At 36.5% G+C, this 250302-nt stretch overlaps 11 protein-coding genes across 16 annotated transcripts; 4 read left to right on the top strand and 7 right to left on the bottom strand.

Moving 5' to 3' along the window:
- The first annotated feature begins 4570 nt into the window (after positions 1 to 4570).
- Positions 4571 to 10425, top strand: rcn1 (reticulocalbin 1, EF-hand calcium binding domain). Its single transcript, XM_059526768.1, has 6 exons — positions 4571 to 5027; positions 6009 to 6202; positions 6302 to 6480; positions 6629 to 6689; positions 6856 to 7055; positions 9422 to 10425. Exons 1-6 carry the CDS (start codon positions 4807 to 4809, stop codon positions 9527 to 9529), a joined length of 963 nt encoding a protein of 320 aa, XP_059382751.1. The 5' UTR covers positions 4571 to 4806; the 3' UTR covers positions 9530 to 10425.
- A 10504-nt stretch (positions 10426 to 20929) lies between these two features.
- On the bottom strand, positions 20930 to 39878 carry mctp2b (multiple C2 domains, transmembrane 2b). Of its 2 annotated transcripts, XM_059526780.1 has the most exons (23): positions 39709 to 39878; positions 36409 to 36932; positions 35155 to 35217; positions 33557 to 33677; positions 30195 to 30337; positions 30021 to 30097; positions 29829 to 29940; positions 29704 to 29736; positions 28841 to 29008; positions 28630 to 28760; positions 27109 to 27295; positions 26830 to 26923; positions 26623 to 26725; positions 26039 to 26141; positions 25802 to 25903; positions 24570 to 24644; positions 24341 to 24460; positions 23966 to 24079; positions 23715 to 23756; positions 23491 to 23600; positions 22827 to 22936; positions 22624 to 22721; positions 20930 to 21869 (listed from the first exon to the last, which is right to left on the bottom strand). In XM_059526780.1, exons 2-23 carry the CDS (start codon positions 36847 to 36849, stop codon positions 21801 to 21803), a joined length of 2616 nt encoding a protein of 871 aa, XP_059382763.1. In that variant the 5' UTR covers positions 36850 to 36932; positions 39709 to 39878; the 3' UTR covers positions 20930 to 21800. The 2 variants fall into 2 exon arrangements, with proteins under 2 accessions (XP_059382763.1, XP_059382771.1); XM_059526788.1 differs by lacking the exon at positions 29704 to 29736 and having other exon boundaries at positions 39709 to 39877.
- A 3685-nt stretch (positions 39879 to 43563) lies between these two features.
- Positions 43564 to 62987, bottom strand: mef2ab (myocyte enhancer factor 2ab). Of its 3 annotated transcripts, none has more exons than XM_059526801.1 (11): positions 62804 to 62987; positions 56473 to 56658; positions 53401 to 53604; positions 50405 to 50539; positions 48549 to 48711; positions 47972 to 48031; positions 46926 to 47068; positions 46769 to 46795; positions 44785 to 44902; positions 44553 to 44679; positions 43564 to 44298 (listed from the first exon to the last, which is right to left on the bottom strand). In XM_059526801.1, the coding sequence occupies exons 2-11, from the start codon at positions 56524 to 56526 to the stop codon at positions 44025 to 44027; spliced, it is 1305 nt and encodes a 434-aa protein (XP_059382784.1). In that variant the 5' UTR covers positions 56527 to 56658; positions 62804 to 62987; the 3' UTR covers positions 43564 to 44024. The 3 variants fall into 3 exon arrangements, with proteins under 3 accessions (XP_059382784.1, XP_059382794.1, XP_059382799.1); XM_059526811.1 differs by lacking the exon at positions 62804 to 62987 and adding an exon at positions 56857 to 57475; XM_059526816.1 differs by lacking the exon at positions 46769 to 46795 and having other exon boundaries at positions 62804 to 62986.
- A 2623-nt stretch (positions 62988 to 65610) lies between these two features.
- Positions 65611 to 74606, bottom strand: lrrc28 (leucine rich repeat containing 28). The gene is made up of 10 exons (XM_059526827.1): positions 74512 to 74606; positions 73782 to 74011; positions 73643 to 73683; positions 73337 to 73374; positions 73122 to 73259; positions 71533 to 71739; positions 70903 to 71005; positions 69060 to 69235; positions 68819 to 68978; positions 65611 to 66342 (listed from the first exon to the last, which is right to left on the bottom strand). Exons 2-10 carry the CDS (start codon positions 73947 to 73949, stop codon positions 66273 to 66275), a joined length of 1101 nt encoding a protein of 366 aa, XP_059382810.1. The 5' UTR covers positions 73950 to 74011; positions 74512 to 74606; the 3' UTR covers positions 65611 to 66272.
- A 734-nt stretch (positions 74607 to 75340) lies between these two features.
- Positions 75341 to 156299, bottom strand: LOC132117507 (insulin-like growth factor 1 receptor). Of its 2 annotated transcripts, none has more exons than XM_059526848.1 (21): positions 155201 to 156299; positions 150364 to 150924; positions 101533 to 101836; positions 101270 to 101406; positions 101047 to 101191; positions 98801 to 99009; positions 98574 to 98700; positions 98215 to 98468; positions 96836 to 97003; positions 96287 to 96491; positions 92236 to 92516; positions 92010 to 92143; positions 91060 to 91225; positions 90874 to 90973; positions 90628 to 90698; positions 90324 to 90553; positions 90100 to 90207; positions 89476 to 89635; positions 88409 to 88538; positions 84618 to 84752; positions 75341 to 79384 (listed from the first exon to the last, which is right to left on the bottom strand). In XM_059526848.1, the coding sequence occupies exons 1-21, from the start codon at positions 155280 to 155282 to the stop codon at positions 78916 to 78918; spliced, it is 4176 nt and encodes a 1391-aa protein (XP_059382831.1). In that variant the 5' UTR covers positions 155283 to 156299; the 3' UTR covers positions 75341 to 78915. The 2 variants fall into 2 exon arrangements, with proteins under 2 accessions (XP_059382831.1, XP_059382823.1); XM_059526840.1 differs by having other exon boundaries at positions 101270 to 101409.
- Positions 156300 to 176834: 20535 nt separating this feature from the next.
- anpepa (alanyl (membrane) aminopeptidase a) lies at positions 176835 to 190875 on the top strand. 2 transcript variants are annotated; one of them, XM_059526868.1, is made up of 22 exons: positions 176835 to 176927; positions 178384 to 179116; positions 180306 to 180448; positions 182586 to 182725; positions 182817 to 182943; positions 183032 to 183186; positions 183266 to 183379; positions 184242 to 184385; positions 184682 to 184747; positions 184856 to 184921; positions 186012 to 186187; positions 186278 to 186354; positions 186878 to 187011; positions 187097 to 187152; positions 187549 to 187696; positions 187777 to 187868; positions 187967 to 188077; positions 188412 to 188579; positions 189155 to 189295; positions 189390 to 189471; positions 189592 to 189773; positions 190115 to 190875. In XM_059526868.1, the coding sequence occupies exons 2-21, from the start codon at positions 178527 to 178529 to the stop codon at positions 189742 to 189744; spliced, it is 2883 nt and encodes a 960-aa protein (XP_059382851.1). In that variant the 5' UTR covers positions 176835 to 176927; positions 178384 to 178526; the 3' UTR covers positions 189745 to 189773; positions 190115 to 190875. The 2 variants fall into 2 exon arrangements, with proteins under 2 accessions (XP_059382851.1, XP_059382843.1); XM_059526860.1 differs by lacking the exon at positions 176835 to 176927 and adding an exon at positions 177037 to 177308.
- A 1314-nt stretch (positions 190876 to 192189) lies between these two features.
- On the top strand, positions 192190 to 205391 carry anpepla (alanyl (membrane) aminopeptidase-like a). Its single transcript, XM_059526881.1, has 19 exons — positions 192190 to 192904; positions 196900 to 197042; positions 198010 to 198149; positions 198316 to 198442; positions 198550 to 198704; positions 198800 to 198913; positions 199661 to 199804; positions 199889 to 199954; positions 200043 to 200108; positions 200192 to 200367; positions 200448 to 200655; positions 201085 to 201140; positions 201257 to 201404; positions 201535 to 201626; positions 202794 to 202904; positions 203615 to 203782; positions 204289 to 204429; positions 204511 to 204592; positions 205222 to 205391. Exons 1-19 carry the CDS (start codon positions 192300 to 192302, stop codon positions 205372 to 205374), a joined length of 2895 nt encoding a protein of 964 aa, XP_059382864.1. The 5' UTR covers positions 192190 to 192299; the 3' UTR covers positions 205375 to 205391.
- A 1378-nt stretch (positions 205392 to 206769) lies between these two features.
- Positions 206770 to 208073, bottom strand: mespaa (mesoderm posterior aa). The gene is made up of 2 exons (XM_059521862.1): positions 207398 to 208073; positions 206770 to 207042 (listed from the first exon to the last, which is right to left on the bottom strand). Exons 1-2 carry the CDS (start codon positions 208007 to 208009, stop codon positions 206950 to 206952), a joined length of 705 nt encoding a protein of 234 aa, XP_059377845.1. The 5' UTR covers positions 208010 to 208073; the 3' UTR covers positions 206770 to 206949.
- Positions 208074 to 209294: 1221 nt separating this feature from the next.
- On the bottom strand, positions 209295 to 216113 carry LOC132128696 (pancreas transcription factor 1 subunit alpha-like). The gene is made up of 2 exons (XM_059540187.1): positions 215190 to 216113; positions 209295 to 209411 (listed from the first exon to the last, which is right to left on the bottom strand). Exons 1-2 carry the CDS (start codon positions 215859 to 215861, stop codon positions 209295 to 209297), a joined length of 789 nt encoding a protein of 262 aa, XP_059396170.1. The 5' UTR covers positions 215862 to 216113.
- Positions 216114 to 220917: 4804 nt separating this feature from the next.
- Positions 220918 to 241699, bottom strand: LOC132117539 (synaptic vesicle glycoprotein 2B-like). The gene is made up of 13 exons (XM_059526894.1): positions 241543 to 241699; positions 237695 to 238328; positions 226763 to 226943; positions 226401 to 226552; positions 226013 to 226146; positions 225096 to 225185; positions 224834 to 224947; positions 224530 to 224618; positions 222246 to 222410; positions 222002 to 222135; positions 221687 to 221890; positions 221440 to 221599; positions 220918 to 221268 (listed from the first exon to the last, which is right to left on the bottom strand). The coding sequence occupies exons 2-13, from the start codon at positions 238152 to 238154 to the stop codon at positions 221085 to 221087; spliced, it is 2067 nt and encodes a 688-aa protein (XP_059382877.1). The 5' UTR covers positions 238155 to 238328; positions 241543 to 241699; the 3' UTR covers positions 220918 to 221084.
- Positions 231345 to 232370, top strand: LOC132127977 (uncharacterized). Its single transcript, XM_059540154.1, has one exon. It carries the CDS (start codon positions 231345 to 231347, stop codon positions 232368 to 232370), a length of 1026 nt encoding a protein of 341 aa, XP_059396137.1.
- Positions 241700 to 250302: the final 8603 nt, after the last annotated feature.

Raw genomic sequence — 250302 nt, forward strand, 5'->3', positions numbered from 1 at the left:
CAGTTAAAATTAATCGTTGAGTAAATCGTTTAGGAGTTGTTAAGCAGATAAGGTAAAAATAAATGCATATTTTAAGACAATGAAAGTGTTTTTTGACCTTGCATGCATGTCAACCTATTGTTGGGGACTCCCAAAACCAAAGTAGGAACCTTTCATTACCCATAATAGGGGCACTTTAACATTTTTCTACATGTTCAAAATGATGTAAAGCAAATATTCATGGTTTGTTTTTACTAAATTTAATAATTCATTAATACTGAGCAGTTTAAATTTTAAAACAATATTGCCAGTTGTCTTTTTTTTCTCCATCAATGAAAATAGTTCCAAACAAAACCAAACCAGAAGCATAACACCAAGCAACACGAACGCTGCCTTCGGAGGCAACATTTCAAGGCATGAAGGCATCAAGGCATGTCCGAATCCTAAAGCTGCTTCACTTCCTGTCTCTAGAGGTACCCTCTTCTGATGGAATTTTGAAGTCAGCATAGATGTAGCCTATTCTTCGCTGCCTTTGATATCCCACAATCTTGTGCATTAGATTCTGTGATGGTTGGGATAAAAATAATAATAAATATGCGTCTGAAAGTTTCGTTTGGTGGTCAGTTTGTGTTTAAATGTATGTTTCTGGCTAACTTTTTGCACTTTTGATGTTATTTCTTGCAAGAGTATTATAATAATGAAATATCTGTTATCATCAAAACTCATTCTATTTTGTTGTAAAATTAAATTATTATAATCTTAATTAAGAAGAATTTTGAAAGTCTACAGTAATCAGTGCTGAGTACAGCTATAAGGTTAACCCTGCCTGCTTTAAATGTTTCAAAATGATTAAGAGTTAAAAATGTAGAAAAGTAACCAAAAGGTCATCAAATGTAGTTACATTACTTTAATAAAGCAATTGAAATAATGAAACTACTTATTACGTTTTAAATAGGGTAGGTCTTTAACTACTTTCTTTTTACTCATCGTAATATGTATATATATTTAATGAGTGTGTGATGCTCTAGTCGCCTCTGGGCCTGGCTGAAGCGTTGGAAAACTGGCCAAAGGATTGCAGTAGCTAAAAGAATGATTAGCCATCTGCCCCCTTTGCTGACTGTGACCTTTGCAGTGGCAGAACTACAGGCTCTGCAGACTCTTATTAATGAGCACTAATCAGCTGTTAATCATCTGACATTCCTGGCACATTCCGGGGCCGTGGGGGTGGTTGAGGGGGGCTTTGAAAGAGAGATGAGACGAGGATGAAAAAGGGGCTCAAATGTTTTAGGTGAATTTCTAACTGTAATTATGTCAATTTGAACAAGCCCCTAACATCAAGTACTAAACTGTTTGTGCTAGACATTAATTGAATTAATTGTAGGCATCTTTTGCAGAGAGATGGGTTTCCCCACCTTTTTAAAAATCCTTAGTCTTGTGGTAAAACATCACACTAATCCACAAGTAGGCTAATCCACATGATTTCCAAATTAACATTTTGTGACCTAAAAAAGCGCTGTGTTCGTAAAAAGCACATTTTCATCAAGATTTTTTTTAACTTCAAACCATAGCTGCCAGCCTAAAAACATGTTTAGAATCCATAATAATTTTCTTATACACACAGATTTTCACTTCATGTTAACTGATATACTGGAGCCATGTGGATTATTTTGATGTTTTTATTATTCCCAAATGTGCTCTGATTAAGAAACTAATTTGTCTATGTCTTAGAAGGCCTGATAGAAAGAGTGAGCACATTTTCATTTTTGAGTGAACCATTCCTTTAAGTTTTTAATTTTGGTGATTTTTTTTCCCCTGGTGTACCCAGATCAAACAGTTTGAATGAGAATATGTCTGTTTCTTTTAGCAGGACCCTAAAGCATTTGAGTTCTCATGAGGCACTCCAGTTGGCTGACTATGAAGAGATGTGTCTGTGTTTCAGTCCAAGCTTGATGGTTTATAATCATCACATCACTCACTCAGCACTAAAGCGCATCTTGCTTGCTTTTGTTTCCTTTCAGTCATTTTTGCATCTTATGTCACTTCCAGATTTCAGATCAGCATTTGGTGTCACCCCTTGATTACCTTCTCCATGTTCAACCTTCCCTTCTGTGATCATTTTGATAGATACTGAATAACAGATATTATAGCTTTAAAGGCTTGGATGATGGAGATTATGAGTGTGTGATATATTCTGAATGTAACAAACATATGCTGCTCTCCCACAGAGCTATTTATTTTTTGTTTTGTTTTCTGTTCTGTTTCTATGACTTTTCTGTGACTTTCCCAAAGATTCATAATTACAATACAAAGATAAAAAATAAATTAAAGCTGAGCATAACTAGATATATACATTAGAGTTGAAAAAAGGATATATATATATATATATATATGTATATAAATGTTTTTTTTGTTTTTTTTTTCAGTATGCTGTATATAAGTTGTGATTTCTTCTCCGTGTACTTTCTTAATTCATTGTTGGACTGGCCTTGTTGTTAATCAGCAGTGTTACAATCATGGTCAGTTGTCTAATTTCTCTAATGAATTGTCAGTTCAATGGCGTATATTGTTGAATATAAGAGACAGAGTTATGAAAACTATTCTAACTAATTGAAAATTAGTGCTGGGAGCCAAACTAATGAATTAACAACACTTCCTCTGTCAGATTTGATGAGATGATGAATAAAGCCTTTGGTTTAGAAACTGGAAATAACCACAAGAGGTGCAGTATCAGCATTAACATCTAATAAAATAACAATAAGCTTATAAAGGAATAATTTCAATCCACCACAACATAATGCTTTTATATAAATTCCTATTGTCCTCTAACGGAAATTCCTTCTTTTTTCTTAAATAAATGCATGTATAGGTTTGAAAAGTTATCTGAAGAGTGAACTAATGTTTCTTCTGGCCTTGCTCATCCGAATAACATCCGTGTTCTCACCATCAATATATTTCCGTTTGATTAATGGCATAAAACTGGTAATGTAAGGATAGATTAAAATCTATAAGATAGATTGTGCATGAAACAATTTTTAAAATCTTTCCCAAACATGCTCAAAGGATCATTTATCATTATAACATGGTGCCATGACACTATTTTTCTCACTGATGCCTTCCATTAGCAAAAGGCCTTTTAGGCACAGTGAGTGAACACAGTTCATTTACATGACAGGTCTGCAGATCAATGGTTAAGAAACAGAAAGTAATTTTCCTTGCTCTTTATGTTAAAGGTATAGTTCAGCCAAGAATGAAAATTCGGAAATCTTCTATCTTCTAAGATATTTATTATACAAAAATGCATGGATTCGCTACAGGAGGCCTTTATTCACCCCCCGGGCATGTGGGAGATTTTTTATTGCAGATGCACGCACTTTATTTAACATCTTCTGAACTGTTGACAACAAACACCCGCTCACCCCCATTAAAAGGCCTGGAAGATCAAGGACAATTTTTTTTATATTACTTCGATTGGATTATTCTGAAAGAGGAAAGTCACATACATATGATGTTTCGAGGGTGAGTAGAAGATGGACGAATTTTCATTCTTGGGTGAACTAACCCTTTAAGCATGGCAACGCCAAAATCAGTGGCATCAGTTTGCAGGGGGCACTCTCGATCATCAAAAAAGTTTCTTTATTATATATAGATTTACATTTACATTGTTAAAAGTGTGTATATATATATATATATATATATATATATATATATATATATATATATATATATATATATATATATATATATATATATATATATGCTAGCTTTCTGCCAGCTTCCACTATAAAAATAAATGAGCTAATTGAATTAAATGCAAACATCTATGATTCTTGTCAAAATGTTCATATGAATTTATTCACAAATGAATAAATATGTCCATATGTTCTAAATTTGCATCAGCTCACGTAATGTACTGATGGAATAACTTGCTGCTTGTGTCATCTCCAATTCCTCTCAACAAACAGGCCAACAAGAATTTTGTCATTAATTTATTTGCGTAATATGCTAACACATGCCATCTTTTCCCAGCACAAACTGAGAGTCACAGCTCTGTGATGAAACTAGCCTAAGGCCAGTGGCCTTTTATTTGAGTAATGAATTGTTAATGTATTTAAATTATATTTGCTCTGTCAATTTAAATCAGCCTCAACTGGGTGATATTAATTAAACATAGTCATATCTGAAACAGTCTTCCAAGTAGTTTACTTCTTCACGATGCCTAACTTCATAGAATAGACGGTTATTTGACATTATGTTTTTTAGGAAATACATTTTACAGCTGCGCTGAGTGTAATAACGACTGTTTAATGCAAATATCTGTTTAAATATGTTCAGTTTCAAGCTGGAAATTAACTTATCACCAATAATAACACTACACACTTTTTTCAGCCATGGTCAAAATTATAATACTGTCCTTTTAAGCTCTCTTACTATTGTATTCCTAAAATAAGAAGCAGACGCATCTGCGTGTCATCTTGCAACGTGGCGTCCACGCCCATCTCGAGTTAAAGACAACCGTTTGACCAATAGCAGAGCTTATATCATTCCGCCTACTTGCTAGCCGAGTTACGATTGGCTGTCGGTTGACACGCACCCAGTCTGGGTTTGGTTGTAGCCTCTAGTGATCCGCCGGGTATGTTTGAATCGAAAATGAAAAGAACTGACTTGTGCTCTGAAGACTTGGATTGTTTCCTTCTGAGTTGATAACAATTGAAACGCGTCTCCCTGGCAACCGCAGCTTCTGCGATTTAGACGGTGGTCGATCACGTATTTTACTTAGAGCTTATAACTTTATAACTCTCTCTTTGCGTTGGACTGCGTCCTTTAGAGATGGACGTCTCGACGTTTTTATGGTTTTTGTCGTTTTGTACGTGTCTGGCGCACGGGAAACCCACTCTCAGGAAAGAAAGAGTTCACCACGAGCCTGAACTGAGCAGACAACCGCACGAAGATAACCAGAGCTATCAGTACGACCACGAGGCCTTTCTGGGCAAAGAGGAGGCCACCACATTTGACCAGCTCACCCCAGAGGAAAGCAAAGCGAGATTAGGGTAAGACTGGGGGTTTTTGTCGAGAAGAGCTACTTTAGCATTGAAGCATATCTTCATATGTGGCTCAAGGACAGATAAGACTGTTAAAGATGACAAAAAGATGAAAACAAATTAAGAATCTTGTTTAAAACGTGTAAAGTTGTTAGAAATGGAGGAATTTATATCATTTTCCACAGGGGTAACTTACTTTATTTATCTGTTTTATGTGTTTCCTGTCACGTGACAACAAAATCCCTTCTGCACGGTGGTCGCCACACTGTCATGTTAAATATAGAAATGTGTCGAATACCAGGGTATATCTTGTTCCTTGCCAATGTAAGATGTTTTCTTATTTCTAGGTCGTATTCCAACCAAAAATAAGCGTAAATAAATAAGAAATTATATTTTGCTTAAAGAAAAACATAGTCTTATGACATGAAATGCAAAAATAGATAATTAAAATGTTTTTTTTATGTTTTAATTAAATAAAAATTATAAAATGTTTTAAAATGTTATATATAACGTGCTTTTTATTTGAGATTACCAAGGTAGTATTGCAGTAAGTTAATGAGAGACATCACTTAGTAATAAATACCAATGAATGATGCAAATTATTAAATAATAATAATAAAAACATCCATAGCAAATATCGGTTGAAATATGTCCACCTTTATCCTGGAAATTAACTAGTCGCTATTAATAATAACAATACAATAAAATTTTATAAATATATTTATTATAATATAATAAAATACATATTTTTATTAAAATAGGATATATATGTGTATATATATACATACAAACACACACAAATTTAGCTTTCCCTCTTTTTTTCTTATATTTTTGGGGCGTGATTTATCTATTTCCATAGGAATTTAAATGATCCATCATGCTTGAAGTGAAAAGCTAGAAATGTTACTCTGGTGTCCATTCTAATATTTATTCTCTGTAAGTTTCCATTTTAAGTGTCTCTTTTTTTTTATGCACATATATATTCCCTAGGGAAATAGTTGATCGTATTGACAGCAATGTTGATGGATATATCACCACTGATGAACTCAAGGCCTGGATCAAGAGAGTACAGAAGCGTTACGTCTATGAGAACGTCGCAAAGGTCTGGTCTGACTATGACCTAAACAAAGACAACAAGATCTCATGGGATGAATACAAGCAAGCAACGTACGGTTACTACCTTGGTGAGTCGTTCTGATCGGAAACTTTTCAACAAAGTTTTAATATTGATTAAATGTCTAAAAAGCAACCTTCATGAGATTCAACAACTTCTCTTCTCCCAGCCAATCCAGAAGAGTTTGAAGATTCAACAGACCAGTTCAGCTTCAAGAAGATGCTTCCGCGAGATGAACGCAGGTTTAAAGCTGCTGATCTCAATGGTGATTTAGCCGCAGAGCGAGAGGAGTTCACTGCTTTCCTTCATCCAGAAGAGTTTGAGCACATGCAGGAAATTGTGGTTCTTGTGAGTGTCGCTTGGTTTAAGGGGTTTGGAATTTAGACCGTGGTACTTCCTGTCAGTTTAATTATGCAGACTATCGGAAATTAACATCATACTATTATTTCACAAAGTAACTGATTCATCCCATTCCCATTTACTGTACTTCTATTAGGAAACTCTGGAGGACATTGACAAGAATGGAGATGGTCATGTAGATGAGGATGAATACATTGGTAGGTTCATCAGTATTTTTGTCTAAAATCTTCTAAACTCTTATGATAAATTTTTGAGTTTTAGACACTGAAACTCTTGACAAAGTTGATGTTTTTGGATTGAACTATTCTTTTAATGTTCTGTATCCCAGGGAAGATATTTTCAGTCTTTTCTGTTGTTTTCCAGCGGACATGTTTGCTCATGAAGATGGCGGCCCAGAGCCCGACTGGGTTAGAACGGAGAGAGACCAGTTTTCAGATTTCAGAGATCTGAATAAAGACGGGAAGATGGATTTAGAAGAGATTCGTCACTGGATCCTGCCGCAGGACTATGACCACGCGCAGGCAGAGGCCCGGCATCTGGTGTACGAGTCAGACACAGACAAGGTGAGAACCTACTGAGATGCATACTAGAGATTAATCAGGAGACAAATACCTGAAGTTTAAAGTTATTTCAGGAATTAATGCTTTTATTTAGCAGACACACATTAGAGGGGTCCAAATGACTTTATTAAAGAAATCATATTTCAAATAAATGCTGTTTTTTTCCTGTTCATCAAAGAATCATATTAAACAGAACCTTTATATTCAACACTGATTGATTTTTGAGCATTGATAAATGTCTTTTGAGCAGCAAATCATCATATTAGAATGATTTCTGAAGGATCACGTGACAATGAAGACTGGAGTAATGATGCTGAAAATTCAGCTTTTAATCAGAGGAATAAATTACTTTTTCAAATATAATAATAATAAAACCATTTCTTTTAAATTGTTATAATATTTCACAATATTAATCTTTTTACTGTATTTTTCATAAAGTAAATCCAGCCTTGGTGAGCATAAAATACATCTTTCTAAACATTAAAAAATGGACCCCAAACTTTTGAATAGTATTCTATTTATATATTTTTTAAAAGTCAGTTACTTGATCAGTCATTTAAGGACAATTAGAGTAATTCCTGATAATTCATGCCCCTAGACAGATTAGATATTCTTTTTAGCTATTAAACATTGTGTACATTGAGCATACAGCTGCAATGTTTTTTTTATATATACAGGTCCTTCTCAAAAAATTAGCATATTGTGATAAAGTTCATTATTTTCCATAATGTAATGATAAAAATTAAACTTTCATATATTTTAGATTCATTGCACACCAACTGAAATATTTCAGGTCTTTTATTGTTTTAATACTGATGATTTTGGCATACAGCTCATGAAAACCCAAAATTCCTATCTCAAAAAATTAGCATATCATGAAAAGGTTCTCTAAACAAGCTATTAACCTAATCATCTGAATCAACTAATTAACTCTAAACACCTGCAAAAGATTCCTGAGGCTTTTAAAAACTCCCAGCCTGGTTCATTACTCAAAACTGCAATCATGGGTAAGACTGCTGACCAGAAGGCCATCATTGACACCCTCAAGCGAGAGGGTAAGACACAGAAAGAAATTTCTGAACGAATAGGCTGTTCCCAGAGTGCTGTATCAAGGCACCTCAGTGGGAAGTCTGTGGGAAGGAAAAAGTGTGGCAAAAAACGCTGCACAACAAGAAGAGGTGACCGGACCCTGAGGAAGATTGTGGAGAAGGACCGACTCCAGACCTTGGGGGACCTGCGGAAGCAGTGGACTGAGTCTGGAGTAGAAGCATCCAGAGCCACCGTGCACAGGCGTGTGCAGGAAATGGGCTACAGGTGCCGCATTCCCCAGGTTAAGCCACTTTGGGCTACAGAGAAGCAGCACTGGACTGTTGCTCAGTGGTCCAAAATACTTTTTTCGGATGAAAGCAAATTTTGCATGTCATTCGGAAATCAAGGTGCCAGAGTCTGGAGGAAGACTGGGGAGAAGGAAATGAGAAAATGCCTGAAGTCCAGTGTCAAGTACCCACAGTCAGTGATGGTTTGGGGGCCATGTCAGCTGCTGGTGTTGGTCCACTGTGTTTTATCAAGGGCAGGGTCAATGCAGCTAGCTATCAGGAGATTTTGGAGCACTTCATGCTTCCACCTGCTGAAAAACTTTATGGAGATGAAGAAAAAAGTCGTTTTTCAGCACGACCTGGCACCTGCTCACAGTGCCAAAACCACTGGTAAATGCTTTACTGACCATGGGATTACTGTGCTCAATTGGCCTGCCAACTCTCCTGACCTGAACCCCATAGAGAATCTGTGTGATATTGTGAAGAGAAAGTTGAGAGACGCAAGACCCAACACTCTGGATGAGCTTAAGGCCGCTATCGAAGCATCCTGGGCCTCCATAACACCTCAGCAGTGCCACAGGCTGATTGCCTCCATGCCACACCGCATTGAAGCAGTCATTTCTGCAAAATGATTCCCGACCAAGTATTGAGTGCATAACTGAACATAATTATTTGAAGGTTGCCTTTTTTTGTATTAAAAACACTTTTCTTTTATTGGTCGGATGAAATATGCTAATTTTTTGAGATAGGAATTTTGGGTTTTCATGAGCTGTATGCCAAAATCATCAGTATTAAAACAATAAAAGACCTGAAATATTTCAGTTGGTGTGTAATGAATCTAAAATATATGAAAGTTTAATTTTTATCATTACATTATGGAAAATAATGAACTTTATCACAATATGCTAATATTTTGAGAAGGACCTGTATATATTTTTATAAATAGTCTACTAGATTTCCAACTGTTTAAAGATACCTTTACCAGAGCATCTTACAAGTGAGGAATATAACCATTCAAACATGCATTTGACATATGGAATGTTAATTTTTTAGGACCAGATGCTGACCAAAGAAGAGATTCTTGAGAACTGGAACATGTTTGTGGGCAGCCAGGCCACCAACTATGGCGAAGACCTTACCAGGAACCATGAGGAGCTATGAGCCCAAGTGAAGGTGAGGATCTCTACCTGAGAACACAGGTATCCTGGACTCAACCTCCATGGCATCGGTTTCATCAGAAGCCATGCCAGTGACTGACGAACTGACTGACGTATTGCAGCTCTACCTCACAGACTGGACATCGAGGAATCACTGACTGGTGGCTGCAGTCCTAATACACACTTAAAAAAAGGATTTTCTCCTTCACTCTATGTGCTTTTTGTGGGTGGTCAAGGAACTCCTCTGTCCTGGTTGAATGAGCTGCTACAGATTTCTTCAGCTGAGCCTTTTAACTCAAACTTTTTTTTTTCCGTTTTGTTTTTTAAACCAATCATACGATGATGCCTGTACTTATACAAGCTGTGCCGATTTTTGTCTGGTGTCGATTTATTAGAACAAGCATTCTATTTATTTAGAATTTGAATTGAATTTCATGCTTTGATAGGTAATACAACACTTTTACTACAGAAAACACTACAAGTCAGTGTTGAAATACAGTTATACATACAGTACTCTAGACATGTAATAATGTTGTAGATTGTAGATTATCACAGAGTTCCCATTGCTGGCCAATAATGAGTCCTTTGTTTTGACAAACTCTACATGTTCTGAACACTGCTGCCTCTGATGCATTATTTTTGTCCCTTTTCTTTTTCATTTGCACATGTGGTCTGTTCTGCTCATGTCTGGTAAAATTCTGCCCTATTCAGACAGTAATTATAACTCAAGGGTTCTGTTGTTTGATGAATCTAGAAGTCATATTTGACCATATGGATTATGTTTGATGTGAATGAAGTGTGTTTATGTATTAAGAAATTAATACTTTTATTCAGCAATGATGCATTCAATTGTTCCGTCGCAGTAAAGACGATAGATTAAAATATAAATCACTTTTAAAATTGTAAAAGATTACAGATTTATTTTAACTGTATTTTTGATCAAATAAATGACTTCTTTAAAAAATATATATGTAGCCTATATATGTATATATGTATATGTATATGTAACCCTGGACCACAAAACCAGTTTTAAGTGACCATTTTTTAGAAATTGAGATTCATACATCATCTGAAAGCTGAATAAATAAGTTTTCCATTTATGTATGGTTTATTAGGATCAGACAATATTAGGATTATGGCCGAGATGCAACTATTTGAAAATCTGGAATCTGAGGATGCAAAAAACAAAAATGAAATATTGAGAAAATCACCTTTGAAGTTGTCCAAATGAAGTTCTTAGCAATGCATATTATTAATCAAAAATTAAGTTTTACATTAGGACATTTACAAAATATCTTCAAAATGTTTTTTTTTGTCTATTGCTAAAATGTATATGTATTTGTTACCCCAATCATTTGAGTGAGTTATGAGTGGATTATGGTTTGTGTTAGTTAATGGTTTATACACCTGTTGCCATTTTAATGACCCGTGTTAACAATTTTGAATTTCGTCTCGTAATTCATGAGGGATTTTTGTGGTGGTATCTTAATTTCTAAGCAGTACATTTCTAACATTTCTCAATTACAAATCTCCATTATATCCTGAATCAGCAAAAAGTTCAGTAGTATGGCTTTGACATATAGCAGTGGTCAATAAATGTGACCCTGGACCAATTTTTTGTACATTTTTTGAAGTTGAGATTTATACTTTTTTAATATTTTCAATCATTTGAAAATCTGGAATCTGAGGGTGCAATACAATCCAAATACTGAGAAAATCGCCCTTAAATATGTCCAACTAAATTCTTAGCAATGCATATTACTAAACAAAAATTAAGTTTTGATATGTTTACAGTAGAAATTGAGAAAATATATTCATGGAACATGATCTTTACTTAATATCCTAATGATCTGTGGCATAAAAGAAAAATCGATAATTTTGAGCCATACATGTTTTGTTTTGTTGTTGTTTTTTGGCTATTGCTAAAAATATACCCCAGTGACTTGAGACTGGTTTTGTGCTCCAGGGTCACAAATATTTTCACAAAATGTTATTTGTATCAAATCCTCAAACTGAACATCCTGGAGTTTGGGTCATTTTGCCTGGAGGTCTTTCTGAGTGTATTTCTCATGAATCTGAAGAGATCCGCTGGTAGGTCAGAGATGGTTCAGACCAGCCTCTCAAGCTGCTTATATGATGGTCAAACACATTTTCCAGTTATTTCACAGAATTTTACCAGACATTCAACAATTGACGTTAATGACTACAAAATTAGTCTCCGTCTTCATTTTTCTGCAGTATAATATTTCTGTCACCAAGATTTTGTTTTGTTTTAGCCACAGAGGCTTGCCTGAATAAGTTTAGATTGTGAAAATGCTTTATTAATTTAAGAAATGAAATGATGCCTGCTGGAGAAATAGTAAAAGCGGCAAAACATGCTCAACTGTCTGCCAACGAAGCACAACACTTTTCATTTGAGCTAACATTTTAGTTTTCTCAGTGATACTTTGCAAAAAGTAATATTTTCCATAAAACTTTTAAAATTGTTTTTCAGTGTTTTTCAAACCTACCCTTATTCTTCCCTTCCCTCTTCCCTTGTTGCTTACTTTTGATATACCCAAAACAAAAATCCTAAATTGCTGTATAATGTTGCTTTCTTTGGTGCATCATTTCCTGCAAATGAGTCAAGTGAATTCAACCTTATATCTAATACTCAAGGGAAAACTGCAGCTCCATGTGTGTACCTCCAGTGACGTGACTCTGGATGTGGACTCTTGTTGGAGATAATGTAATATCAGATGTCCATGTTGCAGAACAACCGTATGCAGTAAGATGCCCTGCGGAAGGCAATCACATAATTTGGTCAAGAAAAACATTTGTCAATGCTAGTAAGCCAGTTAATGTAAGGATTTCCGGGCCTCCTGACCCACTGCCCGAAGGTGGAGGATACTCAATAGATACAGTTTACAACTGCAATATCTTCCCCCTTTCCTGCGTATTTTATGTGTCTCGGTTTCTGAGCCCTGAGCTGAAATTCATGTTTTTCTCCTCTTCAGAGTTTACATTAATGTGTATTTAGCCTAAAGATAGTTATTATTCAAAAGACTTGTCTTAAAGAGTTTCTTGCTTTATATAGATACAAGAAAGTATATGTTAAGAAAGTATAAGTCTTTTTCCTCCCTCTAGTGGTTAATAAATTAAGAAGCTATTTAGTTGTGCAATTTCTCATAATTCGCATAAATCCTGATCTTTTAGGAAGAAAATGGGAAAGTATGCTATCATAAATCCCTCATGATGTAAATATTTCAATGGAACCGCTACTCAGTGCTTAAAAAATATTAAATGTAAAAAAAAAATCAAAAGCTATAAAACCACTCAATGTTAATCTAAAAATGCATATTTTTTTCCATTTATAAATCCGTTCTTAAGTTCCATTCTCTGTTCTGTATGCATTTAGCTGCAAATTCACTGAACTCTATTAAAATGAATATTGAATTAAAGGTGTCTGCATTTCTATGGAAGCATGGTAGCAATATTCAATTTGGAATGTAATATGCAAAATGACAATGCAATATGTAAAATGGCAATGCATTTCTGTATTTACATTTACATTTTCCAATACATTTGTGCAACGTTTGGTGCAAAATGAAAATGAAAATTAAATTACATCATTTTCATTTGCCATTTCATACACCAGTTTTAATATGTAAAATGAATACTAATTTGAACGCTTTATAAGTTGCAAAATTTAAATGGAAATGCATTACAGAAATGATTAGATATGTATAACATGTTCAAGCAAAAACTGTGGCATAATTATCATTTAAATGCTATTTTTCTTAAATGCATTAACACTCCCAGTCAAGACACTTACGATTGCATTTTCATTCAATGTCCCGCAATGAATGTAGCAAAATTCAATGTGCACATTGAAAATGCATTCCGAACCGATCACGTCTCCGCCCCCTCCCGCCATGTCAATCACTGCGTGAACAAGGCGGAGCTTGCAGAAGGTCAAGAGACTCAAATCTCAAGAAGAGGATTCAAGTGAGAGAACATGGACAAGACAGTTGGTCCGTGTAAGTTTTTATCATTTCGGTTTATGGCTTCAATATTTCATTCGCACTTGTGGGCGGAGCTGAAACGCTGCTTTCATCTGATTGGTCGAATCGCTCCACCTTCAGCTTGGTCTTTTCATTCTTTCTGGCAGAATAATTGCAAGTGAAGCACTGTAATGTCTGAAACCACCGCTCACTGTTAATTAATATTTGAATCAGATGTAGCTGGGCACATAATTCGTGCTGCTGCGACTTGCAAGAGACCCTGTTAAATTATTTCTAGGTTATAGTATTGTATAAATATTGTCCAACTGATAAAAACAGTGCAAATAGTTCTGTCTCCTTGGATAACCGTGAAGTGGAAATAAATATAGTAAAATTTATGAAATAAAATTAAATAGGATTTTTTGGGAAGGTAAGTCTGGCCAGTTATACAGCAACACGAGTCAGACGAGTCTGAAGATCTGAGCTGAATTTGGTGAAACATTAAAGTTCTAGTCTGTGTCAATTACTCTCATAATAAATAATAATAATAATAATGTTACCCGTATTTTTTGGTATAAGTTGCATCAGTCCAAAAATACGTCATGACGAGGAAAAAAAAACATATATAAGTCGCACTGGACTATAAGTCGCATTTATTCAGAACCAAGAGAAAACATTACCGTCTACAGCCGCGAGAGGGCGCTCTGGGGTAGGCTACAGGAGCACTGAGCAGCACAGAGCTAATTTTACTATTTTTATTTCAGAAATGTAACTATATTAATTTTTTTAATTATTTATTAATGTCACACACACATACCTAGTGCCTTATGACTTAAAATATGAGAGTGGTAAATGTTGCAGACATGGAACTGTTCAGTCTATTATTGATTTTTATTTCCACTTCACTGTTATCCAAAGAGACAGAACTATTTGCACTGTATTTATCAGTGGGACAATATTCATACAATACTACAACCTAGAAATAATTTGAAGGTCTCAGCAGCACGAATTATGTGCCCAGCTACATCTGATTCTAATATTATGCTATTTAACAGTGAGCGGTGGTTTCAGACATTACAGTGCTTCACTCGCACTGACTCTTAATTTGCCTGAAAGAATGAAAAGACCGAGCTGAAGGTGGAACGATTCGACCAATCAGATGAAAGCAGAGTTTCAGCTCCGCCCACAAGTGCGAATGAAATATTGAAGCCATAAACCGAAATGATCAAAACGTACATGGACCTACTGTCTTGTCCATGTTCTCTCACTTGAATCCTCTTCTTGAGATTTGAGTCTCTTGACCTTCTGCAAGCCCCGCCTTGTTCAAGCAGTGATTGACATGGCGGGAGGGGGCGGAGACGTGATCGGTTCGGAATGCATTTTCAATGTGCACATTGAATTTTGCTACATTCATTGCAGGACATTGAATGAAAATGCAATCGTAAGTGTCTTGACTGGGAGTGTTAATGCATTTAAGAAAAATAGCATTTAAATGATAATTTTGGCACAGTTTTCGCTTGAACATGTTATACATATCTAATCATTTCTGTAATACATTTTCATTTTAATTTTGCAACTTATAAAGCGTTCAAATTAGTATTCATTTTACATATTAAAACTGGTGTATGAAATGGCAAATGAAAATTATGTAATTTAAGTTTAATTTTGCACCAAACGTTGCACAAATGTATTGGAAAAAGTAAATGTAAATACAGAAATGCATTGTCATTTTACATATTGCATTGTCATTTCGCATATTACATCCCAAATTGAATATTGCTACCCATATGCTTCCATACATTTCCTCCATCGGTCGTCCAGTAGATATGACTATAAAACGAACATCTGTGCCTGTGTTTATAATGAGGTTAAGTTTATGGGCTCGTCCCAGGAGATAACCCAGATTCCTTTAGGACTTTACAACAAATCCATTCAGCCTTGGGGATTCTTATTTCTCTTGTGTCTTCCTCTTTCCTTTCCCTCGGAGACCTAAAGGGGCCAGTTCTTCCCTGAAGACCTTCTGATCAAATCTCTCACATGTTAACAAATGTTGTTTAGTTTAGTTTCGTTTGGCCTGAAAGTGAGTGAAAATGACGAGGACAACAAAGTGGTGAGTCTTTCTGCATCTTATTTGATATATTTCTTTTACTATTTTCCCATCTCCACTGCTTTATATAAATCACATCCATATATTTCTATCATGAATGCATCTGTCTTTAAATATGTGTGTCTGGGGAATACTCTGGCTGCTCTTTTCCTCTCTGCCAGTTTCCTCTCAAGGTGTTTTACTCTCATCTCCTCTCTCTGGCTTCTCCTTTGTCTCTTGTCCCAGAGTGACTGCTTAGACGGGCCCCATCTGAGTCTCTCTCAGCTCCAGCTGCCAGGGGCCCGGGTGTCCCTGTGCCCCCCAGGCATTAAAGCGTACAGCAGGGGAGATGTCTGCATTCCCACAGCCTCTCAGGACACCGGAGGGCACAGTCACATGGCAGACGCACACACAAAAAACTCTAAGGCGTAATGTGTATTGAGGTATTTCCCGCTCTCTTTAACTATACAAGATGACCTTAATCTAAAATACCTGGAGAAAGTTATCCGTTTTCTGTTGGTGGTGAATATCCTTTTAACTTTTGTATTGATTACAGAAAAGGAAACTGTGTTTATGCCCAATGCAAGTTCATGTGGTGACTTTTATTGTAAAATAGAATGGAATATTTAGAATTTAGAAAAATGCTAAATATATGTATATTATAAACATTTTTAGACACTAGAGTCACACTAAAAATGTCAGCATTTCATTGCTATTAGTTACAAAACAGAAAGACCATTAGCGTCAGCAAACTAAAGATTTTAGAGCTTTTCCCAGAACTAAATTCACTTTTGTGAGCTATTTTGCGATATAAACATGGATGTATTAAATTGATCCAAATTGAGAGTAAATCTATTTATTGAGTTACTAAAGACTTCTATTTCAAATAATCAGAAATATATATATATATATATATATATATATATATATATATATATATATATATATATATATATATATATATATCATCTTGGTTTCATTATAAAATTAAGCAGTACAGTTGTTTTCAACATTATTAATAATCAGTAATATTTCATGAACAGCAAATCAGCATATTAAAGTGATTTCTGAAGGATCATGTGACACTGAAGACTGGAGTAATGATGCTGAAAATTCAGCTTTGCATCACAGGAATAAATGACATATTAAAACAGAAAACACTCATTTTAAATTGGAATAATATTTCACAACATTCTTCAACATCCTTCTTTAAACATTAAACCCAAACATTTTCTATTTGACTGTCTTTACATCCATACATTTGTGTTCAAATGAGTGCAATACGACCTCATCTATCCATGACTTTGTGCCGAACCGTATGGACAGTTTCTGCAGAAATGAGGGCACATTGAGCTAATGAAGGGGTGTGAAGGGAACAAACTGTCCCTACGCTTCAGTGGCATTAAAGACACCGTTAAGACCTCCAACCTCTAATGATCTGTGTGCATCTCTAACAAACAGAGCTGCAGCAGATTTCAGTGTCATGGTTTTGACTCCCTCATCATACGTGACAGTTCAGACAGTTTGTTAGCAGTTCTTGTGAACTCGTACAATCGTAATGATAGAGTAAACTGATGAGCTGCCTTCATTAAAGGAATGGAATGTGAAAAATGAGGATTTGAGGATGATATTAATCAATGTATTTCCTTTTTTGATTTCTGCATCTCTTGTTTCAGGTGTTTGTGTGTTTTACAGCTTTCTGTCACAGAGGAGTCAAAGTCTACAGTTGGTATGAATAAATATGAATTGATGAATTATGTGCTGTCACATAGTGAAATTTCACAGGCACAAAAGATCCATTGTCTTTTGTCAATCCATCAGTTGCAACATAAACAAAGTGGCAATTATTTATTTTTTCTATTATAAACTGTATTTTTTTGCTTCACTTTAAATGCAATTCTAAACTTAATGAAGTCAGTGTTGCATTAATGTTTGAATGTTTACTGAGTCTGATTTACATGTTTGCTGTGGATTGTTTTCAGATCTTCCACATTATTTGTACTGAGTACAGAAGTGTCCATTAAAAGATGTACATGATTGTAAATGCATGTTTATCTATTCAGAAACTGAACTGGCTAGCTGGCCTTTGCACAACAGTCACTGTCCAGACCCGACACCCCTGCTCCACCACATCAGTCCATGTTGTTTTACCACTTATTCAATAAAACTGAATAGTAATCAGTTTTGGTTAGCAACCTTGAATTTGAATCCTCAGCTATCTTCACAGTATATCCACTTGGAAGTTGTTTAGTATCTGCCGTTTTGTCCAAAAGACTAGCCCTAAGTCTAAACAATAAACAGCGAACACTGATTTAGATTTGTGAGCAAACAAGGACACAGCACTGTCCTTCAGGAGCAGTTTCTGATCTCACCCAGCTACGCTCAGACCAAAGGCTGGCGCTTTATAATTAAAGTGCACGGGATTATCTGTGTCTGAGACCCAGAACACATCACGGGAATGCCCTGTCAAACATTAAACGCAGAAATGCAAGAACACTCCACTTCAAATGATTGCTCACTGGCCTGGAACTAAAGGGGTTAAGTCTAATCCTCTCAGAGTTGAACTGCTATCAATGTCCTGCAAGGAAATGTAAGTGGAATGAAGTCAGGAGGTTTTGAACAGGAGGAGGTTGACTTAATGTTCAGGTTAGATGACATGCGTGTGTCTTCATCATTTTGTAAAGCAGCGATTGAAGTGTGTATGTGTGTTAATTGCCAACATAATGTAACCTGTAAAGTGACCAAGCATAGTTTACTTGTTTATTTATTTATTGGCTGGTTTGATGTGCGTAAATATGAAATAGATATCATAATAAAAGGCAGGTGTGCAAAATAAAACATGATCTTTTTAGCTAAGAAGCGACCTGACATAAGAGAAGTATGGACGCCCATTTCCTCTACAGGATTAAAAATAATAATATTATTTAAAAAAAATTGTGACTTTTTCCATCTCAATATTTTGAAAAATGTCAGAATTGACCTTTGGGAGAAAAAAAAAAAGACTTGGCATTATGTCAAGTAAATGTAGCTTGATTTCAGCATGTTTTTATACATTTCAGTACATGTGCTTGTATCCTACTTTTATTTATAGAGCTTGGTTACTGCTCTGCTTCATCAGTTGGTACAGTTTTCAGGTAGAGTTCTATAGAATTACAGATTGTCAAATTCGATTAGATTTGGATCACTGTCTTGAGTCGGCCCTGAAAGATCCGTCAGCCTCTGGCGTTATACCTTTATTCCCACAATGCCCAGAAAAGGCCTTGTCCACTTCACTCTCTCTCTCTCTCTCTTTCTTCTGTGTGTCTGGCCTAGATTCCTTTAGCTTGGAGAAAGGCAGAGGAGAGGGGAATGCTGTAGGTGTTTGGACCCCTCCTCTCCCCCCTTCACTTCCTCCTCGGGGAATGAAGCCCCATCTGCTACCCAGTGTGTCTTGTGAGGAAACGGGAGAAAGAAGGCTGTTTCTGGGCTCTTCAGGGGCCGCTCAGGAGCTCCCTTCATACACAGACAGCAGATGCAACCTTTCCCTAGTTTGTGTTTTACTTTCAGTGCCACAGCTTGTCCGACTTGAGAGACAAAGAGCAAGAAAACGCCACCTCAGATATTTCGCTATGCCAATCCACAACGTCAATTGCTGTTGTTGTTCACATCAGGTTGACTCTCTTACATCTATACATGGAGGTTAAACTTAACCCTGTAAAGTCTCATAATGAGACTTTACAAGGTTAAGTCTAAACCTGCATTTGTTATGCAAATTTCTTAGGCATCTTAATTATCAACATGATCAAAACTTCTACTGCATGCCATACATATGATACACAATCTACTACTTCTGCCGTCTGATTGATAGTTCATACTGTTTTAGCAATTACATGGCTTTTTTAGTATAATATAAAAATGGTCATGCATGTCCTTTTGCTGCAAAACTTTACAGATTTAAAAAAAAACCATAAGAATACTTTTTAATATTTTTTGTAATATTTCAAGATAAACACCTAGACCAAAGCACCTTTTTATTTTTATTATCCATTTTTTTTATTTTATTTACATTATGTCAAAACAAGCTTTTGAGTTAATTTGTTCATCTCTCAATCACTGAAATCAATAGCATTGTTTTGCCCCTATAATAAAAGCATACGCTGATCATTAAACTAAGCATTTAAATAATCTAAGCCATATTTTTGCTCAGTTTGATACAAGTCTGATGTATCAAATGTGATACTCAATTTTTTTTAAAAATATTTTCTCTAAAGATTCAACAAACTCTCCCATTTCTGAAAAACTCTTGACTATTATTTCATATGTCTGGCTTTACAGTGTTAATCATAGGCAGACAGATGGAAAATTGAATCAAACTATTGACTTCCAGCCTGTCTAGAGTTTGCTGTTCCTCACATGATTAGTCGTGTTCTGTTCAGGCTGAACTGGAGTGTGTCTAGAGGCATGATAGTTATGATCTTGTTTTCATTTATCTCATTTTGATCTTTTGATGATCCACGGGGCTTCATCTTTGTGGCCAGACGTGACGTTTTATTCCTCTGCTAATGGTGAAATGCTAAGAGGAACTAATTAAGGGTGCTTTACCGAAAGGACTTATAGTTTTCAGAAAGGATGAAAACGTCTTTCTGCCCATTCTGTCGCGAGTCCTGTTTATTTACACATCACTAAATGTAGTATTTGTAGTGAGGAAAGTCTATTTCAGACTTTCGTTCTTAGCTCTTCAGCTCTTTCACAGAAGCCCTCTCATTATCCAAACACAGTGGGAGTGTTCAAACCCAAAATAGTTCAGAGACGGGCCGATTACATAGTGTTAAGAGCCAGATTTTCACTGAAAATGTGATTCCGTGAGCTGGTTTAGAAAAGTATTCAGTGTATTTCTCTAGAGATCTACTTTCAGGATTTCAGACTATGAGAATTAACATGCTGTTGAAACTATTCGATTATTGAGTGGATGAGTTACTCTATTTTATGTTGTAGAATAAAACATGACTTCGGGACAACTGAACTGAAGTTCCAGAGTTTCTGGGTTTCGGCCTGCAAAAATATGCCATGCTTTCAGCACCATTTTAAATTTTATATGAACTAATACCTTTTTGTTTTTCTAGAATAGCTAGACAGATCAGCTGTGCAGTGGATGAACTGCAGAACGGGATCCCTTTAAAGGAAAACACTGCCACTATGTGGTTGAATATTCTCAAACAACCATTGTGGAACTGAATCGGAAGGCTTATATTGCTTTCTCTACATTCTTCCTTGTAGATCGGCATTCGTGAAAACTAATTTAGCAGTGCCTGTGTTTGTTCAGTTTTTTAAGATCATAAGAACATGAACACATCTCTGTCATCAAATGTAGTAAATGTTTACTGTGAAATGACCATGATACAAAACGGAATATCAAAGAGTACAGAAACATCTGATATATTCATAATGTTCATGTGAGCAGAGGTCAATCTGTAAAAATCTGTATAATACAAATCAGACGTGTACTTGCGTTTCACAATTACTACTTAAAAATCTAGAACCTTATATTGCACAAAAGGCAAACTTTGACAGGAGAATGTAGTTAAACAAAGCTATTTACACCTAGAGTTTGTCAAAGGCACTAAAAATGTATTCAATTTCATGCATTTTGTCTGCAATAATTAAAATGCAAATTAATAGATTAAAAAGACTTTGAAATCAATGCGTTGTTTAAATAAAAAAAGAGAAAATTAAACCACATTTGGAAAATGCTATGATACAATATAAGTTCAGTTCGACAAAAATAAGCTTGTAGAGAATGTGACTTTACAAAAGATTTTTACAAGTCTGTAAAGACAAAATTAAGAAATGAATCAAGTATAAAACAGCAAAGCACTGCACTGTATGGAACTCATACTGTACACAATGTGTCGGTCAGGAATTGCATCTAAGATATCCTACACTTTAACCATTCAGTTTATCTTAGTTACATCTCTTCATGCCTCAGTGCTGCTGTGAGTGTTAATATGTGTCTGTGTTATTAACCACGGTGCTTCAGCACGACCCAGCAGTGAAGACCGGACCATCTGAGGGGGATGATTTCAGTTCGCCAAAATAAAATAAGCAGATCAACTGCAATTCACCTATTAAATCCATGCTGAAATCAATCCCTGGCCGTCGAGTCCTGGCACCTTCAAAGGCTCTTCACACAGAATGTTCTCAGGAGACCAGCGTTTCTCATTCTAGTGTCAAGGAGATGCTTTTCTTCTCCTGCAAGGACTGTGGAAACTACAGCTGCTCAATTCAGTGTACTGTGCCTGAAAAAAGTAAGAAGAAGAATGAGAACCCACAATGCACATGTTTTAATATTAAGCCTAAAATGTGTTTTAATGTCACTGTTGATGAGGATTGTATGATCATTTAACAATATCATTCTTTAAATGCAAGATATTAGCAATAGGTCCACTTTAGCATAATCAAATATACTTCAGTATATCGTTAGTTTATCATTAGCACAATTAATTAGTTGTTCCAAATGATCAGATTTTAAGCATATACCAGTTCAGTTGACCAATAATACAATTGCAGAGTATTTTGTTTATTGAGTACATACACATGCAAATGTAAAAAAAAGTATACTTTGCATGAAATAAATGTATTTCAAATGAATTTCAGTATAGTTGTTTTTTTACTAAGCTTCCAGACAAATAAGCAAACTCAGCATTCAGTCATCTAATTATAGACGTTTGAACTGATTTATGCATATATATTTTTTGTTCAACTTTATTAGCTCTTAAACAACCACAATGCACAATATAAGGTGAGTGAGAGAGGTGTTCATTATTGTGTTGAATAATAGTATGTAGAATAAAAGGACTTCCATTCTTTAGGTGTACAAACTTATATTATAAATGATATTGCTATATTTTGGTCAGTTATACTGGTATTCTCTTTAATTATAACATACATTTTAAATTAAATACATTGTATACATTATTAGCCAATGGCCTCATTCATACACTAAACATTACATTACGGGATAAAAAAATTAAAACTGATTGTGTTAATTACCATTTGAACATCTGAAGGCACTCTGGAGAGGAAATCCATCACCTCATTGTTTTCAATGGCATATGGATTGCGCAGTTTCTTTGTGAATTTATGTATACCTAAAAAGAAAACACTTCAATATTTTCCATAAACGTGCTTAATGATTATAAAGAGAATTCTCACACATTTCTCAGTGCTTGAGAGTAACACAGCTGGTATCTTACCCCATAATAAAATAATGTAGCGTACTGGAATAAAGTAAGTGATCACTGTAGCCATGAGGAGAACCAGAAAGGCCAGATTAGACAAGAACGGGACTGACCAGTTGAATGTACTGGGGAGAAAAAAAGAAAAATGTTGTATTTGGCGCATCAATGCTAATGTGCATGCATTCTTGTGAATATTTCTACTGTTTGAATGCTAGTTTATTGACTAGCAACAGATATAACAGGAAGTGGCCAATTTTTGACTCTTCCGATTATTGTCGTTGAACAATAGTTTGCTATTGTTTGCTATTACAACAACATGCTTTAGCTATTTAACAGAAGTTGTAGTTCCCCTTCAGTTCGGTTTCAAAATTTACAGACAGTGGATAACGTACAATTTCAGACGTTACAAATCATTCAACAACATTGAGTAAATACTGTAAAACCTATTTAAACATACACTATCATCCAAAAGTTTACCATTTCATAATACTGCAGTTTTTTTTTGATTAAATAAAGAGTCTTGGGGAATGTATATCAAATTTCTTTCAGAAACATTAAAAAAAACTCCAAACATTTGAACAGTTGTGTATATATTATGCAATTAACAATTTTCTCTTAATACTCATTACAAACTAACAAACTTTAAAAGCGAGAATGAAGGGGTGAAAACGACACATACTTTTTTATTCTTTCACCAAAGCTTGCAATGGCCTCCAGAAGGTTCTGGACCATTATGACAATTTCCTGAACCATGTGAATTTTCTCCATCAAACCTTTTCTTTCTGATTCCTACAAGAAGAAACATTTCAAAAGGCCAAAGAGATACAATGTCAATGCTCTCTCAATGCTTAGTTACTGGAATAAATGAATGCAAGCAGTTTTCTTAATACGAAAGAGTTATACCTTTTCATCTTCATCTTCCTCTTCATATAACTCCATGGTGTCCTGCAAAGTATATCTTTTTTATATTTTATTTTTTAAAACAAAGCCATTACATTATGTCTGAGGGAAAAATAGTAAGCCTATCACATTTACATTCAGTATCAAAATCACAAACACAAATGCTAAACCTAATTCTTACTCTGGTTGATATTCTGCAATGAAAGCCACAAGTGTTACTAAAATGTATTAAAAAAAATAAAAAATTCACCCACTAGGTCTCTGGTGACTCTCTCAGAGGCGATCTGGAGATAGTTCCACAAAATGAGAAGAACCATGAACATGGGCAGCATGTAGAAATCCCAGTACCACACAGTGAGAACAAAGACCTGAAGGAAAACACATGCAGGATTCAGGCATTCATGAAGACCGAGACTAATGAAGGGTGACATATTCGTCATGCATTTACATAATCGCAATTCTTCTATTAACAGTTCATACATACATGATTAACTATCAGAGTCTTATTTGTAAGGTAAGCTGCTTTAAAAAGTAACCTAGCATTTATAGGATTTATTTCCAAATCATATAATACCACAACAAAAAAATCTAATTAAACCATTGATTGACTGAATTAATGAATTTCTAACCAGAAATGCTATGATGCTCCTCTGCACACTTTCCCACTGGAAACAGCTCTTGATGAACTGGTTGGTGTGGCACACAGCACGATAAAGATTCCTCACGCGAACAACATTCCTGGCAAGAACCTGGTGGTTGTCACATAGTTAGCAGCTCATACACGGACACATTTCTGTGTGGATGTTACCCAACTTATACTATACTCTACTGATGCTACAATATTTCTGAACATCATACCTTCTTAGAAAACTTGGCATTGTCCTCCATAAACTTCTGTTCTCTAGGTGTGAAGGTCCTGAAGCTTGCTTTGATCTGGAATTGAAAAATGTAAAATATTAACTATCCCCACCATTGACATGTTATCTCGTAATTTAGAAGACAATGCTTCCCCACCAATATTTCACTGTTATACACTAGGGGGCGCTATTACACATCTTCTGAATGAATACAAATCCTCCGGAACAAAAACACACATGAACAGGACGGAGAAGCGAGCGATCTCTTATGTAAACAGATGCATATTAAAAACACTGCAATCATTAGCAATAAACATCATATAAATGAAAACTGCTTAATGTTATAGAGTAAAATGTTGATCCAGGAAGTGGTATATGTCTCTGCAAACTTTGGAGGTGTTGATGGAAACGATGTACTGGATTTATGCTTTGATAATCATACTGAATATTAGCCAGATGTAGTTTTTTTTCTTCAGCTTTTTTGCTCAGAATTATGCATTTTTATGAAACCTACCTATATTCAGGTGTTTTGATTTACTAATCAAAAATTAAGTTTTGATATATTTACAGAAGTAAATTGACAAAACATCTTCATGGAACATGATCTTTACTTAATATCCTAGTGATTTTTGGCAGAAAAGTGCAGAAAAGAAAAATCAATAATTTTGACCCATAAACAGTTTGGCTTTCGCTACAAACACACCCCAGCGATTTAAACTGGTTTTGTGCTCCAGGGTCACATATGATATTTATGGGGAAGTCGTGGCCTAATGGTTAGAGAGTCGGACTCCCAATCGAAAGGTTGTGAGTTCGAGTCCCGGGCCAGCAGGAATTGTGGGTGGGGGGAGTGCATGTACAGTTCTCTCTCCACCTTCAATACCACGACTTAGGTGCCCTTGAGCAAGGCATCGAACCCCCAACTGCTCCCCGGGCGCCGCAGCATAAATGGCTGCCCACTGCTCCGGGTGTGTGCTCACAGTGTGTGTGTGTGTTCACTGCTCTGTGTGTGTGCATTTCGGATGGGTTAAATGCAGAGCACAAATTCTGAGTATGGGTCACCATACTTGGCTGAATGTCACTTCACTTTCACTTTTATATATGCTTGGAATGTGAAGCAATCTAAACGGTAAAAAAGTGCTATATTAATAAATGTGACTTGGCCGTTTCATATTCTGCTTGGCTGATCATACCGAACTTTTGAATAAAGGTGTATTCTCTCCGAAAAAGACTCACAGAATTGAAAATGACTTCCAGCTCCAGTACTATGGTTCCTTTAAACAGTCCTCCCAAATTCTCTTTCCTCAGAGGACAAGCAACCTGCTGACCGTTACGTATCTGTTGTAATTAAAAAAAAATCAAACATATTACTATAGAAATTCCAATTCAATTAAGATGTTTTCCACACCATTGATCTAAATTTTAAGAAAAATGTAGGTATTTAAGTAAATTATGTCAATGTTCTGCACTAACCGAGAGTAAAGGAAGGGCCACCTTCCCCAAGAAATCTGGGGCTTTGTCTCCATCCTCATCAAACACGGTCACTTCCAGAACCTCATGAATGTCTTTGACCGGGCTGGTCAACAACAGAATTGGAATAAATGTCACTATTAATTTGATTGTACAGAATAAGATATAGAATACTGTTCAAAAGTTTGTGGTTTGTAAGATTATTTAATGTTTCTCTTATGCTCACGAAAACAGTAATATTGTGAACAACTGCAATTTAAAATAACAATTTTCAATAACTTTTTAAATGTACGGTAAAGACATTTTTATTGTCTTCAGTGTCAAATGAGCCTTTAGAAATCATTCTAATATGTCAAATTGGTGCTCAAGAAATCAAATTATTATCAAAGGTATTTTTTTTTTGATGCACACATATTTCAAAAGAGCAGCATTTATTTGAAATAAAAATGTTAACAATATAAACGCGAATTTTGATCAATTTAATGTATCCTTGCATCCAATAAAAGTATCAACTTTATTAATTCATGTAAATCTTACTGACCATTAAGTTATGGAAGTAGAGTACATTAATAAATGCTGATACTGACAATGTAAAGACTTTATTCCACTCAGGGTTGAGGGTCTTGTATATGGTGTGGGTCTGCAGCCGGTTGTTTCCCAATTCCAGAACACAAAATGGGTCACTCTTTCCTAAACATACACAAAAGATCCAGTGAATGTGGTTGTTGATGCTCACACTCTTGCTCACGACTACAAAAATAAGACTTTTGTAATCAACAAATAATAAATAATACCATTTAGATCAGCAGCCATGAGGTCAGTGGCCTTGATCACTTTAACCTGAAGAAAACCAACATCTCTCAAATCCTTCAGGGAGTTCCTGAAACTCTGCCAAGATTAAAAAAAGAATTGCGAGATCAGGACTGCATATTGTTCATTTTATACCTGTTCTTTTTCTTTTAGATGCCATAGTAAGACATTTAAACATTCTTTTTTTTTTTAAATCCAAAAGTATGCAGTATGCACTCTGTAGCATGCATATGGAAGTCCTGTGGTAAATCGGTTTAACCTACATATTTAACCAGGATGTTGTCTCTCTCATGAGGCTCTTCCAGCGGAGGGGCGACGAGATCCGTGATGGAAGCTCCAGTGCAGGGAGTGGGAGTGACCAGGAACACCACCCTGCCTCGGCCCGGGTCCAGCTCACGTGTAAACAGTGTGGATTCATTCAACGGCAGCCCAGACAAGTCGATCTCACACCTGCAATGTGCACACAGACACACCAGGCCTTGAACACAAAACCAGCAAGACATCCCTAAATTCTGAATTCTTTTGAGATGAATGTTGGCATAGTGTGCTTTACCTCGGAAAATCATTTCGAACTTGTCTCCCTGTATTTTTGTTTACAATTCATGTGACAAGGTTTGCACACTCTGAATGTAAACTGCATTTCTGTTAAACCGCTTACATTAATAATAAAAAATGTGATTTGAAAAGTAATTTGAGCTGTAAAAGTTTCAAAGTGACGTGACATACAGCCAAGTACAGTGACCCATACTCAGAATTTGTGCCCTGCATTTAACCCATCCAAAGTGTGTGCGCGCACACACACACACACACACACACACACATGCACACGCACACACACTCACACACACACACGCACGCGCACACGCACGCACACACGCACACACACACACACGCGCACACACACACACACACACACACACACACAGCAGTGGGCAGCCATGTATGCAGCAACACCCGGGGGACAGTTGTTGGTTTGGTGCCTTGCTCAAGGGCACCTAAGTCGTAGTATTGCCGGCCTGAGACTCAAACCCACAACCTTAGGGTTAGGAGTCAAACTCTAACCACTAGGCCACAACTTCCCCTTTGTTGTAGAACAACTTGTAAAAATGTTTCAGTGTGTTTGAAAGTCTCTTACGCTTGCTAAAAACAATATTGTAATATTGTGAAATAATATTAAAATGTATTACTATTAATATAATATTTAAATTAAAATACTTTTTTATTTTCCTTTTTTTTTTACAGTATATTTTATCACATTTATCTGACCCTTTTATTATTATTATTAGTTGAAAACAGTTGTGCTACTTTTTTTCTGGATTCTTTGATGACTATAAAGTTAAACAGAACAATGTTTATTTAAAATATATATTTTTTTGGAACATTGTAAAAGGTCTTTAATGTGACTTTTGATCAATTAACAATTAATTGCTTTCTTTAAAAAAGGCCTGAATGGTAAAAATTACTTGGCATATTATTGGCATATTTCCATTAGAGATATTTATCATGTAACAAATAGAATCCTTGCAATGTGTATTTACAGGTTTTATATAGTCACGACAGGATGAAATACTGAATACTGTATAACTTTGCCACAAGATACTACACTTTAGTATGCATTTTAACATGTATTTTCTCCTTGCTTCCACTTCCAGCTCCTTACTGTAAACTGTGAAGTCAACAACATAAGATTAAATTCCGATGCAACTGATATCATGCCAGCTTCCGTAAATAAAACTCTGCTTATATTAGACATTCTCAGAGTCCTTCAGAAACCTCAAACTTACTGTCCATAACAATCCTCATATCTCCTCCCCTCTTTTCCCACCACTTCAAACTCTAGAATGCTGGATGTATCAGGATACTGGTTGAAGTCAAATCGTTCTCTCCACTGTGTGTTGACCTTCTTCACTTGACTCTGTGAATTGAAAGTTAATGACTTTGTAACTACATCCGAAAAGAACTAAACCGGTCTTCCTTATTTTTTTCAGTAAATACCTTGCTTTTATATTTCTGATCTCCCAGTTTAAAGCGAACAAACAGGTCCCCCTGTCCATCCAGTGGTAAGTCCCGCCCCTCCACCAGAGTGATTGTATATACCCCGGTCCAGAGTTGACTCTTCTTCATAGACTCTGTGAGACGCTTGTTATGCTCGGTTGTACTTCCCTGAAGATCAATAAAAAATATTAAAATGTGATATTGAGAACTTGTGCAAAGTTTCTGGATGTAATAATCGCAGTGGTTCGCAACTACAACAGCTGGGAAAACAATTGTACATGCTAATGATGTAATCATGCATATTTAAATGTAGCTAAATAAATTTAATTAACTTTCAAAATGGAGGAAAACCCAGTTATTGTATCTTTTATGCATACAATCAAACTACAGTATTTTTGTCACTTGGTAAAAGCTAGTCAATTTAGGCTGATACCAGCATGGACAGGTTGTGCGGCATGGCCTCATTTTCAAAAAAACATGAAAAAAAAATATGCATGATATAAGAAGGCATGACACAAGTTGTTTGCAATGAGAATAAACATGGCTTGTGCCAACCACAGCATTCTTTCAACATTTGATGCTGAAAAAAAAAGAGAGAGAGAGAGAGAGAGAGAGAGAGTTGAGAACCACTGATATATTAGTTGTGAATTTGATTAGTTTTATTCTTCATTGCGTTATTTCCATGCAGATTAACATATAGACTGGCCCCAGATAAAAAAGCAGGATCATTGTTTGTGGAATCATTTGTTTTGAATATATTATTACAGGAAGTATTTGGATAAATTACGAGAAAGCTCAGAAACAACCACTCTAGAATAAAAAAAACAAACAATTAGAGGTAATTTAAAACTAATCCTTCTCACCCTGAGGCTCCTTTTTTTCCTTTGGGCCCATCTCTTCTCAATAGAAACAAATATTGTGAATATATAAGCAGCAAACATTTAGTTTGGTTGCCTAACCAGCTCTTTAAATTCATAAAGTTGCTTACTTGTTTTTTGTTTTTGCCGTCCCTCACAGATAAGCAGATATCGATGATAATGACACCCATATCGTCCTCCAGACTGTTGGGGTCGTCTAATGGAAGCACCATCTCGCTGCTCCTGTACAACAGAGAGAACAAAAGCCTCAGAAACCACACTTCTGCTTTGACCTTTAAGACAAACATTTCAAGTCAACCTACTTTTCAAGTTCCAGTTTACTGAGCTCAACACCGCAGGACCCCATGAAGTCGTCCATTGTCAGATCTCGATCATAAACCTGAATAATGTGTGGATGGGACTGCTTAATATACCTGTGGCTATCTTAGCGTAATGTGAATGCCTATGTATGCATGCCACAGCAAGTAAACGTGTACCTTGATGAAGAGTTTCTGGTCCAGGTTGCGGATCGGGAAGGAGAAAGTCTCATTCCAGACAGGGCTGAGATTCTTATACACCACTTTACTTTTGTATAAGGTCTTCCCGTCCAGTTTGAATTTCACATACGGATCACTTGTGCCTATGGAGAGAGCAATGTTTTATGAACCATCTGCAAATGATTCTAAATTCAAATCTGCAAAAACACACCCGAGGTGGTGAGGTGGCCATGATGCAAATTCAACAGCCGGGAGTCAATTATTCCGCTTATACTTCGGTTACCACACCTCAAGACATCGATCAGATGATATATTTAAAGTGATTCGTCCGGTTTTTGTACTTAAATTGCTATAGTAAGTAGGATTATTTCTTCCTTCGCATCTCATCCAGCGCCTCTTTTGCTGGTTCCAAAGCATCATTTTAAAGCTGGTAATGGAGGCTTAAGCTTAAGCCATTGATAGTATTCTAATGCAGTTTTTAATAAAGTTAATAGAAAGAGAGAGAGAGCTTGTGTGAATTAGACTTCCTCTGTGCAGCTCTAAACAGCGCTGTTATTACCTCGCTAGTGAGAAATGTCATGTGTAGCCTTTAAGTTGCTACACTATATAGGCTAACTGATAAAATCATCAGGGCAGCACTGACAACACCTTTCTGTGCAAACTGCGTGACCGTTATTACAGTTAACTATGCGGAGAGTTCTATGGAACTGTAATGCGGTCAGGAGAGCTGCCTGGAACTACGTTTAGAACATTCGTCAGCCAATCAGCATTCAACGGCCCCATAGTATAAGTAAACATAATATACTAAACACCAGGAAATTTACTTATGGTAGGCATATATATAGTATATATAATGTGAATATGTGTGTTGTATTGTTATATTAATTATAGATTTGTTCAACAGCTGTAGTGCATCAGATGTAGTTTATTATTTTCTTAAGAAAAATCTATATGACCTTTTATAGCACAATTAAGTTAGTTCAGATTGAAATGTCAACGGAATAACCCTAAAGAAAATGTCAAAATGCATACTAAAAAAATGCATCTTAAAAATGACTCAAAATGCCTGCTAAAAATTCTTAGCGGTCTTAAAAATGTAGCCTTTATTAAAAATGTTATATTAAAAAATTATGATTTAAACACCTACACTCATGTGTATTCAATGTGCAAACAAAATATGAGATTATATGTTACTCGATGGTTACATCATAAGACATTACCATTGACACACATTAATCAACATAAGTAAAAAAAATGTATGAAACCGATGATAGAAAACCTGGAACATTTGTATTTAAACAAGATTTTTAAACAACTGTCAATTCAAAAATAGTAATCTGACCTATAAATGTGTAACCTTAGGGATTCCTTCAATCTAATCTCTTTTATAACCTTTCAGTGAACTATGCGGCCAAGTTTTTCAGTGAAAACCAGTGTAGTCCCTATCATTTTCCCTTCAATCAGATGACATGTTAAGTAAACTCAGTTGGCTTTGTGTGGGTTTGTCTTTGACAAGGATGTGGTTAATACTTAAGTGCAACATCAGTGCATGAGGCAAAACCAGGCCGCTTCCGGAGAAAACTATCATTTTGAAAGAGCAACAACAGCTGCAACGTGCTACAACTTCTGGTAGGTTAAAGTGCTACAAAAATGGATACAAATAGGGCCTTCAATAAGGCTGTAATGGGCATACTAAGCAACCTGCCTTGTTGACTATGGTTTGGATAATAACCCTGTTGCACCAGTAGAGGGAGACATGTAGTATGTTTGAACAAGGTCAGACCTCACTTTAAAGACATAGTTCAACCAAAAAAAAATATTTTGTCATCATTTACTCATCAATTACTTAGTTTGATTCTTAAAAAATATTGTCTTTTGTATTCAGCAGAAGGAAGAACCTCATACAGATTTGGAAAAACATGATGAGATAATTGTAATTATTTTGGTCGATTATCACTTTATTATCAACACAATTCAAAAGCAACTCTTTATACTTGGTCTAACTGTGATTAAACCATTAAAAAATTTGATTTATTTTATTTAATAATGGCTGCTTGAAATTCAGCTCTGGATGACAGATAGGTTTAAAATATATATTAAAGTTACTTTAAATTGTAGTAATATTACACAATACTATTGTTTTTACTGTATTTCTGATCAAATGAGTTCAGCCTTGGTGAAAAACACTGACCACAAACCAAACCTTTGAACGGTAGTGTATATTTGAATATCCTATTCACCGATATTCTTAACAAAAGTAAAACGAGTTGCAATCAGCAATTCATGTTGACTTTAAAACAGTAATATGATATGTGGCTATATCAAAGGCAGGTGTGCAAATACTCGCTGTAGAATCTCAAGCTTCTCTTATATAATAGACACACCTATGAAAACTTCATTAAAACTATCCTAATCTTAGTATCCAAGTCTTTTTCTAAAGGAGGATCATTAAGATTGGTTTCCTAACAACAAGATAGCTTTGAAAAAGCCTGCGACCACAAATCATGAAATTAAGGCAAAATATGCAGGCTTATAAACAGGAAGGGAGCTTGTTCAATGAGCCACGTAGCAATGACGCAATACAGACACAATAAACAGCAGTAAATGAACTCCAGATGAGGAAGTATACCAATGCATATCCTAGTCTCCACCTCTCTGTGTTTTTACATGTCTTAGATGAGTGTCTCATGTGCCAGTAAAGACAATAGTCAAGGTTTTGAAGGTTCAAGGTGCGTCTTGCATCAATGCAGGTGTGGCTGCAAACAGGTTTGAATGTGCCGGGAGGAATGTTGGCTCAAGTATGAAAGTAATGCACATGTTCTGGAGTTAACGCAGTCAACTAAAGCAAAAATGAGTGATCAAAGAGTGATAAAGTTTGTTTAAAGCCAAGTAACACTGTCAAAGCCGGTTGATCATTTTAAATGTTTGCTAGCGTTCATTCTTCTACTATCACTCTATCATTTTTTAGTAATATTGACGTATGTAACTTCTATGCCACTACTGTTACTCAACAAAACTGCAAAAAATAATGATTAGAAAATAAGGAGGTGAAATTTGTTAGAAATAGCGCTACCCTCAACTCACGCTATTGGTTAATTCAGTAGCAGACACGTTGGACCAATCACAGCAATGTTTTGAAATCTTATTTACATTTGTCTCTACACAGTAAACTCCGGAAGGAAGTATTTTGATGTTGGCCTAAACTCATCACGTTAATGCATTTTGCTGTGTTAACTCCCACTGATGGGTACACCTTTAACAAATAAGCACTAATGCAAAAACCACTGATTGTTCTTAAAATATAGGGCTGTGTGTTGAGTTTCAGGGTGTGTTACGTTTATACACCGATATCTGACACTCACCGCAGCGGTCTCTAATGACCAGCCCTCGGCCCTCCTTCAGGCATATAGTGAGCAGATACGTTCTCTGAGCTTGCCTCTGATGCTCATTCACTCCAGCTGATTCTGCCTTCATGTCCAGAATCTGATTGAAAAAAAATATATGAGAGAAACCAAATTTTTAATACGAGTCATATGGACACTATATCTGGATAGTGTGACACGACATGTCAAGCAGAGAAAAAAGCAATTTAGTCATTTAGGAACTCAATTTAGTGAACTGAAAAACATTAATGGTCAATAAAAACAGTGAATAAATATAGAAGTGGTGACTTCCTCAAATACACACTATCTTTATATAGTACTAACATCTTTTAGAACTTTCTCCCATTGACTAACACTAATAGTGTTATAATTTATTATTCATAATGGACTTGCTAAAAAGTCAGTGTGGTATTGCATATGAATTCCGATTGAGTTTTTTTTTTTACGCTATCATACGAAAGTTTGGGGTCAGTTTTTTTTTGTGGGGGGGGGGGATTGAAACTTCTTATGCTCACAGACACCTGCATTAATTTGATGAAAAATACAATAAAAACAAAAAGCGAGATCATGAGTCAATGAGGCACATCAATTATAACATCTCTCAGACCACACTGCTAAAACTTCCCAGTCCTGTAGATTTGCTTTATACAACATTAGGAAGATCAGGCACTTTCTTTCTGAACATGCTTCAAACATTCAAACATTCCTTGTTTAAGCTCTTGTTCAATCCAGTTGGACTATTGCAATGCTCTCTTGGCAGGTCTTCCAGCCACTTCTATGTAAACTCTACAAAATAATACAGAAGGCGGCTGCAAGATTAGTCTTTAATGGGCCAAAAAGATCCCACGTCAAACCTGTTCATCCATTTGCACTGGCTAACTGTAGCGGTTTGCCTACAAAACCACCACTGGCTCTGCACCCCTTTATCTAAATTCATTACTTCAGACTTGTGTGCCCTCTAGAAGCTTGTGTTCTGCAAGTGAAGGGTGCAATATTGTTCTATCCTTGCCACATAAAAATCTAGTACTACAGAGAGCCATCATCTTCCATGCTAAAACCTTAACACAAGTCAGGGAGCAAACCTTGAGCCTTCAATATCAGCTTGGGAAAAAGAACACGATTACGCACAGTATGGTCCATTTCAGGGGCATTTAAAGTACAATGTCAGCTGCATGTATTCTGCTAAATATCCTCTGATATCATGTAATAGTAGACTTAAAGAAAAAAATAACACACACACACAAAAAAGGTTTTTTTTTGTGAAAAGTGGGTTCATCCCATAGGTGTAATGGTTTTTATACTGTACAAACTGTATATGCTATGGCCCTTCACCAACCCTACACCTAACCTTAACCCTCACAGGAAACTTGCATTTTTACTTTCTCAAAAAAAAAAAAAATACTCATTCTGTATGATTTATAAGCGTTTTGAAAAATGGGGACATGGGTTATGTCCTCATAAGTCACCCTCTCCTTGTAATACCTGTGTCATACCCATGTCATTATACAGAGTTGTGTCCTGATATGTCACAAAAACATGCCCACACACACACACACACAAAACATGCTAATACTTACATTATTGTGCTCACTGTCATGTATGGAGACCGTATCTGAACCATTTCTGTTAAAATGCGGCTTCTGTTTCCCAAACACAAACACAAACAGAACAAACGAAAGAGTGAAATCATTTTCTAAATACGATACAAAAGCTACTAATTCATGAATCAATGATGTAAAACAATTTCCTCATTTATCTAAAGTCAGTCTCAAGTAGTCAAAAACTGTTATTTTGTATTGGTGACTTCTAATTTCATGGAACATATTTCTAGAATAACACTGAAGATCATATATCTTAAAATCTTTATTAAAAAATTCCTTAGCCCCAGGTAGAATTAATGCTAAGCCACATACACAAAGAACTTGAATTAGTTTAATAAGTTTCCACTGCTAGGAAACATCAAAAACCTTAAATATAACACACTTATAAAACAGCTTACTCGAAAAGCTTTTGAAGATCGTGTTCTTTTAATAAAAACAAAGCACACTGTAGGGTTTTCTTCCTCATTTAAAATCCCAAGTTAATCGTTCAACATCAGGTGATTCTATGTTTATCCTATTACAAGCCAAATCACCTTGAAAAACGAGTAGCTGACTCACCCGTAAAGGAAAATATTCTTGGATACTATCCAGCATCAAAACATATGATAACTCTATTAAGATTAAAGGGAAAGATCACTAATGCAAAATGAAGCAGCGTTACATAACTAGCAAACATCTACCTCCACCTGACTATGAAAGATATCCGTTTGTGTGTTATTTTTGGTGCCGTACAGTACCGTAAAGGTAGTTTGACACTTCCCGGGTGCTCATTTGCATTTTAAACAAATGGAGAAGCACAAGTCTGCTCTAAATGTGTGTTACCACATTCTAGGGCTTTGAAACATTATGACAAGTTCCTGCAGTGGTGACTTGCTCGTGTTCAGAGGAACTGCATTTCACAATAGACTGATGCTTTGTGCGGTTCTCTGGAGGTGAGCAGGCAAAATAGAAGATGGTAAAAAACTGTTTATTGTCTAACTTGAATTAAAGATGTTTCTTTTCAATTAAAATCCTATCAGCGTTCCAAAGCAATGAAAGCTACTTGAAATGCATGCAACTTCAATCCATTTCAATAAAAAGGCAAGTTATCTGTGTGATCTTTATGAAATATGCAGTTGATAAAAACTTCAAGAACACAAGGAAGTACTAAGTTCACCAAAAGCATCAGGTTCGTGTAACACAATCATGCTAGATGTTGCCCAAAAAAAGTCACAGAAAACTTAAACCAACCTCAGCCAGGCTCTCTGATGAAGGAAGCTGTGTGTCCCCCAAACGCAGCACCTGATCCATCTCAACTGTGGATTTGGAGATGTTGTGTTCCTCAGACGGGGCATCAGTGACTGACTCCTGCGACGGCCAGCCGGTCGAGTCCAGCGAATCAGCGAGGCCGGTGCCGCCCCCTTTCTTTCGCAGAGTCACAGGGGTGGTTGGACAACTTTTGCAAGCTGAAGAAGTCTTGAGGTCAGCTGGCTGCTGGTGGGCTGGGCTTTTTAGGTAGGACGTCCGACTCCTCTGCAGGACGTCCAACAAAGGAGTGTTCGTCCGCTGGTCCAACATGCGCTCTTCCCTCACCTCTGGCTTGTTGGGGTTTTTGTCGATGCCAGCCCGCGAGTATCGGAAGAGTTTGGCTTTTTGGCGCAAACTCCCAATCATGGACTTTTTATCACCCATGGGAGTGTGTGTTTGGGTGGATTTCGCAAAGTTGGTCGCGAAGGCCTCTCTCTCACACACTAGAGCTGGCTTGTGACCAAGACCTGCAAGGACAATAGGAGAAAGTAAATTAGACACAAAACTGACCCGGTTTACTTTCACAGCACATGTTCCCGGTCTTAAAATGAATTTAAGAAACGGATGCTTCTTAATCTGCATGTTTCTTTATGCAACTTGGTCTGGCATTAAAGCAAACATTTTCTACATTTCCATTCGTGGCTCCTGTGGTGCTGACAATTAAATTTTTTAAAAGTACAGACATTTCATGAAGTCTCTCAAAGATACAGCATTTCTTTAAAGATGCATGCATAATAAATGTAAAGTAATTTATTTCATAGTATACATAAATACTGTATATATCTTAAGAGACTTAAGTTATGTTTTCTTAGAGGTGCTGGGAAGCCTATCCTAAAACAATGTAGCAGATATGTTAATCTTCAATAAGAGGCTAAACATTTGCTGTGCCTATATATTGATTTTTTCAGCTCCTTTTTCAGCTTGATTGAGTGAACAATCAAACAAGAACATACATCTTTGAGATTTCCATAAATCTGCCCTATGATTCATGACTCACCTCAGACCGTATTTCTCTAAAGACATCTTTCATTGGTTTTAAACAGGCCTAACATGTTGTGGGTGTAATTCAAGCCACGAGCTCATCCCTCTGCCTCCCTTTGTGTGAAAGCATAATTTGACTTTGCAGCTACACATCAGGGTTTTTTCACAAATCAGTGGTAATGGAAAAGGGACACAGGTGACACAGGTGTTTGCTAAGGCAAGTATCACTATTATTATTGCTCATACTTATAGGGTTTGGGATAAAGCCTAAACAAATCTGACCCAAGGAAGAATTAAATTTCAGAGAGGACATGAATGATGCAAATGATGATCAATTGAGAAGCTATTGTGTCATCTGCGTCACAAACGGCTACCTGGCAAATGATGGCAGAAAGACTTGGGATGGGCTTTTTTGACTTTGGTTTTGGTTTGTAGGTAGGCACCAAGAACACACTATAACCACCTACAGCAACAATGCTTTGTAGTCTAAGAAGAGAAGAAAAAATGTATCACGGCTTTCACCATTTCCAACATTAATAATAATAATAATAATAATAATAATAATAAATGTTTCTTAAATCACCAAAAGAGTGATTTCTGAAGGATCATGTGACACTGAAGACAGGAGTAATGGCATATATGTAGTTTAGTAGTGTGCAGGTATATATATAAATCATTTCTAAAAAGGCAATAGATGCATAATCTTCTTATGGGTCTAAATAACATGAATGTAAGATTTAAAGATTCAGGATATTATGCTTACATGCCGAGTATACTCGTAATCTGTCTCACTTTTGCGACACTACAGATTTTTACAAAATTTGACCTGTCTGGGACGCATCTCACACTACAGTCTGAGCCATTATCAGGTACTGGATTACAGCCAAATAACTAGTTTGAGGAAATGGCTTGCGAAGTATCACATTGGTGGTTTTGAGAAACACCACAGATAATTCTTGGTCTGTGTCAAAATAACTTCAAAACTATCGTGCTAAATAGTCTGATTTAGATTAAGACATAAAACAGCAAGTCCTGATGACAGGTTTGTCATCCTGAAGTCTAAACTATACTGAGTGACAATTTACACAATATATTATTTGAGACGACACTTTTGAGGAACTATCAATATATTACTTTCCCAATTACTTGAGGAACTAATTTGAAGTAACTATTTACGATCCAATTTCAGAAAATCCACAATACTGCAAAAAGATTATTAACATCAGATTTCATTTTCACTTTGAAGTTAATGGTGACATAACATCAAATGCAATCTCTTGGTCAAAGGTTAATTCTAAGAAATCATTGTTGAAAATCCTAAATGCTGGATTACACTGAAAAACATTTCAAATATGGCGACCAATAAAGACGATCTGTGGCTATACTGAAATCAAGCGCAGTAGACACACTTCCATCAGCTAAATTAGGCGTGAGATACAACCACTTACTCACATATAATCATTAACTTAAGTAAAATAAAGCTGGACGTAATGTTGGGTTTGAGCGAAGTGTTAAGGTGATGTGGTCCAAATGTCATCCATGTGGTTTTTATAATGCTTCAAACACACTTCCTCCGTTTGGTCCATTGGCCATTAGTATTATCACTTCTTTCACTTGTACAGTCAGTCCCAGCTGTATAGTGAGTCTAGAGCCACATACAGCTCTGTCAGAGCAACGCTTTATGATATTTACAATCCATCTGTGCACATCTGAGTTTGTCTAGCTCGTTTACCCATCCATCTTGTTCCCACACAATTTGACCAATTCATTTTAATGGGAACCTATCTAGTGCTCTGTAAAAGTAAGGTAATGAAAGATAATTCCAAGCACAAGTAGTTTTAGCTTTTTTTAAACTCACAAAAGGAATGTCAACACAATATACTTTTTCCTATTGAAGAAGAATTATCAAAAGATTATTAGACATTGTCCCTCCCACAACACAAACAATGAAACAACATTCACTTCCACAAAGAAGGATCTAATGCTGCTGTCTAAAAAGTGACAACTGAAAATGTGAAGAATGCAGTAGTTATGAAACAAACAGATGCATGATGCATCATATCTGCCTGTTCCAATAAGCACAATATGGAAGAAGTAAACAAAAAATGCAAGACACATCACACAATCAAATACATGCACATTCACTTCTGGGACAGTCCCAGAAGGTAGATGATTCAACATTGAAATATTTCGTTTTCACTTATTTGAATATATAGACATTCATTTGAATAAATTACTGTATCAGAAGTATTCCTACGTTACCTGAGGACCGGCGATTAATCCATTGCCTTTAAACCAAAGTCGTTTCGGATCAAAGAGAAAACATCTCATGCGTTCACAGCAGTGCTTTCACTAACTTCCTACTCTAGTAGTGACATAAGTAATGCAAGCAAGACTTCACTGATGTCTACCGAAATTCAACAAGTGAGCAGAAAGGCCATTGGCATGATTCATGAGCATATGTTAACGTTACTGGTCCGGAAGTTGTCCATAATTGGTCAGGTAGGCTGGGTATAAAAAAAATTATCTGTTTATTTAAATAGCAATTGTGCATTTAATCGATATTAATGTTCTCAGTGCCAAATATGCCATTATTTTAGTTTTACATTTAATGTCTATACCGCTGTTAAGCTATTACCCAGACAGTATATCACGTGACACGTGTTACTTTTCTCACCGCTGGTAAGGATGGACCAATCACCGATGTTTAAGATAACTAGCAATATCGTTTTATAACGGTTGCCGCGATGCGTTTTAATTTGTGAAATAAGTAAGAATTTAAACCAAAATTGAAACGATTATACTTTTTACGTTGATAAAAGTCTCTAAAATATATAAAAATGCTACTGAGATTTGAATGGGTCTCAATGGATAATTCTGCGTTCTGAGCCAACAAGCGCCCCCTGGAGAAAAACACTCATTGTCCCGTGAGATGTTGTTTGTCGCCCAACGAGGTCGTTCTTTAAAACAAGGCTGCTGTAATATATCACATGGATCAGACTGTGAGCTATTTGAGTTTCTTGAAGTTATGAGAATGACAAATGCGCTCAAATTCAATCTGCAAACAGAAACGGTCTCAGGTGAGATTAAATACTGTGTGAATAAATTCCTAAAAATAAATTTAGTTTGTTTTGATGCACTAATAATTTATAGTATCTAGGGGTGCTGTCACCTAGTGGTTAAAAATTATCAAGTAACTGTTAAATTGCAGGGATTATATGACTGTATATGATATATACAGGGACGTGCGGTCAGGGTAGGCAGGGTAGGCAGTGCCTCACCAAAGGAAATGTTGACATTACATTTATTAATTCCAAGAGCTTTAATAATTCACCACATTATTAATTGCATTAATTTTATTCCAAATATTATTTTTTGTAACAAAAATTTTCAGGAATACACATAATATACTCATTTTGCCATTGTTTGCTCCTAAAAACCGTTGTTTCATGCAGGAAATTCAAAAGCCATGGCCATTGAGGCAGAGGTGAGCGGTGCCTCTTTGGTCCATAGAACGTAGTTTATGTAGATTTGCGCATGCGCAGTCAGTTCTCATGCTGTCTTGAATTATCAACATTGAGGCAGAGACCGAGCTTGCTTCATGTCACGTGATCTACTCGCTCTCACTCAATCCGCGCGCTTCCCGAATACTAGCATCTAGTATACTTGCGTGTCGGTGTGTGCGCCTAGCAGTTTGTAGGAGCGAATAAGCTGTTTTTGTACTTTAAAGCTGCACTGCTGACGCAATGTTTTCTGACTGTAGCCTGGTGCGCCGTCACCAGACCAAAAGTGTGTGTGTGTGTGTGTGTGTGTGTGCTGTGGCTGTCTGTGCGCGTTTGCGCATTTTGATTGGAGTGACTAGGCTGCCGCGCCGCCTCCTTCTCTGTGTCCCGCACAAAACATTTGTTTGTTGTATAAGTCATAAGATAGATGTGTCCATTAATTTGATTATTATATTTGATTGTGCATTAGCCTCACATGACTGACTTTGCTGAATGCAGGCAGCGATCTGATGATGCCTGATATGAACTTGGGTTGCTAAATTAACTGAATGAATATATGAACATATATTCCACACATTGATAGGTCACAGCCTACCCATGACAAGATTTCACCGCACGTTACTGGATATATATCATCATATTTTGAGGCACCCCAGGTTAACCTTAACACCTCTCGAATCAGCTAAATATGTGTTACTCTATCTTTGCAACTACTGATGCAACGGAGGGCTGAATGTCTTTAAAAAATGCAACTCAAAGTATTATGCTGCATTCTAGCATAAATGAATCGACGAGCATAATGCAAAGAGTTCTGATAAATCAAGAAAATCCCTTTGACTAAATTGAAAACTGGTGAAGTTATGAAGTTTCAAGTAGTCAGGGTTCCCACACCTTGATTAACTTCAAATTCAATGACCTTTCAATGACTTTTTAGGTCCAATACCCTCAAATTCAAGGACACATTTTTATGCTTTTTATTTCTTTCTTTTTTTGCATTAATTTTTGGCCATATGACAGAGATCTGATATTCTATTTGTTGTATTTCTGTTTTACATAAAACTGAAGAATATTCGGTACATCCTATACTGTATTCTGAAATGATCTGATATTAACTTTTGCATGGATTTTTTTATTGCCTCATGGGTTTACGTTATCTTATTTGCTGGCAAAGCCATTCAACATTAATTCCCAGGTGTGTCTGTGAAACATACAGATACCATTCTAGTAGTTCTGTGCACGCATCAACGCCATGTAGTGATGTGTCGTTCTTGAACGATTCGTTCATTTTGATCGAATCTTTAATATGACTCAGGAAGAACGAGTCGTCTCGGGGGGTGATTCGTTCAGTCGCGCATGCGATATATATTCTATAGATTCTCTTCTGCTAGTAGTAGTTCACGATCACTAACGCCATGTGGGGCGACCATATTTTAGTTTTCCAAAAAGAGGACAGTGGGCGGGGCGGGGGGATGTGGTTTGCGTGGTTGGTTAGTACCCAAGTGCAATGACCATATCTTAAATAACAAAAAACTGAAATTTCCATACCTAAAATACATATTTTAAGGTCACTGTTATGCATATTGATCATAAACACAGCTAAAAAGCTTCCTACCAGTGGCCCTCCTTCACAAGACATACCATTGAGCACTTTATCATAGGCAGAATGAAAAATGTTTCAATATAATCCTTTTAGTCAAACTTTCAAGGACCTGTATCAATGTGTTTATTTTCAAAAACTTTCCAGGGCTTTGAAATTATTATTATTATTATTTTTTTCAGATTCAAAAACTTTCAAGGATTTCAAGGACCCGTGGGAACCCCGAGTAGTGTTCAGTGAAGGAAAAAAAGACAAAACGATGTCAACTATGCACGCTTCTGCGGTTATGAGGAAAAAACCTCAAACATCTTCAAAGAATTCACATCCTGTTAAATACCATAAACAACCTTCTACAGACATGAATGACCTAGTTAATTATTATAAAGATGAAACTTTATATAGGCAGTGATAAAGCAGTTAAACCACACAGTCAGCAACAGAAGCGAGTAATATGTTTATTGCCATTTATCATGGTGTACAAACAATAAAGGGCTCAGCTTGATCTGAGAACAAACTGAGACAACTAACAGAGTTCCATAGATTGCATTGGCATCAATGAAAAATGTTTTTATATGGCATGAAGGAAGATTTAAAACCTGATATTAGCAGCAAAATTCCTACGTGCCTCTTTGGAGACAGTGATTTTAATGTTCACAAAACAACTAGTAAATGGCTATAAAGCTCGACTGTTCCAATCACATTCAGCAGAATCAGAATAAAGGATAAAAACACTATAAAAGACATTTAAATACTTTTTATATATTTTTTTAATTGCTCGTGTTATCAGGTATTTTAAAGTAACAGTATATACATTGTATAAATGATACTAAACATCTAATTCACAAATGATTTGTGAATGACATGTTTCTAATGTGTTCTCTTATAGAGGGATTGTGGCTTTAAGAACAAGAGTCAAGTTTATGATTAGCTCATTTTATCACCTAGGTGGTTACATTAATACGTCTAATTAATCAACCATTTTTGGGCCATTTTATCATCTGTTCTGAAAGTTGAAAGTGTCATTTGGCTGCCAGTTGATGATTGAAACGCAGATACCTGAGGTTCACCTAAAACTTGACAGACGAGTAAGCACTCCATTTGATCACTAGGGCAGTAAAGTCTACATACACCAAACGACAGCAAATAGTAAATCCCTATCGATATTTATATGGCTTTGATTGAGGACTCAGACAAAAAATACAAAAGATAAAATTTGGCTTGCAAAAAATAATATACTCCAAATAATGCAGCAAAGTTAACCCTCTATTGACAAAACAGTGTCATACACATCATTACTTATACTATATATATATATATATAAAATCCTATAACAATACAAACAATTGAACACACTCATTTACAATAACTGTCTTTGTATATTCCTTTCAGGGACAACTCTTCACATTTCTAAAGCAGTACTTAGTGTTTGTTGCACAACAGCACACTGCATATCTGAAATGTGACTTTAAAACGACGTTCTAAGTTACCCAGCTGTCTGTGCGTATGCGTTTGACTGAGGGATCTTCCTGGCTCTCTGTCTCTGGTGATGATCTTTGTCCTGATGTAGCGGTGCCTGGGTGAGAGTCCAGCCGCTGGTCCTCACGGTCGCTACCTTCATATGAACTACCAGAAGAACCGAAGCTCTCAGCAGGAGAGCGGCCCACTTCTTGTCCGGAGCCGGGCCGAGGTTTGGTGGGGTACAGCGAGTGACCGGCACGCTCTCTGGGAGGGGAGATGGGCTCTGATTTGATGCTGATGGTGTTGGTGGAGTCAGAAGCCAAAAAACAAAACAAAAAACAATCTCAACGTCTGGTATGACGTTTAGCTGGACCTTTGACCTGACCTGTAATTTATTCCACTTTTGAAATGACCTTTCTTTCAGCGGATGTCATGTACAGAGTATGAAGTACATTTCAAGTTAGGTATCAAACCTTTATGTGGTTTAACAATTTAACACTAATAGGTGAATGAAGGAAATGCATGCATGTGGCATCACACATCCTCACCTCTGGGCACTGAAGCCTGGCTGACCATGATTACTGTGTTTCCATGAAGATCCTGTTTCTGATATGACAGCATCTGGTGAACTGAAGCTATGTAAAGAACTAGGCTCTGTACTGCTCAAGGCAAAATCTGTAAAAAAAAATGAAAAAGTTAAATAGTAAACTAGTCATTCAGTCATGAGGTCCAGAAACAAGTATTATTAGATGATTTATTATGTATAGGTCAATTATATACCTGTAGTGAAAGATGATGTCATGGCTGAGTACACAAGGCCCTGGGGATGTAGACTGGGGGTTGCCACGGAGACCACGGGTGTGCTCAGGGATTGGCTGGACTGAGAGTTGTCAATTCTCTAAGGTTTAAATAAACAATGAACATGGTGCAAACAACAGTGGTTGATCCGTGTGGAGGAAAACGGATAACAGCAAAATTATATAATCCCTATTCATTCATTTTCACATTCTACTCAAAAATGTAATCATTTGAATATTTAATATTAACCACCATCGGTGTTGGTATATCATACTGCACTGTCAGAGTAAGCAGGCTAACATACATCACTTTGAAAAATAATGCATATTATGGATAAGTGCCACTAATCAGCTAACATAACAAATTTGGGGAACTTCAACCACACTTAAAATGACTTAATGATACTATTTAATGTAAAACAAAACAATAAAATAAACATGACGGAATAGAATAAAACACAAAATAAAACAAAACAGAGCAGAACAGAACATAGCAAATAAAAACAAAATAAACATAATGGAATAGAATAGAACACAGAACAAAATAAAACAGAACAGACCAGAACATAGCAAATAAAAAATAAACTACATTAAAGAACACAACAAAAACCAAATAAAAAAAAAAACGAACAGACCAGAAAAAAACAAACAAACGAACAAAAGAAAACAGGGGGGTATTACAGAAAGCAGGTTATGTGACATACCCGGGTATGTTTAAGAGTAAGTAAGTGGATAACCTCAAATTTCGGTTCCAAAACGGAGGTAACTTTCAGGGTATGTTAGTAGTAGCAACTCACTCTCTGAACGTAACCTGCTCCAGAGCAGGTTATGTCCCAGGGTTAGTTCACTTCAGCAAGCCTTCAGTGGGCGTGACGGATAGCGCAAAACATTATATAATATTACAATATGTAATATAGCCTATTTTTTATTTTTATATATATATATATATATATATATATATATATATATATATATGATATGTTAATGAGGAAGCGCTAATATATGTAATAAATAAGGTAATATATTATTCTAATATGATTATTTCTTTTTTTGGCATATATAAGTGTTATCTATAAATTATGTATTAAGAGGTATGCATAAATTATAAAACACTATGACAAGGTAATTTTTAACTTATATATATTTATATATTTTATTTATTACATGTAATATCTCACACATGGAGTGGTATTTTCTATAATGTCTAAATTCTAAATCAAAATACATATCTGATATGACTTATTGTATAATTAGCATAAAACAAACAATATAATTCACATTCTCAAGGATTAAAGATTAAATGGAAATAAAAATAAAAATGATTGCACATCCATCAATTAGGTGGCGATATGCACTAAGCATGTAAACACTAATGAACAAAAGAAGAAGAAAGAAAAAGCTTGGCGCGCTGTTTCTATAGTGACTCGTCGATTCGTCGCTCTGTTGAGAATGTCTTGAGGTCTTAACCAGGAACATACTCTGAGTTGAATGAACTTACTCCATGACGCGTTTTTGGAACCACATACCTCGAGTAAGAAAGGTTTGGGATTAATCAACCAAGAGTTCAGGGTTTAGTTCACGGTAAGTTAACCCTGCTTTCTGGAATACACCCCAGAACAAAGCAAAGCAAAACAAAAACAAAACAAAATAAATTAAAAGAACTGAACAGAACAGAATGGCAAAACACAAAACAAAAAAGAACAAAGCAATATACATACCTCTTTATTGTCTAAATAATCTTTGGGACAAGGTTTTCAGTTAATATTATATAGTTGTAAGTTTCTGAAGGTTTCCGTTTAAGCTTTGACTGTGATGTTTCACTGAACCACTAGATGGCCTCATAACATCTAACAGTTAAGCATTAGCTAGCTGTATCACTTCTTGCACTTCTTACATTTTTTATGACCTAGTTAATGAGTCATTTTTTAAAAGCTTTTCTGAATACAACGTTATTAAATTGCCCTTACCAAATGTTCCTCTGCTTCCTCTGGCGGCTTGCAAGAAATAGATTTAAGGAAGGACAGTTTCAGACAGGTCAATACTTTCTCATTGTCTAATGATTTCAGGATGTTTCACTGACATATTACAGATCTGTAGCTGATGGCAGACAAAAGAAACCCTCACCAGTGCAGAAGCAGTGCCCTTGCACACTGGAGGAATGAGCACTCTGAGATCAGGTTTGCGGCCCGATGTAGACGATGCTTGAGATTTTGCAGAAACGACTCTTCCCATACTGTTTCCTTCTGAACCGCCAACAAAGCCATTAGCTGAATGAGGTACAGCAAAAAGGGATAGGAATAAAATCTGGCTGAGGTATAGTATAGATTAATACTGTGCACTGATATCATCAAAAACGTAAACCTTCAGGAACAATGACAACAACAAAAAATGTTACAAGCTGAAAAATATTACTGGCATGTACCGTTCCATTTAAAAGTTTGGTGTCAGTAAGATTTTTTAATGTTCTCTGATTCTTTGAAGGAGTCTCTTATGATCATCATGGCTAATTGATTTGATCAAAACTACTATAAAAACACATTATATAAACAGACAGGATTTTCATTTATATGCAATATAAATAAGTGCAGCACAGTACAGTGAAAACTTGATGGCTTCATGCCCGTAATACAGTAAATTATATATACATCCGTCTTAAGTGTCAATTTTTTGAAATTGAGATTTATACATCATCTGAAAGCTGAAGAAATAAGCTTTCTGGAAAATCTGGAATCTAAAGGTGCAAAAAAAAAAAAAAATCAAAATACTGAGAAAATCATCTTTAAAGTTGTCCAAATTAAGTTCTTAGCAATACATATTACTGATCAAAAATTAAGTTTTGATATATTTATCGTAGGAAATATACAAAATATCTTCATGGGACATGATCTTTATTTATTATTCTAATGATTTTTGGCATAAAAAAAAGATAATTTTGACCCATACAATGTTTTTTTCGGCTATAAAAAATATATAAATATACCCCAGCGACTTAAGACTGCTTTTGTGCCCCAGGGTCACATTTTATCTCTCATGTAAAAAGAATTGCACAGCATACAGGGAAGTAAATGACATGTTTAATGCTTGTTCTTTAAACAGACTGACACCTTAGATACACTTTATAATTACATTCGGGCACATTGTATAAGTTAAACAAAAAAGGAAGTACCTACCCACATGGCTGGAGTGCGCACCGTTTGGAAGAGAGATTTCTGAGGAAACTCGCATGCCATCTGAACGTATGAAAATTAATCAAACAAACAAAACCTTCATTTGACTGATAAAAGTGACACTTCACCCAAAAATGAAAATTCTAAAAAAATCAAGTTGTTTCAAACCTGAATTAATTTATTTTATATGTTGGACACAAAAGAAGATATTTTGGGGAATGTTGGTAACCAAACAGTTGATGGTAGCCATTGACTTCCATAGAAGAAGAAAAAAATACCGTCAACCAACATTCTTCAAAATATCCTCTTTTGTGGTGCAAATTTCTACAGGTTTGGAACAACTGGATGTATGACTGATTTGACCGAACCAAAGCAGTGGCAATACTATAATATTATGATACCAGGGAAAACAATGATTAGCATATCAACAACAGAATTTGCATGGAATTCCGAGCTACTTCAAAACATAACATGGAATTACTATTGTACAGCACACATTACCATGTATCAGATCCAGGAAACCACATCATGATGGTATCGCATTCAAAAGAAATGGTAATGATGTGCAGTAGATACTGACCCATGACTGCAGTGCTGTTGTTGGAGGACAGAGACAGCATGTTAGTCCCGCTGAGGGACACTGGGGTGTCCAGAGAGCTGTCTGTGCTGTAGGACAGCGTGGTGGGGTTGGTGACGGGCAAAGACAGCGGTATCGAGTAACTCTGCTGACCCAGAGCAGACGGCTGATAAAGACAAAGAAGAAGATGTGAGAGAGACTTGAAGGGATAAGTTAGAGTAGTAGCATTTTCCGGACTATAAGTCACACTTTTTTCATAGTTTGGCTGGTCCTGCGACTTATAGTCAGGTGCGATTTATTTATCAAAATTAATTTGACATGAACCAAGAGAAATGAACCAAGAGAAAACATTACCGTCTACAGCCGTGAGAGGGCGCTCTATGCTGCTCAGTGCTTCTGTAGTCTACACTGAAGACATAGAGCGCCGTCTCGCGGCTGTAGACGGTAATGTTTTCTCTTGTTATTGGTTTCTAAATAAATGCAATTTAGATTCCAGTGCGACTTATATATGTTTTTTTCCTCATCATGACGTATTTTTGGACGGATGCGATTTATACTCAGGTGCGATTTATAGTCCGAAAAATATGGTAATCTGGATTACACATATTAGGTAATGCAGTCTGACTACTTTTTTTGATTACTTATGACTCAAATTGTTTGTCACTAAGGCTTGAATGTGATTATTGTGTAAGAAAAAATCAATAGGAGAAAATATATTTCATTTTTGGTCATCAATATCAAGAAAAGCGTTGAACATTATAATACAGCAGGGTACCCCAAACTAGGGTTTGTGAAAAAAAACTAAACAAATGAAAAGCTAATGATTAATGAAATCATAAATATATCAAAACCCTGGGAATCTCTCACCACATTACATGAACAAACATGAATGAACATGAAAACATGACATTACATGGAAAAAGTCTTCCAGGTTTGAAATATTTTTGTCCAGACTTCCACTATTAATAATTAGTAAAGTTCATTGGATATGATTTCATATCCATCATATTTCACAGCTGTGCTCAGCAGTGTGAAGTTACTTGGCATAATTAGTCTCATGCATATAAGTGGTAGGTTCATATAGAAACAATTATTTAAATTAATAAATAAAATAAGGGCAGGGGTGAATCAATAATTTATGAATAATTTACAGCTATTGTGTGAATAATATGTAATCATGAAATCCAAAAAAAGGTAACTTTAATATAATTTAATTGCAAGTACTTAACTTTTGGAATCTGATTACCTAATCCAGATTACATGTAATCAGTTACCATATTTTCCGGACAAAAAAAACACACTTTTTTCATAGTTTGGCTGGTCCTGCGACTTATAGTCAGGTGCGACTTATTTATCAAAATGAATTTGAAATGAACCGAGAGAAATGAATCAGGAGAAAACATTACCATCTACAGCCGCGAGAGGGCGTTCTATGCTGCTCAGTGCTCCTGTAGTCTACACTACCACATAGAGCGCCCTCTCGCGGCTGGAGACGGTAATGTTTTCTCTTGGTTCTTGGTTCTAAATAAAAGCGACTTATAGTCCAGTGCAACTTATATATGTTTTTTTCCTCGTCATGACGTATTTTTTGGACTGAAGCGACTTATACTCAGGTGCGACTTATAGTCCGAAAAATACGGTACTAGTTTTGGATGATTGCAAGGATATGTTTTGGCTATTTTTACAGTTTGTTACCTACTGTAGGTGGGTACTGTACTGTGGTTGCTAAGGTGGTTGTAAAGGTTGGTTGTAAAGTAGTTGCTTTGTTGCTTCTAAGATGGTGTGGCGAACACGAGAGAAGGGGAAAAAAACTCTTAAACAGTGACACCAAGACGTAAAACATGCATCACACTGCTTACAAGTTTGTGATTTCTCATCATATTGTCAAACTCTTCATTAATCTTCTGATATTTCTCCTCCATGTGAGGCGTGAGGACATATGAAGCTTCTGGATCTGGGCTGTCACAACCTCTTTGCTCCTTTTTGTTCAGCACCTGTAAGGAGCAACAAAGAAGAACAGTATGATGGCATTACAACTCTAACATTCACTAGGATTTTCAATGTCTGTATGTGATCCTAGACCACAAAATCAGTCTTAAGTATACATTTTTCAAAACTGTGATGTATGCATCATCTGAAAGCTGGATAAATAAGTATCCACTGATGTATGGTTTGTTAGGATAGGACAATATTTGGCCGAGATACAACTATTTGAAAATCTGAGGGTGCAAAAAAATTAAAATACTGAGAAAATCGCCTTTGATGTTGTCCAAATGAAGTTCTTATCAATGCATATTACAAAAAACAAAACAAAACAAAAAAACATTTTGATATATTTACAGTAGGAAATATACAAAATATCTTCATGGAACAAGATCTTTACTTAATATTCTAACGTTTTTTGGCATAAAAGAAAAATCTATAATTTTTACCCATACAGTGCATTTTTGACTATTGCAAAAAATATACCCCAGCGACTAAAGACTAAAGGTTTTGTGCTCCAGGGTCATGTATGCAAATATATACAAATATAAGGCTAGTCTGATAGTAGTACAAAAATGCTAATTCTGCTTTGAAAATAGCTTTTACTATAAACAGATGCTCACTGCAGACATAATATTGGAACAGCATCACATGAGCATGATTCATAAATGATTAACTATAAACCAAATACAAAATATATTATTCAGCTACACTGTGTATACTACCTTGAATTATTATTATTATTTTTTTAAATAGGAGGTAAAAAAGTAGCCAATATTATGTCTCTAATAATAGTTTTATATTGTTGTCATGTGACCTCATCATATTGAATATTCAATTTAACATTTGCCATCCAGTTATGATCTCTTATCACACTGGAAATGAAAAAAAAGTTGAGTACATTGCATTATGGGATGCAATTTTGCATACATTTAACTCGGTTATATACTGCCCATTTTGGCAAATGTCATCAAGGTATTATATCCATACAGAATATTATCCTACTGAATATTACAGTGCTAAAGCAAAAGTGTTAGCGCGGGACAGTAGATTGAGGACACTCTTGCAGCGGTTTAAGAGCCCTTATGAGAGTGAATGGAAATCTCATCCTCAGCCGCCTGTAATGCTGTAACTGTGTGCTTTAATGTTAGAACTGGGCCTACAACTCAAAAAGAGCTCAGCTAGGAGGATCTGATTCTCTATTCATCTGGAAAAAAGTTTAAGCGCTAATAATATGGTAATGAAAACCAAAAAGATATGCAGTTAAGATTTTGACTAATGTGACAGGATCTGCCCTCCTCTAATCATCATCAATTTCCTAGGTATAGTCATTCAATAATCAATGTGAAATGGTCCGCTGTGGTCAATCTCCAGTAAAAAAAAAAACTATTTTCTCTTACAAATCTCAACTAACTCTCTTCATAAACTGCAGAGGAGACACATAAAGTGATCTTTAAAATAGTTTCTATTTGGATGCATTTTATATCTGAATATCTAATTAAAGTGGCAACTATGTGCAAAAGTTCCTATAGGCTATATGGCATGCTAATATACTGTAAATCACAAGCTCAGTAGTAAGTGTTTTCGCTAATGTGAGACCAGCACACGAAATTCTGATTCAGAAATGCATGTCTGGTACACGTAAGCGATTTGTTATTCATAGAGGCTAATGAGAGCAGCACTAGCCAAGAAAGCCACGTCTTGTGATAGTATCTCAGGTTTCCTCAGCATGAATGTTGGATAAGACTGGATCCTTATTTTTAGCTACAACCAATTAGCACCACTCACACAAAATCTGTTCACATGACTTCAGCACCAGCATTTAGCTGCAGATAGCTAGAGGCTGAACACGCATTCACTTTAAACCTGCCATCTCTACAGAAAGTCTCATTGCTTATTGCAAACAAATATTGCACATTCAAAAAACAAAAACAAAGATTAACTCAGATTTGAGATTTTTTGTTGTTGTTGCAATTCCGAGTTTACATTACGCAATTCTGCGATTTTATCTAAGTTTACATTTTGCAATTTTAACATTGTTTCTAAGAATTCTGATTTTACATTTTACAGTTATTACTTTTTTTCCTTCAGAATTCTGAGTTGTTGTTTTTTTGCTTCCGCTATGAAATACAAAATAATGAAAGACAATTGCGACTTTTTATACCACAATTCTGACTTTCCGACTCTCACAAGACTTATTCTCAGAATTGCAAGGAAAAAAATAGTTTTAATATTATTTCACAACATTACTGTTTTACTGTATTTTTAATCAAATAAATGCAACCTTTGTGAGCATAAGGGACCTATTTTAAAAGCACAAAAAAATCGTACTGAAAAACTTTTGACAGGTGGTGTATGAGTCGCTTTGGATGAAAGCAATTATGAATCAATGTAAACACAGATATCAACTGCCTATATAACATGGTAAAAGGTAAAGCACGGAAAACCTTGGCTAGCATCACACGTTAATAGTAAATAGAGCAAATGCATGTGAAAATGAAGATGTCATTTGAGCACATGCCTCACTGTAGACAGTGATCTATAATTACTTCAGCCTGCATGCTTGAATGCGGCCCAACTGTTCGCTAACTGTATTACAGCAACAGTGAAAGCAGCCCGCATCTCCAGATGCTACTGCTACGACATGCATTAGTGTAATTTGTTAAAGGCCGTTCTATGAGATCAGATATAGGTCATAAGATTAATTATGAAATGTCATAAGAGGTATTCTGTGATCAGCAAAGCATCTTTCGGTATACATGGGAGCACATTAAAACCAGTCAGTTTAATACTGGTAATTATATAACAACAAATAGGAATTGAGATTTTATTCTGCTTTTGAAGTTCACAACACAAGTGTGTAGCCACTTACTTCGACAATGTCCGAGTTGGTTCTGCTCTCATGAGGTTCGTTGTATTCGGTGTACTTGAGCAAGACCTTGTCCATGTCTGTGCTGGCGTACTGGAAGAGCTTATTGGAGCGGTTAAAGATAATCAGGGCTATTTCACAGTCACACAGAACACTGAGCTCATACGCCTTCTTCATCAGACCAAACTTCCTCTTTGTGAAGGTCACCTTGGAAAATGATGGGAGAAATATTAAAAAGGTTAAAAATGATATGCTTGTGGTTATAGATATCAAAGAGCAGTTCAAGTAACTTGATCGAAATCTGTTCTCTGTTGACTGATTTAGTTATAATTGGTTTTGTCCAAAACAAAAGCTAGATTATGGAAGCAAATTATGGATGTAATAACATCATTAAAATATGCTCTTTTCAACTTTGAAAAGAGCAAGTGAAATGACTATTTTCAACAGTTTCTTGAGCAGCAAATCAGTCAAGAATGATTTCTGAAGGATCATGGAGTAATGATACTGATTCAGGTTTGCTATACAGAAATAAATTACATTTTTAAATATATTACAGCAGAAAACTGTACTTTTAAATGTGTAATAATTTCACAGTATTAATGCGTTTACTGTATGTTTTATCATCTGACTTTTTAATGGCAGTATATGTAATATTTAATACAACTTCAAGCTTTTAATACTCTTAGAAACTACTATGGCACTGTACTGTTGTGTATGCTCATCAATAGTATAGAAGTCCAGCTGTCAGGGTTGCCAGATCATCTCATGTTTCCTGCCAATTATCACCCTCCCAGAGGAATCTCAAGCTTGCTGCCACTTCACAGCTGAGGGCCAAATTCTTACAGCAGTACATGAAACTCTTTCAGTGTCACAGTGTAAAATCACATTAGAAATGTTCAACCACAGTGTTCCAGAGCTCTTACAAAGGATTGATTAGTGCTTTTGGATAAGAAAACAATTTCAACCAAACTACAGTCAAGTTATGTACAGTGTGGACCAAGAGTAATCAGAGTAAAAAAGAATAACAACCACCAAAATTACCATGGATTTACTATGTTTTTAGGGCTTGGTACCATAAGAAGAAAAGAAAACTGGCAGTACAAATGTACTTTTTTAACATGCTACTCCATGGTACTTCCAAAGATACAATCATGGTAAATGTCATTTTTTTAAATAAGTGAAGTATGGCAATACCATGTTTTTCTGGATATGGTTCTAATGCTATGTTATTTACACTTTGGAGTACAATATACATACAGTATATAGTTCATATATAAATACAGTACTCAGATGGCATATATACCATGCCATTACCATCTGATTTACTATCATGTACAGTACCATTTCAAAGTTTGGGGTCATACGTTAATTCAGCAAAGACACATAAAATCGACAAAAGTGACACTAAACATTTATAATGTTACAAATGACTTCTACTGATAATAAATGCTGTTCTTTCGAAGTTTCTATTTATTAAAGATCCCCATTTCCACAAAAGATATTAAGCAACCTAACTGTTTTCAACATTAATAATAATAATAATAATTATAATAATAATAGATGTAAACTGAACGGAAAAAAAGCACATTAGAATGATTTCTGAAGGATCATGTGAGACTGAAGACTGGAGTAACAATGCTGAAAAATTCAGCTTTGCATCACAGGAATAAATACAATTTTAAAATATATTCAAATAGCAAATGGTTATTTAAAACTAATAATATTTCACAATATTACTCTCTTAATGTTTTACTATAACCTTGGTTAAATCATGCTATCACTTAAAATACGTCAAGGCTTTCAACTGTATAGTGAACGAACACCAACCTAACAACATACAGTACAGAGGAATTATTCATGTACACAGGAACCTATTTCTAGGTACATATGTGTGTCACTGACTAAAACCTTTGGTGGAATCACTGATCAAAAACACTGTGTGTACCAAAAACACTCTCCTGAACAAGAGAGCCCAGACTAGAGAGGGTTTGTGGTGCGGGTTGGTGTTTTAAATTTAGATTCCAGTGCAGACTGAGTAAATTCAGGCCTGTCCCTGTGGTTTTGCTGTGAGTGATGGCCGTCAGGGGCAGAGAGGGACACTGTACAAGCCCTCAGACTGACCAGTGTCCTAATGAGAGATGTGGAGCCCAGAACTGCTCTAATTACTGCCACCACACCACAGCGACTACAGCCGGCCGAGGAACCCAGACAAGAGCTCCTGTGTGCAGACGCATGGAGGAGGGTCAGCCCGGTCCCACCACGACAGACCCCGAGTCTGACCTGTACATTCATTAAACACGCTTGAGAGACACGGGGCGCTCCTCAGCGAACATTTGAACAGATATGAATCAATGTATGTTAGGAAAGAAGGTGTGAGACGTTCCTACTGCTCCAATGGTCTACAAAGCTGATCTATAAGAAAACGTCATTAAAATTTGTATCCAGTGATTACAGATTCTGTTGAATATGGATTAGAATCAGAAGGATCTGAATTATTCCGAACGCTCCAACTGAGTCATTGAATAAGTCACTTAAATGTTAGCGTCTGTTTGACAATTTCCTTCAAAAAAACAAAAAAAAGTAATATTATGATATATTCTTACAATTTATAATACATGTTTTATAATATAGTATATTTTGAAATCGAATCCTGTGATGGCAAAGCTGATTTCCATCAGCCATTACTCCAGTCTTCAGTGTCATGTGATCCTTCAGAAATACACTTCTTATTAATATCAATGTTGTTAACAGTTAATAACGGTTGCTGCTTAATATCTGTGTGGAAACCGTGATACATTTTTTTTATAATTATTAAATGAATAGGAAGTTTAATGTGTATTTATTTGAAAAATAACTCTCTTGTAACATAAATGCTTTTACTGTTATATTTGGTCAATTTAACGGATTTAATGCATGATTATGAGATTTAACACAGTTTTGAACTTTAGTGTATTTTATTTTTTTCACTAATGACTGAAATAAAATGCACATTTATCTTTAACGTCTAGTAGCTGACTTGGAAAGGACCTAACATTTTTTTAGACTGGATTCATGCAGAAGATATCTTCATCTCACCTGTCTGTTTCTCTCATCCATAATGCGAGTAATTTGGATCTTCTTTCGTCCCATTGTCACTTTCTTTTGTCTCTCTTTGCAAATCCAAAACCTCTTTACCCTTCAGTGATTATGATGTGATTATGTTTTGGTTTTACTGCGCCGTAAGAAAACACCTCCTCTCTGCATTCTTCAGCACACCAGAACCTGCAAGAGATGCAAGGAGATGACAAACAAAGCTTTTGTGGAAATGTAATTTAACAGTGACAGAATGTAATGATATTTCTCATTAACATGGATTTAAGCCATTTTATTTCCCATTAAAACCCCACCATGCAGCTACAAGTACGCATAATCTAGCACAATCCCACATAAATCTAAAACTACAACATCCTGACACATCACCTTTCAGTGCAATATCCATTCAAGAGAGACACTTCCTTTACCTTGTATTTACTCCTCACTCAGAATGCTTCCTAAGAAATATAAGAAAAGATCAAAAATATAACACTCCAACTATTTCTGGAGCTCAGAAGAACTAAAAAGTGGCTCCAAGCCCTGTTTTTAGAGAATCTCCTGCCTGATGTTTCTCAGTGAAGGGGCAGATCTTGAGATCTGATGGAAGACAAAGGAACAACACCCATATTCCTGCACTTTCACACCTTCCCGCTCATCTCCCCAGTTACCAGGGCAACCAACGAGATGCCTTACATATGATCTATCAACTCTGTCTAAGTGAAACAAAGAAGGAGCCAGTGCTATTAAACAACACTGTATATTTTAGCAATGCTTTTACATCTTGTGTCTTGCATGTTTAGGATTGTACATTCAAATTTACATCTCGTATTTCACACTTATGCTTCTGGCAGACTCTTTTATTAAAAGCAACACAAACAAGCAATAAAAGGTATACCATTTTTTTTAAATCAATTTATGCATTCCCTGTTTGAGCTACAGGAATACCTACAAGTTGTATATGCCTATTTTCTATTTACTAATTTAATTGGAATAAAAATAAAATATTTAAAATGTACATATTGTGTAAAAATTGGGGGGGGGGGGGGAGGATTCACAAGACAATACTTCTAATGTTTCATTGCTAATAATTCACCGATGGTAAAAGAGAGGCAATGCATGCAGGAATGATATGCTATTATTCTTCATCATGCAAATTTACAAGTGAATGTCACAGCAGCGGTGAGACACACTGTAACTCTTCTGCCATCCAGGATTTGCATTAATGTACTTTTGTATAACATAGTTATACTTTCTTGTTAAAGGGGTTTTGCATCTGTGGTTTATAAAACACTACCTTTCCTGAAATGCAAAAAAAACAAGCATGTTCGGTTCATTTGGTGCATACTGCTTCTATATACATCTGGAAAAAAAACATTAAAAAATAACACTTTACATAAAAAAACAAAAACAAAAAACACTTTATTTGTCCCCTGGGGCAATTTAAAAGGTTGTGTAGCGTAACATATATATATCTATATCTATTCAGTCAGAAACACAACTGGCATTATCACACCCACAGCACACAGACATGACAATCTTGCTTATAGCCTTGCTCTGGAGCTGAGTAAATGTCTGGCCTCTTTACATAAATCATTTTTACTACAATTCACTACACAAAACATGGACATGGCATTATACCCTGTGGTCTTGCATGAAGAAAACTGCATAACCTACTAGGCCTTGTCTAGTAATTAAGGGTTGTGTAATCGTTTCCATAATAAATGCAGGCTGACACAGCTACGTTCTGCAAAACATCTGGCTTCAGGGGCCTTGTGCGTCTTATTTCTTTGTTTTTGAACATTTTATTATATTTCCATGTTTTTGCTATTCAAGAAGATCTGCATAAGCAGTTATTTCTATTTTGATGTAACTTAACTACATTGTTTTATGTCATTACTGTCAGAAACATTCATTTTTGTAGATGTATTCAGACTTTAAAAGCACTGAGTTTCTTGAGTTTTTGGAAATGTAATCAGGATTTAAATGTACGAGTTCTGGACTGGTTTATTTATAACTTGCAACAGCCAGATGAACTTCCGTAAATAGTTAAAATTATAGTTAATTTCAACTAATTTCAAAAAGGCTGCATTATTTAATTTATTTGCTGTACAAAATAATAATATAGTGAAATATTAGTATGATTTAAAACAGCTGCTTTCTGTTTTAATAAAAAAATGTAAATGTAATTTATGATGCAAATCTGAAATTTCTGCATCCAATATGCTAATTGACTGCTCAATAAACATTTCTTTTTGTTTATTAATGTGGAAAACAGTTATGCTGCTTTATATTTTTTGTAGAAATTGTATTTCTTTCAGGATTCTTTGATTTAAAAAAGTTCAAATGTACAAAATGTATTTAAATTGTAAATATTTTAATAAATGTATTTACTGTCACTTTTAATCAATTTGATGTGCCTTAGCTGAATAAAAGTATTACCTATTTTTATTTTTTTGAAAACAAAAAAACTGAATACTGAAAGTGTCTTTGTAAAATATTAATTAAGAATGAAAGATATAAAGTCAGAATTATGCGAAGCATTTGTTGCAATTGTGAAATAAAAATGTCAAAATATGAGACGATTTTTGAGATACTGTATAGAGTTGCAACTGTGCAATATAAAATGAGAATTAGAAAAGAATGTGTGTACACTTTATCTACAAATATCTACAAAAATGTAAGAAATCACCCTGCAAATTTTCAGAAAAGAAATTAAATTAATGAAACTATAAAAGTCATTGAATAAAGCCCTGTCTTTCACAAACCAAGTTTAATAAGATCTGCCAAATATCCCCAGAAGCCTACTCCTTACAGCTTCTAAAGGCATTTTTGGAAGAATATCTCCTCAGATTTGTTTTTGTTCTGTCGTTAATATTCTGCCCTTTCAGCAAATAAAACGCTTCCTACTTATGTTAGGACCTAAGCACACAACAACCAAAGAATCCCTGCTGAGTCCCAGACATAACAGCTACTGACAGACTCCATCCTGCTGTGCTTCTTCATGAGATCATAAAGCTCACGCTGAGAACTAATGTACGCTAATTACATGTTTTCTCTGAATTAGTTTGAATGAGGAATTGTCTCGACCTGAAAGCATTTTACTTTGTGTCATATATGCACTCAAACTAAACACTGACTTTCCACACTGAGAAGAAGTTCCAGATTAAAGTCCTTAGTCATTTCAACTGGAGCAGATAATTGACTACACTGTTTAAAAAAAAACTGATATGATTTCATAAGGTCAGTCGTAAACATTAGATTTAAAAAGAAAACAAATCTGAAATACTAGCAGTGTGAACTAGATCAACAAAAGAGCAACGATATACAAGTGCTATAACAAGTCTCAGTTAGCTTAATGCAGTACACATAGCAAGGGATGATAGCAAGAAATGATTTGAAACCAGTTCAAATTCTGATCTGATTCTAAATCTCAGTTAGCTGGTCTTTAATTATCACAAAATCAACCCCTTATTCCACCCTAAAGAGGGTTGTTTTGTATTTTATAACATGAGAAGAAAGACACCACCAAAACTAAGAAACCGGTTGCCATGTCAAACAGTAAACGGGCATTATGCAAAAATAATTGAACTGCAGAATGGCACGAAATCAAGCGGGCAAGAAATAAATAAATAAATAAATAAAGAAAATTCCCATCGGCACGCTCACATTTACTGTCGGTCTGCTAATTTTTGCAGGAAAATGTCAATAGAAATCACTTGCGTTTAAACTAATCAAATCTTGCATGAACTGTTTTAACGTGACCACTTTATTCTTCAAAATCCCCCTAAAAAATGAAATTCTCACAAACTAATCTGAAAGTCCCCCTGCAGTCACTAATCCGATCTCTTTAAACTCATCTTTCATAATCAAAACGACATATTTAAATGTTTAGATCTAACCCTAATCAAACACTTCTGAGCATGCTAATCAATGTCTACAGGATCATTAGAAAATCACGTTTGGTCGGGGTTGGAGCAAAACTCTGCAGGAGAGTGGATCTCGTGAGCCAGATTTGAGTATCCCTGATCTACATCCTTATCTCATGCAAATTAGTCCCAGGCTCCACTCAAGTCACACAAGCTCTGACTACTGCTCCACTTTCACTCGGCTAACTGAAGTAGCAAACACTACACAAGTGGCAATATTTTGGGTTTTCAGCCATGTTTGAACTGATTTCAAAGAGAAGAGTGAATTATACGCGGCTGTACAAATCGATCTACCAGAATGCAAACTGACTTTATGTTTCAGTTTTTACAATGCTGGGCACATAATGGTAATTGATATCATTAGCCTTTGGTTTTACTCCATTATCGAAGAGCTAATAATCTAGATACCTTTAAAAAATCAACAATCTTTAGGTAGAAAAGCTTTGTTGATTATATAAAAAAAGACCCTAAGTTGAAGAGCATTGGCTACATTTTCGTGACGACAGGAATCAGGGGTGGTTTTCAAACCGCATTTCTGAAACTGTCTTTGGTACACAGCATTTTCAAGGAGAAAATGCTCAACAATAGTGTTGAATGATGAGTTTGCACATGGTTTGTCTTTAAGCATATTAAAAACACCAGATGTAAACAAGGTTAAAAACTTGATTTTTCACCACAGGGGCTCTTTAAAAAATTACTTTTGTAGACTACTGCAAATATAATGTGCAAATTGTTCCCTATAGTTCTGAAACTTTGCTAGATGTAATAACACAATATGACTTCTGGCTCACAACAGAATTGTATGCCGTAGTATTATACTGTATTTTAAGCATTGCCAGACAGCTAGAGTAGTTGGCAGTCAAATCCCAGAGGCACAGCGCCAACCCTCAAGCCCTCAGGTTTGGCCACAATCACTGAATCTTAACAGTGAGTCTAATAAAGCGCACTCGTGCTCCTTCCTCAAATCTAGTTTTGATTTGGCAAAGTGCAGACGTTTTTATTTACACTTCACAAAAGAAAGTTTCATGGGACTGCAGGAAGCCAAACTGGGGAGCTAATATTTAGAGACAATTATATTTGATTTCTGTATTTATCGAGTATAATTTCTGAAAGATGGGCAGTTTATTTAGTTTCAAACATGTGGAGCTGTGGTCAGGCAGAAGGCACCCAGAGGTTTATGGCTCCGTTTTTGAATTTGACCTCATGTGAGCATGCAGTGCAGTACAGACAATTCAAAAACACATCTAAAATGTATGATTGTATTACTTAAACACATGCATATGTTAGATAAAATAAATATAATGGATTAAACATAAAACTACACATATAAACATCATGCATGCTTTAAAGGGCGAGTATAACTATAAAGTCTAAACAGATTACAAATGCTGAGCTAGTCTAGGTAAACTAAAAATCTGAATCAAATGCAGCCTGAAAAGTGTGGTAGAAAGAGAATCAATGCCATGACATTGGTCCTCGACTCTTAGAACTCATCTGAAATAACATCTAGGAGCATACTTTAAGTAAATGGACCTGTTGTGATAGAAGGTTAACACAGTGTTTTGTAAACTCCCAAAGTTAAGATTTATTACAGCATGCAGTATACAAGGACCTAGATAGTACATTCACACCTGAAATCATTTATATATATATATATATTAAAAAAAAAACTTTACATAACCATTTTGCTAAAAATTTTGCATATTCGACTATCACTGTGATCTTTAGTGTTCAGAATAGGTTTACCATCATTTGATAACCAGATTTCTTTACACTACTCTTTTTGCCTTCTTTTTGAAAAGTAGCTAATCAATGCAAATAAAAGCCACTATGCCTCTAATATTTTCTTATAATGCAGTGACATCTATAGCCTACATTAAATCTGGTTTATTAGTGCAAAAGCCTGAAAAATCAAACAAAGCTCATATATACTGTTTAACTTGCATATTCCTTATGATTGCACAATTAAATTTGTATTATGTATGTAGTCTATAACATCACAAGACCGTAAATATTGCAAATAACTGTTAAATATATATGTAAAAATACTTTTACAAAATACACGTTACAGCAAAACGGTCGCTGTATTAGATATGGCAAATATCGAGAATACCGCGCTATTACATGACTAAAGTGCAATTCAGTAACCCCAGTTTATAAAGCAAAGTGGCAGGAACTTTCTGCTTTCTTTCATTAATCCCGACATCAAGCGACGCGTGCAACAAAAGCGCGTAACGTTAAACGCGGAGCACGGATGACGTCACACAATTGCGCGTAACTTAATTAAGAAACGGGAATAAATTAGCGAATTAAATCAACGTGAAATTACCTTTCTTAATGTGACTGACCGGTTCACCAACGAGCGTTTTAATCCACGTCGCTTTATCAGAGATATGTAGAGTTCTTACCTTCAGGCGGACGCTTTTAAGAGTTGGAGAAAGACAAAAAGAGCGCAAACCGAAGGGATGGATTCAAAGATGAGGATTTATAAACACTGTATTATTATCCCGAGTCTTTCCTGGTCTCGTGCATGCACTGTTGGATGATCCAGAGCTCCCAGGCAGCTCCTCCCTCCTCCATCAGTGTCCTTCAGAGACCTTCCAGCCCACCTCTCTCTCTCTCTCTCTCTCTCTCACACACACACACACACAAACACACTGATTGATTCGAGCTACTGTGTCACCAGATAACATGCCATACTATACACAACGCCAATATTAGCGGACATTTGTGCATAAATGCATCAATGAATAATTTTGAAGACATATGCAAAGAATAAAATTTGACCCTGGACCACAAAACCAGTCATATGGGTCCATTTAAAAATGAATTTAATAATCTTTCCACTGATGCATTGTTTCTTAGGATAGGAAAATATTTGGCTGAGATACAACTATTTGGAAATCTGGAATCTGAGGGTGCAAAAAAATCTAAATATTCAGAAAATCTCCCTTAAATTCGTCCAAATGAAGTTCTTAGCAATGTATATTGCTAAACAAAAAAAAATCGATTTTGATATATTTGAGGTATAGGACATTTACAAAATATCTTCATGTAACATGATCTTTACTTAATATCCTAATGATTTTTGGCATAAAAGAAAAATAGATCATTTTGATCCATTCAATGTATTTTTTGGCTATTGCTACTGATATCCCTGTGCTACTTATGACTGGTTTTGTGGTCCAGGGTCACAAATAATAATAAACACATATTTTGAGGACATTTGAAAAAATAAAAAATAAATATATATATATATAAACGTGTATGTATATCTATCTATCTATCTATCTATCTATCTATCTATCTATCTATCTATCTATCTATCTATCTATCTATCCATCCATCCATCCATCAAAGGTTTTGAAAAGTAAAAATAGTAATCTACTATGAATCTACTTTACTGTAGGTGACTAAATGTCATTTTCTGAAATTTTAGTATGAAGGTGAACAGCAGGCAGGAGAGACGTCTGTTGGCCTGTCACAGGGAATATATATCATCAGAAATAGGAAAATATATTACAATACACGTTTCACTCAGGGTGATTTATGAGATAAATCTAAACACACAAGCCTGAATGTTACACTTTCAGTTAAGTCAGAGCTGAATAGTATGAAGTGAATATCTGCTTGTAGTCTGCATGGCCAATTAGCAAACAGTAAGATCTTATTAAATCTTTTCATACCAAACATACACATATAAATAACAACAACAACAACCTGAAAATTCATTTTGCACAAGCAATGACATGACTATATTTGCATATATGAACAACTTCCAAATTAAATGCATATAGACTGAAAATCATTTTCATATATATATATATATATATATATATATATATATATATATATATATATATATATATATATATATATATATATATATATATATCACAAAGTATTTTCAGCAAGCACAGTACTGAATGCAAGGGTTTCTTTAGCTTTGAGCAGTGGAAGAGTAAAATAGTGTCAATAAACCATTAAAGATTGTATTTCAATTCTCAGATGCACAAGAGCGGACATTTCATTGAACTCTGTTGCCTGTGCATTTCCAGATGATATACATAAAAATATCACAAGCAATATTGTTCCTAAGTGTCTAAAAGTAGTTTAAGTGTCTCTAAATTCTGTGTAAAGATGAATGCCATATAAAAGCCAATAATAAAAGACAATATGCCAGCTCTGAACTGTCTCATCGAGTATCAGAGACAGATGATTCTGTGTATTTGATGCATCAATTGCAGCTTCACAATATAAAGACATTCACAATTCAAAATGGCTCAATATGAATTAATTCTAACTTAAGCACACAGGAGACACAAGAGAGGTTTTAAACATGGTTATTATTGCCAAACATTACAACAAGATCACAATTGTTCAGTTCTAAGAGCCAATGAAATGACAGTGTAACATGTAAAAAGTTTAGCTGAACTAACACTCTTAAGATAAAAGTCTGTAGAAGACCTGTATTAAACTGTAACAGTAACATCCACACATTAACTTAAAGGGATATTTTACCCCAAAATGAAACCGATCCCATGATTTTCCCACCCTCAAGCCATTTGTATGACTTTCTTCTTTAAGACGAATACAATCAGAGTATTAAAAAAAATGTATAATGGCAGTAAATGGTGGTTGAGATTTTGCAGCAAAATAAAGTGCATACATCCATCATAAAAAAAAGCACTCCACGTAAAGGCCTTCTGAAGCAAAGTGATGCGTTTGTAACAAAAATATCCATATTTAAAACTTTCTAAACCGTAATCTCTAGCTTCCAATAACTGTTGTACGCTAGATATTACAGTTTATATAGATATTTTTTAAATAGAGTATTTTTTATGATGGATGCATGGATCGGATGCCCTTTATTTTGCTTCAAAATCTCAACAACCATTCATTGCCATTATAAAGCTTGGCCGACCCAGGACTTTTTGAATGTATTCGTCTAAAAGAAGAAAGTCATATACACCTAGGGTGGCTTGTGCATGAATACACTTTCAGTTTTGGGTGAACTATCCCTTTAAGAAAGTCATCCTCTTGCTCGCATCTAATTAAAGAGACAGAGAATATTTTAAATACTGAAAGCTGACCAGTGATGGTTTACTGCAGCAAAACTGAGAGATGCACAGATGTAGTGTAGCACCAGCAAACTCCACAATTCATGAGAAAATATTCTCTCACACAAAAATAGAACAATCCCTTGAAGCTGCCTTTTTCATAAGTCAATTGGCACTTTACAACAGTCGGTTTCCAAAACTTCACACATGATTTTCTTTGAAAGGCACTAATGTGTGCTGGTCACGTCCAACAGCATACAAACACTTGAACCTCAGATTGAAATGAAACATCTTTAAAAAGCCACTTTTAAAGTTAAGTATTGTGTCATGGTTAAAACCAGTAGTGAGATATGAATCTGAAGTAACATGGCATTTCAGTAAAGGGAACTCGAAAAACAATTCTATTTTCCTTTCAAATTGAAACAAAAACATCTTTATCTCAGCTTAAACTCGTCAGTTTTAAGTATATCAAGATGATAGTCTTTAAAACACAGAATAAATTATACGTTTCTCAAGAAACGTCCACCGATTAAAGCCTGGACCTTTGGTTACAGTGAACCATAACAATCCCAACACAAACAATACTTCGCAGTTTGTATGGGCCAATGATTGAAATACACTTTGTTTAATTTCTTTCTACATTCATTTGTGAAATGAATCAGTAATCAGTATTAACCAACTGCTGTAACGCACAGAAGAAGGAGACTGTAATGGCTGTCATGAAGATCTGTCAAATGTCTCAGAAGCTCAGGTGATCTCTGGTGATATTCTTCAAGTCCTCTGTGAAGATGAAAGCAGCATGAGCAGATGCCAGACGTCAGCCCTGCAGGTCAAACGTCCTCAGACAAAAGCTAGAGCAGCAGTACGCTACAAAACTCACAGTGGTTCTGTGTGAGAAACACAAAGAGCAAGAAAGAAAATCCACTTATAATATGTACATAACTATTTCAAGTTGATTTCCAAACATTTGAAACGCTTGATATTACCATTCTAAATATCTTTGCATGAAAGATAATGCAATTAATTAAGGTGTATTATCTGATGTGTAACATAAATATGTGTTTTAAGCAAAACACACAGACTTTCTACAATGATTTTTGTCAAAATTTGCTGATGGCAGATATAAGGTTAAATATATATATATATATATATATATATATATATAGAGAGAGAGAGAGAGAGAGAGAATTTTATATATGTATATACAACTTATTTAAAGTGTTACCATATATATATATATATATATATATATATATATATATATATATATATATATATATATATAATATATATATATATATATATATATACACACAGTATATATAAATATATGATAACACTTTATAATAATGTTCTATTTGCTAACATTAGTTAACTACAACAGTTAACATGAATTTACAATGAAAATTACTTATCTTCACTAATATTCATTAAATAATTCACAGATATTTTATTAAAATAAACACTTTTATCTGTTAATATTATTTAATGAACCTGAGCTAACATGAATTAACAAATAACAGTTGCATTTTTATAAATTTGTCAAATAAACAGATTTACACTTTAGATAGAAACATCTTGATTCTGTAATCGATCGGATTATAAAGAAATTGTTAATAAATTATAACAAATGCTATTTCCTGATGATTTAATAATTGGAAATAGCAGCCAATATTACTGGCCTTGGCGATATATATTGATTTACCAATAATTTTTGCACCAGACAAAATTATAAGCCAGATCTAAACAAGCCACACTCAGTATCTGACATTTAGGTTTAGGGATTTTTTTAATTTTTTTATGTAAGACTCAGAACAAAAGTGATATAAATCACCCTACCAAAAACTAAAATCAAATAATGGACTATCAAACAGACAAGAGGTCAAAGCAACTTTATGTACATTTTTGGTATGGTTAGCTTAAGTTAAACTATATCACAGGGAACAAGCTGTCATAACTGAAATCAAAATATATATGTATTTTAATAGGTGCGTATATAACGGAGGTCATGATCCTCTCACAACACACATGCTTTTACAAGGCTGATCAATGAAGTGCTATTGAAACAGCAATGGATTCCTGGTAAGAGTTCTCACACTCACACACTCTCACACACTTTCACACACTCTCACACTCAGACTCAGACTCACACTCACACACACGTCCTGAGACTGAAAACTGAGAGTATAACAGGAGTGAAAGAAGCAAATGGAAAATAATTCCCTTTCTCTCGCTTGCACACGTGAACCGAGCACCACTCGTCTCCAAACTTCAGCTGAACATTCAGGGTAAGAGGTAATGGGTGAGTGGATTAGATCTCTTAATGCACGTGAAGTAGCTGAGAGCAGCAGTCGAGCAGGATGATTGGGTTACGCTGCTGGATGTTGATACCAAAACCACAGCTCTGCATTACAGATGGAACATGAAGGGCAGCGGAGCAAGCGCTGCTCATTTCCACCAATCAAACGCACAGGAAGATGAGGAGATAGAGGAAGTGACAGGGGTCCAAGAAAACCGTGTGAGAGAGAGAGAGAGAATGAGAAGAGATAGAAAGCAGGAGAGGATTTTTCTGAATGTGTGAAAGTGAGGATGCTTTTGTAAATGAATATGCACATAACAGTAGGTCAATCCCAGAATGAATGTGCATTTAAAGGGGACACGCACTTCCGTAAAAGTAAGATATTTTGAATGTTTTTAAAAGAAGTGTCTTATTGCTCACTAAGGCTACAAATATTTGTGAAATATCATTACAATTTTAAATAACTGTTTCCTATTGTAATATATATTTTTAAATTAATTTTATTTCTGTGATGCAAAGCTGAATATTTTTTTAGCTTTGCTCCAGTCTTCAGTGTCACATGATCCTTCAGAATTTGGTTATTATTAATGTTGAAAACCACTGTGCTACTGTACTTGATAATTTTGTAGAAAAGGTGAAATTTATATTTGGGATTGTTTTTTGGGAAATTTATTTTTGGGATTTCGAAATGTAGAATGGGATTTGAATAGAAATCTCAAAAGAAGCACATCATAAATCATAAAATAACATCATGAATGTCTTTACTGTCACTTTTGATCAATTTAACGCATCCTTGCTGATTAAAAGTATTAATTACTTTGCAAAACTGACTTCAAACTTTTCAATGGTAGTGTATGATAGAAAATATGACTGATATGATATGCTAAATATGATAATATAAATATGATCACGATATGATATGATATGCCAGATAGAGAATGGAAAATGGTCAAAAAAGCTTTGTGTATTAAGAAACCCTGAATAATATTATAAGTCGATAAAAATAAATATAATGGAGTATACGAGTGACAAAGAGGAAACAAAAGAGAATTTAGCATCAGTACCTCTTGTGCACTCCTGCGAGTGCGGTCTCTCTGAGAGGAAACAGTTTAGGGTAGACGATGGTGAACATGGGCTGACTACAGCGGTGACAGTGACCCAGAGGCCACCGGACCACGTCCAGCAGACTCTTGGGCAACAGGAACGGTGTCAGGAACCTCACATCTGCACACAAGACAGAAGAACATAGGCTGGTGAATGTGAAGGAACCTGATGCTTTGTTGTGGGTTTGTTTGGGACTCTTACCCTTACTGGTCCAGCTGTGGGCCGCATGTAGGACTCTGCACGCCAGCTCCTCCAGAGGCAACACGCGGTCAGTCTCGGAGCCGATGGCCTTCACTTCAGAGGGCAGGGGAACAGTCACATCTCCCAGCGTCAGACAGAGCTGCTTCACGTCAGAGATCTGCGCGGCTAGACCACATCTGTGCATGCAGACAGATAAATATCATCAAGTGAACACAGTCATGTTGAAAAAGCCAGGAAGCAACCACAACAGCTACCAGGAAAGCTATGTATACTGCCAAATCAGCGACTCTGATACTTTTGTGATTGACTTATGTCGGAAAGTTTGCATTTTTCCCCCTCTCTTGGGAAAATATGCAGCAGAGTGTTTTAAACGTTTACAGTTTACAGAACTAGTAGGGAGATTTACTTACTATAGCCAGTCTTTAAAAGATGTTCAAGAGTTTTGTAGTCTGTCTGGGGAGAGTGAACTCTGCTAGCAAGGTTAATGTGTAAAAAATTTAAAAAAAAAAATTCACTCACAAAAATCTCATTGAGCTTCACTTTGTTGCATGCTGATTCATTATCGTTAAATCATCTATTTCAGATTTATTCTAGCCATAATGTCACATAAATTTATCAAAAAAATAAAAAAATAAAATGAAAATAAAATAAAGACAAAAGATAAAAACAATAAAATAAAATTCTCTTGCACTTAATACATTTAATTCTCTTTAATGAGCTGGGAAAAAATAATGTTAATGTCTTTGAAACTTTAAAATGCGGGACAATGAACTGATAGTTTTCATTCAAAAAGACATCAAAAACAAACACACTGCACTGCCAAATCTGACATCTATTTATTATAATTGGTATATGTGAACAAAGCAATAAGCTCCAAGAAGCCGTGGATTACAGTGAATTTATAACAACTAAGGGGGTTTTCGATTCGTCCCTAACAACGCCCCCTTAGCTGTTATAAATTCACTGTTAAAGGGTTACAGGGAAAGAAAACAGCACATAGACAGTTTGAGTGATGCGGAGAGACACAGAGGAGATTGTTGACAAAGGAATTGTTGAATAAAAGTCGTTATTTTTGTTTTCTTCGCTTACAAACGGTATTCTCGTCGCTTCATAACGTTACGGTTGGACTACTGATGGCAGATGGACTATTCTGACGATGTCTTTCATACTTTTCTGGACTTTAACAGTGTAATTTATTTGGCAGTGTATGGGACAGTCACAAGCCTCCCGGTTTTCATCCAAAATATCTTAAATTGTGTTCCGAAGACGAATGAAGCTTTTACTGGTTTTGAACGACATGGGGGGTAAGTGTTTAATGACAAAATATTCATTTCGGAGTGGAGTATCACTTTAACCACGGCTTCACGGGGCTTATTGCTTTTATAAAACGGTTATTCCATATACGTAGTAAGGTTTCACAGAATAAAACGGAGCAAATAAAGTGAAACGATATTAATAAAAACCATATTCTTCCACCAAACAATGTAGTGCCTCAACCAATCAGAATCAAGGACCGGAATGATCCGTTTTATAATAATGTTTTGAGTTCACTTAAATTAAAAGTTGTAATAATATTTTATATTATCATACATTCTGTAATTGGTAATAAATGATAGATAAAAACAATGTTGCTATGTCCACTTCTTTATGTTGTTTACACATTAATTTGGAGATTCAGGTATTTAAACTTTTTTTTTTTAAACAAGTATTTAAACATAATTTATACTTATGATTACACAATTAAAATGCTAAATGTGATTAATAATGAGTAAAGCTCTACTTCATAGTAATTTTGTAAACATCAAGTTTGAAATTTCACTACAACAACAACAAACTCACTCACCCACTGCAGCCGATGACTTTGTTATAAAGATACGATGGAAGTCCCTTCAGATGAGCGTTGTTGTCCACAAACACAAACTGCAGCTCCATGGAGCGCCCCAGATCTGACAGAAATATACAACATCAGTTTATCAGCAACAACGTCAATGATTCACCTGGTTTTTGTGCAAAATATTCCAAGACGTCTAGAGCGAGGAACAGAAAACCTTTCTCTCAAATGTGAATAACCTTTAAAATAATAAAAGGCATCATATGGTTTCACAGAACTTGTATGCATCGCTTCAAAAGTCCAGGATGAGTAGCATTTTTGGAAAATGTTTTGAAAAGAAGTCTCTTATGCTCACCGAGGCTGCATTTATCTTATGAAAAATACAGTAAAGATCAAAATCTTGTGAAATGTTATCATAATTTAAAATCACTTTTTTTTTATTTTATTTGAATACATTTTAAAACGCCTTTTATTCCTGTGATGCAAAGCTGAATTTGCAGCATCATTTCAGCATAATGTATTCAATTATTCAATTATTTAAAAACAAACATACAAATAAAATATCTTACTGACCCCCAAAAGCCTGAGCTTTTGTATACATGAAAAGGTATCTTTCTTGACAGCACTGTCATATCTTCTCACCCAGGGGCACTGAAGTCAGGCAGTTGGCAGCCATGGAGAGCTCGTTGAGGTCAGGCAGCAGACAGAGCTGGCGAGGAAGGTAGTGCAGCAGGTTACGGTCTGCTGTGAGACACTGTAGGGACAGACACTGGTGCAGACGCTCCGGAAGAGTCCTCAGGAGGTTCATGGACACGTCCAGAGTCTCCAGCTCTCCGAGATCTCCCAGCTCTACCAATACACCCACAAAACCAGTCTTAAGTGTCAAATGAGATTTATATGAGATTATGAATAAATACACTTTCCGTTGATGTATGGTTTATTATGATCGGACAATATTTGGCCGAGATACAACTATTGAAAATCTGGAATCTTAGGGTGCAAAATATCTAAATACTGAGAAAATCCCTTTAAAATTCTCCAAATGAATTCTTAGCAATGCATATTACTAATCAAAAATTACGTTTTGATATATTTCCGTTAGGAAATGTCCAAAAATTCTTTATGGAACAGGGTCTTTCCTTAATATCCTAATGATTTGTGGCATAAAAGAAAAATGTATAATTTTAACCTGTACAGTGTTTTTTTGGCTATTTCTAAAAATATACTCCAGCGACTGGTTTCTTACTGCAGGCAGGGTCACATATACATTTCTGTTAAAGCTTCAATCAGGTATTATAGCAAGATATTATAACCCTAGGGAGTCACCTTATGCCCTCTGCTGGCAAAAACAAGAGCTGGTAATTTGACATTGAGAAGGTACCCCAAAAAATACAAATAAAAAGTTGCATGTCGCTAGTTAAATATGCTTGAAACTATTTGAACATTAAACTCTGTAAAACACTTAGTTTGGAATATCTCGCATATTTAAAGTCATGAACAGTCTCTGCTTCAGATGAAAAAGAGCAATAAAAAGACTGATATAAAACAACTGCGTGCTTTGAAGCACTGCATTTAAAGAGAGCGTTAAAGAGCTTGATCATTTCCCCGCAGTCTCTTTATGAAGTTTTACTTCTCAGAAACATGCAAGCGTCATGTTTAGCACAAAAATCTAAGTTTCTCCGCTGAATGATGTTTAATAACTGCAGGTTTAAAAGCTTCTGCTCGTGCAATTTCCTCAGACTCAGCTTTTGAGTGAGGAATTATTTGATGCAGTTAAAGCTTCTTAATTACACAGGGATATTTTTTTTTTTTTTTTTTTTTACAGATAATGTCTATGAATTAAAACGGACTGTTTACCTTGAATCATTATTAATTATTAATTAAACTGCTGCAGGAAGTGATTATATTCCACTCTCATTTTTCACAATCTTCTGCAAATAATTCAATCTTCTGCGACTGGAGTATATCTGGTTTATAAATGCATGTACAGATAAAGCAAAATAATTTTCTCATTGCAGCGTGTAGCATGTAAGTATTTATATTCAATCCGAAATATTATTTTGAATGTTCTTAAGCATGAATAAGCAATACAACCAAACATTCAGCAATTCTTTTTGTTGCTGGTTTGTTTATTATTAGGCTTTTCTGCGCACATCAGAATTGATCATTACTATAATCAGTAGCAACAGCTCAGTTTTTTGGATTAATGCTGATGGATGTTTGCGACTCACCTTGCGGGAGGAATTTCAGTTGGTTGTTGGCCAATCGCAGATGTCGTAATGAGCGCAGCTGACCAATCTCTGGACAGATGAACTGAAGAGCGTTGTCACTCAGGTCCAGTGACTGCAGCTTCACTAGATTGCCAATTGCTGGAAAACAACATTACGTATCATGTGCCTGACATCGAAATATTGCTATTTACTGTATAATCATGAGAAAACATTACCTTGAGGAATTACTGCAATATTGTTTGAGTGCAGGTACCTAAAGCAAACAAAAAAGAGATTGCAGGACTGTTTCATAATCTTGTTTTTCATCAGGGGTAGTACAAATAATGTTTAACCAAATTCAGACTCGACCAATTTACATCATATAGCTATTGTTTATGGGTGGGTAAGAAAACGTCCCAAAGATTGAGGAACCTCTTTTGGATAACAGTAATGTTACAGTTGTGCAAACACACTGACAACTAACATAACATTGTTATAAAACCAAGAAGAGTATAACAAAGATATATTAATATAATACTCACAGTTCTATCAAGTTGGGAAGTTTCTGAGCCAGGTTCTCTGGCTGACAGGAGGAAAACAGTATTAGGATGCAAAATGTATTTATAATATACAGAGCCAAAGGAAAAATGAAGACTAGCATCGCCGGGACTGAGATCTTACAAGTGTTGTGAGGGAGTTTCTCTTCATGAAGAGACGCTCCAGGAACTGCATCCCTTCATCTCTGAGGAGCTCCACGGGGAAACTGCTGAGGTTTCTGTAGTTCAGGAAAAGATTCTTGTGTCGCTCTTGTTTGGCCATAAAAATCGCTTCATGGAGTTCAGACGCCATGGCTGCGAGAACCGTCTCTGGTCGAGAGAGTTTTTCCCTCTTTCAGTTTCTACTTTTCCATTCTGAAAGAAACATTTTTAACATTTCTTAAAGGTTCATAAAGATTACTTGATTTAAATTATGAATAATTACACAAAATATACAGACTGAGTAACTAAAACTGAAAAAATAATATAATTTTAACAATATATACATTAATATTTAACCCATTGTGCCTCACTGATTTTATCGAATCAAAGGCGAGATGTATTGTACAGAATGACAGTAACACGTTTACCAGCGACATTAAAGCATTATCTAATGTCAGATTGTACAAATAACGACACACTAATAACAGTATGTAGCAAGATGAGCTCAGATAATGATACTGTAGTGTACTGTACTGTGTTGTCATTCAATCTCATAACACACGATGAGTTTAAACAAATTAAGGTTCTACAAAAATCTAGTCATCGACTTCTTGGCAATCTCAAATTGTTGCTTTTTGGAATTAGCGAATCATTAAACTTACATATGTACTACAAAACACGATAATGAATATCAATAACGAATCGCAACTTACATTGCATCCATGCAGTGAATGAAATATGAATAATTCTCTCTTGATAACCTCTGGAGTTGTTTGTGTACAGCACCAGCTTTCCGTCTGCGTCAAGCTCGTCACTGGATACAAGCACAGAGCATCATGGGAAATGTAGTTATTCCTGCTTAGTTTTTCCACAGCAAGTAATATATAATATAATATAACATCATTTAAAAAAAAAAAAAAGTTTTACTTTTTCTTAAGAGAATTATTAAAGAATCCGTTTAAATAGTTTGGCTTCATTAATATTCATCAAATTCATATAAGTACAAAACCTAAATCCTACAGCTAAATGTTGTTATAATATTTCTAATATTATATTAATAAAAAGCAATTTCAATGTATTCATTGATAAAGTAAAAATAATGAATGATTTAATTATCCTCACGCATGGCATCACTGAAAGTCCTTTCTGAGACATTTGAACACTTGCAAAATGTCTTGAGCAAAGTCTGTTTTATGAATTCATACATTCACTGAAATGTAAAAAAAAAAAAAAAAAAAAAAAAAAAAAAAAAAAACCCAAAGGTTTAATGCAGGTAAAATTATGCTTAATAATAATAATGTTAACTGAGTTAAAATCTAATTATAGCATGTCGAATTCATTAAGTACAAATTGAGTTTACAGTTCTGGTTGACGATTATTCTTCCTACTTAATATACAAAAACAAAATCACATATTATCATTAATATTTGTTTTGTGAACTACACAGTATCTGAGCCATCATAATTCCAATAAATGCCATTCCTGAAGCACTTTTTTTTTTCTTCAAATTGACACAAAAGAAAGAAAACACCAGACATAAAGTTATTAAGTGCCTTTTTTTTTAATCAGAACAGCCAGGTTTGAACAGAATTGGACCACAAAACCTCCATTCTCCCCTCCCATTCTGGATCTGTAACCCTCTTTATATACCAACACATACACATCAACTAAACATGAGGCATCGAGGACTGAAATGAAATGACATAAAACCCGTTCTAGATGGCGCCATCAGATCACAAACACCTCTAATGCTCTCCTCTCAACCCTCACGCACTCATAAGAGCACACTTGATCAGTCTGGATGTCAGAAAGAGTATCTGGTCAGATGATAGAGAGCAGCAGTTTCCAGCAGCAGGGTACAAAGCCACCTTCAGCCCTGAGAATATCTAGCCCATAGTTAACAGATCTGGATTGGAGAAATTAGCCATTGGTCGGGTGTTATATACTAGGAGATGGTCAGTAGAGGAGCATTAGGATGGTGTCTTGTTCAATCTGTGAGAAACAAAAACCAGGAAAAATTACTAACATCGGAAGGACATTACATTGTTGGCACTATACGATCATCATTTTTGTTGTTTTTCTCCAAAACTCTTCGCAATTATAAACATTTCCCTTATATAAAGATATTCGAGTGAAAAATTCAGGATCTTTATTTGTTCTGGATTTACATATTTCACAGAATATTATTTCAATTTAATCAGCTCAGTATCTGCATGAACAATAACTGCTGCGAAAGATAGCAGCATTTCTCCAACCATTCGCCTTTATATCACATCTGCTTTATTTAAATTACACTGAAATGGTTTTGCGTGCTGATATTTTGTTTCGATTTGTTTGCTAATGGTTACAAAAATATTCATATAACCCAAGACAAACCTCTTCGTAATGCATGTCTGATGCACCTAATAGCAGCAAAAACTGTACATCCGTTTATACTCGAAGGGTTTGTTTCAATGAACATTTGGTTTCTGATGCAGATGTAAAATTCCAATGAATGTGTGACAATTTTTTTTTAAATAGAACAATGCCAACAGTGGGATTCAGAGACATGAAAGGGAGAGGAGATCACAACCAGTATATACTTAAAAATAAATCCATTCTAATTATTCCATCTAGTGACCACCCCCCTCCCCCCCAAGTTAAAAGATGAATAAATGAAACATTCCAGCACATTTAGAGTCAATTGTCAGACCTGTTCTTGTTTTAATCTCACAAATAAATAATCAACAATATTAAGCAAGATCCGATAGGAAAGAAAGCAGCTAGTCGTACAAAATGTCCACAACTCGGTAATTTCTCCACTCCGAGATTGTGGTTTGTAGCGTTTATGAGGTTTTACCCAGATACAGAGAGCAGTAATATTGTCCTTTTCATGAAAAAGGTCAGATGTACTTTATATATAGGTACATAAAAAAGGAGGAAAACGAAAAGTGACAGTTTTTCCTTTGAAAAAAAAAAAAACTTTCTTAAATCGATATAAGTGACCTATGTTACAAACACAACTTCTGCATAGAGATATGCTGAATCATATCTGTATAATCATTTATCGGGCTCTGCTCGGAAGGAAACGCAGAGTTGAGAAGACAAGGGTCTTTCAATTGCGGCAGGATCAGTCACAAATAAGGCTGAACAATCAATGTAAAGAATGAGACGAGTCTAGGTTTAAGCAATGAAATCAAACCAAAATTTGCCAAATTTTAAGTCATACTCCGTTTTTTAAAGAGGAATGAATGGCGAGACAAGAACACATTGGGTCTGAGACCAAAACGTTTAGGATTCTGACCTGAGAGTATTTGTTGCGCATTAATGTGATGAGAGACATAGTGTCGAGCTGTTACAGAATCACGTCGCTGGGTGCCGCCGTTACTGGCAATGAAGACAGAAGATTGTGTTTACTGCCAGTTTAGCTTTTAAAGAGAGTGAATCTATCAAAACAGAAGGGACTGAACAACTTTTCATTGCAAAAATCAACTGTTAGAATGAATCTCCTACTGTTTTTCTCATTTTGCAGAACTATAAGCATCATAAAATGGACTGTAGTGGAAAGGCAAAGGATTACACCTGAAAAATCTCATATATATATATATATATATATATATATATATTACAACCACAAAAGAAAAACAATAACAAAATAGCAGCTTTTTTAGCACAGACATATAGATGATCAATCTGAACTGTAAAAAAGGTACAAAAGTGACCGACAAACAATGCACACGCTCTGTGGTCCGACGTATGACTGAACAACCAAGCGAGAGAACATTTTAACTCCACAAAGCCACAATTTTAAACCTTTTCAGCTTCTTTTTTTTTTTATTCAAATCCCTTTTAAAGTTTCAACATCTGCTGCATCTGTTGTTCGACTTTGCAATTATTCAGCGTGAAATGCAAGACGACAGAAAAGTAAGAATCTGGGAAATCTTTCTATTGATTTTAAAGGAACAGTTCACCCAAAAAACACACCCTCAGGTAGATGAGTTTGTTTCTTCATGGAGAAATGTAGCACGGCATCACTTGCTCACCAATGGATCCTTTGCAGTGAATGGGTGCCGTCAGAATGAGGGTCCGAACAGCTGATTAAAACATCACAATAATCCACAAGTAATTGGAGGAAGTGTTATTATGGATTCGTATTTTAGCCGGATACAACAGTTTGAAATTATTATTATTTTTTATTTTTTTTTTCAAACACGCAGCTTTTCACTTCACAAGATGTTAACTGATGGACTGGAGTGATGTGGATTATTGTGATGTTTTTATCAGCTGTTTGGTCTCTTATTCTGACGGCACCCATTCACTGCAAATGATCCATTGGTGAGCAAGTAATGCAAAATTTCTCCAAATTTGTTCCGATGAGGAAACATCTGCATCTTGGATGGCCTGAAGGTGAGTAAATTTTTAGCAAATTTACATTTTTGGAGGAACTATTCCTTTAAGCAGGTTTGGATCACCAGGGTAAAAAAAAAACTGTCGTATGTATTTTGAGGAATATAAATGCCAGGGGAATTAAATGACAATTTGGCAACATAAAAAAAGAACAGACATTAGGCAGATTTGAGAATTTCTTCTCCACAAAAGTTGCGCAGCCAGATGATTTCCAGGAAGGGGAAGCTGAAGATCTCCATACCCAGATCGGAGTTGGGTCATGGGAACGAACTTCTAAGACGGCCGGGAGAAAATAAATCTCTAATTTAGATGCATGTCATTGGAAACAAGATGCTGTTGGATTGGCTTAGAGATATGCAGAGCGTGTCGTAATAATGCCACCGTACCACCACTGGCTCTGACAGGCCTTCAAACCAGTTTTGGAAGTTTAGAAAAGTAACAAAACATAACAAAAACAGTCTAGAACAGCCTATCGAGTGCAAGAGTGAAGGTCATGATTTTTCAGTCAGTGATCCAGTCTGCGTTCATGTCAATCAATTCACCGATTCAATCGACAAAACACAAAAAACAAAGAAATCCAAACTTTGTCCGTTGAGGTATGATTGAAAAGATCGATTGCCTTGGACTCCCAGTTTGTACCATTTTGTTTTTCCTTGTCTCTTAATTTCATATTTCTTCTCAGGAGACCACACAGTGGCTTGACAGACAGAGACGTGTCCGGAAACCATCGATCAGCAAGCCGACGACTGGGGCAGAGGCAAGGCACGCTCGTTCTTTCGCCCCCCGTTCATGTGAGCGTAAGGCTGGGTCTCGTCAAACGGGCTCCGGAGAACCATCGAGGGCCCGTTCGCCGCAGACGCGGGGAGCGGGTGCTTGTCCGTGGAGCTGGGGGAGGAAGGCGGTGAGGACGGGCCGGCCGGGGTGGAGGAGCCCTGGGACGCAGGGGCGCATTGTTGAGGGGAGGCCAGAGAGGGCGCCAGGGGCTGCAGGCTGGAGGGCGGCTCCAGAGGAACGTTCTCCATGGCTCCCACGTTCTCCATGTCCAGCTCTTCCGTGTCCGGAGGTTTGTTCTCCTCGCTGTAGAAGAAGCTCATCTCCTTGAAACCCGCCTCCAGGTCGTCCTTGATGCTGCTGATGATCTCCAGGAAGGACGGCCGCATTTTGGGGTTGTACTGCCAGCACATGCGCATCAGTTCAAACCTGAAAGCGCACAAGAGAAGAACAAAAGAACATTAAAATTAGTTGCTGTCCAGTCTAAATGAGGGACTGATATTTGTCCATTTAAAGATTATCAGCATCAGTGAATAAATGCAAAAACGCATTTTGGATGTAGGTATTAGGACAACTTTGATGAATGGTTTTGATCAACTTCAAATGTTGACTAGTGTATTTTAGAATTTTTAGGGAATGTTATGTTAAAGGAAAAAAAAACAGCAAGTTTTGAGCTGAAATGGCTCATTTTTATCTCACCTGGTTTGTGTTATTTGAAAAAAGGTCCCTTTTAAATTTCAAAGTACATTTTTTTTTATTATTTCAAATCTCTCTCTCTCGCTCTAAAACCTTTATAAATTGTAATTATTATTTTTATAACATGCATAGTACAACAATAAATGTATTCACTATATGAGTTATAAACTCATTTGTGACCCTGGAGCACAAAACCTTAAGTCTTAAATCGCTGGGGTATATTTTTAGCAATAGCCAAAAGACATTGTAAAATGTTAAAAAAAAAAAATGTATGCCAAAAATCATTAGGATATTAAGTAAAGATCGTGTTCCATGAATATATTTAGTAAATTTCCTACTGTAAATATATCAAAACTTAATTTTTGAACAGTAAAATGCATTGCTAAGAACTTCATTTGAACAACTTTAAAGGATTTTTTTTTGCACCCTCAGATTCCAGATTTTCAAATAGTTGTATCTTGGACAAATGTTGTCCTATCATAACAAACCATATATCAATGGAAAGCTTTAAGATAATATATAAATCTCAATTTTGAGAAACTGACCCTTATGACTGGTTTTGTGGTCCAGCGTTTCATGTACCCATATATCAAACTTCACATAACCAGTTATTAATCGTCTTAATCACTCTGGTTTGAGTCAGTAAAAAAAAAAAAAAAAAAAAAAAAGTTATTTTCAGTTTTAAATCAAGTTACTTGTACATATATATATTTTATATATATATATATATACACACATTTTATTTATTAGTTTTTTAATTATTAATAATTAATAGATTCATTTTTGACTACTTTATATAATATATTTTAAATCTGAATGTCAAATTATTTTAAAGTTATAAATAATAGATTTATGGTTTATTAAAATGGCATTACAATTTACATGTATAGACTACTTTATATAACAGATTATCAATAAATCAATCTGTTTGATTTTTCAAAATTAATTTAATTAATATCAGTATGCATATTATAAAATGTATTAATGTATTTATTAATTTGTATTCTGTGAGGAGTGGGGCGGGGCCGAGGGATGTGGGAACATGAGTGAGGCCGGTGGAGTGATTGGGAAATCCGCTACACCTGCGACCCACCACCGGTCTTGAGTCCCACAGAGGAGATGGAAGGATATAAAACTGGAGCGACGACAGTTAAGGACGAGAGAGGACCAGGCCTGGGCTTTTAGTTGTGTTTTGGTTTCATTTTATGCGCACCAGTCGTCCGTGAGGGGCTGGTGCGCTGTTTTGTGTTTATTTTGTATTAAAATGTTATTTGATTGTCCGCCGGTTCCCGCCTTCTTCTTCCGGATGAATATGAAGGTTTTATCGTTACATATTCATTTAAAATAATTCATGAGAAATTTTTATCCTTCAATTTAAGACTGTGAAATCGATTAATTGCAATTAATCACATCCAAAATAAAAGTTTGTTTACATAATGTGTGAGTACTGTGCATATTTATATGTATATATAAATACACACACATACATGTATATATCTAGAAAATATTTACACATATACATAGCCACATTTAGATATGATTTATATATAAATATATATTAGATATATTTCTTAAATATATAAACGTGAGTGTGTATTAATACATACAAATAAATAACATTATGTAAACCCACATTTTTATTTTGGATGTGATTAATCACGATTAATCGATTTGACAGCACTACTTTAATTATAAATACTTTATAATTGAATTATAGTCATTACATATAGTCGACTGGATACTGTACTATTTAACATTATTGTCAAATATACTACTACTATAACAAACTTACTCATAAGACCTTGTTCATACCCGTAGCACTGAACAACAGGTGGCAGTGTGACGAATCACTAACATAAACACGCACGCTATCAGCGGCTACGTCCTAAACACAGCTGCAGTGAGCTCATGGTGAATGCACAGCAAACACACAACTGTGATGAAATCACACTGCAGAGCTGGAGAGAGCTGGAAAGGAGGCCCGAGAGCGCCAGCGAAGGGGAACTGCTACAGTTACACGAGGGAAAAAATAAAAGTGTACCATCTCGCTGACACTCGAGCATTCCAGTTCAACATTTTAATTATACACAAACAGGCTAAGAATACCAGAGGAATCTGCTGAAATAAAAACTGGGATCCCTGTGCCAGCTCACACACTAGTGGAGTAACACACACCATTGGTCTTACAAACAGCAACACACACAGCTAGCGCAAACATCAGCTGACAGTTACAAATACCCATGCACCACATACACAAACATTCACACCAGCAAATCCAAGTGCGGTATTTTCGCCGTCTCACACACACACACACACACACACACACACACACACACACACACACACACACACACACACACACACACACACACACACACACAGCTCTCCAGCTGTGAGACAGAGAGACTGGACTCACTGCCCTCAAGCTTGTTTTTCCTGCATGGCACTAAATGAAGTTTCCATTGATGGGGAGCTTCAGGGTGATTTTAGCACCTCCAGTGTTAAAAGTGCCATATGAACAAGAATAAAGCCTGCAGTAACCTTTGGAAGGTCAAAGTATGGATTTTTTCATCAAGATGGTGATGAAGTGAGTTCAAAATGCACATTTTAATTTATTTATATATTTCATGAATTGTATTATGACTCATACATTATATAAATATAAATTATAACTATAAAAATATAAGAAAAATTGTGATTAAATTAATGTTAAATCACTTTTATTTTATTTATTTTTACTTTTAGATCCTACAAAAATATCCTAATCAGTTCAACTCAATACAGTTAAAAATAACATGAAACAATGAGGAAAAAATAGAAACACATTTGTAGAAATCTAAATGATAACTTCTCAAACGAGAAATTAGTCAATAAAAATTAATAGAAAAAAAATGTAAGGCAGGACTTGATTTTTTTTTTATGCATGAGGAATAGATTACATGTTAGAAATGAGTCAACTGAAAGGAAGTGAGGGATTTAAAAAATGAATTATTGGTGATGGCAGCCAAAAAAGATTGTAATTTCAGGGGCACAGCAAGCTATTTGATAAAAAGTAGATTTTGCAATACTTGGTAAAGATCGTTTATAGTAGGAGGCAGTGGCTTTTGCCTTTTTTGGCTAAAAATATCACATGCACAAGCAATATATCTCAATGAGTGTAAGACTTTGTTCTAATTGCTACGTTGCACATAATTGAACCGAATAACTGGACTTCCCTTAGAGGTTGAATTTGTGTGACCGTTGGCACTGTTAGTGTCAGCAGTCGTGCGCTGGCTCATTACAACACAAGACAGAGGCAGCAGCAGGGGAGCAGCCCAAAACCCACCCACACACCCTCCTCCACTCCTGTTCTGCCGGCTTTAAATGACCACTTCATCCTTCCCCAAAAAGTGTGAAAAGGTGGCAAACGTCGGCCAACCACAACAAAGACCCTCAACCAGACGGCCTTGAAAGGAAAATAAGGCACAAGCCAATGCCAACCATTGTGCACTTCCTGTCAATGGACAGTGGACTGAGAACATGCAGACTGCTGTTTCTCCTGAAACAAAACGTCATTGTTCATTTGTGTCACCAATGAGTAAAGAGCAAGAAAAAAAACTGCTTGTGAAGCTTGATTTTTATTGTTCGGAAAACAGAAAACATAAATTTATATATAGAGAGAGAAAGAGAGAGAGCTTAAAAAAATAATATATATATATATATTTATTACATATTTATATAGATATATTTAAATGAAAAATATTAAAAAGTTGATTTAAATTAAATATTTTATTTTAGCTATATTTTTTAAAACATACACACACAGACACACACACACACACATATATATATATATATATATATATATATATATATATAGAGAGAGAGAGAGAGAGAGAGAGAAAGCAAGCGATATATTTAATATATATTTAAATAATAAAAAATTTTAAAAATAAAGTTGATTAAAATTACATATTAATTTTTTTCTATATTTTTTAAAAATATATTAAAGATAATATAAATATAAATATATATATATATATATATATATATATATATATATATATATATATAAAAATACATATAGTACATATATATATATATATATTTACACGTAATAGCAATAAGTAAAGCTAAATGGTAATATAAAGTTACCTCTGATCTCCAAAACTCACTTTCTATTTTTCTGCACCCCTTTCTTCTCAAGACACACAAACCTACCCACCCTCCCTCCCTCCCTCCCGGTATAATGTTATCTTATTAAAAATGTGGAATCCCTGCAGTGCTTCGAGTGCTCGTATGTCACTGCCAGCTCTCACACTTCAGATAAAACATGGACTCGAAGCCAGACGCAACCTAACTCAAACTGCGCCAAAGAAAACCCAGAGCTTGGAGACTCTCACAGATAAACAAATTGTACTTAAATTTAGAGCCCAGCACCCACAGGGAGAGCATTAGACCAGGTAGCTTTAAAATCCAAAACAAATAATGGCCAAAGTCAAAAACCTTTGGGTACATACCATTAATTCTTCAGCTAATTCAGATCTTTAATGTCTATTCTTGTTTTCAGCTATTTGACGTTACAAATTAAAATCACACAGTAGGTGGCAGACTTTCTACTTTTTAAAAGGCACACAAAAATAAAAATAACTGTCACCATTTATGCACCATCATGCCCTTCCAAACCTAACATGAATATTCATATGAAGAACTTTCAAAATTGCCACATCAAGACATCGCACCAGGTTTGACGTCAATGAAACCAATCTTGGACAGAACTGCAATAAAAAGTGACACTGAATTTTGGTCTGTTCCTTACAATAAAATATGTGCATCAGTTATAAGGACCAATTCTATGGTGTTTGGAGCTTGACAGCCTCGGGTCACTGTCTGCTTTCACTGAATGGAAAACAGCAGCTTGAGAATTTTTCTAAATGTTGCATTTAGAACAACAGTGTGAGTGAAAGATGTGCATGAGATGACTTACAGCATGTCAGGGCAGTTGTCAGGTTTGTCTAGCAGTCCTCCCTCCATGACAAACCGCAGTACCTGCTCATTGGACATGCCCTGATAGGGCTGCTCGGCCAGGGTGGCTATTTCCCACAACACCACCCCAAAGGACCTGCAAGAGAAAAAGAGATGAGAAAAGTTGCGATCTATACTGGTAGCGACCAAAGTGTCTACAAGATGCTGATTTTCTTTTAATTCGGAGTGAGTTCAGTTGAAAGCTCCCCGCTCGTAAAAATAAACTGTTCCCTGAAGTTGTTTTTTCAAGAAACATCAATATTTTCACTGAGAATGTGAGTGATGCGTGTTCTAATTACCTAAAACTTTAAAATGGGAGCAAGTTGTCATTATAATGAGTCAGCTGCTCAGACAAATGACATTATAATGTGGTCTGTTGAAAATAAAGCTATTAAGCATGTAACAGAAATACCTTCAGTCATGCCTGACTAATGTAATGCTTTTTCTTGCGAGTTTGTTCTTATTATTTTTCTACAGATAAGCGCTGTGATTAAAAAAAACACTTTACATTAGGCAGCAGCTCAGTGTTATACATCGAATGTTAAACTGATTTTATGAAACAAGTATTTTGCAATGAATTTTTCTGCATCAGTACTTTACAGTGCTGAATTTAATTTTCCTTTGTAATCCACACTGCACAATTCACCAATTCACTTTCTCACTAAGCTCATCGCTATACATTTTGGGGTCCCCCTTTCTTTAGTTCACTCAAATATTGGGTGATGTTACATGGATTTTCAAAATTCATATTATTAATATGTAATATGCATTTGAAGTAACAATTTATTTAAAAAAAACATCCATACATGAAACACAAAACACAAACACCACAAAAAGAAACAACAGAAAAAAAAAATCACAAAACTAACCATTAAACAACAAAATACAAAAAACACCAAACAAAACGGGAAAAAAACATCACAAAAATGAAACACTAAACTGAACAAAATACAAAAAACACTAAACAAAATAAAACTAAACTAAAACAGAACAAATAAAAAAAAGCACAAAAAAGAAACACTATACTAGAACAGAACAAGAAAAAAAATGAAACACTAAACTAAAACCGAACAAAGACATCACAAAACGAAACGCTAAACTGAAAAAAAAAACACTAAATAAAACACTACAAATACCCCAAAAAATAAATAAACAAAAACACTAAACAAAATGAAACACTAAACTTAAACAGAAAAAAAGAAAATCACAAAAAAAAACGAAACACTAAACTAAAACAGAACAAAACAAACATCACAAAACGAAACACTAAACTGAACAAAATAAAACACTATAAACGAAACACTAAAACAGAGCAAAACACAAACATCACAAAACGAAATACAAAACGACATGATAATCTGATTTAGATATTAACTGCCATTGAAGATTTATATATATACAGGTCCTTCTCAAAAAATTAGCATATTGTGATAAAGTTCATTATTTTCCATAATGATTATGGATTCATTGCACACCAACTGAAATAGTTCAGGTCTTTTATTGTTTTAATACTGATGATTTTGGCATACAGCTCATGAAAACCCAAAATGCCTGTCTCAAAAAATTAGCATATTTCATCCGACCCATAAAAGAAAAGTGTTTTTAATACAAAGAAAGTCAACCTTCAAATAATTATGTTCAGTTATGCACTCAATACTTGGTCGGGAATCCTTTTGCAGAAATGACTGCTTCAATGCGGTGTGGCATGGAGGCAATCAGCCTGTGGCACTGCTGAGGTGTTATGGAGGCCCAGGATGCTTCGATAGCGGCCTTAAGCTCATCCAGAGTGTTGGGTCTTGCGTCTCTCAACTTTCTCTTCACAATATCACACAGATTCTCTATGGGGTTCAGGTCAGGAGAGTTGGCAGGCCAATTGAGCACAGTAATCCCATGGTCAGTAAACCATTTACCAGTGGTTTTGGCACTGTGAGCAGGTGCCAGGTCGTGCTGAAAAATGAAATCTTCATCTCCATAAAGCTTTCCAGCAGATGGAAGCATGAAGTGCTCCAAAATCTCCTGATAGCTAGCTGCATTGACCCTGCCCTTGATAAAACACAGTGGACCAACACCAGCAGCTGACATGGCACCCCAGACCATCACTGACTGTGGGTACTTGACACTGGACTTCAGGTATTTTCTAATTTCCTTCTCCCCAGTCTTCCTCCAGACTCTGGCACCTTGATTTCCGAATGACATGCAAAATTTGTCCAAAAGTCCAGTGCTGCTTCTCTGTAGCCCAGGTCAGGCGCTTCTGCCGCTGTTTCTGGTTCAAAAGTGGCTTGAACTGGGGAATGCGGCACCTGTAGCCCATTTCCTGCACACGCCTGTGCACGGTGGCTCTGGATGCTTCTACTCCAGACTCAGTCCACTGCTTCCGCAGGTCCCCCAAGGTCTGGAATCGGTCCTTCTCCACAATCTTCCTCAGGGTCCGGTCACCTCTTCTCGTTGTGCAGCGTTTTTTGCCACACTTTTTCCTTCCCACAGACTTCCCACTGAGGTGCCTTGATACAGCACTCTGGGAACAGCCTATTCGTTCAGAAATTTCTTTCAGTGTCTTACCCTCTCGCTTGAGGGTGTCAATGATGGCCTTCTGGTTCAGCAGTCTTACCCATGATTGCAGTTTTGAGTAATGAACCAGGCTGGGAGTTTTTAAAAGCCTCAGGAATCTTTTGCAGGTGTTTAGAGTTAATTAGTTGATTCAGATGATTAGGTTAATAGCTCGTTTAGAGAACCTTTTCATGATATACTAATTTTTTGAGACAGGCATTTTGGGTTTTCATGAGCTGTATGCCAAAATCATCAGTATTAAAACAATAAAAGAATACTGAATGAATCTAAAATATATGAAAGTTTAATTTTTTTATCATTACATTATGGAAAATAATGAACTTTATCACAATATGCTAATTTTTTGAGAAGGACCTGTATATATATATATATATATATATATATATATATATATATATATATATATAAATGGCAATAAATTTGTAATTATTACTACACCATTTTGACTACTCCTATGCCTAATCCTTGTGTAAAGTTTACCAGACATTCCTTAATACCAAGGCCTGATGTTGACCCTGGACAGACATGAAAAGTGACCTGTTAGGGCAGACTCTCCAGACACCTGGAAGGAAACTTGAGCGCATTGTAATTAAGTTCAATCCTCTTCCTGAATAGTGAGTGCTTGGTTCTGATCCTTAACAAAGGATTTTAATGCAAACCTCCCAGCGAGTCCAAACAGCTACTTATCACGACACGGGAGGACGAACCAACTAAAGATTCCTTGAGGCTCTGGAATGCCGCTCACATCAGCCACAGCTGTTGTCTTTCCGGAAAAGCACGGTCTAGACTCCCCAAGGTTTTCTTTGAAAGTTGGTCAAATGAGACTAGCACATGAGGGAAACGTTTCTAGCTCATATGAGGGCCGATGAGGCTTGATTGTCAGCTTCATTTGGAATATATGGAAAGATATTTCATCCTCATTGCTTACCGCCTTAACGTATGCACCATGTCATGGAAAATGTGTGCTGAGCCGTGCGAGTGTGGTTTTCATTTCTCGTTCAGTTGCGCAGGAACTGAAGTGGTCACTGGGGCAGCCTTTGCTCAAATACATATGTCGCTCTGCAGCTGCAAAGACTAGACTGATGTACCCTGATATACTGCGCACTATACGTCTAAGTTAATATCTCTACATGTTTTGGACATCATGCACACACTGATTCTCTACAGAACACATTAAAAGCTTACCAGACATCAGACATGGTGGTGAAAACTCCATCTTTGAGGGACTCAGGAGACATCCAGCGCACAGGCAGCAGTCCCTTGCCTCCTTTTCTGTAGTAATCAGTCTCATAAATGTCCCGTGTCATACCAAAATCTAGGATAAATGAGGCGAAATTAGTAAATTTCTATAGTTTTACTTGAGATTTAGCCAAACAAAATGAAGAAAATACACTGCAATTTCAGAAATTCATTACTGTACTTATTCATTATGGAATAAAATTTGGGCATGGGCAATTACATAATTATTTTGAAATGTTTGCCGTAATTTACTTCAAACCCTTTAATTTCGTGCTACAGTACACAATGGTTAAAACAATGCAAATCTGAAAGGGTCAATGTAGCGATCGAATGTATTGTGATCGAGCTTGCAGTTCACTGTAATAAAGAAGCGGTATTAAATGATTGGAGGAGTCTGATATACAGTACTTCACCAGAGACGATGCATTGTTTCAAAGGAAGATCCAGTTATGACATTTTAAATAAAAACTACAGTGTAAAAACAAAATGAAAAAATGAAACCCATGCATGTATGAATCATTCACTGATCAATAACACGCTTTTACAAAAAGAATTCCAATTCATGCTAACTTTAAAATTATGAAACTATTAAATATTAAATAATAACAAATTAATAATAATAATAATATATAGAAATTGGACAATAAATAATAGAGCATTGATACAGTTCATTGTAGTATGTAATTTTGTTATAAAACAATGAGCAACAGTGCAAAATGTCAAAATGAGTTCAATCTGAGTTGAAGTACAGTATGTCAATGTAGTATTTTTACATTTAATTAACTGTGTAATTATAAATATTTACTGTGAAATATCACTAACTTTAGATAATTTATTGCTAAAATATTCTAAAACCCTCTCTGAGATGCTGTTTTAAACTTCTATATACTGTTTAAAGCCTACTACAAAAAAATAATATACCATACCTGAATAAAACTAGATGAACTCAAATTTGGATGACTAGTCCCCATTTAACACAAGTCAAGTAATTTCCCGCCCATTTCAACACGTACCACCAATTTTGACAGTAAAATCCTCTGCCACCATGCAATTCCTTGCTGCCAAGTCTCTGTGAACAAATTTGTTGGCATTGAGGTAAGCCATGCCATCCGCGATCTCTCCAGCCATCTGAATCATCTTCTTCAATGGTGGCAAAGGCAAGCTGGAGATGTTCTGAGGACACAAGAAGAAGAGGAGAATGATACTGCTGTAGCTCTATTCCAAAACCCAGTGAGTCTTGTGCATTTCATGCTGAAGCTTTGCATCATGCAAATAGAAATCAATCTGCGTGCATGGGAGGAACATTTAAAATCAGTCACTTACAAGGATGCATTTTTCACTTAGGATACAGACTATGCAGTACACATCAAGAGACTACACTAGATTTCAGAGTCGAAGTCTTAGAAGAGCTTATAGTCTAGAACTGCAAGGAGTGGCCCATTAAGGCACAAAAAACAACAGTGAACACAAGCACAGATGATGAATTCTGATTAATGCAAATAGTTCAACTATGCATCAAAATTCTACTACATTACTATACAGGTGGCAATTTAGAATAGCGGTTAAAAATTCAGTCTGATTAGCCAAATATTTTAATATCAGTGATGTGAAGATGTCACATGCATGCTTGTATTCACCTCAGCGGATCGAAGCGAGCGCAAGTAACTCTTCAGATCTCCTCGTGTCATCAGCTCCATGATCACCAGGGTGGGCTGACCCTGCGAAACTACACCCAGCAGACGCACCTAAACCAGTCACAAACCACATCAGAGGAACCTTCCAGATAAGTCAACATTATTACACCAGTTTACACCAATACTGACAATATTTAAAGCATCAGACGAGGCATTCTTTGACTAACCACATGGTGACAGTTGAACTCTTTCATAACGGAGGCTTCATTGAGGAACTCGATGCGCTCGTGCAAGCTAGCCGATTCGTTGACTGTTTTGATGGCCACCTTGGTTTCCGGCTCATCTTTGACGACACCTTTGGCGATGCCCTCATACACCATACCAAAGGATCCTTGTCCAAGCTCTCGGCACATGGTGATTTTCTCTCGCTCCACTTCCCATTCATCCGGCACATACACTGTAAACAATGTACAAGCGTTACAAACAAACTGCATATTTACGAATCAATTTTGCCCTTGACTGAACACTCACTTTCTGCTGCGCTGAAGTACTCGGGGTTAACAGATGCGTAAAGGACTCCGTTTCCAAGCCTGTCACTGTTTCTGTGGATAACAGATAGCACTTATTTTATTTGGAACAAGGAAACATTTCAAGATAATTTTGTGTTTTTTAATATTATAATATCTGGATTATCTCGGATTGGTGCATTTTGTCTTTTTAGGGGCCTATGCTGTTAAAATGAGAGAATATGGAGTGTAAATGTGTTAAAACTGGTACCGTCTCTTGTTAAAACAGAAGAAAGCCATTCCAGCGCCGAGGACACAAATCAGGAAAATAGGGATGATGATGTAGTACAGGTAGTGCTCGTAATTTGATTCTTGAGGATGCAAGAAGAGAACACTTGAAATTTCTAAATGATCATATTTTGAAAGTTGAAAGGAATGAAAATGATGGTAAACTTACGTTCAATCTGATTCACATAGAAAGCTATGCGTTCTGTCCATGACCCGTTTCCAGCGAGGGACGTAGCCCGCACACGGACAGAATAGTTCCCAGCTCCCAAGTTGGAGAGTTTCACCCCTTTGTGCTCCCTGTAATGTTGACGGGACACACACTCGTGCTTCTCCGGCTGTAGAAACAGATTTACAAGAACATATTGGTCAATGTAAAAAAAAAAAATCAATAGTTGAAGAACTAGTTAACAAGTAGTGCAAAAATGCAGTGCTTTGTCAGTGCTGTGAAGCTCTATCTTAAATGTATTATTTAAAATATATATTGAATGTAACTATATTATGAAAAATATTACATTTATTATAAATACCAAATATACTATATTTCAATTTAAACATATATTACAACAGATATAAACTGTAAAAACAACATGAAACCAATCTTTCTGGTCATCAATTCTTATTGGCTGAGAGGTCTTTTCACCCATGAGATATTCACCTAGTACACACACACACACATATATATGTATGTATATATTAAAATAGAAAGTATTATTAAATATATATTTCAATAATAATAAATGATGCGCCAAACTACTTAATTTATACTCTAGGTTTAAGGTTGTTTAGCTTTTTTAATTGTTTACTGATTAAAAAAAAATCAGTAGTGAAGTTTGTTTCAAAGTATTATTATTATTATTTATTTTATTACACCACAGTGAAAGGCAATTCAATGCTGAACTGACTTTAACTGAAAATTGAGTGTTTACTGTTGTCATTTTGAATTACTGAAACACTATTTTCCTATTTAACACGGTAAAGTTGCTTTGTCACAATCTGTATTGATAAAAGCGCTATATAAATAAAGGTGACTTGACCACTTGACATTTTTTTAATAAATACAAATTTTGTTGAAAATGTTCTAAAACTTTATTATAACCCAGATCAAAGTAAAACCGTCACCTCAGTTCCAAGACGATACTGAATCTCATACAGTAGGATCAGGCCATTGGGTTTTTGTGGTTCAGGCCATTTCAGGAACACAGAACCCTCCAGATGTTCCCAGGTCACAGGGCCAGGAATGTCATCGGCTCTTTCTACAAGAAAATGAAGAAACCAGAAGATTTGCCTTTGACATTTTTGAACACAGTGCTTCAGTTCCGATTCTGAGTCGATGTCCTGCTCTTACCTGCGGCTTTGGTGCGGGAAAAGATAAATGCGGCTACGCTGCAGTGTTGAACCTCTTTGTTGCAGGCGTGCACGTCGATGCGGTAAACGGTGAAGGGATGCAGGCCGCCGATGTCAGCGCTACGCTCCTTCACCTTCTTTTCTATAAAGGAAAATTCCTGTCTAGGTGGCTCGTTATCTGAGAAGTTTCCCTCTGTCAGGTTCCAGTTTCCCACCAACAGAGTGTGGAGGGAAGTAGCATTGGCCACACCAAAGAGATCCCGCCGTCGCCTGTCAGGAGGTCTGGAACCAAAGAGATCAGATAAATTGGAGTAACACTGTACAACTTCAAGCTCAAGTTCTGGTTGTGCAAACATTTATAGGAATGTTCTTTCACCATAGACTTCCATTGTAAATGCATTAATATGCACGCGCAGTTTTGTTAACTGAAAAAAAGAAAAGAAAAAAAAAGTAGTTTATTATTATTAATCTGCCTATATTGTATAAAATAAGCATAGTCCTTTCTAAAATGGTTACAGAGCAGACGAAAGAAAATACAAAGATAACCTATACATTAGTAAACTGCACGGTATAAAATCCATGTTCATTTATACATAATCATCACCAAGATTTAATATCGTTCTGCATAATTTTTCAGGATCTCTTCTTACATTAAACATCTAGTTTCTGGCCAACTATAAGATAACTCATTTTAAATGCAGTTTATTTTCTGTGCTAATCGACAGCAGACGTATGAAGGAAGCTTTTATTTCCTCAGTATTGGGGAGACCATTTTTAACCCCATTTGTGAACGTGTGGGGTAACAACCACATGGCTGTTCTCCCGTGAGAGCAAGTTACTCTCGTTCATGCCAAAGCAATCACGGATCCTGTCCTCAGATGATCTGGCAACGGCTCCATCCCCTTGAATCTTTCCCCACACACACACACACACACACACACACCACAGCTGGTCTCCATTCCTCGGCCTGCTATCACTCACACACTGGAGCGGTTTGTCACTCAACTCCCTACAAGCTGCAAGTCCTTCCTCTGCCTGATGGAAACACACATCCTACCACCACAGATGGGTTGAGTTTGGCTGAGAGCATGTGGCCAGAGAGACGTGATATAAAGCTATACATCCCTTTCTATATGACTGGATATGCTGGCTCGAACAGTCTTGTCTAATTGCTGGAATTCAAACTATTTAAACCGAAATTTAGAGTGGAATACAAACCTATTTCATACTACAACACCGTTCAAACATTTGGGCTCAGTATGTTTTTTTTTTGTTTTGTTTTTTAAAGAAAGGTTGCATTACGAAAGCGTGTTACAAAACAGTTCTTTTTCAAGTAAATGCCACTCTTTTGAACTTCATGAATTCATTAAAGAATCCTTAAAAAAAAATACAGTTTGCACAAAAGTATTAAGCAACTGTTTTCGACACTGATAATAATAAGAAAGCAGAAAATCAGCATATTTGAAAGATATTTCTGAAGGATCATATGACATTGAAGACTGGATTAATGATGGTGAAAATGAAGCTCTGCATTACATTTTAAAATATATTCAAGTAAAATATATTCAAATATATAAAAACAATCGCATTTGTACTGTATTTTTTATTAAAGAAAAACAGCCTTGGTGAGCATAAGATAATAATTTTTTTTTTTTTCAAAAATCTTATTTTTCCCAAACTTTTCAAACGTTTCAGTTTCACCTTTATATAATAAAAGAACAGCATATATTTGAAAATGTTTTTTATTTTCTTTTTTTTGTAAAAACTATAATAATTTTTCTGTCAAAAATGAGCAATTTAATGCATCATGTATAAAAGAATTCAAAGAAAGCCGATAAGAAATCTCAGGTCTTCTAGCCCCTAAATGTATTTATTTATGTTTTTATAAAATATTGATTGCTTGGAGTGATTTATTGTTTGCAAATCCAATTGGTATCAACAGAAATCCCTGAACTTACGACCAAACCAAGATTGTGACCAAACACCTTTTTTAGTAAGTACCACTAAAAATAGCACAAGTCGAATGCTAGCAAGCCATTCTGGACATTCCCGCTCTCTAAACCAGTGACTTTCCCTCTTATTATCTGCCCTTCTGTTCCCACATCCCTGTGAAACATTTTCATTCTCTCTCGATCTTCTTTCAGCATCTCCCTCTGAGCAGAGCGGAATTCATTGATCTGTGTGCTCTCCGGCTGGAGGGGAACTTCCCTTTATTTCATTGGTATTCCATACGGCATTACTGTGCATTTCCTGGCAGCCGAGTGGTTTGAGGGGGGAACGGCAACTGAATGGATATGATTTCCTCTCCTCCTCTCCAAATCCTGAACTTCGAGGGAACTCGAGGCACTTCCCTCAATATCTCGGTTTTCAGTAAAAACAGGTTGTGCTGGCCCGGGTACAGACATACTTCTCAGCTGCCTGACATAGTTCTGGCCCCGCTGCTTTCGTCGTCAGCCAAGCAATGACAAACACGCAGAGGAAAGAAAAAAAATAAATAAAAAATGGACGAGACAGAGCAGGATAATCTAGTCCCAAATAATGCAAGCCAGGGTGGAGAATCGATGCTGTTTTGATGTCCTGAAACTTGAATTCACAGATGCATTGATTTCAATACAAGCCCGCTATACAGCGATTTTGGCGCTCTCTGCGGGACACATGCACCACCCCACCTGATGATGGATAGTAATAGGATACAGATATCGCTCCTCATTTTAGAACAGAACACTTACAGTAATGTGTTACACCTTTGAGATCAGAGAGAAAATGTGGCTTACGTAGTCATTTACATTAGCTTTGCTTGGTCTCCTCATGCTATTTAGATCCAGACCCAAGAGCTCGTACCACACGATTACCAGCACAATTAATGAGAGAACGCTGAAAATGTCCCAAAACAACCTCTCAGACAAGAAGCAGAAGAGCCATTACAAATACTAACATCCAGAGACATCAAGAGTCCCTTGCAATCTTCATCTCTGAGATCATGAAAGGTTAACATGGATTTATTGACTATTAAATGTTTTAATTTGAAGTTTAATGGATGTTCTGTACTGGCTGATGCATCAAAACCTGGATGGGAATGAGGTCACATGTTCTACGAGGCTTCAACTCCGACATTCATTTTAAAGTCATTGCCAATAAAGTAAGATTTGTAATGCTTATATTATTCCAAACCTGCGGGCTGTGATTTTTCTGTGAAATACAAAAGAAGACTCTTTACTGAGCCCTTTTCTGTACAATTTATAGTAATATAAAATTAGTCTTTTATGTCCAGTAAAAAAAAAAAAAAAATATATATATATATATATATAATTCTTATTATTTTTTATTTTGTTCAACCTGGACAAATTAAAGAAATGAAAAATAACAGTAACACATTCATAATCGATATTGGATATCGCAAATAATGATAACTAAATTGGATAACTGATTAATTGGCCGATACTGTTTTTTTTTTATCATTAATATGAATGACAACTCAATAATAGTGCATTGAAATTTATTTAAAAAATAGCAATAATGGCTTGAATTTTGTTTTATTAAGTCAAAATGGGAAATAAAAAATAAAATAATTATTTATTACCAATTAAAAATAGTTGATTATGATCAATTATTTTAATTTCTATCAAGTGTGATGTTTTAATACAGGTTTTTCATAACATTTTTTGTTATGTTTCTACTGTATTTTTGATCAAATAAATATGGAAGCCTGTTTCCACAACTTTTTATCCCACAATTCTGACTTTTTCTCAGAATGATGAGATTTAAACTCAGAATTGTGAAAGAAAATAAATAAATACAGAATTGTGATACAAATTTGGAATTGTGAGGAAAAAAAAATACAATTGTTAGATGTAAACTCGCAACTGCAAAAAAAAAAGTCAGAATTGTGAGATAAAAACTCAGTTACCTTTTTTATTCAGTGGCGGAAACAGGCTTTATAAAAAAAGAAAAAAAAAGAAAAGATTTTTTTTTTTTTTTTTTTTAAACTGACAATTTCTTGTTGTTCTTGGAGAGAGTAATAATCATATTCCTGGTCAAACTCTTAAGGTTACCTGGGGGTGAATATGGCATTGTGGAGGAAGTTCTCAAAGGCTTTGCGGTAGTAGATGTCTTCCTCGATTCGTTTCAGATCCTCCTCTGTTTTAGGGCATGGACAACAGGGAACTTTGTCCCGCCCCCCTGCTTCAGGATTGGTGGGTTTGGTGTTCTCGATTTCTGTCAAACCCGTGGCTGAAATCCTGATTGGGATCTTCAGTTCTTTAAAGAAACAACATTAACATAGTTACATTTCTCCTGCAGTGACACAATCTGGTATTGTTTCAATATGCTCAAAATATAAATTTTGAAAGCACCACAGAAAAGCAGGAGAGTGAGCGAATTATATTAAAGTATGAGTAATAGGAGGCTTTCAGAGCAGCGCTAATAATATACAGACAGAGTTGAAAGGCTTGAATATGATGCACATTATTTTATTGTGGCAAAGCTTTAGACACTGGACACTTCAGATGTTCACAATAATATGTTTAACTGTTTCATGGTCCAAAGTCTGAATTTCTGTTGGGAAAATGGTGCTCAGTTTGAGGGTGTCATTTAGAGCAGACCTTTAGAGCAGTAGTTGTGCTGGTAGAGCTCACGGTCCTCGCCCTGCTGCTTCCAGCGGAGCAGGTAGTAGGTGGTGTTTCCGTTGGGGGAGACAGGTGGAGACCACCGCACCACCAGCTTTGATGAAGAATTAGAGTATGCACGAATGTCTACAGGCATTGAGGGTGCTGAAAAAAATCAAAAAAGTTCTTCATTTAGCAAGTTAAATGTTTACTACAGAGTAAATCCTCTTGGAGAAACCCATGGAAAGTCATAAGTTGACAACCACTGAGATATTTGTCTAGATTTCAATCAACCCTACACTGCTAAAAATCCTCAGCAACTAAAAATATTAAAATACTTAAAAAGCAAAATTGCATGATATGTGCACATTAGCATTCAAAATAATGGTGATGGTTAGATTTTGCTTAAGATTATTTGACCACAGCTATAGTAATGACAGTAAAATTGTGAAATATTTAAATAAGACAGTTTTTAAATATAATATTTAAAATGTAATTTATTCCTTTGATGCAAAGCTGAATTTTCAGCATCATTACTCCAGTCTTCAGTGTCACACGATCCTTCAGAAATCATTCTAACATGATGATCAAAAAACATTTTTGTATCATTTTTAAGGTAAAAACAACAACAACAAAACAGTTGTGGTGCATAATATTTTTTGTGAAAACTTGCGTTGCGATATTTATTTTTTTCAGGATTCTCTGATAAATAGAAAGAAGAACAAAAAGAACAGCATTTCTTTGAAATATATATTTTTGTAAATGTCTTTTTACTGTCACTTTTGATCAATTTAATATGCTTAATAAAGTAATATGCTTATTAAAAGTATTAAAACTTTTTTTATTGTACTGAACTGGAACTTTTAAACATAGAGAAACCGGCTGAGATATATGTAAACATACGTCTTTTATAGTAATAATCCATTCACATATTTGTAACTTATTTTAAGTATAAAAAAGAGCAACAAAAAATGGCAACAGGACCACACAAAATAAACATCGCCAAAGCAGATCTACTGACCCATTTTTACTTTTATATTGTATTTCCAACATTTTTTAATTAATCTAAATACTGTATTCAAATTAAATCATAACAAAATGTCAAATAATGTCAAAAAAGTTTATTTCAAATAAAACGTCAGAGCAAACATATACCTTCCTGAGTTTATAAAAAAAAAAAAATGAAATCAAAATGAGGAATTTTTGTGTCTTGATCTGTATTCTTTAATATATTATGCAACTTTCATTTTCAGGTAATTCATCTTTTTTATATATATAAGGATGTTTTGATATTTTAAAGAAAAACAGAATAAGTGTACTACTTAGGAAACATGTCTTCAATTAAATTCATAGCTGACCTGAATCTAGTTCCTTACCTGATGGTTTAGTCCAAATGTATACCACTTCGCTCTTCGCCCCAAGACGCTGTCTGTCCTTGTCCCTGTCCCTGTCCTCCACGACTAATGTTACAGCTTTAACAAAGATAGCATACTGAGTCCAGGGCTTCAGCATGGTGAGCGTAACACCCGGGTTTTGGATTTGGTCTTCCTGTAAATCCACGTCAACCATGTTCCAGCTGTCAGATCCACAACCGTCCTGACCATCAAACTCAGTCAGGTTCTGGAAAGGCCTATGAGAGAAAGTGAAGGCTATTTAAAAAGCTGCGTGAACATCTTAATGGAATTGAGAAAAGCGGTAAAAAAAAAAAAAGCTAACAAATGAACAAAACACTTACGCTTCTTTGTAGTATACAATAAAACTGACAAGGTCTCTGGAGTTGGCTGGTCGAAAACCATCCCACACCAGCTTGATTCTATTACTACTCGTGGTATTCGATAGGAACTTTAGGATTTCACTCCCACCTAAGAAAAACATTTACAAACATAAACATGAAACATTTTATATTAACATACAGTCTATACTCATTTATAATCGTTTAAAATGAGAACAAATCATATTTACAGCTTGCACGGTCTCCATTGTTGCGGAAATCTCCTTCCAAAAACTTCTCCTTAATTCCTGTTTTCTCCCACATTTTGTGGATCTCGGACATGCAGAGTTTGGGGTTCAAGCGGAAATACAGTTTTCCAACATTAATGGTGAGATTGTGCTGGGACCAGTCCCACAAAAGCTGGAGATTCTGGTTATCCAAGGCAGCAAAGGCATACATGCTGAAGATAAAATAACAATTACAATGAATAAGTGACAAAAACAATACAATATGCACCCTGCTGAGTTTTGGGAGTGCCAAATGCGTTTAAATGCAGGTTCGAATCCACTCGAATTCACTAATCACAGCTACACTACTTATTCATCCAAATATTACTGCAATTGGAGGCATATTAGCATCTGACAGAGATGCAACAGTAAGCAGGGTTATTATAGTCAACTAAAAGCAAAAAATCATTACTTGAAATAAAACAATTTCTTATTTTCGTTGTTTAACTTGAAGTAGCAAAACAAATTAATAAAATTAACAAAAACCACATAGAAATAAAAAAACTAGTATAATAAAAATGACAAAAACAAAACTACTAAAACTTACACAAGAAAATATAAGATATGAGAAAATAAGCATATAAGAAAATATAAAAATGAAATATATATTATATTACATTTACAGATGTGCTCTAAAATGATTTAAAATTCTACAATTTGCTTTAAGTTCAAAGTATGTATGTATATGTATGTGTGTGTGTGATATTTTGTAGTTTTTCCATGATCGTGGGAACCCTCTTTTTAATCGGTATGCATTCTCTGGACCGTTACATACAGCCTACCTATTGCAAGCGACTACTGTGGCAAGAGATGAAAACATATTCACAAATTGTGAATCATTAATCAATACACACCTTCCTCTCTATATTAACCACTGGTATGGTTTTGTATGCACTGCAGTAAATTCAGATGTACAGTGCAACTGTCACTTTCACAAATTCCTGAACTCAGTGTATATGAAGCTGCAGTACGTTTGAGGCCATTACTTGACGTAAACGCTGATGATTCACAAGCACTGACGTGAATGATCATAAAAGATAAACAGCTTCAGTAAAAGCTGCCTTTGGAATGTAAGCACTTCACATGCATTAAGAGCAAATGTTACTTTTAACCCTACAGCACACCTGAAAGCTTTAGTCTGACACATGTCGAGTCACTTTACATACACACACACACACACTTACATTTAGTGGTTTAAAGACGCTGTGAAGCAGTCTAATACACATGCTCTAATTGTGTATTTATCAGACGTGTATATTAGAGGCCTGACGTTTGTTTGTCGATGCACGTTTAAGGGAATGTTAATGGAACAGACTTATAAATGTTGAATATGTGGATGGAGGGCTTGTTTGTTTATATTTGTCTCCAAAAGCATTCCCAGAGCTCAATTTAGTCTTTCGTAACAACATGGCACAGAGAGGGCTGTTTTGATCTGTCTTGAAAATGGGATAACGGTAAACAAACAGGGACTGAATTAAATTACACATTTCTTCTATGACGCACAGGACCCATTCTGTTTAAGGAACAGTTTGACGTTAATTCTGTACGTAATTTCGCTGATTCACACACCGCTATAACCAACAACAGGCATATGATGGGACCGAAAAAAAAGATCCCCATTTAATAAGACAATATAATAAGAAGAATTTAAATAAATAATAAAGTGTACCGAGGAACTACATTTCAAAATTAAATAGAATGTTTTAAAATAATAAAGAAAAAAAATATTATTCAACAACATTACTGGTATACAATAATAACTACAACAACAACTTGCATTGAGGAACTAAATAAAAGGATTTATGTAAAATAAATTCTACAACAATATTTTTGTCATATGTAATTATTATTAGCAACATTATTGTTATTATATAACATAATAATTATTGTTACTGTTATATGAAAATGATAGAACAATAACATTATAAAAGATAATAATAATTATTTTTATTACATTATATTTATATTTGTTGTTATATAATATAAAATAAATTTAATAATATAATAACATATGCAATAATATAATAATGTATTATAATTATTATTATAACCCGCCCACCTCTAAATCTCATTGGTCCGCAATCCTACCTTCATAACTATCCATTAAACATCAAATATCATCTGACTGGCTGGGATGTGTGTCTTTTTGAGCAGTTTTGTGTTGAACGTGGATAGATAAACTGTTGGAATGTGTCAAACTCAAATCTTACTCATCCCATAGTTCCTCTCCATAGATGTGTCTGAGGCTCTTGAGGAAGGAGAGCGAGCTCAGGGCATGTGATGAACGTATCTTAATGTATCCTGTCACTGTCTTGATGAGTCCCAGGAAGTTCTCCAGCTCCGAGGCTATGTTAGCTAGAGAGACGGAGGAAAAGAGAGCGTGTCAGCGAGCAGGTGTAAAGCAAGCGCTGCGGTGCTGATTGAGGTACTCACTGCCGCGGCGGATGTTGATATGCAGGTTGCCTTTGATAACGGTGCAGCCCTTGAGGGACTGAGCCGCGTCCACCGAGTCAATGACCTTTTCATCACAGATCTTGTCACACAGGCCGTCACAGGCAGTGCAGAACATGCTGCTAGACACACAGGGACAAAATGAAGATCACCACAAAACCAACACAGATGAACGTGAACCGGTTTTATTTTCACATTTTCACTAGAATTACAACCATTCATCAATCACACTTTCAAGTTGATACCTGCGGTTCTCATCACGCGTGAAGCCGGGTGGGCAGTCGGACATACACTCTCCTCCGTGGATGACGAAGCGGTCGTAATCAGGCAGGTGGACCTTGGAGCAGAAGTCCTTGGTGATGCAGCGCCAGCCCTCAAACTTGTACGTGCCGAGTGGACAGTCCTCCACGCAGCGGCCCTCGTGATAGTAGTGCAGACAGGCGGCACAGGCCCTGTCGCTGTTGGGCACAGTGCAGCTGCCCAGGCACTGCGGGTGGCAGCACTCGCCCGAATCCGTGCACGCCCGCTGTCCACACCCCTTCGGACAAACTGGAGGGAAAACACAGGAAGGGAAATGCTGATGTGAATCCATTTCTGGGGCTGTTTCAAAAATACCCCACTAAATTAAAAACACAATCAAAAAAGACTTAGGCCCAATCCCAATTCTATTTTATACCCCTTCCCCTAACACTCTGCCTACCCCTTCCCCTTGTCCCTTGAAACAGAGTGTCAAGGGGTAGGGGAGAAAATATTCCCCTAAGGATTGGGACACCACTACCAAGACGTCACACGCCATCATTTGTCATCTAGCTCTTACAATAAACACATATACTGGTGTGCTGGTGTGCATTAGAGCCTTTAATTATCCTTCTGTATTAATGAGCTGCTGCTTACTGACACACACACACACACATATCGGAAATCGCGCTGCTCACACATCCAGGAGAAAATAAACTCGTCAACGCTGCCCCACGACTTTTATTAAATACAGTTTAAATACTGAATCGCTACTTATATTATCCAGCGACGAAAGGATACAATCGCTGTTTTTAAGTAAACTCACTCTAAAAAGATAAACTCAAAATGAACGTGAATACACGCAAACTTCCATTTCTCTCTCTCTCTCTCTTTCTCTCTCGAATAGGCAATATTTGAGTAAATGGTTTAGCGATTTCTAATTATTGGGGGGATTAGCCCCCATCAATGTCTACGGCAGTTATCGCCCTGATCAGACATATGCTGTGGCACTATCATGCAGTCTGTAATGATATGACGTTAGAAAATATTAGCGATTTTTTGCAAACATTTCTTTGAGTAGCATGATCATTAATATGAACTCACAATTGAATGTAACAAAACAAATGATTACTTTTCGTTAAAATTTTATTTATGCCAAAAAAGCTTACATTTATGTGTCCGTTTGTTGGCTGTAGCAGCCATGTTTCAGAGATAATTCATACCCCTTCGTTTGAAGTGTTGTCCCGAAAAATCTTTGTTTGAAGGGCTATCTGGCCCTTCCCCTTACCCCTTCCCCTCCAACCAAAAGAGAATCGAGACACCCCTATCCCTTCACGTGAATGTGCGAAACGGAGGGGTAGGGGAATGGGGAAGGGCTAAGGGGTAGAATTGGGATTGGGCCTTACACCACTAGAGATTAAACTTTTACACAGTCTTATTTATTATGAGAAGGTTTTTATTATTCACTTTTGTTGGTATTATAGATTATAAGTGATTCTCACAAAGAAATGTCTGAATTTCTAACCACAAAAAAGTAATAACTGAAATTTTGCATTCAAAATATCTGTATACAATGACTGAATTCTGCAATAATCTTTACATAATACCAAAAATGTACATAAATATTAATATATTTAAAATATATATATAAAGCAATTTTTTTATATATGTAAAACTGAACATACTGCATAACAAATACTATCCGAACTTATAAAAAAATAGAATTAATAATATTTTAATAATATTTTAAATATAAATATTTTAAATTGTAAGATACGTGTGTGTGTGTGTGTGTATATCACACATACATATATAAATTAAACAGAAAGATTTTTAACAAGATATAAATTTTTGCTAAAAAATGTGAGTAGCATTAATCATACTGTATAAGAAATACTATCACAATTTAAAAAAAGCAAGTGTAATGAATATGAATAATAACTATATATATATATATAATATAATATATATAAATGGCAGTTGATTGAGTTATGGCAGGTTTTTTTTTTGGGGGGGGGGGGGTGGCTAATAAAAAAGAACTGTGAAAACGAGTAAAAGAAACCGATAAACAGAAAAAATGATAAACTGAAGGTGACCTATATGCTTTCCATATTGCTTTCAGATCCTCCTTGCAAGATGCATTTTTAACTAGTCTACAACATTCAGGAAGTTAAACGCAGGCTTAAATAAAGCTGGTTAATTTCCTGACCCGGCTGTGAGGTTAAAAGCCTGGCTGAAACCCAAGCGGTTTGCAGCTCTGGGTCAGAGTCATGTGATAACACGTCTATTTCCTCTCGACCTCCGTAGTGTCTTTCAAGCTTGACTGATAAAGGTTACTGCAAACAGCCCGAAGGATACAATGCTGTACAGTTCACAAACAAGTACAGACACATACATCACCACCACAGTCAAACGATTCCTTTACGTGTACATTTCCTTCTGCCAAAAAACTACTTAAACTTTCAAAACCTATGACCTCATCACCATTAAACGCATTGGGCTGCTGAGAAAGACTAGACTACAACTCAAAATTAACTTTGCAGAAATGCAGAAAATCTCAGTATATATATATATATATATATATATATATATATATATATATATATATATATTATATACTGTGTGTATATATATATATATATATATATATATACACACACACACACACACACACACACACACACACACACACACATTAATTATTAATAAGCAATGTGACAAATTTATACTTCATATGCAATAGACTTAATTGTTCAATTTGATTAATTATATTAGAGTGTTTTGCATTGGAATCATACCATATGTATTATAGACGACAATGCAAACAGTCACCAGTTTTAATAGAAACAATAAAGAATCAGTTCAAACTAAGTCATATTAATATAAAAAAATAAATAATAAAAAAACAATCCAACACTGCAACCCTATATAAAACAAATGACCATGAAGAATAATGAGGGAAATATGTCTAACCCTCCAAATAAACTACAATTTTAACTAAAATTTTAACTAAAATAAACTAAAACAAACAACCAAACAAAAGGGGGAATCCAACATAAATGCCACAGAAAATCACTTTTTGAGAAAAGCATTCCAAAAAAATCTAAAATAAATAGTAAAAATAAATAATTGAAGTTATAAATGCTACTGAAAAATTTAATTAAAATACTGCTAACCTTCCAAATAAATTAAAACAGTGAAAAATAATCCAACATATATCTTAATAAAGAATAACTTTGAAGGGAAATATTGCCACTCTTCCAACTAAATCCAATACATTGTCTATTAAATGCACATGAAAAAAATAAAAATAAATAAATTATATATATATATTATTGTTGCAACTATTGCACTGAATAAAAAAAAGTGCATTCGTCAGCTTGCATACACTCATAAACACTGAGTTTTCCTGCGGTCAGCTCTTTTTTTGCCCTCATTCTCATATGACATATACAGAGCATGTGTTAAGTGTGAAACCAAGCTCCTCCATACAAACAAATCCAGTCCGCATTTTCCATCCGACCGAGACTACTATAATTCGACCAGAGTCCTCTGCTATCATTCTAAATAAGAGCGCATTGTAACAGGGGAGAGGAAAAACTGATTCAGGTCAAAGCACCAGCAAGGAAAACACCAGCTTTAGCACAAGAATGGCCTACATTTAGAACAGAGAAACTCAGCTGCCCGATCTCTCCTTACGCGCTCATACTACAGTCTGGAAGGAAGGAAACTCGCTGTCCAAACAGCCACGAGGAGACCACTCGCATATCTCAGAGAAGTGTTGGCCTTCCCGCAGCGCCAAAGGTCTGACAGGTTTCAGGGAGGGTCTCTGCGAATGCAGGAATACGGGTAACCTTACAGCAGGGTCGAGCAAGGCCAAGGGGAGAAGAAAGGCTGGATGCAGAAACATGTTCAAGCTGTACGTGCAACAGTCACTCTGGAGGACACTTGTAAATAAAAACGGCTTATTTCTTCCTGATCACAAGCAGCGTTCAAAGAGCAAATTCTTGACAAGAGAGTCACACGTTCAGCTTCAAATATTAAAGTTAAAAGGATAGTTCATCCTAAAATCTGTCATTATTTACTCCCCCTTGTGTTGTTTCAAACCTATTTTGGTTTCTGATATTCTACAGAACTGACTTCTATAGTATGGGAAAAAATACTATATGGCTACCGACAACTTGAGGGTGAATAAATGATTACAGAATTTATATTTTTAGGATGAACTATGTCTTTAAAACTTACAAAACATGCAGAAAACTGAGGCCTGAATCCATCCGTTTTGCTTGGAGTTACCGCAAAGGACTGTTTTAGCTTTCATCAGGTCATAAATGAAGACAACCCAGCTAATTTTGGCTGACTGAGATATCCCGTCTTCAGCTAAGGATACAAGGTCACCATGCTGGAATCTCACTTAGTCTAAACACAGAAGAAAAACAAACCAGAGCCAGACACCCTTGACTGAGAGCCTTTGTCAGGGAAGTTTACTATCCCTTCTTTAACATCAAGTTTAGGCTCTGAAATAATTGCTCAAGTAGGATAGTTGATGCTTTTTTGATGCACATTATTAAAAGATGATTCACATTTATTTTAAATAGCGCATGTTGTTTTCTCAAGGGCACTGGAGGGGCTCTTTTTGATACTCAAGCCTACAGCCTTTCAGTTGCTAACCTAGCTCTTTACCCATACACCACACTACTGTACATAAAGACTGTGTGAAAACGGTTCGATTAAACCAGCTTTTTATTTCTCGTAATGACATGTATCCCTATTTTATCAGAAAAACAAACACCACAGAATATAAAAGGGCTCATTTTTATTATACACTAACAGTCTGTACTGCTGTTAAAAGAAGTCTCTTTATGCTTAACACGACTGCATTTAACTTAATAAAAAAATACCATAAAAACAGTAATGTTGTGAAATATTATTACAATTTAAAATAACTGCTTTCTATTTCAGTATATTTTAAAATGTAATTTATTCCTGTGATCAAAGCTGAATTTTCAGCATCACTGCTCAAGTCTTCAGTGTCACATGATCCTTCAGAAATCACTCTAAACAGTTGTCCTGCTTCACATTTTAGTGGAAACAACAATAACAAGTTTTCAGGATGTTTTGATGTATAGAGAGTTCAAAAGAACAGCATTTATTTGAAACCAAAATCTTTTGTAATATAATAAATATCTTATATACTGTGACTCTGGGAGCATGGAGATTCTGCATAGCCCTCATTTACTACTACAGGTGAATGACAATGAACACCTGGCTAAGGTGTTTCTCCATCCGGGAGCTGATCAACTATCAGATTACTGTCTGTTCTCATACACAACAACTGATCAAATATGAGCACCTGGACCCTCAGGAAACTAGAAAACCGCATATACTGTCGCTTTCCTTATTTAACAGCTGGAGAAATTTTTTTTCATAGATCAGACACATTTTAAGTTGGGTCCAAAAATGAAATTTCAGAGAAAAGAATGTTAAAACCAATCAACATTTACTGATATACCTACAGACTATTGTCATAGGAATCCACAGAAACATTAATCTTCTGAAAAAAAAAAATGCAGTTTCAGCGTGGTTTTGATCTGAACCTGAGGAGCAAAGAGTTCATTCCCATGGTTTCTTTGCATCCAGCTGCAGGGATGTTTAGCGAGCTGCAGTGATTTCTACCAGGCTGGTCAACAAAGTTGATTTGCAGTTGTGGAAATATCCAGCTGTGCAATTTTCCATGTCAACAACACATGGAGCTTTGTATATAATCACAGGAAAACTGGAAAATATGACTAAACAGATGCAAATAAATATTTTCAGAACATTCCAAAACAAAAGGAAACTTAAAAAAAGAAAGAAAGAAAGAATACTCATTTAAGAAATAAATACAGGTTGCAAAATTGTTGCATTTGCCAAAATATTATGAAATTAAATGAAAAAATACTGAACAAAATACAGTACAATCATGAAAAGTAAAACTAAAAGTAAATGGCCAAAAAAGCAACAAGTGTTGGAAGCATTCCTGTTCAGATTTACTTAACATGTATGTACTTGTATCGAAACAAAAGCACCTCTAAATGCTTGTACTACACATTGAGGTTGTAATTGAATTTCAACAAGGACAAATACTAATGCTGACATAACAACGGATTAAAGATTCACACCTTTTTATTGCAACCACTGTATTGTAATTAAAACCTTTTTTTGGTGAGCTCTGCTGAAGCCATCCACACTGTGCTCACCACAGAAACGCAGACATCTGTCTAACCCAGAACATCTTGCTGTCCAACCAAACCATAATCTACATTGTTTTGTTGCATTATGCTGAAGACACACAGGCTGCATTTTTTCTAAATTGTTTTTATCTATCAAGCATAACATTTGTCTAACTTGCTAATTCATATCAGTTCTTCACGTATGACATTACATTACAGGGATTGTTTAGACAAAAATGAAAATTATGTCACGGACTCACAGTTTGCTCAAACTCATATCTGTCAAGGTATAACAGACCCCAATAAACATGTTCAAAAATGTAATAAAAAAATAAGAAAATTGCTGCATTTAGCAAAATAAAGTAAAATAATAAATAAATAAATACATAATAAAAAAAAATGAAATAGTCAAAGATAAGTGTATTCAGTGAAAGGAAGAAAATAAGAAAAGAAAGTGAAAGAGAGTGCATTCAAATAAATAAATAAATGAATAAGACCAAAAAATTCATATAGGTCGCAGAAATTGTGAATTAAGCAAAATACTAAATAAAATAAAAGGTCAAAGGATAGTGTATTAAAATAAATAAATAAACACCAAAACATTAATATAGGTCACAGAAATTATGTTTTAAGCAAAATACTAAATGGTGCATTCAAATGAATAAATAAACAAACAGTGACAACTTAGTGTATTCAGCAAATACTCAAAAATATATCAAATAAAAAATATACAATGATTGTATTTAGCAAAAAAAAAAAGTCAAATAAAAGCAAATTGTATATCAATATACAACACCATAACACCCATCCCCCCCCCCCCCCACACACAAAATATTTGCGTTATATTATTTACTGATTTTCAGTGAATAACTCAACCGAACATAGCAGCGTGATCATTCTGCCTAACAATCTCATCTCACAAAAAAAAATAATAATAATAATTTCACTGAAAATTAATTTCACTGTCAGTCAGTTTCACTGACATGTGGAATAGTCATTTTTGGCTGGACCACTCTTTTAATGAATTGCTCCGTATCAGTGGTGGAGGGAAAATGCCAAGCCCTGTTAGATTAGGCCAGCTCTCACAGAAGAGCCCCTCAGAGAGCCGTCCCGGCCAGTCCCGGCCAGTCCCTGCATTCCCCATCATGGCACTGATAGTCGAGGCACAGAAAGGATGCCTCAGGCTTTTTTTATTTTTAGTCAACATCGTCACCTCAGCCCCTCTTTCCTTATTAATTCAGGAAACTCTCCAAGTTCATCTGAGGTCTTTTCATCACTGCCACAAAGCAGCATGTCAGAGAAAAACAGGTTGCACGCACCGGCACAGAGTGTTCCCTCTCGCTCTCCATTAGAGCAAGAGCGTGCACGAGGACGGCGGCAGATAATGCGCAGAAGAAGAAGAATGTGTAACATCCACCCTGAAATATTATTTTGGTCCTCCAATGTGATGGAGAACAATAGAAACATATGGCTCCCAAGTCTCAAGAATATTTCTCGATTATGTCTCAATCTAATAGCTCAAGGTCACATGTAGTCTTAAATAAAAATTAGATAAAAATTTGTGGATGATGAAATTATGTTCCTTTCTGGAGAACATCAGCGATGTGTGTATGTGCAGTTTTATTGCGTACGCCTGACTTTGAGATTTAGGATTTAGCATAAACCCAAGTTATACTCAAGCAAGCCTTCTGAGATGCATCTCAGAGTCAGAGTCATATGCATGTAAATGCACAGCCAGTGCTTTGCGTGCATAACCTCGTTGAACTTGAAATGTGTTTGTGCATCAATGTAGCAATTGTTGGTACTTGAGGGGGTGAGATCGGGTTCCCTTCAAAATGTTAACCCAGTGTGTAGCTAGATAAACCATTAATGGAAGTAGAACAATAGATGACAAGCTTTTTAATTTATTAAATTAATTTCTATTCATTCAGCAGAATTTAATAGAAAATATGGTCTATATTTACAAATCCACACGTGCATATAAAATAATGCATATTCATATTAATTCTGCTTATTAAAACCCACACAATGCAAAAAAAAAAAACCCTGCTGTCTTGATCGCCAAGATTGAATAAGCATATGCATTCGAGTTTACGCTAGAAATTATGACACATCTAATGTATCTTCAATAGTAGAAACAAATCCAGATCTTAATGTTCAGAGTTCAGGGCTTCAGCGGGGCAGTGCACCAATGCTATCATGCCCAGACTGACACCTGATTGAGTTTCACTATCATATCAGGTGGCAAACATCACCCACAACATGCTTGGGCTTGATCAAAACAAGATCCATCAGTCTCACACTGCAGAATCAGAGAGCAGCTTTACTACCAGGGCTGAAAAATACTGCAAAAGTGAAACTTGTAGACTACCTTTCAAAAGTCTGGGGTCAGTAAGATCAATACTTTTATAAAGAAAGAATGTATTAAATTCACCAAAAGTGACAGTAAAGACATTTACGGTGATAGAAAATACTTCTATTTCAAATAAATGCTGTTCTTTTGAACGTCATTAAATCATTAAAGAATCCTTAAAAAACAAAAAAAAGATCATGGTTTACACAAAATATATTAAGTTAAATAATATATAATAAGAAATGATTATTGAGCAGCAAATCAGCATATTAGAATGATTTCTGAAGGATCATGTAACACTGAAGAATGGAGGAATAATGCTGAAAATACAGCTTTACCATCACAGGAATAAATTACATTTTTAAAATACGGTAACACTTTGGAATAAGGTTCCATTAGTTAATGTTAGTTAATGTATTAATTAACATGAACAATACATTACTGTATTTATTAATCTTTGTTAAATGTTAGTTCATGACAATACAGTTATTAATGTTAACAAGCACAACTTTTGATTTGAATAATGCATGACTAATTGTTGAAATTAACATTAAGATTAATAAGGATTTTTCTTGCTGTTAACTAAAGTAGTTAACTAACCAAAAATACATTACAATAGAAAACATTTATTTTAAATTAAAATACTATTTCACAATATTACTGTTTTGACTGTATTTTTTTTGGTCAAATAAATACAGCCTTGGTGAAGATAAAAGACAAAAAAAAAAAGCATTGGTAAATAGTAAATAGTTTTTTTTTTTTTCACAATTTAAGGTTGAGACAAAAATTAATTTGCCCAAAATATTAAATTCTATTATACTTTACTCATCAGTGTCATCTTGGCATGTCTGTGGAACAGGAAAAGCAGATATTTAAAAAAAAAATGTCTCCATAAAATGAAAATCAATGGGGTTCAATGTTGTTCGGACCACAGTGACTTTCAAAATATCTACTTTACTTACGTTAAGTTGTGAACGTTTTTTACCTATCAAAATGTGCAATTATGGTTATTCCAATCAGATGTGAGTGCAGCTGAAGCTGGACGAACAAATAAACACACAAACGACTTGAAACTAAAATTGATTCGACTTTAGTAGGAGAAACCGTCTGGTCAAAAGCCGCTGAATACACTGCTGACATTTTCCCTAACGTCCTTATTACACTACTGCTCAAATCTGGCGAATCAAGCAACAGCCGTTTTACCTGACAATATGAGAGCACCTCAGACCTGTCTGCTCGCACATAATAGGCCCCATAAAAGTGTTTTAATAAGCCAGAAACCTACACATTTACTGTTCTCTATCCCAGCTTGCAGATGTAGGGCTGAACAGTTATTACAAATCAGACAGTTGGCTAGGTAACAGTCTACCATAACACTGCCTAACAATTTCCAGATTTTTAGACCTAAATACATGAAGTGTTCAGGGGCCTTGCAAAACAGCGGCTGTTTCTGACTTGCTCTGAGGGCCTTTTCATGAATAGTATTCACTAAGATTGACTCACGGAGAGAGCGACTAGCGCTAATAACAGAGTCCTCATCCAGACAAACGTTGTGAACTTTTAAAATCACACACAAAGTGCTGTATGTGTAATAAAACAGGCCTCAAAGCGGGGCCGCAGCCTAACAGCGATGTAGACATAAATTAAGGACAGCATCTGAATGACAGGAATAAGTAACTCTTTTGAAAGCGTATTCCCGTCACAGGTCTGCGGTCTGAATCTGGAAAGGCTGGTAGGTGTCTTTTCGCCTCGTTATACAGGGCTCAGCGCACTCGTGGGCGTTTGAGGTCCTGCAGTGTTTCGGATGGCATGGCGCAGGATATGGCACCAGAGACCTGGCTCTATGGAGGCCAAAGGTGCTGGATGTACAGGCCATCCTGTAGTGACGGCTTTTTTAATCCCCGAGCCCGAGCTTCTAGGACTGATTTGTTATTTGGTGAAGTTTATTTGCTGCCTCTGCTAGTTATAATTTGCGACTTGTTTTAAACACAAGACATTAAATATCTGGTGTACAAATACCATCCACCCCACAATATGATTGGCTTATGCAACATGCTCTGTCCACTTTACAGGTTTGAATGTGCATCTAAACAAAAAACACAAGAAAATTCCATTTCAGTCGTTTTACATTTGACTTCAAAATTTCATGTTTAATTCAAAGTGTTAATTGGCAATTTTTTGTGATATTTACTGTATATATATATATATATATATATATATATATATATATATATATATATATATATATATACATATACATACATACAGAGATGGGTAGTAACGAGTTACATTTACTTCGTTACATTTACTTGAGTAATTTTTTGGGGTAACTAATACTTTTCGGAGTATATTTAAAGATGGGTACTTTTACTCTTATTTGAGTAAATTTTGGGGGGGAAATCTGTACTTTTACTTCGTTACTGTGAGCGACGCTCCTCTCGTTACTTTATCTTAATGTAATAAATGTTATAAATGCTTCAGTTTATTCCAAACGCGCCGTCTACTTTTCTCTGGGCAATGAGCGATGCCCATTCGCGAATGATTCATTCTTTTGAGTCAATTCTGTTCAAAGGCTTGATCAAACCAATTGGCAAACGAGTGAATTGGTTCATGAATCAGTTTGAATGAGTCGTTCAGTTCCCTGCCGCACGCGCTGAGCGTCTGAAGAGGTTCACTCAGAGTTGTAACGTTTAAGAATATCAGCAGCGTTGAAAACGGGGCTATGGAACTGCACTGAATTGAAAGCAAATCTGCAAAGGCTATTATTTGCTTGCGATGGAGATCCTTATTAGATGAACTCCGCCTGTGCTGTCTACTGTTTAACAGGTAATAACTTGGGCTACATTCGATTACAGTACACGATACCACTGTGACATTAGTTTGTTGTACGTGTGTGGCTTATAACAGAGGGGAGTCAAGTTGAATGCAGCTTCCAAAAGACAAAAAATAGCTGATTAAGATTTTATTAATTTTAATACAATCACACTGGTGCGAGTACGTTCAGCAAGTCAGATCATCAGCTGCTGAATTCAGATCTGTGGTCGCTTGCTGGCGCTGAGCCAGAGATAGATGTGTTTATACAGCGCTGCGCATTATAACCAATCACACATGATTCTTTTGAGCTTATTAAAGCATTGGCCAATCAGAGGCGTTCAGATGAGTCATCGCTAAAATGCCGGTGCTTCCTTCACTCGCTCGCTGACTGAATACCTCTTTCTGGCGAATTCTCTCGTCAGAAACAACAAAGTGCAGATGTGTGTACGAATCTATAATTAAGATATTGATTTCACAGTGTTAACAGTTTCAGTGATTTTAATGGGAGTTTCTGAGAGTGATTGGACTGTCAGTGAAAATGATCTTTAATAATGTAAATGGTATTTGCTCTCTTTCTGAACAATGAAAGATTAGTAGGAATATTTATATCACATTAACTTTCAATGTTAAATTCACATTTAATATATATAAAGTCAGTCGTATTAAAAATATGTTATGGCATGACACCTATATCTGTTACTTAAGTAAACAGACAGGGTTTTATAATAAATTACATAAATTGGAGTAAAGGCTGATGAAATATATACATTTATACACACACATATACATTACATACATTTTATCTATATATCTAAATAAAAATAGGCTCAGTATATATGACCCAAAGTAACTAGTAACTAACTACTTGAGTAGATTTTTTTATCCGATACTCTTTTACTCTTACTCAAGTAACTATTCAAGACTAGTACTTTTACTTGAGTACAGTTTTTGGGTACTCTACCCACCTCTGTATATATATATATATATATATATATATATATATATATATATATATATATATGTGTGTGTGTGTGTGTGTGTGTGTGTGTATGTGTATATATATATATATATATATATATATATATATAATACAATCATTAATTATTATTATTATAAATACCAAATAATTATACAATTTTGCCGATCATTATCATTATTTTGGACAGTAGATTTTTTATTTCTTTTGTTTTGAAATTAATAGATAAAACTATATATTTACAGAACTGTGTTTACACTGCAAATACTAAATAATAAAACTTTGACATATCCTTATTTATCACTAATCATTATTTTAGAATTATAATATTAATTGTAAACATGCAGACATTATTTATTATTATCATCATTATTTTGGAAATTGATAATTCGATATGAGATGATAGGTGAGAATTTAGCAGTAATGTCAACAAAATAAAAAGCTGAAGAACTAACAATATCACCTTGACATACTACATAAAAAACGGGTGCTCTGCTGTAAGGCTTGTTTTCTCATTGAAGGGGCACAACACAAAAACATGAAATCCCATTCAGAACAGTGATCAGTCAAATTCATCTTCACATACTATAACACATAACTCATTTAAACAATTCAAAAGCGATATTAGGCTTACTGAGTTCAACTTTCTTGTGCCAATATTTCACTAGCATCTATTTCCAGTAACACCAAATAAAAAGCGTAAACGTGCTTGACGGAAAAGTTGGACCGGATGATGTGGAAAAGACTCAGTGGCCCACAGTGATTACTCTCTAAATAAACTTCAGCTATATCCATCTTATATTGAGCTGGTCATTCCCTGAAACACTAGCAGATGTGGATGTAACATTCAGTAAGTCACACACTTTTTCAAGCAAATCTGTTCTTATTATAGCCTAAACCTTGGGCATATTTGACCAATAAGAAATCGATTGAGTAACATATATGCAAATTGAGTTCTACGAAGGAGTGAGGGGCTGTTTTCTAAGTTAGGATATAAAGCAGGGGTTAGAACTGGAATGGAATGGTCCAGAATGACCTGAATTCAACAAGTTCAAACAAGTTTTCAAACTAATTCAACCATGAATGCTCCAGTACAGTTTTATTTGATCCAGTAAACATTTTATTTAAATCAATCAATCAATAAATAAATAAAAAAAAATTAAAATAATTTGAATTTATAAAAAAGATTGAAAACAAATATCTTTCAAAACAAATTACAAACAAATAAAAAAACTCTGAATGAGAAAAGCTTCACTGATTACATAAAATACTGATCAGATAAAATTGATAAATCAGTATTTTTAATAATAATAATAATAATAATGATAACAATTTTTAGTTCTATATTTTATAAGAAGAAGAAGAAGAAGAAGAAGGAATAAAAAGAATAATAAAAATGACAACTTGTCCACATACAAAAATATTAGAATATAGAAATTGATATCAGGATTTTAAAATATATGATGTTTTCTATAAATAAAAATATCTATATTTGTATCTATATTTTGCAGATTATACATAATAGATAAAACAGTCTTTGTAAATAACACCTCTATTTTTTTATATCTGTGCATACCTAACTAATAAAAAAAAAAAAGCATGATTCCCAATACAGTCCGGTAGGTGCCGAGCAGAAGGGCTGCCCCTAAGGCTCAAACAGGATTGAGGTATCCGGTATAAATAGTGCAACAATAAATCTGGATCCTGATTCATGACCTAATGACCAAGCTAACGAACAACGCCAGTGAGCTAAACCTATCAAGCGAAATCCTAGTCTTTCCACTTGGTCATATGAAGCACCAGCGGAATCAGATGTTCTAGATTAGTGTCTTATTCTGTATTTCCACTTGATGGCAATCAGGTAGTGACCCACTTCACCAGCTTGCTTGCTCAGCAGCAGCGGCGATGCGAGTTTAGTAGGTGCCACACGTGGCTGATGCATGGAGGACGGGAATAACAATGTGGAACGAGCGGCAGGCTTAGGCAGGTCTGAATCACAGAGATTGATCCCTGTACCAGACAGGTGTCCTGTTCCAGCACTCACTGAGTCAGGCCGTCTGCTCCAGGCCAGGAGGATTAGCTTGGCCGGGTAGATTATGAGGGAGTGTGGAGGGAGGGGTGCTCGGCAGCGGCTGAATAAAGTAGACAAGACAATGTTTGCTCTATTCCCCCAAGTTTAGAGAGCAACGGTGTGGTGCTAGCCGTGGACAAAGACGTGTAGAACAGGTGCTTACTGTACCTCGCATAAAAGCAAGACACAGGATAGAACGCATTCGAGCAGAAAACGTCAAGCTGATGGGACTTCAAGGACCATGAATATTTTTTTTGACTGACAAATAAAATCTTAGTTTCATTAAAAGGAAAAACTATTTTAATAAATAGCCCAGAAGTAATGAATAACTAATGTAAAAATGACTTTGGAGGCTCATTTCACAAGAAAATGTCAGATTTAATTCAATGTGTTACTTTATAATTATTTGTGAAATTTACTAGCAATTTCTGATTGAAAGATTTTCGCAGTAAATCCTTCAGCGTACAAATCAGCCAAACGTCTCTAGGCCAAGAATTTTAAGAATGCACATCAAAATACAAAATAAAACCCAAAATACTGAAAAGTAGTCATATTTTAACCCAAGCTTTCAGTCCAAATTGAATATTATAGGAAAAAAGGCTGTGTAACTTGTAATAGTGTTAAGAAAACAGTTTTTTGAATTGCCTTGCATAAAGCAGAGCAATCTGATTCATGTACAAATGACTCTTTTAAACCGATTCACAAACAAATGAGACATTACATTACATAATGAGCAAAAAGACTCTGATTTTAACCCTGATAGACTCCGATGAACTGAAAGCACCAATAGTTTCCCCAATATATTTCTGAACCCCCATCGTACAAAATAATAATTTGTTATCATATATATATATATAATTTTTCTTACTCACTACTTGTACTTTAAGAAAATACTGGATGATATAAAGTAACACAAGGTTAAGGTTAGATTTAGGGTAAGTTCAGTGTTAATACATTGGTATTACCCAGTTATTATAATTACTATGACAATTACATAATATATACCTGTGGAAATGGACTGTAAAATAAAGTGCTACCTATATAACAATAATGGTAAACCAGAAAACACCAAACCTCCTTACACCAAATAGCATTGACTAGGCAGTAGCAGGGGCTCTGAAGATGTGTCAGGAAGAACTGCCCTGATGTCTGAGTATAACAGACTCAGCAGGTGTGAACATGGCGCTTTAATTTCCCAGAGGATTGATTTGTTTTCGTCCTCAGCATGTCTCCGGCCGTTCATGGGGGACTGCGATGTTTGCGAGGCTTCTGCGCCCTCGTCAAAGCACCGGCGTGCTGACGTCCCACAACTGGAAACATCTATACCTCTCTCTGTTCAAAGTCTCCGCTCTCACCCTTATGCTAAAACACATGCTGGCAAAGCAAAATTTGACAGCGTTCAAGTTTCCTAAAACAGCCATGTTCACCTACAGTCACAGACAAAGAAAAGCGCACACTAGCGTCAGCAATCCTATAGACCGCCGAGCTTATCTGATCAACAAATAAGCTCATCACGTTGACTTCCATGAAAGGAAACAACCAAAAACTCAGCGACTACTTGTCGGGACAAGACTATAAAAGATCGATGGACTTCTGGGACAACAAAGCCGCGGTCGTTTCATTCATGTTTCAGAGTGAATAAATCTAGGAGCTCCTGGGACCCACTGGCAACACATTCAAATGCATTCCTAAGCTATAACAACATGTCTTTGTTGATTCTGTTGATAGACATGATTGAGGGAAAACAGAATACCTTACACTGCCAGAAAAAAAAGAAGTCATGTGCTTAAATGACCTTTCCGAGACAAAAGGGGAATAGAAGGAGCTCTCTATCAGTTTTGGTGAAGAGTAGATTACAAAGAACAGAAGAAATCTAAGGTGTCCTACTATATTTCACCCAGCCACATTATGGACAGCAGCCTCTACTATCTGAAACCTACATCTCTGGTAACTGTGGGAACTCAACCTGTGCAACACTTTCTACTCACCGCATTATACTAATAGGCCCAGTTTCCAAGACTGTGCATGCTCTGGCAACAAAACTTGGCTCATAAAACGTGCTGGCATGGGAGATCAGCTGGGTCGATAAAAATCGATAATCGATATCAATAACAGAAAAGTTATTCTTCCCATTTCCAGTTTAAACAGAGGAATTTATGTACAAGCTTAGACAAAAATATAATCGTCAAATTTCCGCTTTTAAATCCCACAAAAATGACCTACCATTAAAAAAAAGCATAATTTTGCAGCTCAAATACAGCTTTTTGCTAATTATTATATAAATGATGATAATTTTACAGCTCAAATAATACATTATCTAAAATTTGGCACCATTTAGAGTAACTTACTTTTTTTTAAGGAAACAAGGGAAAAAAAGTCAACATTTCTTTTTGTGGCAATCAACAACAATGCCCCAAAAAAAAAAACACACTGAAAGAGCTTAAACTTGTATTGAACCCAGAATATTCCTGTAATGGTTAATAAATGACCTGAGCTAAACATAAATGGCTGGAAAGTGTCAGAGTTAAACTATCACAAAGGAAACAGACTACCCTTCGCTCTCACGCTCATTTAAGTGCAAGAAAAGGTCAATTCTCTGCATTTCACAGAGTTTCATTCATGTCTAAATAGGGAAATCAGGTTAAGAAGAAAAACAGCATTAAAGCATAAGACTTTAACTTCAAACTTTCCGAAGGTCTTTGGACGAGCACAAAGCCTCAGTGACATCCGTGTCTGTCTCCTGCGTCTGCCACAATCCTCGCTAACAAAAGGTTGCCAGACATGACAGCAGGTCGCTCTACTAGAGCATTGCTGCAGAAATAATAAAGCAGGCCTAACAGGCACTGACTGAACAGTCTCTTTCACATGACTCTCTTTCTTTATCACTACAGGGAATTGGCAGAATAGACAGTACACAGTAAAGTGAGAGTGAGTTGATAAGATAAGAACTTGAGTAAAAACTAAAGGCCAGGGCAATACATCAGTGACCTCTACTTACATTTGAACAAAGCCCTTAGTCAAAAGCATGCCAAAATATTGCTAGGACAGCAAACATCACTGATTCTTCATATGCCATGGCTTAAGAATATGAATATATAAATGTAAATACTTACAAAATATATACTGTATGTGTGTGTATTTGTATATACACTAGGGCTGCACGATGTGTCGTTTAAGCATCGATATCGCGATGTACGAATCCACGATAGTCACATCGCAGGATGTGCGATGTAGGCTGTCGTAGTTGATCCGTTATTCATTAACAGTACGGGCCAGCTGCTCCCCGGCCCTTGACGAATGTGATTCGCGGATTAATTGCACAGCAATTTTAAAATTTTAAGTCCTGTCAGTTTAACAGGGCAGAGAGAGAGAGCGCGCGCGAGAGAGAGCGAGAGAGACAGACAGAGAGAGAGAGAGAGAGAGAGAGAGAGAGAGAGAGCGAGAGAGAGAGAGAGTGAGAGTGAGAGAGCGAGTGAGCGAGCCCCGGCCGCACGCTTACCGTCTTCAAACAACACGAGTGCTATCTTGCTCTCTCTCCCTCACACATATTAATCAATTGACACGATGGTGTCGATGTTTAAATAAGTTAAAATGAGAATGTAAGTGTGCTCACCCCATTTTTGTTTGTTATAAAAAATTAGATTAGATTTCATATCGCAATATATATAGCAGAAAAATAAAATATCACAATGTAATTTTTTCCCAATATCGTGCAGCCCTAATTTACACATAATAAATACACACAGTAAACACAATGTAGGGCTGTAGCTATCGAAAATTTTAGTAATCAAGTATTCTACCAAAAATTCAACCGATTAATCGAGAAATCGGATAAAATGTGTTTTTGCTTAATTAAAGTGCAATATTAATTTTGCAAGAGAAAAGAAGACTCATGGGTGTCTTAAAATGAACAACTAAGTTTCCTTTTTTAGAACAAAAATATATATATATTTTTTAAATGCATAGAATGCAATGCATACATAAAAAATAAACATTTTATTATTACCCATTGTTTCTCTGTCTGTACTTGTACTGTGAATAATGACAATAAAGTTGACCGATGAATTAAGTGCATTAAAGTGCCATTCAGTTGGGGTTTTAAATAAAGCATTTTCTGAGATGCACATTAAACATTAAACACACAAAACATTAATTTAATTTATCTTTTATTTATTGAAAATTAACAACTTTTTGATAAACAAAGGGGATTTACTATAAAAAATAAAATATGGAAGAAATGTTGTGTGATTAAACCTTAAAAAAATGTTTGATTTTTTTTTTTAGTAGTAGGCTATGTACATTCTGCTGAACTATAGTCTTTAACTGGAACTTTAGTCCTTTAACTTTTATTTTGACGGGTTGACGTACCTTTACAGCTCTGTGTATGTGATGTGACGCTAGTTTTACTCAAATCAAACGGTCAAATGCTCATGAAGTGACTGTCAGAGCTGTTCTGGAGATGTTATTCATGTGTTTTCAGGTCCTTATTTAGTGAGACAGCAGACGCTGAAATTACCGCAAGCGTCACGCGTGCTTCAGTGTGTTAATAAAGGAAGACACGCTTCTGCGCCATTCATTAACAGAGACATTAACATGCAGGATTCATATTTAAACAGATTGTTCCGGCTTAATATTTACATATATTAGTCCATATCGTGATTTGATGTAAGTGCAATGACCTATTTTTGATTAATTCATTCAAAATTTGGCAAATTCCGTGCCATTCCGTGTTAAACAGTAAATTCCGTTTTTTATGACTGGATTCCGCGATTCCCTCTGCGTTTTCTGCATCGCGGAAATCATAGGGCCCTAGTTGTGGTATGCCAGCTCTTCTTGCAATGGACACACGCCACAACGTTCTCTTTACGTTTGCGCTTGTGTCTCCTTCCGCTTTGTGGGTGACGTAAATGCGTTGTGTCGCATTAAAAAAATCATTGCGAAAGAACCTGATGTGAGATTTAAAATAAATTAAAAGAGGCTTCGAGGCAGAGGAAATTGCCGCGATCGTTTTTTGTAATCGAGTTACTCGAGGAATCGTTTCAGCCCTAACACAATGTAAACAAAAACTTTCACGATTAATCATTTGACAGCACTAATATACATATAAAGTGAGGCACACCATAGTATTTTCATTTATTTCCTTTGCTACATGCATGTGTTCAATGTGTGTGGTTTGCACATCCTATGAAAATCCACTTCGCTTTAGCATTACTATAAAATGTAAAAATTTATATCTGGCCTCAATTAGGGGCACAATGGAGCAGCAACCGGAGGAAAATGCTAAACTTTTATTGTGTTAGAAATATAAAGCTAAACTGAAAATATTCTCATGATGAATAACCTGGAAATGGTGAGTCTCATAACCAAGCTCAGTAGTGTGTGAAACTCTTCCTACTGCACAGAATGACTCAATGAGGACCAGATCACCGGGGTGAGCATTAGGAATGGATGCCGTCATCCCTCAAAAGAGGCCTGAAAAAAGACACGCAACACCACCCGGCACTGTCATTAATAATCTCATTTTTGGCACGTGGACAGATCAGAGCAGTGGGACACACTGACGTGGCATCCACGACGCAAACTACAGTAGAAGCACATGCTGTCACCACAGGGACAGATGCAACAGGGTGAGAAGACGGAGCACTTCCTCTTACACTAAATGGCACACGGATGCCAGCCAAACATGGGGCTTTGAGGATAATTTAAACCTTACGGTTTATTGTCTCAATGCATTTGCTAGAGGGGGAAAAACACTGCACTATATGTACAACAACAAAGAAAAAACTAAAACAAAAAATAGTGTTTTAAAAAAAAATATATATATATATATTAAGTTCATTAACTTAATTTTTATTTATTCTAGGGTTTTAATGATTTCATCAACCTATGCAGTGTAGATCTGACAAACTGCATTACTTGTTTGCATGCAACTGTCTGTAACAACACAGCAGACTATTGACTTCTGTAGCCTTTTTTAACCTTATTGATCAAAATCGGAAACATTTCTGTTCCGCTTGGCAGGAGCACAAATTCCACTGCTTGAAAATAAAACTTGATAATGCCGTAAGCAAGAAAAACACACTGGATAACACAAACACACTCCGAGTTCATTTCCCAAAAAAACTTTGATGATAGATGCTGAACAAAGATGTGTTTGTCCTCAACTGGCGCCATGATTTGATAAAGGGTGTGAAGTCATAACAGGCTGACTGTGCTGGAGAACAGCAACACGGATATAACCTAACACTAAATGCAGACTAAAACTGCCATAGCAAAAAAAAAAACAAAGAAGGCAGACAGTCTTGATTGCTCACCCAAGCAGAGAAATCACATGCATTAACTGGAACTATGTCTGAGGTGGGCTATGTATCTATATCTATCTATCTATGAATCTCATATCCCTTCAAAACTCTTTTCAGGCCTCTCCACCTTATTCAACAATAATGCTTTGATAACAGCATGGGCCTTATGTTAAACCACTCATTTCAGGAAGGACAAACCTGTAAAAAGATACCAAAGAGGCTTGACAGTTTAGAAGGCCTACAGGAACAGATGTGCCAGTGGGATATGAAAACAAGAAAGCCTTTTCAGATCTAGGACCGAAATGAAGGAACTAGGAAAGTACACTCGACGCATGCAATATATGCACCAATATGGGGTGGTTTCTAGAGAATATGAGGTTGCTAAGGTGTTATAAGTGGTTGCTAGGTTGTTTGGGGTGGTTACCTGCCCCTAAGCGAAAAAAAATATGAAATTATAAAAAATACATGCCAATCATGGCAAAACATTACTAACTGATTTACAATTTTCATTTCATTTATCCCTATGCTACTAGTACTATCATCAAGAAAACCCAAGTGAACCATATGCGTTCCGGACCAGCGGGTCGTCCTTCCTGTTAAAACCCTGCAAGTTTAATACTTAAGATGACACTTTGAACTAAACATTGACATTACTTCCACGAACTGCCATGTCTTTCGGCTGTGTTTGAGCACACTTGAGGAGTTATGAGGGTTTCACTATGTGCACAGAGCAGAGACTCACAAATTCACACACATGGGAGCTTTCATGCAGCAGTATAAATATTTTAGCTGCTAATTATGGTGAGGGGGCACAGACATCGGGCCGCGCAGCGCATATCCGTGTGTGTGTGTCTGTGTGTGTGTGTGTGTTTTGATGGCGAAGCAAGGCTACTGAGAAGGCCGGCATAACAGGACCAACACAAAAAGCTTTTTCAAAAGGCCGGAAAACGAGTGGAGTTCCAGGGTCTTTGTGGGATCTCCATGCTGAAGCCGCACAGGTTGGCCTTGTGCTGAGAAACTAGGCCACAGTGTTTGTCACAGCAGCAAGATGAGGGGCTTCTGGGTAGAGCAGCGGAAGGGAGACGGCAAAGCACCCAAATAACCTCTTCCCTCCGCCCACTATCTGGCAAAGCCTTGACTACACACTCCTAGCAAATTCCTCAGGCCGACTACAAACAGTTCATACCTGTATGAGGCCGCCGAGAGAGCGCAGGAGTCATCCTGCTAAAGCCTGAGTTAGGTGCATCCAAAAGAACCGAGAGGGAGAGGAAGGTCGTAATGTGTTAGGAATGTGATTTTGCCATCTTTATCAGTGAAAAAGGCAATGCTGAGGCACACTAAAATCATCTGACTGTCTGTCCTCATCGCCATTCATGGATTTATCTTTTTCTGGTGAGGGGCAAACTATCGTTTATTGCTATTTAAACTGTGACTTTGCAAAAACGTTTTTTTGTTTGCTCAAAGCCACTTCCTTCTTGATGAGAGTTTATTTTGGAATTATTTTTAAACCCATTAATGCATTTTGTATGTAATATATAGAGAGAGTTAATAAGTGATAAATGGCTTATTATATCAACCTTAAAAATTCAATTAAAACACAGGAAAACTAAAATAAACAATAAGTGAATTATTAGGCATCACAAAAATATGTACAATATCAAATGTGGATACAATTTTTCATTTGAATTAGAAATGAGTGCTTACAATAATATTAATGGGTTACTCCACCCCAAAATGAAAATGTTGTCATTAATCACTTACCCCCATGTCATTCCTAACACGTAAAATAAATAATTAAACTAAAATAAAAAAAATAATAAAACGAAGTAAATGAATAAACAAACAAAAAAAAATAATCTGTCAATAACCAATACAGGGCTGATATTTATTGTGCATGTGTATAACTAAAAATGATAGAAATGTCTAAAAATAGACATTTCTAGGTCTGAATTAAATTGAATAATACAATTTAATATTTTACTTATTTATTATTTATATCAACACTATTTCAGCAACAGGCTTCCCTGAAGTCTAGATATTAGCATCAGCTGAGCTTTTATAATAAGTTGTTTGTATTGTTGTAATAATTATTTCTTTATGTATTACTAAAATATTATTATTTTTTATTAATTTTTGTTTGTAAAAGGCTAATTTTCTAAACCTGTAATGATTAATTTAATATATAAGGATGCTTCTTGATTCTTGAATGCTAAAAATTGACATTATTTTCCAATAAAATTACATTTTCATTTATTAAAAAATGTATAAAAATAAATTAGACATTAGCCAAACCAATATGACCCTAATATACAAATATGTAGACATTGTGCATCACCAAGCTAATAAATAAATACAAAAAAAATAAAAACATTTAATATAAAGCATCATTTAATATTAAAAATTGTAAACGGGTCTATGCCTAAATAATCTTTTCAGGTTCATATCATCACCCAAAATATAATTTCAACAAGATTCCATGTACTTTAGACATCAGAACCTGCCATTAAAAAAATAAAACAATGTAGTGAACCACAAATAAAAAAAAAATTAAAATGACTCGAAATCTAAATCACTGATCTACATATGGGCGAAATTTCTATATTCAGCACCAACCCAACGCACCTTGATGTGCTGATGCTATCAAAGCCTTAGGACTCACAGTACGAGCCCAGATGTTGGCAGTAAGTCACAGGTGCAAGCAGAAAGCAGAAAATAAGCCCTGTTCTCCTGAAGTACTTCAAAGGGATCTACACTTAAACCTAAGTGTTTCCCTGAGGCTTCCCGAGCCTCAGACAGGGGTTTTAATAAAGAGCATGAGAGCTTCATGATGGTAATTAAAGAATGGGCAACAGCTATAAATCCCACTTACAGTGCTGTGCAAGGCATTATCCAGGAGGAGAACAGGAAGGAACCATCAGCACAGGATATGAGAGGAAGACACATTGCGTAGCATTGAAAAAACAGCCAAGAGTAGATGCTCTTCAGCTTTGAGTATAGTTAAAACAAAAGTAGCCAAAACATGCAAGAAAAATGAGGGAATTAAAAACTGAGGGAACATGCTGCTTTTAAATGGGTGTTATTCTCATGGGAAAGCAGCTTGGAGCAGAGTACAGTGGTCAGATTCTTCCTGTGGGAGTTACGTATAGCATCCGCTGCGGGAAAACACGAGGCACATGGGATTCTGGGATTGTAACAGACGGCCAACAGGCTCATAAAACACCATAACCAATGACTATCCTCAAGTACAAACACTTGTTTGTTCAAAATTGAGCCACAATATGAGTAACTTGCTTGTATATTTATGTTCCTCAAAGATTCTGTCAAACTTTTTTTTTTATTCAAGGACATATAACATGGGTTGAGTGGATAAACACCATTATCTGTCGCTCACCTGACAGATCCGGTTACACAAACACAAGTAAATTCCAGGAATTTCTCAACTGAGGTCCCAGTGTGGAACACTGCGTTCAGAACACAAACAACACAAAGCCGTTTGTATTATCATAACACTAATTAAACACACCACAACTCTAGTTTACATAGAACTCGTGCTGTCCTTCAAGGCTCTCCGTTTTAAAATATTACATATGGGAGTATTATTCATAAAAACTGAATGCAAAACCTCTCATACTAACAAGATTGAGAACATGGACCTTTTTTTTTTTTTTTTTTTTTTTTTTAAAGAGTCAGTATGTTAATGGAAAAGGTGTGTATTTTTTTGCGAAACAAACATGAACTCAAAACATTTGAATTATCCTTTTTTTTTTTTACACTTTTCTTTTTTTATTGTTAAAAAGTCAAATAAAATTTTATTTTCATATTTCCAATAAAATGCTAAGAATTAATACAAATTAATGTGCAAGATAATAAAATAAATATATAAACCATCTTATATAATATTAATACACAATTTAATGTAATATTAGATAGAAATACAGTAGAATTAATATATACGTTTTTATATATTATGTTTTATTGTAATATTTTTTTTGCACTAATGTTAATGTTTATGCATTTATAAATATATTATTAGAATTGAGATATATATATATATATATATATATATATATATATATATATATAATAATAATAATTCAGAAATCATATTTTTAAAGCTTATTTGAGTATTATTTGAGTAATCTCTATTACACACCGTTGCCGTAAAAACCTAACAACTACAGCCATATTCATTAGACTGCGTTTGTTTATTCGCATCTGACATGCAATGATGCACGTCACCTCAAAAGGGAGGATATGGGAAAACAAAGAAAGAGAGGCAAGTTTAGTCCAGTCTGCCCCAGCAACTATACATGCTGCATTCCTGAAGTCCTGAGCTCACGCTGACCTTACATTCACTGTAAATGATGGATGTGAGAGCACCAGCACTCCCTAAACCATTTCACTCAAACATCGAAGAGCAAAACCAGACAGAAAAGCAGGAATAAGTGGATGGGGGTATCCAAGGTGAAGGGTTATACAATGAATTCCTCCTCTAATTCCCAATCAGCAAAATCAATACGGCAAAAGCTTTGAGAATCCACAGCAATTTTCAAAACGACCAAACAGATATGCCATTATGTGAAGTCTGACAATGTAATGTGAAGAGCCAAAGAGTACTCTTCGTTTTCACCAAAAACACATTATATCTGAAGTTCTAAACCTACCACATACTACACAAAGAGTGGCTCATTCTAAATGTAATGGGCATGATAACAGCCGTAGAGAACTGGAAATTACTGTAATCGGTTTGATTAAAGAGAAATGAAAGGCAGGGAGGCCATTATACTGTAGCTACAAATCATACGGCCACACAGAGAAAGCACTAAAGAGAAGTTCACAACAACTAAATCGCAATTAAATAGCTGCACGTCACTAAGATATGCATTTCTGGTTGCTAGTAAGAATTCCCACTCAACTTCAATATCCAAATGCATAAGATGATCACGTGAGCTTGATTCTAGGGGTGTGCATGGATAGTCGAACATTCGAATATTCGTTCTGCTCTAATTATTCGATAAATAAAAATGATATTCGAATTTTGCAAAAAAAAAAAAAAAAAAAAAAAGTTCACAATAAACCTAATTTGGTCACTTTCTGTGATTCTCCACGCCATATTTGAAGATGTATGCAAGCAAAAAAATAATTAATGAATGATGAATAGAACTGCGGTCTTCTACAGTACTTCAGATATGCGGTGGAGAATCACAGAAAGTGACCGAATTCAAGAACATTGTTGCGGCATCTCTCAAGCAACGAATAAACACCGCTAACTTGGAGAATGCAGTGAAAACTCCTCTTCTCGCATCTGCCCTAGACCCTCGGCACAAACATCTCAGGTTTCTCGATGAGAAGTAAGAAAAAAAAAACTTTTTTGAACATTATCAGAATATTTTCCTTGATGCGAGTGGTGCGTCACCAACAATGAAGAGGATGCAATGCCCACTCGTCGGAAAAGGCTGAGCCAGTTCTTCAAAAAAAGCAAAAAAGATTTGCTGGCAGTTTAAAAGTTTCAAAGTTAAGTGTAGGCTACGTTCTACAATAGCTTAATTGCTGCAGGCTGCTTTACGTTTTTTTCTTTGTTCACTTTTTTTGTTTGTTTTTTCTTTGTTCACTTTTTTTTTTTTTTGCTTTTAATCTGTACTTTTGTTTGTTTGCAGGCATTGTTAAAGGTTTTCAGCTACATAAACACGATGTGTAATGTTCAAGCTTATTGTACGCTTATTCAAAATGATGGAAACAATAAATGTTGCTGAAAAATAACGTCCGTCTCATTAAACTTAATTTAAATAAACAAATATTCGAATATTCGTTTTTTGTGAGCTCAAATATTCGAATGTGATATTTGCGGAAAACGCCCATCCCTACTTGATTCACTGCATTCCCATTGGTGGTCACTGCATTTGCATTACTACAGGAAAAGGAATCAATTCATCCATCCAACTGTCTATAATATAGAGTTTCAAAGGAATTTGAACTTAAAAAGTCTTTGTCAAGCCAACATTCAGTTTGTCTTGACTTTTTGTTTTTCTAGCTGGATAGATTATTTTACATTGTTTGCAATTTATTTTCAATTCCTTACACTGAAATTGCATTTCTGCATCCTGTTTGCTACCTTAAAGGGTTAATTCACCTGAGCATGAAAATTCGTCCATCTTCTACTCACCCTCAAAGCATCCTTGGTGTATGTGACTTTTTTCTTTCAGAATAATCCACTCAGTATATAAAAAAGCCTCACAGTTATATAAAAAATTGTCCGTGCTCTTCCAAGCCTTTCAATGGGGTAAGCGGGTGTTTGTTGTCAACAGTTCAGAAGACGTGAAATAAAGGGCGCACATCTGTAATAAAACATCCCTCACATGGCTCCGGGGTGGGTGAATAAAGGCCCCCTGTAGCGAATCCATGCATTTTTGTAAATATCAGCTACTTGACCAAATTGCCTATTTTTGGTCCAATCTGAGCGTCTAAATAAAATTTTGAAGTTTATTTCAATTAATATATTCTCTCTACATCATACGATGCATGTCAGAAAAGCCTGCTATATCAAAAATGATACTCAACAATGGAAAATATGCAAACTTTTTTTTTTATCTAAAAATTTAATAAACTTCAATTAAATTATTACCTGTCAGGCTTTACAGGGTTAACATCCTGTAGATTCAGTAGCATTTAGCTAAACACGCTCTAATGAAGTGATCTTTTAAACCGAGGCATACAAGTCAGAAGTCTGATGCGTAATAGAAAGTCTCAGGCATTTTGTTGAGAAATTACTTGGATGTTCTAAAAACCCACTGATACCACACCAGAATCTCTGGCGATTCCCAGGAATGTGTTCACAAAACGGAGCAGCATCACAGAGTTTCTCCTTTTTCCCTAGTGCTTCAGTCATTGGAAAGAATTTTACCATCTTTAATAGCTCAGTTTTTATTTTCAACCAAGTAACATTCACAACAGTAACAAAATGAACCGCCCTCCGATCCTGCTCTGTGTTGTTTGTAATTCTCAATAACTTTTTTCCAGCCACAGCTGCAAACTCAAATGTGTTTACTGGAAGAGGGCATCTACGTGTGAATTTCACCAGTCATCTGTCTGGTGTGGGCCCGAGTTTGTTTACTTGTGCGATGAGCAGTCCAGTAAAACACGGTGTTCGGTTTCGTCCCTCAACGGCAAAGTGCTAATCATGCCATCCTGGCTGCTTCACATACCACCTCCTCACCATCTGAAAGAGGGGACTTCCAGCTCCACTCACAGATTTACTCTTCACACTTACAACCTACCACTTAAGACACTTTAAAATCAACATGAAATACGCTCGTAAAAATTCGCCTTACATTGTATGATGCATTTCTAAAGCAAAACAGGATATATAAAAAGAAAAAAAAAGACAATGGGTTGAAAAATAGAAGGTTTGGTGATGTCTACAATAGCCAAAGCCAGTTTAGAGGCAGATTAAGTTATTGCATTTTGAATAAATCAATGCTATAAGAAAAGGAAATGTAATCGTTTTTAATTGTATGTTGACTTTAAAGGAACCGTTCATCTAAAATTGCTGAAAAAAAAAAAATGCTTAAAATGTGCTCGCACCCTCAGGCCATCCAAGATGAGTAAATGAGTTTGTTTCTTCGTCAGAACATATTTAGAGAAATTTAGCATTACATTACTTCTCACTGGTGGATCCTCTGCAGTGAATGGGTGCCATCAGAATGAGAGTCCTAACAGCTGATAAAAACATCACAATAATCCATAAGTTATCCACACCACTCCAGTCAATCAATTAAAATGTTGTAAAGTTAAAAGCTGCATGTTTGTAAGAAACAAATCCATCATCATAGCATTTTTTTACTTTTAACCATCACTTCTGTCCAAGCAGTCCATAATCCATAAAAATAAAAACGCTTCCTCCAGTGAAAAAGTCCATGCCCTGTTGTCCTTTCACATCAAAGTTCACCAAAAAAAATGTTTGGGACTGGTTTTTACTTTTAGACGGTGCTTGATCTGTGCATATTTCTCTCCTGATTAGGACATGTGATTATCATGCGCATCTTGTCAGTAAAGCCAGTTCTGTGATTAGTAGTACATCTCCATTACAGCCCTACTTCTGATTCAGATAAAATGACTTTTTCAGTAGAGAAGGTAATATTATGGCTAGGACTCGTATTTTAACCTGAACAATGGTGTTAAAAGCACCATAATAATAGAATTTCTTTTTATTACAAACAATCAACTCTTTACTTCTGAAAATGTTAATTGATGTACTGGAGTCGTGTGGATTACTGTGATGTTTTTATTAGCTGTTTGACATTCTGACGGCACCCATTCACTGCAGAGGATCAATTGGTGAGCAAGATATGATATGAGGTAATATGAAAGATCTGTAACCAAATATATGTGATGAACATTGACTTCTATTGTATGGACAAATTAACAGTGACACATTACTCAGAATATGTTCTTTTGAGTTCCACAGACAAAAAGAAAACCCAAACAGTTTGGGAACGACATGAGGCAAAATACACTATGACAAAATTATACGATTTTGGGCGCACTTGGTTGATATTTAAGTACAAGGAAAACACTAAATTTCCCCCATTTCACCTTTTCTCTCTGAATATTCACCAACTAACACCAACACCAACTAACTAATGCAAGTGCCTAGTGGCCATCTCAAATGTCTATGAAAGAACACCAGGTGCTAAGCAATAAACAACAGGCATGGAATTGCTTGGCCAAACATGAATAATCAGACGTTGGTTGCAGTGGTCAATAAGCAAACGTTAATGCAAACGCCTCACACAAACAAATCTAGACTCCTCCAAGGTCAAGACAATGGGGAGCGAGAACAACGGCACATAAGTCCTGATTTATTGCTGCACGCAGTGTCCGCTGCTATGCAGAGCCTCTGTGATATCTTGCCACGTCAGAGAAACCAGCAATTCTCCGTGCCAGAGAGCTGTCTGGGAACTTTAGCACCTGCAGCACCTGCTCAGAAGCAGCTGTGAGAACTGGAGAGGAAGAAGTCTTAGGAAGAGAGAGGGCACTGAGGGTCATATGTGCCATATATACTCAGCTACAGCTGCATGTGGCCTGTTTCTCTTAAAATGAACAACTAATTAAGTACAGTGTACACAGTGGCCTATATGGATGAATTTACCATTGAAACATCACAACAAAGGCAAATGCAAAACATTAATTTTATTGTGAACTGGTAAACACTAAACATAATGGTCTGAACACAACGCTGCAGATTCAAGCACTTCTATTCTATCACACAATTTTGCTTGCAAAATTGCATTTTTACATTGTATAACATTCACATCCTACCCAATGATACCCAACTAAAACAAAATGACATCTGAAAATAGTTATAACTATTAAATTAATGTATAAATATTAAAGAAATAAAGTTAAGATATAATAATAAAAAAACAAGCACTTCTATTTTATTATTCATTTTTGTCCATACAATGAAAGTCAACAGGGTCCAATGTAATTTCAACAACATTCTTCAAAATATGCACGAAGAAAGAAAGATTTATATTTTGGGGTGAAATACTGCTACTTTAATGGTTACATTTATGGAAAACCAAACCTGCAGCAATAAAATGACTTTATAAAACAAATATAGTTCACATTTGTACTTAAATTTAATATACATCAGCAATTTTTTTAGTGGGTTTGAGAAAATACTACTCAACAAAAAAATTAATCTTATGTTAAATAATCAAACTAACACTATGAATTTGTTGATTTAAAAAGAAATGCTTAATTCAAAAGATTTTAATTCAAAAGCAATTCTGTAATTCTTAAACAATAATGCACACTCCCATTCAAAAGTTTGGTGGCAGTAAGTTTTTTTTAAATCTTTTTTTCCTTTTTTTTTATAAAAAAAAAAAAACACCTTACTGAGCCTAAACCTTTTTCAAACACTAAAAGTTGATCTGATTTAATTAAAAGTCTGCAATAATGTTAAAACAGAACATTTATTTTTTGGATAACACTAACCAACAGCTAACATGGCATAGGTGACAAGTATTAAAAAGTTAAAAAGGAAAGTCATTTCAGATATAGAGCCAGATTTCCCTTTGTTATGGAGGATTACAAAAACTTATTTTTCTTCATACAGATAAATCAACTGCAGTAAAACCGGGACTGTGTTTAAGGTAAATAGGGGTCAAAGCTGGTTTCATGCTGACTTTAACAGTTGCATAAAAAGTACCTTCTTTTCTTCATTGGTTTAATTAATGCCCTGAGGGCATGAGGTTAAGAGACTAGAATTTCAAACCGGTTGCAGAGATGAAAGGGCGACTAGTGCGCAACAGTGAACTCGGTAACTTTCCATCAACTGTGTCCACAACTCAGTCGAGTGAGCACGTTAGCAGGGGTGAGTGGAGAGGTGCTGAGCTATTACACACGGACACACATAAACACACTCTGAACTGGACAGACAACAACACTGAGACAGGGGTCAGCGAGGGTGTTGCTCATCTCCACAGGAGGAAAAGAGACGTTCTTCCATATCTCCATACTGTAGAAGGATGTGTGGCTCGATGTATCCTTAGGCCTCTCTGAAAATCCCTGACTTGTCTGGCCTCCTGACCTGAAGAGACATTAAGTTGAACTAAATATGCTACTAGATAACCTTAATATGGCAAATTAGTCTTTAGGGTTGATGTTTAGGTTAGTATATACTAGGGCTGGACACTGACACAAATTTTATTCAAGGTTTTCAACATTTGCAATCTCAATATATGAGGACAGTCCACATAAACGTCATCTCCAGAGCTGCTCTTTCATTTGCTTTTCGCTGCGCATTTTGAGGAAAAAGTGCTTTAAAATAAATACTCAAAGATCTTCACAACAAATCAACAATCTTAAAGTTCGTTTTAACAAAGAAATTTTGACATAAACAGATAATTATTGTATACAAAAATGTACTTATAGTAATAATAATTTTTAAGTAATATCATAGAACCAAGACATTTGGACGTCCATGTTTTCATTTATACAGTTGTGCAGCATCTTATTTGAAATAAAATGTTTTGCTTTAAATTAGGCCTAAAACTTTTTTTTTCATTTTAGATGGATTAAATTAAGAACATTTAGAAATCAATATTATCATCTCATCCTTAGTATGCACTAAAAGAATGCAAAGAGAACCTCAACAGGAAATGCAAGAAATGTAATTCTCAAAACCAACACTCAATGAATTATTTGCATTCGGTGACCCCAAGTAATCTGTGCTGTTTGCCCTTGCTACTTCGTTTCATGTGGAACCGTCTTTAATAAGCCTGAAGGTACATCGTGTGCTCTACTCGGCTATATATAACCCGCACTAAGTCCACATTATCTGATGATGAAACCGTAAAACACTTCATACTTATCCTCTTTTAATCTCTGACATTATTGGAGCAAGACAGCAGCCATATCTGCTCACACATCCGTCTTAGCGCCATGATTGCTCGCTTTCACGTGGGGAATATCTAGGCTCAGACATTGGGCTGTTTACCTGGCTGAGAACAGCTCCTCCACCCTCTCACCTACTTCCCGAGTCAGTTTCTTAATTACATAATGCCTTAATTACCAGGTTGTGCTTCCTATGCATAACAGAGATTGGGTGCAAGCTGTAAGGAAGCAGAAATGAAATAGAAATTAAATTTGCTGCTTATTTATGCACATAATACTGATAGTTCCAATTCTAAATTCAGACTGGATGAGCCATCTTTGAACAGTTCCCAAAATGATAAGAGAAGAAAATTCAGCATGACTCTTATGGAACGGTTCTTTTTAGTGAATCACAAATATTCCGCATATAAACAAATGACTCCTTATGTGAAGGTTTGTTAGTAAAGAAATAAAAATATATAAGAGCAGCATGAATGCCAGTATATTTTACTTTTTAGTGAATCAAATACATAAAGCACGAGCAGTGTAGCCTGATTCTTAAGATTTGACACTTTTGCGAGCAATTTCCTTTAAGTGAAATCGAATACATTTTAGTGAAACCTGATTCCTGACAAATTACTCTTCATGAAAAGCTTTGTAAGTGAATAAATAAATAAATAAAACCAACATGACCGGCATGGTCTAAATTCCAAACAAATGGCTCCTAGTGAATCATTGTATTGAATCAAAAACACTTGAATCGACCATTGAATCAATCAAACTCACTCACAGGACCACAAGACATATCTCACGTCTGACTACACTGGCGACTTCCTTGATTATGTTGTTTTTAAGGCATGTAAGACTTAAATACATGTCTGAATGGTTATTCGATATTTTAAACCAATGTTTTAATGTTTTTAATAATGTCCAACTCTTTCATACTAAAACTACTAAAAGAACCATTAAAGGAATATTTAATTTCCATCCTACTGTCACCGTCATTTAAAAATGCTCCAACTTGTTTTGCCTGAAAAAACCCTAAAGCTGTGGTAAAAAAAAATTAAAAACATTTCACTGTTTGTCCAATCATTATTGCTTTATTTAAACACCGACTAATGAATCTCCATTAGAGACGGTCAAAAACAAGTTATTCAGATTCAGAGTTGGTTTCTTTTAGAAACTTACATACAATTACAGCATAGAAAATATCCTGAGACCTTACATGAGTGACACGCTGTAAATCATTCGTTATTGCTAACGGACAAGTTAGGCCAGGTGTTGCAGAAGAGACAGACAGGAAGACAGCTCGACAGGGTGCTCCCAGCTACCTGTGGCCATTAGGGACAGCGCTGACAAGTGTAATGAGGCCCTGGATTGAATCTTAACTGTTTGCTACAGGACGGGAAGGGAAACACATCAGCATCCCAAGCAAAGATGAACGCCTTACAGACAGGAATTTAGTTGACAGCAATTAGAATTTATAGTAGGGCTGGGCGATATATCTATCGATATGATCATGTGCATCTAGTCAGTAAATCTGGTTCTGTGATTACCGCTAAATCGCCATCACCTGCTTATAATTGGAGCGGCATTTAATAGACAGAGCCGTAGATCACTTACCAGCTACAGAATATCGCGTTCATTATCGAAGGCGATTCATCTGGGATAATGAACGCGATATTGCGTAGCTTTTCAGTGATCTACGGCTCTGTCTATTAAATGCCGCTCCAATTATAAGCAGGTGATGGCGATTTAGCGGTAATCACAGAACCAGATTTACTGACTAGATGCACATGATCATATCGTTAGATATATCGCCCAGCCCTAATTTATGGTCATTTTAGGGAAAATCCAGAAGATGAATCTTCAATCTTAATATCTAAAAGGAAAAAAAAAACTATGCAAAATATGACAAAGATAAAAATAAAATTAAAAAAAGGGTACTGGCATCACACTCTGACTGTGGGTAATCTACAACTGAGCCAGCGTGTGAAACAGGAAGCACCATCACGTTAGTGTTTCTATGAATGAGACACAGTGTGTGGGACAAATCACTGCTCCCCTGTAAATCTGCAGGAAACTCTCGTCACACATGGCCTAATTTCCCCTTCATATGATTCAGTCACACAAGAGGAAGAAACAGATGAATGCAAATGATCTCCGTTTACTCCTCTTCCTGCACTTGTTCATGTGGTGGAGGAGCCTCACTGGATCGGTCCTATCATCCAGCCGGATGAGAGAGTCTAAAAACAAACTACAGCGATAGTTTGGAGAGGATGTGTTCATCTAATCCATAGAAATTTTCTCTACAAAGTGGGTCGTTCAGTTTACACCAATTTAAATGTCACTAGAAAAACGTAAAAGGGCTGCATCTTTTTATGAGCAAATAAGCCTTGTAACATCAAACTTAACTTTCAGAACACGTGAAATCAAAAGTTTTATTTTTTTATTATTTTTTTGTTGAGCACAGAAGGACAAACTCAATAGGAAAACAAGTTTTCATGCCATTTTACTGTACACTAATGTTCAAAAACTAGGGGTAAGCAAAAGAAATTAAAACTTCCATTCAGCAAGGATGAATTTAATTGATCGGACGAACGTGACAGTAAAGAGATTTATAATGTTACAAAATATTTCTATTTCAAATAAATACTCCTCTATTTCCTATTTATCAAAGAATTATTACAAAATGCATCATGGTTTGCAAAAAAATATTAGGCAGCACAACTGTTTTAACACCGATAATAGTAATAAATGTTTCTTGAGCACCAAATCAGCATATTAAAATGATTTCTGAAGGATCCGGTGACACTGAAGACTAGGGTAATGATGCTGATCATTTATTTCTGCTAGAGATCGACCAAAACCGATTGTTTGCATGTTAATTTGACCGATAATCGATAAGCAGAACTGATTATTGATCGTTTTACTTCTATTTTTGACAATAATAACAACAGTACTGAACGGAACGCACATTTTTATTTATAACAATAAATACTTTAATTTTACTCCTTTCTTGCAAATAAAACAACTAATTTCTACATCAACAAATCGATGACACTGCACTGCCATTAAAGATTCTTTTTTTTAAATAAAGAACATAAAAATAATTCTAACAAGTTTTAAATAGAAAACAAATGACAGGGGAGTCTATCAACTTTGCATAGATGTAATAATTTACAACTACAGTTGTAAAAAATGTTCATCATCTGCAGTATGAAACTACGATATGCGTGTTGTTAAATAGGTTAAAGTGTAAAGCCAGCGACTTTTCTGAAGTAATCAACTAACAAAACACAGCGAATACATCTCAAATGGCATGTTATCAAAATTATTAACAGTATTTTCAGTCCAGTGCAACTTATATATGTTTTTTTCCTCGTCATGACATATTTTTGGACTGATGCGACATACTCAGGTGCGACTTATAGTCCGAAAAATACGGTAAGTCTGTCTTATTTAACTCATGTAAAGTTATGTCACTGGGGCATGACTTTATAGATTGCATGACTACTTGAGTTTGTCTATTTCTCAAAGCCAAGTCTACACAGTATTAATAATTCATGTAATGCATCTAATTTGTGTATTATTGGCTGATATGTTAAATAAAGTATATCAGTTAAAGCTAATCAAGTTACTTTACCTGTAAACTCCTTTGACTCTCTTCAAGATGCAGTGCTGTAATGGCAGTTTTGCATGAAATATTCGAAATGCCCAATATCACAAAACCGATATCCGATAATAGAAAAATGCTTAAATACTGGGAAAAATATCAGTAAAACAGATAGGTTGATCTCTAATTTTTGCATCAAAGGAATACATGACAACTTTAAATATATTGTAATAGAAAACATATTGTATTTTACAATATTATTGTTTTACTGTGTTTTTGATCACATAAACACAGCCTTTGTAAGCATAAGAGACTTAACTTCCAAAAACCTCACCCCAAGCTTTTGAAAGGTAGTGAAATTTCCGCATTTGTTTAATCGCATTACATTTATTTTAGATAATAAAACTTGCATCCAACTTGAGTAAATTTCAATTTTGGGTTAAAAAAAACATGCATTTTTTAATAATGGTTTGTAGTAAAATTTTAATTTAATAACTTTTATTGCTACTGAAGGCATGGACCAAATAGAATTTACAAACATTTGCAACATCATTGATTACCAGGGTGCTATGTGGTTGCTAGGTAGTTGTGGAAGGTTGCCAAGTGGTTTATACTACCTGAAGTCAAAAAAAAAATCCACACTTACAAGTCTCTATAATATTCTAGTTTCTGAAATGGCTTTGGACCTTTATTTGTTTTTTTTATGCTGATTATTCCATTTACCTTGGAATTCCACTACATTTTGGCAACTGTGCTTCATGTTGTGTTTAAAAGCATTTCAAAAGCACAAAAGTAGTGCAATAGGCTTTTATTAAGCATTAGCAGCCACTATCCTAAACAAAAGGCATGTGATAAACAATAGGAAACATAAGTCTTCCTTGAAGCTATCACCTATGCCCAAAGGTTAGATCATTCCTAACGTGTTTGGGCAAAAGCCTGGAATCTTACTGGTTAAAAAAGTGGTGCCAAAATCACACAACCCCAGACTGCCCTAGCAAAGCAACCCCTGCTATCACCACAGCAACCCCACCCCTGCCCCCTTGATTTTCACACACATTCTTGCAGAATGATAGAGCGAGCCAGTGGTCCCTGCAACGGCTGAGAGCGATGGTTTTCCCCTTTATCCTCCCCATACAGCGGTGACTAAGCCAGCTGGAATTCCTGCCTAATTATATGCCCACTTAAAGGGACAGATTCCTCTCTTGTAGTTCGCTCCTCCGACGCCACACACAGACAGTCCGATAACGGATGTTTCGGCATGCCTGAGCAGACGCTGCAAGAATCCGATAAAGAGAACCGGTCACTATGAAGTGAGCTTAAATCACAAGTGCTACTCAATATAAGTCTGTATAACAACTGAATGGGTCTCTCTGTGTGACAGCATACATTTTATGGCTTTTTATAGAAAAATGTAAATTCATTTTAATGTTGTTAAAGGGATAGTTAATCCAAAAATGACAATTATGTCATCATTTACTCACTCTCATGTCGTTCCAAACATGAATGAATTGCTTTCTTATGTTGAATATAAAATATTATATTTTGTGTGTGAATGACACTTTGTGTACCTGATATATATTAATATTTAAAACTGCTTGTGGAAAAGCTAATCATGATGAAGGTAAGAAACTGATTTTGGTACTTTTGTACAATTTGCATTACTTCAGTTAATACACACACACACACAAACACACACACACACACACACACACACACATATAGTGTGTGTTAGTTTTTTTATAATAAAAAATGTCAAAAAATATTTTGTATTTTCTAGATGTAAATCTATTCATACATTTTACATTTTTTAAATATCATGTTTTATTACATAAATATGTATGTAAAATATTAACATATATTAAAATGTTTGGCCAAAAGATCAGCAGTCAACCGAACACCAGCACGCAGCTATTCTACAAAACTCAACCATCACTCAACTGTCACTTATGCTATTCTTATCTTTTAAATAAATGGTTGTTATCACACAATAAAGTTTGACAAACATGTAACCTTGATGACGGCCAAGACATTCAGCATGATACTGTCAAGGGCAGACTGTGTCTTTGACTGTGACTCCAGCATTGAGCCTCTCTGGCAGAGACTAAATACTCCGGTGAAAGAGTTATACTGTCCGCCGAGGTTAATGAAGTATGTGAGAGAGGCAAAACACAAAGAGGAAGTCACACTGTTGTGCTGCCTGGCCAGGCAGAAACCCAGCCTTTACATGTGGGCAGATAAACAGACTGTAATTAAAACAAGGCCCCCATTCTCCGGCTGGACATTTTGAGAGAGTGCCCCAAGCGTTTGTCGGGGCCTGAATGTTTCCGGCCGTGGTGCGGAGCGGATGAGATCACTCAGAGGCAGCTCATTAAGTGATGAGTGCTTTCCCTCCCGCGGGGCGCCACGGCTCACTCTTCAGCTAGATAACACAGACTGAGCTCGTAACTTAGTCAACCACATTGGTAGTAGTTAAATGTTTACTTCTAAAATCAAAAAAAACTTTTACGCCTTTGGATCTTTAACACTGGGAGTTTGTCATAAAGCATTGGCAAACATGAGAGTTTTTAAGTGGTGTTTAACTGGTACCAATACCAGTGAAAATCCACAGTTCTCGGTACCAATTTCGGTACCGAAGTAAAAACATGCTTATTAAAAAATTAGACTATACTTTCATTTAATCCAAACTGTGTACATATTTTATTATAAAGATTTTGTGGTCTAGGGTAACTTATTCTTTTAAATGTATTTTATATACATTTACACATATTAGTTGTGTCAAAATTAGCAAGTTAACGTAGAATTTTTTTTTTCAGTTTAACACATTACAAATATTTAATGCAATGAACACTGATGGCCACCCCAATCACAACTGTCTTGTCTTCTTAACAAGAACCATTGTTTATTTAAACACAGAACGTCTTTCCAACCACATTAAACCAGTGGTTATCCAAACTGTCTTGTAGCAGCCCAGAACTTGTCTCCCTGACCTAACAACCTGAGTTCAACTTTGATGAGTGATTCTTTTAGTGATAATCACTAGGGGTGGGAATCACAGGGTAACTCATGATACGATACAAATCACGATACATGGCTCACAATACGATAATATCATGAATACAGCAATTCTGCGATAATCGATATATTGTTAGACAATAGTGTTGTCAAAAGACCCGGTACTTTGGTACCAAGTCGGTACTAAAAAAAATGAAAATGTGACGGTACCAGGTTTCTTTAAGTACCGGTGGTACCAAGTACCCGGTCAACCTGGTTCATGATGCATACAGCGCTATGATTACCGCGAAGGAGAAAACGCGGACGGAATCTCAAAATCCACTCATGAAAATGAAACTTACATTTTAATATGGACAGTCACGGAATTTGTCAAAGTTAGCAGAAATTAATCAAATCAAATCTCAGTATGGACCAGTATCTGTAAATGTTAAGCCATAAAAGTTGGTTGAAATATGAATCCTGCATGTTCTGCGCGTCTCTGTGTGAATGAATGAATGGCAGAGACATGTGACGCTTGCAGTAATTTCAGCATCTGCCATCCCAATGAGGACATAAATGCATAAACGACATCACCAGAACTGTTCTGAGTCACTTCACAAGCAATTTTACTGTTTCATTTGAGTAAAACCAGTGTCAATTTAAAGGTATTCACGGCAACCCGTCACCAGTAAATCACTCGCATACACGACTAAATTTTACTCTGGGTGACTAAACTATGTCTATTGTTAGCCATTGGCTAATAAATTCTAAGATTTTACTTGACAGTGAGTATTTTCGAGGCTATTATAAGATTAGCACAGATATATATTCACTCACTGAACACTGAGTGCTTCAGAATTTGCTCTCCATCAAGCGATCTGTACTTTTCAATTCATCTCAATGGACGCACAGTACACCTGTATTTGTCGAACTGTAAACTCTGTGTGAAAGTGCGCAACTCGCTGTTGCTTTGCTGATAGCGCTGTTTCTCACACATGCAGAGAGAGAGCGAGAGTCTTACCACAATGAATCAACACTCTATATGTAAACTATATAATATTTGTTGTATATTCCTGTCAAAATAATGGAGTTCATTTAGAAGTTTTTAACTTTTTCGAACAAGCAGAAGACATGCCGGTTTCTCTGGTAGAGGGCGGAGTTAATGCACAAATGGCAATTTCATTGGCTGGCGCTCATCTATTACCATCCCGGTTTTGATTTCAGAAAATCAGTTAGACTGAACGCAGACAAGGTGATTAATGTTCACGAACCCAGCAGCTCATCAATACATAATTAATATATGATCTATTACTTTTTTTTTTTCAGAAACCCTCAATGACCAAAAATATCTTAAGCATCACCACCAGTCTTAAGTTCAGTTAAAAAGACAAATATGCATTCATACACTGTTATCAAGTTTTAGTTCTAATCTTCTGTAAATCAAATTTAACGCATTAAGTAAATTAATCATTTTATTCTTGGACTTATTAAAAGCTTACACATTTATTTGTATGCAAACCAACAATTTAACTAGTTATCAACTTAATATAGGCTATATATTAGGGCTGGGACAATGCGTCGAGGTCATCGATGACGTCGACGCAAAAAATACGTCGACGCAAAATATGCGCATCGATTCGTCGACCTGTTTTTATTTCTCTAAAAAACGTTTGCAAAACGTTTACCTTATGTGCGCTGAATATACGCGATGGCCGGATCAACATTCTGTCCAACGTTATATAACCAATCCAGGGGTTTTTCTGCATTAATCTTTTTTTTTGGCGGCTGTCAAAGCCTTATTTGATCGGTGAGTGACAGTGACAGAGCGCTTATGAGAGAGAGCCCCGGCTGCGCGCGCACTCACAGTCTTCAGAAACAACATGAGCGCTTCTTGCTCTCTCTCTCCCTTGTGCATATTAATCAAAATCATTAACCACGATAGAAAAAGGGCGAAACACCAAAGTTTCACGCGCAGTTTCACTCACAGTCTTCAAACTACATGAGCGCTCTCTCCCCCCACCCCCCTCCCCTCGTGAATATTAACCAAAATCATTAGACACGATAGAAAAAGGGCGGAACGCCAAAGTTTCACGTGGAGCATTCAGAGATTTTTTTTTTTTCTACATGACAGGCTGCTGGCTCCCACTGTTAAATTTTTTTTTTTTTTTTTTTTTGGAAAAGCACTCTCTGTATTAGCTTAAAGCCCTAAAGTTTACATTGGTTACTGTATTCTTTCAATTGCTCTAAACAAGTATTTTGGGTGAACTTTTTTTATTGAATGCTAGACATCAAGTTGTTGTTATTTTCATCTGAAAGAAGAACTTTTTTTCAGTAAGCTAGGCCCTATGTGTTCAGTAAGCTTGTTTCAGTAAGCTATGTGTTTTCAAGGCTTCAAGGTTTTATTGAATGCTAGCTCTATACAAGTGCAAAGTAATGCATTCTTAGTCAGTCTTTTATTTTGTAATTTTAAGAGCAATAAACATATATTGCAATGTTAAGGAATTCATGTTTTTTTCATTCAGATATGTAAATCAACATGTATAAATTGTTAGTAGTCAATTAATGGGGAGATAATCGAAAACGAATCGGCCGGAAAAATTAATCGTTAGATTAGTTGATGCATCGCAAAAATAATCGCTAGATTAATCGTTTAAAAAAATAATCGTTTATCCCAGCCCTACTATATATATATATATATACATATGTATGTATATACATATGTATGTATATACATATATATACATATATATATATATATACATATATATATATATATACATATATATATATATATATACATATACATATACATATATATATATATATATATATATATATATATATATATATATATATATATATATAAATAAACCTGGTACATTTCAAAATTTACCTGGAGTGTTTTCTCAACCTTTCCTCTCATAAAAACGGAGCCCCACACATGAAATAGCCATTCATATCGCGACTTCTGCATGCTCAATTATGGCTCTGACAAGGATTTGTTTCCTCGTCCATGCCATAGGTGCAGATTCTGCCGGTCAGTGCCCACTGTCCACACTGCATAACAAACACTTGAAGAGAGAGAGGATTGAATTTTGTTGACAAAACTGGACGCGCCGGCGCTGCTCTTTCTCTCACTCATATAGTGAGGGGAAATCCACCTGCTACACAATTTGAGAGGTTAGGCTACTCACAGACTCAATATGTGCTCTGCAATGATAGCGTGATCGATGCCCACAGTCCACGCTGTTAGCTGTTCTGGGGCAGTTTTTTTGTTCGCATCTCGAAAGACGCCGGTGCATCTCTGATTTGTTGTTGATCTACTATTATGCTCGTATTTCTTCTTCGCTTTGAATTTTCATTCATCTGACCATCTGAATCTGGGAAGTGCATTGAATTTAGATCTTTTGTGTGTTAAAAATATTGATACTTGGTACCAGTGTATCGATAATGTCTCGTGCACATCGATTTATCGTCCCACATCTAATAATCAGAGCATGTAAGCGGAGTGGAGCAGCATCATGCAGGCATTCCCCTCCCTGCTCAGAGCATTTGATGCTGGATTCATAATTCAGCACAGCAAAAAATAGACTCAGTGTGGAAAAGATCTCTGCACAATCTTAAACCACAACCGTGTGCAGTGTGAATGTTTTCCGTTAACATGTGTGGAAAAAATACGCACCGCATATGATAGATTACATCACATCAAACATAGTGTGTATGAACCTGGCATAATTAATATGTGTGCGCTTCGAGTGTGCATCAGCACACTGTCTCCAGGAGAGTGTGCGAGCACTGAATGGTTTAAATGCTGGCAACAATTTAAAATAAATGTAAGCTGTAAATGTAAATTCCTGTAAGCGCTTTATGGCTTGTACGCTATTAGCGCAGACCTTTTAACTTAACGTTTGCAATGCATGAAAAAGAAAAAAGGGAGAACCAATAACGCAGCAAATTAAAAACTGTCTAATACCTTGTGGTATTCAGAGCAAGGAAGAAATCTCCAATATGGAGTCATAAGACATTGAAATGTCAAGCGCTTTTGCCGAATAGATTACAGTGACATTTTCACTTGGTCTCCTCCCAACGCTGGTCAGCAGAGAGATGAAAGAAAGCATTCACCTGTCACCTGTGAAAGACAGCTCCAAAATCTTACTACTTCATCAAATCCTATGGCAGATGTCCAACTCTACTGCCATCCCAAAGCACATCATGCAAACTAGAAAGCAAAAAATCCTTACTTGCTTCTATAACGCAAAGACATGTTCCAGAGGTGCCGTTCTGGTCGGGATATTTCTTTTTTCAAAAAATGGCTCATAAGATTGTATCTAACTTTCAACCTGTAAAACAAATATACCTACTAGGCAACAGCAAAGCCTAAAAATGCACAACAAGCAGTATGATCCAAACCTCAAGTATTATTTAGATTTAACATCCAATTTAACATCTTTAACAACGTCTCGTCTAATCCAGCAAATTTGGTGCAAAGAAAAACACCTCATCAAAAGGCATCATATTGCAACGGCGCATCTGTTACTGCGATAAATATCCAATACGTGTGACATTTGCAGCTTTGAGGTCAGTGTTATGATCAAACAGTAGCTAACAAGGTATCAAAAAGGTCATGTTTGGGTTTACTGGTTCCTGCTAAGTAATCACATGTTTGTGAGGAGCTTTGCATTGTCATCTTTTCCCAGATCTCTTCCTGATGAGTATCTTTTAAAGTCTATTCAATCATCACCTTTATGTTGTTCAAAGACTTTTTTTTTACATGCAAATACAATGAACGAGGACAGAGGCTTTCAAGCCTAAATAATGACAGAGAAGCGGAATAAAAGATCTCATGCAGTACTCAGACTGCATTTTTACAGCAATATTATGAAATATTCTTACAATTTCAAATAGCTGTTTCCTATTTGAATATAATTTAAAATGTAATTAATTCCTGTGATGCAAAGCAGAATTTTCAGCATCATTATTCCAGTCTTCAGTGTAACATGATCCTTCAGAAGTCATTATAATATGCTGATTTTCACCTCAAGAAACATTTCTCATCAATGCTGAAAACAGTTGTGCTGCTCAATTTTTTTCCAAACAATACATTAAGGATTCTTTGAGAAAGTTTGAACCAACATCATTATTTAAAACAGAAATACTTTGTAGCATTAGAAATGTTTTTCTATCACTTTTACGCAAAAGAATGCATCCTTGAATATACCTTTTTTAATTTAAGAAAATCTTACTAATAATTATAGAGCTACTGTATACTATAAGCATCTTTGGGCCAGTCCACATCTCCCTAGTGGCCATACAGACCACTCCAGCAACCATTTAGCACTGAGTTTTGAAAAAAACAAAACGTTTTTTTACTGACAGCAGCTTGAGGATAACTGTACAAGATCTGCTGCATATTTGCATCTCAACTCATCTTGAACTGTTAAGTAGTGTGTCTGATGTGGGCTCTTTCCTGTGTGAAGACATTTGCAGTAAGCTCTATCTACTCTAAATGTAGCTGAAATGCAAAGTACAAGGCTGGTGAACAACAAGTCCTGACTGGGTAATTAAAGAGCTTGGAAGAAAAAAGGCTAGGCAGACTGACTGGAAACCACTACCAGCCCTTGAAGAAACATCTGTGTTAAAGGAAAACAAGGTAATTATATGGAAAGTGGGAGGAACTGCTAAAGTATTTTCCCTTTAGAGAGAGGCGCTTTGTCTGCCACTGCAGCATCCTTCTGTCCAAAAAGACCACAATAGTGGAAGACTACAACCAGACCTCTCCATACACGTGTTCTGCTCATAATCCATGTTTATACTGGCTTTCGGATCTTTCTTTTCTCGTCTTGGTGAAAAATTTTACATCTCTTTAACAAATTTGCTTGGTATTTTTATTCCAGTTCACTGCTGTTGTCAGGAATTTGACATTCCGGACACAAACCTTTCTGTAGACGAGGACATTATCTTCAAAGTCCAGCGCAATCAAAACCCCCTGCAATGACCAGACTCCATTTTTCATTGTGAACGTGAGGCAAAGGGAAAACCAAACATACACAAACACACCCTGAAGCCAAATTACTTTTTCTTCTTTACTGTAAAACATGAACCAACCAAGATTTGAAGCCTATAGGTAATGAATGCTGGATGACCCCTCTCTACTTAACTGATAACCACCAGAAAAAAGCTTTGTAATGACAGATCCCTGGATAGTACTGACAGACAGACCAAATGTGAAATTCAGTAGAAACTGGTGAAGAAATTATTTGTTTGATTTGTGCACAAAACATACTCTACATAGAAGTATTGCGAAATGCAGCAATTCATAACTCAATGCAAGTTGCATTCTCAGCATTACCATAATCAGTGTAAACTGTCTGCTACATGTAAATTTCTCTTTTAGGAGAGCATTTCCCAAGAGCATAATCAAACTATGGCCGCAAGTTTAAAAAAAAACTCATCAATCCATGGCACTCGAAAATACTGTGAAAAAGTCTTTATTCACATGGCCTCAACACTAAAAATCAACACACATGCAAAAGGGGCTGACTCGCCTTCATCAGGTATGGTCGCAAGTTTGTTGTTACCAACACAGTTCAATGTTTCAGTGCTTCCTGAAACCAACAAAACATTCCCAAACTGCATCGCATAGCTTTGTGGTTGCTGCTATAGTCTCAACCTATGGTTAGAAGCATATTTTCTTGTCGTTTACGACATGTGGGAGCAAACAGCTTAGCTAAATGAGCAAAACAAGAATTACAGTCTGTTTTTCATTGAATTGGATCATCAAAGGTCAGCAGCAGCAAAGACATGGGTTAATAAAATGGGATAAATACATGAAGGATATTTGTGTTATCTAACATTTAAAGGGGTCATATGATGCGATTAAAATGCTTCCTTTCTCTTTGGAGTGTTACAAGCTCTTGTTGCATTAATAAGATCTGTAAAGTTGTAAAGACTAAAGTCTCAAATCCAAAGAGATATTCTTTATAAAAGTTAAGACTTGTCCACGCCCTCCTAAAAAGGCTTGTTTTAACACACCCCAACATGTCTACGTCACAATGTGGGACAATTTACATAAAGCCACCCAAATGTTAACGCAAAAGAAAGAAGGAAACTTTTATTCTTGCTGTTGTCACCGGCGCCATGTCGTGGAGATGCTGTGTGTTTCATTGTGAAAGTGAAGCTACTTTGTTTGGCCTTCCAAAAGAGGACGATATCCGCTTCATCGTGCCTAGAGCTGATCCGTGCTTGTCGCTGAGCAAATACATCAACTTCGTGCTGTGGATCACCAGATCCGCTTTTACCGTGGACGAAGTGGAGTTCTGCCCGGGGACGTCATATGTGGCTGCCGCAAGCCCCAGGCTGTTCCTCACTCTTTGCAATGACAGTCTGGCGCTTCTGACTCACAGTCTGTAAGTACGTTTTTAATATGTTAAGAATTTGCCACTGATGATTCAAACTAGGGGTCCACGATATATATTGGCCGATTATTAATGTGCATCTAGTCAGTAAAGCCGGTTATCTAATCAGTGGTAAATACCATCAGATTTGTGATTTTTACCATCAGGGTCAAGCTTGTCAGTTAACAATGGCTCTGTGTAGTAACAGCTGCTCTATGTGAAATCACACACTTGATGGAATTTTCTGCTGATTAGATAACCGGCTTTACTGACTAAAGCAGGGGGGGCGATACCCGATATAAAGCCGATTTATTCGTATTTAAGAAATTTTAAATAATTTGACAATGTATTAAAAATAAATGTGTAAAATAAACATACTTGTACTTTAGATGACAAAGCATTTTGCACAAATAAATAATTATTTAATAAAATATAATTAATAAGGAAGTAACCACCGCAACCAACAAGGCATTCAGTATTCTGAAAAGTTTGTGTGCATTGAGAATCATATTTTTCAAATAAAGGCAAGGTAACACTCATTTTACATAACGCACACAGTGAAAATGACATAAATATGACAGTGGGCAAATGCATAAAGCGCAGCATAATTTGAAATCATGTTTAAAGCATTCAAATTAACACGGGCCGTCCGTCACACAGAGAACAAGCGATCATGCTGATTAAAAATGCACACTTCACAAGATCTCAAAGCTGGATTCGACTAAGTTTGCAATGTTTGTGAAATTAAATATTCATTAGTCAAAGATTTGTTTAAATGAAATAAATGCGTATTTGCTTAATGCTGATGGCAAACGAGAAAGTATTATAATGTTTGCATTTCTATTACTAATAATATAAAAGCAATCGTTATAATACTTTTTGTATACATTAATTCCTTGAACCGTTCTATCTGATTATTAGACAGACCTGTTAACAACAACAGTAAACAAGAGGGACAGTGAGAGCACTGCGTGTGCTCAGGGGCTGCCTTTCTCAGCGCCATTAAAATAAAAGTCCATTCAAATTTAGTTTCTAAATATAGTACCGTATTTTCCGCACTATAAGGCGCACCGGATTATAAGGCGCACCTTCAATAAATGGCCTATTTTAGAACTGTTTTCATATATAGGGCGCACCGGATTAGGCCTAAAAAAAAAAAAAAAAGTTTGGTTCCGGTTGGTTGTCAGTTGAGGTCATTGGTCGGTAGGGATTTTTTTTTTTTTTGATTTTTTTTTTTTTTTCTCCAGTGGCAGTTTTACACACACACACACACGCGCGCGCGCTGATTTTAAATGTGTGTACCGGTACTTTTACGACAGTGATTCTGTATTCCCGTTTAAAGTCTGTTGTTGCCATAGACACGCAAAACGCACACACACACACACAAAAAGCCTTCGCGGGAGTTTGACAGGCGATCTCATAGTAGATTAACATGGAGGATTTGAACTTGAAAAACGGAGTGTACAGACATCTTTTTGTAGTCAAACAACATTATTTGTTATGTTCATTTATGTGGTTTATTTGATTTTGATGCTATAAATTAACTAGAAGCAAGAGACGATCAGTTAGTTTTAACTGATGATCTAACTTACAGCGATCTGTTCGACACATTCAAGAGCCACAAAACGGTATTTTTTGTTTACATTTCTTTAAAAAATGACCACATTTGAAAGGTGAAATAACCAAATGAGACTTTGTTTCATATTAAAAGTAAGCTGGTAATGTTAATGTCCTGTCTGTCAGCATGTTGTCAGTGCCCTCTCTGTTCCGCGATATATTGTTGACTCCCCCCGTGTTTCTCTTAATGTTACGATTTCCAAACCTTAAGTTATAGCTCACTTTAGGAATTGACAGTTAAAGGGTTTTGATGCAATACTTAATGGTTTTTAACGGATTACTTAAGTGTAAAACAGCATTTAAAGGAAACTGTAATTTAATTAACGATGTGTGAAAGACCGTTCTTCCCCAGTCTCATAAAATAAATTTGGGTCGCACATAAATTGACAGGGTCGGTCGGAAACCGGAACCAAACAATTTTTTTTTTTAGGCCTTATGACGCACATAGAATAGAAGATACTGCAGTCAAACGTTCGACTGGGTTTGAGTTATGCCTCCAGTAGATGGAGCTGTGCTAAAGGGAATGTCAATATTTTGACATTTTGAGTCCCTTGATCCATATATAAAGCACTCCGGATTATAAGGCGCACTGTCGTTTTTTGAGAAAATGAAAAGCTTTTAAGTGCACCTTATAGTGTTAAAATACGGTAACCATCATGTTTACAAAGCGCACACAATGACTCTGTATTTTCTTACGATATCTCTTAATACGGAGACAGGAGAGCTGCCAGTCAATAAATGTGAAAACAAAGGGACCAGAATTTCTTATTTGAAAAAGTAACTCAGATTTATTTTCACAGCCACCTTTGCTCATGTTTACCAAGGGTGCCAATAATAGTGGAGGGCACTGTACCAACCTACACTTAATGTCATCACTAGGGTTGCAAAAAGGTGGGAAATTTCCAGTGAATTTCGGAAACTTTCCAGGATTTTTTGTAATCTTCCAGGAATTTTTAGAATAGAATTTTCCACCCCTTTGCAATCCTAGTCATTACTATAGCATCCAACACATGATATTGACCACACACAGTCTTAAAAAGTGGATCAGATCTCAACAGCTGCAAAACCTGGCCTACGAACCAGGCAAACACTAAAACACAACTAAGTAAATTACCTTTCTGGCAATGGTTGGAGGTCCAGCATCTGTAATTTTCATTGTTGTAGAAGTTCGTCTTAATACACAGAGGGTTGTCCTCCATGATTCCCGGGCAAACATCTCCGCACTCCTTGGACTGCTTATTTCCATCAATGAAAATGTTAAATTCAGCATCCATAATGAGAGACCAGTCCACAGAATCCAGGTAGCAGAGCTCTGGATTCTTCGCGATTCGTATCGCGCCCCTTGTGATGTTCCGCAGGTTGTAAAGGCCGATGTCCTTCAGGCTGGTTAACTCAAATATGACCAGGGCGTTGTTGTAGAACAAGTTACGGCCCCGGATCACGGCGAGGTTTGGAAAAAGGGTGCTGAGGCTGACCAGCCCAGATACACGGAAGAGGAGAAGATAATCCGTAATCATGGTCAGTTTGGGGAAACTGAGGGTGCGGAAGACCTCCTGGTTGTTATTGTTTTTGCTTCCAATGAGGAGGATCTGCAGGTATCCCTCAACCACTGTACAGTTCTCCAGCCGCTTGAAATTACTGATGTCATTACCAATGTCAATGCCTGGACCACAGACTGGAAGGAGGAAAACAGAAATAATTACAAGATAATCAATATTCAACAGTCACAGCTTGGTAGAAAGAGATGACTCAAAAAAATTGACTTTAAATGCTTGAATTCAAGGAAACGTAACAATTTGGAGGTTAAAATAAAGTTTCGGTTATGAATCATAGTCAGGGCAGACATTTAATTTGTTGCGTATGTGAGGGAACTTTGTACAGTCATTGAACAGACTGTACACGTTTCTCTTACATACTCAAATTAGTTGTACTAGTGTCTTAAAGAGACAGAATGTCCAAAAATACACTTATTCATTTGTAGTTTCAAATTTCATTCTTCAGTGGAACACATAAGACATTTTGAAAGTCTTAGTGTGTTTTTGCGTCCATACAACGAAAAATTCAATGGGGTCCAATATAATTTGTACTCAAAAAGTGAAAAATGTCTCAGTGAATTGAATATTTGGACCATACAATAAAATTCAATGGGGTTCAATGTTATTTGGTCCCCAACATTTTTCAAAATATCTTCTTTTGTGAATATAGGCTAGGTTTAAACAACTTGATGAGGAGTAGATTTACACAACAATATAGACCGAGCACTAAAACAAAACGGTCAACCCAAGCATACAGATGACAAGTTTCAACCACATGCAGTTTTTCTTCTGCCAGTGACACAGTGCCACGAGGGAGCTTTTATAAGACACATTTTAGCATTTTTATGACAGGTATCCTGAGACGGACATCTCGGCTTTCACTTACCACCCATTAAGTTGTTTATTTTCAACAGCGCAATTTGCCCACAAGCTAATCACAAAGAGAGATCCTAAAACATTTAAGCTGAGCTGAAAAATGAATACTGGAAAATGCAGGAAGATAATTATAGAGCTCTTGAATTATAGATCCTAAGTGAAACTTTAAAAGATAACATTACCTAATAGTTTATAACCCTTTAAATCTTAGATACCACTCACAGAGGAAAAAGGCCTACTGCTTCCTCTTTCTTTTAAAGCCATCCTTAAATTCTGATTTTAACAAGTATGCATTGGTGTATTTTACCCATTTTGCTAGAAAATAGAATTAAACTAGAGTTAAAACAAGCATCTTTCACCACCCTGGAAGACAGACAGCACCTAGTCTGTCTGCAGACTCTAATATTTTCACACCGCTGAGTAAACAGTGCTATCTTTATTGCTTTGATGGCGCACCAAATCTCATGTTTACACTTGATAACCCAATTCCAGCCTGCCATTGCGAACTCTCGTAGGTAGCAGAGTGAAAGCATTTGGAAATTAGGTCATAAACTGATGTCATCGTTTGGAAATGAAGCAGAAAAAAAACCTTAACCCAGGCTAGTAAATCCTAACACTTCAGAGTCTACATCAAAACAGATTGCGACAGAGCGCTTTCATATGAAAACAGAACCACAAAACAAGACAACCTAACAGAGCTAACAGAGAGTCAGACAGTACTTTGATAGTAGCCTCAATTCATCATTTCAATGCTGAAATCAAATGATTGCAAACATCTTGTATGCATAACAAATACATTTCTACTATTGTTTACGTTTCTATATCCTTATCAAATATGTACTTAAAATATATTTAAGCTGTCTTAATGTACTTGAAAAAATATTTTAACTCAAACATCAAACTTTAAAAAAAAAAATCTAAATCATATTATTTAAAAATCACAAATGGTGAATTATAAATATTCAATACAAAATTGGATTTAGAAGAAAATATTACAGGTGTTTCTTCATATTTATCTTTCTCCAGAATAATGGGAATATTGCTTTAATTTGGAATCAATGACAGTCAACAAATATTGTCCTTCTAAGATTAAAGCAAACACACAAAATGCTTTAAACCAACCAAAAAGGCAGATCAAGAAATAAGCCAATGGTTTGGTCTCAACTTAAGTCAAACAGTTAAAGGTACAGGTTGTAGGACCTGCCACGAGTGGGCACACTACCAAAACAATAACAATCGCGTGGTTTGATGACGCTAAGAAGGAGCGTGGAATGATGGGATTTGTTGTCTTCTACCCAACCGCTGTTGGCCATCAATCCGACGGAAAGATGAATCATGGATTTAACGGATGAGGTAAAGTTTTATAAATGTTGTGTCTGATGTCATCATTTTCAAATGCCAGTTCAACGATTTGCGCAAATAGATTACATACAAAGTCAATGCAAAGAGACGCGATCAGACGCGAAGCTCTCTCCATCTAGAAAATTCAACACCGATATTGATCCTCGCTCTTTCTCTCCTCTTGTCACAAACTCTTCTTGGGTTGTTTGGTTGGCCCGTATGTTTATGGGAGCTGTCCTTGTTGACAGAACCAGCGGCAGACAGTAAACAGTAATTATGTTCCATAAATAAGTAACACAATCCACCATAAAACGTGCAAGAAAAAGTAAATAAGGAACTGCTTGAAGCAAGCTAGTGGTTTGCTGGACACTAGACACTACTTCCGCATTTGTCCACGACACTGTTGTCATGTGGTTTCTACGTCAGTAAAGGCGGTTAACAAAGGGTAACTAACGTCATTGACAGGCCCCGTGTCACTGTTTAGAATGGGAATTTTCTCATGATTTACAAGTAGTTGAAAACATTAGAGATATTGTTAGTAATCAGCTGGAAAAAATATAGAACACTAGCCTAGTGGATTTTGGATATTTTACTTGTGAATATCTTACAAATTGTATCTTTAACCTGAGCCACATTTATACCCCACTGGGAATCTTTTACCATCCTTTGCCAAACGAGACAGGTTATACTTAGGATTTCCACTGAGAAGCTCCTCTCCGCCTCACTACCTCGCTTCCCTGCAACCGCTGGGGTTAACAGTAAAACCCAATTACACAGACTTCACAAACTTCTCACTCTTCCAATCAACAGAACCCAGTCTGTTTTGCTAGAGCGGGTGTTTTTACATGTTCTATTTTAAAAACGCAGATTTTTCCTCTCTCTCTTGATGAATCGGGGGGTCTTATTTGCAGTTTACTTGGAAACATGGAAATTTTGTGGTGGTCAAACATGAAGGGAAGCAAAAATTGCTTTTGTAAGAGCTTCCCGGGTTATTGATTTTAAAGAGGAAGAATAATGAAAAGCCTACTAAATATCTTGAATGTTTTTCACATACGTATGGCCAGTTTTAGGATTATAAAAGGGCAAAAGACAGTTTTGCATGAGAAAACAGAGTCAATTTGCATTGGCCATGTGGGTTAAACTAATCTTAATAATGAATAATTTCCAGTATGTTTGCATGCCTTGGTTAATATTCCAAAGAAACCACGTAAACCCACAGCATCAACAACATGAGACACACATGCCCCTCCACACAGAGCACGTCAGTGTTATTCCAACGTGTCGTCATCTAAAATCCCTTGCATTTACTGGCAACCACATCACAGCGTATCCTACTAACCTAACAGTGACCGGCCCGCCCCGATAGCAATCTCACTAACTGTAATCACACTTATCAATAAGATCTGTCAGTTATGTTAACCAAAGAAAACAAATAATAATTTTTCCAGCCTTCAGTGTCAAAGTGAAACAGATTTATCAAATCTTTCGATGGACTCTTTTTATATTAGAGCTGTGAGACTACTAAAGTTGTACATACGTTTGTACTGTTCACAAAGATCAAACACTTGTTAAGTCATTCCTTGAACTTGAAATACACATTGAGTTTTAAACTCTCAAGAGAATTATCAAGAGAATTAATGTATTAAGGACAACAACACTGATGCTTTTAATATCTAATCTAGTCTATTAAAAACCTGTTGGTTTGTGAGCTAAATGAACCAGATACTGTCACCAAAATCTCCCATGCTGGTAACTAACATGGTGGCGATAACTCAGATTTGACTTTCAAATGTAGATCTATACCTACAGGTGCACATAATGGCACTTGTGAACACAAATACACCACACTAGAATCCAATATTAGCATTATTTGATAGATACAGTGGCAAAATAACTATAAAACCACTATTATAAATGGCAGTGTTAAAATTACCAAACTTGACTTTGTTGTGTTCTTTGACTTAGCATAGCCGTAACACTCAACAGACACTCCTGTGATTCATAATGTGTTTGTTTAAGAAACAACTAAAGGGAATGAAAGCATAAAAACTTGCAATTAAAAGCAAAGTAATGGGTTTAGTTTAAAACAGTTGGTCTGGATTTAGAGGCTTTTTTTTTGGAAAGCAAAATGAAAGTGAAGCTTTCTTAGACAAGCAACATTTATGATCCAAATGCACCCATATCACTAGAATAACTTACTTTCTCCATGACAAAGTGTCAAGAGGACCAAGACCAGACCAGAAAACAAGGTCCAATATCGCCTCTGTCTGCTAGACCTCATTCCTGTACAAAAACAAGGCAAAAACTTGTTTTAAAAAATAATTATAAATATAACAAAACAGGGGAGACAGCTCTCAACCCTTCAAAGTGGATGATGCTTGAAGTCTTTTCAGTACAAAAAAATATCATTAAAGTTGGTTTATCCAGATTGGTTCCTCCTTATGGAGGGGGTGAAAAAAAAATAGATGCACAGCAGCTGGAAATAATCAAACAAAACCAATTTCGTCCATCTTCGATGTGTTTTTGCTGGGATAAATGATCCTCCAGACACCCCAGCGAGATTATCCAGCAGACCCAGCCCGCTTTGCCCTCACCATGAGGCGGATTCACCCGCACTGATTCTCGCGCTGCTCAACCGTGTTTAATATTATTCTGGACAGCTTTTCCTCGTCGATATATGTGATAATAACCCAGAAAAACACGTAACGGCTCGATAATCCGCAATTCCATGCTCCGTGTCGTGGGAAATTTTGGAAAAACACGTTGTAGGTCTCCACGCAGGCTGATTTTAGCTGTAGTCCGGTGAAACCCGCTTAGATCCGCTGGCTAAAACAGTCTGGACGTGTGTGCCTATGTGTCTGTGATCTTCATCAGCTGCAAGAAGCCTAGCACTTCTCATCCAGCGTTCTTAAAGGCCTAAAATCGGCGGAGAAACTCCGAAAGATGCCAAATAACATCCGTCCAGGCTTTAAAATGGTCTCTCTCTGCCTCCCACCATCTTCAGTCTGAGATTTCAGACCTTGATTTTTCCCTTCGAGACGCGGCCAATGGAGGACACAGATGATGATGAGTGAGGGATCGGATCTGTGTTCATTTAGGAGATGTGAAGGATGTAGAGTAGATCATGTAGTCTCTCTCCGTTGAATTGACGCTGTAAACAAGGCTCGATCTCTCTCTCACTCTCTCTCACACACACACACACACACACACACTCATGCATTCACACACATAGTAGGCTAACGTTACGTTGGAGAAAGCTGTAAACCCGGACTGGATCACGCAGATCACGAGAAGGATTGGCGTCTGATTTTGGAGGTTTCCAGTGAAAACACTTGAGCGCTGCTGGCTGTGTCTCAGTAGCGCATGTTAGCGCTTTCATAGTAGCTGCACTCGTCAAGTGAAATCTTTTAGGCAAACGAATTGGAGAAAAAAGAAATTAATGGTAATTTTGAAATGATAGCTATTGTTTTTTTTTTACAATTTAAAAAATTCTTATTTTTTTTGTTACAGTATACCCAATTACATTAACATTATCAGTACTGCATTTCTATAATACAAAATAACAATTTCATACAATGTATGGTTACATTCTGACAAAAATGGCACTCTTATTAGGAAAAGGAAAAAGTTATTTATGAAAAAAGCATTATATATATAATGACTTATTTGTTTGGTATTCATTTATTTAAACTACATTCACAAAGAAAATAATGTATTTTTCTACAAGATATAATATTTACAATGTTTACAATATTTAGTTATAATAATATTTATTTATTGTCTTGTCTATGTATGTTACATTCACACAGATTAAAGTAGGCCTATCAAATTTTCAAGTATTTTTCCTGCAATTCCTACTACAAGCTCAAAAACACAGTAAACAGCAAGTTTATTGTCGGGCCTCTTTTGTTGTTGTTTTGTTTTGATGTTGAAATCAATAAACATTGCCGCAAAATATAATTTAAATTATTAAAAAAATGAGATAGAATAGCCAAATGAAACTTTATAATACAATTAGTTCTCTCTTAATAGAAAGATAGATGATGCATTATTTATATAAACTAGTTTACTTATAAGCTACACTATTTTCATTAAAGAGCTCTTGGGTTTTTTTTTAGGCTTTGGATGAGGTTGTATGTACTACTAATGTTAGTCTGTTCCTCATTGAGTCATTGCACAAATAACAGCAGGTTTGGGTTACTTACTGAAAGCAATATTAACTCAGTACAAAACCAATGGCTTTGGGCTACTAAACAAATTATATACATTTAACACTGACACATGAGTTGAAACATAATGAATAGTTCCATTAAGCTGTTTTCTTTGAGGCATGGCAAAATATGAGACTAAACGGATGACACATCATCTAGTCATACAGTACATGTCTAGACGAGGAGCGCACAGACACGGTTTTAGGAAAATGTTCTTATAAGTAGGTGCTTCTGACATGGAATAGAAGTCTTAAAGAATAGTCCACCCAAAAATGAAAATTTGCTGAAAATGTACTTACTGCTGCCACTCCGTCAGTTTACATCTTGTGAGAGATCGCAAGAAACAAATACATCATTAATACGTTTCAACTTCAACCCATTGCTTCAGGCTAAAATACAGTAGAGGAGTGTTGTGGATTAGGCTACTTGTGGATTATTGTGTTGGACTCTCATTTTGACGGCACCCATTCACTCCAGAGGATCCACTGGTGAGCAAATTATAGAATGATACATTTCGGTTCTGATGAAGAAACAAACAAATCATATCTTGGATAGTCTGAGGGTGAGTACATTTTCAGCAATTTTATAAGTTAAACTGCTATCACTTTTTATAAAACAATACTGTATATTTTATATAGACAAAATAATTAAAGCTAATGAACATAATTTTTGCATGCTTTGAAGTGACAGAGCTTGCACATAATAATTTTGTTATCTGAATTTTGTGCTTGAAAAGGTTAACAAATTAAATTTATGATATGATGATTCATACAAATTTCGTCAAATATGAGATCCAATGAGTATTTGATAAACAGCCGTAGACATTTTTTTTAACTGGCTGAATTCATCAGCTGCTCCACAGCGTTCAACACTCACCAGATTTTCCATACTATGACTATATCATGGAGTGATTAATATCAGCAAAGGAAAATCATGTCATGCAAATGTGCTGAAGATTAAAAAACAAGGAAAACCTGAAGCACTTACACATTCAAATGCAATGTTCAGTGTAGACAAATTAGCCCCGACTCTGAACACTGTATTGTATATCAATAAAACTCTCATAAAAGATTTGAAAAGCAAATCTATTTTGAAATCACTTTAATACAGTAGGTTCAAACATCTATGACATTTTAAATCTCTCTGGAGGAAAAGTGTGACATCTTATCTGTAATAACATATACATTTAAAAAAAATATTTGGTACTTATTGCTCTTATTGCTTACTGCTCACAATACAAAACAAAGAATAAAAACTGTGAAAAGACACACAGAACAACATACACTTACACACAACATACATTAACCATGACAATATTTGAGCAGGTGAACCAGCAAATTTATAGGTCTTGAATAAGTATTTTTACATATTCACAAACAGTATATAAATTTTTTAAATTAATAATATAAACATAAAATATAACTGAATTTATAATAATAATTAAAAAAAAAAGATAAATGATGGTATAAAATATAAATAAAATAAAAAACATCCAATAAATAAATAAGTGCATAAAATACATGCATAATCAAGAATATTTTTTCCTCCCACATGACATTGTCCATGACAATAATACTAACTGTAATCATTTTAAAATACATCTAAAATAAAACAAAATAAAAGTCAAGTAAAGAAATGTAAAAAAAAAAAAAAAAAAAAAAATATTTTCAAAATTCCAAATTCAAAACCAATTCTTTTAGGCACAATTTTTTTTTATTTTTTTTTATAAATATTAGAGTTAACTGCCTTCCAATATGAGTTGACAAATTGGACTTCACTCTGCTTGAGGAGGAAACATCATATGTTGATCTTTATTTTAAAAGCTTTACTGGGTAAATTACCACAGTATATATCTAATCTATTGACATACTGTACTAGTATCTATAATACTAGATCAACAGTTAAACTTTTACTCTAGGACTCAATTTTCAATACAGAACTAGGTAGATCAGCCTTCTCTAATTATGCTTCTTATGCATGGAATGAGCTTCAAGGTATATTACACATGAAATATGTTCCATCTCTCACTTCTTTTAAAAACACTTTAAAGTCTGTTTTTATAGAACGGTGTAAATGTTTTAGTAATTGATTCTAGGTTGTGTTGTCTTTCAGATTTGGAAATTCTTTATATGTTTATTCTGTTGTGGTATGTATTACTTTGTATTATCTGTTTTGTGCTGACTATCTTGACCAGGACTCCCTGGTAGAAGAGATATTGTATCTCAATGGGACCTTCCTGGTTAAACAAATAAAAATAAAATAAATAAAATAAAATACTGAAGATCTTCATTTAACCCTGTGGCTGATACGGTCCGTTTTCAAACAAACAGGAGATACAGAGCACAGGAAGCTCAGGGTTGGCTTGGATGTTGGTGGTCCTTTCTCTAATGAAACAAGAAAAGCCTTTTTGCCAAAGTATAATCTGTGACAGTCTTGATTATCAGCATAATTACAGAGCTCTTTCGGCCCAAAGAGGAGAGCACAAAAGAATGCAGTGTTAACGCGGCACAAATAACTCGAGCCTGGCACAAACATTTAAGCCCTTGTCACATTTCGAAAATTATAGGGAGAGAGCACACATACACCCATTAAACAATGGACTGTACATCCACGGCCACCCAAGACTACAACTACAGCGATGCAGCCTCCAATGAGCACAAACTGTACCAGCCTGCCCTTCCGATCTCCCCACCCGATCAATGTTTTGCCTGTCCTCTTGCATTTGTTAAATCCTCATAAACGGTCCCCATAAAGACGGCACAGAGCCCACCTACCTCGAGCGCCTCTTGCTGCTTTAATTCTCTCTCTGCGCTCAAGTGGAAATAAATGTGTTTACCACCAGCGGGTCACAGATGCTAATGAGCCACAGTTTGTTTTTGAGGAGGAATGGAATTCGGGATGAGATGGGAAAAGGGGTGAAAATTTTTAAATGTGCCCCAATCCTAATATCTCCTTATGCTCATAAAAATAAATGTTGTTTATTGACATCAGTGGTTCCACAAAGAACCTTTATTATTCAGGAAACCTTTTATTCCACAAGAGGCTCTTCATATTGGTGTGAGCTGTTCATCTAGATGTAAGGAAAGCATTTGACACAGTTAATCAAAGGTTTTAATTTAATTTATCAAATGAAAAAAAAAGAAATCTAACTGAGAGACAACAGTGTGTTCGAGTAGGCAATAAAATTTCACAATTACTTTATAATTCAGTTGGTGTACCTCAAGGTTCAATATTAGGTCCTTTGTTTTTCAGTTTGTATATTAACGATAACCTGATGTTTGTGCAACTACTGTAAATTGTCATATGTATGCTGATGATACAGTTATATACATGCATGCTAAAAGTAAAAAGCAAGCTGCAGAAGAATTGTCAGTAGAAATGGTTAATATTACTAACTGGTAAAAAAAAAAAATTATGTGTACATCTTAATGTTAGAAAAACTCAAAGTCTACAAATAGAGATCCAGAACCAGATGTTACAGTAGCAGGTAGAAGGTTATCAGTAGTCCATGAGTATAAATATGTAGGTATAATACTTTACTCACAACTTACATTTAAAAAAAAAGTTAAAAAATTTGGGAATAGAATTACCTTTAATTTGGCAAATTTTAGACATATAAGGAATCATTTAACACTGAGGCTTCAAAGTTATATATTAATCATATGATCTTTTCACATATGTATTACTGTCTCACCAGTTGGACACAGACTCCATAAACAGGCTTTGAAAACATTGGACAAAAGATCCAATTCATATCATCACTGTACAATTTTAACTACTGTAAAAAAAAATTTTGCACCTTCAGATTCCAGATATTCAGATAGTTGTATCTTGGCCAAATATTGTCCTATCATAAACATATATCAATGGAAAGCTTATTTATTCAGCTTTTTTATTAAGGAATTGACCCTTATGACTGGTTTTATGGTCCAGGGTCACAACTAAATAAATACAAAATAAAAATGTCAGAATTGACAGAATTGTTAGATATAAACAATTATCTTTTTATCCCATGGCAGACACAAGCTTTCACATACACAAGACTCATTTGTGTTGCCAGATAAACAAACAGGAACAAGCCCATAACAAACATAAACAAATCCAAATGCTTTACACTGAAAATAAGACCAAAATATCATGGCTTGCACCTGCCCATTTTAACTCCATAAACTTTAAAAGCACTTAACAATAGGTGGATATGCTAAAACAAGTTGACTCAGTGGCGGTTAAGTTAAAATTGCAGAACCTAAGGAATCTTTGGTCAGTACAATGTTACTTAGGTCAAAAAGAGTGGATATTGCTATGGTTACCATGGAATAATCACAATTTTAGATTGTGTTGCATACAAACACTGAACAATATTTTAGGGGATTCACTCCCGTATTAAAAGCAGCTGTCACTCCTGACACTTTACAGTGTGTGACCTAAGAGATGTATGAGCTGTTTACTGAAAAATTCTTTGGGGAACCTAAAATGCTTCTTATATGGCACTGCTGCAGAAGTTCCCTTTTGGAACTTTTATTTTTAAGCGTGAATCAAACACAAAAATACGCAATTCGGAATTAATAGAAAGTATTGTATTATGAAATGCCTTACTAAGAATCTCCTTGAGAATGATTCTAGGGAGGTTTTTTTCCCTTTCTTTCCAGGAATCAAACGAGCAGTCAGATTGCGGCAGACGTAGGCAAAGATTAGTAATCCTGTCGTATCTGAAGTATATAACCATGCTGACTGACTTGTTGGCAAAACAACACATTGCTTTTTTAGTTATTGCGCAAGTCGTGGGTCATCTGGACATCAAATATTTATAATCAAGGATCCCCCTTACAAAAACACTTCAAACACTACACTTTTAGAAAGATGGACTGTACAGTTGCTGGGTCAATATGTATTATGTTGTAATGATGCATAGTATTACACTCAGAATGCATTACACTAATGCAATTCACTCTGCAGCTAGGCCTGATTCATAATACTGGCACGATAACAAACCAAAGCACTGGAATAGACTCCCTTCTAACCCAAAAAGGTTTTATAGAAATCACACTGGAACTAACTGAATATTATGTTACTAGTCCAATGCAATAAATTACAATTTAACCCACATATTTATTTGTAGAGACTTGGCCAAGTTGTATTCTGAGATCACTTGGTAGTCAGACCAGCAGAGGGCGCCACAAAACAAAATAACAGCCTTGAGCCTCTCTTAACAGAGAGAGAGAGAGAGAGAGAGATCCATCACTCACTTTGATTTCAAAATGTCAAGAAGTGGTGGTTGTTTTTGAACTTCAGATTTAAAGTTTATAGCTCCTGAATAAGCTGTTGTGTGTTCAGTGCTGCAGTGGAATAATGCTCATGTTAATCACCACTTGACCATCAGTCAAGCTGGATATAAACTCATAAAACAAACTATCATACATTTTTGTATTCTAGGCATGCTTGTAACTTTTTTTTATGGTGTTACGAATTCAACAAAAGGCTTCCCCTACAGCATTAAGTTCAACCAAATGTCAGTTTTGGATTATAAATGACATTTCACAGCACAGAGAATGATATTAATGAATTCAGCATTAGCAAGGAATGTGAAAAGCGTAAGAAGAATCATCAGACTCTCTGAACAGGAACTCTGGATTTCAGCTATGACACTATGAGGAAAAGTTTATTCAGAAAAGAGAGAGTAAATAAAAAGAGAAAATAACAAAAAGAAAGGGAGGGAAGTTAAAAATTGTTACTGATGTTAATTATTATTATTTTTTACTTAACACTAATGCCTCAAAAACTAAATATTAAAAAAGGTTATGTTGAAAAATCTTTGTCAGAAATATTCACTATAGCAGCACACATTTCTGATGGAACGATTCCTGTAAACTGGATTGCAGGTCAGTCAGTCAGTTTAAAGTTCACAAGTTTAGAAAGCTCTTGCCTTTTTTGTGTACAATATATATTAGACGGCAGGTCAACAGACTGTGGGCGGTAGATGGGTGCTCCGTCTGAGACCGAGGGTCTATTTGACAGTGCTTTATCTAAACACTCCCTGTGATGTTTCAAAGGTCACCGAAGGTATATATATATATATATATATATATATATATATATATATATATATATATATATATATATATATATATATATACACACACACATCAATCTACTCTACATACACCATAATGGCAAAGCAAAAAAACTATTTTTTTTTGTTTTGGCAAATTTGTTAACAATAAAACTTTAATAATTCCATTGCATAATTATTCATACCCTTATTTTGGACAGTTGAAATTTAACTCAGGAGCATTCATATCACTTGTTACTATGATGTGACTAGATGTTCTCTCAATAAAAGGTCTAACAGCTAAAAATTCCTATCAGAGCAAATACCAAGCCCTGAGGTCAAAAAATTGCCTGTAGAGCTGAAAAACAGGATTGCATCAAGCCACACATCTGGGGAAGAGTTCAGAAAAAAAACATGCTGAATTGAAGGGTCACATAAGCATGTAGTCTCCATTAGTTTTAGTGGGAAAAGTTTGAACCAACCAGGACTCTTTCTATAGACGGCCTTCTGGCCAAACTGAGCAACTGATGGAGTGGGCTTTGGTTTGAGTGCTGACCAAGAAGCTGATAGTCTCTATAGTTGACCTCCATGATCATATGTGGAGATAAGAGAAACCTACAGAAGGACAAACATCACAGCAACACTCCATCAGTCTGGGTTTATGGCAGTGTGGCCAGACTCAATCCTCTCCTTACTTGAAAACACACTTGGAATTAGCAAAAAAGCACCTAAAGGACCCCCAGACTGATAGAAACAAGATTCTCTGGTCTGATGAACCTCAATTCCAAACATCATGTTTGAAGGAAACCAGCTCTGCTCATCACCTGCAGAGTAGCATCCCAAAAGTAAAGTGTGCTAGAAGCAGCCTCATGCTGTGGGGCTGTTTTTCAGCAGCAGGGACTGAGGGACTCGTCAGAGTAGTAGAAAAACTCAGTTTACCAAAATATTGAGATAGCCTTAATGAAACCTATTCCAGAGCATTCAGAGGCTCAGACTGGGCAGAAGGTTCACCCTTAAACAGGACAATGACAAACACACACACACACACAGCAAGAGTAGCTTATAGACAACTCTGTGAATGTCCCTGAGTGGCCCAGCCACAGCCTGGGCTTGAACCCAATCAAATATTTCTGGAGAAACCTGAAAATGTGCGTCTGCCCTGATCCAACCTGACAGAGCTTGAGAGGTGAAGAGATGAGGGCAAGAATGGCAGATGTGATGTGCAAAGCTTATCGCATCACACCAAAAAGACTTGAGCCTTTTTGCTTTGTCATTATAATGTGTGGAGTGTAGACTGATGTGCAAAAAAAATACATTTAAAGTAGTTTAACATAAGGCAGCAACATAACTAAATATGAAAAAAATGAAGCATGAATACTTTCGACATTTTTTAAATGTCACTTTTTGCGCAAAACAATATGCAGATTTTTTTTCTCTCAAAATAAATGAATTTTATTATCAAATAAAAAGAAATAAAATCAAACTCAAGATTTCTGAATGTCTTTGGAAAGCAAAATTAAATAGAAATAGAAATTTGATGAATGTGAATAACAACAACAACACAAAACATTATGTGAAAGTCTTAAAAATGCAGCTATTACAGTATTAGCACCTAGGGCTATTATTATAGTATTGTAAAAGCTATACAAGCTATTATATGCCTCCTACTTTGCTCTACGATTCACAAGTCAACAGCTCGATTCATGCCAGTCCTTGGACATTAATATTGAAAAAAACGAGAGAAATGTTTCGAAATGCAAAACTCTGCACTTACTTATCATCACCATTCACTCTAGTGCACACAATCCAAGAGAAAGAACACAATAAACAGCAGAAACTGAAAGACAAGAAGATAATGAACACCAGCTGTTCATGCTCTCATTTACAGGTCAGAAATGAAGTTTGTCTGATGGTCTCTCTAAACTTCTCACAAGTGAAAAATCCCACAGATAAAATTAGTGAAAACTTAGTGAAAGAGGTTACATAACACTCAATAACAGACACAGTGCCAGCCGTCAACAACTGAGTCTGCTCTGCTCTGCTCTAATCTGCCCTCAGAGGTGAACAGAGTCAGGCAAATGACCATCTTGCATTCATTTTCACACAGGAAATGAGATTCATGTGTTTTGAGGCTAAGGTATTTGAACTTAACCACCATGAACCACAGAGACCAAAATGTTCTACATTTTCCTGTAAGTGGTGAAATTCTGTTGTGAAACTATAGTAATACTAACCAGTTTAACTATACTGTCCAATTCTGTCACAATCAGCACATTTCTTTTTTAAATATTTACAGCCATTGTTTTATTTTTCATACAAAGCATAAGACATTAAATTAAAAGATAGGGATTCTGCCATTATTTACTCATCATAGTGTTATTTTAGTATCATTGATTCAAGAGTACTATTATAAAAAATAATACTGTTTTAGTTTTTTGCTGACATTTTAACTAGATTTTATTTTGTTTTTTGTTTTCTGTTTTCTCTCAATTTTAGTTAAGGTTTGAGTCATTATACTGTGTTTTTGCCATTTTTATTTTATATTTGTCCATATTGATTTTTATATAAAAATCTTATAGTTTTTTTTTTTATTTAGTTTTAGTTCTTTTAGTACTTCAATAAACTTTAATTTATTTTATATATACATAATAGAGCACAATATGTGTGTGTCACAAGGTGACGATCTTTAGGGGCGGAACCAAAATTCGGGAAGTTTGGTTCCGCCCGGAAGTGTTTCCGCCCGGACCGGAAAAACAGAACACCGGAACTTCCGGTAGCGCCGTAAGAAGGAAAATCAGGGAATTCGATGCACCTGTGCCTAGTTAGGGACAGCGGTTGGTGATTGGAGGATACGCTGGACAAGGCAGTACTTAAGGCCAAGTTTATTTCCCAGTCTGGGAAGCTCTTTTTGGTGTGTGTGAAGCACTGGGTTGTGCCCGTCTTGGTACGCTGCTGGTAGCTGTCTAACTCTCTCTCTCCCTCAGGCTGGAATTGTATGATTGTGAAGACATCGCGAACCTTAAAGGTTGAGAAGTGAACAGATTATACGGCGAACTGAGACGACGTGAAAAAGGGGATTGGAAGTGGCATTGATGTGAGTACTAAGAGCCAGTCGAAAGTGCCCTGTATATTGACCTGGCGTTGTGTAGATCTCTCCAGGAGGAGGAGGGCGGCCCTACCCCTAATATAGTGTGGTGGGAGAGCCGAAGGAATACTTATTGAAGTAGTCACAACGACGACATCACTAGCTAGGCCGCATATTCCATCGCCAGATCCGAACCAAGCGAAGTGAAGGAAGACGGGTGTCCTTTCCGTACACTGAGTGTGGTGGGTGAGTCTTCGTGCTGTGAAAACCTATAATTTTGACGTGGTGCTGTATATTGCTGTGGGCTGCTGTGTATTGCCGTGTGTCCTGTCAGATAAACCCCCGCCTTCACGCACTTCGGCGTGGGAGGACAAGGAGATTGCTGGTCCTAGCCTAGTTCAGTACAGTATATGTTGTGAGCGTGCTTCAGATCTCCGGAGATAGCACGGTACGCTGTGTCCAGCCCAGAGGTGAAAGCCATCCAAAGCAGAGTAACTGTGTTTTGTGTCCAAGTTGATACCTGTGGAGAGGAAAGGAAAGAGAGTGAGTAACACAAGGAGAAACAGAGGAAACCTGTACTTACAGTGCGCTGTGTTCAGCCCAGAGGTGAGAGCCATTCAAAGCAAACTAACGGTGCTATTGTGCCCAAGTTGATATCTGTGGAGAGAAAAGGAGAGAGAGGGAATAACACGAGGAGGAATAGAGCGAACCCTGTACTTACAGTACGCTGTGTCCAGCCAGAGGTGAGAGCCATTTAAAGCAAACTAACTGTGCTATTGTGCCCAAGTTGATACCTGTGGAGAGAAAAGGAGAGAGAGGTGAATAACACGAGGAGGAATAGAGCGAACCCTGTACTTACAGTACGCTGTGTCCAGCCCAGAGGTGAGAGCCATTCAAAGCAAACTAACTGTGCTATTGTGCCCAAGTTGATACCTGTGGAGAGAAAAGGAGAGAGAGAGTGAATAACACGAGGAGGAATAGAGCGAACCCTGTACTTACAGTACGCTGTGTCCAGCCCAGAGGTGAGAGCCATTCGAAGCAAACTAACTGTGCTATTGTGCCCAAGTTGATACCTGTGGAGAGAAAAGGAGAGAGAGTGGGTAACACGAGGAGAGACTGAGGAAACCTGTACTTACGCCGCTGCCTGTGGAGAAAGAGAAAGCGAGTGAGCACCCAAGGAACGAACTGTGTGAACCAGTACTTACTGTGAGCTGTAATCAGCGAGGAGGTGAGAGCAAAACCAAGCTGAACTAACTGTGCCTGTGTGTCCCAGCCGCTGCCTGTGGAGAAAGAGAAAGCGAGTGAGCACCCAAGGAACGAACTGTGTGAACCAGTACTTACTGTGAGCTGTAATCAGCGAAGAGGTGAGAGCAAAACCAAGCTGAACTAACTGTGCCTGTGTGTCCCAGCCGTTGCCTGTGGAGAAAGAGAAAGAGCGTGAGCACCCAAGGAACGAACTGGGTGAATCAGTACTTACTGTGAGCTGTATTCAGCGAAGAGCCGTTGCCTGTGGAGGAAGAGAAAGAGAGTGGGCACCTCGAGAACGAACTGTGTGAACCAGTACTTACCGTGAGCTGTATTCAGCGAAGAGGAGGAAGAAGGAGGGCGCTACGGATACCTAAGACTCAGGCCGGGGCCCGAGCCCCACGCCCCGGATCCCCGTGGCCCCCTTGCTCCCTGACCTCTTCCCGGCCATAGCCCATCTGGAGGGCCGAGTCAGAGTTTAGTTTTAATTGCCCTTTCCCTATTCCCTAAGCTATTTTTAAATATTTAAATAAAGATTGTTTTATCACTTACTTGTTCTCGTGTTGTTTGGCCATTGGGTCGGGTTTGGGGACCTCCTCGAGGTGGAAGTTGAGAAGGGGTGTGGCTTAGTTAAAGCATAGCCAGCCCCTGGGTGTGACAGATTTGGCGTAGTCGGCAGGATTTCCACCTCGAGTTGAGTAACCAAGGTCGTCCAATGACCGACAACGCGGGGCTTTCAGCCCAACCCCGTGCCATGCCCGTTTTTATGGGGAGCCCCTGGATTCAAAAATATGGGGGGACAGAATCCGAGGTACGATTGTCTGAATGGAAGGCTCAACTAGAGTACTTGGCCGACCTACAGGGCCTTAGTGCAGCCCAGCGGCTTCAATTTGTGTTAAACTCCCTGGATGGAGAAGCGCGGCGAGAGGTGCATGCCGCCCCCGAAGCCGTTAGAGCCAACGCCCAAACCGTGTTCCAGTTCCTCACTGAACAGTATGGTGACCACACCCCCGTAGCTGCCCTTCGCTCCCAGTTCTTCAATTGTAAGCAGGGCCCCCGCCAACCGATTAGAGCTTTCGCCCTGAGGTTGCGAGAGCAATTCGCCCGACTACAGACCCGTCGGGACCACGGGTTGGGAGATGGAGAGACTCTATTGCGGGACCAGTTTCTTCTGGGGTTGAAGGAGGGTCCGGTGAGACAGAGCCTACGTATCCAGTTTCGAAGGGACCCGGGTCTTACGTTTGAAGATCTGAAGAAAGAGGCACTGGCCCTGGAAGGTGATGAGACTGAGGTGAGTGGTTCCCCAGTGTGTGCGGTTGTCAGTGAAGTAGCACCAGCACAACCCGGAGGCCCTGACTGGAAGCAAGCACTGAAGGCTGAACTTTTGAAAGATGTCCGCGATCAGATGTCTGAACTGTCTAAAGCCCTCGTAGGAGAATTGCGCCAAGGACGGGCGCGGGAGGAACCACGGCCGGCGCCCCGAGACCGAGTGTACTCAGAGGGAGGCCGAGAGCCGTTCAGGCGCCCGAACCACTTTAACCGGCCCCGTTTCGAATGGGACGAGCAAGGGCGACCCATCTGCAACCGCTGTGGCAAACCAGGTCACTATAGCCGCCAGTGTGGGCCCCGCAGGGCGTCAGAAGGGGGTTTTTAGGTCGGCCGGCCACTGTGGGTCGTGTGGCCGGGACCCCTCGAGAAGACCCTGGAAGAGGATATGGCTCTAGGAGCCAGATGATTGGGCGTAGCCCCGTGGCGAAGGTGAGAGTGTGCGGCAAGGAGATTCAATGCCTGGTAGACACAGGCTCCCAAGTGACGTTGTTTGCTGAGAGTTTATCCGAAGAAGTGTTTGGGAAACAAGGGGCACCAGGGGCGGAGGCCCCCTGGCTTACTCTGAAGGGCGCAAACGGCCTCGACATCCCATATATTGGCTACCGATTGACGGACCTAGAGGTTCACGGAGTGATGGTCCCCCAGAAAGGTGTGATTATCGTGCAAGACCATTGTCTGGGTGCACATCGAGCCCTGTTGGGCATGAATGTCCTCGCTGATTGCTGGGAAGAGCTATTTCGGGCTAGGCCCGTATCGGAGATACCACCTGCAGAGAGGCCCAAGTGGGAGTGTGTGGTAGCTGACTGTCGAAGGGTGCAAATGAGCCAAGTCCGCAGGGAACAGGAAGAGGTAGGAAGAGTGATGTGTCGTTTTGCTTTGTCTGTCCCCGCAAAAAGTGAGGCTGTTGTGTGGGCGCGAGTACCGCCCCGAAGAGCGGGCCCAGAAGAGTGGGTGCTGGTGGAGCCCCATGTGGATTGTCCACAAGTGGAAGTGGCACGAGGACTATCGACGGTCCGGCGGGGGAGAGTCCCCGTGAGGATACGGAATGTACATCCATACGCGGTGCAACTACATCGGCACCAACGATTAGCCCGTCTGACAACGGTTACATCCCACCAAGTAAGGGAAGAGAGGGATATTAGTTTTCGTCAGGTGTGCCCCACTGTCATCGAGGTGGCCCTGACACAAGTAGACACCCCATGGGGTGGTATGGAGAGGAGTGTGCCGAGCCACCTGGCGGGTGAGTCGTTACAAGGGGAGGATTTAGAGCAGGCACAGACACAGAAGTTACAGGCCCTCCTTCGGAGATGGCAGCATGTGTTCGCCACCCACGATGAAGACTACGGATGCACCCAGGTGGTACAACATCATATACCTACCGGGGATGCAGGGCCCAGCCGGGAGAGGTATCGCCCAATTCCGCCCACTTTGTATACCGAGGTACGTACACTCCTGCAAGGCATGCTGAAGCAAGGAGTTGTTAGGGAAAGCAGCAGCCCGTGGGCGGCCCCCATAGTGCTGGTGCAAAAGAAGACGGGGGCTTGGAGATTCTGCGTGGACTACCGTAAGCTGAACCTCGTGACTAAGAAAGACGCTTTCCCCTTGCCACGGATCGAAGATTCGCTTGCCAGCCTCACGCAGTCGGCATGGTACTCTACCCTAGATTTGGCCAGTGGCTACTGGCAGGTGCAGGTGGCCGAAGCAGACCGGGAGAAGACTGCCTTTACAACCCCGTTTGGACTATTTGAATGGGACCGGATGCCTTTCGGGCTCTGTAACGCTCCGGCCACCTTCCAGCGGCTGATGCAGCGGTGCTTGGGAGGTCAGTTAATGGAGTCAGTATTAGTTTACCTGGATGATGTGATTGTCTACTCCCCAGATTTTGATTCACACCTGAGGCACCTCGAGGAAGTCTTTCGGGCCATGGAGAAGTACGGATTGAAACTACAGCCCAATAAGTGTCACTTACTACGGAGAGAAGTCAACTTTCTGGGCCACGTGGTCAGTGCGGCTGGAGTGTCCGTAGATCCTGGAAAGGTATCGGCCGTGAAGGACTGGAAGGCCCCGAGGACAGTGAGGCAAGTGCGATCCTTTTTAGGATTTGTGGGATACTATAGGCGTTTCATAAAGGACTTTTCAAAAATTGCTAAACCCCTTAATCAGTTGCTGGTTGGCACAGGTCGTAACCGGGGCCGGGGGTCGCCCAACGTAGACTGGGATGCAAATTGTGAGTCGGCGTTCCAGACATTGAAGCAGGAGCTGCTACAGGCCCCTATCTTGGCATACGCAGATTTCACAAAACCATTCCTTTTGTATACAGATGCCAGCAATCTCGGGCTGGGAGCGGTGTTGGCTCAACGGCAGGACGGAGTTGAGAGGGTCATCGCGTACGCCAGCCGGAGCCTCCACCCAGCCGAGAGGAACGATGCGAACTATAGTTCTTTCAAATTGGAGCTGCTGGCGTTGAAGTGGGCCCTAAGTGAGAAATTTAAAGACTACCTCTGGGGTGCCAAGGTGACGATCATTACAGACAATAACCCATTAGTACACTTACAGACGGCGAAGCTGGGAGCCGTGGAGCAGCGGTGGGTGGCCCAACTGGCCAACTTTGACTATCAACTACAGTACCGACCAGGGCGTGAACACACGAACGCGGACGCCCTCTCAAGGCTGCCCGAAGCGGAAAGCCCCGGAGGGGCCAGCCCGGAGGAGGGCTATATGGTAGGAGCAGTAGAGGCACCAGGCAGCAGACAAGAGGCCGTGCCTGAGAACTGGGGATGGGATCCCCGTCGGTGGAGGGAGAGACAGGCCAGGGATCAAGATGTGCGGCTGGTAAGAGAATGGCTGGAACAGGGCCGACGGCTGACGCCAGCGGAGAGGTTAGCCCAGACGGATACTGGGAGGAGGCTGCTGGGGCAATGGGACAGGCTGGAGCTGAGAGATGGCGTTTTGTGCAGAAGGGTCAGTGACCCGAAGTTGGGCGAAGAAGTACGCCAGATCGTGGTACCCGCAGATGAGGTAACGGCTTTAGTTTCGGCGTACCACAACCAGTTGGGGCATCAGGGACAGGAGAGGACCGTGTCCCTGCTTAGGAGATTCTTCTTTTGGCCCGGGCTAGAGGCATCGGTGCACGCCCTAATTCAAGCTTGCCCGAGATGCATATTGTTTAAGTCCAGACGGGAGGTCCGAGCGCCAATGGTACCCATCCATGCGAAGGCCCCCCTTCATATCATGGCTATGGACTTCTTGACACTGGGCCGACCACGAGATCGCTACCAGAACATCTTGGTAATAACGGATTTGTTCACAAAGTACGCTTGGGCTATCCCCACCCTCGACCAGACTGCAACCACCACCGCTACAGTTTTATGGCGGGCCGTCTTCCAGACGTTCGGATGCCCGGAGTTTCTGCACTCCGATCAAGGAGCCAACTTTGAGTCCAGGGTAATTAGAGAACTATGCCAGTTGTACGGTTGCACGAAAACTCACACCACTTCGTATCATCCTCAGGGGAACGGCGGCTGTGAGAGATTCAATCAGACCCTATTGGGGCTGCTGGGGACCTTGGACCAACAACGGCAGGACGATTGGGTGAGTGCCTTGCCAAACCTCCTACAGGCCTATAACAACAGTATACATAGTACTACGGGTTACGCTCCCACTTACCTGATGTTTGGCAGACACATACGAATGCCTACTGACCTGGTCCTAGGAGTGATAGCCGACCAAGAGGAAGCAAGTGTAACGGAGTGGGTGGGGCGCCATCACCAGCGCTTGCATTTCGCCTACGAGCAGGTGTCGAAAAGGATACAGACGGCAGGAGAGAAAAGTAAGCGGTTGTATGATCGGACTGCTAGAGAAGCCCCTCTACTGCCAGGAGAGAGGGTGTTGGTGAGAGATAATCGGCGGCAGGGGAAGGGGAAACTGAGTGACCGTTGGGAGGCCACCCCTTATGTAGTCTGCCGGCAGCAGAGGCCGGGGCAGCCGGTCTATACCATCCGGCCAGAAGGGAAGTCAGGCCCCGACCGTGTGGTGCACCGGAACATGATTCGCCCATGCCCTAACTACCCTGAAGCCGTGGAAGAAGTCCCCACGGAACCTGTACCAGCGGCCCCCTGGATTGAAGGTTGGGCTGTGGTACCAGGGAGACCCGTGGTGGCACCACCCCCGATCGCCCCGAGAGAACCAGAAGCAGCCCCTGAACAAGCTGAGCCCGATTCACCAGTGAGACGATCCCAGCGAGAGAACCGAGGCCGACCCCCTGCCCGCTATGGGGAGTGGACAGCCCGAGGACGTTCTAGGGACTAGAACGGATTGGCGGGGGAGGATGTCACAAGGTGACGATCTTTAGGGGCGGAACCAAAATTCGGGAAGTTTGGTTCCGCCCGGAAGTGTTTCCGCCCGGACCGGAAAAACAGAACACCGGAACTTCCGGTAGCGCCGTAAGAAGGAAAATCAGGGAATTCGATGCACCTGTGCCTAGTTAGGGACAGCGGTTGGTGATTGGAGGATACGCTGGACAAGGCAGTACTTAAGGCCAAGTTTATTTCCCAGTCTGGGAAGCTCTTTTTGGTGTGTGTGAAGCACTGGGTTGTGCCCGTCTTGGTACGCTGCTGGTAGCTGTCTAACTCTCTCTCTCCCTCAGGCTGGAATTGTATGATTGTGAAGACATCGCGAACCTTAAAGGTTGAGAAGTGAACAGATTATACGGCGAACTGAGACGACGTGAAAAAGGGGATTGGAAGTGGCATTGATGTGAGTACTAAGAGCCAGTCGAAAGTGCCCTGTATATTGACCTGGCGTTGTGTAGATCTCTCCAGGAGGAGGAGGGCGGCCCTACCCCTAATATAGTGTGGTGGGAGAGCCGAAGGAATACTTATTGAAGTAGTCACAACGACGACATCACTAGCTAGGCCGCATATTCCATCGCCAGATCCGAACCAAGCGAAGTGAAGGAAGACGGGTGTCCTTTCCGTACACTGAGTGTGGTGGGTGAGTCTTCGTGCTGTGAAAACCTATAATTTTGACGTGGTGCTGTATATTGCTGTGGGCTGCTGTGTATTGCCGTGTGTCCTGTCAGATAAACCCCCGCCTTCACGCACTTCGGCGTGGGAGGACAAGGAGATTGCTGGTCCTAGCCTAGTTCAGTACAGTATATGTTGTGAGCGTGCTTCAGATCTCCGGAGATAGCACGGTACGCTGTGTCCAGCCCAGAGGTGAAAGCCATCCAAAGCAGAGTAACTGTGTTTTGTGTCCAAGTTGATACCTGTGGAGAGGAAAGGAAAGAGAGTGAGTAACACAAGGAGAAACAGAGGAAACCTGTACTTACAGTGCGCTGTGTTCAGCCCAGAGGTGAGAGCCATTCAAAGCAAACTAACGGTGCTATTGTGCCCAAGTTGATATCTGTGGAGAGAAAAGGAGAGAGAGGGAATAACACGAGGAGGAATAGAGCGAACCCTGTACTTACAGTACGCTGTGTCCAGCCAGAGGTGAGAGCCATTTAAAGCAAACTAACTGTGCTATTGTGCCCAAGTTGATACCTGTGGAGAGAAAAGGAGAGAGAGGTGAATAACACGAGGAGGAATAGAGCGAACCCTGTACTTACAGTACGCTGTGTCCAGCCCAGAGGTGAGAGCCATTCAAAGCAAACTAACTGTGCTATTGTGCCCAAGTTGATACCTGTGGAGAGAAAAGGAGAGAGAGAGTGAATAACACGAGGAGGAATAGAGCGAACCCTGTACTTACAGTACGCTGTGTCCAGCCCAGAGGTGAGAGCCATTCGAAGCAAACTAACTGTGCTATTGTGCCCAAGTTGATACCTGTGGAGAGAAAAGGAGAGAGAGTGGGTAACACGAGGAGAGACTGAGGAAACCTGTACTTACGCCGCTGCCTGTGGAGAAAGAGAAAGCGAGTGAGCACCCAAGGAACGAACTGTGTGAACCAGTACTTACTGTGAGCTGTAATCAGCGAGGAGGTGAGAGCAAAACCAAGCTGAACTAACTGTGCCTGTGTGTCCCAGCCGCTGCCTGTGGAGAAAGAGAAAGCGAGTGAGCACCCAAGGAACGAACTGTGTGAACCAGTACTTACTGTGAGCTGTAATCAGCGAAGAGGTGAGAGCAAAACCAAGCTGAACTAACTGTGCCTGTGTGTCCCAGCCGTTGCCTGTGGAGAAAGAGAAAGAGCGTGAGCACCCAAGGAACGAACTGGGTGAATCAGTACTTACTGTGAGCTGTATTCAGCGAAGAGCCGTTGCCTGTGGAGGAAGAGAAAGAGAGTGGGCACCTCGAGAACGAACTGTGTGAACCAGTACTTACCGTGAGCTGTATTCAGCGAAGAGGAGGAAGAAGGAGGGCGCTACGGATACCTAAGACTCAGGCCGGGGCCCGAGCCCCACGCCCCGGATCCCCGTGGCCCCCTTGCTCCCTGACCTCTTCCCGGCCATAGCCCATCTGGAGGGCCGAGTCAGAGTTTAGTTTTAATTGCCCTTTCCCTATTCCCTAAGCTATTTTTAAATATTTAAATAAAGATTGTTTTATCACTTACTTGTTCTCGTGTTGTTTGGCCATTGGGTCGGGTTTGGGGACCTCCTCGAGGTGGAAGTTGAGAAGGGGTGTGGCTTAGTTAAAGCATAGCCAGCCCCTGGGTGTGACATGTGCAATGACACATATTCACCCTTCAAAACTACATCAGACAATTCCCATCAGATTTAGATTTAAAAACATCATAACTTGTTTGAATATGAGGCTCACTTCTGGTTGTGAACATTTCCATCAAGACTTGCTCTGTTTATCTGCTTTGCATTCCCTGTGCACCGCATTTCAGCTGAAATGGTTTATTGTAGGCTATCCTGTTTGGAAAACACTATCACATGCATACCGAGAACAGATGAGTTTCTATAAGTTTTGCCATCAATTCCACCCTGATCTTTTTTGTATTTGAACTCTTAAACTATCTGAAATTTGCACTTTAACATTTGCATTTAGCAATTCATCAAAATGTAAATAGACAGTAATCTTGAATTTTCCGTTAATCCAGTTATCCTGAAAAAAGTATTCTGGTTTCCACAAAAAAATATCAATCAGCATAACTGATTTTAATGTTGATAATATAAGAAATGTTTCTGGAGCATCAAATCATATTATAATGATTTCTGAAGGATCACGTGACACTGAAGACTAAAGTAATGATGCTGAAAATACAGCTCTGCATTACGCTCAACTAAAAATGATATTCAAATAGAAAACACTAAATATTTAAATTGTAATGGTATTCACATAATAGTGTTTTCACAGTATTTTTGATCTAATAATTGCTGCTTGAGTACATAGATGTATGTACAGTATATATATATAATTGCATACAATTAATGATTTTGAGCAAGTATTAAACTTTGTCTGTTTTTGAAGTACTGATGATTATGTTTTCCTAAAGGGAAGATAAACAGTGGGAGGCTTTAATATAATCAAATCACATCCTTTCAAGATCATAGTTGATGGCAGACTGATGATAAACAGTGTAATGGCTGCATAATGAGTGTTTCAGTTTAGCATTTTTGTGCCAAAAATACAAAATCTAGCCACAGGACAGAAATCTAAATATCTCTTAACATCTTAATTTACTCTTGAGAAAAGCACCTTTGTAATATCCAATGTACCTTTATTAGAGGTTGAGAAGTGGTCTCAAACTGTGCTCATTAAACATAACAGAGCCTCCTGAGCTATGAAAAAACATAACAATAAATGCTTTAGAGTGATCATATTTTCCCCCTAAAACCCCTCGAAAAAAAAGGTTTGTTAGAGAATTCACAGTCCGTGTGCATACGTGTGTGTGTGTGTATGTGAGAAAACCTGGGCTTAATTTCGCCCCTCCTCCCAAATGGGAAGGAGTGTGTGTATGTGTGTGTGTGTGTGTGTGTGTGTGTGTGTGTGTGTGTGTGTTTGTTTTTCCCATCAGCCTCATCATATTCACAGACTCTCCCACTTCTGTGACTTTCCCTATGGATACCTGGTATGTGCACTTTTACTCTCTTCTGTTCGTCAGGCAAGCATGTGTGTTCATTTATGTGATTTGACTTGTATCTCATACAAGAACTAAGAAGAAGTCTTTCTACAAAAGCAAGAGAACTGCTGCAAGATCTCTGTGCTCCTGCGCTGCTGCGTGCATGGCTTTCCAGACAGAGTGATTTAGCATATGGTCAACGGATGAGATGGGTTTCTTTGGTTTGGACTGCAGTGTGGGTGTTTCATATTTTAGAGGGCTGCAGAGAGTTTGTTAATGTATATTTACTTACCTCAAATAACTTCCAGGTGGAGATGGTCGTACGCAGTAGAGCGAAAGGCTTTTAGCTCTCATATAGGAGTTTAAGCAAAATGGTTTTGCAGCTGGAAGGTGAGAGCAAAATATTCATATCAATGATTGCATGAATTTGTATATGCAAAACCATGATATGCATTAAAGACTTTGCCATACCTGTTAAGATCAGTTCAGACCAGCATGAACATTCTATACTGGTTTATATTCAGATCCAGCTGGTGGACTAGTTTAAATATATATATATATATATATATATAAATTTTCAGGTACCTTGATGGAACTAAAATATACATATCACACAAAGCATTTAGAAATATAAAAAATGTTGTATACATATAATTGATAAATACAAACTGTGCCTTGACAACTACATGGAATATGTTTGTATGCTGGAGTACTAAAATGACTAAAATCAAATCAAATAAATTATAGCATTTTTTATGGCACAGCATATTTGTGTAATGATTATAATTTCATTGCCCCCTTATGCAACCACTGCAGTTTTTTCCAATGCAAAAACATCTGCAAGTTGAACTTTCACATACATTTCCCACTTACGAGGACAAAAACGATTCTTCTTAAGAAAAGGCAGCTCATGGTATCTATTGGTTTAATTGAAAATGAATCAGCTGAACAGGGAAGGCATCCCATCCCATTCTATCCTGCTCCAGTGAGATGATCCATTCTGTGTGCACCTAAAATCTGTTCAAGCTTCCAGGCCAGTTCACTTTTGCTCATATTTCTGCTTTCTACAACATACACAGCTTTTAAGTGTTAAAATATGTGCATGTGATTGTTGATTGAACTAACATAAGATGATAAAAACTAAATTGAGAATAATAAAAAATAAGAAACAAGAAAACAAAAATGAATAAAAAATGACAAAATCCCATTAAAAAAGTTAAAATATTTAAACTAAACATATAAAAAATATATTAAATCAAAAAAGCCATAAATAACAACAACAGCCTATTGAAAATAGTGAAATAACACTGTAGGCAGGCTATATCATTATCATTGTTTGGAAAAGAGAAGTGTGGAGATTCTGCAAAATGTCTTCTTTTTTAAGTCATTCAATTTTAAATGTCATGAGGGTGAGTAAATATTGACATTTTCATGTTTGGATGAACTATTCCTCATTTCCTCATAGGTATTCATATAACCGAAGATAGAAAGCATCTATTTGTTTTTGTTCAAGGCAATGTCATGCTAGCATCATCTCAACAACACTGCAAAGAAGTAAAACGCACATAAAGGACACCACCGATTTCTCAACTCAAACCACAGTGGACAATGGGGAAAGGATATTACATCAGCAGACATCTGGCCACTGCAGCCATGGTGCTTGCTGCAATAGCCTTGCTGACCATCATTGCATTATCAGTGGTTTATAATCGAGAAAAGTCCAAAAATGCAGCAAAACTCACCAACGCAACTACATTGCCAGTACCCCCCACCCCGAAGACTTCCAACGAACCCTGGGACAAATACAGACTGCCTGATACTCTGTCTCCAGAGTACTACAATGTGACTCTTTGGCCCCGTTTGGTGAAGAACGCCAATGGGATGTATATTTTCACTGGCATCTCTGGAGTGATGTTTACTTGTGTGAAGAAGACAGACCTGATATTAATTCACTCCAACAAGTTGAACTTGACTCTGTTTAAGGGGCACCATGCAAAACTCACGGGTCAGAGCGGCGTAACGGCTCCGGCCATAAAGACAACCTGGTTTCAGACGGAAACACAGTACCTGGTGATTCAACTGGAGGGAAAACTGAAGCCTGGCAAGTCCTACTGGCTCTACACAGAGTTCACAGGAGAGCTCGCTGACGATCTGGAGGGTTTCTACAGGAGTGAATACATGGAAGATGGGGAAAAAAAGTGAGAAGTTGTTTTAGGACGCAATACAGTTTCCCTAAAAAGTACATAGATTCTAAAGCAAGTTAAAATGTCAGAACTTCATTCCATTAGACACAAAATGTCAAACCACGTGGCATCAGCAAACAGATGAAAAAAGTGTCATTAAACCCTAGTAAAAAAAAAAAAATTATTTCATACAAAGTATAAAATTAAAATAGACTCATTTGGAGTACTACTTGTGCACAGTGCACATTTCGTAATAATGAATGATCTTTGAATAATTAATTTATGCAAGATATTTAAAGTGTAACTGAAGTATACTGAAACAATAGTTTCACTTTAGCACAGTCAAATATTCTTCAGTTGGACCTCATCTCTACTTCTGCACAATTAAATTGCATTAAGTACAACATTAGTTGTTTAAATTTATCAGACTTTAAGCACACCAGTTTAGTATCCTAAAAAAGTATAATTGTAGGGTATTTTAATCAAGCACATAAATATTTAAATATATTTGTAGTACACATAGTATACATAAATGTATACTAAACACTTATTAGTATATTTATTCTTAGGGAACATATAGGGATATATTGCATACATTGCATAGGGAACACATGTGTAATGTTACAATGTGAATGTTATTAATGTTATTTCAAACACATGATTCTCTTTTGAAATTTCTGCTCATCAAATAACAGTGAAAGAAAAGATTAAGATTTCACCAAATGTATAAAAATAATAAGCACAATTGTTTTCAAAATTGATAATTATAATTTTATATTTTAAAACATATTAAATATAAAAGTTATTTTGAATTGTAATACTATTTCACAATATTACACTGAATGGTAATATATCTATTGTTGTATCATTTAAAAATAAAAAAAAATCTGTTTTGCTGTTTACTTGTGCTATATTTAAAAATAAAAGCCACTTGGTTTGATATTTCTATAATGCAATTAAATCAAGACGTGACTTGTTACTAAAAATAATTTATTTGATGTTGTTACTTTCAAAAACTTTTTACTTAGAAAAACATTCTAGATCATTTAAATTTAGAAATATGACCTCTCACTGACAAACAAAAAGTAATTCAATGTATTTATAAGTGCAACTGCACAAAACATGGTATTAATTCTTTCTGAAATTGATCTGAGTTTATAGTTTTGTGATCCAATGACCCTTGAACTGCTCTTGTGTTTTGCAGAATTATTGCCATCACTCAGATGCAGGGCACTTACGCTAGAAAAGCTTTCCCATGTTTTGATGAACCTGGCATGAAAGCTGTGTTTCATATGACGCTCATCCATGACCTGGAAAAGACAGCACTGTCAAACAGCCAAGAAATTAGTAAGACAATCAATCCATCACTAAACCTAAACTAATTACTTTGTATTTGTGCTCAATGAAAGACCGAATCTGTATGTGCTCCCCTAAACAAGATTTTCAGGCCCATCGGAGATTGTAGGATTCAACTGTCACCTGCAAATTTTACTATAAGATTTTGCAATAGTTTCAACCTCCAAAACATAATTTACTTATATATATATATATATAAACATTATTAACTTAAAATTTTAATACATTAACAAAAGTCAAATCAAATAAAGAATAAAATTAACCAAAATTACAACAAATTAACAATAAATAATTATACTAAAGACATTAAATTGTTCATAAAATGTTTTCAGCTTTTTGTTTTTGTTTACTTTCTCCCTCTTAGACCACAAGATGGCCCCATAATTGTTTATTTGATCCATAATCACTTCCTGGGCCAGATTTTAGTGTATTTAAAAATGAAAAGAGCCCACACTTATATAGAAATGTTTTCTTTTTTCTTTTTTTTTCTCTCATGGAAGTTAAAGGGAACTGGGTGTTTAAAGATCACAAAATAAAACGCCATAAAATATCATTAAAAAGTCTAAGACTTGTGATACACCAAGCCTTCTGAAGCCATATATAGCTGTGTATCATAGCCTACAAAATAGGTGAATAGACACCATATTTGATCTGAGAGCTGCTGCAGTGAGGACGGGTTTCAGTGAATAAGGACTTCAATTTCAGTCCATTACAACAACAACAAAAAAGCACAGCAAAATAGAGCAGGATATTCAAAAATCTGTAAACCATGGAAGAGAGAGTTATGGGTTAAGAACCAGTGTTGGGGAAATTTACTTTTAAAAGTATTGCATTACTATATTGCGTCACTCCCTAAAAGTAACTAATTACATTACTTAGTTACTTTTTATTGAAAGTTTCCATTACATTACACGTTACTTTTTCAATATGAGCAGGGCTTGATTGTTTTTAATATAATAAGTTATATTTATAGCAAATGTAAAAGCCCTTTCACACCAAAAAAGTGTAACGAATAGACCTCAGGCTGAGGAAAAAGTAAATTCACGTCTGTACAGTAAAACACAGAAGAAGGTTAAAAAAAAAGACAAAAATACAATGAAGCGCAATTGTTAGTTTATCTAAAGTCATTTTTGCTTATTAGTATTATGGTTGAACTGGATCAAAGGTCAGCAGCAAAGACATTAGTTAATAAAATGGGATTAGATACATTTGTGTTATTTAACATTTTTTAATTTTGCATTTCACTGTTTTCATTAATTTTGTTGAATACTAAATCTGTTTTTTTTTTTTGTGAGTGCGATGAATTAATGCACATTCACATTAAGTCTAGAAATATATAATATTCACACAGCGCACACAATGCCTCTGCACTTCCGATTTCTCCCAATATGGGGACGAAAGACTTTTTTGAAAAAGTAACTCAGGTATTTTCTTGCGAATTAAAAAGTAATGCGTTACTTTACTAGTTACTTGAAAAAGGTAATCTGATTACGTAACTCACATTACTTGTAATGCGTTACCTCCAACACTGTTAAGAAAAAAATAAAGTGATGATGACTAATGAATTATTCACTTAAAGTGCAAACTTTGCATATTTGTTTGCAAGTCATGTGTGGTTTTTTGAGTTATGAGTTTTTGAGTCTGCAGATTATGTGACATTCGACAACATCTGTCCTCCTGATGTTGGCATTCATTTCAGCTGTGTTTGTTTCCCCTTGCAGTTATTCCCTCAACTGCCTTCAGCTTCAAATCTTGACTATTTGAACATGAGCAAAAAAGGCAAACTTTTGCCTCAAAACATGTTTTGCTTGCAGGGCCAATTTCAAATCAAAACAGCGTTTAATTAAACCCTGTCAAGATTTTCTAACATATCCCTTGCTTTTCGATTGCAAAACTAAATGCTGTGGACCATAGGCCAGTGATCGACATGTTTAATGATATGGAATTAAAATGGACTTATTTAATATATTTAATTAGCCTATATTCACTTACTCAATATACCGATTTCTAATTATGCGGAATTTAAATGTTAAAGGCAAATAACATAAATGTAAATAATTATATTTTGAACAAAAATGTTATCCCTTGCATTTTCTTAAATATTAATTTCTTTTTTTTTTCATCTTAGAAACAGAAAATGTCATCATCAATGGAACAGAAGTTGCCAGAACGATATTTGGACCCACAAAGAAGATGTCAACATATCTCATCGCGTTTGTTGTCAGTGATTTTAAGTACATCAGTGTTAAAGACAAGAAGGGAGTTTTGGTAGGGCCTCTGCATCAATTTATAAATTTATGAAGAGGAATATGGTATAGACGTGAAGTTATAAGAAATCTACTTGTTTGGCTTGTCAAAGGTAAGAATATGGGCAAGAAAAAAAGCCATTGATGACGGACAAGGGAACTATGCGCTTAAAATCACTCAGCCAATACTGGAGTTCTTTGAGAAATATTACAACACTAGCTATCCGCTTTCTAAGTCAGGTATGATCAGCTTCATTCATGATAAAAAATAATACAGTTTCCCTTCAAAAAAACAGTAGAATAAGTGGTTATCCTCCTGTTTTCTTAGACCAGATTGCATTGCCTGACTTTAACTCAGGAGCCATGGAAAACTGGGGTCTTGTCACTTACAGAGAGACGGCTCTTCTATACGATCCGTGGACGTCTGCCAATGGCAACAAGCAGAGGATTTTGACTGTGGTTTCTCACGAGCTGGCTCACATGGTACGTCTAGGCCCTGTAAAGGGGACTCAGAGTACTTTTTGTTTTGCATGGTTTGCCATGTGATTTATGTGTCTTCCAGTGGTTTGGAAACCTTGTGACGCTGAAATGGTGGAATGATCTCTGGCTGAACGAGGGGTTCGCTTCATACGTGGAGTATCTGGGCGCTGATTATGCTGAGCCCACCTGGAACATGGTAAGAACATCATTCAGAGGATTTTTTTGTGAAATAATCCCTCACTTTTAAATAATTTCAAGATGATCCCTAGATAATTAACCTCTCACACTATTAAATAATCATCAAGGCTCTTACATCGTGTAGAAAAACGTGCCTGTGTTTAAAGTTGAAACATGTACGTACTTTCTCCATTCCAATTTCATGAACAGAAACAACTAAAGATAATCTGTAGATGCTTTCAAAACATCTGTGAGTTTGTTTAAGCAAAGCTCTGGCTGGTTGGAAGCAGATAGTCCTGCTGGTGGATGCTGTAACTACATCACCCAGGCCAAACAGTGTCTTTCTCCCTTGATGGTCATTTAGAAATAGCCATGTATTCTGACAAAATCAAGTTGTGTTTGCAAGCAACATAAAAACAGTGCCTATTTACTTTAACAAGTTCTAGGTTAATCTGAAACATTCATTAATTCATTCGGCAATTGTTTTGGGAAATTTATAAATAAATATATGAATGAATGACTAAATAAGGTCAAATGAGTTCTTGGTGAACCTGATTTATTGATTTATTTATTTCTAACACACAAGCACTTAGTAAACTCGAAAAATATATGACATACAATATTTATTTAATTAAATGAAAAATGAATGAATGAAAAAAATAAATAGTGAAAATGTCAAGTTTGCCAACAAACAAACCACCTTGGTAAACCTGGAAACATGAATTATTTCTGCAGTTCTGTTTATAGCCACTAGTGGTGCTGAAGTTACACACTTCACCTTTGAGAGAGGATGATGTATTACTGCATGTTGTTGTTCAGAAATGTGTTGAAAAGACACACCTTGTAACATGTAATTGACAATCGACTCCGTCCCTCGCCAGAAAGACCAGATCATTCTGTACGACCTGCAAAGTGCGTTTGCTGTGGATGGCTTGACTTCCTCTCACCCCCTCTCCCGAAAGGAGGGGGAGGTCAACACACCCTCAGAAATCAGCGAAATGTTCAACACCATATCCTACAGCAAGGTATAAAAATCTACTGCATTATCATGACAGCTAGCAACTTAACAGTGCCTAAAGAAACAATAATAACACTCAAGCATCTGGATAACAATGGACTAGCAATAGATTCTAAATACATGGAACATTGTAAAAAAAAAAAACATGTTTTGGATCTTTTTGTTAAGTGTCAGCTTGAACACTAATATTGTGGAATTTCAAAAGACCAACACTCTTGAGAGGTTGCAAATAAAGTCATAAAGCAGTCATGGTAGTTTCAATCCAGTCGGAGATAAATGCCTTTCATATGTTTGTCATTATAGGGAGCTGCAGTGCTTAAAATGCTCTCTGAATTCCTGACAGAGCCGGTGTTTGCCAAAGGACTTGGTGTAAGCCTTACTGTACCTTCCTGTTTTTGAACAAGTTCCAGAGTTCATGCAACTTTCGTGCCGTATTTCATGACCTAATAGTATTGTTGTGTTGTTCTTCTGCTGCAGAACTATCTGAAGCAGTTTGCTTTTGGAAGCTCAGTGTATACAGATCTCTGGGACCATCTTCAAAAGGTGGGCTGTTTAACTGCCGCAGATTTATATGCGGTAAAGATGGACAATTGCAAGTTAGTACTGCATGGCATAAAAATCATAATTGTGTGCTATAAAATCATAATTGCGAGATATACACTCGCAATTTTAAGGATTTGGACTTTACAACTCATAATTGTGAGTTTACATCTCACAATTCAGAAAAAGTCAGAATTGCAAGAAAAAAGTTTATATCTCGCAATTGCGAGTTTTCTCGCAATCTTGCAAATCTAAGAAAAAAAAGAGAATTGCAAGATATAATTTTGTCACAATTCTGATGTTTTTCTCACAATTGCAAGTTTACATCTCCCAATATAATTTGCAATTGTGAGTTCATATCTCACAATGCTGAGAAAAAAAGTCTAAACTGCATGAACAAAGTCCGTTTATATCTCGCAATTCTGATGTTTTTTCTCGCAATTGCAAGTTTACATCTCACAATTCTGACTTTATAATTCGCAAATGTGTTTATATCTCACAATACTAAGAAAAAATTAAGAAATGCAAAAAAGTCTGTTTATGTCTTGCGATTCAGACTTTATAATTTGCAATTGTGATTTTATATCTCTTAATTCTGAAAAAAAAAGAACTGTGAGAGCTCACAAATCGCAATTGTAAGAAGATTGGCTTGTGAGATTATATCTCACAATTCTGAGAAAAATATTTTTATATAATGCGAGTTATAAAGTTAGAATTGCGAGATACAAACTCACAACTGTGAAACAAAAACATCAGGACTTTGAGATAACCAATCGCAGTGGCAGAAACGGGCTGTGTGCATAACTGTCTTTAAAACAAACTTGTACAATATGTGTGTTTGTACAATTTCATGCATATTTTCCACTTATAACAAGTGAATTTGTTCTACATCCACTGTGCTGCAATTGGAAGCTTTTTTTTAACTAGATTTTTAGTAAAGAAAATAATACTTTAGTCATGTTACATAGTTGACTAGTTAAATAAATAAATAGAAATCGTAAATCAGTCAAACGTTCTGAAAATCAAGCCCTACAGTATGTGGTGTAGTAAACACTGTAAACATTTAAGGAACTGTTCATTTTTTACTAACCAGGCAGTAGTTCAAACTCCAGGAGTGAAACTACCACATAGTGTTCATGAGATCATGAACCGCTGGATACTACAGATGGGTTTCCCAGTAATCACTATCGACACTCGAACAGGGAACGTCAGCCAAAAGCACTTTCTTCTAGAGCCTCAAGCAGTGGTGGATAGGAAATCTGAATTCAAGTATGTTGTCAAACATCATCACTGCAATCTAACATTTCCAGATCCTCTGAAAACCTTTCTTATAAGTCTAACTGCTGTGTTAAACCTCAGTTATGAATGGTTTGTACCCATCAAATGGATGAAGAAACACCAGGTGCAGGACCAGCTGTGGCTTCTGCAGAAATCAGGTACATTAAACCTTGTTAAGTCACTTTATACTTTTCATCTACCTCAAGATCTTGCAACAAGCCTTGCACACTCTCGCTCAGCCAATAAAATCGCAGGTCACTCGGTTCTTAAAGTTATGCATCTCTTCACTCCAACGCAAGGGCATTCGGCCAATCTGTAGTAGACAAAGAGTCAAATCTTACTCGGGATTCTACAGGGAGCTGGAGATGCATGAAACATGGATTTATGAATTAGATTTGTTTTTAGAAGCTTACAAAACTATTCTGGCCCGAGAGAAAGCTTTGAGTGCATGCATTTGCTTTTACCTTTACTGAAGACCAACAGAAAAGTGTTTGACCATGTGAAACTGGTCGTCACAATGCAGGGTTGTTGCTTGGTGGTTATCTACTGGCCCTTGTATAAAGATGCATGTATTCATTTTGTCTTTGCACTGCCAATACTGTTAACTTGCTGTCAAATGATATGTTTTCTCCTTGCATGGAGATACTGTATGAAATATTACCTTGTTTTATCTGCTCTAAGCTCTTCACGAACCCATGAAAGTCACCAAAAATGAATGGGTGCTGGCCAACCTCAATTTGTCGGGATACTTCAGAGTGAACTACGACCTTGGGAACTGGGAGCGACTTATCAGCCAAATGGAGTCCGATCACCAGGTCCTGCATGAAAATTATGAGAAAGAGCAGTCTCAAAAGGGCCAAAAAGACATAAAAAATATTTAAATGTCTTCTCTTTATATAGGTGATACCTGTGGTTAACAGAGCTCAGATTTTGGATGATGCATTTAATCTGGCAAGGTGAGAATTATTGCACATTGCATGCACACTATCATTCAAAATTTTGTGATTTGTGTTTTTTCTTTTTTTTTTTAAGAAATTAATACTTTTATTTAGATAGGGTGCATTAAATAAAAAAAACTGTTCTTTCTCTTCCTGAAACAAAAAATTATGTTTTACATTTTCCACAAAAATAATAAGCAGCACAACTGTTTTCCACATCGATAATTATAAGAAATGTTGAAAAATTAAGTAATGGCTGCTAATAATTACACTTTGCTAACACAGGAAGGAATTACATTTTAAAATAGAAAACAACTACTTTAAACTGTTTTAATATTTCACAATATTACTGATTTTACTATATTTTTTATGAAATGCTGCTATATATATATATATTATAATTTTTTTCTCCAGAGCATCCATTATAAACATCACGCTTGCTTTGAGAACAACTAAATATCTCTTGCGTGAGCGGGAATACATTCCATGGGAGGCGGCACTTCGAAATCTGAACTATTTTTTTCAGTTGTTCGATCGCAGTGAAGTTTATGGTGCCATGCAGGTTGGTTAAATCTCATTTTTATAATAAAAACTGAAGTAAAAAAGATAGATTACAGGAACTGTTGTTTGTATTTATTTTAGGTTTATCTTAAGAAGCAAATCAAACCATTATTTGAATATTTTGGGACTATCAGCTCAAACTGGACAACAGTTCCCTCTGGCCACACTGATCAGTAAGGACATATCTTTCATAAATCACATGCTTCCCAGACTCAATTGGCTTTATATAGATAAAGTTATGTTTAATAATAAGCTATTTTTTTGTCCTCAGGTTCACACAGATCATTTCGCTGTCTCTAGCCTGCAGCACCGGTGTGGAGGGATGCAGAGAACTGACTAGGAGTTGGTTCAAAAAATGGATGCAGAATCCTCATAACAATACGTGAGTGCAAACCTTAATTAAGCTATTTCCTATGTGGATGATTGTCTACCATGTCTAAAGCAATTTAGAGATTAGTAACTTATATCACCTGTTCCTTTAAAGTACCAGCTCTTCGAAATGTTGTATTGTACAATATATGAAGTGTTTTTGAGAAGTTTCAAGTGCTTGACACTCAATATCAGTGGAGGAAATGAACCTTAGTTTTATAAAGTGAACAAATTAATTTAATACCTGTTTTTTTTTCTTCTTCTATTTTAAATAGTACAACATTTCATTTATCGGTGCAGCATTTATGATGAAATAAGTAATGAAAAAAAAATTCCATTGATTCCAGGATTCATCCTAACCTGAGGTCGACGGTGTACTGTAATGCCATCGCTGCAGGTGGTGCAGAAGAGTGGAACTTCGGCTGGCAAATGTTCCAGAAGGCCACAGTCGCAGCTGAAGCTGTTAAACTGAGATCGGCTCTGGCCTGCACCAAAGTGCCCTGGTTACTGAACAGGTAGCTCTGGGAAAGCATAAGGGTCAAAGACATGATGTCTAAAATAAATTCAATTCAAACTACTTATATTAACACTCAAGTTCTTAGAAACGTTCGAATGACGAACACATTTTTGGGGTTATACATAACAAACCTGAACAGAACCTACCTCGTACATCATGTTCTGATATTTTTAAGCATCCTTCATCATTTCAAGTTTCATCGTTTATGACAACAAAACCTCTTAACACAACAATGTTTTTTTTTTTTTTTTTCAAATACTAATATAGCTTATTATTCATATCCTTATTATGCAATGTTCTTTTTTATGACAAGATTATGACAAAACCCCGATTTTTTAATCTTTTAATTTTACTTTTTAAGAGGGAATCCATTTTTTTTTGGTACTTAAAGCTCCGTAAAACAAATATCAAAAATAATTTTAATTCAGAAATCATAAACATGTTTATTATAGAAATTGTGTGTTCAAGTCATCGCCTGTCTGAAATGCAATTGTAATGTATTTTTGAACAATTTGTGTAGATGCATTGTAGTACTCCAGGAACTGTGGAGTTTAACTTGTAAATTGTAATAAGGTACCTGGAATACACTATGAACCCAGAAAAGATACGCAAACAGGACGCCACTTCTACCATTGGGTACATTGCCAGTAATATTATTGGCCAACATTTGGCATGGGATTTTGTCCGGGCAAACTGGGACTATTTCTTTAAAATGTAAGTATGCCAAATACCATAACACACACACACACACAAAGAGAAAGAAAGAGAAAAATATGTAAAATAACATACTTTTGGTATTACTCAACAGGTACGGCACAGGATCATTCAGTTTCTCCAGACTGATTAGTGACATCACCTATAGATTCTGCACACCATTTGAACTCAGTCAGGTACATGACCTTTGACCTTACAACCCACACAGCAAAAATCTATTGCATGCATTATATACAGTAAGAGGCTTATAAGACATAACCTGACTTAAGTGTAAAATCCTCGCTGTCTTTGTTCAGTTAAAACGCTTCCAAAAGGATAACGCTGAGACTGGATTCGGCTCGGGAACTCAAGCGTTGCAGCAGGCCATCGAGAAGACAACAGCCAAGATTAAGTGGCTGGCGGAGAACAAGGAACCGGTTCTTCAGTGGTTCCTTTCAGAATCAGTGTAATACTCACATCTGTGTGCCTTGAGATCAGAGTAAGTTCAAGTATTATTTCAGCTGGATGCTCTTAAGTTAAAAAATGATCATTCTGTCATCACTTACTCACCCTCATATCATTCAAACTTATATGATTTTTCTCCTGTGAGACACAAAAGGGCAATTTTGAATACCCTGAAACTGGAAACAGAAAAATATATACATTTCAGTTATATTCAACAATACAACTGTTTATAAATGCAGGCTTGGTGAGCATAAGAGTTTTTAGTAATACCCAAACTTATAAATGGGAATGAATATGACAGAATGTACATTTTGGGTGTACTATTCCTATTATTCATCATGTGTGTGTGTGTGTGTGTGTGTGTGTGTGTTGCAGGACGCCTCCAGCCTCACATGAATTCATCATCCTGTAACCTGATGGAATTAAAATGAATGGATGCTAACAGCATTTTGGCAGGATGTTTTTACCCAAGGAGCAGCCCCTCCTGGAGACTGCGCTCTGATATTTAACCACCAGTTCACATAACTCGGATACACATGAGGATGGATTTACATAAGAGACTACACTGACAATGGATCCCTCAGTATTGAAAAAGCAGGGAACCTGTTTCAGAATGTGTGTATAATTAGTGGTGTTGCTAAACTAAGCATCACTATTATTGTTGTTATTGCTCATACTCATACTTATCCAGCACAATATCTGCTATGGACATCATTCATACCTCAAATCATGCAGGTTGTTCAGGAGACGTTTGTTATATGTTTCTCAACATTTCGAGTGGAGGTCCATTAGACTTACATATGATCCAAGCCATATTTAGTGCCTGGAAAAGCTGTTGTTATGAGCTGACTAAGTAGCATCCAAGCAACCGTATAGCTATGCACACACAAAAACAATTGTGTATGGGCAACCACACTAATATTTTCTACATACAATGTAAGATTCTATTCAGCGTTTTATTAACTTGCTATTGACTGGATTTAGCATTTTTTTTTAAATATGCTGCCCTTAAAAAGTATAAAAATACACGACCACTCAAAAGTTTAGGGTCAGTAAATTTTTTAAAGGCCAGATTTACAAACAGCTCGCTCCAGCGCAAACCATCTTTTGGCATTAAAATAATATTTCAGAATTTACTAAAGACCCGCAGTGACGAATTAGCGCTGAAAAGGCGTGGACACAATTATTTTTGCACCTTATTGAATATGCATTTTTTAGGAGTTTCCCTTTCAGGAAAAACGCAACTTTTTCACCTTAACGCAGCCTGATTTACCAATGTTTGTCCTCGTCAAATTACTGGTATTTGCACCTATATTTAACGCCCAAAAAAGCTACGAAAAAAAGCACTGCTCTTGGTAGATTGTGCTGGTCATTATGATCTGGCTGCATCTGTGATCTTTAATGTGTGCATTGACCACAAGTTGGAAGTTTCCCCTCCCATCGATGCTTTTACGAAATTGCGCTCTATTGCTAATTTGCCATGTTTAGTAAATCTGGCCCTAATACTTCTATTCAGCAAGTGAAATAAACTGAACAAAGTGACAGTAAAGGCATTTAAAATAACTACTGTTCTTCTGAATGTTATATTCGATACCCTGAAAATAAAAGAATCATGTTGTCGGCGAATAATATTAAGCAGCACAAATGTTTTCGACATTGTTAATAATCAAATATGTTACCCTGAGCAGCTAAAAATTCAGCATTTCCATCAGAGGAATAAATTACATTTTATAATATATTAAAATGGAAAATAGTTATTTTAAATTGTAATAATATGTCACAGTTTTACTGTATTTTTTTAAATAATAATAATAATCGTAGCCTTGGTGAGCATAAGAGACTTTTTACTGACCACAAACTTTTAAATGGTAGGTGGTTACTGTTTTTAAGGCCTTTTTTGAAACATGTATATCTTTGTCTTTTTTATCTTAAATAAATAATTAAGTTGTAGAAACATTTTGAAATCATTGTTTCAAGCTGTGTAACTGCATCTGTGTATTTTAGTGTGCATTTTCCTCATTTCTCAACGCGCTTATACACTGTCATCATGACACACTGAACAAGTAACCTCAGAATACGTTAAAAGATAAAGTGCTGCTTGGTGACATCCATTAGATTGTTTTTCTATGCAATTCTCTGTCATAACCACACGAACACCATGAGACCGTTTCATAACATTTGAAATATTAACTTGGAATGGGTATAAAGCACTTGGAAGACTCAAGAGAAATGTAATTACCCTAAAGCGATCGCTAATAAGCCCTGTGTCCCAGTTTAACTTGGCAAACAAAAGTCATATGCAAAGTCAAGTCAAATGTGAAGTATAAAGACATATTTGCCATTGTTTTCTTGATTTAAAAATGAGAACTATGCAAACATGTAGAGCATTAGTAACTGTTTTTCTCAGAAGTGGCATGGATACGACCACAGCATGATTCATCGCAGTCAACACCATTTAATCACACACGCTTCATGACTGTCTGCATAGACTTGATCCTGTTCCGGCCCCATCATTAACTCCTGACAACATCTCCTGATACTTCATTTTAACTCTGCGGCCATGGGGAAAGGCTTTTACATTAGTAAGCCTCAAGGGTTTGTGCTATTTGGGTTGGGCGCTGGGGCCGTCCTCACCATTTTTGCATTGTCAGTTGTTTATGCTCAAGAGAAATGGAAAAACAAGGTAAATGCCATAGACGGGACCCGCATGGTGACGACTGCAGCACCCCAGAGAACCTCAGCCCCGTCGAACGAGTCCTGGGACCAGTACAGACTGCCTGACGCCCTTTTTCCGGAGTACTACAATTTGACGCTTTGGCCTCGGTTGGTGCCGGACGAGCAGGGCATGTACATTTTCTATGGGACATCTGGAGTTGCGTTCACATGTGTGAAGGAGACCAACCTGATCCTTATTCATTCCAATGAGCTGAACTTCACCTTGACCTCGGAGAGGCACCATGCCAAGCTGACGGGTTTGGGAGGGACAAGCGCTCCAGCCATACTAAAGACCTGGTTTCAAACACAAACACAGTTCATGGTGATTCAGCTGAAAGGAAAACTACAAGTTGGAAAATCCTACTGGCTCTACACAGAATTCCGTGGAGAGCTGTCAGATGATCTAGGAGGATTTTACAGAAGCCAATACACAGAAAATGGTGTAAAAAAGTAAGATGACTACTGGCATTACTTTGCTAAGAAAGGGTTGAAATGTTTGCATTTTACAGCTTTTGTAGTCAACATCAAAGTAAAAACTTATAATACTAATCAATTAATCTATAGTAATAATTGTATAAATATAAAAATAACTATAAAACTGTTTAGAGCATACTTATGTATAAAGGAATAGTATATTAGGTCCTGTAACACACACTGCTTTTTTTCCAAAAATGTTTAATAATCTTTTAGATTTTTATAAGTTCAATTATTAATTTGTACTGTGGTATAAGAAATTTTAAAATGTACAAATATTTTTTGTATCTCAATATCAGGGCAATACATGAATTAGAGAATTCCAAAAAATTAGGAAATAATTATTTAATTTAGATTAGATTAGATTCAACTTTATTGTCATTATGCAGAGTACAAGTACAGAGCTAATAAAATGCAGTTAGCATCTAACAAGAAGTGCAAGAATATAGTGTTTTATATTCATAAAAGTGCAGAGTAAGTAAGGCTATGATATACAGAATGTACAGTGGAGTTGCTATATACAATATTGATCAGAGTATATACAGAATATAAATATGAATGCAATGTAGGGATTGCATGTACATTATGAACAGAGCAATGAAGGATTATATATACATTATGAATAGCAGGAACGTGAGAACAGTGGTAATAAATACAGTTGGATGAGTGTGCAAAAGTATTGTTGAACAATGTATTATATGCAAAAAAACAGTAGTGCAATGATATTTTTTGTAGAAATCGTTTACTGTGCTTGTACAGTAACAACTTTAGACAGTTTATAGTGTAATAGCTTTAACCATGTGCAGTCTGTGCAAAATATGAATAGTGCAAATAATGTATGTAAAGTACTGTGACCAGTGCAGTAAAAGAGCAGGTGCAGGTTTGATTGGTGGTGTGGAGTTCAGAAGTGTCACAGCCTCGGGGAAGAAGCTCTTCCTGAGCCTACTAGTTCGAGAGAGTAGACTCCTGTAACGCCTGCCAGATGGAAGGAGGGTGAAAAGTCCATGGTTAGGATGAGAGGCATCCTTGATGATGTTTCTTGCCCTGCCCAGACAAAGCTTCTGATAAATGTTCTCGATGGAAGTTAACTGGGTGCCGGTGATCCATTGAGCAGTTTTCACCACACCCGCTGGAGTGCTTTGCGGTCAGATGCAGAGCAATTGCTGTACCATACTGAGATGCAGTCTGTGAGTATGCTCTCAATGGTATAGCGGTAGAATTCAGCAAGGATCCTGACTGAGGTCTGTTAGTCAGAAAATCTAGAATCCAGTTGCAGATGGGTGTGCTGATTCCAAGATGGCTGAGCTTGGAGATCAGCTTGGAGGGGATTACCGTATTAAATGCAGAACTGAAATCTATGAACAGCAATCTCACATGTGTGTTCTGACTGTCCAGGTGGGTGAGGGCAGAGTGAAGTGCTGTTGAGATGGCGTCCTCTGTTGACCTATTGTTGCGATAGGCAAATTGGAATGGGTCTAATGTAGCAGGGAGACAGGATTTTAAGTGGGATGCAACCAGTTTCTCAAAGCACTTGGCAATGATGGGGGTGAGTGCAACAGGACGGAAGTCATTAGGGACCGAGGCAGTGGAGTGCTTCGGTACAGGCACGATGGTGGAGGTTTTGAAGCAAGTGGGGACCGTTGTTTGGGCCAGGGACAGATTGAAAATGTCCGTGAAGACCTCAGCCAGCTGCTCCGCACAGGCTTTAAGCACACGACCAGGTATTCCGTCAGGGCCAGCTGCTTTCCGTCCATTTACTTTACGCAGAGTGGAGTAAACATCTGATGTGGAGAGTGTGAGAGGCAGTTCACTGGGATGATGCTCAGCTTTGAGTGAGATCTCCTTATTATTTTGATCAAAACGAGCATAAAAGTGATTGAGCTCGTCTGGGAGGGAGGCAGAGCTGGAGGGGGGCACAGAGTTAGGTGGTTTGTAATCTGTGATAGATTGTATGCCTTGCCACATTAGCCGGGGGTCTGAAGAATTGAAGTGTTCTTCAATCCTCTGTTTATGTTTGAGTTTAGCCTGGCAGATACCCTTCATCAGGTTGGCTCTGGCTGAGCTGTAAGCCTCCCGGTCTCCAGACCTGAAGGCTGCATCTCTTGCTTTGAGCAGGAGGCGAACCTCTCTGTTCATCCAGGGCTTCTGATTGGGAAAATGTTTTATTTTTTGTGTGTGGTCACTCTGCTCACACATCTGTTGATGTGCTCCAGGACAGAGTTGGTGTAATTGTCAATGTTGATCTGAGAGTTTGTGGTGGCCTGGGCAGCAAACTCACTCCAGTCTGTGTGCTGGAATTGATGTTGAAGAGTGGAGTCAGCACCTTCCAGCCAGATTTAAACAGTCCTTGTTGTAGGTTTCACACATTTGATAACCGGGGTATACTTGGGGAGCAGGAACAAAGAGAGGTGGTCAGACTGACCCAGATGGGGGAGGGGTGTGACTTTGTAGGCATCAGTCACATTAGTATAAATGTGGTCCAGTGTTTTATGTACCCTTGTAGTGCAGGAGACATTTTGATGAAATTTAGGGAGAACAGATCTTAAAGTGCAGTGATTGAAGTCCCCAGCAACAATAAAGGCTCCATCCGGGTGCAGGGTTTGTAATTTGCTAATAGCAATGTCAATGTCAATGTCACCTTTATTTATATAGCGCTTTAAACAAAATACATTGCGTCAAAGCAACTGAACAACATTCATTAGGAAAACAGTGTCAATAATGCAAAAATGATAGTTAAAGGCAGTTCATCATTGGATTCAGTTATGTCATCTCTGTTCAGTTAAATAGTGTCTGTGCATTTATTTGCAATCAAGTCAACGATATCGCTGTAGATGAAGTGTCCCCAACTAAGCAAGCCAGAGGCGACAGCGGCAAGGAACCGAAACTCCATCGGTGACAGAATGGAGAAAAAAACTTGGGAGAAACCAGGCTCAGTTGGGGGGCCAGTTCTCCTCTGACCAGACGAAACCAGTAGTTCAATTCCAGGCTGCAGCAAAGTCAGATTGTGCAGAAGAATCATCTGTTTCCTGTGGTCTTGTCCTGGTGCTCCTCTGAGACAAGGTCTTTACAGGGGATCTGTATCTGGGGCTCTAGTTGTCCTGGTCTCCGCTGTCTTTCAGGGATGTAGAGGTCCTTTCTAGGTGCTGATCCAGCATCTGGTCTGGGTACGTACTGGATCCGGGTGACTGCAGTGACCCTCTGATCTGGACACAGACTGGATCTGGTGGCCACGGTGACCTCGGAACAAGAGAGAAACAGACAAATATTAGCATAGATGCCATTCTTCTAATGATGAAGCAAGTACATAGGTTGTTATGGGAAGTGTTTCCGGTTCCGGTTTACCTAATTAATGCAGCCTAAAAATCCTTTAACGGATTTGGATAATAAAAGCATATTAGTATGTTATGTGTATGCCAGGTTAAAGAGATGGGTCTTTAATCTAGATTTAAACTGCAAGAGTGTGTCTGCCTCTCTGTTCATCCAGGGCTTCTGATTGGGAAAATGTTTTATTTTTTGTGTGTGGTCACTCTGCTCACACATCTGTTGATGTGCTCCAGGACAGAGTTGGTGTAATTGTCAATGTTGATCTGAGAGTTTGTGGTGGCCTGAGCAGCACAAAGTTCTTTCATAGCCACGTTAGCATTAGCGTCCGGAGGTACATAAACTGCAGCAGCAACAATGCAAGTAAACTAATGTTTAATTTAAAAGCAAAATTAAAATTGTGATTTTATTACACCACAAGCTACTGCTTTATATTTTTTGTAATTATTGAATTGTTATTATTATTATTATTACTGAATATTGGATAAAAGTGTCTGCTAAATGCATAAATGTACATGTAAAATGTAAATTCATTACTAGGTGTAATTAATGTTTCCATTGAATTGCACACTGAATTTTGAACAAAACATTTATGAAGACTTTTGCAAGCTGTTCTACTACTTCCTACACACTTAACTTCATTTTGGCAGAGTTGTCGCCGCAACACAAATGCAGCCCACTGCCGCCCGGAACGCTTTCCCCTGCTTTGATGAGCCGTCAATGAAGGCTGTCTTCCATCTGACTCTCCTCCACCCTCCTGGAACTGTGGCCCTTTCTAACGGCATGGAGCTGGGTTAGTGATCACATCAATAACAAGTGTAATAGATATTCTGTTGAAGGCATGATAATATGCTTCTAAATTCAATGGGGTGCATACTATATCTTAAGACATGACTTTTAGTATTTTTTTTTAAATAATAATAAACCACATCACAGTCTTAACAATAAAAGAGACATAACAATCTGAGTTTCTGAGCTCACAAATCTTTTGAAAGACCTTACCAATTATTTTAGCTTCATTAAAGTTTTTCCAAAGTTATAAAACGGTAGCTTTGATTGTTTGGTAGTTTATAACCTGCTCTTTAATCACTTATTGAGGCCATATATTTTTCCGTGCATGTTATATAATCACAGACAAAATGTACATTTTAAAATCCTAAACAATTATTTTTAATATGTTTATTATTTCTATATACTGTTCAAAAGTTTTTTAAGAAATTATTATTCAGCTGTTCAGTTTTAGTCAAGGATACATGATCAAATCAAGCAAAAGTGACATTAAAGTCATTTATTATACTGAAAAAAAAATCAAATAAATGTTGTTCTTTTGAACTTTCTATTTATCAAAGAAAAAACATGCATTGTAGTTTCCACAAAAATATTTTGTAATACAACTATGTTCAACTTTAATAATAGTAAGAAATAGTTATTGAGCAGGAAATCATCATATTAGAATGATTTCTGAAGGATCAGGTGACACTGAAGACTGGAGTAATGATGCTGAAAATTCAGCTTTGCTTCACAGGAATAAATTAATTTTTAAAATAGATTTAAACTGTAAATAGCAATTTTAAATTACATTATAATTTCCCAATATTAGTGTTTTTGCTGTATTTTTAATCAACTAAAACTGCATAAATCACAGACTTCTTTCAAAAACACAAAATCATTAAGACCCCAACTGTACACAAGAGTATATTGAATGGATTTATCTGTGGACATGTTTTACATCTTCACTCATGTTCTGATCTTCCCTTTAGGCACTGAAAGCATCACCATAGATAATCAAGAGGTTTTACAGACCAGATTTGAGCCAACTGAAAAAATGTCGACATATCTGCTGGCCTTTGTTGTCAGTGAATTTACCAGCATACGCTCCCCCCCGGAGGCCAATATTTTGGTAGAAATCAAGATATATTCACTCTCTTTACACCCTTTTTTCCTCTAACAGATGTATTGTTAATGTGGATAACAAGTTAAAAACGTATATTAAATGTATTGATTTTTATTACATAATCAATTAGTGATTTCCACCAAATGTGTAACTTTATTTATTTCTTTTTTAGATCAGAATATGGGGACGTAGAGAAGCCATTGAAAGTGGTCAGGGAGATTATGCCCTTAAAGTGACATTGCCTATTTTGAAGTATTTCGAAAACTATTACAACACCACATACCCCCTATCCAAATCAGGTGAGAGTTTAAACATGCAAGCTCATTCCAATCTTTGTGTCTCAATCCATTAATACTGGACCATTGGGGGAAAAAAAGCGGTCAGACTCATACTTTCCATTCCCTAGACCAAATCGCACTGCCTGATTTCGCTGCTGGAGCCATGGAAAACTGGGGTCTGGTCACTTACAGAGAGCTATCGCTTTTCTACGATCCTAAAGTGTCCTCTAATGAAGATAAAGAATGGGTGGTCACTGTAATTACACATGAATTAGCACACATGGTATATGGAGAACCTCTCTCTCTCTCTAAAAACTTGTGTTATTTAACTACATCTAAATTATGTAACTCATTTATGTGAGACAAATTATTGTCTAGTGGTTTGGGAACCTTGTGACCATGAGATGGTGGAACGACCTGTGGCTCAATGAAGGTTTTGCAAATTATGTTTCATATCTTGGAGCAGATTATGCTGAGCCCACCTGGAATATTGTAAGTTTTTATTCACTCTATTCACATTTGGAAATCATGTCTATGTTCACAAAATATAGCTAACAATAACATTACACTAGAAATCAGAAGGCTCTATTTAGATTTTAAGTCTGTAATGCATCTTACCAAAGTCTCTTCAAGGTATTCTAAAGTCTTTGATCTTAACGTATGCAGATGGAGTCACACTGCGATTGGTCGTTTTTTTCCATGACCAGTGAACGCCGATGCTTTTTTTTTATTGATTTATAACAGCTATGGGGCATTTTTAGACACTTTATGGTTTTAACCTACATTTCAATTGTGTTTAATTGGATTTTTAGTTCTGTTTAGCGTCTTTCGTCCTGAACCGATTTAGTATCACGTTAAAAATAGTTACGTCACATTTTTATTCTATGCCTGCTTGATTTCCAACGAAAAACGTCCTCTACTAGCGCCCCAATAAATACAGACAAAGCTTAGTAAAGTTCTGTGAAGTTCATTCGTGAACCGTACACTCAAAATAGTAAGATTTCTTCATTTGCTAACTAATTATCAACATCTTTTTTTAACGCCAGACCTGCTGCTTCTACGCGAACGTAACGTAACGTAACTTAATTAATATTCATGAGCAAAGTGAAGCCGTTAGTTGATCCTGATACAGAGTACAAAAAAGTAATCTATATCAAGTAGATTGATAACATATCATTTTTTCAATTATTATGAATATATTAAAGTGAGGTGTTGTCTTTTCTCTTCTCTCTCCTGAAGAAAGATCTGATGGTGCAGCAACAGGTTCAGAGCGCGTTTGGCGTTGACGCTCTTGTTTCCTCCCACCCGCTTTCTTCACGAGAGGATGAAGTCATCACACCGGAGCAAATCGATCAGTTATTTGATACCATCACATATAGCAAGGTTTTCATCATGTGCCAGAAACAACACTGTTAAGCAGTGTCGTATTGCAGTGTTTTAGTTCATGCTAAATTGTTGTCATTTCAGGGGGCTGCAATACTGAGAATGCTGTCTGAGTTTCTGACAGAGTCTATCTTTGCTAATGGACTTCATGTATGTCTGAAGAGTTATTTTATGATGCATTAATGTGACTTTTTGAGTGACTTATTCTCAGACTAAAGCCCATGCATTAATTCCACAGAACTATTTGCATGAGTATGCATACAGCAACACTGTTTACACAGATCTTTGGGGAAAACTGCAGGAAGTAAGTTACACAATTGATGCAATGGAATCCCTAAATAAATCTTAGTGTAATTTTCATTATATTTCATTATACATCTTTTTCAGATTGTAGATGCAGATTCAAGCATCCAGCTCCCAGCCTCAATAAATGAAATTATGAATCGCTGGATTCTTCAGATGGGTTTTCCTGTAGTAACTATTGACACTCGAACAGGAAGTATCACTCAGCAGCACTTCCTGATACACGCAGAGGCAGTAGTGGACAAGCCGTCTGACTACAAGTATGTTTAAACTGACAAATGTGCCAACACAGTACTGTCCTTTTAAAGTATACGGTGTGTATGTTCAAAACTGATTGCAGTTATGAATGGTTTGTGCCAATCACATGGATGAAGAGTGGCATTAACATGGGCCAGCACTGGCTGCTTAATAAAACAGCTTCATATGAGCCCATGAAGACTGAAACTGACTGGTTATTGGCCAACCTGAATGTCACGGGATACTACAGGGTTAATTATGATCCCCAGAACTGGGAACGTCTCCTCACACAACTGAATTCAGATCATGAAGTAGGTGTCTCATTATCTTTAAAGTAATTAAAAACATTAAGCTCCAAAGTAGCATACCTGAATAAAATCCAGAGAATAATCAGTTTAAAGTGATCATGAAAAATGATTAATTTAGCAAAACTTTAACAAAAGTATATGGTTATGTAATATCAAATATAGTAGTGAACATTTGAAGTGGATCAAAAAAGTTCATCAAAGTTGTCTTAAGACAAAAACACAGTTTGGTTTTTTAGGACAACTTTGATCAACTTCAAATGTTGACTAGTGTATTACAATCTTTATAACATCTATTGTTCTACTTTATCATTTTGAAGTTCTGAATTGTTCTAATGTATAATTATAAATGATATTTACTAGTAACTTGATATAATATACATATAATAAATAATAACATAATATAACATTTGATTTTGCCTTCTTTTCACATAGGTTATTCCAGTTCTTAATAGGGGCCAGATAATCGATGATGCATTTAATTTAGCGAGGTAAGCTCTTCGCTGCAAAGATATTTCATCAATGGACAATTTCTCAGGGCATCCATTTCATCAAAAAATTATCTTGCTGTAAATAATAAAATAATTGGAAATCTGATTATTCATAGGGCAGAGATAATCAACATAACCTTGGCTCTGAGAACAACCAAGTATCTCTACGAGGAGAAGGAGTACATACCGTGGGAATCTGCCATAAGAAATTTACAGTACTTTTTCCTTATGTTTGACCGAACAGAAGTCTATGGACCTTTGCAGGTATGTTCGTTTATGTATTACAAAAAATATTGATATTACATGCAGATTACACAATAAAAAATTCAGTACACAGAGAATGCTCATTTTATAACTTATTTTATCATTTATGCATTTCTTTAAACCACTCCAGACTTACCTGCGGAGAAAGGCGCAACCTCTTTTTGACCACTTCAAAGTTATCACATCAAACTGGACTCAGAAACCCCCAAGATACATGGACCAGTAAATACATGATCACTTTTTTACAGTTTATTCTAAATATGACTTTAGTACCACCACAATGTGTTACCACAGCCAGTTATACGCTTTACTTCTATAAGCACAAACTTAAAGCTGTTGTGAAGAGTTTTAAAGGGGTCACATCATGATAAATCAAATAGTTATTGATTTTTGGATATTAAAGAGTACTATAAAACGTTCTCCTCAGTAAAAAAGAACAGTTTATTGAAACTAAGCAGCTTGTTCTGTACTTACGTCAGACAGACCACAAGAAGAAATGACCACCTTCAAATACACATCAACTTTACCACACTGAGGTAATGAGGAAACACTATTCATAAACACAAGACAAATGTGGTAAATATGAATAAAGTGAGGGAAAGTCTGTCAGAGCTTGTGTAAACCCATAAGTAATTTTATATGCAAAGACGATGTTTACATAAATGTCATATAGGCACAACCGCAAAAACAACTCGTTTAATTGTAAGGTTCAGAGTCTGGGGTGGAATATCATTATAAAAAACAAAAGAGTTTATTACGGGTTAAAAAATGAAGTGGACTTCAGTGGAAAGAAAAAAATAAATAATAAGTAATATATGACCCCTTTAAACTCTCCTTATAACTGAGAGGTTGCATAACATATGTGAACCTGGAGCACGGGGTATATTTTTAGAAATAGGCAAAAATAAAAAACATTGTATAGGTCAAAATTATCGATTTCTCTTTTATGCCAAAAAGCATAAAATTTTCCATGAACACATTTTGTAAATTTCCTACTGTAAATATATCAAAACTTAATTTTTCATTAGTAAAATGTATTGCTAAGAACTTCATTTGAACAGCTTTAAAGGCGATTTTCTCAGTATATTGATTTTTTTACACCCTCAGATTCCAGATTTTCAAATAGTTGTATCTCGGCCAAATATTGTATATGGTTTATCATAACAAACCATACATCAGTGGAAAGCTTCTTTATTTTCAGTTGATGTATACATTTTGAGAATTGACCCTTATGACTGGTTTTGTAGTCCAGGGTCACTTATGAGAGTTTAATTCATTTCAGTTTTTGCATAAGAATTAGCAATACAAGCGATGTTCACTGTGATAAAAGGGAATATGCGGGAAAGGGAAACTGAAATATTGTATGGTTTGTGTGACTTCTGTTTATAGATACAACCAAATTAATGCAATCTCATTGGCCTGCAAAACCGGAGTGAAGGGATGTTCAGAGCTCACTAGAATGTGGTACAGACAGTGGATGAAGAACCCTGACACGAGCCCGTATGGAAAATGCTTCTCTAAGCCTGAACTCTGAATTCAGTTCCAATCAGCTTTCTCATTTATTCATATTTATTAATTCTTATTCGGCAAATTCAGCTCAGTTCAGTGATTCAGTTCTACTCTCAATTCAGTTCAAGCCAGTTCATCTCTTTCAAGGTCTTTTTGTACCATTGATTTTTAGTTTAGTTCAGCTAATCGGTTTTCTATTCAGTGCAGTTCAAGTCAGTTTAGCTCTTGATTTTAGTTTAATTCAAGTTAGAATTCATTTCAAGCTATTTCAGTTAGCTTCTTTCTAGTTCTTTTTAATGTTTATGGGAGTTCAGTTCAGTTCCACTCCTAATTCAGTTCAAGCCAGTTCAGCTTTTTCTAGGTCTGTCCATACCATTGATTTTAGTTTAGTACAGTTAATACATATTATTAGATTCGAGTCAGATTTAAGTTCAAGCTAGTTCATTTATTACTAGTTATTTTTAAATCATTTTATTGGGAGTTCAATTCAATTGAGTGCCAGTTAAGCTCTTTTTATGTCCATTGATTTTAGTTTAGTTCAGAATTAAAATATAAATATAAATACAAATATTTAGGATCTTTCTAGCAATGCTCATTCAGATAATGCTCAGTTTAATTTAAGCCAGCTCACTTCAGATCTTTCTGGTTTGGTTCAGTTCAGTTGTGTTTATTTCGGTTTGATTTCTTTTCCCCCACTCAAGAATTCCCTCAAATCTGAAGGTGGCTGTGTACTGTAATGCCATCGCCGCTGGAGGTGTTGAGGAGTGGGATTTCGGATGGCAGATGTTCAAGAACAGTACCATTGCTGCAGAGGCAGAGAAACTGTTATATGGTCTCTCATGCACTAAAGAGCCCTGGCTGTTAAACAGGTGAGTCATGTATACTACATCTTAAATCATTACCTACCTAAAATTCATACTTTTATTCAGTAAAGATGCATTAAATTTAACAAAAGTGACAGTAAATACATTTTTTTTTCAACTAAATGCTGTTGTGTTTTTTTTTTTTTTACTTTTCTATTAAATCAAAGAAACAAACATGTGTCCAAAAGGTATTAAGCAGTATAGCCGCTTATTAGAATTTCTGAAGCCTGGAGTAATGATGCTGAAAATTCAGCTTTGCTTTGCAGGAAAAATTACATTTTAAAATGTATTCAAATAGAAAACAGTTATTTTGAATTTTAAAAATTTTATGAATAAATAAATGCAGCTTTGATGAGCATAAGCTTCTTTCAAAAATAATAAATCTTACTGACCCAAATTTTTGAATGGAAGTACAGTACATAGCTTATATTTTACATGATGCAAGTTTATTTGAATGAATTTATTTTATTTGTTTAACTAAGTCTCATTTAATTGTCTCCGGTTTTCTAAAGGTACCTGAAATACTCAATAGATCCAAACCTGATCAGGAAGCAGGACATTACCTACGCCATTGTGTATATCGCAGGTAATGGAATAGGACAGCCGTTGGTTTGGGACTATGTGAGAGCAAACTGGGAGCATATAACTAAGGAGTAAGTACTGTATTTCCTTCTTTCTTTCTAAATGTATATTTATAGTCTCTACTAACATTTTCTATCATGTGATCTCCATAGTTTTGATGAAGGATCCTTCTTTATTGGAAAACTGATTAAATGCATCACAGAAAAGTTTTCCACAGAATTTGAACTGCAACAGGTTCGTGCTATTTGAAGAAGAGCTTGTATTTGCAAATGCAAAAGAAATATTATTACACTGCTGTTTAAATGTTTAGGGTCTGTACGATTAATCTTTTCTTTTCCTTTTTTTTTGAAAGTCTCTTATATTATTCACCAAGGCTACACACTGTTTATTTTATTTAAAAAAAAAACAAAAAGAAAAACAACGTAATATTGTGTAATACTACTGCATTTAAAAAAAATGATTTTCTACTGTAATATATCTGTAATATATTTTAAAATGTCCCTTATTCCTATGATGGTAAAGCTATTTTAATATTTTTTTAGGATTCTTTGATGAATAGAAAGTTCATTCAAAATAGAAATATTTTGCAACATATAAATGTCTTTACTGTAACTTTTGCGCAATTTAATTAATCTTTGCTGAATAAAAATTATTCCTAATTATTCATATTTCAAAAATCGTAGTGACCTCAGACTTTTAAACAGTAGCAAATATGTCATATTTTTATCTTAAATTTAAACTTAAGATTAGCTAATATTGTTGTGATCCTTTATTCTATTTTCCTTTCTTTTCTTGAGATGTGTGGTAGACATGACATATAGAAAATATGTAAATGTGTGTACTTGTCCATTTCTTTCTCACAGTTGCAGCGATTTAAAGAGGACATTGCAGCAAGTAATTTTAGTTTTGGTGTGAAGGCAATAGAGCAGGCCATTGAACAAACAAGAGCCAACATTAAATGGATATCTGAAAACAAAGAGCAAGTGATGAACTGGCTGATTGAACAGTCAGACTAAACACACTCTCATTATGACCATTTGTGTATAATATTTTAATACTTGCTAAGTATTACATATATTTATATTTTGAAAATACAGGCATTTTATAATCAAGTTTGATAATTAGCTGTTCTGTGCCTCTGATTATTAAATTAGATCACAAAATATTTTGCAGTATTTTATTACGCTGTTCTTCTTTTGCTAAGAAAACAAATATATATTTGTATGCATTTAAATATTTTGCAAATAAACATCAAAAATATTTTGTTTATAATCACCAGTCATATTGTTCTGTCATTCAAGATTCAACATTTCTTAATTGCCTTTAGAATGTACATTTTCTTTTTAGGAAAGTCGGCCTCAAATCAAAACGTTTGTTTGATTGTGAACGTGGTTAATTCTTCTGTGTCATTAGGGGCCCAACAGAGGAAGTAGACAAGACTGCACAAATGGGAGGAAGAGAGTGTGAGGAAGTGATTTCATTATTATGATGTCTGAAAGCAGCTGTAGACTTGTCACCTTTAAGACTCTTACAACTTTTACTGCATACTATAAATGCACACTGTAGAACAGCTGTCACTCACGTCACTAATGGTGCAATTAATGTCTTTAATAAACTGACACAAAAAGGTTTTTGTGTTGTTGTGCAATCTGACGTGGGACCATGAGATTCTCATTCACGTTGCCTTGTTGTTGGCACTATGTGTACTTAAAGGAATAGTTTACCCAAAATGTCAAATTTGCTGAAAATGTACTCATCTTCAGGCCATCAAAGATGTAGATGATTTTGGAATAGACTTAAAGAAATTTAGCATTACATCACTTGCTTAACAATGGATCCTGTGCAGTGAATGGGTGCCATCAGAATGGAAGACGCATTATTATGGATTATGGACTCATGTTTTGGTCAGAAGTGATGGTTTCAAATGACATAATGATTTTTTTCGTTTCTAACAAACACACAATTTTTTGTTTTTGGGTGAACTTTTCCTAATTCCTCTAGACCAGATGAAAGACAATTTAAAGGGTTAAATCAGCCAAAAATGATAATTAGCCAATGTTTCACTCTCAAGGCATCCTATAACCCTTTAAGATATTAGGAAAAATCACGTCAGTTTATCATTTTAGCTTGAAAGAGGCATCAGACCTTGCATTTCAGAAGAAGAGCCCCGCAGAGCTTTGTTTACAGTCTGAGGGGTATTAAAGGATCTCACCTGTGAGAGTTAGTTTACTCTCCTGTCCACTTTAATGCTTGCTCTACAGGGGTGTTTCCTTAAATGTGTGAATTACAACGTGGAATGACCATCACAGCTGTCCCTCATTAGGATGCTGCTTAATGAACTGTTTTATGGTGTACATTGTTTAATAATATTGAAATAATTTGTATGTAATGTTTAAAACACAAAACTGATGTAAGATTTTTCAAGTCTTTATTTGCCAGAAAACCTACAATTCATAAATATTAATATATTTTTAAACATAGAAAAATATAAATAGCTGTACAAACATATATACAAATATAAAGTATTTCCTTTTCATTATCTTACACACATTAATATTTGTATTCAGATTGTGCGTTTCAGTCTGCTTTGATCAGCGCTGTCCCTGGAAGAAATTGTGTTGCTCGAGAAACCAACAATCCTGAGCTGGGAAGGACAGGAGTTCGCCTTCGATTGGATTCTGAGTCTGGAAAAATAAAATATAGATCAAATTATTATAATGACATTTTTATTATTATTATTATTTGATTCAATTTTTTAAATACAAAGAATTTAATAATTATTATTATTAAAAGTTAATTTAGAAATATAACAGCATAACAACCAGGTTTATTATAGTTAAGTAACTTTAAAACAAAAAATAATTGCTAATAAAAATGCTAATAAAAATGGAAAATATAAAAATAGAAACTAAGTTATATTTAAAAACACTTAAATTACAATATTGCCTATATGAGTCTACATTTACGACAAATTTACAAAATATTTAGTAATATTATTTAAAATAGTATCTAAACCATGTTGAAGTACAATGTACATACCTGATAACAGGTCATAGATGGGAACTGCTGAGCTGGTAAACTTTGAGGAACTGAAGGGGTCACGGTGAAGCTGTCAAAGTTGGTTGATGCAGCATTGACCTCGGCCTTAGCTCCATGATTAACCTCGTCTTCACTGAGTTCGAGCTGAGCAGAAAGGCAGGAGATGTACTGGATAGTAAGTCGCAGTGTCTCGATCTTAGTTAAGGTTTTTCCAACAGGAGCCACTGATGGAGGCAGGTATGACCTGAGGTGATGAAGAGCTTTGGTCAGATCCCTCATCCTCAGCTTCTCCCGCTCACTTGCGGTCTGCCGCTTCACTCCAGGGAATTTTGACCTTGGCCGCCCGGTTCTCTTGGGTGTCTGGACCTTGCTCTTCTCCTGGCTGGTGATGCTGTGGTGTGGGATGATCTGGGCTATGTCCTGTCCCACTCCACAAGGGTAAGCCGGAGGGGAGAAGCCACAGGAATCTGTGGAAGAGGCTGGAGAAAGGCTGCTGCAGGCGCTGTAGTAGCCCACATCTGATACGGTGTAGCTCTGATCCAGAAGGTTCTCACAGTCAAACAGGAAAACGCCGCTGTCTTGGACCTGAAGAGAAGAGCTGGAGGTATCCATGGCTATAGTGTTAAGAAGGTCTCTGCTGAATGAGGTTGTGGTTGCTGGTGGACCGTGTTCTTCCTGTATATATCCTCCGTGAGGTGCGATTTGGCACCTCAGAGGATCCCAGTCAGTACTTGAGAGGAGAAGTGACACCAGAAGTAGGGGGTCTGTGGGAAAGAGCAGCTTCTCCTGCCTCAGATGTGAGGTGTGAGGACCAGAAACATCCTGAGCACACAACCCTTGCACGTTTAAATAAGAGAAATCAATAATTTTGTCCCATATAATGTATTTTTGGCTATTGCTAAGAATATACCCCAGCAACTTAAGACTGGCTTTATGCTCCAGGTTCACATTTATAGTAATTATACTAGTTACATACTAACTATAGGATCCTTTTTTTTTTTTTTTTTTTTTTTTTTTTACATAAATCTTAATGCCTATATATACACTACCAGTTTACAATATTTTCAAATATAAAAGTTATTTTAAATTCTAACACTTTAATAATATTTGTAATAATATTTTTGACTTCTAGATCAAATAAATGCTGCCTTGTAGAACATGAGAGACTTCTTAAAAAAAAAAAAAAAAAAAAATTATAAATATATATATATATATATTACTGAACCCGAAATTTAAAAAAAGATGTAACTAACTCGATACACATGCTATAGACTATACATCTTGCAATTTCACACACTAAACTTGAAAATTGTATTTTTAAAATGATTAAAATAACATTTATTTTTTTATTTTTCACAACAAAATACTATTTAAGTGAACTGAAATAAAGCTAAAATATGATAAAAATACTGAAAAACATTTAATGACCAGTTACATCACTTTCCATTAATACATTTTTACATAAATCTTGATGCCCATGTTTTTTGTCATCTACTCAGAACAAAGCTAGTGTTGAAATGCTATGCTATGTTAACATGCACCATTGGCTTCAGCGCTGCACTTTGTCTGAAGCTGATCAACCATAACGAAGAACTTTTATTGTGTTTGTGTGTATTTTCCTGATGATCTCATGACTCCTGAGGCCCTGGGCTTTTCAAGGTCAATGCTAATTTACTGCTGATTGCATCTCAGATTACAAATCCAAATCATTCCCGGAATAACAACCGCAGTAGCTCTACCAACAGTTAAGACTTAGTTCATCAGTAAGTCTGGCTTCCATCAAAATATGTGAGGAGAGGAGCATGAGAAAAACACAACCACGTCACACCTGCTCCTTCAGGTTACCATGATTAACACCATTCTGATTACATTCATAGCTAGACATGAAGTTTTGACCTCACGGGTCTGAAAATGACACCTTCTTAGGGCTCCTGTAGTGATGAAGCAGATGATGGTGGTGGATGAGATCAGTGACTGGAGTTCCCACAAACAGAAGTGTCATATTTGACTCCTGCTTCAACAGAGACATACATATACATAGATATCAACATAATATGTTGCAATGTTATCCAAAAGTTCTCAGCGATGTGCAAAAATGAATATGATCACAAATTATGTATTAGTTTCATTTTAAATGTCAGTTTTAACTAAGAAGACTGTGTAATTTCCTGATCAAAGGTGTGAGGTCACACCTCGGAAATGTTTATGGTGTTAGTTCAGAAAGTTCTCAGGGACTTCACCAGAAAAACACTAGTCCTGACAGACATGCTGCTTTTTAGCACTATTTGAACTCGCATGTGACTGTAGATTGCAGATACGAGATTGGAAAACCAGAATAAGAGGGTTTCTAACAAAACTTTGAGGAATATTTCATCCAAGAATAAATATTTGATGACAATTTAGTCACCCTCGGGCCATGCAAGATGTAGACAAGTTTGATTCTTCATCAGAAGAGATTTGGATAAATTTAGCATTACATCAGTTGCTCACCAATGGATCATGTGCAGTGAATGGGTGATGTCAGAATAAGAGTCCAAACAGCTGATAAAAACATTACAGTAATTTACAAGTAATCCCTACTACTCCATTCCATCTTGTGAAGTGGAAAGAAACAAATTACAAAGTTTGTAAGAAACAAATTCATCATAAAGATGTTTTAACTTCCAGTTCTTTATCCATAATACTGCTTTCTCCACTGAAAAAAGTAATTGTATCTGAATCAGGAGAGAAATATACACAAACCAAGTATTGTTTACAAGCAAAAACAGTCCAAAATAGTAAAAAAAATGTTGGTGGGCTTTGATGTGAGAGGGCAACAGGGCATGGACTTTTTCACTGCACAAAGCATTATTATAGATTATGGCCTATTGATGAATATGGATATGGATGAGGACTATTTTGGTCAGAAACAAGGGTTTCCATTTTAAAATGCCTAAATTATAGAGTTAATGTGATATTTAATCAGCTTAGACTCATTTTGAAGGCATTCACTGCAGAGGATCCACTGGTGAGCAAGTGATGTAATGTTCAATTTCTCCAAATCTTTCCCAGTGAATATCTCGTTTTCAGGAAATCTGATTTTCTTTAGGTGAGCTAACCCTTTAATTTGGGGGATTTCCTCCAACTTTGTTTAACACCCAAGTGATTATGAGCCGATTAACACGTGATTGTTATACATTCACACATTTTAATTGTGTATTTGCCTTCCAAGATGAAAGAGCTGAATGTGTGTATTTGACATTGGGATTTGCACATCAAATATCCCTCACAAGCTGGCAAAATAAACTTTGTGGGCTAATTCCACAATTTACTGTAATTCACATACAACTGTTCTATGCATTTAAAATGCAACTCGCTCACATTAGGACATGAGTATTGTGAGGGGGGGGTCTCAACAACTAGGTTTGAGGCTAGATTTTATGGCGTGAACAGGCTTTTCACAGTCAGATGAACTTCATTAGCAGCAATAGGCTTCACTTGTCACAGACTGAATACACATCACATCTGAAGGATCATGCTTGGATGGAATACACTACAATTTACAATATAAACAATATCTGTGATCAGAGGTCAAAGTAATTTCCTCTCTAGTTATTGCTTTAGTTCAAATCAACCAGGAAATGTCACATTTGCTTGGTTATAAAGATGCACCTCTGTGCCAGCTTCACTCAGTACAAGATAATCAGAAAATAACAGACAATCTAGTGGCAATACATTGTGCACCGGCTAACATGGAAACAGCCAATGAGGGTGAAATATCTTCCAACAAGCGGTAAACATCCATTAGGAATAGTTATTTAACTACAGACGAACAAAAAACCAAATCAAATTTCCATCGATTTTTCCCAAACATTTTACTTTGTTTTCTGTGGAAGCCTGAACAGTAGTTCAAATGTATTACTTCTGAGAATTAAATAGTTTGGCAGTACAATCATGTGGTGATATTTGGATATATACCACGGTACTGAATGTTTACCATAGTGTTTACATGGTGCTAAGGTTAGAAAGAAAGAACATAGGCCCAGAAACCTGACAAAATGTACACTATTGATCAAACGTTTGGGATTGGTAAAATCCCAGATTGTTTGTTTGCAGATCTATAATAATCACCCAGGCTGTATTTATTCGATCTCAAGTACTATAAAAAGTAATAATGACACTGACAGACTGACAACATAATCTAATCTGACAGCAAATATTGAATCACAACAAGGCGTTATTCTCAGGCACTTATCTTCAACTGCATCTGACAGAAGATTTGTTTGTCTGATCCATGAAACTTACTTTACAATGAATAAACAGCTTTTTATAAAAGTTTAAATGATCGATTTTTCTCTTTTGCCAAAAATCATTAGGATATTAAGTAAAGGTCATGCTCCATGAAGATATTTTGTAAATTTACTTCTGTAAATATATCAAAAGTAATTATTGATTAGTTATATGCATTGCTAAGAACTTCATTTGGAACACTTAAAAGTTGATTTTCTCAGTATTTAGATTGTTTTGCACCCTCAGATTCCAGATTTTCAAATAGTTGTATCTCGGCCAAATATTGTCAGATTCTAACAAACCATACATCAATGGAAAGCTTATTTATTCCTATAAATCTCAGTTTCAGAACATTGACCCTTATGACTGGTTTTGTGCTCTAGGGTCACATATCTCATTCAAGCTGATGAAGAGGTCAGTGTCTGACATTTTTCTCGACAGCTATATAAAAAAAGATCAACAACTGTGTCAGATTTACTGTCTACCAGAAATACTTTTGATAATATTTGTCTGTAATTAACGTTATTGGTAATCATTTGTCTGCTTGCAAGTAGACCTAAACTTGATGGAAAACGTTTGTTTATTAATATGACGATCAGTAACGAACTTTGGCTATGCTTTCACTCATGTAAATAGGCCTGTGTTTGATATTATTTGTTCATATTGTAAATGTTGAAACTTTTGATAGCATTTGCCACATCACAGTTACTGACTGACATGGTCACAAAGTTACGCTGCGGCAGTGACTATAACTATGTTACATGTAAAACAAACTTCAAACCTGTTAACTGTCACCGGGCCCCTCGGTGAGACGCCTACGTTTACTTCATATTAAAAATTAAATCCTAATCTAATCATGACAAACTATATATTGTTGGAAATGTCTAAGACTCCTAAATAGATATTTTACCTTTTTTTTTTTAATTGTTAAAAATTATGTAGGAGAAGTAGATTAATTTATGGCAAGAGTGAACCCCAAAAACCTACATCATAACAGGAGTTCTGACCTTTGTTTAAAAAAAATCTTCTTTGTCGCCTTTTTCTCTATCACATTTTAGAAATCATTAGAAATTATATATCACTTGAAAACTTAACACCTCAAAATTCATCCTTTGAGTTTGAACCCCATTTTAAATTCAAACATTGCATTACCATGAAAATGGTACATCAAAACCATGTTACGAAATGTTTTCAGTCATGAATTAAAAAAATAAAGGTTTGGATCATGCACTTTCAGGTCTATGTTCAAAAATGTGAGTGACAGTTAACAGGTTAAACCATGTCTTTTGTTGTCAACAGTCAATTTAGATAAAATAAGAACGAAGTGTGTTTATTTTTACTTCTTAGTACGTAGGCGCTAAGAGGTTATTTTAGTCGGACGTTACTGCCATCTGGTGGCAGGTTGGACTTTTTAACTGACGCGATCCTGAATCCGGAAATAGTTGAGGTGCATGGTGGGACATGTAGTTCCCACATTTAGGTGGTAGAAAGTTAGCAACCCAAACCACAAGTGATTTACAGCGACAAAATATTATTTTGTCATGTTATAGCTGAGCATACCTGATTGACATCTAAAAATATAACTGACCAGTATATTAATTAAATTTTGTGCCAATTACAATGGCCAATTTATGATAAAGCTGTATGTCAACACTGTTAGTGAATGTTGTCAGATGACCAATAGAGGGGCGCAAAACGTAACGTTTTCCTTACTATGAATCACAAAGGACTGGATAAACACCACGCACATGCCTATTCCAAATACCCACAATTGCAGTCTTTGCACTTGATCATTTGACTACTTAAATTACTTATTTCCTGTATTTGGCCCAAGTGTTCAAGTGAGGATGAAGACCACAAGTGTGTGGACAACTTTTCATTACCTGATAGGACACGTGTTGTAAAATATATTATATATTTTTCATTGTAGTCAACATGACTGAAACACCAGTGTATAGAGAACAAGAAAAAGAACAGGAAAAGAGAAACTTATTTTAATAATGCATGTTTTATTATAAATACATATCAAATATAGTTTTGTATTTACATAGGATGGACAAGGATAACACATATATCTTAAATTATAAGAATAATAGGATTAACTTTGAATCACATTTATTGCTTTCACAAGCCAAACAGCAATATCCATTTACTGTACACACTACAGTAGAAGGCACCAGTCTTGCATTGGGTGTGATGTAGACGTTTTTGCAGTCAGCTCCAGTAAGCTTGAGGAACAAGATGATAGCCAAAGTTTCTGTCATAAACCTGAAACAGAGGATTAAATACATAATTGGTTAGAGTACAGTTCTTTCAAATAAATTTGTGTGCTTGATTTGTTCATTTTCAACAGTTAATTGCATGACCGTGCTTGTGGCATTATTTTTTCAAAGTAAGACAAATTGCCTTGTGTTTAGTGTGTGCTCATAACAATATATATATATATATTATATATATATATATATATATATTAGATTAGATTAGATTCAACTTTATTGACATTATGCAGAGTACAAGTACAGAGCTAATGAAATGCAGTTAGCATCTAACCAGAAGTGCAAGAATAGTGTTTTATATACATAAAAATGCAGAGCATAAAAGTGCAGATATGTGTGTGTGTGTGTGTGTGTGTGTGTTATCTGAATTCAGATATTATTTTGCCATCTATAAATATATTTGAAATATATTTGTTAAATATATGAAGATAGTTAGACTATATTGATAGATAAATATATATATATATATATATATATATATATATATATATATATATATATATATATATATATATATATATATATATATATATATATATATATATATATATATATATATATATATATATATATATATATATATATATATATATTATATTTATATATATAATATAATATAATAAATATATATATATATATATATATGTGTGTGTGTGTGTGTGTGTGTGTGTGTGTGTGCTGTCTTATCAAGCAAATAATAATTTTATTAATTTTCCTATTATAACATGTATTTATTCATTGAAAATAGTGACCAGATACACTTGCAATATCTAAAAATATGAACATATGCCAATGATCTTCAACCTGGTGTTTTGCGACACCTGGAGGATCAGCTGCGTTACTGCAAGGGATCTGCCAGTTATTTTTATTTTATTTCAGATTAATTAAATTTAACTAGTTAGTTCAAGTTCAGCTAAATATTAATATCATTTTTTACTGCTTCTGTACTATTTATATAATATTCATTTCTATAATTCATACACACACACACACACACACACACACAAACACACACACAGACACACAAATATATATACATGCATATAATACATTATATTTAAATGTATAACTAGATAATAAATATATTTATAATATCTATATAGTAATTATAATATAATATACATTTTTCAATATAATTAAATCATTTAAAAATGATACTTAAAATATATCATTATTTGATCATCCATAAAAAAAAAAAAAAAAAAAAAAAAAAAAAACATTTTTACATACCAACAGTATTTACATACCTGGTATGTCTGTGATGTTTGAGCACACTGTTGTGACTGGAAGTTTTGCTCTGTTGAATGTTGCTTTGAGGAACCAGCACACTGATCCATGTTGATCTCATCACAGTGCTCTGCATGACCAGAGCAACCCTCATACTGTCCATCAAAGTCACTGTCACCTTGTCCTTGCTCAACCCAATCTCCAGCCATATACTGAAAATAACCAACAATCTCTGGAGAACAGGAGCAGCTGCTGGACTTCCTGTTCTTCCTGTGGTTCAGCTCTTCTTCACCGTGACTCAGCTGAGAAGACAGGAATGAGATGTAGCTTATGGTGAGCCGGAGCGTTTCGATCTTGGTCAGGGTTTGGCCTACGGGAGCCACGGATGGAGGCAGGTAGGTCCTGAGATGGTGGAGAGCTTTGGTCAGATCCCTCATCCTCAGCTTCTCCTTCTCACTGGCATTCTGTCTTTGCTCGCTCGGGTTCGTCAGCCTTAATCTGCGTTTCTTCTTGATGACACCTGCAGGTTTGACTGGTTTTGAGCATGCAAGCTGCACCCGGTGGGATGGGGCGATGCCCCGGTACATGGATGGATCCGGTGAGATGGTGTCTGGAGAGGAAATGCTGTAAAACTCGGACTCTGAGCTTGAACAGCTCCACTGGTTCTGCTGGCTGTGGCTTAAGCTTTCCATATTGAATGAAGGCTGGACTGCGGGCTGGAGGTTTATATGTTGGACTCAGAGGTGCGAGGTGACACCTCTGCAGACCTAGGGTAGCCATCTCTGTCTCGCAGACCCCAGGACTCGGCCTGGATCTGTCTGGGAAAGACTCGGAGAGGCCACAGGAGCAGAGGTGTGAATTTTGACTCCTCTTCTAAACAACAAACTGGTGCAGCTACTCTCCCAGAAAACTCATCTTGTGCAACTGACCAAACGATGATCAAAATGATTTTAATAGATCTAAGGAACTCATTCACAAAAAAACAGGATTTAAAAAAAGTTATTAAATAATTCAAAAGATATAAAAACAAAGACTGTTCTGAACTTTCTAATCAATGAAGAATCTTGAAAAAAATGCATTATGGTTTCCACAAAAAAATTAAGCAACACAACTTTTTCAACTTGTATAGTAAGAATAAATATCTCTTGAGCAAATCAGCTTACTGTTTCAGTAGCATTTTTATATCTTTTAGATTTAGGTTAAACTAGTAAGGTAAAACAGTTGAGCTTAATCATTTGATGATTCCCACTCTCAGTAGAAGCAGCCTACAGCAAGTTATAAATAATATATGGTCCCAATCCTCAGCCTAATAATTCAAAACTGCAGCCTGCTGTCTGTATGGGGTTGTATTTCAAAGAGCTAAGCAGCATAATTGACCTTAATTGTGGTTAACGATGCTTAATAAACTCCATTAGTAGACTGCACTTGAGGTGTGACATTCACACAGACTGGTGACCAGTTTTGCAGTTTTGTGGTAGATATAGTCACTGCGGTCAGTGAAGTGGGTCTCATTCACAGATTCAAAGTGATAATGAGTACATAATACAAAAAAACTAATGATTGATCAGTTTTGGCTAGTTATAAATAACTTTATAAAGCTTTTTTTCTTTTTTATTTAGACGTACATATTTTATTTTATTTTATTTTATTGATTAAACTATTAACGCACAATTTATTACATGTATAATGTACAGATTATCACTAAAAAGTTAGGAGATGATAAAAATCCATGTTGCATTTATGTAATAAAAAATAATTGCTATGTGCTTTCTATATTATTCTGAGCGATTGTTAAATGTCACCCGTCGACTTGATTCTTCACACTGGATTTATCTGGAAAAAATGCTTTTAAATTTCTGGAGAGTCTTGAACGCAAATCGGAACAAGAATTCTGGAAAATTCAATCGCATTTTTAGAATGTGTGTTCTTAGCGATGACGTATGTCGTATGATGTGAACGCAGAAAAAGAAAGTGTATATACAGACCCCCCAAAATAAAAATAAAATACTCGAAAGGAAAATAATAATACAATCTCAAATAAAATAAAAGTTCACAGAGCTGCAGAAGTTTGCGATGAACAGATGTGATGACGTCAACATAATCACACCAGAAAATTAAATCAGTCCCACCAAACAACTTATCCATTTCTAATAACTTTCAATCATGTTATCATGTCAGCAACACTGAGGTTTCCAAATAATAAAAACGAGCATTTGTTGTCATAGCATAATCGTTTTTGACCAGTTTGCCCTTACAGATGTAGCTAATAGAACCAGATAACTGTTCAAATCTTCCAGATCCACTTCTTGAGGATGGATCCTCTGACCTCAGTGTGCTGTGACCTCTCTGTGTTTCTGTGGTGTGAGAGTGAATGTGCAGCGTGCTAGATTTGGCACCTCCGTACTCCAGTAGAATGAGTGAAGCTGCCATCTGTGTGTGATCTTTCCACACTTCTGCAAGCTTCTATCAAACTCCCACAGAAACACAAGTAAAATATCTGCTCCTCGTGCTTATTTTTGCAGTGGGAGCATGCATGATAATCCATTTGCACTTTTGGTTATTTCCATTGTATCAGTTTTGACTTTAGTTACTGTACTTTTACTGAGTAAATAAAATTTTTACTGTGGCCTGGCAAGACCTAGCAAAATTGGGCATTTCACACCCTTGGTATGAAACATGACAACCAATTTATCACAGAGTAGATTTATTAAGTAGAGAATAAAACTATCAATGCACATCCAAATTGCCTGTTTGACATCAGTGAAAAATAATGCTAATGATGGTTTTCTGAATGAATAACTAGAGGTAAACTTTATGCAGCCACAAACTTAAGAATATAAGAAATATAAAATAGCATATTTAGCTTTTACAAGAATGCACAGCAACTTATAATCAAGCAAATCTGGTGAAAATCTGGCACGACGCCCGCGGCGACGATCGTCGTGTCAGGACCACTGCCCACGTATCGACGAGGACACGAAAGGTTCAGTAGACTTTTTGCTTTAAATGAATGGCTGTTGTCATGGTGTAAAGAACAGAAACTGCTATTTGTTAATAACTGGAATCTTTTCTGGGAGCGTCCTAGGCTGTTTCGCGCTGATGGATTACACCCCAGCAGAATCGGAGCGGAGCTGCTCTCTGACAACATCTCCAGGACACTTCGCTCCATGTGACTAGTAAGACAATTCTCTAATAACTATTATGATGAGTTTTGTTCCACCCGCTTAAATGATAAAAGTACTTGTGCTGTAAAAACTATTAAGACTGTGTCTGTTCCCCGAATAGTGAGGTCAAAATATAATGTAGGATCTAGAAAAAATCTCATCGTAATTAAACCAGAAAAATGTAAAGTAAATGAACAAAAACAATTTTTAAAGTTTGGGCTCATAAATATTAGATCACTCACACCCAAAGCAGTTATTGTAAATGAAATGATCACAGAAAATAGTTTTGATGTACTCTGCTTGACTGAAACCTGGCTAAAACCAAATGATTATTTTGGTCTAAATGAGTCTACTCCACCAAACTACTGTTATAAGCATGAGCCCCGTCAGACTGGTCGTGGAGGAGGTGTTGCAACAATATATAGTGATATTCTCAATGTTACCCAGAAAACAGGATACAGGTTTAACTCTTTTGAAATACTTCTGCTAAATGTTACACTGTCAGACATGCAAAAGAAGTCTAATGTATCTCTTGCTCTGGCTACTGTGTATAGACCACCAGGGCCGTATACAGAATTCCTAAAAGAATTTGCAGATTTCCTCTCAGACCTTCTAGTTACAGTTGATAAGGCGCTAATCATGGGAGATTTTAATATTCACGTTGATAATGCAAATGATACATTAGGACTTGCGTTTACTGACCTAATAAACTCCTTTGGAGTCAAGCAAAATGTCACCGGGCCCACTCATCGTTTTAATCATACACTAGATCTAATTATATCGCATGGAATCGATCTTACTGCTATAGATATTGTACCCCAATGTGATGATATTACAGACCATTTCCTTGTATCGTGCATGCTGCGTATAACTGATATTAACTATATGTCTCAGCGTTACCGTCTGGGCAGAACTATTGTTCCAGCCACCAAAGACAGATTCGCAAATAACCTGCCTGATCTATCTCAACTGCTATTTGTACCCAAAAATACACATGAATTAGACGAAATTACTGACAACATGGGCACTATTTTCTCTAATACATTAGAAGCTGTTGCCCCCATCAAATTGAAAAAGGTTAGAGAAAAACGTACTGTGCCATGGTATAACAGTAATACTCACTCTCTCAAGAAAGTAACTCGTAGTCTTGAACGCAAATGGAGAAAAACTAACTTGGAAGTTTTTAAAATTGCATGGAAAAACAGTATGTCCAGGTATAGACAGGCTCTAAAAACTGCTAGGGCAGAGCATATCCACAAACTCATTGAAAATAACCAAAACAATCCAAGGTTTTTATTTAGCACAGTGGCTAAATTAACAAATTACCAGACGCCACCTGATTCAAATATTCCACCAACGTTAAATAGTAATGACTTTATGAATTTCTTCACTGATAAAATAGATAACATTAGAAATACAATAGCAAATGTAGATTCTACAGCGTCTAACACTTCAGTTTCATCCGTGAGCCCTGGCTTTGTTTTTACAAGTGCCTTTCCATGCTCACAGAAAATCATGGGAACTTAAAATAAGACCAAAACACTTGTTTCTCATTTTCTTTCCCATTTTTAATATATTGTGCTGAGAAAGAACATCAGTCACTGAAAAAAGAAGTAAAATTAGGTTTTATGTTTTATTTTCACACCATCAAAACCAGAAGAACAATTAGATTTTTTCATATTTGTAACAAGTACAAAAAGATTTGACATAAAGTTGTTAAAATTTGCTATCGAGGCCCTTTTACAGCATTTAATCATTGCTGACCTATTAAAATAAAATCTATTTGAATAAACTTTTCTGTGGTCAAAAGTGAACTTTTAAGACTTCAATTTTTTGAGCCATTCTTTCATAATAACTATTCACATTTGTTTAAAAATCTACATGTTTTCTCAACGGAAATGAGCGTACTTCACATAAGTCAAATGTAAAAATATCTAGCCTCATACAAACAATAATTTCATTCTGTATCATTTTCTAATTAAAAGGCATGACAAACAGTAAGTGAAAAGATGAGAATCCAAGAACATTAGAGTTAAAACACAGTGAAAATATAATTATCTAATGTGAAATAAGCGTATACCACAGTATTAGCAAAAACAACACAAGAAAAACTAGCGAATTACTAAAAGCTGGTGAGCAGATGAAGTGGGTGTAAAGATTTTTGCACCAAAAAAACTAACATAACTAAATCTTTTACATATTAAATACAAGTAAAATGCAGAGATCTCATTTAAAGGTTGAACTTACAGTTAAAAAGTTATTGTTTCAATATAAAAAAGGGAATTCCATAATGATGCTCAGATCTAATTCATTTGTATAAGTGTTGCAAATATATTTCCAAACCTTACTCAAAATATAGCCTCTGTGAACACTTTAAACAAATATGTGACCCTGGACCACAAAACCAGTCATAAGGGTCAATTTTGGAAATTGAATGCATTGATGTATGGTTTGCTGGGATCTGACTGGCTGAGATACAACTATTTGAAAATCTGGAATCTGAGGGTGCAAAAAATAAATAAAATAAAATATTGAGGAAATGAAGTTCTTAGCAATGCATATTACTTATCAAAAATTAAGTTTTGTGCTCCAAGGTCACATATCTGCGCTATGACTTGTAATACTACAGTATAGTGGTTCAAGCATGACACCATATCTGCTTTACATGATTCAGCCCTTTTGCAGTCCAGCACGTGATCATCCAGTTTCCAGCTGGACCAAACACAGAGGCCTTGAGGAGTTTGGCTTTTTTCACTGAAGAATGACCTCTCGTGTCTCAGGTAACTTAAACGCTAGCAGTCCTCCGCACACTAGCGAAGAGAAGGACAGGATGATGGGGATGATCTTAGTGATGCCGATTACCTTGCCAAAGATGAACGTGCTGATGACAGCTGCCAGTTTACATGTGCCATTCAGCACACCGAAAGCTGTGGCCCTGAGGACGCAAACGATGGATGAGTGAGCACAGTGTGTAAAGTTTTGAATGGGAGTGTGTAGTTTAACAAGTGAATGTCATTTTAATAAAGTTTTCAAAGGCTGTTTTTAATGGCATCTTCCTTGTATGAATTGTATTAAGTATCAGAGATGTCTAATGGATCTTTTGTACCTTTTTGAGGTTGGATAGAGCTCTACTGTGACGACCTCAATGCCGTTCCAAGCTGCAGCACCGGCTGCGAAGAACAGGCACTGGAAGAAGACGACAGCCCACTGACTGAAGCACAGGAGCAGGAAGAACGTGCAACCAGCGGCGGCTAACATGGATCCCCCTGCAAACACACACACAATTCATTTAGATACTATAAACCCATTGAAAGGTATTGACAAAGCCATAACAGTTTTGTGTGACAACTCACCTATAATTTTTAATCGTCCTATTTTATCCATTAATAGACCTGCTACGATGTTGCCCGGTATTACCGACAAACTCCCCAGGAAGCTGACTAGATAGATCAGGATGTCATTTTCCTCTTGGAAGTTTAGATGGCAGCCAATTTTGGGGTGCAGAAATGTTGTATTTTCCAGCTTACAGTTAATGAACTTGGAATCTTCCCACAGGTCTGCGAGAAACGCGTCAGTTAATGAAAGGAAACCCCAAATAATCATTCAGAAATCAAACGGGCTGAAGCTTAATGTATAATAGATACACAAAAGATGTATGGATTGAGTACCAGTATTGTAGAAGACTGTGTCTTTAAGAGTGCAGTTCTCAAAGAATGTGTCCGTTGATCTGATGCCCTCAAAATAACAGTTCTCAAAGAGTGATTCCTCAAACTTCACGTTTCTTATTTCTATGTCGATAAACCTGCATGGAAAGTTAAAGTAATTTACCTGCAATAGTGCTTTATTCTATAAAACATCATTTATATAAAGACAGAGAGACGTGTACTGCTGTAAATGAGTAAATAAATGTACCTGTCATGGATATACTCCCCCTCCTTGTGGACCTGATTTTGCAGAGTGAAGTTGAAATGAAAGTGTTCTACTTTCTCACGATGAAAGGTCTTGACGTTGGACTCGTACTCCTCAAACTCGAGGTACTTGATCTGATCAGGAAACCACGCTCCCAGGCCAAAATAGCTGTGTGGTGGAAGATGAATTAATGCTGTAGGTTTATTACTGTTAAAGGAGTCCCTTTGCTCTGTTTAAAACCTACAGAGAGATCATTATTTACATGCTGGCGACTAAACATACTTCATACCAGCAATTTTAAAAAGACAATCACAATGGACCATTTTCACAAGACTGTGATGGCACGTTTAATGGTCATCAGTATTGTAAATCTTCAAAGGTTTTTCTTATATTTTGAATGTTTTTTTTATGTATGTACATTTATAACACTATACTTTGTATCATATCACCTTTGCATCAAATTACAAAAAAAATTGTTAATGCCAATGTGAGGTTGTTTTTAATGCAGCGTCTATGACTTTTGACTGCCGTTATCGGTCTCTCTGAATTTCTTTTCCTTTTTTGGAAAGTCATGAAAACACTATCGTGGAGTTATTCTTTTGCTATTTGAGCAAATGGGAATGCAATATATATATACCAAACTATGAGGACTTCCACTGCTGAGAAACATAGTGCAGTCCAAAAAATATATAAAATATATAAAACCCTCCAAGATGGCAGATGAACCAAGAGAAATGGTGACTATAAACAGAATTCATTAGTGTGTGCCATGTATAAGGAACAATTTTAACATACACAACAGTTCAAAAAATTGGGGTGGGTAAATAGATTTGAAAGTGACAGTGAAGACATTTATAATGTTACAAAAGATTTCTGTTTCAAATAAATGCTCTTCTTTTAACTTTATTCTTCAAAGAATCCTGAACCCCTTCATACATCCTTAAGATAGCAGAAAAACTAATAATAATTAAAAAGAAGAACATTTCTTGATTTGTGAAGGATCATGTTACACTGAAGACTGCTGTAATAGCTGCTAAAAATCCAGAGCTATTGAAGAGATTATATATTATATATATATATATATATATATATATATATATATATATATATATATATATATATATATTAAACAGGCAATTGTTGTTAAAAAATAATACAGATTTTGACTATTTTTGATCAAACAAAATGAGCTTTGGTGAGCATAAAAAACCTTCAAGAACATAAAAAATCTTACTGACACCAAATGTTTGAAAGTGTTATTAAATATTGTAGTAAAACTTTTGATATAAATATTAAAACTTATTTTATTAACATTGCATTTGTATATTTAATTATTTATATATTTACCTGTATTTGTATATTTATGTTTTTTTTTATTTGAACTATTCTGAACTATTATTTAACTACGTTTTTGTTATTTTTGAGTGCTGTCAAATGATTACTCGCGATTAATCGCATCCAAAATAAACATTTTTATTTACATAATATATATGTGTGTCCTGCGTATATTTATTATGTATATATAAATACACACACATGCATGTATATATTTAAGAAAAATATGTTATGTTTATATATAAAAATATATTCATATATGATATTGTTTATATAAATATAAATATATACACATAAATACATGTAAATATTTTCAAAATATATGCTGTATGTGTGTGTCTTTATATATATACATAATAAATATATTATTTAAACAAAAACTTTTATTTTGGATGCGATTACCGTATTTTTTGACTATAAGTCGCACTTGAGTATAAGTCGCATCAGTCCAAAAATACGCCATGATGAGGAAAAAAAACATATAAGTCGCACTGGACTATAAGTCGCATTTATTTAGACCCAAGAACCAAGAGAAAACATTACCGTCTACAGCCAGCATTGAGCAGCATAGAGCGCCCTCTCGTGGCTGTAGACGGTCATGTTTTCTCTTGTTTAATTTCTCTTGGTTCATGTCAAATTAATTTTGATAAATAAGTCGCACCTGACTATAAGTCGCAGGACCAGTCAAACTATGAAAAAAAGTGTGACTTATAGTCCGGAAAATACGGTAATCGTGATTAATTGTTTGACAGCACTATTTTAAACATTATTTTGCATCATGATTTTGTAATCATAATTATTCTGATTTTTAAATGCCTATCACACTTATGTGATATGTACTATGTAGAACATTTCAATACAATGATTTATGAGATTCTCTGACTATTAGGATAGTAGATAGCGTGAAGCTCACTATATCTGCTACGAAGCTGCTCTATTGAGAGCTGCTTACCTGAAGGCCATCGTAAACCACACAATAGCAATGAACAACCCATGGAGTCTGAGATCTGGTGCGGCGAGTGACAGCATGTTTTTTATGACCTTTGGAGAACAAGGGAAACAAACACTTCATTTGCTTTAGCAAAACGAACATCTAATATTTCTATTGCATGCTTCAATGCTTTTATTATCTGCCAAAAGACTATCATCTAACAAAAACTGTAATTCTGAACCCAAAGAAAAGTAACGGTTGACCTCTCCTCAACAAGCCTCACATTTGAGCAATCATTCAGGTCTTTAGCTCAAATGGTGCTTACCTGTTTAACCAGGGTCATATGTCTGACCATGAATCTTTGGAAGGTAGTGCCAGTTTCACTCTGAATCTCTATGAACTCGTCATCCTGTGCATGAGGCATTTTGATCTGTGAAAACTGAAAGAGAGGGGTTTATTTAATAGATTAGGCCATGTAAGCTGAGCTACATAACAGGATTGATCAGGTGTCACCAATTCAGTAAACTCATCACAGACACGGATATGATATGCTTTGCTGTTATTTAGTTTAAAATGGACATCTTTACTTGAAACACTCTCTCTGGCTCTCCTTTCGCTCTCCAGTTGGTGTCATGGACCTGCTTCAGGATCATCCAGGCCTCATCGTGTCTTGCAGTCTGAAATTCACACAAAAAAAGAAAAGATTGAATTTTGTGTAGCACAGGGATTTTTAACAGGGTATGCACCAATTATAAGAACTCATTTTATACAAATAGAATATACTTTATGCCTTCAAAATATGCCAATTTGACAATCAGTACACTCTTAAAAATAAAGACTTCAAAAAGGTGTTTTTGCATATAAGACCCATTTTTGGTTCCCCAAAGATTCTTTCAGTGAACAGTGCTTGAACCATTTTGAAGAACATTAAAATCCATGGATGTTCAAGGCTCTTCATTGGATTATCAATGTCAATAAAGATACTTTATTTTTTAAGAGTGTACAGTACATCATTTTATACAACTCAAAGTAGTGTATGGCAAAACAACAACTGCTTTGTTCAGAGTAAAATTTAAATATCTAACTATCTAATATTTTGTTTTATTGACATTTTATTTGCTCATTTATTTTATTAGACACTAATGATGACGTGCTCTTGAAATTGTTTTGTCTGTGCACTTTTTTATTATGCACTGCACTTTTGTATTATCATGGCATCTGAATAAAGATTTTCTCAAAGGACACTGTGCACAGGCTTTTGTGCTTTTTTACTCAGAATTATTGATTTGTCATGATGTTAATGTGTCACTCTATCAATGGATATCATCAACTAAAATAAGTTTTACGTTTTTTTATTATAAAATTTTGGATTTTTAGAGGAAAATGGAATTAAATGTTTGGCTCTTGAGAGGAAACAATTCAAAAAATATCTAAATCCAAATAAATTGATGTGAAATAGGATACAATCCTGTGTGCCCTACTAGGAAAGCTTGCATCATATTACCTCCAGGAGGAAACGGGGACTTTCTGGCATGAACACCAGCCCAGCGAGAGCAGCCACAGAGGGAAGGAAACAAACCAGCACAAACACCCTCCAGCTGTGGAACTGGAACTCTGTCCCCATACTGAAACCCCAGCCTGTGACAAAAAACAACCCAAACCCTCAGAAACCTCAAAAGAAACATGACAAGTGGTTTTGGTAGGTCCAACTACATCCAGACACATTATAATATTGTTATGGATTTAAACACAATTTCTTTCTGCTACAAGGTCTTGCATTGGCTCATTTAAATGGAATATACCAGTTCTTTGCTCACTTGCAATTCTTGTTTCAAGTGTGCTTTTACTTAAATGCCATTATTAGAAAGGAATTATGATTCATGATGAATAACCATAATGTGGGATGATTCCCCATGCGGTGAAGGAAGCGTACAATCCTCCGAGCATCCAGAACAAACACAGCCAGCTGAGATGTTCCCCTCTCTTATCCATCTGCAGGAACTCAGCGTAGTACGTGTACACAATAGGGATTGAGCCACCGATCCTGCAGGAGATCATCAGAGACTGTGTCATGATCTCTTTTTATTTTACCATGAAGCTAAGAGATTTCCTTATTGCTGTAATCTACAACTATGGTAAAGGAGTCTGCACAAACAACACTGAAAAAATTAACTAAATAGTTTCAGTGACTGCAAACTTCTGAATGGTAGTGTATATGCATGAATCATTTCCTGCTGCTTTCAGAGAGACTCACCCAATTCCTGAGCAGAGTCTGAAGAAGATGAAAAAGCCGTAGCTCTGTGCGAAACAGGACAGGAAGGAGAAGATGCAGTTGATGGCCAGTGCATAGAGCAAACACTGTCGCCTGCCCAGTTTATCAGCCAGACCGCCCCACAGGACAGCGCCGATCATCATCCCCACATACACTATTAAACCTGAACACACAGAGCCACACAGTCAGCTACTGAAGAACAATAACACAACAAATCATTAAATTCATACTTCTGCAATATCTGAAACCAAACATCGAAAACAATACACTGTAAGCAATTGCTGTAAATTTACAGCCAATTTTCAACACTAAAATACTGTTTTAATGTTTAACAGTTTAGTACTGTAGTTAGCAATGCATTGTGGGTTGCTTAACTTGGAGCGACAGGACAGAGGCCCTAAACAGTATGCTGATGTTTTAAATTACAGGGAATTACAGTATTTTTTAGAAACTGCGTTGACTGGAGAATTTGGAGCACGGTCAGAAGTTTGATACAACATTAGTCTTTTAAATTGAGGCTACTGCTTTTGTTTTGGTAAAATTTCTTTGAAAAAAATACAGAAATAATTTGCCATCAACTCCTCCTGAAGTGACTTCAGGAACGATCGTTTGGAAAGGAGATTTTCCAGAAGAGGACGCACAATTTAAATGACGTACATGCTACACATCATCGAGTGTTCTTCATCAACATCCATCGGGTCTTCTACAAATTAAAAGGTAATTAAAATCTTATTCATATTGCCAAGAATGTTTGATATCAAACTGATTATCAGGAGCTTGTCTTGTTAGGGATGTTAACATGTCATTATCAGCGAGGCTTAGATTTGAATAGCCAAAACAATATTACTTTTTTTTTTTTTTTAATTTTGAAACATTAGTCGAACGTCTGCATCCGAGAAACAACACTTGTTAACCGGTAAGAGAGGCAATCGGCAGATGGAGGCAGCAGGAAAATATCATTAGCAATAATTAGCTTACATCTTGCCCGGTGATTGATTTATTTCAACCAAACCATAAGATTACTGGAACATCGACTAACCGATGGTTTTGGTGAGTTTTATTTTGTTTGTGTCGACTTTTAATGCAATGTGTTTTACAAACAGTTAACAAGAATATTAAGCTAATGTTAATTGTAGTTCGGTTAAAGAGAGACACTTGAATCCTCAAGGCTTTGCATTTTTCTGTTTAAACGGAAAATTGGTGAGAAAATATTGCCTTTCTGGACTCTTTGTGAATGCATTTTGTTTATTTATATGTCGCTGCGCGTCTCACATTACTTCTACCAACTGTTTTAGAGAGTTTTGTCAAACCGTTTGGCTTCATCTGTGGCTTTTCTTTCACAATCTTAACATTGCAACTCGGTTAAGGTTAAACATTTCTGCGTGAAGACTGATACGGTGTCACTAAAGCCAGCAGCAGTAATCAATCTGGCAGTAACAAAATGTTTCCCTGTCAGATCTGTTGCCATAATTGTGCCACAATAGTGACATACATAAGGCACATGAGAATTCATAAAAATACACCTAATTTAACTTTTAAGTGTGTTTTGCCAGATTGCAGTCAGACTTTTCAAAACTTTTCAACTTTTAAGTGTCACACTTACAGACATAACAAACGTGTAGTTAGGCCTACTTTGTCTGGTGTTGAACTAACATGTCATGTTGATATCTGCAGTGCAAAGTGTGAGACTTTGACGTTATTTTACTCTCATTTGAAAACACACATTAGAGAGGGGAAAACAGTCGCTTGTCCTTATAAACACTGTAGCAAGAGCTTTACAGTTTTATCAACATTCACATCACACATGAGTCGGAAACATAAAAATGGTGCTGAGGAAAATTTGGCTGAGTCCGTTGTAAATCCTGGCGTTTCCCATGAGAGTGAACAAGATCAGTCTGATATGCAGATTGATCCTCCCAGTGATGCAGGTGATGAACAAGAGATTTACCCAGAGATTGCTGATGAATCACAGTTCTTTAAAAATTTAGCCCTTTTTTATTTGAAATTGCAAGCCAAGTGTTTGCTCCCATCCTCTGTCATCCAAACAATTATTGAAGATTTTCAGGAAATACATGATATAAGCCAGTCACATTTGCTGTTCAAACTAAAAGAGAAGTTGATTACACTTGGGATTTCTGAACCTGACACAAACAATGTGATTGATGTCATGAAAACTGAGGATCTCTTTAGGACCTGCAACACTCAGCCACTGAAAACTGATCAGAAAAGAAAAACAGTTTTCAAGAACAGCTTCAACTATGTTGAGCCAGTTCAGATCTGTCTAGGTCAGAATGAGGCAGGCAAAGAGTGTTTTGCCCAGTATGTTCCTATTAAACAGACAATTGGTTCTCTATTCCATTGCCAGTCAGTGCAGGAACAATATAAGCAAGTACACTCCAGTATTGGTTCTAAAGATATTCTTAAGGATGTGTGGGATGGCAAAAATATGGCTGAGAATGTTCTCTTCCAAACGGAGAGCTCATCACTGAGCTTGATCCTGTATCAGGATGCATTTGAAGTGGTAAACCCACTGGGATCTGGAAAGAAAAAACACAAGATACTTGCAGTGTATCTAACTCTTGCAGATTTAATGCCACACAACAGATCCAGCACTGATCAAATGCAACTTGTTCTTCTCTGTAAAGAAAACGATTTTAAGTATTTTGGTCAAGACTTGGTTATGGGCACACTCGTCAATGATCTTAAAGATCTTGAGCTCAATGGTATTACCCTGTCTGATGGAAAGGTCTACAAGGGAACTTTGTGTGCCATTGCAGGTGACAACCTAGGCTCACATAACATAGGAGGGTTTGTGGAGAACTTCAGCAGGAGTTCACACTTCTGCAGATATTGTGATATCAGCAGAGAAGCATTCCATGCAGATCCTCTTATCCAGGGCACAAAACGCACAGTGCAGTCATACAGTGGTCATGTTCAGAGCAGTGAAGGACAGTCTACATCTAGTGGAGGTGTTAAATTTGACTCTGTGTTTAATACGCTCAAATACTTCCATGTATGTCAGCCTGGGTTGCCTCCATGTCTTGGCCATGATCTTTTTGAAGGTATTGTATCCTCTGATCTGGCACTGTACATTAACCATCTTGTTAAGGTGGATAAAATGTTTAGCTATATTGAGTTGAATCGACGAATAAATCAGTTCAAGTATCTCTGTAGGGATGCTAATGACAAACCGTGTGAGGTTAATCCAGAGGGTGGAAAACTTGGGGGACATGCTGTGCAGAATTGGTGTTTGCTGAGAATGTTGCCCGTTTTGATTGGAGACAAAATAAAAAATCCAGGTGACAACAAAGTATGGCAGTTGGTTTTGCAACTTAGAGAAGTTGTGGACCTCATTTGTGCACCTGCAATTTCAATTGGTCAGATAGCCTACCTAAGAGTTCTGATTGATGAATATTTGCATTGCCGAATACAAACCTTTCCTGACAACCCACTGAAGCCCAAACATCATTATGTCAGTCATTATCCTGAGCTTATTATCCAGTTTGGGCCACTTATTCGCCTATGGACTTTAAGATTCGAGAGCAAACACGCATATTTTAAGCAGTGTTTGAGAAAATTGCGCAACTTTAAGAATCCATGTTCTACCCTTGCAGAGAGACATCAGCTTCTGCAGGCCTTTCTGAGTGCTGGTACATTCTTCCCTCCAGGTGTTTCAGTGGAGAGGGGCACACAGTTTTTCTCAGATGACTACAATGATGTAATCATAGAAGCAGTTGCACATCACAATTTTGACTCCACAAACACTCTGATAGCCAATGAAGTGACTGTGAAGGGGACAAAATACAGAAAGAACATGCTCATTGTGATTGATGATGATGATGATGAGGGGCTTGTCACTGGAAAAATCAAAGTGGTTCTCGTTCATAAGGATTCAGCAGTATATTTTATTGCTGAAAAGTATCGTGCCCTGCGTATTCCTGACATGGGTGTTTACAGCCTCACACTGATGCAGAGAAGCTACTGTTGTATTAATCAGGAGAATCTGCTAGATTACTATCCCTTGCCTGAGTACACTGTCCATGGCACACCACTGATAATTCTTCACCATTCTTTCCCTCTAGTCCAGAATGATGGCGAACATGAGTGAAGAAATCAAAGAGATCATCTGCAAGACCTTGCCAAATCTGTCTAAAGAAACCCAGTTACAAATAATATCAAAACTTCAGAGCTCTGGCTTGGAATCAAAAGAAGACTTAAAATATGTACAACAGGAAGACATTGCTGATCTGTTACCTGTTATCCAGCGCAGAAAACTCCTGGATGCATTCAAGTTAGGTATGGTTAATTTAGTGTGCCATTCTCTTGTTATATTCTCTTGTTTATTCAGTTGTGGAATTTCTTTTTTCTAAAACTACATAATGCACCTTTAAACTTTTTAAATATGCCTAATATAAGGAGATTTAAGTAGACTTTTGGCCAAATGTCTGTAGTGACTCTGATATAGTTTATTAGTTATGTGCCCTAATCTTTTTTTTGTTTGTTTGTTTTTTTAGAAACTGAGGCAGTTACATTGGATCTTCAAGTCATTCCAACTTCGTCACCAATGGCGAGTAGTGATTGGTCGGTGTCTGGGTCTTCATCACCAACATTATGCACTCCGCCTAATTCTAGCTCATCACAGCTATCGACCATTTCATCATGTTCAAGCCAGGGAAGAAACAGCGAGCAAATCAACAGACCTTCCACATCTCAGATAATGAAAACATGGCCAGAAACATTTCAGGTCCCTTGGGAACAAATGCCACAGGAAATTCGTTCTGCTATTGCAGATGGCAAGAGACCTAAACCAGTTGAGCGACGCCAAATGGTACGAGTACTCGCGGATGAAATGAGAAGGTATGAAGCTAACCCCACTCGCGCACAGTGCCTAACTGTGGTTCGAAATATCATCAGGCAGTACCCAAAGATTTTTGCTGATATTGCACCAGATGGGTCACTTCTGTGTGGAGGTTATACATCACTTTTGATTCAATTGAAAAACCGCATTGAGAATGTGAACCGTGACGGAAGCTTCTCATGCCACCGATCCTCTACAGGCAAGAGGGGTCCAACTGACACATATGGTTGTACACGTTTTCAGCCAGAGCTACCCCCAGAAGAAACCGATGACACTGTGGAGCAGCACCGCCAGAGACTGGAGGAGATTTACAGACAAGAGGGTGCAGGTGGAGCAGAAAGAGCAGAAGTTAAAAATCTAATGGAGCTCACATTCACTCTACAACGTCGCCATATAAATACACTTCCACCACCTGACATTGAAGATATGAAAAGCAAATGGCCTTTTCTTTTCATGCCAAGGTATATATACGCACATTTTGAGTTGCTCACAGACATCAATGTGCTTCGTAGCTTGGAACTCAGTATGGAGGAATGTGGAAGAGCCATCACAGAATACTTCAGGGGAAAACCTACCAACAAAGATGTCAAGGATATCCTCTCTAATGGTGAAGATAATGAGATGGCACTTCGTGTTGTTCAATTGCTCATGGCACACTTTGGAGAGGACCTAACCGGACTGATCCTCCTTACAGATGTAAGTTTTATTTTTTATTTAGCCACAAAAGGGTGAATACTACTTTTTAGACATTTGCAGTAGAACTCGCCAAGACCTGTACAAATAAAATTGTTACCCTTTACCCAATTTTGAATGGCAAATCTATTTAGCAGTTTGACTGTACTTCAGAAGCCTACCTTATTCACCTCTAGGTTACTCTCACCTAGTGTTTACTAATTATTGACCTTTTTACAATTTTTCTTCTTAAAAATCGTATTATGGTAAGCATAATATATTTGTTCCCTAAAGGTGTCTGCCACTGCAGCTGACGTTGAGACAACTCTCAGTCTTCCTGCAAGTCCACGCCTGATACTGCCTGGTATACATTTAATTTAAATTCCTTGATAGACACATTATATACAGTATCATATCGACCATTCATCTTAGGTTTACAAATGTTTACACAAGGTAACATGCATTCCCATGTTGTTATGACTTAAAGTTTCAGGTGCAACAGGGCAAGTCACAATTAATGGTTGGATGATCACTTTTGAGGGGCGTGTAATATCTGAGGGCATCACACCAACATTTGCAACGGGACTTGCTGCTGTGTTTGCAATCTACTATATATTCAACCTTCAATATCAAGATGAAGCAGCCTGCACTCTGGAATTCATTCAGAGGTAAAAACCCCTTCATTCCTTGTCATCATTATATGGATATACAATTAAATTAATGTGTATGTGTTTGTATTTGTATTTTTGCATAAAATGGTATTAGTACTGTACATTTCAAGCCACAAAACACACACACACACACACACACACACACAGTAACAGTAACACAAAACAGTAAGTTGTTGCAACCCCACTCTGATTTTAGACTATTTTGATTTCAGGCGCTTCATTGGTATAAATCCAGAGAGAGGGACAAAGGCCAAAAGGGGAAAGGTTGTCTCCAAGAAGAAAGGTGTGATCGTCCAGAAGAAGTCTTCTGCAGTCAATACACACGTCGCCATGCTACTGAAGAATCTCCTTGACTTTGAATGGAACTTCATATAGATCGGTGAGCTCTTTAATCTCACTCTCTTTGTTTTGACAGTCTGGCATTGACACATTAAGCCACAAGAGAACTGGTATTATTACTTCATAAACATTAGCTTGGAATGTATACTGTACTTATTGTATAATTTATTTATTATTATGATTATGATTGTTTGCTGTTGTTTGACAGTGGCAACACTGGAATAATGCTGCAGAGAGGAACAGCTACCAAAGTGATGGTCATCTCTCCTGGATCCACGAGAACCAAAACGTAAAAACACAAGCCTACCTCACAGGACTATTTTCAGAGGTAAAAACATAAGCCTACCTCAAAGGACAATTTTAAGAGGTAACCTGCAAGTCTAGTGGCACAGATGCCTACCTTACAATTTCATCCCTAAATGTTTTTTATTTTATTTTATTGATGCATATTGTCAAAATGTTCTACTGTACTATAATAGTTTCAAAATGGCCTTAATGCACATTTTCAAAATGTTCTCAAGTTTGTTTTCGAAATGTTGCTAATTCTGCATGTTCAAAATGTTATTATAAAAGTATATTTTTACAGGCAATACATTGCATTTTAAGAGGAAAAACATGCGCCTGTGGGCTTTTCCCCCCAAAAACATTGGCAAAGATGCTTGTATGCTAAATGTTCTTACTTATTTAATCAAAAAAGGTCTTAATGTTGTCTTAATAGTGTAGTTTTCCAAGAGAATTTGTTAAGTGTTCAAACTTATGTCTTAAAGGGTTAGTTCACCCAAAAATGAAAATTCTGTCAGTAATCACTCACCCTCATGTTGTTCCAACCCCGTAAGGCTTTCGTTCTTCTTCGGAACACAAATTAAGATATTTTTGATTAAATCTGAGAGCTGTCTCACTCCTCCAAAGGCTCCTAAGGGATTGAAAGTTGCCGGCCCAGAAAAGTCATTAAAGACATTGTTAAAATAGTCCAAGTGACTACAGTGGCTCAACCATATGTTTATCAAGTGACGAGAATACTTTTTGTGCGCAAAAAAACAAACAAAAATAATAACTTTATTCAACTATTCATTTTCTTCTGCGTGGGTCTGAGTATATTCATGTAGTGTAACAGCGCAGCGCATCTGTGTTGTACGTCACCACGTGGGCTCACTATTGGCCGTAGCTGGTCATGTGTGTGATGCGTGTGATGTACAACACAGATGCGCTGCGCTGTTACACTACATGAATATACTCAGACCCACGCAGAAGAAAATTAATAGTTGAATAAAGTCATTATTTTTGTTTGTTTTTTGCGCACAAAAAGTATTCTCGTCACTTTATAAACATATGGTTGAACCACTGGAGTCACTTGGACTATTTTAACAATGTCTTTAATAACTTTTCTGGGGTGGCAAGTTTCAATCCCTTAGAAACCTATGGAGGAGTGATCCAGCTCTCAGATATCATCAAAAATATCTTAATTTGTGTTCTGAAGATGAATGAAAGTCTTACGGGGTTGGAACAACATGAGGGTGAGTGATTACTGACAGAATTTTTGGGTGAACTAACCCTTTAAATAAGATAAAGTCATCTATAGATCATGCCCTTCCCATTTGGTAAAGGGTTAGGGGCAGTCTCTGACGAGCAATCTAAGAGTTTAAGTTTATTGCCATAGTCTAAAGCAGACACTACTTTTCCATTTGTTGTATTCATGTTGTTAACATTGCTCTTTGAAATAAAGGTATTTGATTGTGAAGTTTGTATTGCTTATTTTGCACAATATTCACAATAATGTATATCTTAAGCAACTGTCTATAGGCCTGAGAATAATGAAGTTTATTGCAATCAATACTGATTGCAATGAAGACTTTTAGTAAACTTATAAATTTAGTTATTGTATTATCTACTGTACCTGTCTAAAGTAAACTGTGAAAAGTTAAAGTAACAACCTAAACAATATTGTAATTTCCAAATAATCACAGAAATATGCATTTGTTTTACTGTATTAGACTGAAACCATTTAACAGTGTGACTACAGAAATATACTGTATTTCTGGTTTACAGACTACTACTGTAAAATTACGGTATATTGCTGGCGTCTTTGCTGCCAGCTCTTTACTGTAAATTATAGAAATACAGAAATATACCATTTTTCTGGTTTACAGACTACTACCGTAAAATAATTTTACGTATGAATACCGTAAAAATAACGGTATATTGCTGGCGTCTCTGCTGCCAGCTCTTTACTGTTATTTTACAGGAAAATTTTTTACAGTGTAGTTTTCATTTTTTTTTTATTTAAATTTTTTCAATTCTGTCCCACAGAAGACAGAAAGTGATATTTATTTGGAAATATATGAGGATGAATAGGTGATGACTGAATTTCAATTTTGTGTCAAATATCACTTTTTGAGGTAGGCTATTGTATTTACTAGTTTGGACAAATCGGTGCTCTTCATCACAATGAATATTTAAAGTGTGTAACACAGCTCTAAGTGAATGAAAAACAACCTGTAAAGTTTTAAATCTGAAAGTGCACCGTGTATTAAGTTATTGTCTCTCAAAAGAAAGAGTTGACTGAATATTTGAGTCTTTTTTAAAATGAATCAGCATGACATCAGCATGAAACATTAGCATATTGCCCGCCCACTTGTTGGTCTTTTTGCGTTGGTCTGAATGAAAATGCAAATTAATTCTTTGCCTCTAGATTCAGCTTTTGGAGTGGTAAAAATAGTGGTTTCCCCGGTAACACTGTACACAAAGCAGCACTGCGCTCACAAATACTGCTTTTTCAGGCCTTACAGGAATAATGAAATGAAAATGAGAACAATCAGACCAATCACAGAGGATTAGCGTTATGCAAAGGAGGAGATTGAAAAAAATTAATCGTTGAGTGAATCGTTTGGGAGTTGTTGAGCAAGTAAGATAAAAATAAATGCATATTTTAAGACAATGAAAGTGTTTTTTTGACCATGAATGCATGTTAACCTGTTGTTGGGGACTCCCAAAACTAAAATATGAACCTTTCATTAACCATTATAGGGGCACTTTAACGAAAGAATCCGAATGTTACACACCCTGGCTCTAACTCTACTTGCCTTTATCAATGGTCTGCTACTCTCTCTCTCTCTCTCTCTTTCACACACACACACGCACGCACGCACACACACACACACACACACACACACAGTCTCAAATGGCTAATTAGAGAATGGGATAAGTGATTATCAGGCACGTGGCAGGGATTGTGAACCTGCCTGTGGATTACACACAGTAGTAGACAGCAGACTACTTTCATCCCGGATTGAAACGTTTCCTGCTTCTCTCTTACTATGGCACGCGATCAAAGAAACATTCTCATTTGTACAGTACTGGAAGATATATTTCAGGGTGTACATGGGATCTGATCTCTGCTCTATCAAAAATATAGTAAAAACAGTAATATTACAAAATATTATTACAATAAAAAATTACTGCTTTCTATTTGAATATATTTACAAATATACCATTTATTCCTGTGATGCAAAGCTGAATTGTAATCTAACACGCTGATTTAGTGCTTAAGAAATATTCCTTCCTATTATTAAATGTTCAAAATAGTTGTGCTGCATAATATTTTTTGGGATTTCTTCGATGTATGGGAAGCAAAAATAACATACAGAAAAAAAACTGCATTTATTTGAAATTTCTATTCTCTATTGGAATATATTTTCAGTTTTCTATTTTAATATTTTAAAATTTAATTTATTGCACTGATGCAAAGCTGAATTTTCAGCATCATTACTCCAGTCAGTATCACATGATCCTTCAGAAATCATTCTGATTAGCTGCTCAGGAAACATTTCTTACTATCATTTTTGAAAAAAGTTGAAAACTATTTTTCAAGAATCTTTGATGAATAGAGAGTTCAGAAGGACATCTTTTATTTGAAATATAAAACTTTTGAATCATTAGAACTGTCTTTATTGTCACTTTTGACCAACTTAATGCATCCCTACCTTTATTAAAAATATTAATTTCTTCAAAAAAGCATACTGTCCCCAAACATAATAATAATAATTAAAACATAAGTAATTACATAGAGATGACAGTGAAGCATTTGTGAAATCTGGCACTAAATTTTACTTTTTAAATTATTTCTGTATCATCCCGTGTTAAAATGGTTTAGATCTATATGTTGATCTGGCAAATATTCAACTATATTCACTAAAAGTATGTGAGGAGCATTTACATTTGCTATAATGTTCACATCACATTTTGTTTTTAGTTTTGAAAACGCTGCATTGACCCAAGTTAAAAATGTGTCTAATTCTTCAATTGGGCTTTCCTACAAACATAGACTTACCAAACTGATTTTGTCTGTTTAGAAATAAGGCTGATTCCTTTACTCACCCAGCATGCCCTTGTCAGCATTCGACAGGCACATGTCCTTCTCAGCACTGGGCAGGGCGAAACTCACTACGAAGCACTCCACCCCATCAGCCATCAGGGACAGACCCAGCACCGTGAAGAGGGTCCACTGGAAGCGGCCGTGACCGCAGTCTTCCATGATGGACTCGTATTGATCAGGCAACGTTTCCTCCTCCACCTCAGCTGCCATCCTGGCCTTCATGCGGGCCTCCCTCCGGGCGGCTCTCCGTGCCTCCTTGATCTCGTCCGGATGAGGGATGCCCTGGTACTCACCCTCGTACATCTGATCCTCGTCATCATGCCCCTCGGTGACATCACTAGCAGCATCTTCCTCCTCCTGAGGAGGGTAGTCTGTCTGATAGGGGTAAGTGTACTCTCCTCCTCCATATGTGGGATATGTTTCTCCCTGCTGGTTTATATTGTTTTGGTAAGGGTCATCCATTTTGGCTTGAATTTGTTCCAAACAGCTAAATTAGCATAATTCCCAGAAATCTCTGAGACTTTGGTGATAATTCCAAATCCAAAAAGGTCTTAAAATATTAATTGCACCTGATATAAGTTAAGGCCAATGAGTTAGTTCCCTTTGGTTGATTCTACACAAGGCCACATGCTGCACCTGAAAGAAAATTAACATTAGAAAAATAGGTTAATCAGTCTTACTAAGGATAGATTATAGATTTAACTTTACGTGAATGAAAACCTGGCTGTGAAACACAGATGTGCAGTCCATTCAGTGGGATGCTATAGAAAAAAACAGACCTCGTTAAAAGCCCCCTAGTTACCCAGGCCAAGCCATTTGATCTGAACACAGCAGAGATGACACAGCCTGCTCACGACAATACAAAAGATTTCATATTTTACACTTATGTATTTGTAATATACTGATGAATGACTGGCATGACTGGCAACAAAATGTGGCAGCTTTTATGCTTTTTAGCTTTTATTCATGTGTGTCTGTTTAGCAATGAATAAAGATGCTGACAATATCAAAAAGTCTAAGTAATATAAAGACAGACTGCTTTTCTTGTGCCCTGACATGTGCTGTATTTTCTCCCGCTTTCCAAGTGAGAGCTGTGATTTAATCCATTTTAAAAACAGATTAATTTTATTTATTCCCAGAAGGCCAGATTAAATTCGGAGAGTGATGAACATGTCTCTTGATAAAATTATCAAATGTGTGTAGCATAATAGAATATAAGTCCTGGAGCAAAACGGATAGATATTGAATTGGTTTATGGGGGAAAAATGTTTTTTTCAGCATATCAAAAATCAAGCCATTCATCCCTGTGCACACTGACAGTTGTCCCTTGCCCAACATTAAAAACAGTAGAAAAGAGATTACTGAGAGAACGCATTTACTTTCACTGAGTATCCCGTCTCGACCCAGTCATGGCGGCCCCAGATGGGTGTCACGCAGGGTGCGATTTGTGAAAAAAACAGAGGGGGGGATGTTTTGAAACATTTTAATTCATAAAAATAAATCATGAGAACATGAACTAGATGACGGCATGCGCTAATTAGCATATTTATGACGTAAGTGCTATTGTATTGCCTCCCCATGCTCACATGCTGCAATTTAATTTAGCCATTTAATTTAGTTCTCAATAAAACTGTTTTTATTACTATATTTTAATGTTTCTGTTGTCAGACAACGGAATGAATATTATAATGACTGAAACGCGGTCCACTACATAACCAGCTCTCAAACATGAATCTGCACTAATGAAATCAAATACACATACCATAAAAGTCAGTGGTTGTGCTGTGACTGATGTCGGCTGTACTTGCTTGTGAAATAGAGTTAGAAGCAACAGAATATCTTAGTTTTTTTTATTTTTATTGAAAGTGCTGCTCCTCTCTGCGCTCGCTGAACACAGCAGATACAGAGAGAAAGGCTCGTGCTGGGAAAGAGAGACCTCGCGCTCGTGCGGCAGCACCAGAGAGTCTCAGAGACTAAATAATGATTGCCCAAAAAGTCGCTAGATTTGTCGCTAGTCGCTTTTTTGGAAAAAAGTTGCTAAATCTAGCGACAAAGTCTCCAAGTTAGCAACTCCTCTGCCCAGAGGACCGGAATTGTACTACAGCGGAATTGTACTACCCACTGTTTTAATGCGAGGTAGGAAAATCTGACGGCATAGGACAAAACGACAGAACACCGGCTTCAACCGTCTCGCAAGTGTTGATAGGCTATTACTCGTGAGGTGTAACCAATCAGATAGCACCGTGGGCGGGACATTGAGCAAGTCTGCAGATTGGTGAATACAGAGAGGCTGCGAGCAGCTATACCAGAGCCAGCCAAAGTAGCGCATTTTAAAATAAAATTGACTTTAATCAAACCACGGATCCGTGATAAGTTTTGTGATCTGTCTCACCATTAGTGTAGTAGCACTGATCACTTTGAGGGGGGGATAAATTTATCCCCACCGGGGATAAAAATAATTAAGCAGAGGCAGGGATACATTGACCAGAAAGGGGGAAATCCCACGCATCCCCCCCGGTAAATCGCACCCTGGTGTCACATAACATTAGACTTGTACTGTGACAAAATAAACTAAAACAAACCTAGCAAATGCATGCAGATAGGTCTGTAGGAACTGTTACAGTGTATGTGATTAGATCACGACATTTATCCATTTACAATGTTCTACATACTTAACTGGTATACACATACATGTCCTTTCACATTATTAAAATGACTGTGAGTAGATGACATGAAATTAAACAAATAATTGTTTTTTATTGAATTATAAATAATAATAAATTATGTGTGTGTATGTGTGTGTGTGTATATATATATATAAATATATATATATATATATATATATAAATATATATATATATATATATATATATATATATATATATATAAAAATATATATATGATGTTTATGTTCTGATACATAATGCATATGCTCTATACATTTGAAAGCTAAACTGAAATCAGTCATCAAGTCTTCCCACTAAATTCATTTGTGACATCCTCTCTGTCAGGTGATATATCCTTATATGGCTGAAAGTGCACATGGTGTGGGCGGGTCTTTAGTGATGTCACAGGGAGGAGGAGACTGTAGCTAATAGAGGGCAAGTCTGAAGGGCAAGTTTGCTTAAGCATGTCACCTATAGCCTCATGGCAGTCACCTTTAACCTGTAACAACATACTTCATTCAGATATATTTGGCATTTTAATTGTTCGTTGTCATTATCTGACATTGTTTATTAAAATCTTTAAAAAAAAAAAGTTTTTTTTTTTTTAATTGATGAACTGGAAAAATTTTAGATGATAAATTAGTTATATTATATTTTCTTATATATATAGTTTATTTTGAATGCTTATTTGATGTACCTGCTACAAATTCATCTGTGCGAGGTTCTTTGATTTTATAGAAAAAAGAAAATAATGATATAATCGTGTATCAGACTGCAGTTTACTTTCAAGCTAAATGTAACAAAAACACACTTAACATCTTTTAATAGCTATTTTCATTGGAGGACAAGACGGGACCAAAAATGTCAATGGCTAAAAGTCAATAAACAATCTGTTGTACACAATGACAGGCAACGTGTCATGAGCCTTTTCCATCAGCTTTATAGATCTGCAAAATACAAGCATGCAACACTTTCAAAGTATGATTCTAATCTCTTCTTATGGTTTCCATTGTTGTGATCCACACGGATATAGTCAAATACTGTGATCTGTCATTCGCACGACTTCAAACATGTAATGTTGAATGTGAAGCATTCACATCACTAAATACAGGCATGATTTAAAAGCAATGGTTCTGAAAGTACTTTTAAAGCCTTAAAGTTAAAATTAAATTAAACTTACTTACCAGAATTGGTATTCCTTTAAGTGTTATGGTGTTTGATATGAATTTAAAAAATCCAAAGGAAAATCCTGGCAGGGTTTCAGAAGGCAAGCCCTACATGTCACCTTAACAGGAGGCTGTTGGGCAGACCAGAGGATTATGGGTCGACCGGCTCATCCAGATGAACTCTCCCTACACTTGATGGTGCCCAAACAAATGGTAGAGTCCAGTTTAAAGAACACATGAAACCACACTAGTCCAAAGTGGATGCTATTGCATGTTTTGGGGAGCGGAATACTGTTACAATCATGTACATTAATGATTTTACCGCACATGCTTATGATGCCATTAATGCTAAATATCCATTGAGAAGTTATTAAGTGAGAAAAGAGGACCCTTTAAAAACATTTGACTAGATAAAACACAGATTGTTTTAATACTTTTGCTTTGTTTTTTTTAAATAACATACTGTATAATGTTCCTTCATGACATACAGAAGGATGCTGCCATCACTTCCTTCTCAGACTGACATCAGCGACAGAGTATGGCTTAACTAGCCGAAGTAAAATGCCCATTTCCGGTGATGCTCAGAGCTAGTTTGTACAGCATGGTCTGGGACAGTATATAGAGGGTAGATTTCTTGCACACAGTAAAGCTGCCTAATCCCACAGTCAGTAATTCTGCTGCAAAGAGGATTAGCACCAAACCAACAGAACCATTGGCTATTTTTAGATCATATTCCTTGTGCTTTCTCTGCTTGCTCCGCCTCTTTACTTTTCCCTCCCACCAATTCATCTAAACTTCCTATGCGCAGTTGATCTACTGTAAGACCAGCTTCACCTCCACAAATCCATGGTTTAAAAACAGTTATTCTCAAACCTTGTCAAATGGCAGACCACATAATATGTCGTGTCTTGACCAATTAATCCGAAATTTTGCTAAAACTGCTGTTTGTTTTGTTTTCATGTCATTGGCTATAATGAAACTGCAATTTTTAGTTAAAGAACCTCCAGGAGCCAATTTAAAGGGTTAGTTCACCCAAATAGCAAAATTATGTCATTAATAACTCACCCTCATGTTGTTCCAAACCCATGGTTTTAATGTGGCTGACACTCCCTCTGAGTTAAAACAAACAAATATCCCAGAGTAATTTATGTACTCAAACAGTACATTGACTGAACTGCTGTGAAGAGAGAACTGAAGATGAACATCGAGCCGAGCCAGATAACGAACAACAGATTGACTTGTTCACGAGTCAAGAACCGGTTGCATAGGTTTTCGGATCACCAGTACTTCTTTCGGACAGTTAGATTCAATAAACCGGTTGAAGAAAACGGTTCAACAGTTCTTTTGCGCTCAACGTAATGGAGTCATTTGCGATGATTGCCCTTGATTCAAGCCTTCGGTTTACCTGGGCTCATAACATTAGCACAGAATCAGTTCAGAATCAATCACCAAAAGAATCAGTTCAGTTCAGACGCCCTGTGTGTCAGTCTGCTTCACGCTGAATCACACATGTGCAGTATCATCAGCTCCTCGGTTCTCAATCGGACGTGTCTGACAGAAACAGTTCTTGACTCGAGAACGAGTCAGTCTATTGTTCGTTATCTGGCTCGGCTCGGTGTTCATCTTCAGTTCTCTCTTCACAGCAGTTCAGTCAGTATGGTTGGGAATCGTTAGAAATTTTCCGGTTCCGGTTCCACCTAACGGTTCCGGTTCTGATTCTGGTTCCATTAAAATCATTAAACAATTATTAAGAAATAGTAGTAAGGAAAAATGCACAATATTCAACTACTCAATGCTCAATACTGTTTATTACTTACTGTCAACTTAATTTAAAGGTTGGCAATGTCTAAATGCAACATATATTACAGTGTACAGATCTTCATAAGTAGGGTTGGGTAATTTTCCGGTTCGGCTTCTGGTTCCATTTAAATGAACTATTATTATGGTTTTTTTTTTTTACTATTTTACCTTCACTGAATGTAGTGTTGCTGGAAGGTAGTAAGTAATGTTGAGTAATGCTAGTCCATCAATCAGCATGTGCTTCAAAGTTGATATTTTTTACACTATCAATAACATTTTGCTTTTCAAGCAGGAATAAGCTGGTTGGCCAAATAGTGCTTTGAGGGCTGAGACACTTGTTAATTTCCCTTAATTCATGAAATATAAATGGTTAAACTTATAAACATGTATACACATTCTCCATAAAGTCCTTATTTTACAAATAATAATGCAGTCAGGAGATGGTGTGATGCAATGAGTGCATAGGAGGAAATCGCGGGGGGGCCGAGGGGGGTTGTCCCCCCCCTAAAATATAATTGAAATATGTGTATTTTAAATAATATAATGATATATAGTTAAACTAATTGTGTAAGTAGTAAAACAATACAAATGCAAACGGAGCAACAACAAATAAAGTTTTAAACATCTCGAGTTCCCCCTGGTTTGCCTCACAGTGCTTTGGTCCACTGCCTTGCTCCCCTTTTACCTCTCCACCACCGACCGACACACACACACACACACATACACACAGTCCAGTGCGAGAAAACAACGTGTTTCAGTAGTTGTGGAACTCCATGAGTCAAGCTTACTTAATTCACATTAAACATCGGATGACGCGATTATTTTCTCTTTAATATAGATGATGCGGAGTCATTAATAAATCGTGTCCAAAAATATTATTGTGTACCAATTTACTTTTGTCACCGATGTAGTTTGCGCTGTTAGCGATTTTAACGTTTACCCTTGTTTTATACAGGTGTTTACCTAGCTTGTTTAATAACATCTTACACACACCCATATACAAGTATTTTGCGGGTGCGCATTTAGATTTTCCCGCGTTCACTATGATTTGGTCGGTTTCAGTGGCGGCTCGTCGGGTGAGGCAGGGGAGGCACAGTTTCCCCCAAATTTTGAGTTGAAAATGAGGAAGATTTAATTTTAATAAAATTCACTATTCATTTCAGTTCATGTCTCAGAATGTATATAATTTTGTTTGTAATTTCACAGTGGTAACCATTACATGAAAGCTTCGCTTTTCTATCACGAATGTGGCGAATCTGCTGATGTAATTACACCGCTAAGTGAAAGAGAAGGGGAAGGGGAGGGGTGTTCGAGTGTTCAGCATCGAGTGTTCACTTTCAGCGCTGAGGAGTGCTGAGAAAAGTAACATCATAGAGGAGGCTAGCCTCCCTTCTGGTATATCAACCAACCATCATATAGACGTAAATTACGTGCTATTAATTTGAACCTGTTTTTATACAGTCTTATGGTTTGAACGTCTCCCGGAGCGGCTGGGCTGATAATTTACCAAGTATTTATAATGAGTATCGATATTGAATATATTTTCTTTACGGTTTCTGACTAAAAGCCACCAAAAAGGCATTTTAAAGTGGTTAAGCAAATAATAATAATAACAATCGGCAGGGATCCCCAGACCAATACAATTAGTTTGCCTCCTCTATTTTAAAATCCACGAGCTGCCACTGGTCGGTTTATTATATTTAATATAGTTAATCTAATATAACATCATAGAGTGCAGTTGTTCTCCAGATATTAGCATAACAAATGTGATTTAGATTTTTATAAAAATTGAATAAACAAGAAGTTAATATTAAGTGCATTTTAGACACCATATTGCCTGTTTTAGCCCTATTTCACCAACGAAAAAATTGAAAACTAAGCTACATCAGTAACAGCACTAATTTTGAGAAACACACTGAGGAGGTGTTTCCTAACTGAGTGAATCCACTTTTTGAACAAATCAGCCATTGATGTAATAAATTATCGTTTTTTTGTTTTCCTCACTTTCACATCTATACCGATCTCACTATACAGTTGTGTGGGGGTGTATGTCTAAGAGTGTGTACGCCTTCATTTTGCTAGGCATGTCAAATGTTTTTATATATGCATGTTTTAATTATAACTGTGAAGCAACAATTAAACAATTGCTATTAAATGTGCTATATAAATAAATAAAAGTTGAAGTTAAGTTCAAATTCCATTGTATTTTGGTGGCTTGATTGTGTAAACAACTTCAAAAACATTGCAAAAAAAATTGTTTTGAAGAATGTTTTGGTCAATTTAGTCAGCTTTTTCATTGAACCAGAAAGAAACTTTGAGAAGGATGATAATGGAACGGTCTCCATGCAATAGTAAGGCTTACCTCTCTGTACACACATCCTTAAGTACAATTTTGCCTATTTTATTGGTGTCCCCTTCAAAACTTGCTGGTGAGAAATGTTATGTTTATTGTCCCCCCCAACATTTAGATGAGATTTTCGCCCCTGAATGAGTGGTTTCCACATTTTTAAACATTTAAAATGCATTAAAATAAATATTTTCTATCACTTTGTTTTTCACTCTTGAAATGACCTGTACACTAAACAATCTAACCCTCATACTTGCATAACAATAACAGTCTATTTATTTAGTGGTCCAAGTTGAAGCCATTATGTATATTAATGACAATATGGGAAAAATATAATGTAATTTAGTGGCGGCAGGTGCAGCACGCTGCCGTTAGATGTACAGTCACACAAAACGACGTGAAGTTATCAAAGGCGCGAGTGCACATACAGTCGTGGGAAACAACGTGTTCAGCAATTAAAGACACGACAGCACAACGAGTCTGTGGAATGCGTGTCATTGGAATCAATGTGCTCAGCAATTAAAGAGGCAGGGAGGCTTGTCTGTTATTCGGTTCATGACATCCTTTACGGGAAACGCCGATTACTCAGAACACCAGCGCAAGGCTGCTCACAGCGCTTGGTCACGTGTTGCACCAGAACCGTTTTCGGAACCGAAACTTAGAAATTGCTCATGGTTCCGGTTCTTTTCAACGAACAAAACCGGTTCTGAATAAGAACCGGTTCTCGGTTCCCATCCCTTTCAGTCAGTGTACTGTTTGAGTACATGAATTACTCCAGGATATTGGTTTGTTTGAACTCAGAGGGAGTGTCAGCCACATTAAAAAAGTTAACAGCTTAAGTCATTTGTGGATTAATGCGTATTGGAGACGCAAACCGTTTAAAACGATTCAGTTTGATTTGGTGAACTGATTCAAAAAGATCCGGTTACTTCGAATGATTCGTTCACGAACTGGATATCACAAACTGCTTTGTTTTGAACTCTCTCACAACAGACATGGAAGAGAAGACAATGCTGAATAAAGTCGCAGGTTTCCACTAAAATCTGAAGCTTGTTTCTCCATCTCAAATTTTTTTTTTGTATTTTGCTTTGGTGTCTTTATGTACTTCTTGTATCGACTCTTGATCCTTGTGGACTTTTTCCCCTCACTGTTGTTATTTTTTACGTGAGCGTAATTATTTTTATTTATGTTGAATATTCTTATTATATATGGTTGATGTGCCTTGTTGGATTGTTCTCTGTCTTAAAATTTCCACTATTAAACCATATTATAATTCAATTTAAATTATTTTATTTTTTTAATCACAGGAATTTTAAATTTCCTTATTAATCCACATTAAAATTTAATTTAAATTAGTTTCACTTATTTTAATTTTCCATATTAATTTAATACAATTTTTTAATTACAGGTATTAAAATTTCCACTAAAGTCTAAAACTCTTTGTTTTCATCTCAAAACATTAATTTTTTTATTTGCAATTATAATTAAAAACGTTAATCCACTATTAATCTGTATTATAATTTAATTAAAATGAATTGAATTAATTTAAAATGTTCCTATTAATTTCATTTAATATTTAATTTTATTTAAATTTCATTTTTCTTTCTGCGCTGACCAACTGTCCCCCATCTTCACACAGATCTTTAACAGATCACTGGAGCTGTGTGAAGTTCCCTGCTGCGTCAAACGCTCCACCATCATCCCAAAAAAGTCCAAAATCACTGGACATAATGACTACAGACATGTTGCTGTCACATCTGTGGTCATGAAGTCACTTAAACGACTGGTCCTGGCTTACCTGAAGGACATCACTGGACCCTTGCTGGATCCTCTTCAGTTTGCCTACAGAGCAAACAGGTCTGTGGATGACATGTCAACATGGGACAGCATTACATCCCGCAACACCTCGACAGACCTGGGAATAACGCAAGGATCATATTTGTGGACTTCAGTTCAGCCTTCAAATCCATCATGCCTGACCTTCTCAGACAAACTGTGCCCACCTCCATCTGTCAGTGGATCACCAGCTTCCTGACAGACAGACAGCAGCTAGTGAGGCTGAGCAAACTCACATCCCTCAGGGTTGTGTTCTTCTACATCAATGTCTGCACTTCAAGCTCCTGAAGTTTGCAGATGACACTATAATCATCAGCCTCATCAAGGACAGAGATGAGTCCTCTGCACAATCCTCTGACTTTGCTGCAACCTGGAATTGAAGGTTTTTTCTCCATTCTGTCACCGAAGGAGTTTTGGTTCTTTGCCGCTGTCGTCTCTGGCTTGCTTAATTAGGGACACTTCATTTCCAGCGAAATGGAAGCTCCTGTCGTCAACATACTTTGTAATAAAGCTCTTCTGATTCTGATTCTGAATAATGAACTGGGATCAGCTGCCTGTAAAAGATAATGTAAGTAAGTAAGGGAAAATATCTTCCATTGAATCAGTGTTTGTGTCATACTCAGAGGTGGAAAGAGTACTGAAAATTTGTACTCAAGTACAAGTACAAGTAGTTTCTAAAATAATACTCAATTACAAGTAAAAGTACTGGTGTTAAAAATCTACTTAAGTAAAAGTACAAAGTACCCCTCTCAAAAACTACTCGAGTACTAATTACTTTTTAGCCGGTGATATTTATTGAATAAACATCAAATCCATTGAATCAAATCAGAAATATGAATGGATCAAACACAGGCAATTTGTGTTTTATACAAATAAACGCGTATAAGCCCAGTAATGTGTTTTGAATGTTAAATGATTTTTAAACATGTATAAACTCATACTCGGTCAGTCTTCCTCTGTCGTGTCGATCTTGTTTTCCAATCAAAACCGTCGAAGCTGATTGGCGCGTGACCGCGGTTCCAGTCACCTGACTGACAGACGTACGAGCCTCAAGTGATGAACCCAAGTAGGCTGCTTGATTTCTTTAGATAATGCTTGCTTAATGATAAATAATTAGAGTTGTGTTAAGGCTGAGATTGAGATTACACTGACTGACATTTTTATTTTGAAGGCTTATCTGTTCCTCGGAGACATTAAGCTTTTTGAAATTGACTTTATCCTAAAATCTGCTACACAGTGAAAGAGGAGGTCGCCATCTAGTGTTTCTTTGTGGAAAGACAGGAACGCAATGGAACATTAGCTTATTATTTATTAAATATTTTTCAGTTTACAGCCTATCGTTTTTAATACTTATATTACAATAATATATATATATATATATATATATATATATATATATATATATATATATATATATATATATATATATATATATATATATATATATATATATATATATATATATATATAATATTAAACAGCCCAACAGGTTTTTTAACACTGATAATAAGAAAATTTCTTTAGTAGCAAATCAGCATATTAGAATGATTTCTGAAGGATCATGTGACACTGAAGACTGGCGTAATGATGCTGAAAATTCATAAAAATAAGTAACATTTAAAAAATATATTCAAATAATAATAATAATAAAAAAAGAGTTATTTTAAACTGTAACAATATTTCACAGTATTACTATTTTTACGTTTTTGAGCAGAGATGCCTTGGTTAGCATAAGAGACTTCCTTCTAAAACTAAATATTTTACCAACCCCAAACATTTGAATGGTAAGGTAATAATATAATATAACAAAAATTTAAACAACATTTTCAAAAGAGAGGAATATGACAAAATATTGATATTGAACAGAAAGAAATGACAATTCAACAAAAGAAAGAAACAACAACAACATGAAACAACATGACATGTTTTACATGTTTTACACACAAAACAGACTCAGATCTATAAAACAAAAGTAATATTAAAATAATAATATTTCAATATCCTTACACTATCGTTAATTATATAAGTATTAGTGAGTGAAGGAAACAAAATGTCACTTTTTCCTAAAAAGGATACTCTAAAACTTACATTAAACTTGTTTAGCTGAAGCCTTTGAATCGTTTAGAACCATAAAGGTCTTTTTAAATCTTTAACAGTAGCAATATTTAAATGCATAATAAAGTGGAAAACACAACTAACAACCATAAAACTTCCCAACTCTGCATGAATCAACTCTGCCAGCCCACCCTGCCATCACTACTTTCCTCCTTCAGCAAGTCCTTCAGTGTACAAAACAGCTTTTGTGACAGGACAAAGCTGGCAATGTACTTCATTGTGCCAAGCTTGTTTCCCATCTCTCTTCATTGCTGGCAGACTGGGAGCGACGGACTGCAGACGGGATATTGAAATTCACTTCACGTTTCCCCCTGCTCTGGCTATTGCACATGCACTGAAGTGCAGTTCAGAGTGTCACAGAGAAAAGAGTCTTTTCTTTCAGTGTTTCCTTATTTATCTAACAGCAGAACTCTGCTGGGGGGAGAGAAGGATCGCCGGGGCTTTCTGAACACACATCGAGGATCATGGAGCTCATTATTCAGAGACCCCTGAACTTTTATTCACTATGCACAGAAGCAATGTCAAATAAATGCAAATAGTATGTTTTGGAAATGTTGTTTGTTTTTAAAGGGCTAATAATGTCAGACTTAAGCACTTTTTGACTGTTTCACATTAAACTTTTAATCTTAACTCTCATTGTTTTAGTGCAAGATATCTTGGATATGTTTTGATAAACATTT

Source organism: Carassius carassius, chromosome 3, assembly GCF_963082965.1.
Source record: "Carassius carassius chromosome 3, fCarCar2.1, whole genome shotgun sequence".
Lineage (NCBI taxonomy): Eukaryota > Metazoa > Chordata > Actinopteri > Cypriniformes > Cyprinidae > Carassius > Carassius carassius.

Bases quoted from the DNA above. Each gene is read 5' to 3' on its own strand.
- rcn1 (XM_059526768.1), top strand. From the start codon at position 4,807: ATGGACGTCTCGACGTTTTTATGGTTTTTGTCGTTTTGTACGTGTCTG. The intron at 6,203-6,301 runs GTGAGTCGTTCT...CTCTTCTCCCAG, and splicing joins AACGTACGGTTACTACCTTG to CCAATCCAGAAGAGTTTGAA. The intron at 7,056-9,421 runs GTGAGAACCTAC...TTAATTTTTTAG, and splicing joins ACGAGTCAGACACAGACAAG to GACCAGATGCTGACCAAAGA.
- mctp2b (XM_059526780.1), bottom strand. From the start codon at position 36,849: ATGGGTGATAAAAAGTCCATGATTGGGAGTTTGCGCCAAAAAGCCAAA. The intron at 33,678-35,154 runs GTAAGTATTAGC...TTTTTCAATCAG, and splicing joins ATGACAGTGAGCACAATAAT to ATTCTGGACATGAAGGCAGA. The intron at 22,722-22,826 runs GTAAGATACCAG...TTTTCTTTTTAG, and splicing joins CTACATTATTTTATTATGGG to GTATACATAAATTCACAAAG.
- mef2ab (XM_059526801.1), bottom strand. From the start codon at position 56,526: ATGGGACGAAAGAAGATCCAAATTACTCGCATTATGGATGAGAGAAAC. The intron at 50,540-53,400 runs GTAAGTGGCTAC...TGCTCCTTACAG, and splicing joins CCAACTCGGACATTGTCGAA to GTGCTGAACAAAAAGGAGCA. The intron at 44,903-46,768 runs GTAAGGGCAATT...TTTAAACCTTAG, and splicing joins AGGAAGCAGAGGAACATTTG to AGAATTGACAACTCTCAGTC.
- lrrc28 (XM_059526827.1), bottom strand. From the start codon at position 73,949: ATGGCGTCTGAACTCCATGAAGCGATTTTTATGGCCAAACAAGAGCGA. The intron at 71,740-73,121 runs GTGAGTCGCAAA...GTGTATTGGTAG, and splicing joins ACTGAAATTCCTCCCGCAAG to AGCTGGGAGATCTCGGAGAG. The intron at 69,236-70,902 runs GTGAGTGAGTTT...CTGCATGCACAG, and splicing joins AAAGTCATCGGCTGCAGTGG to ATGTGGTCTAGCCGCGCAGA.
- LOC132117507 (XM_059526840.1), bottom strand. From the start codon at position 155,282: ATGAGGTCTAGCAGACAGAGGCGATATTGGACCTTGTTTTCTGGTCTG. The intron at 99,010-101,046 runs GTAAGATTTGAG...TTTTATCTTCAG, and splicing joins GGAGAGGAACTATGGGATGA to CATGTATGCCTTTGCTGCCT. The intron at 91,226-92,009 runs GTGACGGTTTTA...CTGTTTCTACAG, and splicing joins AGTATCGTCTTGGAACTGAG to CCGGAGAAGCACGAGTGTGT.
- anpepa (XM_059526868.1), top strand. From the start codon at position 178,527: ATGGGGAAAGGATATTACATCAGCAGACATCTGGCCACTGCAGCCATG. The intron at 184,748-184,855 runs GTAAGCCTTACT...CTTCTGCTGCAG, and splicing joins TGTTTGCCAAAGGACTTGGT to AACTATCTGAAGCAGTTTGC. The intron at 189,296-189,389 runs GTAAGTATGCCA...ATTACTCAACAG, and splicing joins TGGGACTATTTCTTTAAAAT to GTACGGCACAGGATCATTCA.
- anpepla (XM_059526881.1), top strand. From the start codon at position 192,300: ATGGGGAAAGGCTTTTACATTAGTAAGCCTCAAGGGTTTGTGCTATTT. The intron at 200,109-200,191 runs GTAAGTTACACA...CATCTTTTTCAG, and splicing joins TTTGGGGAAAACTGCAGGAA to ATTGTAGATGCAGATTCAAG. The intron at 204,430-204,510 runs GTAAGTACTGTA...TGATCTCCATAG, and splicing joins TGGGAGCATATAACTAAGGA to TTTTGATGAAGGATCCTTCT.
- mespaa (XM_059521862.1), bottom strand. From the start codon at position 208,009: ATGGATACCTCCAGCTCTTCTCTTCAGGTCCAAGACAGCGGCGTTTTC. The intron at 207,043-207,397 runs GTATGTACATTG...TTATTTTTCCAG, and splicing joins CATCTATGACCTGTTATCAG to ACTCAGAATCCAATCGAAGG.
- LOC132128696 (XM_059540187.1), bottom strand. From the start codon at position 215,861: ATGGAAAGCTTAAGCCACAGCCAGCAGAACCAGTGGAGCTGTTCAAGC. The intron at 209,412-215,189 runs GTATGTAAATAC...TCTCTGTTGAAG, and splicing joins AAACATCACAGACATACCAG to CAGGAGTCAAATATGACACT.
- LOC132127977 (XM_059540154.1), top strand. From the start codon at position 231,345: ATGGCGAGTAGTGATTGGTCGGTGTCTGGGTCTTCATCACCAACATTA.
- LOC132117539 (XM_059526894.1), bottom strand. From the start codon at position 238,154: ATGGATGACCCTTACCAAAACAATATAAACCAGCAGGGAGAAACATAT. The intron at 222,411-224,529 runs GTAAGCAGCTCT...TCCACCACACAG, and splicing joins TGGTTTACGATGGCCTTCAG to CTATTTTGGCCTGGGAGCGT. The intron at 222,136-222,245 runs GTACATTTATTT...CTTTCCATGCAG, and splicing joins GGGGAGTATATCCATGACAG to GTTTATCGACATAGAAATAA.